At 41.0% G+C, this 288,358-nt stretch overlaps 1 protein-coding gene across 1 annotated transcript; it reads right to left on the reverse strand.

Moving 5' to 3' along the window:
- Positions 1-11,026: 11,026 nt before the first annotated feature.
- Positions 11,027-219,347, reverse strand: TRPC4 (transient receptor potential cation channel subfamily C member 4). Its single transcript, XM_030563819.1, is given in 15 exon segments — positions 11,027-12,788; positions 14,986-15,075; positions 15,357-15,398; positions 26,364-26,558; positions 29,141-29,336; positions 31,368-31,681; positions 44,963-45,102; positions 64,965-65,301; positions 109,911-109,970; positions 109,972-110,084; positions 110,087-110,314; positions 110,317-110,370; positions 110,373-110,430; positions 139,155-139,559; positions 218,762-219,347. Coding segments are annotated over 14 exon segments (2,925 nt in total). The 5' UTR covers positions 139,533-139,559; positions 218,762-219,347; the 3' UTR covers positions 11,027-12,068.
- Positions 219,348-288,358: the final 69,011 nt, after the last annotated feature.

Below are 288,358 nucleotides of genomic sequence, written 5' to 3' on the forward strand. Positions count from 1 at the left end.
TGTCTCCTTCTGCTGGAGATTAGCACACAACCAGCAGGGGTACAAACCCATCTGTAAAGAACTATAGTTGTGTACTTATTCCCACCCAGTAAACATACTCTTGTGCCTGTATAAGACAGCTGTTAATGCTCAGGTGTGAGGCATGTGTGCATAAAATCCTTATGTAATGAGGCAACGTAGAAGAGCACACTCACCCCTGCAGCACCTCCTACTGTTGACTTCCAGGAATCAGTTTGTTCCAGCTCCAGAGCGCCCTCTGCAGGCCAATGATCTGCCTGTCCTCTGGCCCCTGTGTCTCTCCCAGCACCCCAGTGCCCCTTTCTCTGGGTGCTGCCAGGGGCGGCTTTAGGTATTTTGCCGCCCCAAGCATGGCTGGCAGGCTGCCTTCGGCGGCTTGCCTGTGGGAGGTCCCTGGTCCCATGGCACGCCTGCGGGAGGTCCACCGAAGCTGCGAGACCAGCGGACCCTCCACAGGCATGCCACCAAAGGCAACCTGCCTGCTGCTCTCTCGGCAACCAGCAGAGCACCCTCCCGTGGCTTGCCACCCCAGACACACGCTTGGCATGCTGGTGCCTGGAGCTGCCTCTGGGTGCTACCCCCTGGCAGGAACCCCTCAGTCTTAGGGTCGCCCCTCCCTGGGGAATCCCCACCCACTATTCCCACCTCACCTCGGTATAAGGCTACTTCCAGTCATTGTTTAGCCCCCAAGCCCTGAGGCAGACTGCAGTATCAGCCTACTGATCACTGGCAAGGAGGGGTTGGACCTGCTGCCTTGGCCTATATCATAACTCTAGTCCCAGATTTGGACCTTAGCATCCAAAATATGGGGATTAGCATGAAAACCTCCAAGCTTAGTTACCAGCTTGGACCTGGTACTTGCTGCCATTAGAGTGTTTTGAGGCACTCTGGTCCCCCTGAAAAACATTCCCTGGGGACCCCAAGACCCAAATCCCTTGAGTCTCACAACAAAGGGAAATAATCCTTTTTCCCTTCCCCCCTCCAGGTGCTCCTAGAGAGATACACAGACACAAGCTCTGTGAATCTACACAGAGTGACTCCCCCTCTCCGTTTCCAGTCCTGGAAACAAAAGCACTTTCCTCTTCACCCAGAGGGAATGCAAAATCAGGCTAGCAAATCCAACACACACAGATCTCCCCCTGATTTCTTCCTCCCACCAATTCCCTGGTGAGTACAGACTCAATTTCCCTGAAATTTCCCAGTAAAGAAAACTTTAACAGGTTTTAAAAAGAAAGCTTTATATAAAAAAGAAAGAATGCATACAAATGGTCTCTCTGTATTAAGGTGACAAAATACAGAGTCGATTGCTTAGAAGAAATATGAATAAACAGCCTTATTCAAAAAGAATACAAATCAAAGCACTCCAGCACTTATATTCATGCAAATACCAAAGAAAAGAAACCATATAACTTACTATCTGATCTCTTTGTCCTTACACTTAGAAACAGAAGATTAGAAAGCAGAAACTACTTCTCCAAAGCTCAGAGAAAGCAGGCAGATAGACAAAGACCTCAGACACAAAATTCCCTCCACTTAAAGTTGAAAAAATCCGGTTTCCTGATTGGTCCTCTGGTCAGGTGCTTCAGGTGAAAGAGACATTAACCCTTAGCTATCTGTTTATGACAGCCTACCCCTGGGCTTCTCTCTGCAACCCCTAGTACTCCTTGGCCTTCTGCTAGGCCACAGCCTGGGGCTTTCCAGGCTAGAGCTCCCCAGCTCCTCAGCCTTTCCCCAGCCCTGCTCCACTCAGGTACCCTGTGTCATAAACCTAGCCCCAGATTTGGACCTTAGCGTCCAAAATATGGGGGTTAGTATGAAAACCTCCAAGCTTAGTTACCAGCTTGGACCTGGTAAAGCTGCCACCACCCAAAAAATTAGAGTGTTTTGGGGCACTCTGGTCTCCCCAAAAACCTTCCCTGGGGGACCCCAAGACCCAAATCCCTTGAATCTCACAACAAAGGGAAATAAACCTTTTCCCTTCCCCCCTCCAGGTGTTCCTGGAGAGATACCCAGAAGCAAACTCCGTGAATCTAAACAGAGGGAGTCCACCCTCTCTATTTCCAGTCCTGGAAACACAAGCACTTCCCTCTTCACCCAGAGGGTATGCAAAGTCAGGCTAATAAATCTAACACACACAGATTTCCCCCTGACTTTTTCCTCCCACCAATTCCCTGGTGAGTACAGACTCAATTCCCTGGAGTCCCCCACTAAAGAAAAACTCCAACAGGTCTTAAAAAGAAAGCTTTATATAAAAAGAAAGAAAAAGTACATAAAAATGGTCTCTCTGTATTAAGGTGACAAATACAGGGTCATTTGCTTAAAAGAATATTGAATAAACAGCCTTATTCAAAAAGAATACAATTCAAAGCACTCCAGCAACTATATCCATGTAAATACAAAGAAAACAATAGAAACCTTACTGTCTTACTATATTTGTACTCACAACTTGGAAACAGAAGATTAGAAAGCAGGAAATAGAAATCCTCTCATAGCTGAGAGAGCATACAGCAGAAGACCCCAGAACAAAGGACTCGCACACAAACTTCCCTCCACCCAGAGTTGAAAAAATCCTGTTTCCTGATTGGTCCTCTGGTCAGGTGCTTCAGATACTTCTTTCCAGGTGAAAGAGACGTTAACCCTTAGCTATCTGTTTATGACACCCTGTCTCTAGCTCCCTGCAGCCAGGCCCTTCTCTCTCTGAATGCAGAGAGAAACTGTCTGGGTTTCTGGCTCACAGCCTCTTATAGGGGCCAGCTGGGCTTGACTGAGGCATGGCCACAGCTGAGCCTACTTTCCCCAATCACTCCAGGCTTCTTGCCCCAGCCACAGCCCTCTCCTGGGCTGTTTCAAACCCTTCAGGGCAGGAGCAGGGGACCACCCTGCTGCAGGAACAACAGCTCTCTGTCCCTGAAATATGATTCTATCCTGCACATTATCTTTAATTTGAAAATATGGTTCTGCTTCTACCAGTACTTGACTTTTGTCTTCTGGCCACCTTTCTAGTATCACTCTCTTGACTGTCTGCAGTCCTTTTCCATAGCCTCATAGATTTCCATTAGCTTCACTGCTGAACCTGGGAGATAATACAGCATGTTAATGAAGTCAATGTCCTGAGCCCGTTATCCCAACCTGCTTATGCTGGGTATCTGTGACGGGCTCAGGGTGTCAGCTAACACCAACAGTCATCCTGGACAATGTCTGATTTCTACCTAGTAGCGCTGGAGTCACATCAACATGTGCTGCAATCTCTTTAGAGCACTACAGGATTTTGTCATGACTGTCTCTAGGGTTTTGTGGTCTGATTTTACTATTCCTGGGTGGGTTTAGGTGTACTGATGGAATCGCTCCACTCCAAATACCACAGCCTTTTTCTATTTGGGTGTAACCCTGTTCAGTCTTTGACAGGGCTCTGCTGGCCTAAGCAACCAGCTGTTCCAGTAAATGAGCTACATCCAATCCTTTCTCTGGTTCATCACACTGGAGTGTCAGTGACTCTCCTGGCTGGTAATATTTCAGGCCAGGGGCATCTGTTATGATTTGTTTCAGCACTGGGAACCTGCCCAGCCCCTCTCAACATCCTGCCTTGTGAGCTGACATATGGATTCCTCTACTGCAGCCAGGTGTAGACAGAACTTGAACAGAAAATTTATCATTCCTATGAAGCATGGTATCCTTTTCACATCCACTGGAACTGGCATGTTTCTGACTGCCTTGATGTTGTTAGAACCTGCTTTCAGTCCCTCTGTTCTGAGCAGATGTCCAGTGTACGTCACCTCATGCTGATGTGTTGCATTTTTTTCTGGATTAAGTCCTTGCACTGCTGGAGAAAGGCTTGTAGTTTTCTGTACTGGTCTTGTTCAGCTTCTGTATCATTTCTCCCAATAAGGATATCATCTGCACTTATTTTCACCCCAGACAATCCTTGCAGTGTTTTGGTGAGTCATCTCTAGAACTCCCTTGGTGCTTGGCCTATGGCATATGCAGGCATCTGAAGCGATCAAATGGTGCTGCAAAAGTCGTCAGCCTGCTGGACTCTTCATCCAGGCTTCTGTGCTAAAATCTATTCCTTTCATCACAGACCATAAAGATTCTGGCAACAACTCATCAGTCATGGGTAGCGGATAATTTCAGTGCCTTGTTAATGACTTTGGGCCTATCCAGAGAAGTAATTGGCCTGATGTCTACTTTACCACCACCATGTTGCACTGTCTCCTACAGGTGCTATAATACCCCTGCTCTGCAAACTTTTGAGCTCCTCATGTACTGGATTACGTAGTGCCACTGGAATTTTTATTCATGGCGAGCATACTTGGGCTCAACACCTATGGGAGCAGCTGCTCTGGGAAGGCAGTCTTACACTAACGCACTTAGAAATTGCATGTGTAACCAGAAGCCTCAAGATGTCTCCACTGTGGGATCTTCTTTCAGTCACAATTTCCTTGGAGGCACTTGTCACCTTTGAAAATATCTCCATGTGCTTTTCAAATTTTGTCCATTGTCTCTGAGCATCCCACTTCTTCCTGACCTGCAGTTATAAAATTCTGATGCTACATCCTGATCAGATCCATGGGTTGTATGGCTGTATTCCCCAAGAGGGGGGTGTGGTGCTTACCATTCACCATCATTAACTTCAGTTGGTACCATCTGTTTATTACTATGAGGTTACATTTTCCTACAGGCTGCATATATGCTGCCATTGTACATTATTAGAGTGCACCTGTTCTCTGTAGTAGATGTGTCTGAGTCCAATGCACTTGATGTCGTGACATTGCAGGGGGTATCACTATTCAGCTGACATCTCAAAGCGAGTTTCCATACTAACATTGTTCTATTCAAAGAGGTTGATATTATCCCCTCTTGTTTTCCTGTCCTGACTTCCTGAACTTGATAGGCTCTTGGACTCAGGGAGAGTCATTGTATTAACTCTGCTGCCTTATTTGCCATCCTGCTCTTGTACAAGTTTGACTGAATCTTTTGGAACCTTCCTTTGACCTTGCACACACAGCTAAAAGTTTAACTTGCCAAATTGCTTTCAATTCTGTCCTGGTGTGGGACACATCTCCTTTACCCAGTCATGAGGTCTCCCACAGTAAATGAATCTCACTATGGGTATGTAACCCTGGCCACCTGCTCTCCTTTGCTGTTGCCCTGCTTCCTGTTCTTCTGTGGGTATTGTGCCTTATCCTTTCTCTTGAGGTTTCTGCTGCACATACAATTTCTAAGCATCTATTAGTGTAAGACTGCCTTCCCAGAGCAGCTGCTCCCACAGTTGGTGATCCCAAGTTACAGACTATTTCGTCATGAATTAGGGAGTCTGTCAAGTCCCCAAAATATCATGCAGCTGCCAGTCTGACCGAGACAGTAACATAGGGTTCTATCCTCTCCCCTTTGGATTGGTCTCTAGTGAAAAACCCGTGTCACGTATTCTGCCTTGGGGAGCAGTAAGTCCTCAGGCCTCCTAAAGGTGCTGTGATACTTGTGGCAGTGATGAGCTTCAGAGTGCTGCAGATGTCTTTGCCTTGTTCCCCAATAAGAGAGAGTAACAGTTTTACTTTTCTGCTGTTGTCTTCCTGCATGGCCAGGCCAGTATGCAGCTTTCACCAGGTACATCATTGGGCTAGGTTTCTGTCTGCAAAAATCCAGGATTCAGTGGGCTTCAGGCCACGTTTCATGGATCATGCTGCCAGCTTTTGCACTGCGGAGAATGCACAGGTCAGATGTTGCCACCACGTTTCAGTCACAAAGTGAAACTGAATGCCAGTTAAGCTGAACAAGTGGAACTTCATTAAATCCTTTGTAGTGCTCTGTCCACATGGCTGTGCTGCTTCCAACCTAACTCCAGGCGTTCCCTGTTTTACTGGTGTCCTGTCAATAATAGTCCCTCCAGGGAACATTGGACCTCTGACTCCAGTTCCACTGATCATGATATAAGTTTCACCACAGCTATTCAGGCAGACTATGAGCCAGTTAGCCTGGTAGTCTGGAAGCTCTGGAGTTCCCAGGGCTTTCAGGCTCCCTATGGTGGATCTGGAAGCCAAGCTTCAGGTAGAGCTCGGGCTCCTGGTGCTTTCAGGAACATGACTCCAGGAACCCTGGAAGCTCCACTATGCAGACTGCCCCAGTGCTGCAGACCCTAGAAGCCCCGGGGTCCCTAGTCCTAGGGCAGTCCTCATAGTGGGGCTGCACAGGAGCTGCAAATACATGGAAGCCCAGAATTCCCAGCCTCAGGGCAGTCTGTATGGCAGGGCTGTCCCAGAGTCATGGACCCTGAAAGTATGGACTACCTATTAACCCACCGGGAAACCAGGCAGGTTTCCATCAGAACTCTGCCAATTATTCAGTATAAGTTTGTCAAACCAGAGATGTTTCCATGACACATTTTGAGTCGACTAATTGGTATTTTCTGATGAAACTGAGTTCCTGGCCGACTTTACCACACATATATTGTCCATGCTTACTTACCTCTACTTTACTTAACAATGGCATCATATACATCTCTTTGCTAGTATATGATGTGTAATTTACAAAAATGGTTAAACTTTTATCCAGGCTGGTTTATTGTACTGTTCTGTGTATTAAAGATACCAATACTTACTCTCCTTGGATTAAATTTCAGAAGCCAAGTAGGCTGTCAATTAGGTTTAAATAAAGTCAGTTGAATGTTTTTAGATATGCTAAAGGCATTATTGCACTAAAACCTGGAAAACCTAGGTCTGGAAAACCTTCAGATATTGCATTTGAAGCTTTAAAGCTTTTCTATCAGTTATCAAGGGAAGACGGGGAAAAAAAGTCTTTCTGCTGCGGAAGTTTAAATCCTAATTTTCAGAGAGGACAGTTTTATCCATATTAGTTAATATGGCTTTTATTGCTTGACTGAAAAAAGCATAAAATAATTTTGTATTCCATGTTGTTTTAAGTTGACCACAAGAGACAAATCTAGTAGTGCTCTTCCTGTTTTTTTAAATCAAATTAAATCATTCAAAATAAAATATAAGCTTTTATGAATTGACCACACTGAATTCGTGCCGTGAGATAATATCCCATGAGTTCTGTCTGAGTGAGATTGTATTACTAATTTCCTGAGCAGGGTACATTAGTGATCATACCCTCTTTGGAAGCTCAACTCTTCCTTGAGGCTGAAATGCAAAGCACTGCTACATCTTCAACACTCCATCTGTTGTGATTGCAAATAAAACTCTGATGCTCCTAAAATGCAATACTGAACATATTTGTTTAAAGAGACAGTATTTACAATAGAAAGTTACAAATAAGGGAGGAATAGATGACAAGTAAAAGAAACATTTAGGGCCTGATCCATCTCCCGTTGTAGTGACCATGAATGAACAGTCTTCCTCAGTTTAAAACAAAAATAAACATCTGGGGCCTGTGTATCAGAAGGGAAAATATTACCCTCCCCCTAAATCATCATCATCATGTTCCTATGATGCCTCTGATGTTTAGGGGAGTGACGAAGCTCCTGCTCTCTTGTCTGTTTCTGGAAAGTCTTTCAATGGTTCTCCAGCTGCGCCCCAGGTTTTTCAGGTCGACTTCCACAGCTCTTCACCATGTTGTATTTGGACGGCCTCGTTTTTGCTTGCCTTCAGGTGTCCATCTCATTGCTACTCTGGTGATGGAATCAGTTTCCATCCAAAACACATGACCGATTCGTCTCCAATGCCTCCTGGCAATGATGGTGCTCAGATCCTCTTGGCTGCATTGTGTCAATGGATGTTGGTTTGAGATTGTCCTGGGCCAAAATCTATGGAGGCTTTTTCTGAGGCAGGTTATATGGAATGAAGACAGTCTGGACATGTCATACTTTCTCATTCCACAGCATTCTGCACTGTGAAGTAGTGTTGAAAATATGAGGTGGGAGAGATAGCTCAGTGGTTTGAACATTAGCTTGCTAAACCCAGGATTGTGAGCTCAATCCTTGAGGGGGCCATTTAGGAAAATCTGGGGCAAAATCAGTACTTGGTCCTGCTAGTGAAGGCAGGGGGTTGGCCTCAATGACCTTTCAGGGTCCTTTCCAGTTCTATGAGATAGGTATATATTATATGCAGCTCTGATAAATGTCCTATCCCTGCCCCCCCAAGTAAGCTATAGTAAAACACTTGACCAAATTAGTCATTTAGACCCACATCCTCAGGTATTTTAGACACCTGGTTCCCTTACCCTGATTACAACTTGGGTTGGTTCCATGTACAATGGAAAGATCAAACTATACAATACAATGGTTAGGGCATATCATGGGATATCTCCTTTTGCCCCACCAAGTGAGTTAGCATTGGAACCTTGGAGGGACATTCAGGCTAATTATTGCTCATTTATAGAGTCACATGTTGTGCGTTAGACTTCACCCTGAATATAAAAGAGTTGGGAGTACCTCTCTGACTCAAAAAGTAGGCTCGGGAGCAGACAGGTCTTGGATAATGGCACCCTAGAGGCAGCCAAGAGCAAGGAGAAGACTTAGGCTAGGGAAAGGAACCCTAAGAGGAGCCAAGAGAGGGCAAACTCTTAGGCTGATGCTCTTGTAGTGTCACAATTAAATTACTTTTTGTTAATAAAACCAGCTTTCACGAGGCATTGCGGGGAACATTCCATGGAAAAGGAGGTGGACTAGATTACATGTTTAGCTTATAGCTGTTTAGTTTTCCCCTTTACAAAGTTAGATGACCTAATATGTCTCTGTGATCACTGCACCGAAATGAGAAGAAAATGGTACATACTGTATTGTGCAAGCAAATGCCAAGAACTGGATCAGACAAATGTATTGCCTGATTTCCTTCATTTCATATTGTGTGACTCAGCTCTGACCTTTGTGACCTCCCCTACTCCTACACCACCCCGCCCCCTCCACACATTCTCTTTCAGACCATAGTTATTTATTCAGCTGGGATACAGAAAGGAAATGGGTTTTTCACCTTACTGCCCAAATATGGTAGAATTTGAAGCAAAGGTCTAATGACCTAGTCCCTGGCTTTGCTATCATGTGTCTGCGTGGGAAGGCTTCCCAGGCCCTTAGGCAAAGATGTTGCCAAAGAGAAAGTTTTAGAAAGATCAGAAATTTTGTAGTATCTGCACTTTCACACATTCTGCATCTATCCATAGTCACAGTTAAGGTACCAGATTCCCTCGGAATTATTTGCTCCCCAATTATGGGGTTTGTCTTATAACTGGTTAGGAAGGTATTTGCAGGATTTCTTGTTTAACCTTGACCTCCAAATGGAAAAAAAAAAAGAATGTCAAACTTCAGCTGAATGCTCCAAATAAAGAGATAGGATGGGAGTCATTCAGCACGTGACGGTAGTGATTTAAAATCTGACTTTGTTTTCCGGGTCCACAAAGTGAAGACTGGCTGCTGATCTGTGGCTCCTGCTCAGTGTGACACATAGTTTTGCTCCTTCATGATACCATATCCAAGGCAACCAGTGCTGCAGCAAGCCTCCCAGCCACAGGCTTTCCCAGCGTGAGCCACATTAGAGGGAGATCAGGAACACGGTAGCAAGGACAGTGTTGGGGCCAGTCTGTCTGCATAGTGCAGAGTTACAGGCTAATGCTTTTCAGGGTGGTTTATTTTTCTGTTCGTTTTGGCTGGTCCTACTGTATTAATGTTAATGGGAGCTGCACTCAGGGACTACAGTTTTGATCCCTGGTGGAAGAGGAGAAAATAGTTATTTCTATCAAGTTCAGTACTAATAAGGGTAGCCAAAGAAAACAACAAGTTCCATCACTGGAGCTTACTCCTGCTTGGAAATCATTGCATGGCAGGAGCCAAAAGCATGAACATCTGTGCAAACCTAGATCATTATTATTGTGGTTCCAGTTGTAAGCTCATTGGGACAGGAACCATCTTTTTGTTCTGTGTTTGTACAGCGCCTAGCACAATGGGCCATGAGTGGGGTTCCTTTGATCTGAAGCGCCAAAGAAAAGGAGGTGCCTTTCATGGTTCTGGTTGTGGTCTAACTCAGTATGAAGAAGATGGCTGCTGCTAAAGGGCCTCCTGTGGTAAAAGTAGCATTTTGTGGAATGTTTATACAGCTGTATCAGACCATATAATTTGCACTAGCAATTATTTCTACTTTACAAAGTCCTATTGAAATGAATAGAACACTTGGACGTTTGATTTGGATAATGCGTTTGTACAGTAGAAGTATTAGAAGGCAATATTTTTTGAAGAGACATAATACCAACTGAGCATATGATAGCTGCTGCCACATCGTGGGATAACAATATCAATCTGTGAACTGTTGTATAGCAAGCCTAAAAATCAAAAGAAACTAAGGACACAAATATAGAATCTATTCTGTGAGGTATATTTTTAAAGGAGCGTATCAGAGGGGTAGTCATGTTAATCTGGATCTGTAAAAAGTGACAGAGTCCTGTGGCACCTTATAGACTAATAGATGTATTGGAGCATGTGTCTGATGCATTGGATATTCACCCACAAAAGCTTACGTCTCTTAGTCTATAAGGTGCCACAAAACTGTCACTTTTGAAAGGAGAGAATATTCAAATCCAACATTTACATGCAAAACTCACATGAGCTCACGCTTACCTGTTTTCCACATGCAAGAGCACTTACATGTTGTAGGGGCAACTTAGGAGCTTTTCAAAATGTGTCTGTAAATGTTTGGTTTCTGCTCAGCTCTCAAAAACATGGAAAAGGTGACATCCATGGTTAATTCCACCTTTGTTATGTACTTCCTGGGATCCAGTATATAAGGTAATTCTGTGTTCTGGGATCCCCAAACACAGGATAATATAAACTGTAAAATCTACCACAACAAGATGAATTTAAGAATGGAATGGCTACCTTATTGTGGTGTATTCAAAAGTTTCCATGGGCCTTTCTGTAGTTTGTAGTGTACATTTTTATATTTATTCTATCTTAATAATGTAGGACACCAGTCACCGATTAAAAAGAAACATACTGTTTAATTTTAAAAATACTCATTTTGACTAAGACAATAAATCACTTGTCATTTATGAAAAATACTATCAGGCTTCTATTATACATTTGAATGTCTATGTATTTTTGTATAAAATCATCCATTAGGTTCCCCAAAACTCTGTGATGATCCAGAAAACCTCTGTTAGGTTTGCCTTTCAAATATTCCTAGCAGATTGTCATATTTTTCTAATATTTAGGAGGATTTTTTTCTGAAGTAATCTTGCTCTTAGCAAATGCAGTTGTAATATGCAGGCAGAAGCTAATGAGCAATTGTATATTGAAGTGCATAGTTTGCCCACATTTGGAAAAAGCAGATGTTTGGCGAAATAATAGCTGGTACTTATTGTGATTGCTTTCGGAATAAACAGTCATAAAATTGCAGCAAGCCATAAACATTTTGTTTACTATAAGAAAGAAAACATTTTATACAACCCAATTTTTTTGCAAATTAAATTGTAACAATGTCATCAGTAGAGTCATAACTCTGTGGGGGACAGGGAAGTATAATTAAATAACCAAATAGGAAAATTATTCATAATGTACAGTTATTAACACTCTTTCAATAAATAAATGATATATTATGTTTTAATTTATTTCCATAACATTTGAAGCAAATCAAATTTCTACTCATTTAAATAATTGTATTGACAGAAACTGCTTATGGATAATTATGCTGCCCATTATCTTTAAGGAACTAAAGAAGTTAAGTAAAGGCTTACAAGATTAAGCTACTTTTTATTTGCATAGAAAAATATTTATCATAGGAGTCAACTATCATATGAGAGAAATTGCATTTGTTTCAATTGAAAAAAGATAGCTAAAAAGTTTCTGTGGGTTATTGCAACAGTACAAGAATACAAGATGCTTCCATTTATTAAAAAAATGTAAAACAAATTGTGAAAGCTAAAGCAGGCTACAAAACAGAAGGTTCCTCTATTGTCTTTCCCTCACCTAATTATGTTACAAGTTCATGTGCCATGGTTGTTGAATACTATAAAGTGTAATTCTATACTTTCTAATATAACTTTTAAAACATCCTGCCCAAAAAAGCACTATGCAAAATATATATATTTGTATATGCTCACTCCCACTCTCATCACAACCTCGTTGTTACATAATCATCCTGAACAACTGTCTCTTCGTTCATTTCTGAGTCACTGGTAATGTCCAACTTCTTGTCCAGCAAATCATCTGGTGTGGGGGGGTCTGAGTCCTGTACCTCTGTCTTCTCGGCTTCCACAGCACAATCATTCTCCTCGTGCTGTGAATCCAAAGTCTCACTGTTGGTTTGCTTATTGTTTGTTAGCATGCACTTTTCATTGAGATCTTGAACACTTAATTCACAGTTCATGACCATTTTTTCCCCTTCCAGTTCAGTAGTTTTCTCGCATTGTTCATCCACCTGTTGTTGTGAAACTTCTTCAGACACAGAGTATATTTTATTTGCACTCAGTTCCAGGGAGCTTGTTTTTGATCGTCTATGAAATAATCCAAAGCTTTTTATGTCTGTTACAAAGTTCACCCTTTTTTGTTTCTCCTTTATGGGCTCAGACACCATCAGTGCAGCTCCATTGCTTATGTTATGTGGTTCAGAGGCTATAGCAGCTGATCTTGGATGAATTAGTGTAGTTATGTCAAAAAGGCTGAAGTTCTTTTTCTTTACTTTCTCCTTTCCTCCACTCTCACAGTTTTCATCAGTCTCTAACAAAGAAGAGGCTTCTTTGTTGATTTTTGAAGTTTGCAAATTAGAAAGTCTGTTTCCTTTCAACAAACCCAGGACTTCAAAACGAAAGCTGGAAATATCTTGCTTTAACTCCTAAAAAGTTAGGAAGATATAAGAAGCATTTAAAACTTGGGACTCTGTTTTGGTTTTGTATGGTTTCTCTTTGTAATAAAGAACAACACCTGAATGTTTTAGCAAATGTGTTCATTTGTAAATATATAGTATTATAGATGTTAATTTTTATTTTTCTCTGACATCTTCTAAGTGCTTTGCGAATGCTTCAGATCAGTCCTCACAATTCCCATGGAAGGTGGAGAAGCAAATATTAATACTTCCCAGAGGAAAGCTTGAGAGCTTACGTAAAGTGTCCATGACCCATTGTCTATATCACTGGCAGTGCTACGATGAGAACTCTGGCTGTCTTACCTCCCATACCTATGTCTGGTTCACTAGACTGTGATACTCCTATATAGGCAGAGCATTTTCACTGCTATTCCTTAACCCACCATATGTTATTACACTTTACAAGGTGCACTAGCTTCCAGGTGGATGGCCCCAGGAACTATGTATTTTAAGGATTTGGGAGTTCAGGAAGTGGTGCTAGTGGGTGAACTGGGGATAGTCTGTGAGAGTGGAAAGGCACAGAATTGAACCTAAAAGGTGTGGTGGGTGAGGCCATCCTCTCTCCCATTAGCTTCATCAAGATCGGCTGAATTTAATCTTTGATTTTAAAGAAAGGAGGAGGGGTCTGTGACCCTAAGAGCCCCTCAATGCCAACTGCCAACATTTACAGACACAGGATGACTGGCTAATTTAAAGAAGCTTCCAGCCTTTTGGTTTAGCAAGTTCTAATAGCTGAATTTTGTAGTTTGCCACCCAGTGACACTAAGATCATTTCTTCTGAAGTCCACAGTTTGAGAACCAGGACCAGTATAAACTCATCACCCTTTCAAGATCAGGTCATCATCAAATGATCTTTCCTCACTTTAGCACTTAACTGCCAGCATCATATTAGCCCTCATACACATAACCCCCAACACATTGTTGTCATAACATGTACCTAAGAGGTATCATTTAAGGTATCACATGTAAACTGATGACACACTGATCCCAAAATCCTTGTGTGATGTATGAACAGGATGTGTACAAAGAGTTATGTATGTGTGCTGGAAATGTGTTCTTAAAATGTGTTTCAGAGGCAGTGTACAAATCAGGCCTACTCTAGAGCCAAGAATGTGGATTCCTCTGCCTGATTAGCTTGATTATAGGCAGGACAGTGGAAGTACATTTACATATAAGGTAAACCAAGCAATCAAACAAGCAATGGAAGAAAGCACCTAGTGAACTCTCCAGAGTTTTGCGTCTGCAACCCAAGTAAGTCTGCCTGGCTTTTGAGACAAAGACAATGGACTTTGGAAAAGATATGGGGAGAAAAAAAGACATTCTGGTTATCCTTCACTTAGGGGACATAAGGATCAGCACCCTCTGAGCCTGTGAAAGTTTGATTCTCCTGGCCTGAAGGGCAGGAGTTGCTGATAACTTGCTGTAAATGACAGACTGTTTTGGGCAAAAACATAAGGTGCTAGAACTGAGTTTTAGTCACTAGAAAGTGTATTTAGTTTTGTTTAGATTGTAATCACACCTCTCTCTTTTTCTCTCAAATCTCTGTTCTTTGATAATAAACTTATTCTTAGTTCTACTATAAACTATCTCAGTGCTGTTATATTGAAGGATAAAGTGAGTCCTCAGCTAACCTAACCATCTGGTGTGTACTCTGGCTCTTCCATCTAGCCCTGCACTCCATGGCAGAAGAGCTAATTTTCTTAGATGTGGAAGTATTTCCATGTTGCTCTATCAGTCTGGTCAATCACACAAGCTCTGCCCCACTTTGGGATTCTCCTACACAGAGAAGGTTCCCAGCTAGCCAATTAAGCTGTCTGTTTCTTCCACTGGAAAGAGCCTGGTCCAAAATGTTTAAATGATTGGCCCAAGCTAACCTAATAATCTGTTGGGATACCCATGAATAGAACACAGGTCATTTGACACCAATCATTAGGTTATGCTGTCCATAATTCTTTATTAATTTAACAGCTGTGAAAGTCTAAAGAGATTGTACTGGAAAGAACAAAAATGAGCAACATTTTGTGTGCAAAATGAATGCATGTGGTCAGGCAGGCCACACAGACTGCCCTCTAAGCTGTAAGTGAATGGCAGTTGCATGATTGTTTGTTTGATGCTCTGTAGTCATTTGACTTTTTATTATTACATTGATTAGCATGAAAATAGTCACCTTAAAATTCTCTTCTGTGAGTCCTTCTTCAGTTTTGGCATCTCTTATCATTGCGGCAACGTATCGCTTAACAAGATTTCTCATCACTTCCTAAAAGATTTAAAAGAATGTGTTAGTTTCACTGGCAATGCTAACTGGACATACATTCACCGAACCAACTGCATTTTTGCTTCCTTTTCTAAGTCACTACAAAATTTTTTAAACTTCTAGAGCCAGTCAAAATGTTTCATCAATGTGTTTTCTCAATGAAAAATAATTGTTTCAATTAAAGAGATTTTTCTTGAAATATGTGGGGGGAGGGAGGGGAAATGCTATCCCATCCCTCTCTAATAATTACCCATGCTACAAAAAAAACAAACACGGGCCTTCACCTGGTATTGATGGTGTCTCCTCAAATTATCAGCTGCACGCCTCTGAAAAGAAACAGATTGAGATACTGAGTGGTATTAATGCTAGTGACTGATTTTTTAAAAAAAAACTTCAACAACTGGCTGAAAGTGGCAGGAGAGCAATATGATGAACTAGGGGAAGTGATGTGGAGGATTGGTTCGAGGTCTTTTGGGAAGTTTCGGTACTGGCCCAGCCTGGAGTTGGACAGGAGAGAGGGCTGCTGATGGCCAAAATGAGAAGTGCATCCTTATGTCTTTTCCATACTGCAAAGGGAAGATCTGTGTGACCCCTAAGTAGGACACTGTGGAGTGGAGCACAGGATCTGTGACAAAACTGAGATGCCCTCAGCATAAAGGGGCTGGGGAAGGATAATGGCTACTATTCTGACCTTCAAAGCTAGGATAGCAGCTATACAGGGGCTGAGTAGTGCCTCATGACTACACCACAGATTAGAGAGTGAATTCTTCCTCCTCACCCCTGTTAGCTTCCTGCACAAAGCCTGATTGCTCATGTTTGGTGCAGTGAAGAATTAATTTGGATGAAAGAGAAAACCCAAGTAAACTTTTACACCATAGTGCAAAGGACAGTCTCCTCAGATTAATGGTATATTTCATCTCTGGATGAAAGGGTCATCATTAGGTCATTGGCCAGACTCAAAATAAAGCCAAACCTGTCCACACTACCATACAGACAATGCTCAAATGGTGGACAACAAAAAGAAGCTTCATAGGAAGAAATGTGTAAAACACAGCACTACTAACAACAAAGCAATAGGTATCTCATCCGATTGTACTCTGATATCTAAGGGGTCTCAGGAAGAAGGAAAAAAATAATTTGATTCTTACTCTGCTCTGCTCCTCAATAACAATTCAGATGGGCTGACTGAAGTCTTTGCTTATTCTATACCTTTGATTGTTCCTAGCTTATATTAATAGATTCCAAATCCAGAAGAGAAAATTGTGACCATCTAGTTTGACCACCTGTATAACACAGGCCATAGATTTTCCCAAAATAATTCCTAGAGCAGATCTGTTAGAAAAAATATCCAATCTTGATTTAAAAATTGCCAGTGTGAAGAATCTACCACAACCTTTGGTATATTGCTTCAATGGTTAATTACCATCACGGTTAAAAATTTATGCTGTCTTTCCAGTTTGAATTTACCTACCTTAAATTTCCTGCCATTGGATTGTGTTATACTGTTCTGTACTATATTAAAAAGTCCATCATCAAATATTTGTTCCCCATGTAGAACAATAGACTGTAATCAAGTCACCCCTTAATCTTCTCTTTCTTAAAATAAATAGATTGAGCTGTTTGAGCCTATTGTTATAGGGCATGTTTTCTGACTCTTTAATCATTCTTTTGAATCCTCTCTGAACCTTCTCCAGCTTACCAATATCTTTCTTGAGTTTTGCATAAGAGAACTGGACACCCTATTCCAGCAGAGTTTGCACCAGTGGCAGACACAGAGTAAGTTAGTAGGAGCAAGATTGTTAATTTTTATTTTTGTCTCCTACATTTGTCATCCCAAATGCAATTGGATGTCTAATCTATGGCAAAATGTATCTAGGAGACCTGATAAAACTGAAGTTATAACAAATCAGGCATTCATATATTTTCTCCAGCTCTTGCAGTCAAGGCTGATTTACAATTTACTTATGATTGGTAATATTCCTGTACTAGTGGATGGTTTGTAATTTGTGATTGATTTCTCTTTCATAATTTACTGCAAAGTCATGATGAGACTACAGCAGGATGTACGGGGCGGAGGAGGGAGGAGAGACATTGCATTTTCTGTTGTGGTAGCTTCTCTGAAAAGACACTGCAGAGAATGGTTCCCTAAGTGAGCAGCTGCCCTCTAGTTATTCCAGTGCTTTTTCCTGATTACATTTCTGTGTCTTATGTAATTTTGTGCATGCTAAACACAAGTTACTACGTCCTTTCTAACTCAATCACCTGAAGACTGAGTGGAAATGCATTGAGTACTATGCCCACACAGTACAATGTTTCTGCAAAACCCCTTTGCAAAGGAAGGGATGTAGCCCTCCCCTACTCTGCATTAAAGCAACTTTGCTCTTGCAATGTTTTAAGGTGGGCCACCAGGTGGAGATGTCTCCCTCTTGTTGGAAGGAGACTGAGGAAATCCTAACAGCGTTAGGGTTCATGAAGACAAATCTGACTCACAGAAGATTTGGTAATGAGGGAAAAAAATCATTTTAACATATCACTGAAATGTGCTTAACTCGAAGTAAAGGTAGTGAACCCAATAAACAAAATAGATACTGACTCCTGCATTGCAGAAAATACCACCACAGCTCAGCACTCTGGGTATTTACAGTGAAATACAAAATAAACACAGCAGCTCAAGTTCAGCCTCCCTCAGCTTACGCTGATATGGACAAGGTAACACTGATTAGCCAGATCAGTTATTTTCTGATCCTGCACCCACTGAAATCACTGGCAAAACTCCCAGTGAAGCAGTGCAGTGACCACTCAGCACACCGCCTGGTAATACAGGATTTTGGTCGACAGTACTAACCATATTTTTCAACGTGCAAATATCTCCAGAATATTTTTACCACAATTACAATATGTATTTAATGCACAACACTGATAAACTGGAGAAGAATAAATGTGTGCATGTGTGCGCACCTATATGTATACACATATTATATCAAACTAGTGTTCAATGCCTCAGTTCTCCATCTCCAGTTAAAAAGCTCAGATCTTTTCTTCAGCTCCTAATTCCCTTTCTCTTCTTCCTCATGGCAGAATGGATTCTCACATTCTGCAAACTCACTGCCATGAGCTTTCTACCCACTGCTGATTCTCAGTTCAGGTTGGGAACTGTGAAAAATGTGTGCCAGAAACCTGTGAGGGTTTCCAGCAGGGTGAGGGTGATGTAGAGTGAGACATGTTCAGACAAGAGATATGCCTTAGCTCCCAACTCTAAGAAATCCCTTGACCTCCCACACTAGTGCCCCCATTCATTCCCCTAAAACTCCTTAGGAACAGGCAGGTCCCAAGTGTTATCTACTTAAGAAACAGTTTCCTAAAAGCTAAGGCTCAAATTTTCAAAGGTAGCCTCAAATTTTGATTGCCTTTTTTTTTTCGGGTGCTCACACTTCAACATGCAAAATGTCTCAAGTTAAGCACTCAAAATTACAGACATTTTTAAGAATGATGGCCCCAGAGCTTAATTTTTGGAGATACTGACTACCTGCAACTTTATCATAGGTCAATAGCAAGTACATAAGATTCTAGGTGCATAACGCTGGCCAGGACAGTCAAAGACTGAGGTCACTTGTGAAAATGTGCCATCAAATCACTGAAACTAAACTAAATCTTGAAGTTAAGGATGTTTTCCCACAAAGAACTATAGAGTCTGTTTTTTCTCAGCACAGCTGTGTCTAAAATTTTCAACATGACTTCACTCACAGCTTTCCCTTTGCGATGGAGAAAGCTAAATTAGGAAATGTTTACGGGTCAAGATTTATTATTTTTTTTAATAAAAAGATAAAATTAAAATTGGTGCTGCCAAGATTCAAAACTTAATGAAAGCTGCATACATGCCAAATGTTAATACTTAACCCTTCTCTTTGTTTAGTGCTCCACTCCCAGATGGACCTTTTGTTTAAGCAAGAAAAAAAGTGAGGATTCAAAAACCTTTGATTTCGATTTTTTAATGACTTTTTGTTAAAGAAAAGTTGATGTTTAAATGTAGCTCAGCTGTATGTGAAGTGCAGTTGGAAGTTGTGGGTAGAACAACAGCCATAGACAAAAATATATAGACATATATTAATCACTGCAATAAAGAGAAGGCATGATCATGTGATGACCAGTGGAACCCCTAAGATGCCAGTTCAGTTCCTAGCTCTACCACAAACTTTCTATGTGATACTGGGCAAGTCACTTAATCGGTCTGTGCATGTGATAAAAAGAAAGATAACAATAAGTCCTTTCTGATGTCCTGTGTACATACAGGACCTTGCATGTACCTAATTTGAGAGACTCTAATCCAGGGTTTGGCAATCTTTCAGAAGTGGTGTGCCGAGTCTTCATTTATTCACTCTAATTTAAGGTTTTGCCTGCCGGTAATACATTTTAATGTTTTTAGAAGGTCTCTTTCTATAAGTCTATAATATATAACTAAACTATTGTTGTATGTAAAGTAAATAAGGAATTAAAAATGTTTAAAAAGCTTCATTTAAAATTAAATTAAAATGTAGAGCCCCGCAGACGGGTGGCCAGGACCTGGGCAGTGTGAGTGCCACTGAAAATCAGATCGCATGCCGCCTTCGGCACGCATGCCGTAGGTTGCCTACCCCTGCTCTAATCATTACTTTAATACCAGTACTAATAATTTCTATAATCCCATTTATTAAATTGCAAGCCGATCAATACAGTTTTGCAGACTTGGCAGCAAAATCTATTTACTGGTCAGAAATGTAATAATACTAAATTATTTTTAGAGACATGATTTTTTTCTGGCCAATTGTTTTTCACCTAGAAATTTTCATAAAGGTAGAATTCAAATTCAAAGTCTGGCCTTATCATCAAGGAGCTTAATGGTCTGGATCAAGGATACTCTGGGATGTGTACCATGCTGGACAATGCCAGTCCCCAGGAACAACACAGCTGTCCATGGCTAGGGTAAATCTTATCTCTGAAGGAGACACTGCTTTCTCTGGACCTGGTCCCGGGCTGTGCAAGAAACTCCTGCAGAACCTAACCACCACCTCAAATGTCACCACTTTCCATCCCAAGGGTGATTGCACTTCTTTGACCTAACCTTCACTAACAAACCACAGCAGATACATAAAAGCTAAAACCTCACATTATTTTCCCCTTGGAAAGAAAAGAGTAAGAAAAAAGGAGAAATATGTGACAAATGCTAGTTGAATCACTTAATACACTTCTGGAAGGTGCTCAGATAATGTGATGAGAATGGTATAAGAACCTGAGTAAAACGGAATAGAGGTAAATGCTTATGCAGTGGTGTTGTAGCTGTGTTGGTCCCAGGAGATCAGAAAGACAAGGTAAGTGAGGTAATATTTTTTCTTGGACCAACTTCTTTTGGTGAGAAAGATAAGCTTTCAAGCTTACACAGAGCTCTTTTTTCTCAGACCTGAAGAATAGCTCTGTGTAAGCTCGAAAGCTTGTCTCCCTCACCAATGGAATAAAATATATTATCTCACCCACCTTGTTTCTCTTAAATGCGTATGTAAGTCAGCAGCATGAGGAAATACTCAAGGTGTTCTTAGCAAATCCCTTCCCCTATGTCCTTCAGACTACTTTAAGTTTAAAATCAGAATGGAGAAATCTACTATTGAGTGATGGTGATAAGACACTAAATAACAGCTCTGAAATTTTATCCTACATCAATAACAAATCTGAATAGTGAAACATGTCACATAGTTGGAGAAAAATAATATAATTTATTCCAACACTTCTTTTTTTTATGAATTAGGGCCTATATTTCAAACATGGTCACAGATTGTAGTTAGCCAAGCTGAATAATTTTAGACACCAAAAGACATTGATTAGTCTGGAAAATTTAGGCCTAAAAAGGTCAATAAAACTGCACTAAAAATCCATAGTTTATGTATGTACATCAATGCAGCTTCTCTATATTGCTTAAACAGCAGCATACTAGTTGTCTTAGAATAGGGGCAGTCAATTACTTTTTGTGAAGGTCCAAATTTCTTAGTCAAGGTATATTCAATGTCCAGACCACAGAGAAACATTTTTACACCACAATAACAGTAATGATAATAATAAGTAAATAAAAGCTTTCGTGGTCTGTTCAAAAGCATCTGGCAGTCTGGATTTGGCCTGCAGTCTGCCTCTTGACTACCCAGTCTTAGAGATATGCAATGAAGTACTAACTTTGTACCATTTTGTGATAACAGCTAAAGACAGTACTGCATATACTGGGCTGTCAAAATGACATTAGCAAAAATAAAAAAATACATAAAACTTAATAAAAGTGTGCAATAATTTTTGAAGCTAAAGGACCTTTCTGATCAGCATTTAGTATTAGAACCTAAGTGCTGGTAAATTACAATTGAACATCACTTGACTTTTTACATTGTCTGTGAGTAAGCTCCACCTGTGGTTGGAGCAGATGACCTCAGAACAGCTGAGCAGTAGAGATGGTTGGGTTGGGAAATGGAACATTTCAACATTCTGAAATCTTCTTTCATCCCAAATCAGAATGAAAGGTCAAAATTTACTAAAAAATGAAATATCCAAAATATTGCATTTTGGGAATCTCGAAGTACCCTTGTGGAAATGTTTAGACTTTATAATTTCAATTAGTCTATGATATTGTAAACATAACAAATGATAACATTTTGTTAATTTACCATCAACATTTCTGATTAAATCAATAATAATCAACAAATGTTTAATTTAGTCAAATCAGCTGTTCAAATGGTCCACCGACTGAAGAGCCTGCTGCTCCAAAGAAAACTCATGTGGTAGGAGAAAGATTTCATAAACTAGCTGTGTGTGATATCTGATCGATCCAGAGGATTGGCTGTCCACTGCACAGTAGACTCTGGCAAATGCAGAGAATTTTCATTCAAGAAAAATGAAAATGAATAACTGGCAAAGGGAGGTGTCTGACAGACTCCCATAGTGTACTCTGCACCAGCCAAGCCCACTGGACCAAAGCGGAATTTGCCCTTTTTGGAGGGCAGGCAGTTCAACAGTCTGGTATGTAGTATGTAGATAGCTCATAAGGAAGTACCCCCAAGAAATTGTGTGTGTCCACTCTAGGACTGATCCAAAGCCTAATGAAGTCAGTAGAAGAATTTCTGTGGACTTTGGATCAGGCCTTAGAGTCACAAGCAGAGAAAAATTAGTCATGTTCCAAACAAACGAAAAAGAGAGGCTCTTGCAATGAGAGCTTGTTGGAAAATTCCTCTCAAAAATTGTTTGCAGACAAAAGCCTTTTTCTTTTTTTACACAAAAGTTTTATGGAAAATGTTTCTTTCAAAATGTTTGTGTTTTTTTCCGCATAAAAAACCAGAAGACAAAAAAATTCACTTTTCAGTATTTTCCCTCCGTTTTACTCCCCTTTTCCTTTGTATCTTATCATTTACCGGAAACCAGGGTTCCGGGCGGGGGAGGGAGAGGAGGAAAGAGGACAGATGAGGGAGAAACAAAATAAAACATACAAAATATTGAGTTTTCATCAAAAACAAAAATAAATACATTTTAAAAAATTACAGTGATTTTGAAAAAAAAAGGTTGTTTTTTTTCAAATCTTCCTATAAAAAACAATGGCATTTTTGTTCAATTCTATTTGCAACAAAACCTATTTCACTGGCTGTTTTTAAACACTGATGAACAAGTCATAATATTGGTAGGCTGGGTGCCATCATAACATTACCTGACTTACTTTACTTAGTTTACCCCTAACAGTATTTTAAAAACTGATCTCCAAAGTGATTAATATTTATAAAAGGATTCAAGTTAAATTAATTCTGAACTGATATTAATCACTAATGTCTTTAAAAGACATAGTAGATCCCCAGATCCTCAGCTGGTGTGAATTGGAATAGCTCCCCTAAACTTAACACAGTTGTTTAGACCATCTAATAATCTGGCTCAAAATGTGTAATAAATGAATGTTATCTACCTCACCTCCAAATACTCAAACACATTGCTACTGTGAGTCATATTTCTCTTTTAAATATAATCCTACTCTTTTTTTTTTCTGTCTGGCATTTGTTTCTTTTTCTTCTGTTATGGGACTTTGGGGTTCATTGTTGTTTTCCATCGTTCTTTCTGAATTCAGCTCCTGGTTTTAGTTTTGCTTTTCTTTCTTTCTGAATCAATCTTTATTTATCCCTGGTTTTTCTATGTGAGTTTTAATGTCTCCATCTCTTTTCACTTGTCTGATTGCTGCAGTCTATTTTTCATAATCTGTTTCAGTTCCATCCTCATACCCCTTGGTGTTTGTTTTTTGGTTTTTTTGCTGACACCGACTTTCTCCCTTTCTGTGGCTGTCTCTTTTCCTTCTCTATTCTTTCTTTCCTAGCTACAGTAGTGGCAGCTAAACCAATCACACCAGCCTTTCATGATGCAAATGTTGTCTGACAAGGCCACGGTTTGGAACACATGAATTCAGCATCTTTTTCAGGAAATCTGGACTAGTTTCAGCTGTCATTCTGCAGATCCATCACACATGAGATATCACTGCATGTTTGTTTCTCTATAAGTCCACCCAGGAGAAAAACCTCTCACTGATTAAAGTGAATGACAGGCTATGACAGGACAGTGAGTGGGGCAAGTCTAGACCATCATTCATTTGATGAGGGTTGGAAAGAGAAAACAGATAAGGAGACAGGGGTATATATGAATAGAACAATGGCCCAGATAGGAGAATACATCAGATCCTCCATGTAATTTCCCCAGTCCCTGCTTCTGGGGTAAACTTCTGCCTCCATTAAAGTGTGTGGGAGTTTTGCCATTGAATTTATTAGAGCCAAGACTATATCCCTTGTATCTTTCCTTTATAGGTATTGATATGCCCCACCTTCCTGTTGTGTCAAGCACTCCGCAATCTTCATAGTATCTATCCTGCAACATCCTTGTGAGATAGGGAATGGCAGCATGGAGAGATTTAGTGACTTGCTCACAGTCACACAGGAAATCTGTGTCTGAGCTGGAAGTTGAATCCATGTCTCCCAAATCCAAGGCTAGTGTCCTGATAATTGGCTCAACCACCTTTGCCTCTCTAGTGGGGATCCCTTCCTTTTCCTTTTCCTTCTTCCCCTAAAGGTTCCCAATTCCTTATGCTCCATGCACTATGAAGCTGTGCTGAATGATGAGAACAGGGTTGTGTTTGATCTAGCATGACATATACAGGAAAATTAGAAAATACTTCTGCCTGCATCGTGTAAGCGCCCTTATCCTCCAAGAGGTTTTTTCTATAATAGGAATGGCTTCTCATGAGCAATGCTTTCAGAGCCTTACAATACTTACTAGCACATTATCATATATTCATTATATACTGTACTATATTGTGGATATACGCTATTTGTCTGTGGTATGTCAGTGATACTTAAACTATGGCTGTGGAGCCACAGGTATCTCTTTTAGACCCCACAGGCAGGTCTTTGGTAAAGGTGCAATATTTGACACCACATTGTCATGTTTTCAAGGTAATATTGCATAAATGTGTGATACGTGGGTCTCTCTACTTCAACAGCATGTCATGAATGCAACTCAGTGTCAGCATGACACACCACAATGATATTGTCATGTTCATCAACCCCATTTGAAAGCTAAGGGGATATCTACACTGCAATCAGAAGTGTGGTTGCTGCCTGTGAAGACATACCCAAGCTAGCTTTGCTCTACGTCGCCGTAATAATGATAGTCATAAAGCCACAGCAGCATGCATGGCAGCTGGCCTGGGATCCTGGGTATGTTCTTGAGCAGCTAGTCAACTTAATATGCCTCAGCTTCACTGCTATTGTTATTCAGGCTAGCTAGATCAAATCTATGTCTACATGTGCTGTAGTCACAGTTTTGGTTGCAGTGCAGACATATCTTAAGGCCATGTCTATGCTACAAACTTTTGCTGACGCAAGTTACGATGGCATAAAAGCGTCACAGTATACGGCTTGTGGGTATGCATACTTGTCTCCATGTGTCGGCGCTGTGTGTACTTTCCAGGAGTGCTTGTGCTGATGCATAGTACGGTGCACTGTGGATAAGTATCCCAGTGTATAATTTGCCACCATCCAGCACATTGTCTTTTGGGAAGTTTTGGCAATGCATGGAGGGGCAGGAACAAGTCACACAGGGATGACTGGGAGTAAGGGGTCAACTTCCCAACATGTAATTTTGTACATCCCATAATGCCATTTTTGCACCATTTTTAAAAATCCCACAAACCTGCGTGGCCCTCTTCACTGTCTGCCATCTCTGACAGAAGCCTGCACAGCTCTGCACTAGTGTTTTGAGCATTACAAGCCCAGGATGCATAGTCCTGCAGTATTTGCAGAGCTGCAAGAAAACCCAAATCTGGGAGAAACATGATGATTTATTGGAGGACATTTTGCTGTGGGACATAGCAAGATCCAATTCAAGGTTGTTAGTGGTGTGCACTAAGTGGCTGCAGACGGTGGAGAGTTTCTTCTGGGCCTGAGAAATGGGCATTGACTCACGAGACTGCATCGTAATGCGGGGTGGGATGATAAGCAGTGGCTGCAGAACTTCTGGATGTGGAAGGCTGCGTTCCAGATCAACTGTAGGCCTCCCTGAGACATGCCTGCCACAGTTCTTTTGCTCTCATGCAGCACTGCTGCTGATCCCTGTCGTATCACTTCGCCTGCATCCACAAGCAACCTGCTCACGGATGTCCACGTTTCTACAGCAGGTCAGTAGCTGTGCATGCACAGCCTTTTCTCCCCACAGGCCCAGGAGACCCAGGCTGGAGAGTGTGGCTGGCATGGCTAGCTGCGCAGTTACACACAACAGTGGAGAATGGAATAGTGGAGAATGGATAACAGGGCAATCAGGAAAAGGCATTTCAAAAATTCCCAGGGTTTTAAAATGTGTGTGTGGAGGGGGAAGGAGCTTCCTGCCTCTGTGATCTCTGAGCAGTGGAGTTCAGAACTGTGACAAGAGCAATCAGTGCCTGGCATTGTGAGACAGCTGCTGGAGGACTGTTGGGAACAATACAGTAATGCAATGTCTACACTCATGCTGCCCTGACCTCAATACATCGACCATGGCTCAATGCTGCTTGGGGAGGTGGTGTTACTGTGGCACTTACATCGGTGGGAGTCAAATTTAAATGTAGCCACATGAGCAACTAGGTCAACACAAGGCAGCTTATGTTGACCTAACTGTGTAGTGTGGCCCAGGCCTACATGACTTTCCAGCTCTGCAAGGCTAAAAAACATCTATTTAGAAAGGGATGGGAAGAGACTGAGTAAGAACCAGAATGGTTTATTCCTTACCCCTATAGTTCCAAAACTTTCGGGTTTCCTTCTAATCTTTTTCTTGCACAGATGTCTCCATGTCCATTTGATCAGATACCAGAGTGACTTGGGGCTTGGTAAAACATTGAAGGGAGTGGGCAGAGTCCCTCCTTCTTCAAAGTAACTCATCCAAAGCTTTGTTCGAGCAAACTTCCATTCGATGTCTGCATGATCCTGTATATAAGAAACATAACAACTGACAAACTGCTAAATTAACAAGGTGGAAAAAAAAACTTACAGGGGTCCTATAAAGCTAAACATATCCTCAAGTGCTAATTAAATGGCTTGTAAAAAACCATAGCTGTCTCTTTTTGATAGAAATTTTAATACAGCAATTGACTTGTTTTGCCCAGTAAGAGATAGTGTGGATATTGTGTCATTTAATCTTTCTTGCATTGCTACAGATATTTAAAATAATTTAACACCTCTAAGGCAGCATAGGAAAATTACAATTAGAAAAAATACTAACTGTCTAGCAGTGGTCTTTTGCTGTAGTACCATATCATCATAACAACATGCATTCAACATGGAGCAATTCACTTACTTTGTGATGTACTAGCTTGAACAAGGCTGTGGGACCTGGGAAATGTAGTAAAAGTGGGTCCCATTTTGTGGGGGGTCTGTTTATTGGCAACCTCAAAAATTCAAACATCATGAGTGTGGTCTCCCAAAAATCATGAGTTTAAAAATATTATTGGATTCTTTTAATTTGTTTTTTGGCTTTTAAGTCTTTTGGATACTCTCAGATGGTGCTTTGAGCTTTTCCCTGCAACCATAAGGGGTGGAAACTTATATATATTTTTAAATGAAAGTTGAGAGTCTCATCTAATCATATGCCTCCAGGAGCTGAGTGTTTAAATAAACACCAAATATAGTGGGAGTTGCAATCAAATAGTAAGAATTGGCAATACTAGTTGCTCTCCTGTTTTCAGGACAGTGCTGTATAGAGCTGTGGGTTTGTTACCATATGAGCAGATGTGGGCAGAAACAATTTTCTTGTCCCAGGAAAATTTTTGAGATTACATTTTTCCCCATTCCACATCAAGATAAAAGAGATCCCTATCCAAACTTTTCAGGGGGAGAAGAGAAATTGCTTTCCTTCAAATACCCATTAGCCTAGTGATCAGGGAACTCATCCAGCACATGGGAGGCCTAGGTTCAAGTTCCTGGTTAGATCATGGATTAAAATAGACAACTTTTAAAAAGTCAAAACTGAAACAAAATTATTCTTTCAAAAAATTTTTTCTCAAAGAATTTCAAAAATTTCTGATTTCATTCCTAATCAGATCAAAGCCAAATTCTGAAATCCTGAAATCCTTCACGAAGTGGCATTTATATTTTCTACACAGTTCTAGCAGGGCTGCCCGGGGGGGGGGGGCAAGTGGGGCAATTGGCCCCAGCCCCCGCAGGGGCCCCCACAAGAATATAGTATTCTGTAGTACTGCAACTTTTTTTTTATGGAAGGGGCCCTCAAAATTGCTTTGCCCCAGACCCCCCTGAATCCTCTGGGCGGCCCTGAGTTCTAGTCATGACTGCATCTGCCAAGGATCAATCTATTTAATGAGTGTTATGATATATAAAAAAATAATCCCAAAGTTCTGATTAGGATAAAGACATAGTTTTCATGAAATGAGAAAACAGGACCAATTAAGGAAATGTACGAGTCCTCTACTGCAGCTTGCATATATGTCATCAGATCAGATACCACATCTTTGCATTCCCTGTTAGTAGGAAAATATGTGCAATTTGTAAAGCCACCACTTCGTGAAACTACACCAGTTTCAGTTACTGTATTCTCTCCTGCAAGGGATTAGTACTTGCATAGAGTCTTAGAGAACTGAAGGTGGGAAAGTAAATATTTTAAACTCTCTAGATGTGATGGTCTTAAGATGCACCAGCTCCTATTATCTCTACTTAAGCAAATCTCTCTTTAATGTGACAGGGTGCTTTGCTTGAGCAAGGAATGAAGGATCATTCCTGTATCTACATTTATATTTGTCCCAATGGCTGAGATTTTGGACACCCAGTTCCCATTAATTTTATCTTTAAGATCTAGGTTTTTTGCCGCCCCAAGCACTGTAGGCAGGCTGCCTTTGGCTGCACGTTTGCGGGAGGTCCCTGGTCCCACGGCTTCGGCATACCCGCTGCCAAATTGCCGCTGAATCTGCGGGTCCAGCGGATCTCCTGCAGGCACGCTGCTGAAGACAGCCTGACTGCCACCCTCGCAGGGACCAGCAGGGCGCCTCCCACGCCTTGCTGCCCGAGGCATGCGCTTGGTGCACTAGTGCCTGGAGCCACCACTGTTTAAGATCTCTAAGAATCACTGGATATAGTACTAACCATTGATTTGGCGTGAAGTCTGGAAAACAGCCTTTTAAAGCTTGAGTGTTAAATAGAAAACATGCAACTAGCCTGTTGCAGATTCCTTATTCTTGGAGCAGATCCTGGCTAGAACAGCCTGCTCTAACCTATGGCAGTTGACAGCAACCCTGATATACGCTGCCCCTCCCACAACACAACTGCTGTGTCAGGAGCAGCTTCGCACCATTCAGAATTCAGGGAGAATCCTCACCTGGCCAAATCCAGCAGTTTTCTGGTCTGTTTATGCTTGAAGGGCAGTGCAAAGGAACTAGAAGACATCAGAGAATGTGTCCCCGTACTCCATATTTAAATGGGAATTAATGCTGGAAAAAGTGAACGTGGGAACTGAGAGAAGATACTCATTGCAAATGATTTAATAAGGAGAAATAACTTACAGCAATGAGCTGGTAAGAGTTATTCATCATGGCTATTAACATGTTGAGTAGAACAACCAGCGAGATGACATTATAGGTTCCAAACATGGTGGCCCCAACAAACTCAGTAAACTCATGTCGTGCTTTTACATTAGTCACGTACAGATTGATGAGACCAAATATAGACCAGAATAATGACTGTAGTGTTTCAAATAGTCTGAAAAATAAATAGATAGTAATTACAGAAAATATACATATATACCCAAATCTTTCCCCACATGCACAGTTAAAGCATTTTATGATAGCAGAGGACAGGATTTTCCCCAATATACACAAAAGTATGTAATTTTCCAGGGAAATTTTGGTAAACTTTCCAAACTTCAGTCCTTAAAGCCAGGTATCTAAATACATAAATAGGCCCTTCAGTAAGTGGCTAATTCTGTTCAAATCACTGCCCAGCATCTCTGAAAATCAGGCCAGTTATTTAAATGTAGGTACCTACACTTGAACATTTTTGGCCCACATGCCTAAGGTTGATCACACTGAAGTCAATGAGAGCATTGTCTTGACAACAGTGGGCCAGAATTGGACCCCGAAATTAAGCTGGTGTCTGAATTTCAGCAGTGGGTTAAAATGAATTGTTTGTATCAGTAAACAGTTTGTATATTCAATTGGTAGTGTGCTTTGAAAGTCTTCTAGATAAAAGGAGCTGTAGAATTCGAGGGGCATTCCCACGCATACATTTTGTTTAGTAAAGAGCTCAGAAATTCAAAGATAAATCAGACAATCACAAAAGGACATTGTGATTCTACAGTTAAATTATATAGTATCCCCTTAGAGCTACGGCAAGGACAGCAGCTAGGATGTCAAATAACAAGGTGCCATCTTTGAAACAGATCTGCAGGAGCTAAACAGTTTGAAATAATACCACTTCTTTGTAATGTAAAGCTGTGCTAACACACTACCAATTATTATTTTGAGCCCTGATCAGCCCTATGCTCCTGGGCAGTATGGCTATGGCTATGCAAGTCCTAGGGCCTGATTCTCCTCTCTTTTATATCAGTGCAAGTCAGGAGTAACTAAACTGGATTCTGGAGTTACAGATGTGTAAATCTGGTGCAAGTAAGTGGAGAATTGGGCCCAGGGTGCCTCCAAGGAGTGGCTGTGCAGCATGTCTTGCTGCAGTTCTTGGAAAGGCATAGACAGAATGCACCACTAAACTCCCCTGCTGGAGATTTCTCATGCACTAAAGAAGCAGGAGCCACCACAGCCTGCCCAGACAGCCTCTTTTATGGCCATAATCACTGCCAGCACCCCTCTTCAGAACCGCAGGGAGACAGCCAAATGATCATTGCCTCACTCAATGTCACCCTGATGGAGAAGTGGCTCTTGGTCCAATTTAAATGTAGGTGAGTAGCTACATATGACTTACAGAACTCAGCTGGTAACAGCTGTTTGTATCAGAAGTCCAATTTAGTGTGGAAGGTGAAAGTTCAAGTAGAGAATTAAGATTCATTTAATATAGATTGGGCACTAACCTTGTCACTTGATATAGCTAAAGAACTAAAATCACTGATTTTCAAAGTGAAAGCAAATAAATAACTGAAACTCATTATTATTTAGCCTTTGAGACAAAAGTGAGAATGTAGAGATTGAACAATTACAAGAAATTCAATTGAAGGTGGCCTTGCATTCAGGTTCCCTGGCAGCTTGGACTGAATTTTTTTCCTTGTCCTGCTTCAGTGGAACCTTGTACATCCAATTTATCCACACACAATCCTGAAGTTTTTGAAAACTAAAGTTGTTCAGAAGATGACACTTTAATCTTAACAGACAGACATTGAAGAAAACCACAGCAACATTTGCCCGTAGAAGAAAACACTTAGCAGGTTACATTTATTTGTTTGGAGCCAGATCAGTATTTTATTGCCAAAATAACGCTATCATCTCATTTATCTCATTTTAGCTCAGACTCTTTTAAGTTACATCTGTGGACGTCTTTCTAGCATAGACCATACGTTATCCTAGACTGCTGTAAGTATTTATTAATTATTATTATTATTATTATTATTTTGTATTGTATGACCTAGAGACAGTCATGGACCAGGATGCCACTGTGCTAGGTGTTGCACAAATGCTGAACAAAAAAGATGTCTTTTCCCCAAAGAGCTTACAGTTTGAGCCAGTCTAAGTAGAGTTTACAGTAAAATATTGCATGTATCAAATGAAAAGTAGATATGCCACTTACGTTGAAAATGCATTATTCTGCTTTTCACACCGTATTCCTTTGCAGCTGTTGGGTTCATTTGTTTCATAATAGAAGTACAGCTGGTTCAACCCATTTGCAAAAGCTAGCAGCACGAGACAGTATATGAATAGAAACTTTAAAATGTCCAGTAACATTCTTCCTAGAGATATTTGCAGAGGACCCAAGTGAGAATTTGCAGTAAATAATGAGATCAAGCGCAGGGAACTAAAGATGTTCGCAATAGCAAACAATGCCTCAGCCACCAATGTGGGGTGCCACATATCCCAGCTTTGTCGTGGGTGTAACCCACTATACTGGAAAAAAAAAGAGAGAATTATACTTTTGTTTTCATACAGAAATCAAAGTTGTTCAGTTTCTTTGCTGAGCCATTCTGTTCAGGCATGAATAACACAAAAATTAGCCCTTTTTTGGAATGGACTACGTCTGGTTTGTCTCTTCAAAGGCGTTCATAATCTTAATATTAGAACAAATATGGCTTGTGTGTTTGCCCTTATCCAGACCTTCATCTGAAGGATAATTTATACTAGACTTTTTGTATTTTGTTATGATTTTGTTGCAGTGAAAGGATTACATGTCTGGTCTTTTTGTAACTGTCTGTGACAGACAGTAGAAAAGCAGTACACACTGTAATTGTATTTAGCAAATTTATGAAGATCTGGATCTCTCAAAATGTAGGAAGTGGGTGCTGGATCCTGGAAAGTCAATGAAACTACTCAAATGAATAAAGACTCCATATATAAGCATTTGATAGATCAAGGCCTGGATAATCACTGAAAAGTTGCTATACAGTAGATAAAGAATAAGAATATCATTTAATCTCTAATATTAAAACAATGACAACATCTATTTGTTCTCCCTTTAAGCCATGCCTAATTGTTTACTTACCTCATTTTCAGTCAGTCTGATCCTTGTAATCATGAACCTTTAACAGTCCAGGCCTACCGATAGGTTCCATGAAGTTGAAATGCATTTTAAAATAAAACCTTTTAAAATACTCTTCTGTAATTTTTACTGATTATCTATTGAGTACCTTTAACATGCTCTGTGCTGTACAGAACATATCAGAAGACACAGGGCTAAATTCACAAAAGGACTTATGCACTTAACTACCACTTTAGGAACCCAAATCCCGGAATAAGGCCCACTGGGATTCACAAAACCTCTGTTCAGCTGCTCCCAAATACAGTTGGCATCTAAATTCACTTGGTATCTACATTTTTTCAGTAAAATTTCCCTAAGTATTTATGTTTCTGCCTCTGTGCATGCACACTCCTACCTCACACCAGGTGTCTGGACTTCATAGCCCCAAAGCAATGCATGAACCAGGGGAAGAAAGGCATTGGAACTGTGGGGCCTGATCTGGTAAGCATGCTCAGAGCTTGCCTATGGCAATCTGATCTGGTAGGTGAGATCACACAAAATAGCCAGTGGGGGAAGGAGGACCTCCCTCAGAACTTTTACCTCAGTGTACACAACTAGGATGTGGGAGCTGACCAACTCAAGTTGCAACTCCAACTGAGAGGGAGAAGGGAGATGAACTGGAGTCTGCTATCTCTCAGCTATAGGCCCTAACCACTGAGCTATGGGAGAGCCTGAGGTGAGACCTTCACAGTCTCTCCTGTTGAAGCTGTTTCATGTGGATAAATAATGAAAGAGTCACTGGGTCAGAGAGAGAGAAAGAAGAAGCAAGCATGAGAATAATTCTGTAGCCCTGTGCTGAATGCATTCACTCGGTCAAGGTGGGAGATCCAGTATCCATTGTCCAATGACTTTTTTTAACCCTCATCTATATTCGTGGGGTAAAGTTGTATCCCACAAGCATATATGTTGTGAAAACTCATGAACTGGTGACCCTCCAGCTATGCTGTTTTAGGACATTTTCACCTAGGCGTATGTACACAATTCAGTGACATTTTTTTAAAATTAATTATAAAAAACATTTTTCTGTATCAGAAATGTATGTAAGGTACAAATGTACTCCAAATGTGTTGCTCTATTATTTTGTCCTTTGATTACACCGACATATTTGCCACAGTCAGCTGACCAGAAGAGCCACAAGCAATGTGGAGAATGCAGTGAATTTGTATGTAGTGACCACTCCACATTGATCCTCATGTGAAAATGGCATATAGGCTCACACTGAAGAGACTCTTGCTAGTTCTTTCAATTTGCTTGTTAAATAAAGTTTTTTTTATCTCAAATAAAGAAATGTTCTTAATTTCTGAATGCACTGGGGGGAAAACAATCCCCCACAACACAGTTAATGTAACTTTTTCATGACAATGGATTTTAAATAAAAAACATTTGTCCTAAATCATTAATGACGTAGCCACAGTGGAACAGCTTCAACAGGCGAGAGCGCCACATCAGCCCAGTAGTGAGGGCACACACCTGAAAGGTGACAGAACCAGGTCAAAAGCCTTTCCCTTGAATGAATACTTGAATCAGAGCCTCCCACAGACAAGGTGTGTACCCTAATCACTAGGCTAAAAGTGACCCCCCCCCCAGACTTCTTGCAAAAACCACATAGGTGCCAAGAGAGGGTTTGCCATGGAGAATCCCAAGCAGAGGGAGATGTCTCCCTCCAGCCTGACTTAAGTGCCAAACTTACAGGGGGGTGGGGGGGGGGGGGTGAGGTGGCTTAGGACACATCCCTCTCTTCCGCATATTCCATTGACTAGATTAGCAGAGGAGATGCCTAGCGTGCTGGCTTTTGTGAATCCCACTCTGAGAAACCGCTCCCTCCCTATTCACTGTATAAACAGACTAGCTGTCAGATGTAGGTTTTGTGAAGCCCAGTGATTTTCTAGGTGCTAAAAGGTGTGGCAATGTGAATCTAGCCCATAATCCCTGTTGAAGTACTTACAGGGATAATAATACTTCCCTATCTCACAGGGATGTTGTAAGGATAAATACTTTAAAGGTCATTGATAAATACTTTAAAGTGCATTGAGATTAATTGATAAAAAGTGCAAAATAAAAAATAGGTAGTATTACTACTACTACTATTACTAAAGTCTAAGTTCAATAGACACAAGCTACATTTGCTCCCTCTATGTCAAGTCATGTCTATCTTGGTGCTTATATGACCCTCAATACAGCAGCACCTGGGCACCAATCATTAATGGATTCACCTCATGGAGGTAGGGAAGTACTATTATCCGCATTTTACTGACACACAGGAGAGAAAAAATGACTTAGAGAGAGTCACACAGAAAATCTATGACTGAGCTGTGGAGGAGACTCAGCCATGTTGGAGTCCCAGCCAGTGCCCTAGCCACAAAACCATTTCCTTACTCTAGTGACCTTCCCTCATAAAATCAAGCTTTTATTACCGCTGGCACGGTAGAGCCAATACAGCTATGCAAGAAACAGGACACATGTTATTCTGCCTCATGCATCATTAACCCAAATCATCAATTAGGTCTGATTGTAAATCCTTATTACTGGTGCTGACATAAGTGGCAGAAAGAGCACAACTTGTGTTGCAGAGCAACGGCTGAGTTTGCAATGCTAGCAGTCAGGAAAAAAAATGACCTTGCAAACTGAGAAAACTGAATATATAAGTTACTGACAGAATAAAAGTGCACTCCTCAATGTCCTTTTCACGGTGACTTTTCTGAATATTATTATTATATAGTATAATTTAGACATCACTGTAAATGTACGTGGCACTTTTCTAAAAATATAATAAGAAACTGTCCATGTACTGAAGAGCTGACATGCTCTGACTGAGCATTTGTAGGTGGAGAAAGAGGGAGAGGAGAACAGGAAACCTGCCAAGTGCTGGGGATATCATAAGCTGATAAGATTGAGAGAGCAGTGAGAAGAGTGGACTGGAAGGAGTTTAGAGAGTAGAAAAGTAGTGAACAAATAAAAACAAAAGATGTCATTAGGAAGAGGAGGTTGTAGTGACTCTGAAGGGGATGGCTAGGAACCTGGATATGCTAACAGACCAGAAGTCATTGAAAGGATTCACAAGGAGTATAATGGGGCTGGGAAGTAGGAGACGAAGATTACTTTACACTACAAGGTTTGGATAGATTAGATGGTGGAGAGTGAGAACAAGGGGAGCAGAGAAGAGAACTGAAGGAAGATATGGCCATATATGGACAAATATTTTAGTAGGGGAGATATATGAAAGGATGGATGTTGTTGATTTTTAAAGGAGAAATAGGAAGAAGAGAATTGAAAATACAAGGAGATTGTGAATCTGTATATGGCCAGAAATGTGAAGTGATAGAGAAAGAGGTAGTGGATGGAAGGGAAAGAATGATACATTCTGTTTTGGAGAGATATTGTTTGAGAGGCTGGGAGATGTCAGAAGGACACTTGGAGTTACAAGATTAAAACATAATGAAGGAGGTGAAGAGTGGAGATGTAGGTCTGGAATCTAGACCACATAAATGCATAGTTGAAACGTGGGAACAGATGCTGTCAAGAGGAAGATGTATAGAAGGGATTGAGAACAGAAACTAGGTTGATGCCAGCAAGTAAGGTGTAAGCAGGGAATGAATTCTTCCCTGACAGCTAGCTGGGAGGTGGAGAGACTTTGGGTGTGTTTATGTAAATACAGTTTGCGCCTGCTCTGCTTAGATATCCAGCAAATAGAGTGATGTTTTGCTCAAAGTAATCAACTTTGGCTGGTGTTGGGTTACAAATTACTTTAATATTGAATGCAGGGGGAGTGAAATGCTGTTACCAAAATGTTGTAATTATTGTAAGAATACAGGGAAGCAAGATTGTGCTTAACCTGTCTCAAATGAAGGGGGTCACCTCAGCTGAAAGAACCTCGTTTAAACCAGGGGCTCAAATGCCAGAGCCCTGTGAAAGTAAGAGGGGTGGGAACAGGTGTCCCAGCCAGGAGGTTGTGGACTCTCCCTCAGAGTCTCCAAACTGGTTTGACCTCTCCTCCTGCTATTCAAAGAAAGTACTAAATAGGCTTCCTTGGGAGCCTCTTTTGTTATTTTAAATGCTCAGTTACAGCTGAAATCAGTTGTGGTGGGATGGTGTTTCTGCCCAGACTGCTAAGAGCTAAAAATCATTAAGAGACTGATGTGCAGAGGTCACAGAAGAGAGGCAGGTGGCAGCAGAAGGTGATTGACAGTCAGCTGGCAAATGAGTGGCTGGTGAAGCAGAGAGTTGTAGTGAGTGACCAACAGGGCAGCTGGTGGAGAGGTGCAGAAGAAGCCAGCAAGGCAGCAGGAGAGAGGGTCAGTGGACGAGCGCCCGAGCAGCAGAGCAAGTAAGGTGCCTCCTTATCTCCACCCAGAGTGGGAGGTGAACTCTGCAGATGCACCTCTGAACACTGGGTCCGCACTGACCAAGGATAGCAAATATTAATGGGGTGCAGAGAAGGGATGAGCATGCTAAAGGGACTTTTGGGTTGCTGGACTTAAGAACCTGAAGGGAAAAGGACACCGGCCACTTCAGGGTGGGTCTTTTGCTCACGGTTTATGTTTATAAACCCTGTTTGCAGTATTTCCCCAAATTAATACCGAGTTACTTCCCTCCTCTTATTAAAAGTTTCTTTTTTACACTCAGCCTCTGTGCTTGCGAGTGGCAAAGTATTGCCTCTCAGAAGTGCCCAGGGGTGGTGTGTAATTTCCCCAGGTTACTGGGTGGGGGTTTGAGCCGGTTCTGTGTTGTAACAATGGAAAGGAATCCCTAGATATTGAATCTGGCCCTGGTTGTGGCTGGCTTCGCCTGACAGAAATGATACATTGGGAAGAAAGAAAGATGAAGATCTATGGATTAAAATGCTGACTGACTGTTCATCAAGAAAAGAGATGAACCAGGAGAGCACAGAATCACAGATATCAAAAGGAAAAAAAAGGAGGAAGAATGAGATTGACTGACCATGTTAAAAGCAGAAGGAATATTAGTAAGAGCAGAAGAGAATAACTGCATGGCCAGGCCATGGAATGAAAAAGATACTAGCACAAATTGATACCTATTGTTTGAGAGACAGGTTTGAATAAGCACATTTACTCAGGAGCTCAGTAACTCCTGAGAAGTGAAAGAGAAAAGGGAAAACAGATCATTTATGGGGGAAACAGCCCATTAAAAATAGTGAAAGAAATATTAGCAAATGGGCCACTCTAAAGATGCTGATATTTATTTCATTTTTGTTAGTTTTTTATGAACCACAAGTGGTTGTTTTCTCCATAAATGATCTCTTTGGATATTCATCCTTTATTTCTCAGGAGTTACAAGGCACCTCTGAATTATTCTGATTATAATCTGTTTTTCAAACTGCAGATTCCACTTTGTATTGTTGTCTCATTCTCCTTCCTAATCATTATGACTGAAATCTGTAAATGTTCGTGGAGTGCAATTAGACATTTCACTGTATATCAAATGTCAGAGCTCTGTAGGACTCTCAGCAAATCTAAGAGTTAATGTATTTCTTTGTGTGCACTGTAATTTTATAATTTGTGTCTACAGTAATTTTATATTGAAACTGAATATACTATACTATATATTACACGATATAAACTGCATCTTAGATAAAGACAGACCAGGATGGGACTGAAAAGGGACTTGCTTAATAACAAAGTAAAAAATATCCTTACTAAAAGAAACTAAATAAACCCAGTCAAAACTTCTCACCTGCACAGGCTTCCAGTAAATTGCTCATTCAATAGTTTCCTCAAAAACAGTATGTGTATATTTAGTGTATTAATTCACTTTAGTTCATTTGCACACTATAGGGTTATAAAAAGAATTAGGATATGAAATGACTGTTTGATAGTATGTCAATATAGAGTCATTAGACACTGAGTAATACAAAATGAGTACAGGAATGTGAGATTTCCCATACAAGAGAAGATCATAGATACATAAAGTATTTTATCTTGATTCCAGCAATGGCTTATATTCAGTAATTCAAAGAAGGTAAAAACACAAATATATCCTGCCACCTCAGTAATGCAAAGCTTTGATTCTGCAGTTCCACAGTGCATGGGACTGACTTCAATGGCCTTTGGATCAGGCCCTCTGTGGAGGGTTCCTAATAGATCATCATCTTACACCGACGAAACTCTGATGGAGCATGAGTTTTGATTTCTTGGGTTGCTCATATTGTAACAACTGATAGAATTTCTGCACTCCACCTCCAGCTCAAACACAACCCTTTGGCATGTTGCCTAGGCAGTCATTTACTTAATAACTATTTAATACATAGGGGAAATACATAGTCCACACCAATGGAAAACTGAAGAAAGCAAATATGGACAGTTTAGAACTATGTAAAGACTAGAACTTCAAAGCAAATTTATCATGTATATTAATGATGCCAAAGGAATATGAAATAACAGTTCCTGATAATTATTCACAGAAAACCATACACAAGATTAACATCCAAGACAGTTGTAAGCATTGGGAAGGTGGCCAGATAATTACTTTTTACTCTCTAGAGCAGAAACCATAAATTGCAGAATTATCATATGATCCTAAGGAGAGACAGTGTGGTCAAGTTATTATATAAATGTGAATAAGGAGACCTTGTTCTAGTTGCAGCTCTGCTACTGACTATCTTTCCAACCTTAATCAAATCACGTATGACTCTTGATATATCAGTTTTCTCATCTATAATAAAGGGATAAATATTTTTCCTACCTCTGTAAAATGCTTTGAAATTCTTGGAAAGATTAATTCTTGGATGAAATTCAAATTATTGTTATTAGGCCATGTATGTCACAATCTGTACTGTACATTTCAGAGAACCAGTAGAGAAAAACTGAGAATAATCAGCCAAAAGATGTTAAACAACAAAAATGAAGCACAAAAATTATACTTTTTCTTACTGTGCAGTTAATACGCCAGTGCAAGTGAATGTCTATAATCTTCGGCATTGGCCAAATATCAGTTAAAACCTTTTACAATGCCAGAGAGACAGGCTAAGCATCCCAGTGTTTGAAGCACTGATATTTAGGGAAAAAAAACCATCCTTGTACTAATTAGCAGAGTAGATTCAATTTGGAAAGGACTGAGACAATAAATATGGAGCCCAACAATGTAGTTTAGATACAGAATCACTTTTCAGGATAGAATTACACTCTGAATATGACCTCTGCCCCCAAAGTGATAGAATTACACAGCATTACATGCTAATGGGTGAGAGGCAATTATTTAGTGACATCAGCTGTGTGCAATTTCTTACACAGCTGAAAACACACAGTAATGGAAGCCATGCTTCAGTTTAATAAAACATTAAAAGCATCCTTAGGTGTAATGCATCGAAGTGAGAGGAGTACTTGACTCAGCAGTGCAAAACATACTATAGTTTCAAAATATAAACAGAATCCTTTGTTTTACAGCATAAACAGTTCTATTTGTATTTATAATCCTCAGTTGAAGCAGCTACAGCCCTTAACATAAATCATGCCTTAATGAACTTAAAATGTATGAGACTACAATACATTTATAACCATGTGACATTTAACTTGTATGTTGGTAGATAAACAGGTATAAGAGACAAGGCCCTGATCTTCAAAGCTATTTACACACCTCAATTGAGGCTCTGGACCCTGGTCCTCAGATGAACATAAGACACACTTATCACTGGGGTGGGAGAATGGTCAAAGAAGGCTCTAAGATATCCTTTTGCATTTTCCCAATTCCGGACCTAACTATGGGCTCCTCTAGTGCCTGATGTAATTTAGAGCAGCACATGGGCTGCTCTAAATAACATTCAGCTGCTTGCAGACTCAAAAGTTTGGTATCAGCAAGCATTTTTTCTTCCAGCAATTAACTCTTTTTTTTTCTTCTGGGAACATCTTCCACATCAGGGAGTAGCATTGAGCTGCTATGCCTCTTATACAAGGAAGCTGGTTAAGATGGGTGTCTGGCTCAAATAAATTTGTTAGTCTCTAAGGTGCCACAAGTACTCTTGTTCTTTTTGCAGATAGAGACTAACTCAGCTGCTACTCTGAAACCTGGCTATGTTGTGCCACTAGAGTGATACACAACAGGTAGAACACATTTGAGAACTGGGCCTATATAATTATTTCAGTAAATACAGGCAAAACTATATTTCAGAAAAAATAGACATGCAGCTTTTAGCAAATGAAAGTAAAGGTCATATTTTATAACATTTTGGTAGTGTTTGTAATCCTAGGTCCTCATTTTTTATACAACTGGAAAACAATCATATTTTAAGAATTTGAAACAAATGTGATTGATTAATCAATTAACCACTCATTATTTCAGTTGTTTATATCAGAGGCAATATTTATATACTCTGATTTAATCATTTTACCAAAGGAAAGGTGAAAGAAAGCAAGGACAAAAAAGCTAGTTGGATTTAAAAATCACAGGCATAACAAAACAAATAATTTCAGAATTAAAGGTAATATTTTATGCACTGCTGTGTTTACATTTGGAGTCTGATTAGCATCATAATACTAATTTGGAGGGTAATGGATGCATATTACTTCATACATTGTCACCTTGGAATCTGATTACAGAAGGCAGAAGCTGCCTGGGAGATGAAAGGATTATTATGGTTTCAAATTAACATTGTTCTAAAAGGAAAAATTGGATGTCTACAATGTTTTAGAAAGGTTTAAATTACCAATGAGGTTGTTATTTTGCATTTTGGACCAATAAAAAGGCTATTTCCTAGTCACTGTATATGAAACTGTGTCTGCATATCAAAACACATTCCATTAGCTTTCTGAATAAAAGGAGGCAGATTTTTCTCCACCTTTTCAAATATCTTTGCTCTACCTGAGTGATGCACAGGGTCTCGAATCTGGCCACAGCTGCCTAGATGAAAATTCCCCTGGGTGTGAAATCAGCACAAACAGCTACTATGCTACACCTTGTCCCCTACACACCCTGCTGAGATGCAACGGTTCCCAAACTGTTGGTTGCAATTCCAAATGGGTTTGTGCCATTAGTAGATGGGGTCGCAGGTCCAAAGGACCAGATTTGAACCACGAGATGATGCCATCTGCCCCTGAACATGTCCGGACCTGCTCCTCAAACTCTGCGCCGGGAGGTTGCCATTTTGTACATCTAAATAGCAGCCACCTCATGGCATGACCTTGCATGTATGGTGAATGCATTTTGTAAAATGGCAGCTTCCTGTTGTGGTGTTTGTACAGCAGGTCTCGACACATGAGCTGTGAGGAGGTGGCTGTGAGGATGCCATTTGCCCCATCAGGCTGTGCAAGCATTCAGCTGAGAGACTTGAATCCAGAAGATGCTTCTCTGTGGGCAGCAGCCTTCTCAACAGAGCATCTTCTCTGCTTGAGTGGGTAGGAACCTGTGTTAGCTTTTTCTGAAAGGGAATCTGAAGTGGCTTGTGAACTCCTTAAGGCAGGGCCCATATCTTTTTATGCCACCCTGAGTACCTTTATGACACTCAAGCATAAAGGATCATTGTAAGTCACTGTCTCTGTGCTGCCGTAGTATCAGCACACAGGGCCTTCCTAAGTCCTGGCCTCATCTGCTTAACTAAGAATTCCTCTTTCTGACTTGTGAGATGAGGCACAATGGACTCATTTTTATGCAGGGTATCTGCTTCATCCTCCAGCAGTGAGTCTAGTAATGCAGGTATGTGCAAAAAACAGGCATGCAAGAAATGTGCAGGCAAATATGGTGAGGCTTTGCATATGGCTTCACCAATGTTTTTGTCAAGAATGAAGGAAGGACAAAATGCCTGCTATGTCACACACACACAAGCCTGAAGCCCAATAAACTTAAATGACCCTTGTGAGCCCTTCATAGGGAACATGTAGGAAAACCAAGGTCATTTTTCCAGAGCTGGAAAGAAGAACTTTCATGTCAACAAGTGCAGTTCAAAAGAGCCCTGTCCATCTCTGACTATACACAAAAGGCATCATCTGAAGTGAGTTGCTGCCTGGCGCAGGCCAAGAGATTTTGATTTTACCAGATGAAATCAATGTTGAAGATAATGTGTGGGGAAACTGAGGCAAACAAACCCAAAGACATACTACTCTCCAACAACACAGTGAATTGAAGGATTGAGGTGATAGCAGCAGATCAGGAAAACACACTGATGGAGAGTCTGAAAAACACAGATGCTTTTGTTCTTCAAGTTGATATGAGCACTGAGGGTCTTGATGCACATATCTTGGCTTTTGTGAAATACATGGAAGAGTGCAATTCTTGAAGACATTCTATTGTCTCCCTCTTTCTGGACACAAGGCAGTACAAGGAACGTTCGATGTACTACATGGCTACAAGCAAAACAAAAATGTCCTTGGTGATCACATTGTAAGCTTTTGCACAGAAGGAACTCTGTCTATGGCAGGCCACCAGCAGGTCTGAATGCCTTGGTAAAGAAAGTTGCTCTGTCTGCTCTGTGGACTCACTACATGAATCACAGAAAACAACAGGAATAGAAAGCTGTGAGTCCAGAGCTAGGTGAATTTTTGCAGTATCATCTATTGTGAACTACATCAAGACTCAGCCTCTTTGCACGCATCTGTTTGGAAAACTGTGTGAAGACAAGGGATCTGATCATGACACGTTTTTATTCCACACTGAAGATCCCTGAGGAAAAGTACTGGGATGATTTTTTGAACTGAGAGATGAGCTGTGTGCTTATACAATGGACTGCAAAAAGAGTGAATTTGTTGATTTTCTAGGTGACCAAAGGAAGAAGTGCCTTTCTGGCCAAGTCACAGACATATTTAGGAAACTGAATGAAATGCCTACAGGTCTGCAAGGAAAGAAAACTCACATTCTTCAGCTGAGTGATTGACTCATAGGATTAATGAAGAAAATTGTTTTCTGGAAGAATTATCTATTAGAAACAAATGAGGAATCCTTCCCACAGCTTTCTAATTTCCTGGCTGTCAGTGAAATTATTGAGCTTCCCACACATGTGATGGCTGAACAACTCAGCCAGATGGAGGAACAGTTTGCATCCTTTTCCCTCAACTTGGACATGACAATGTGTGATTGGGTGTGAAACTACGTTCAGTGCAAGCCTGATACCATGGATTTGCCAACAGCTGAAATTGAACAGCCCATCAAAATGTCCTCTGATCAATTCTTGCGAGTAACATATGCCCAACTTTCTCTCCCAGGATTCTGGTTCACTGTGAAGAATGATTATCTTGCACTCTCAGAATACACCTTGAAACTGATGGTGACATTCACGAGCACGTAACTGTGTGGAGCTGGATTCAGCACACTTGTGTTCGTCAAGTCTCAGTATCTATCTACCACTGATGTCAAATTGGAGATTAGATACGCAATTTCTACCACATCACCGGACTTTGAGGAGCTGTGTCGCAACGTGCAAGCCCATGTGTCATATTAGAGAGCATTAAATATATTTAATGTGCAATCTTCTTGGATTCCTTAGTTACTATGTTACTTTGCTGTGATCTGGGGTCACAAGAAACAGAAAGTCTGAAAATGGGGACATGCAGGCAAAAAGTTTAGAAACACCTGATGTGATAAGAAGAGGAAGATGGCAGGTCAAGTGTGTAGGGGCTCTGTTCCACTCTGCCAGTTATCAGCTGGGCATATGGACACTGATGAACCATCGCCAACTGACATAAATTAGACAAGCTCCGAGGTCTGCTCTAAACTTATGCCACGGCTGCAGCCAGAACAGCTGTGACTTGAGAACAGGGAGCTGTAAACGGTTCCTTTATGGATGCCCACTTTCTTTTTAGCCTACTGGATCCAGGCACAGGAGAGAATCTAGCCCTGTAGTTATTGGATAGTTGGTGGAAATAAACTTGAAATCACTGAAATCTAATAATGATAATGAATAATATAAATTAGAAAGTTATCATGACTCAGAGGTGATTAGAGCCGTGTGAAAGTGCTGACACATTTTTCTTTAAATTTAATTTGAATCTATTTTTCTTTCATTCAAGACCATTTTGAAACCAGAATATTTAATTTTTACAAGGAATGTCCATGAATTCACATGGAAAACAGGCAACATTCAATTATTCATGTTTTTTAAACAAATGGATGTTTCTCTGGAAGAAAATTCAAATGGTTATAATGTCATATTTCTTATTCAAAAAATAGGACAATGGGGAGCAAAACAGAAAAATTTTCCACAACAATGCTTCTATTATTTAGTCAAAATTTACATTAAATTTCAGTTTATTGATTAAATTGGACTAAAAGCATTCAATGTTTTTTAAGCTTTGATTTGAATTTTTCATGCAATTCTGATTCAAGGTTGCATATTATTTATTAGACAACCTTAATAATAAAGCTTCAGTAGAAAAATTATGCAAAGACTATCTGACATATAATACATTTTTGTACAAATATCCACACCTAATAATAATAATGCTTGGCATTTTTATAGTACCTTACATACAAACGTCTCAAAATACTTTACTTATCCTGATGAATTAAGCCATCCAACATCCTGTGGCATAGATAGAGAAGATTAAAACCATTTTACAGATAGCAAAACTGACAGATTAGTAAAGTGATTCATTGAGTCATTCTAGTAGTTTATCAATCAAAGAAACTTTGAAATATAGAAGCAAGTCAAAAAGTACAACCTTAGTTACTTAATAGATTTATTTATAAATATTAGCTAACAATAGAATGATTACCTTTGAAAATGCAACAATTTTCAAAGAAATTGTTGCCAAGTACAAGGAGTTCATTACGAAATCCATTAGGTTCCACCAGTCATGAATGTAATCCTGTAGTCCACCATCCCACATCTGTTTAATTTCACCCCATATGAAACCTGTAAATATAAAAGAATTCATTCTAAGCATGGTTTTCAGAAGAATTTTATACAGATCAATCATTTTAGACTTCATTTTCTGATTCATGTTTCCAAAATGCATTCACTAAGCAAGTGAGAACTGACATGCCATTCATGTAAGCATACAGCTTCATTTTCTTTTGCATTACTTCTATTACTTTTTCATTACATTCTAAAGAGCGTATAAAAAGTAGTCTAACATAGCAACTATTGCCATATTCTGTCCTTAGCTGTGTGTTCCAATGGAAACTGCATAACTGAAGAAACTGACCATTATCTTAAATGTTCATTAAAGATGCCAGCCTGACAGCAATGGAGAGTGAAATCCTCGATTTACACTTGGGGGAAATACCAATATGTTGCTTATCACCTTTTCCTTAGTTGTCTCTTTCAGTAACATTAGGCAGAGGCCTAATGAGCCTTGTATCAATAAACTCTATAATTAGGAATTGCCTTTTGGTCATAATCAATATTTTCACCGAAGGTGGCTACACGGAGGAGACATCAGACTCAACTCCAAGGAGGCATTGCCTCTTTTGCCTTTGTTGGTGCCAAAGATAGTTTTGCTATGTTTTTCCTGACATCAGAAAATAAAGGGCCTGATACACATAGTGGTGGTGAGAAACTAATTTTTCTTCCCGTATCACAATTACTCGTTCCAAAAGGTTAGAATGTTGTCACATGGCAGAACTCACTGTACATAGACTGCACTGTTAGTGTTACATCATATTTTTCAAAGTAGCAGCAGGTTAGTCTGTATCTGCAAAAACAACAGGAGTACTTGTGGCACTTTAAAGACTAACAAATTTATTTGAGCATAAACTTATGCTCAAATAAATTTGTTAGTCTTTAAGATGCCACAAGTACTCTTGTTCTTGTTACATCATAGCGCAGAGATGCTGTCCACTCATATAAGGGAAGGAGCATCCCTTTCAAAGAGATAACCAACCCATTCTAGCTGTGCTGCTGAATGTTAGTCACTTTGAAGTAGGGGAGATCAGAATGTGACCAGGGACCTCTTCATGCCAACTGGCAGAGGGCATAAGGGGTGCAGATGAGTTTACAGGGATCCGGGTCTATTATCTACATTATAGTGAAGTCTCTCTTGAGAGCCAGTCCTCATAACCATTGCAAAATGTATGTAAGGATAATATTTAAAGAGTTTTATATCTATGCTGGAAATTATGTTCTTAAGATCTGTGAGTAAAGCAGGTCACCAGGAGGTGACAAGCACGTTCCTTTCTGACAGGAGGTAACAGACATTTCTCACTCTGTCTAGTTATATGTAAATTATGCATTGTATGCTTCACAATGGAAGGCTCTTTACACACTGAGCCAGGTTCTTGAAGAACATACAAGAAGCCTACAGGAAAAAATAGCCAGTGGGAAGTCAAAAGGGCCTCCTGTTTATGAGGAAACGCATTGGATTGTTGGAATATATCTAGGGGCATGGGTCTGTACCCATAATCTTCACCTAGGAGAGAAGCTGCAAGCATGCATGTCTTATGTACCAAAGGTCACAGACAGACAGACTGTAAAATACTGGGAGAAAGACTTTGTGGTGAGCTAAATCCTACAGGACCTGAAAATATCTTGTTAGATAAGTCTAGGCTCTAGAATGTGTATTATTTTATATGTAACCATTTGGTTCCATTAATTTTACTGGCTTCTTCTTGAATCTCTATTCTTTGTTAAATAAAATTTCTTTGTTAAATAAAGAAGACTTCCTCATGCTAAAGGCAGGTGATAGTGAGATGCCTTACAACCAAGATACCCCTGGGAAGCATCACACTCAGTCATCCTGTCTTCAAAGGACTGAGTGGGAGAGGTGCTAACCTCACCAAAAGTCCCTGAATTTGGTTTGCCATTGAGAAATTTGACCAGATTTAAGCATAGAGACAATTGTGTAAATGGAAAGACCCCAGCACAAGGAGGCCTTAGAGATTCATGGGTATATCAACCTAAATAAATTCTTCTCCAGTTCATCTCAGTTAAGTATTTCACTTAGTATACTGCTTGAGGACAATGCAGAATGGCACTGGGATGATTAGTAAGACAAAAGTTTACAGGAACTAAAATAAAGTGGTCATGGAAGAATCGTTGCTGAAATAATTTGACATTACAAACAGCCTAAGATCTGAGTTGACGCAACCTCACAAAGACTAGGGGCTTTTTTTCTGGCAGACAATAACTTAATGACAAATGCTTTCATGGCATTATCTAAACTACAACAGAACTATGTCAGACTGTTCATTTAAAAAAAAATAGCTAGCATTTCTTTGTCAGTTTTATGAGTTTATGGGCAGAAAGCAGCCATATTACAGAAACCATTGTTTTAAGCACTGCCTCGGTTTCAGAAAATGATCATGAAATTACAAAGAGTCTCTTTAATTGTGAAATACAGATCTCATAACAGTATTCTTAGGGCAGAAATGCTTTCAAGAGGGCCTATAAAGAGCTTGGCTTTTAAACTCTTGTCTGCCAGTCTTTATAATCCGATGTTGGAGCATAAAAATAGAAAGCTGAAAAAGGTTGGGCACTGCAAATAAATGCTGAAATGATGGACACACATTAGACAAAATATTTGTCCACTTCTAAGTGGATTGCAAGCCAGGAAAGGAACACTACAAGCTGTATGCAATTCAATAGAAGACAGCAGATATAGTGGACACCCAAAGCTAGGCTGCTTACCACTATAGCAGAAAATTGGTGAATGGGACTTTGTCTTGAATCCAACTTGAGAATTATAATGTATAAAATCAGAGCTGGTCAATACTAGGAAATTTTTTAAAAAGTTTTTTGACAAAAAAAAAGGAAATTAAAAAACTGAAAACTGTTAGTTTTTTCCCCACTCCCCCCCCCCACTATTTGTTGTTTTGATAGGAAAACGCAGTTATTTCTAAAAATTTCAGGTTTAGAAAAATTGGGGATTTTGTTGTCTGAAACAGAAAAATTTCACCAACGCCCCCCAAAATGTTTAAATAAACACTTAAAAAAATCAGTTTCCAGAAAATCAAATATGTTTAGTTTTCATTTTTCATTGAAAAACTGAAAAAAAATATATTCAAAGGAAACAAACATTTCCTAAGAAAGTTTTCATCTTTGAAAGCCATTTTTCCACTGAACAACTGTTTTAACAAAAACAAACAAACAAAAATCAAACAGCTCTTTAAAAAACTAGATTCAACTTAATTTTAAGAAGAGGACATTTGATTATTTTGATACTTATTTTTAAAATAAAATAAAATACTGGTATCAGTTTTTATCTACCAAACACAAACAGCACAGGCAACAGCAATACAAGTTTCCTTGCACTGCCTCACCAATATGACTCTAATGGGGAAAGGGTAGTTCAGTCTCTTGTTTGTTTTAGTCCTTGGCATCTCTGGTGAGAGTGCCAATTAATTAAGGTATCAAATGTTGCAATGTTTTGGGTGATGAAGATATCCATCCACTAAGATTTGAGTTGAGAGCAAAATCTCCTTTCACGTAAACTCCCAAACACCTGTCAGATTATAAAAAAATTTGGTCACTGATGATTAATCTCATTATCAATGAATCTCCTAAATCATTCACCATAAATTTTACTTTTAAACAACACATTTTCCCCCATTTCCCATTAAAACAATTAATCAATTACAAAGTGATGATATATACATTGACATAAATAATCAGACACATCTTGGTTAAATCCTCTTCTAGAAAGCAAATCCAGAATGATTACAAAATAAAACTGATTTTCAAGCACCTGTGGAGACTTCATGAAAATGTTATCCTGTCTCCACAACCCAAACATTTGGAAAACTGCTTTCTGTTGTTTACAAGTATATTCCAGGATTATCAAAGTCATGGCTAATGCCTCATTGTAAATATTAAAGTCAGGACTGGTGAAAAAAGAAGGAAGAGAAACAATATTTTGAACTAGTAAAAGTACTTCTGGATTTAAAAAAAAATATCTGTGGCTCCCATTCAGATGCTGGTTCCAACCTTTCCCACAATTGGCCAGCCACTCTGTTGCTATATTGCTTTGCACAACATCAAATGATGGGAAATAAGATGCAAGGGTACTAATAACATTTGCAACAGTGAATCTCTGACATGCCAAGTTCAACTACTGCCTTCAGGTAGGTTTATGACAAAACATATTTTACAAAGCTGTAAAATAGTTCAGCTGATGAACTTAACTTTGATAAATTACTCACGGGTAAAAAAGCTCATTAAGATCCAGAGCCAATGCTAAATGAAGGGGACTCTATCTACTATCTTCAATAGCGGTTGGATCTGCCCCCCAAAAGGCCCTCCTTTTTACAGGCCTATTTTTACATCTAGCACAATGAACTTCTTTTCACACATGGAATACGAAGCCAAGAAGGGATGGATTAAAGGGGCAGTACGGTCTAGTGAATTGAGCATGGTACTCAAAGCTAGCGATAATTGTGTTTTAATCCCTGCTCTGCCACTAAATCACCCTTTGGACCTAGGCAGGCCCCCTTTTGCCTTCACTTTCCCATGTTTATACTTCAAGCTGGAGATGTGATTCTCAGCTCCAGGGGAAATAATCACGCTAGCTCTGGTCGAGCTAGATTGTTAACAATAAAATGTAGCTGTGGCACAGGAGCCAGCAAACAGAGCTGTAAACAGGGGAGTTTCAGTGGGAGTTCTGTTGGAGGAGAAGGTTTTTGTATTTTGTGTATTGTATTTTTGTAGTCATATGTGTGGAGGTTGGTAGGGGCAGTGTACTGGGAGTGAAGCTGGCCCCCAATTAGGGGGTGGGGCTTCTCTGCTTAGGGGTCCTATAAAGGTAGCCAGCCAGTCAGGCAGCAGCATAGGCAGCTGCAGCAGCACAGGAGCCAGCAAACAGAGCTGTAAACAGGGGGAGTTTACAGGGGGAGTTTGCAAGGCAAGTTTGTGGGGAAGACGAAGAGTCCTAGGCAGAGGAATAGACAGGCTAGTGAAGGGAGTGGGTGGTGGTCTGCCGGTGTTCTGGTGCCCGTTGGGGGTTTGTTTTGCTGTAGGTGGTGGTGGTTTGTTTTTGTTTGTGTTTCCTGGACTAACAGGTTTTACGTGGGAAGGCTATGACCAATACAGAGGCAGCAGTGAAAGACACAATGAGGATGACTGGATGTGGAAGCTGCAGCATGTACGTGATCCTGGAGGGGGTACCTGAAAATAGTTTTTTTCTGCATGAAGTGCCGCCTGATAGAACTGATGGAAGAAAAGATCCGAGGACTGGAGATGCAGGTGGAAACTCGGGTCGAGTTTAGAAGGGGGTTCGAGCGGATGAAGGAGCAAAGACACTGAAGGGAAAAGCTCAGACTTGCAGATGGAAGCAGGACCAAAGAATTCTGAGGGGAGACTTCTGAGTGAGGAAAGGGGATGGTGGAAGCATGTGACTAAGAGAACCAGGCAGAGGAAAAGACGGGCCAGTGAAGGAGAAATAGAACTCAGGAACAGGTTTGCAGAGTTGGAAAATGAAGAAGGGGCACAGCAGGTGGTCGCTGAAGGTGAGAGGGCAAGGAAGAAGAGAAGAGCAGCTAGCCCTAGAGGAAGAAGGGAAGAGTCAATGGAGACAACACCACCAAATATGAGCCCCAGGAGGATATGGGATGGGTTGCAGAGGATTGCAAGGGACAATAGAAATTGAGAGGACTTGCAGCCAGAGGGAACATGGGACAGACTGGAGAATCGCACCATCACCAGGAAAAGGCAGGTCTATGTGATTGGGGACTGCTTATTGAGAAGAATAGACAGACCTGTAACTACAGCTGATCTGGAGAACAGAAGGGTATGCTGTCTGCAGGGTGCTAAGATAAGGGATGCGGACTTGAGGCTGAAAAGGATCCTAATGGGAGCGGGAAAGAATCCACTGATTGTCCTTCATGTGGGAACGAATGATACGGCTAGATTCTTGCTGGAATGTATCAAGGGAGACTATGCCAGGCTAGGGAAGATGCTTAACAAAATCGAGGCTCAGGTGATCTTCAGTGTGGTTCTGCCGGTTCCTAGAGAAGGGTGACAAAGGTGTGACAAGATTACGGCGATCAACAGATGGCTCAGGCTGTGGTGCTGTAAGGAGGGCTTTGGAATGTATCGCCACTGGGAAGCATTCATGGACAGAGGACTGTTCTCTCAGGATGGACTTCACCTTAGTAAGGAGGGAAATAGACTTCTAGGATGGAGGTTGGCACAACTGATTATGAGATCTTTAAACTAGGAGTTGGGGGGAGATGGTTGGGAGATGTCCAGGTAATCTCCACACCGGAATTTAACATTGAGATTTGGTTTTGGTGAGTAGAAGAAATCGTTGTAAGGGACAACCTTGGTTTTTGGGACTAGGGTTTTTTATTTCAAAAGCGCTAACTTTAAAGAATTAAAGAAATTAGTTAGAGAAGTGGTTTGGACTGAAGAACTTGTGGATCTAAAGGCAGAGGAGGCCTGGAATTACTTCAAGTCAAAATTGCACAAACTATCAGAAGCCTGCATCCCAAGAAAAGGGGAAAAAAATCATAGGCAGGAGTTGTAGACCAAGCTGGAGGAGCAAGCATCTTAGAGAAGTGATTAAGAAAAAGCAGAAACCCACAAGGAGTGGAAGATGGGAGGGATTAGCAAGGAAAGCTACCTTATTGAGGTCAGAACATGTAGGGATAAAGTGAGAAAGGCCAAAAGCCATGTAGAGTTGGACCTTGCAAAGGGAATTAAAACCAAAAGTAAAAGATTTTTTAATGAATCTGTAAACTCAGGGGTTGTACTGTATGACTGGAGAATTGCTAACATAGTTCCTATTTTTAAGAAAAGGAAAAAAAGTGATCTGAGTAACTATAGGCCTGTCGGTTTGACATCTGTAGTATGCAAGGTCTTGGAAAAAATTTTGAAGGAGAAAGTAGTTAAGGACATTGAGGTCAATGGTAATTGGGACAAAATACAATATGGTTTTACAAAAGGTAGATCGTGCCAAACCAACCTAATCTCCTTCTTTGAGAAGGTAACAGATTTTTTAAACCAAGGAAACACAGTGGATCTAATCTACCTCGATTTCAGTAAGGCATTTGATACGGTTCCACATGGGGAATTATTAGTTAAATTGGAAAAGATGGGGATCAATATGAAAATTGAAAGGTGGATAAGTAACTGGTTAAAGGGGAGACTACAATGGGTCATACTGAAAGGTGAACTGTCAGGCTGGAAGAAGGTTACTAGCGGAGTTCCTCAGGGATCGGTTTTGGATCCAATCTTATTTAATCTTTTTATTACTGACCTTGGCACAAAAAGTGGGAATGTGCTAATAAAGTTTGCAGATGGCACAAAGCTGGGAGGTATTGCTAACATGGAGAAGGACCGGGATATCATACAGGAAGATCTGGATGACCTTGTAAACTGGAGTAATACTAATAGGATGAAATTTAATAGTGAAAAGTGCAAAGTCATACATTTAGGGATTAATAACAAGAACTTTGGTTATAAACTGGGGACACATCAGTTGGAAGTAACAGAGGAGGAGAAGGACCTTGGAGTATTGGTTGATCACATGATGACTATGAGCCGCCAATGTGATATGTCCGTTAAAAAAGCTAATGCGGTTTTAGGATGCATCAGGCGAGGTATTTCCAGTAAAGATAAGGAGGTGTTAGTACCGTTATACAAGGCACTGGTGAGACCTCATCTGGAATACTGTGTGCAGTTCTGGTCTCCCATGTTTAAGAAGGATGAATTCAAACTGGAACAGGTACAGAGAAGGGCTACTAGGATGATCCGATGAATGGAAAACCCGTCTTATGAAAGGAGACTCAAAGAGCTTGGCTTGTTTAGTCTAACCAAAAGAAGGTTGAGGGGGGATATGATTGCTCTTTATAAATATATCAGAGGGATAAATAACAGGGAGGGAGAGGAATTATTTAAGCTTCGTATCAATGTGGACAGAAGAACAAATGGATATAAACTGGATACTAGGAAATTTAGACTTGAAATTAGACAAAGTTTTCTAACTACTAGAGGAGTGAAGTTCTGGAACAGCCTTACAAGGGGAGCAGTGGGGGCAAAAGACATATCTGGCTTCAAGACTAAGTTTGATAAGTTTATGGAGGGGATGGTATGATGGGATAGCCTAATTTTGGCAATTAATTGATCTTTAATTATTAGCAGGTAAATATGCCCAATGGTCTGTGATGAGTACATTTGGAGTGGGTGGGGTCTGAGTTACTACAGAGAATTCTTTCCTGGGTGCCGGCTAGTGAGTCTTGCCTACATGCTCAGGGTTTAACTGATAGCCATATTTGGGGTCTGGAAGGAATTTTCCTCCAGGGCAGATTGGCAGAGGCCCTGGAGGTTTTTTCGCCTTCCTCTGCAGCATGGGGCATGGGTCACTTGCTGGAGGATTCTCTGCACCTTGAGGTCTTTAAACCACGATTTGAGGTTTGTTACAGGAGTGGGTGGGTGAGATTCTGTGGCCTGCATTGTGCAGTAGGTCAGACTAGATTATCATAATAGTCCTTTCTGACTTTAAGTCTATGAGTCTATGAGTAGTGGGAGGGACTAGCAGCCCCAAATGTGTACCGGTGGATGTGGGCTGTGCAGTCCCAGGCATTTGCCCAGAGACTGATGGATTGGGCCACCTGCTGGCTTAGGCCCAAGACGCAAATGGTGGGGGAGCTAATGGACACCCTAGTCCTAGAGCAATTGCTACAGGTCCTCCCCAAGAATATTCGAGTCTGGGTCAGGCGACATCAGCCATTTACAGTCGATGCAGCAGTCAAACTGACCAAGGATTGCACGGAGGCAAATGTGCCCCAAAGAGAGGGTCGACCCTATAAAGACAGAGAGTTGTGGAAGAAGGTGAGGGAACCCCCACTTCCTGGGAAAGGCCCCGAGAGGAAGGAGGAACCCCAAAGAGCTCCCAGTAGAGCCGGTGTGATTGTTTGTTGGCAGTGTGGACAGTCAGGGCATAAAAAGGGGGACTTTCCAGATATGCAATGTGGGTGGGCCATATTTTGCAGTTGAACTAACGCTGGAGGCCAGGAAAGAGGGAAGAGGCTGTCCACCATCACAGTGAGGGTGAGGAAGAAACTCCAGAGGGGCCTGGTGGATACGGCTTCGGCCTGCTCGCTCATCCAGAGGAGGCTGATAAAACCGCACTGCATAATTCCAGATGCAAGGATGGCCTTGGAGTGCATCCATGGGAAGAGAAGATACTGCTCGGTGTCCCAGGTGCCCCAAGAAGTGTGGGACAGCTTTAAATGGAAGCTGCTTGGGGTAGTAGAGGGTTTACCATACCCCATTGTGTTAGGTACAGCCTGGGGCCTTCCCCATGGAGGGAGAAGAAAAGGTTCCCAGAAGAAAGGGATGGGGACCCCTGGACTGAAAAGCCTCGGGGAGGAAGAGAAGCCAGGTCCTTGGGGTAATGAACATGAGAACCCTAGACATTAGAGCCTGGATAGGGTAGACAAAAGGAAGAAGGTGCAGGGGAGAAGGCCAGCCCAAGCCCCTTAGAGGGAGAAAAGGGGCAGCTGGAGCTCCCCACAACACAGCTCCTAGGAGAAAAATGGGGCTCCCGCTTGGTGACTTGGGGGAACCTGAGGCCCAGGGTGTCCAGCAGGAGGCCAGGATTGGCCTCGATTCACTACCGGAAGAAAAGGGGATAAAGGAGACGCCTGCCAGGGTGCGATTGGTGTGAGGACCTGTGAGTGGCCGCAGACCAATGTATTTTTTTGCAGGTGGGGGATGAAGGAACCTCCAGGAGAGGACACTGGTGATTGCACAAAAGAGGGGGAGAGGCTTCCCCGGATGAACTCCACCAGACAGGGGCGGAGAGGCTGAGGAAGGATGAACCTGGGTGGTTCAAAAGGGGGGAGATGTGTGACAGAGTGCTGGCTAGGAAACTCTGAGCCAGACCTCTGTCACACCAGCTCCAATCAGGAAAGGGGAACTGGAGATGACTGAGTAAGCCCAGGCCTAACTGGCAAATAGGGGACTGCTGCTGGCCTTGTTATCCAGGGGCTACATAGAGGATGGCAGGAAGGAAGCCGGGGGAGAAGAAAGGGAGGAGCTAGGGAGTTAGAGGCTGCTCGCCCCTGCTGGCTGCAAAAGCTAGCAGTCCCTGAGGCTGTGAGCCTGACACTGTCTGTACTGTGGAAATGGTGGGAACTTGTACTGTGAATAAAGAGCATGGGTGACTGTACCAAAACTGAGGTCTCTGGCTGATTTGTGGGTGCAGAAGTGGCAGAAGATAGAGGGGCCCACTTATGCCCCTTACAAGGGGATTGTCTCTTAAATAATTAAATAAATAAGAATCCTGTCATTTTCTGTACTCTTGTCACTTTCCAAAACTATGTATGTATATATATATATATATATATATAGTAGTTACATTAAAAATACATTGAAAGTCTTTTGCCAAAATCTTACTAGCAAACACATATGCATTTTTGTTGATAACTATAGTGTTAGCTGTAATGAGATGTAACTTAGTACATCTATCTCGCTTTATGTTCCATTTTTTTCCTCTCATTTTGTCATGCCATTGCAGTTCAAGGCTCTGGCAAAGAAATAATATCTGAGATGGTGGTTTCACAGTATTTCTGACCTGACAGACCAGAAGCAGTAACACTGAATATCTTGTGAAATTTCAGCTCAATCTGGTATGGCTAAACGTTTTAGGAACCTTTGAGTTTGTCTGAAATGAACAGTCAGAACTTTTCAGGTTTCCGTCTTGGGATCCTGTGAACAAGGATGTGCCTCTGTGGGTTAAATGTAGTTTTCATGGTCTTAGGTAAATAAAAGGCATCAATTTTTATGTTTATTTTGACATAGACCCCTAAGTCACCAGGGGCCAGATTTTTAAAAGTATTTAGATGCCTGATGATACAGATAGCTTTCTAATTCTAATTAAGGTGGCTTGGCACTTTTGAGAATCTCACTGTATTTTCAGATACTTAGAGATCTTTTAAAAACTGGCCTTAGATGTTTTTGAAAGTATTCTTTGGTCAGCCTCTTGCACAGGCCCTCTGTGTGCAGTGCATATGGTGGTTATTAACTTATTTAGACTCTGCAGGATATATGAGACACCAGTAATAACAAAACAAACAAACAAAAACAGTGTCTGAGTAAGTTTCTTCAGGTTAATAAAGAAAACAACTTGTGCTGTGGAGGCTACAAAGTCTTTTATTAAACTACCCTGAGGACTCTAATTGAATAGACCTATTGCACAGTCAGTAATTGCTTTATTCCTTTTCATTCTTTGACATCCTCAGCTGCTTTCTTTTGATTTTCTGTCTAAATTTCATTTTAAGTGGTTGAGTAGTTTACAATCCAGGAAAGAGAAGACATCTGCAGGAGCTAGCTGTGCCAGTCTCTTGTTGGTAATGAGCTGTGTAAGTAAGTTCTTCCTGTACGCTTATGCCAGAGTGAATGAATGGTTATTATTTGCCAACATTTCCAAACCTTCCTTAAAATTCAGACCCTTCATTTATATTTAGGTACCTAATTAGACTCTGGGAGGTTATGGTCCTACTACAGACAAAAGGCAATGAGGGCTGAATCCTGCAAAGTACTGTGCACTCTTAATTCCCACTGGCTTCAATGGCAGTCAGGGTCCTCAGCACCTCACAGGATCAAGCTGTGAATTAACTGGTTGCTGACTATAGCTAAAATTCATGAAAACATCTAGCTACTATTTAAATAATCCGTCCATCCATCTATCTATTTAACTGTATCCAAGTGGAACTGAAACAGACACGAAAACATATTTCCCCACTATATAGACTGAATTGTGTTGTATTCAAAAGTCTCACTCTAGGAGGGAAAAACAGCAAAAAGTAGTAGAAATTGTTTTGATTTGACTTCAGAAATTCAGATGCAGGCTAGATTTTAATTTTAAAAATCCTGTTTTTTTCTTTGGAAATGGTTAATTTGTGACAGGAACAAGTTAATGAAGACTCTTATTTTTATGAAGGCAGAATTGGAAAATATTTTTTGCATATAACAATGTCTTCAGTGTCACAAATGGAGAAATACTGGAATTACTTCAAAAAATATAGTGAAGCAAAGTCAATATTTTTGAACAGTGCTGCTGTTGACTCATGCTCAACAAACAGGATATTGGAATATGCACCCATGCTCTAAAATATATTCTGCACAGGAATCTGTATATTAAAATAAAATATGTCCTGAACTCAATGTGAGGTGTAAATCTTGCGGAATTTGTTTTATAATCTTTTAAGGTTTCATTGGCATTGCTTGTGGCTTTAATATGCCAACAATTATTATGTTTATTTAATGTACAAATTATTTTCCTGCTTTCACAAGATTCTACAGGGGATAAAAAGGGTAAACCTGGGTGTATATCTATATTACCTAAGAGATCCTTAATTTTATACATGTTAACATCTAGTCCAACAGTTCATTGCTACAATCCTATACTAATTAATTTGTACACTTCGTGTTACTCTAATTAGTAATTGCTGTGCTTTAGTGCCGGTACAGCAATTTAATGGAGATATTCATCTAGAATATTTATCAATTAAGAGTGAGATTTTCAAAAGAGCCTAAGGCTCAGATACTCAAAGGATCAATGGGAGTTAGGTGCCTAAATACCTTTGAGTGGGGCCCAATTGATTTAGGAGCACAAACCCTGTTGATTTTCAATGAAACTTGTGCGAGTCACTATGGCACTTCTGAAAATCAGTAGGTACTTAATCTCATTGTTAAACCGAATACCTAGTCATATTTGAATTTTAAATTGTCCTATATTTTTTCAAAATCTTTTTTGCATGGATCCATAGTTCTAAAGTATTGACAGAATGAGTCACCATTACGAACTATATTAACCTTTTCAATAGTAGTTTTATGTATACTAGAACAAATCATTTGAATAGTCCTCTAAACTGCACATTTTGTTACTTTAACAGATAAAAGGATTTCAGTTTTGGAATAACACCAATAGTGGCGTTTGCTTGCTTAAAAATATGACCAAGCTCCAGGTATTATGTACTCTCTTGGCAAATACTGACTCCATCAATAAAGTGTTCTGGCTACAGTAAAACAGCAGATTGGGATAAATGCTCGCTTGGATGCTATAACCTTTTATATTATCTTATAAATATAGAGTGTTTGTAATTCTAAGCCATTGCCATTGGGATGGAAGTCAGTCATAACTGATAAAAGGCTCTGTAAAACTCAAGGTTCAGAAGGTCATTGTTAATTAAAGGAACAACCTTTATTTTATGAGCTTTCTATTCATACATTACATTATATATCAAATGCTATAGTTATGCACATCATAGAAAAGCCTATGAGGAAATTATTAATTCTTCCTTCAGAGCAGGGCTTAAATGGTGTGCAGTAAAAAAGGCCTAGGGTCAAGCACTGAACAATAAAGAGATAAAAAATATTGAATACCTGCTCATTTAGTTAGCATCACCCATTTGCTACTACAGAATACGGGGGGGGACATAAAACGCTCAAGTTTTTAACATGCGTAAACCCTTTTTTTTTCTATGCTCATTCTTGGAAATGGCTCTACCATTTTAGTTCACACCCTGCAAAGAAAATTGTATCCCAAACAGTTATAGCTGGGCAAACTTATAAGCAACTGAAAGCAGGGTCTTATAATGGAAAGTGCTTGGGCAACCTTAATATGCAGAACAAAGGAAATAAATAACATTATTTGAAAAAGCAGAATTTCGTTCCCTCTCATTTTTGAGCTCTGGGTTACAGTGGTTCCGAAGGTCACATAATTTATGCTTAACTTACTCTCTTAGCTCACAGATACAATATGTATTCATTGAATCTTCTTGGATAGAGATCTGTTCCACAATGTGTTTATTTTCCTCCACCATGCTTCCTTTGTCTCCATCTGGGTGTGTTATTTCATCTGGGTGGCCACATTACCCTTTATCTCTGCTCCCTCTAACAACTCCATTTCCAGTACCTGCTGAACAATATTTTATGCTTCTTTCCTGACCTGTTGCTGATAATGATTCCCCTGTTAATGTCACATCTAGAAACAGTTCACACTGAACTTTTGCATATCCAATTGTAGTGTCACTAGATATAAGCAGACTAAGCAATTGCCCCAAACAGCTCAAGGGTGCCCCAGTTTAGTATTACTCCCAAAATATCATTCATCTTATTTAACATGGACTTAAGAAGTGTATTATTATATATTGTGTTGGTATATTTTTTGATTTGCAGAAATAATGCAATTATTATTTTTAAGGGGTCAGTAAGAGGGGGCCTAAAGATACTCTGCCTTAGGGGCCCCTGGTGGGCTAGCATCACCTCTTGATTCACATACACTTTGCTCTCAACAAGACTATACAATCACATGCATCCCACCTAGAATTTCTTCAGCCATGAAGTTGTGTATTTTGCACAATTTACAAGCCTCCTCTTTCCCTACAGGTTCTCACTCTCTAATAACCTGTGTCAAGCAATCTGACAGAAAGAACAAGGCATGGAAACACATTGTTAAAAAAAACCCACTAAATCCCTGTTCTTTTTACATTCAATACAATCCAGAGCCTTATTAAGCTGAATATTCTAGAGAAGACCATAGAAATACACACTCAATTTATCCAAACAAACCCATATTGAATTATTAAAAGTGTTATGGAAACATGAAAATTAACAACAGAAAAATAGGAATTTTCCATACCCTTTCAAGAACGTGAGATGGACTTAACCTGGAAAATTCTACAATCTGAATACTACCACTAATAATGAAGTTATAAGAACCCAAATTATTCTTCTTAGAATTTTCCTCTCATAGACGTTCCTCATCTTCTTTGAGGAAAATATTTTCTCTCTTTCTTTTTCTGACACTTTACTTCACTGTTTCCCCCATCAATCTAGCACAACAACAGTAAGTGAGCCCTATTAATGCAGTGATTCTTCTTCTTTTTTTTGTTTTTTGTTTGGTCAGAGAAACTTTTTCTCTTGTTGTTATGTCCTCCAAGTCACTTGCAGAATGGTCCAGAAAAAAGACAGCCACCCGAAGAACAGTATATGCACACCATCCTAATACTACTATGACATCAAGAGCCCATTGCCATTTGCTACATCCCCACAAAACAGACTGAGAAAAACACCAATGGGTTTATTAAAACATAGCTATTGACTATAGAATTCATAGAAGTGAATGTCCTGATTGTCTATTCCTCTATTCCTATGCTAAGGGCAAGACTGGAGGGGGAAAGACAAAGATGTCTTAAGCCAACTTTGTTGTCACCCTATTATTATGTTATCTGCAGGTCTGACATAAATTAGAGCAGCCTCAGGGCTGATTGAAACTCAAAACAATGACTGCAATGGCCCCCTATGGGTTGTCTGTCAGCTGAGAATAGCGACTGCAGCAGTGATCCACTCATGTATCATCTCTCCTCTTACTTGTCCTCTACATCAGGGGCTGTGATTTGGGCTCCTGTAGCGCTGGTCTGGCAGCTTTACGTTGGTTAGGGAAGCCCCTTACACCAGAGACATTTCGGGAGAGAGCTGTTTCTGCCTGGTTTCACCCCCTTTACATTGCTGGCATCGTGCAGAAGGGCAATAGGGCAATCACATAGAATCTAGTGATGGCACGGATAATTTTTTGGGAAAGTTCTCTGGCCTATATTATACAGGAGGTCAGACTAGATGATCACAGTAGTCCCTTCTGGCCTTGGAATCTACGAATCTAGTAATGAAAAAGATTGGTTTGTCTCACTCCCTCACTTCTATCGTTTATTGCTCTTGCTCATTCCAACTTACTCTTGCTCATTGCCTCAATGGTGGCAAGGTCTTCAGGGCAGGGACGATGTCTTTTTATTTTTCCTATGAAAACAACTAGCAAACTTCAGCATGCCAAATTAGTAACTAATAATAATTAAGGCTGTGAGTCTGCCACGGAGGTCATGGAATTCATGGATTCTGTGACTTTCCATGATCTCCGTGACTGTGCAGTCACACGGGCCGCTGCTGGGGCAGTCTCGGACCACCTCCCACCCCCAGCAGCAGCAGGAGTTTAGGTGAGGGGTGAGGGGCTGGGGGTTCTGATGTGGGGGAGGATGAGGGCTCTGGCCGGCACTTACCTGAGGATGGGCTCCCCGGAAGTGGCAAAATGTCCTTCCTTCAGCTCCTAGCTCCCACGGTTCCCGGCCAATGGGAACCTGTGGAGTTAGGAGCTTAGGGAGGTATATGTCACCACTTCTGAGAAGCTGGATAGGGAGCCTGCCAGCTCTGCCAACCCCAACACCAGAGGGGGGTCCTGGGCTGCTCCCAGCAGAGCATCTGCGGTGCCCCCAGACTCCCTCCCCGAGCACCCATGCTGCCCACCGGGCTGCCCCCTCAGTGCCTGCACCCCCTCCCCCCGAGCACCTGCAGTACTCCCAAGATTTAGTCAGGTATATAGTACAAGTCATGGACAGGTCATGGCCTGTGAATTTCTATTTCCTACCCATGACCTGTCCATGACTTTTACTAAAAATGCCCTTGACTAAAACGTAGCCTTAAAAATAATACAGTTTCCCTGGCAGTGAAGGATTTCTCCCTATTGTACATTTAGTCTTGTTTAGATAGGAATTCCACCACTTCAACTGGGAGGCTGGTCCACAAACGAATAGATCTCACTGTCAAGAAGTTTATCCAGATATTAAGCCTAAATGTTGTTCTTTTTTAGTTTTATTCCCTTAGTCCTAGTTATACTGACGTTTATTACTGCAGAGATAATCACCGGGTATTGTAATATAATGTGTGCAATCATGTAAATTGTGTAAAACAAAACAAAAACAAACAAAAAAAAAAAAACCAAATGAAAAAGCTTTCTTAAATGATCTTTTTTTCTTACAAAATTGACTGTCTCTTTAAGTAGCCTGATACAGGTTCTTCACTGAGTTTCCTATTCTAAGGACTCTTAAAATGTGTTAATTATACACATTGCCTCTTACATACTAGTAGGAAAATGGTAATTAATGTTTGATCTTTAGAGAGTTTAGATAATTATGGACAATTTTAATGCTTCTTAAGTATTAAATGATGGAGCCATATATATTATGAGATCTATACTGAGGATAAGTCAGGAATATGTATAGCTCCCATTTGTCTGTACTCACAGTAAGAGAGGTAACATTAAAATATAAATTACATTCAGAACTGCCCTAACAAAGCGAAAGAAACATGAGTCTATTGTTTAAAAAAGTGAATAGCCTTGAGATATGTTGTAGCTGCTCCAGGATAACCTTTGCTTTGGGAAAGGGGATTAGTTGGTTACATTGCCAATTTTAAAATAGGACTTTTACCCTAGAGCTACATAAGTTCAGTATATGCTTCAAAATGTATCTGCATACAGTATGCAGAAATGCATAATTTACCTACCCATATGTCAAACTGGGATAATGATACTATCCATTTTAAAGCAGTTTAGAGCTATATAACAGCTAAGTATTAATGATGATGATGATGATTATCCCTCAATCTAAGGACATTGGGGAGAGGGGGTACTGTACCCTCCTGGCATTGTGATATTCGAAAACTGCAGACTGGCGTTGCTAGGTCGGAGTTGAGCAGCTGCAGGGTAGCTGAGGAAGGCTCCCTGCTCAAGATAGGAGTCTCTATCTGAAGGGAAGGAATGTGCCAGAGCACAGGGCAACAGGATCGCTACTTGGTCCACTGGGTTCTGTTTGTTTGTTTCATGTTAATACAAAAACTTTAATAACTAATTAGAAAAGATTTTAAAAAAAGAATCCCAAATCCTGACATTAGCTTGGCTCGTCAGTACGATTTGTAACTCTAACCAGCCTGACAGACTGATTAATTTTTTGGCAAAAACAATAGCTATATTTTGGCTTCTTTTTTAGATTAAAACCAAGATTTATCAAACAAAGGACAATAAATCTCAGAGCTCAGCTGTGGCATTGAGGTGTAGCCCAGTGCTGGGGATGGAGGGAAGCTGTGTTACCCCATCCCCAGGGCAAACTGCAGAAGGCAACATATCACACAAAGCACAATCCCTCTCAGAGCATATCAGCATGCAGGCGTCTGTGCATGTTCCACGCTTCCTTTGGACATGCATCCCTGCTGCTGAGGAGTGTAGGAGAAAGAAGGAAGAGTCCTTTCTCATTCCCCTCCATGAGAGGTCAGGGACTATCTAGCTGTATTCTGAGGACTTGTCTACATGGGTCCACAGTTCGAACCTTGTGGACGTGCATTGCAGCGCACATTACCATGCTGCACAGTAGCTATCCCATGTGGATGCTGCAGGTGCAAACTAAAAGGTATCTAGGCTGCTCCCACAGTGTCCACATGGGGGAGTTACAGAGCAGCACGCCAGCACATGCTGCAGTTCACACCCACATAGGCCGAACTACAGGGCCGTGTAGACATATCCTAAATGTCATGATCAACAATATCTGGAGCCCTCTCAATTTGGGCCAAAAATATAAAATGCATCACCATTTTCCTTTGAAGCTAACAGGTCAGGGAGGCTAGGAAGGGTTGTGGAGGTGGTCAGAGCAATAGCTTCATAGAGAACTGTGAGGATGGAAAGAAAGTCAGGGGTCTACTGTGAGGAAGGATCTGTGTGTAGCCTTATTGACACTGGACAGTAGCCACCAGTTTAACTAAAGTTGTGATTTTAAACGAATGTAATGAACCTGTGTGAACCTCTGTGTGGACTCTCCAATATTGGTTTAAACCAGGCTTATTTTAGGTTAGCCTGATTTGTTTAGGAATCAGTTTAAACTTAAGTCTTAAACCTGTAAAGGGTTAAGAAGCTCAGTAAACCTGGCTGACACCTGACCAGAGGACCAATCGGGGGACAAGATACTTTCAAATCTTGGTGGAGGGAAGTCTTTGTTTGTGCTTTTTGTTTTGTTCGTTGTTCGCTCTTGGGGCTAAGAGGGACCAGATGTGCAACCAAGTCTTTCTCCAATCTTTCTGAAACAATTTCTTATGTTCAAAATAGTAAGTACTAGCTAGAAAAGGCAGGTTAGTCTTATGTTTGTTTTCTTAACTTGCAAATGTGTATTTTTCTAGAAGAATTTTTACCTCTGTTTGCTGTAACTTGTATCTTAGGCTAAAGGGGATGGAGTCCCTCTAGTCTATCTAAGCTGAAGACCCTGTAAACATTTTCCATCCTGGTTTTACAGAGATAAATTTTTACTTTTTCTTTCTTTAATTAAAAGCTTTCTTTTTTAAGAACTTGATTGATTTTTCCCCCCTTGTTTAAAACCCAAGGGGATTGGGTCTAAACTCACCAGGGGATTGGTAGCGGGGGGAGGTGAGGGGAAGGTTAATTCCTCTCTGTTTTAAGATCCAAGGAGTTTGGACCAGTGTAGCCTTTCAGGGTAACCCAGGGAGGGAAAAGTCTGGGAAGGGGAAGGAGATCTAAGCTAGGAATTAAGCTTAGAAGGGTACATGCAGGTCCCCACTTTTTGGACGCTAAAGTTCAAAGTGGGAAAAATACCTTGACAGAAAGATAAGAGAAGTAAATAGATTTTTTAAAAAAGTGAATCATCTAGTAAATTTCAAATTGGTAATTTATATAAATCTGCACTACAGTGCATAGAAATAACAAATGTATCCATTCTCAGGCTACAGGGCGTACATTAATCATCAGCTGAGGTCAGAAAGAAAATCCCTTGACTCTTACCCCCTTGCCCCTACTATGGAATAGAATTATAACTGGCCAGGAGCAGGCTGGCTTTTTTTTAACTTTCCTCTGAATTATCTGCTACAGTCCCCAAATACTAGATTAGATGGCCTACTGGTCTATTCTGGGATGGAATATTCCAGGGTATATTCCTGCTTCAATAATCTTCACAAAATATGTCTGAATTTAACATTTTCCACTATATTTTCTTTAGTAATACATTTACCCAGGACCCACGGTAATATCATCCACTCGACGACAGTTGGTGGTGGCCCCTGCATGTTCAAGTCCGACCTGTCGATGTGCTGAGAGGCAAGGAGCAGCAGAAACAGAAAAGTCAAGTAGGATGCAGTATGACAGATAAATTTGATAAATGGCTTTTTGATGAACAGCCCTAATGGGCTTTTGGGAGCGATTAGGTAGCACACAGAGAAGACAGGGAACAGGAGTCCAATCACAGCACATGTCAACATCTTCACTGCCCAGTGCCGCCTCCTCCAGCCTGGGAACTCATCGTACCAGCGGGATGCAAGCAGCTGCTGACAGTTGGGCTGGGCAACAAACTAAAGCGAAAGAAAGAAAGGACAAAGTCAATTCCATGTGATTGTCACCCATTCATTTTCTCCACAGACCAACTTTAGGGCCATATTTTTATTGGCTTTTGGGTGGGCACGCAGAGGAAAGCTTTTGAGAAACCACCATGCTATTTACACAGCCTACGCAAGTACTACTCATAATAGCAACCCCTGTGAATGAGGACTGATAAGTCCCTCCTTCCTCCAGTAAGCCAGTCATTGGAAAGAGGGTGGGTGGGGCGGACAGGAGGGGACTTGGCTCAGCCCCATTTTGGCACTCCAGACATCTCTACCTCATCCTACAGGTGCTGGGTGTGTGCGCCTCCATGAAGCCACGGGCTTTTGGGAGAGATGGTGCCTACCAAAGGATACTCCCTCATGTTACTCCCTAGAAGTGCTATAGCTCATGCAATGTCCAGCATCCACAGAAGCCTTTAAAATTCACTTTTCAAAAGTATTTATGCTAGTAAATCTCAACTGCTCAAGTGTTAATGGAAATCAGACACAAAAGGGTTGTGACATGGATGTTTCAACATTTGTTTTAAATTCAAATACATATTCACAAAAAAAGTTTCCATTATTCACTCAACTCTTGAACAGAACTTAAAGATCATCAGATAAAAGTCACTATGGAAATACAAAGAATTATTGTTGTTGCAGGACTATAATTTAGCATCTTCAAAAAGTAAAATTGAATGCAATAATAAAAAAAAAAAGCTTTTCCTCATCACATTCACTGAAAATTCTCTAATTTAGTTCTATCAGAATACTGAGCAAAGCTTATGTAGATATACTGTATGCTTCTTGCATAACTGAAGTAACGAACTTGCCATCCCTAATGCTCCCTGCCTTTCTTAGTAAACCTTTTTCATATTCATTTGCATCCTTTACAATATTTACAGTGTTATTTTATTATTTTACAATGTGTTGTATACTACCTAGCTCCTGTTTTTATTTTTACATTGTGATCTGTTTCTTAAAAGTAATTTTAAAAGTACTTTCTACAAATGTCATTTTTCATATAAATATATGCACTTAATATCCATTTCCAATTTTTCAAAGAAGATTCTGGTGTATTTCAGACTTTTCTTCATATTATTTTCTTTATCATATAGTTCATATGCTAAATTTGATACAAGGAGACATAGAAGTAATAGAACTGACATAAGCAGACATATAATAGGATTGACACTTCCATCAGACAGAGTAAAGGTTAAAAAAGAAACATACTCCTTTTTGCATCAAACACACACATACTCACTCAATCAAAATTAAAAACTTAATATAGCCATGCATTAACAATTGTTCATTTAGCTTCTGTTTGGCTCAAGGAATTTTTTTTAAAGCATCACTACTGAACAATTTTAGGTGGCTTTGAATTCCAGTCATATGCATGTAGAGTAATTATAAGTTTTAAGTTTTAAGATAAAAGATTATAAGATTTAAGTTTTAAGATAAAAGATTATAAGATTTAAGTTTTAAGATAAAACTTATAATTACTCTACATGCATATGACTGGAATTCAAAGCCACCTAAAATTGTTCAGTAGTGATGCTTTAAAAAAAATTCCTTGAGCCAAACAGAAGCATTAACAATTGTTCATTTAGCATGGCTATATTAAGTTCATCACATTTCCTGTCTTCCATGTGTCATGCTTTTTGATAAAACCATATAATTACAAAGGGCCAGATTCTGCAATTCTTACTCATGCTAAGTAATATATTACTTTTTAAATAGTCCCTGAAATCATTGGAACTACTGGCCTGGGAAAGTATTACTCACTGTAGGTTTGGCAGAATCTGGCACTCAATTAAAATTCAAAGTGCATCTTTCTGTATATGTCTGGATCTCGTTAGTAAAATTAAAGAGAACCAGCTCCCTGGACCAAATTTAAACCTGCTGCAGGCTGGTAGAATGTCAGTGTTTTCAGTAAAGATATACTGGCTCACCATGCACTAGCTCTGAGGCTGATCCCCTGACTATTAATTTGTTATTTTTGAAAGGAGAAAAAAGAAAAAAAGAAAAGGAAAAAAATAAAATGAGTTATACTGTAAGAATCATGAAAGGAACAAAAAAATCACACAGTGATCTCTGTTTCTTTCATTAGGAAAAATATTAAGTCCTAAAGGTTTCAGATGTTTATCTCAAGTTAGAGCTGCTTGGAATAATACCGTATTCAATTAGAGCAGCTTGTTTCAATGTGATGTGCTGCCAATGTTTTAACAAAGTGTCCCTCAAAAAATTTTCACCTCACTTGGCAACATGTGATACTCCCTGAATTTAATATTTTTTTCTCTTCCCCCCAAAGTTTGACCGTTCCATGCTCTTTTCCCCTTACCACAATATCTGTCAATTCTATATCAATCTCTTTTCCTAAAAATTCATCAGTTTCATACTCCTTCCCTCTTTCCAGGCCTTACCTGCTTGATATGGGGAGTCCGGAAAAGGAACAACTTTTTCCTGGCTAATCTGAGTCTTGTGGAAGCAGGTATCCCTTGGCTTGTCAGGGGTGGTTAAGGAGAAGTAAGTTTATCCTGGGTGAAAGTGTTAGAGGGCTTTCCCTTCACCCCTCCCCTGGTTCTTTTCATGCAGACGGAAAGCAGAAGACTAGAAGTTGTAAGTGCAAGCAATTCTATGTTTATTGGGGTTAGTTCCAAGCAAGCATATCCATAGCTCTACACACCAGCAGAGTCTGTTTCCCAGTATTCTGTTCCCAGCTCTGACACCACAGAGCCTTGCCTGTGTCCCCATTCCCTAGTTCTCTTTCCCATTTCCCCCTCTTTAGCAGGCCCAAATATACCTTCAGTGCACAACCCTAGTCCCACCCCTTACAACTTATGATCATGTTCTGTTTTGGAGGGTCATGAGCTGGGGTCTTCATCCCATCTCTTTTGTATCCCATGAAAGGGGTAAGGAGTGAAGTTGTGTTCTGGCCAAGGCCAGGCTTTACTTCGGTTTTTAGTGTTTCTTATGCCTCCTCCCTCCACTCTTCCCCCACCTCCTTGCCCCTCCTAACTGGTTGCTTGACCTTAGTTTGAGAGAAGAGCTAGGCAGACTTCTAGTGAATGCTTGTATATTATACTCTCACCGTAACCTGTAACACTTTAACTGTATCCTTTATCTTTTCCCATTGTACTAAAAGCCCCATCTGCTTGTGGGAAATGCAACACACAGTCTCTTTGTTCATTGATCTTCACAAATATTAATATAAGATATAAGAGTATCAAAATGTCAAACCCAACATTCTATCTCAGGCTGAAAAACAAGCCTATATGCTAACAGATAGTAGCGAGGAGTCTGGGGGAAGGAGGGCACCTGTTTCTTCAAAGTGTGAGCTGCAGTCGGACAGGCAGCGACGGCAGGAATCACATTCAGTGCTGCTGCTGCGTGCCCTGCCTCCCTTCCTCCTTTATGTAGTTCTGGAGAGAGAACCTGGCAAAAACGGTGCTGTGCAGCTTGCAAGGTAGACAGTGAAGGGGAGATTCACTTGCATCAGTGCTTTGCTCACCTCTAGTCTCAAAAAGGGCTAAAATATTAATGTGAAATGAAATTAAAATGTTAATGTAACAACAAGGCTTGTTAACCAACTGGAACTTTTTTGAGCTGGCCTGAAAAACAACGTTCTGTCCCAATACCCAAATATGATTTTGTTCCTCCCTGATCATATGGCTATTACATGATCTAGATAGAGGAAAATTGTGGCCTTCCAAACTACAAATTCTTCATATATATTAAAAAAATGGCTAACCTCTAGCTGTCTGTTCACTATGTGATTTCTTGCCCCTTCCCCAAGAGCATCTGGTCCTGACTACTGTCAAGGAAAGGTTACAGCACAGATGGATAGCTGGTCCTACATCATATTTCCTGTCTTCCATGCCAAACTAAGGATTTTTGGAAGGGTCAGGAAGATGATTATTTGGGATACATCCATTCAAAATGTGAGTTTGGTTTCTGCTCCCAACTAGCTTCCTGTTTCAGAACTGTAGCCTTGATGCTTGTTTCTGTCAATTCCAGTGATGAGTTTATAATGGCTGATAAATAGGTTTGTTTTCAAGGCCATCTTCAAAATGAAAAAGGCTGGAATATTATTTTTAAATGAAAGTTGAGATTCATTAGCAGAGTCCCTTGAGATCCCTCCAACTCAGCAGCGTGTTTCAATACAAGTGGGAAAATAGTTTTGAGGGGGTTCATGTTCATATTCTCTGAAACCCTCTTTACAGGGCAGGTTTGGATTTGCTCACTGAGTTATTTTCATTGAGGCTGAAGTTGTAATTAAAGTATGTTGCACGCTTTGACTGAAATCAAGTCCACTTCTCCAGGAACCAATTAACATCAAGAACCTCTGACAAGTAATTAAACACAAATGTAAATGAAAGGCATGCATGCATCTCCCATTTATCTTTCCCTTATCTGTTTAGTTTATGAGCAACTGCAAACTGAAAACAATGACCTAGAAATCCTCTTCGAATAAATGCCAAATACCAAGTAACTCCATATACAAATACCAATGAGACATTCATCTAACGTACTTTAAACAAGAGGACAGATGTAAAAAACATGAAACAAGAATAACTCTGTGCATGTTTCAAAACATGTCTAAACATGCCACGTGAGTCTTATATGAGCTGCAGACATACTGAAGTGGCTCTTGTGGTACAGAACACAGGCAGAGATATAAAATAGAATCCATGAAGCAGCATGTCCAGCTGCAGATGATTTATTAAACTCCAAAAGATCCAGACCTCCAATTTCATGGTTTTATATGATAACAGCATTGGCATAGCTAGTGAATAATTTCCTCAAGTAGAAATAAATCTCCTTTCATTGCAACCATTTCTTTTGACTACCCAGTTCTATCAACCATATATATAATCCAGGCCTTCCCCAAGTGTTTCATTTAGATCTCCTGAAAATAACTCTAAATCTGCTCCAGACACATTTTCAAATTTACACTTGTTGACTTTATTTCTAAAAGTATTGTACAAGTGTATTACAAAATTCTTATATCATTTGAACAAGACTAAATCACTTGACTCATTTTTGTGGTTGGATGGTACAAGCAAGCATTGTATATGATTTTCACTAGAGATATATAAATGCATTACACAAGCTTAATAAGAAATAATATTAAGCAGTACGGTTCAGTGAATAGGGGACTGGTTTATTCATAGATGCTAAGGCCAGTCTGATCATCTATTCTGAGCTCCTGCATAAAAGGTCACTGATTCAGAGTGATCTGGATTGCTTGATAAATTGGGTGCGAGCAAACAGTGTATATTTTAATAAGGTTAAATGTAAATGTATATATCTGAGAACAAAGAATGTTACAGAACTTACAGTATGGGGGACTCTATCCTGGGAAACAGTGACTTAGAAAAACATTTAGGGGTTTTGGTGAGTAATAAGCTGAACATGAGCTCCCAGTGTGACACTAATGTGATACTTGGATGCATAAACAGGGGAATCTCAAGTAGAAGTAAAGAAGTTATTTTCCCTCTGTATTTGGCACTGGTGCAACCATTGTGGAAATACTGTGCCAGTTCTGGTGCCACAATTCAAGATGGATGTTCATAAATTGGAAGGGGCCCAGAGAAGAGCCATGAAAATGATTACAGGATTAGAAAATAGGCCTAATAGTGATAAATTCAATGAGGGTCAATCTATTTATCTTAACAAAGAGAAGATTAAGGGGTGACTTGATTAAAACCGATAAGTACACAGGGAACAAATATTTAATAATGAGCTCTTCGATTTAGCAGGGAAAGTTATAACAAGATCCAATGGCTGGAAGGTGAAGCTAGCCAAATTCAGACTCAAATAAGGCATACATTTTTAGCAGTGAGAGAAATTAATCATTGGAACAATTTACCAAGGGTTGCGCTGGATTCTCCATCACTGACCATCTTTAAATCAAGACTAGATGTTTTTCTAAAAGATATGCTCTAGGAATTATTTTGGGGGAGTTCTATGGCCTGTGTTATATAGGAGGTTAGACAAGATAATCACAATTGTCCCTTCTGGCCTTAGAATCTATGAATATATTCCTACTAAATTCTTCAGTTTTGATGAAACTGCATCGTACGGTGGAAAACTTCCATAGAATTTTTTTAGCAACTCTGTCAGATAGCTTTAAAAATCTGACCTAGAGTCACTGATAGCATTGGTTAATATATTTTAAAGTTCATATAGTTTATTAGCCTCAGTGTCTCCACCAGGACTACAACATTGACTGTTCATAAATTTAGCAAGTTTCATTTTCAGCAATGCCAGATGTTTTCCATTATCTGATAGTAATTTGGATAGCAGATCTTCTATAACATATCCTGTTATGCTAAAAGTCCTTCGTGCATGCTCTTCAAGATTTACCATTGCTGGGGGGAAGGGAGACAATTTATGATTCCCAAAATGAAGCTTACAGGATCAGCCCAGTATGATTTCTTTGCTTTCCAGTATTCCAATGTGCAGTTTGCAATATCCATAAGAGGCTTATCAGGAGGATGCTAACTCACAATTCAAGGAATGGATTGCTCAGCCTTTGGTTGGAATAGCATGAAAGCAAAATGTCTGTGAAACTGGTGTCTGTAGCCTGATGTCTGTGCATTCGTGAGTCATAGAATTGCTGTTAATGTTAATGCTGGGAAATGGTGAGTTAAGAGAGAACACGGAAGCTGTTGAAGCAGACCTCTGCCTCTTCTGTTAGAAGATCATATCATATCTTCTTACAGTGTTTGTCTTCTGTCATATCATGTCACAACTAGGAAACTTTGAACCTAGGATCTTGCACTGGGGCAATCATATGGTTTGTGGGTTTGATAATCCCATTTAAGACACACACACACACAACCATAGATTGATGGTTCATTGATTGATTCATTCGTCTGACACAGTGGGTACTCACCCCGGAAAGCTTATGCTCCAATATGTCTGTTAGTCTGTAAGGTGCCATAGGACTCTTTGTCGCTTTTTACAGATCCAGACTAACACAGCTACCCCTCTGACAGCTGACATAGACTGATGGGTCAGTAACTGTTGCAAATCTCTACTGTAAGACTATTTCATTTCAGTATTATATTCAGTAGATTCTACACTGCAGTTAAATTAGGCACTGATTCAGCAAGGTACTTAAGTATATATCTAACTTTAAGCACATTGCTTGCTCCATTGAAGTCATTAGGCCTAGTCACAAGCTTAAAGTTAGGCTGATGCTTAAGTACCCTGCTGAATTGTAGCCTTAATTATTAAATAGTTTTTACATTTTTCTACCTTAATGTTTTATGACTGTAAAAAAGCAGATTTTTTGTCTCACTGGTTTATTATGTAGGCACTGTTTATACCAGAATATTGTCCCTGAAGTCTATTTCTCCTTTCTTAACTGGAAAGTTTACATTCTAAGGTATCAATAACTTCTTTTGCACCAGTGGTGTTATATTATGTGTTCTTTGACATGATATTTCTTGACTTGTTTTATTAGCAGCCACTATGTTTCTCATTTTCATGTACAATGTATTCCTAGTACCTTCCAGCAATTTGGAAGCATGAAACATGTTTTCCAGTAAAGATTCCACTGCTTTAGTCTATTCATGTGATTCTATCTTGCTACAAATGATTCTAAATTCCTTCTCACAGATCTTACCTACAGGCCTGTTTCTTTTTAGCGTGCAGTAGCAGGGTCCACATAAGACGTTACTGAACAGCAAGCTAGTGTGCTATAGTTTCACACCCTACATCGCTGCACCCTTACATCCCTGATAGACAGGCCCTTCTCAAGTTCTCAAGTTTCATGTTGTTGTTGACTTATTCTGATCAGTAGTTTTGCCGCATTAAGATTGATGTTAATATATTTCCTATTGACAACAAACGCTTTTCTCAGATACTATGGATGACATCAGATAAAGAGAAAGCAACAAAAAGATGCCTATTAAAGGTTGATCCTGCAAACACTTACACACATGTTTAGGATCAATTCACATCCTTACAGCTAAGCATGTGAATAAGTGCTTTTAGGGCTGAGACTGAAGCCTTTGAAATTCTTGCACTCTTTCTATTAATATACCCGGGATCATCATGATGAGGATAATGACCTGCAATCCAGGAAATACACAAAGGACTTCAGAAATGCATTATAAACTAAAGATTTTTTTTTAAACAAATGATCTATTTGCAGTACTGTAATGCCTAGATGCTCCAGTCAGAGCCCCGTTCTGCTAGGAGTTGTACAGACATAGAGAACAAAGAAGTCTTTGCCTCAAAGAGTTTAAGATATTGCATTGTAACACTTTAGTATCTAGTCTAATAAATACAAGAGCTCATATAATGTCTTCACTCTGACATCAATAAGAGTTACACATACATTAAAAAAATGGGTCATGAATAGTGTCTAAAAGGGACTGGTACTGATGGAGGGTGGTTTCCCTTTTGCCTTCTTCGTGATGTGACATGTAAGACCAGCCTCTGATAACATTCTCTAAAATTTGGTGGTTGCAATGGAGAAGAGAATGGATTGGAAAGTAAGTGATTATATGACATGTGCATTCTGAATTCCTTTACAATACCATGGGTAAGAGTCTCCATTTCCAGGTACCTTGTGTAAACATTTACACAGTTGCCAAGTGGGTGTCAAATGCAAGCATTGGGATTCAGTACCATTTCAGATCCACTTTGCAATCACTTGTGTACATTAGTGTAGGGCAATGGAGAATCAGGCTCAGTGTTGTAGAACTTAAAAAAAAGTTCCAGAATTTGTATGAAACCCCAAGTTTTTCAAGGTCCTTTCTCTCCCAAATTGTTCCTGGTCTATTGAATGAAAATTCTCTTTCATAAGGCACTAGACACAGTTCCACAAAGCCTAATGTATTGGCTCAAAGAGCAGATGGGCTGGGGAGAGAGGAGGTTGGATAAGGAGAGGGAACAGCTGTGCAGAGAAGCAAGGGCAAGAAGCTTTCATATGATGCAGGAGAGAAAAGTGGAGAGACCCAAAGAGGAGAATGAGGACTGAGATTTACAAGCAAGGATTATAGTCTTTGTAGTGGTGTTTGGTATGAATTGGATGGTGGTGGTGGACGGTGGTCAGTGTAATGTAAGAAAGAGAGGAGGAGGTGACAGGAATTCTATATGATCAACATGCTTTTTAATTAGGGCTGTCAAGCAATTAAGAAAATTAATTGCAATTAATCACACTGTTGATAATAGAATACCATTTATATAAATATTTTTGGGTTTGCACAGTGCTCACTTCATATTTTTTTTGTATAAACATCTGCACTGAAAAAATAAAAGAAATAGTATTTTCAGATCACTTAATACAAGTACTACAGTGCAACCTCCTTATCATGAAAGTTGAACTTACAAATGTAGAGTTATGTACAAAAAATAACTGGATTCAAAAATAAAACAATGTAAAACTTTAAATCCTACAAATCCACTCAGTCCTACTTCTTGTTCAGCCAATTGCTCACACAAACAAGTTTGTTTACATTGGCAGGAGATAATGCTGTCCGCTTCTTGTTTACAATATCACCTGAAAGTGAGAACAGGCATTCGCATGGCACTATTGTAGCAAGCGTTGCAGGATATTTACATGCCAGATGCGCTAAAGATTCATATGTCCCTTCATGCTTTAACCACCATTCCAGAAGACATGCATCCATGCTGATGATGGGTTCTGCTCGATAACAATCCAAAGAAGTGCAGACCAACACATGTTCATTTTCATCATCTGAGTTAGATGTCACCAGCAGAAGGTTGATTTTCTTTTTTGATGGTTCGGGTTCTGTAGTTTACGCATTGGAGTATTACTCTTTTAAGACTTCTGAAAGCATGCTCCACACCTCGTCCCTCTCAGATTTCGGATGGCACTTCAGATCCTTAAACCTTGGGTTGAGTGCTATAGCTATCTTTAGAAATCTCACATTGGCACCTTCTTTGCATTTTGTCAAATCTGCAGTGAAAGCATTCTTAAAACAAACAACATGCTGGGTCATCATCTGAAACTGCTATAACATGAAATGTATAGTAGAATGTGGGTAAAACACAGAGCAGGAGACATACAATTCTCCCCCAAGGAGTTCACTCACAAATTTAATTAACGCATTCGTTTTTTAACAAGCATCATCAGCATGGAAGTATGTCCACCAGAATGGTGGCCAGAGCTTGAAGGTTCAAATGAATGTTCAGCATATCCGGTATGTAAATACCTTGCAATGCTGGCTACAAAAGTGCAATGCAAATGTCTGTTCTCACTTTCAGGTGACATTGTAAATAAGAAATGAGCAGCATTATCAATATAAAAAGCTTGTTTCTCTTAGAGATTTGTTGCACAAGAAATAGGACTGAGTGGACTTGTTGCCTCTAAAGTTTTACATAGTTTCGTTTTTTTGAGGGCAGTTATGTAAGAAAAAAAATCTACATTTGTAAGTTGCACTTTCACGATAAAGAGATTGCACTATGGTACTTCTATGAGATGAATTGAAAAATACTATTTCTTTTATCATTATTACAGAGCAAATATTTGTAATCAAAATAATATAAAGTGAGCAATGTACACTTTGTATTCTGTGTTGTAACTGAAATCAATATATCTGAAAATGTAGAAAAACATCCAAAATATTAAATAAATTTCGATTGGTATTCTATTGTTTAACAGTGCGATTAAAACTGTGATTAATTACAATTAATTTTTTGAGTTAATCCCATGAGTTCACTATGATTAATTGACAGCCCTAGTTTTTAAATTATTGGTTCAAAGAAAATAATTGTTCATGAAGCTGACCTGTTTCATCTACCTCTTCTACTCAGGTACAATCTGCTATTCATTTACATTTTCCCTTTCTCACATGTATAGACCATATTTTGATCTCATTGTAAAACCACTGGTTTCACTGATGTAACTGAAATCAGAATATGCCTGAGTATCTTTTATTATGGTAAAATATAATTTAATATACAACATACTTGGTGTGGGAGGTTAATAAAACAGGCAAATTCTAAAGGGAAAATCTTTCAGAAGTTAACTTTGAGAAATTAATGATGAGCATCATTACATAAATGAAGATGCTACAATGTTTCACTTTAATATTTTTGTCATCAAATCTATGACCTTTGTTCTATGCTTTGTGACTGCTCAGTAGAGTGCACCACCATACAGCAAACTATTAAAACATCTATAAAATCAGCCAAGGTTTATCTATAATTGCAGTAATTCTAATTAATATAATAGAAAATACAATGAACATTGAATATAGTTCTTAGGAACTAGTTATGCATGAAAATACAGTTATGCATTAGACTTCCCGATGCTTACGGAAACACATTCACTTTGCCAGATTTATGGATGAGTATACAAACAGTGCAATATAGTCGTAATTAGGATGTTGCTTCAGCTTTTATGGCTGTGGAGTACAAAACATACTTTACGTTTTTGCAATGAGCTTTAGGCCCTAGACTCACAGTAGTAAAAAAACAACAACAATAAAAAAAAACCCTGTAGTGGTAAACAATTTTTAAATCTTATTATCTGCAGAGATAATAGACTATAAACTTTAGGTGCCTCTTAGCTTCAGAGACAAAGTTAAACTGGATAATCTAAAGGAGGTACAGTCCCTGTCTTAGCATATCTAATAGATGCGGGTTTTATGTACAGCAATTTGAGAATTACATCAGTGCTCATATTATGTACTCCATGGCATTAGTGTAAGCAGACTGTTTCATGTAAACCGATTCTTAGTAAGTGCAATAGCAATAGCTCCCCTCCCACCTCCACTAGTCCGGAAGGCATGCTAGGTATTTCTGAGATACTGTTAGGGACTGGGGTGTAGGCAGTCTACCCTAGTGGTCAGAGCAGGAGGCAGGCTGAGGGGTTGGAGAAGGCATCCAAGCACGAAATCAGAAGCAAGGGTCAAAACCAAAGTAAGAACCAGGAAACAGAGCCAAGAGTCAAGCCGAAAGTCCAAACCAGAAGTCAGAAACAGGTTATCTGGAGTCAGGGAGGGCAGGAGCAAGGCAGTAGCTAACATACCTACAGGCTTATGCTTTGACCAGCCAGCACCATTCTGCTGCTGCTGCTGGCCTTAAGAGCTGGGTCTGCTGATCCCCTCATCCAGAGGTTGGACCAATTAGCCACCTAACTTGTGCCCAGTCTGGGGGTTAAGCTAGCAGGTAAGCAGGGTAGCTGCAGGCCCTTACTCCTGTCAGTTCTTTGCCACTCATGGTTATTCCACTTGATATCAAACAGGGCCTGTCTGCTTCATTTCATTGAGACATATTATTGCCAAATGCATGTAACTATTTAACCACTTCCAAACATTTATACTGTAATTCTCTATGCATCATGCGTAGGGATAAAACACAGCAGCCAAAATATTTACTTAGCTCTCTGTCAATTCAGACATACTATTCTCAAAACATTCTTCAGAAATTTGTGACAATGAAGGCTTGTTGTCTGTACTAAAAGCTTCTCTGATATATATAACTGGATAAGATGATGAGTGAAATCACAGTCAGCTGCAGCGGCACAGGAGGCGGCGAACAGAGCGGCTAACAGGGGAGTTTCAGTGGGAGTGCTGTTGGAGGAGCAGGTTTTTGTGGTTTTTGTAGTTTGTGGTGTTTGTGTGTGAGTGAGTGTGTGTGCAGGCTGCTAGGGGCTGTGTGCTGGGAGCGAGGCTGAGCCCTGAGTTGGGGGCGGGGCCTACCTGATTAGGGGTCCTATATAAGGAGCCAGGCACAGTCAGCTGCAGCGGCACAGGAGGCGGCGAACAGAGCGGCTAACAGGGGAGTTTCAGTGGGAGTTTCCAGGGGGAGGTTTCAGGCGAGACCAAGGCAGAGGAACCAGGAAGGCAGACCAGGGAAGAGGCAGGGGTCTGTGAGCAGCCCAACCCTCGTTGGTGGCCTGCAGAGTGGTGTGAGGCGTGGATTGCCAGGCACACAGTTGGAGCGCTACGATGGAGGCAGAGGTAGCAGGTGCAGACACACTGAGGATGACTGGATGCGGTAGCTGCGGCATGTACATGGTCCTAGAGGGAGCACCTGAAAGGAGTTTCACCTGCATGAAGTGCCGCCTGATAGAGCTGCTGGAGGAAAAGGTCAGAGGACTGGAGATGCAAGTGGAAACTCTGGCTGAGTTTAGAAGGGGATTTGAGCAGTTGATGGAACACAGACATGATGAGGCGCAGGGGACAAGCTCAGACGAGTGGATAGAAGCAAGACCAAAGGACTCTGAGGAGGGGCTGCTGGGTGAGGAAAGTGGACGGTGGCAGCATGTGACTAGGAGAAACAAGCAGAGGAAAAGACGGGCCAGTGATGGAGACATAGAACTCAGGAACAGGTTTGCTGAGTTGGGAAATGAAGATGGAGCACAGCAGGCTGCTGAAGGACAAAGGGCGAGGAAGAAGAGGCGAGCAGCTAGTCCTGCAGAAAGAGGGGAGGAGTCGATGGAGGCGACACCAAGTGTGAGCCCTAGGAGGACTGTGAGGGCGAATACAAATCGTAAGGAATTGCGACCACCTGCTGTGGGGGATAGACCGCAGAATCGCACTGTCGCCAGGAAAAGGCAAGTTTACGTGATTGGAGACTCTTTACTGAGAAGAGTGGATAGGCCTGTAACTAGACCTGATCGGGAGAACAGAAGGGTGTGCTGTCTGCCAGGGGCTAAGATACAGGATGTGGACCTGAGGCTGAATACGATCTTAGCAGGAGCGGGAAAGAATCCGTTGATTATCCTTCATGTGGGAACAAATGATACGGCTAGTTACTCGCTGGACTGTATCAAGGAGGACTATGCCAGACTGGGGAAGAGGCTCAAAGACATCGAGGCTCAGGTGATCTTCAGTGGGATTCTGCCGGTTCCTAGAGCGGGGCGACGAAGGAGTGACAAGATTATGGCGATCAACAGATGGCTTAGGGAGTGGTGTTATAAGGAGGGCTTTGGGATGTATGGTCACTGGGAAGCGTTTACGGATAGACGACTGTTCGCTCAGGATGGACTTCATCTAAGCAAGGAGGGAAATAGAATTCTAGGATGGAGGCTCGCCGACCTCATCAAGAGAGCTTTAAACTAGGAAGTTGGGGGAGATGGTTGGGAGTTGTTCGGGAGATCTCCACGCCGGAATGTAACCTGGAAAGGAAAGTAAACAAAGTGAGAGGGGATACCCTTGTGGTCCCAAGATTTGATCCAAGGAGGAATAGTGGAGAAACCAGAGTAGCGGGTGATGCTGGTGGTAAAAGGTCTCTGCACGACGGGGGAAAGAATGTCACTGATGCCAAACGCCAAAAATTAAAAGGCCTGTACACTAATGCGAGGAGTCTAGGTAACAAGATGGAGGAACTGGGGTTACTAGTGCAGGAAGTGAAACCGGATATTATAGGGATAACTGAAACCTGGTGGAATAGTACTCATGACTGGAGCACGGGTATTGAAGGCTATGTGCTGTTTAGGAAAGACAGAAAGAAAGGCAAAGGTGGTGGAGTAGCCTTGTACATCAATGATGACATTAACTGTAGCGAAATAAGAAGCGATGGAATGGATAAGACGGAGTCTGTCTGGGCGAAAATCACATTGGGTAAAAAAGCAACTAGAGCTTCCCCTGAGATAGTGCTTGGCGTGTGCTACAGACCGCCGGGATCTGATTGGGATATGGATAGAGACCTCTTTAATGTCTTTAATGAAGTAAACACAAAGGGGAAATGTGTGATTATGGGGGACTTCAACTTTCCAGATATAGACTGGAGGACGAGTACTTGCAAGAATAATAGGGGTCAGATTTTTCTGGATGTGATAGCGGATGGATTTCTTCATCAAGTAGTTGAAGTACCTACGAGAGGAGATGCCATTTTAGATTTGGTGTTGGTGAGCAGTGAGGACCTCGTAGAAGAAATGGTGGTAGGGGACAACCTTGGTTCGAGTGATCATGAGCTGATTCAGTTCAAACTAGATGGAAGGATAAACAAATGTAGATCTGGGATTAGGGTTTTTGACTTCTCGAGGGCTAATTTTAAAGAGTTAAGGAAATTAGTTAGGGAAGTGGATTGGACGGAGGAATTAGTGGATTTGAATGCGGAGGAGGCCTGGAATTACTTTAAGTCGCAGCTGCGGAGACTGTCGGAAGCCTGCATCCCGAGAAAGGGGAAAAAAACCATGGGCACGAGTCATAGGCCAAACTGGATGAGCAAACAACTCAGAGAGGGGATTAGACAAAAGCAGACAGCTTACAGGGAGTGGAAGAAAGGCAGGATCAGCAAGGAAAGCTACCTTGGTGAGGTCAGAACGTGTAGGGATAAAGTGAGGAAGGCTAAAAGTCGCATTGAACTGGACCTTGCAAAGGGAATCAAAACCAATAGTAAAAGGTTCTACAGCCACATAAATAAGAAGAAAACAAAGAAAGAAGAAGTGGGGCCGCTATACACTGAGGATGGAATGGAGATCAAGGATAACCTAGGCATGGCCCAACATCTAAACAAGTACTTTGCTTCTGTTTTTAATAAGACTAGTGAACCTTGGGATGATGGAGGGATGATAAACGGGAATGTGGATATGGAAGTGGATATTACCGCAACTGAGGTAGAGGCCGTACTTGAACAGCTCGATGGGACGAAGTCGGAGGGCCCGGACAATCTCCATCCGAGGATATTAAAGGAACTGGCGCGTGAAATTGCGAGCCCGTTAGCGAAAATTTTTAAGCAGTCGGTAAACTCGGGGGTTGTGCCGTATGATTGGAGGATTGCTAATGTAGTTCCTATTTTTAAGAAAGGGAATAAAAGTGATCCGGGTAATTATAGGCCTGTTAGCTTGACGTCTGTAGTATGCAAGGTCTTGGAAAAAATTTTAAGGGAGAAAGTAGTCAAGGACATAGAGGTCAATGGTAATTGGGACGAATTGCAACACGGATTTAGTAAAGGTAGATCGTGCCAAACCAATCTGATCTCCTTCTTTGAGAAGGTGACGGATTACTTAGATAAAGGAAATGCGGTAGATATAATTTACCTAGATTTCAGTAAGGCGTTCGACACGGTTCCGCACGGGGAACTGTTAGTCAAATTGCAAAAGATGGGAATGAATACGAAAGTTGTTAGTTGGATAAGGAACTGGTTAAAGGGGAGACTCCAGAGGGTCGTATTGAAAGGTGAATTGTCAGGCTGGAAGGAGGTCACTAGTGGAGTCCCTCAAGGATCGGTTTTGGGACCGATCTTATTTAACCTTTTTATTACTGACCTTGGCACAAAGAGCGGGAATGTGCTAATAAAGTTTGCGGATGACACGAAGCTGGGGGGTATTGCTAACACGGAGAAGGACAGGGATACTATTCAGGAAGATCTGAACCACCTTGTTAACTGGAGTAATAGGAACAGGATGAAATACAATAGTGAAAAGTGCAAGGTTATGCATTTAGGAACTAATAATAAGAATTTTGGATATACGTTGGGGGTGCATCAGTTGGAAGCGACGGAGGAGGAGAAGGACCTTGGGGTGTTGGTTGATAGCAGGATGACTATGAGTCGCCAATGTGATACGGCTGTTAAAAAAGCGAATGCGATTTTGGGATGCATCAGGCGGGGTATTTCCTGCAAGGATAAGGAGGTGTTAGTACCGTTATACAAGGCGTTGGTGAGACCCCATCTGGAATACTGTGTGCAGTTCTGGTGTCCCATGTACAAGAAGGATGAATTCAAACTGGAACAGGTTCAGAGACGGGCTACAAGGATGATCCGAGGAATGGAAAAACTGCCTTATGAAAGGAGACTCAAAGAGCTTGGCTTGTTTAGCCTGGCCAAAAGAAGGCTGCGGGGGGATATGCTTGCTCTATATAAATATATCAGGGGGGTTAACGTTAGGGAGGGAGAGGAATTATTTAAGTTTAGTACTAATGTAGGCACGAGGACGAATGGGTATAAACTGGACATTAGGAAGTTTAGACTTGAAATTAGACGAAGGTTTCTAACCATTAGGGGAGTGAAGTTCTGGAACAGCCTTCCGAGGGAAGTAGTCGGGGCAAAAGACTTTCCTGGCTTTAAGACAAAGCTTGATAAGTATATGGAGGGGATGTTATGATAGGATTGTTAATTTGGGCAATTGATCTTGGATTACCACCAGATAGGTCTGCTCAATGATCTGCGGGGAGATGTTGGATGACATGGGAACTGAGTTACTGCAGAGAATTCCTTCTTGGGCGCTGGCTGGTGAGTCTTGCCCACATGCTCAGGGTTTAGCTGATCGCCATAATTGGGGTCGGGAAGGAATTTTCCTCCAGGGCGGATTGGCAGGGGCCCTGGAGGTTTTTCGCCTTCCCCTGCAGCGTGGGGCAAGGGTCGCTTGCTGGTGGTTTCTCTGCAGCTTGAGGTCTTCAAACCAGTTTTGAAGATTTCAATAACTCGATCCTGGGATAGGGGTTGTTATAAAATTGGATGGGTGGGGTTCTGTGGCCTGCCTTGTGCAGGAGGTCAGACTAGATGATCAGATTGGTCCCTTCTGACCTATTAGTCTATGAGTCTATGAAATAATGCTTCTCCCGGTTGTCCCTTCCAAGAGTCAATAAGCTAAGGCACATAACAGTAACAAACCTGTACATTATTCTTCAGTCTCTCCACAGCATTTCTTTTCAATGCTATTAGAATTACCATATTCTTTGCAAGTTTTACTTTTCTTTACTATTTAATACAGGTGAAAAATAGAACAGTTGGTACCATATATATTTCATATCCTATGGTACATGTAAACCCATGCTCCCCACTCAAACCCCTTTTGGACCAAATGTCTATTGTGTGTACAGAATCTTACATGGTGATTCCTAAAGGTTGTTAAAAAAAAATCCACAGTCAGGTGACTGAGTGTGATGACCTATGACTCCTTATGTTGGAACTGCTACCACCTATTAAGAACAAAAGAACTGCCATACTGGGTTAGACCAATGGTCCATCTAGCTAGTATCTTGTCACTGACAATGGCCAATACCAGAGCTTCAAGAGGAGTGTATAGAAAAGGGACATTTTGGAGAAATCCACCCGTCTTCTCCTCCAGCCAGATTCGCGGTAGCTCCGAGCATGGGTTGCATCCTTAATTATCTTGGCTAATAGCTATTGATGGACCTATACTATGCACTTACCTGGTTTTGGTTTTGAGGTTTGTTTTTTTTTAACGCTTTTGGCCATCACAACATCCCCTGAATTGTGCATTGTGTGAAAAAGTACTTCCTTATGTTTGTTATATACCTGCTGCCTATTAATTACTTTGGGTGACCCTTAGATTTGTATTGTGGGAAAGGGTACTTCTCAATTCACTTTTTCCACAGCATTCATGATTTTATAGACCTCTATCATATTCCTTCCCCCCTCAGTCATTTTTTCTCTAAGCTGAACAGTCCCAGTCTTTTTAGTCTCTTCTTGTATGGAAGGTGTTACATACTCTTGATCATCTTTGTTGCCCCTCTGTGAACCTCTTCCAGGTCCACCGTATCCTTTCTGAGATGGAACGACCAGAGCTCGACACAGTATTCAAGGTGTAGGAACATCATGGATTTATATAGTGGCATTATGATATTTTATATCTTACTTTCTGTCCCTTTCCTAATAGTACCTAATATTCTGTTATCCTTTTTGACCCTTATTGTGCACTGAGGTGAAGTTTGCAGAGAATCTTGATGACTCTAAGATCTCTTTTTTGGGAGATAACAGCTAATTTAATCCCCATCATTATATATGTATAATTGGGATTATTTTTTCCAATGTGAATTAATTTGCACTTATCAATGTTGAATTTCATCTACCATTTTTGTTGTCCAGACATCTAGTTTTGTGAGATCCCTTTCTAACTCTTTGCTGTCAGCTTTGGACTTAACTATCTTGAGTACCTTTGTGTCGTCTGCAAACATTGTCACTTCACTGTTCACTCCCTTTTCCAGATCATTCACGAATATGTTGAACTGCACAGGTCCTGGTACAGATCCATAGGAGACCCGGCTGCATACCTTTCTCCATTGGGAAAAATGACGATTTATTCCTATTTTTGTTAATAGACTAGCCAGTCTGTCAGCTCCTGGCTAGTCCAAAATCATATGACAGTTATGTGAAGCCCTCTCATACAAAGCTTGGCATATCATTCTGCTGCCTTTTGATGGCTGCCATACTGATTACCCCAGACATTTAAAAATAGTAAATCAAACCCCTAGAAATCATGAAAATAAATAATTAATAAGTAAGTAAGTAAGTAAATAATAACCTCTAAAATGAAGCAACTGTCTAGATAACATACACAGGGTCTTTGCAATGCATCGCTGTAACCTGAACTTCTAATGTACCTGGTTGAGCAGCCAAAATCCAATTTCTGTATTTGAGGGTTAAGAATTAAATATTGCCTCTTGATGGTTTCTGCTCCCCTCTGGCCCTTACTTGGTACTATAGCCATTATTCAGTTCACCCCTTCCTTGCTGAGACATCTGTCCATTTTCCTTACCCTATGTTCTGTGGCAATTCCCAAACTTAACTGGAGCTTTTCTGGCTGCCATGTTGGTGTCCAGCTTTCTAATATAGCAGCAGTACCCACTGACTACTTCTTCAAAGTTCATGGCCTGATCTTGCATTCACTGAAGTCAATGGAAAAGCCCTCATTGCATCACTGGGGACAGAACCAGGTCCTCGGGATATCTTGCCACCAGTCATCTGCAACTTTCTGTTCACAGATCTTTTTGTTCCTGCTCCCAATAGCATAACCAGCCTCTTGACTTTGCAGAATCTAGTTTATGTTGCAGATGAGCCACTAAAGCTAGTCTCTTTATGCTTCCTACCCATCTCCTCTGTGTCTCAGAAATGAAAGGCTGCACGTTGGGGCTCTCTCTCTTGTTTCTTCATTAGTTCCCAACATCACTACAACAAATGGGTATCACTAAAACGTCAAAGCAACAGAAAATATTGTGCCTCTCTGGTGCCCACTATATACTTTAATTCATATCTATATCCACTAGTTTAATTAGCTAGATGTGTTTAACTGAGAGATTTGAAAATATATATTTAAAACTTAAATTGCATTTTTAGGTCTGAGAAAATATCAAAGATGAATTAGAGTGAATTTAATCAACTTCATAATTACTTTTTGGATATTCAGTTATTAATTTTAATTAAACGTGCTAGATCAAATTTATTTTTCCACTGTCCTATTGGAATTCTATTCCGCAAATAGTTTGCAACCCTGTTGTTTGAATCTGAATGAAAAAAACCAAAAAACAAAAAATACTACTAATATTGCTCAGGACAAAGTTGAGACATTATACCATTTTCTAGCAAATAGCCTAGCTCCTGAGAGGTTATCAGCAAAGTCTATCCTCAAAGTCCTGAAATGGCTCAAACCATTGAAAAAGCAAAGAAACCCCATTTCCCTGTATATCCACTCCAAAGCATTCTATGTAGTGCTGTCCTTGAACTCCATTTCCAAGATCCTGTTAGTGCAGAATGAAGGAACTCACCAGTAGAGCTGGCCAGAACAGGGCCACCCAGAAGGGAGGGCAAGTAGGGCAATTTGCCCCAAACCTCGGGCCTTGTAGGGGCCCTGCAAGCACTGGTCCAGCGGCGGTCCCAGTCGTCGGCCGGCTTTTCGGCAGCGGGGGGCCCTTCAGTGCTGCTCAAGACGTGGAGCGACTGTATGGCCCGCCGCCGCTGAAATGCCGCGGAAGACCCGGACCGCCACCGGGTGAGTACAAGCGCCGCAGCTCCCCCACTTTCCCCCAGGCCTCCTGAATCCTCTGGGTGGCCCTGGGCCAGAACATGAAAATCCTCCCCCTCCACATGTACACGTGTGTTTCTGAATTTTTTCCATCCCAAGTCAGAAACATGATTTTGGGGGAGGGAGGGGAAGGGATTTCCAGAAAAAAAATTGTTTAGGGAGAACTAAAAATTTTTTTGGCTTGCATCTGCTGCTTGAAAGGCTCTTTTCAAGTTCACTTTTAACAAGTGAAATTGACAAGACTCTTCTAAGTGGGCTACCAGAACCTGATCTTCCATGTTCCTAACCTCCCTTTCAGCAGAGTCCTTCCCCAAGATCTGCTGTGGCCCACTGGCTGCCTAGCTGACACCAGAAAATGAAATTGGTAAGAGCCATCCAGCCAGGGAGCTAGCACTTTGATTTTGCTGAGGAGAAATCAAATTGGGGCAGAAGGAATTGACATTTTTCAGTGGAATATTCTGATTTTTTTGAAAAGGGCATTTTCTGCTGGGAAATAGTCCTGATAGAAAACTTCCAACCAGCAATACCTACCAGCTTAATGGAGAAGTTTGTTACTCAAGTTCACATCTGTTTATTGGGGGTGGAAAGATCCATAGAGCTAACACAATTATTCCCCTGACCACTTTTCTTCCATTTGTGTTTTTCTTCCATTGCCTTCCATTTGTGTTTTTGCTCTTTAAATTGTAAGACCATTAGGGTGAGATCTATGTCTGTATAGCCCCTAATATACTTTGGGCACTACTGTAATAAATATACAATCATGAAAGTAATCAATAAAATTATTTGAATCGATAAGTTGCACAGCTTGTGCCATGATTATATTAGAGCCAGGCTCAGGGATGTCTTAACAGTGCAGTTGCACACGATACCCCATTACTCACAATGCTCACCTTACTCTTTCAGAAGAGCTTTTCTTTTTAGCTTTTCTTCTGGAAGGGATGGAAGTAGTGGGCACTTCATGGGGAGAAGCAGGAGTTAGGGAAGGTTTCAAAGCGGGCAGGGTAGGAAAGTGACTTAAACAGATCAGTTCCTTCTAGGTTATTCTTGTATTTCTAAACGTTTGTAAGAGCATCACAGGAGATCACCTCTCTCCTTACACTTCATTGCAAGGGCTGAGATCAGCTGAGGGGCTTTGTCTGCCATTCCCTACATGTGCATCATTGCAGACCTGAAGGCAGGGCATTCTGCTAGTGGAGAGTCGCTGACTGTGGAGCTCACTCTGGGCTGGTCTTCAATACAGGGAGATTGACACTGTTGCAATCAATGCAGCAGGGGTTGATTTAGTGAGTCTAGTGAAGACCCACTAAATCGATGGTAGAGTACTCTTCGCTCGACCCCAGTACTCCATCTTTCTGAGAAGAGTAAGGGGAGTCGACTGGAGAGCATCTCCCATCGATGCAGCACAGTGAAGACACCAGGGTAAGTTGACCTAAGCTACATCAACTCCAGCTACATTATTTACATAGCTGGAGTAGTGTAACTTAGGTCGACTTACTCCAGTGGAGAAGACAATTCAATCACTCCAGAGCTCTTCCTTGCACCCCTTCCTCCATTGTTTGGCTAATACCTGTCTGGACTGGAACCTCCTTGGGGCAGGGACTTTGTCTAGTTACTTGTTTTTAAACCAGCTAACACATTTTAAACAACAATCACCATCACCACCACCTTTAACAGCTGCACAGGGTTAGGTTCCATCCTGGCAGATCCCGGGCATCCTTGTGTGAAAAAATGCATATGGACTCAACTCACATTGTAGAATTTAAGCCCATGGTGTTCAGGTTCAGTGATTAGAAAGCTACCACCTGAGTCATGCTGTGTTCCAAATTATTTCACTTTCCTTAAAACTGTCTGTATATTCTGTCAAGTTTATATGGAACTGAAACTTGCTCAAAGATGCCCAAGTCCTAAAAAAATCTGTCTTTGTGTCTTTGGAAAGCACAGACTGACTGAATGCAGAATTAAATGCCTCAGGGATAAATAAGAACTCAGCACAATTACAAAGGAGATTTAATTAAATAATATCAGATAATACTTCTCCTTATAATACAGCTATTAAAATATTGTAGGGAAGTCTAGTTTTCTAGTTCAGTAAATAAACATGAACATGATGTATGCAGCAGAATATACATACGCTTTTTTTTATTTGCAAGTAGTTTACTGATTTCCATCTTTAACTCATAGCTCCTGTTTTACTAAGATGCATAAGTTGGCCCAAAATGTTAAATATTAAGATATCAGGTTAATCACTAGCCACTAGTGAGTGCATGAAAACTAGGTTGTAACTGTGACTCTCAGTGAGCATTGTTCTGAGACCATTAGCAAAAGAAATGCTAGTCACCCACTTAGTGCTTTTTCCAGATGATATGAGATGCATGAATTATATCCGCCACCATTATAAATATGCTTTGCCCCTCTCCTGTGTACATGCAATGTCCCACACTTTCCCCAAGGGTCTCTTGGAAACTGGTACACTAATGTATTTGGTACTTTGGAGATACTCTGGTGTGGCTGCATGATCAGAGTGGTCTCTTAAGGTACGTCTACACTACCCGCTAGATTGGCGGGTAGTGATCGATCTATCGGGGATCGATTTATCGCATGTAGTGTAGACGCGATAGATGAATCCCCTATCACTCTCCCGTCGACTGCTGAACTGCAGCTTGGCGAGAGGCGGAAGCAAAGTCGACGGGGGACCGGCGGCCGTCAATCCTGTGCTGCGAGGCCATGAAGGAAGTAATTCTAAGTCAATCTAAGATATGTTGACTTCAGTTACGCTATTCTCATAGCTGAAGTTGTGTATCTTAGATCAATCTCTCCTCCTCCCCCTGGTGTAGACCAGGCCTTATATGAGCTTCACTGTATTGCAATGTTATGTTTCTATAACAGATTGATCCTTCCAAAATGTATAGCCTCCTAGTGCATCATGGCTCAGAAAGTTATGGATATATTTGCTCGGCTAGACTTTATAAACATGAAAGAAAAAAGTGTTTGCTTTTAGTTCCCAGTAAACAAATATACACCGCTACCTCGATATGGCACCACCTGATATAAAACAAATTTGGATATAACGCAGTAAAGCAGTGCTCCGGGGGAGTGGGGCTGCGCACTCCGGTAGATCAAAGCAAGTTCGATATAACACAGTTTCACCTATAACGTGGTAAGATTTTTTGGCTCCCAAGGACAGCATTATATTGAGGTAGAGGAGTATTTTATTTTGTATTCTTAAAGATATAAGCCTCTGCACATATTAGCAGCGTAGGGGTAAGAAGCAAGACAGGTGGAGGAGATCTGTACAGTATATGCAGGGCCACAAACAAACACCTCCTTTTGGACTATTTAAGGATTGAGGGCACATTCTCACATGGAAAGTACACAGGACACTTGTTCGCCTGCAGGAAAACATATGCCAGAGACTGCTGTCACTGCCTGCATGGATGCACAAACTGCTGCTCCAGTGAGTCATACAGGATACATTTTTAAGAAATGGCCATTTTAATCACTATGATAGACAGCCCACTGTTATTTTAAAGGAAGGTTTTCTATTCATTTCCACTGCATTGTATTTTGCTGTTTTAAGTAACCCTGCCCTAATCATCTGTATAAATTCTCTAAACTCAGAATGTTGTTATTTTTCAGAATGTGATTCTGAATATCCTATTCCATACTAAGTGCTACAGGAAAAGAGCCCTAAAGGGGCAAAATGAATCACTTAAAAGGCTGGAAATGCCCAAGTTTAGATGGTCCATGCAAGCTTCACCCTGCACATCCCTCAGACTCCACATGTCTGCTACCGTTTTTAATTATACGATCACATCCTATTATTCCAGTGTGACCTCTGCCTCATTTAGAGCACAAATTGGATAGTGCTCAGTGAATTAGACTGTTGCTCAATAGCTATTTTTATCCTCATTGGTCACATTTGTGACCCCATATCTCATACTGCTAATGCCACTGAATGCTGCACCAAATGAGGCAGGAGTTCTCATTCACTACACACTCCTGCCTCTTTCTATATAACATTTGAACTGTGCAATGAATGAGAAGACCTCAGCCTCACTTATCACTCACCCTGACTAATTCATTACACACCATTCAACTCTGCTGCTGAATGAGACCATGGTCCCCTGGACTCCACTTTAATTAATTACTGAAATCTGACTTACTCACCATCCAAACTGTGCAATGAAAAAGACAGAGGACCAGCAGTAAAACAACCCGATCAGCTATTATAGACCATACTGCACTGCATGTGCACAGGGGAGTAGAAATAAGGACGCCCAGGCAAACTTATCTTTGGCATTGCAAGACTTTTCCATGCTTTGTTTTATAATATTAAAGTTCTTCTAATGTAGTATTTTTAAGGGGAATTTTCTGGGGTTTTCTTTAAAGAGGAAAAAGATTCTCCCTCATGTAACATTGTTTTCCCATTAGCAGTAGAACTCTCTGCCTTGCAAAATATGTCAGCCTAGTGAGGTAACAATTCACCTTCAGTTTCCACAGAAGGGGGCTGGAGGGAGGCCTTTCTTCTGAAGGCTTCTCATCTTTGGAAATGTTTTCCTCTTCTTCTGAAATATGCCAGATTTGTCAGCCTTGTGGACATGCTGCAAAGCCCATCTTTCCCCCCAGGAGTTTAGGGAGGAGATAGACCAAAGGACTTGAGTTACATGTAGGAATTACATGTAGATTAGTATTCACTGGCAACACTTATTTTTTTAAGAGTATGGACAGTTTATTATATTGTATTTGTGGACTTGCACTTTGCTACAGTAAGTTAATATTAATGTGAAAGTGCCCCAAGTGAAAGAAAGACAGACAGACAAACAAACAGATTCTTAATTCTGCCAATGACTGGCTTTGTCAAGTTAACCTTCCACCGTTGAAAACAGGAGACAATAATTGTCACCTAACTACCCCACAAGACTGTTGTAATAATTAATTTGTAAAATGTTTTGAAGATGAACAGCACACAAAACTGCTAAGGATTCCATTTTATTAAGTGTTCGTGTTCCACCTCGGGGAACAAAGAGGAGACCTTTTCTTAGAAGGCTGCCATAATATTAACAACATTTTGCCTGCATCAGCACAATGGCTGAAGATGAAGATGATGCAGCGAGATCCCTCCTATTGTACTTGCAGCCAGAATACAAGTGCTTGAGGCTTGTTTACACAAGGCCAAATTTGTATATGCAAAGCTACCATGGCTGGATTTCTTCATAAAACAAAGGGAGTGGGACTGGGCAGGGTAAGGGCATATAGTGAGGGCTCTGATCCTCACTACCAGCTGGGGAAGGTTGCATATGAGATGCTTTTAAGCACATGGCACAATGCATGTCACTCCCACAGAAGAATGCTTCCCATCACTGGTAGGGTACCGCTGTGCATGTATAGCCATGGCTCAGCTGTAAAAGCTACAATGGAGCATTCCATTTTTAAAAGCAATTTTGGCTTCCACTTAACAAAATCTCATATCTGAGACATTGGCAAGATCTTATGTAACATTCATGTAAGTTCAGTACAATAAAAATGATTACACCTGGAAAAACCTGTTGTCAATAGACAAAAAAACCGCTCCCACTCTCCAACCATTTATGCCTAAGCTTAGTACTAAATAAAGCAGCACATTTTTCAGCCAGGTTACAAAGCCCTTGCAATACTGGCTTTAATGGGAAGGAAGATAAGCTATTCTCCTTTAAAGTATGATTATGATACTTTGTGTTGTAATTTGCTTTTGTCGCTTTATTTATGAGTAGCACCAGTCAGATAGAAAGGGAAATTCCTTCAGAGATATATAAGAGCTTGCTTTTTGTGTGTGTAAGAGAGATTTCTCCTTTGACTTAAAATAAGCTTACCATAAGCTTTCAGGCTTGGAAAGAATGACAAAGGGACTGTTCAACATTGGTGGGTTTTTGCAAGCTGTCACAGCTGTAGCTACTTTCTTATCTTGATCTCTCTCTTTCCCTAACTGATCCTTCAGCAACTCTCCCATGCAAAGCTTTTCCCACAAAGTAATCTTGAAAACCATCTGATAGCACAGGAAATCTTCCTCAAATCAAACTTACAGGAAAAAGCTTACTTGTTAAACCATAAACAGAACCTTGAGGCACAAGTAAAAACTCATTGATTTTCACATAGCACATCCTTTGACACCTGGGCTCCGTCCTGCAGGGTGCGGAACACTCTGGGTGAGGTCCTCACCCCAAACTGTCCTCCGTGCATCGGACAGAAGAGTCAAGTGGTTAAAAGCCCAGGTTGTGGCTGGAGGATGGTTCCTCCTGTGTAGGCACCACAGAGACATCAATATTGACTTCCAAAGACCCCACCAAAAGTGCTGGTGTAAGGGCATGCCTGGCGTGGAACTGGGGATAGGTTGGGACATGCTGGGGATGAGACGACAGCATGCAGCATTGTAGAGATCTCAAGGGTGGTCCAAGTTACATCTGTGACCTTCCGGTCCCCAGAACAGCACAAGACCAGGAATACCACTGCTGCCTCCCGCCTTTCTCCTCTGTGAGTTCTATGCTGTAATTCACAGGCTATGTCTACACTAATGGCAGCTTGTAGAGTACATACACTGCACAAATCCCTAGCCTGGATATAAATAGAAGTGTAGATGATGAGGCACTGCTTAGGTGAGTAAAGACATTCCATAGCCCTAGGGAATGTACTCTGCAGTGCTCGCTGCACACACAAACAATGCCTCCGATGTCTACACTGCTATTTTTAACACTGTAGCATCCTGCTGCCTTCCTGCCTCTCTGATGAATCATGTCATTTGCTATAATTTACAGTAGAACATCAGAGTTATGATCACTTCAGGAATAGAGGTCACTCGTAACTCTGAAATGTTCGTAACTCTGAACAAAACGTTATGCTTGTTCTTTCAAAAGTTTGCCATTGAACATTGACTAAATACAGCTTTGAAACTTTACTGTGCAGAAGAAAAATGCTGCTTTTAACCATCCTAATTTAAACGAAACAAGCACAGAAACAGTTTTGTTTATGTCCAATTTTTTTTAAATGTACCCTTTTAAAACAGTTTACGTTTAACACAGTACCGTACGGTATTTGCTTTTTTTTTAATGTGTGTGTCTCAGCTGCTGCCTGATTGCATACTTGCAGTTCCAAATGAGGTGTGTGCTTGATTGGACAGTTTGTAACTCTGAGATTCTACTGTAATTCAATTAATAGCTAAAATTTTTTCTAAGGAATTTGTTTTCAAGGTTATTTAGACATCTGTCAGTACCTTTGGTGGACTGCCAGTGTTCACATCCATATGGTAAGATGGGAATGATGAATAGTTGAAAACTTGTAGCTTGATCTTTAAATTGTAGATTTTCAATAACCCAATTTTGTTTAAGCTGGTGAATGCAGTTGTTTCCTTGCCAGCTCATGACAGGGTTTCCGACTTTGGTAGGATAAATTCTTGGACTTTTCATCACATGACATAATCTTTAATTAAAGATTAACTTTTAATTCCTAGAGACTCTAGGGCAATCCTGGAGGTTTGGCAACTCTAGCTCATGGCATTATTTCTTTTTGGACGTTCCCATTCGCTAGCACATTACATATATATGTCTCAGAAAATGAAACCAGTTTGGGGTCCAGTTCTACCCTCTGATATATTGATGCAACTCTTATTGACTCTATACATCTAGAACGGAACTGATATAAGCCTGATTTTGCTCAATTTCCTAAGTGTAAATTACAAGTAAATTTCAGCTGGGCGAAATTTGTAACAGTTGCCTTGGTTTATTTTAGTGAAGATTGTATTAAAGCAGAGGGAAATCAAGCCAAGACTGAAAACAGAAGGCCAGTTCTTCAGAGGGTGCAAAATGGAAATGCTCCACTGGCTTCAACTGGTGGAAATTGAGGGCACTCCACTGATTTCAATTCAGCAAATCCAATTTAAACCAGGAGAGAATCACGCCTTACACATACTGCACTGTGACTTAGTGTATGTACAGTTGTGTAAGACAATCTGGTGTGCATTCCATATGATATTATTTTACATATAATTTACAGTGATATAAAATGATCCTATTATAAGAATTAAGCCTTCCCATGACATCAATGAGTGCAGAAAGCACTACAACTGCTCAACAACATGCAGGTGAAACTCAGAAGGTTTCAGGATTGGACATTTAGATAAGCTATCACACTGATGATATCTCTTCTGAGCTATATCTAGAAATGAAATCTTTTGAAGGACAGGATGTTTTTGGTTGCAGTGTGTAAAACGGAGGATTAACATTGCACATCCTCAACTGGCCACCCCTTCCTTCTATTAGGCTGCTGATACGTAGGTAGCCAAATCAAATTCAAACACCTGTGAAGTCAGATGAATAGAGTGGTTATTGTGCCACTGCTGATCACTGTTTGCAGCACACACCACCTGTTACCTGTTCTATTTCAAGTGGACTGGTGGGGGAAATGCATTATAAACAGTAAACGAAGAGCACAGTTAAAGGACACATGCTTTTGGGTGCTCTCCTTTCCTAATTCTGTCCCTGCATATTTCTGGCCTGTGTTTATGTCAAGCTGGTCACGGTCTGTATCTCTTACTCATATTAGCAAAAAGCAAACTCATTCTGCTCTGTTACAAATAGGGTGACCAGAGAGCAAGTGTGAAAAATCAGGACAGGGGTAGGGGGTTGTCATAAACAGATAGCTACGGGTTAATGTCTCTTTCACCTGAAAAAAAAGTAACCTGAAACACCTGACCAGAAGACCAATCAGGAAACCAGACTTTTTCAGGTCTGGGTGGAGGGAAGTTTGTGTCTGAGTCCTTTGTTCTGGTCTTCTGTCTGACTCTCTCTCGGCTATGAGAGGATTTCTGTTTCCTGCTTTCTAATCTTCTATTTCCAAGTTGTAAGTACAAATATAGTAAGGCAGTAAGGTTTCTATTGTTTTCTTTTGTATTTACATGGTATAGTTGCTGGAGTGTTTTAAATTGTATTCTTTTTGAATAAGGCTGTTTATTCATATTTCTTTTAAGCAATTGACCCTGTATTTGTCACCTTGATACAGAGAGACCATTTTTATGTATTTTTCTTTCTTTTTACATAAAGCTTTCTTTTTAAGACCTGTTGGAGTTTTTCTTTAGTGGGGAACTCCAGGGAATTGAGTCTGTGCTCACCAGGGAATTGGTGGGAGGAAAAAGTCAGGGGGAAATCTGTGTGTGTTAGATTTACTAGCCTGACTTTGCATTCCCTCTGGGTGAGGGGGAAAGAGAGATTAGCTCTCGGTACTTCTGTTTTCCAAGGCTGGAAACGGGGAGGGTGGAATCCCTCTGTTTAGATTCACGGAGTTTGCTTCTGTGCATCTCTCCAGGAACACCTGGAGGGGGGAAGGGAAAAGGTTTATTTCCCTTGGTTGTTAGACTCAAGGAATTTGGGTCTTGGGGTCCCCAGGGAAGGTTTGGGGGGACCAGAGTGCCCCAAAACACTCTAATTTTTTGGGTGGTGGCAGCTTTACCAGGTCCAAGCTGGTAACTAAGCTTGGAGGTTTTCATGCTAACCCCCATATTTTGGACGCTAAGGTCCAAATCTGGGACTAGGTTATGATAGGGGTAATAGAAGCCTATATAAGAAAAAGACCCCAAAATAGGGACTGTCCCCATAAAATTAGGACATCTGGTCAGCCTAGTTACAAAACCCAAGGCAGAAATGTGCATACCGTCTCATGAGATGTAAATGGACATTGACTAAAGCCAGCCTTCCTTCCATGTTCTGCACACCCTCTGGCTGAATTTACAGACTTTAATGGACTAATTTCAAATGAACTGAGGGTGTAGCTAACACAACAGCTATTTCTTCTGGTCTTTTATTACCAAAAGGCATGATCTTCTTTGCTTCTCTACAACATGATTTTTAAAATATCATTTTCTCAATGCATAATTAATCTAGGCAGAGTTTTACTATAAAATAAGAAATTAATAGGACAAAATTCACATAAACAGGTAGAGGGTGGTGTAAATTGCCCCTCTGTGCACCAACAAAGTCCCATACACAGGAGAAAAGATTCACTCAGGCAGAGATCCAAGCTGTAATATGGCCTGAAACTGCCTCCAGGGTTACCTCCGGGGCAGTGTTCACTTTTGCCAAGGCTCCTCAAGAGCTTTATCTGGAGATAAAGGTGGATGCTGAATCAGAGCATTTCCTCAGCTCCCCTGTGATAAGCCTTTTCTAATGAATGCCACTCACTTTTGGGGTTGCGCTGACTTTATTCCTCCCAATCCCCTCTGCCGATGAGGCTCTGGACTATTTGTTCTGCCAGAGTCTTGCTGTGGATTAGTCACAATTGAAAATAAAAATAAATGGCATTAGCTGGGGAGAGTCTGGCTTATAATTTATTTATCTTGAATTATGATTGAATTGGGAGATTATGACACATCAGGAAGAATAAATGCCAGACTGTGAGAGTACCAGGTTATTTATCACCGTAGAACAAGGGTTCTCAAACTTCACTGCACTGTGACCCCCTTCTGACAAGAAAAAATTACTATACAACCCTAGGTGGCGAGGGGCGGGGAAGGCAAAGCCCAAGCCTGCAATCCAAGGCTGAAGCCCTTGGGCTTCGGCCTCTGAGCAGTGGGGGTCGGGCTTTGACTTCAGCCCTGGGGCCTAGCAAGTCTAACGCCAGCCCTGGTGACCCCATTAAAACAGGGTCGCAACCCACTTTAGGGTCCCGACTCACAGTTTGAAAACCTCTGCTGTAGAACATAGAGGCCCCACCTATGATGAGAGACTGATTGTGCTACGCACAGCTCAGAAACATAGTGAGAAACAGTCAAATCTTGCAATCAAATAATAAAGATAAAGGCTCAGAGGAGAAAAAAATGACTGTGCCAAGCTCTCAAGCAAATTAGACACAGAGCAAGGATTAGAACCCAGGTTGTGCAACTACTAAGCAAGGACCCTAGTCACTACACCAATTGCCTCTCATTAGGGATAAGGGAAAAGTATAGATTCACAAAGTCCTTTAAGTAGTAGTCCATCATCCTCAAATTCTCCTCTACACTGACCTACAGAGTGAGTCAGTATATGAGTAGGAGCAAGCTATTCCAGCCTATGGAGTAAGAAGACACACTAGCAGGGCTGCCACAGAAATGCCACTGTCTAGCCCTGAGTGATTGACTCTGTCTATATTGCAAGCAGTGCGAATATGCTATCTCATTAGAACAATGGGGCCCTTCCATCTGTGTTTGGCCCTAAAAGCACTCTAGAGCACACAAGAAAAATATACATAAAAAGCTTTGCTTGTTTTTTAAAGTAAAGATCATAAGGAACAATAGGGATAAACAATGAAGTCAGGCACGATGAAGTGAGATCATTTTAAAATTCTGACTAAGCATTTCTGAACTAAAGGGACACTATCTGGATTGGGGAAAAGAACTTTTGAATTGTTTTCTCCCCTTACATATGTTTGCGAAGTGCACATAATTCTTTCCCTTGTTTATTAAATCAGCTTTGGCACCGCTCTGGATGCAGTCCTGATTCCAATTGTATTCCCACCCAAGTAAGCAAGAAATGAAGTACAATTAACCAGGAATCAGAGAGAGGCAGACAAGTATCAGTGGAGACAGCAATAGGTGGGTTGAGGGATATAGCAGGGGATGGATCCTGGTGGAGTATGCTAGGGAAGAGGGGAGCAGGTAGGCTGGAGTTTGCCAATGGGGAGGTGAACAGGAGGGTACTGGCACGTGCTGTGAATACAGAGACTGGAAAAGGCAAGCTAAGGATGAAGGGGGAGTAGCTAGAATTTGCCATAGGTCCTGGAACATGCCTGGGAGAAGCAGAGAGAACGTTGGAGCATGCCATCTGGGAGAGGGAGGAGGATGGAAGAACTGGAGTAGATAATTCATAGTGAATAATTTATTCAAAGAATATTGCATCTTTTTCTGTTCACAAATCGTCCATGAACTGCTTCTAATTTTCTCCAATTTCTCTATTATTTAAAACTATCACTGCAAACTATTTATATTCTGTAGATTGTTCACAAGCAGTTAAATGCACAGGCTCAATATTCAAAATGTCTGCTGTGTGGACTAGTTTATAGTGGACAATTTGACTGGACAATTATATTGTATTGCCTAATCGGATAAAGGTTACTCTAAGAAATGCGTTTCTGATGTGAATGTTCAGATTTACAAGTTCTAAATTCATTTCCTACTGATATTCTTCAATAGTTATCTGAAAGTCACTGTTTCTGAACATTCCGGTCTGTTAGCTCCATAGCTAGAATATCCACAGTAAGCTGAACACAAGGTCTGTGAGCACAGTCGAAGCTAATTTGTTTAAACATTCAAATGACTATTACCAGAATTTATTTTGCAGTATTTCCCAGGTACTAGGTTAGAGAACATCAGAGAAGAGAGAATGCAGGAGGCATTTTGAATTGTGGCAGGGATGGGGGAAGGGTGGATTGGGGTTTTTCTGGTGAGAGACAACAGGGAGTGGAGATGGGAGAGATGTCATCCCTCATTTTGAAGAGGGAAAACTGAGTCTCCCTGTCAGGAGGAAGACATCCCATTTTTATGGGACCATTTTCTATTCATATCAAGCAGAACTTTTCATCCTAAAACACCTATACAGAGATGGGCATCATAAGGTTTTCTGGCAAAAGTTCAAAAATCAGAAATCAGACTTAAAGATCATATGAATTTCACAAGAACAAACATATTATTTTAACACCAATTCCATTTTTGGCACACCTTAATAATTTTTGAACTGTTGGAGTTGGTAATATGGAAGTGATTCCTTTTCAGTGATGATCATTCTACATTGACATATGGACAACAAAACTGACCCCCTTCATTTTAATTTCAGAATAAGTAAAAGAAGATGCATAATGGAAGCCTGTTCTTCTCATATAATTCACATGGAACTCTGCTGAAGCTAATGGACATACACTCACAGGGGAATAATCTCTATTACTGATACTATCTAGTAGGGCTGACCACACTAACAATTTTCTCAAGGAAGATACAGTTGCATCCAAATGCTTATAGAAAGGGAACTTAAAATGGAAAAGAGCTGCTGTTCCTTATTAATGCAGTGTATGTGTTATTCTCTCCAGCTTAATAACTTGTGCTAAGTGTCAGGAATTGAAGAACATCAGCATCGTTAACAGTTTAATTGGCATTGTAATGAAATGGAATAAGTATGCACCTGGCATTCATCATTCACAAAAGCTTGTAGACACACTCTGAACATTTTAAAGGTTAAAATGTTGAGATTCATTTTACATCGTGTGGATCCATATACTTCCTAATTATGGTATGTCTATTGCCATTGTTGTGGTAACTGTGAGTAAATGTGATCTTTTTAATAGGAACCACTGCACCTTCCATTGGGAAATCCAAGCCCATTCAGCATAAGCAGCATATAACCAATTATAGTAATACTTCAAACTTGTGAAGCAGATAGCTGCTCACATAATTTATGCTATTTAACAATATGTGGAGTCTTATCTATAAACCACAAAGGCTTCTAAATGATTTACAAAGCAAACATATGGGCTATTTAGAGTAACTTGCCCTTGCCTGGCAAATGTTTATCTAAGAGCTTGAGAACTATGACTGAGAATTTGCAGAAATGGGAGTTTTGGAGACATAGTCCCAAACTTGAATACTTCACTTCTTACAGTTATGGGCTGCACAGACTAAACATATCTTCTCCTGGTGTTAAAATGTCCAAATATTATCCAAGTTAGCTTTTCTGGGGATTGGTAATTTTATTATTATTATTATTTTAGATGGCGATGCCTGACTAGGCTGCACCTTTTCATTCTTTAGTTAATGCTTGCATGGCTACACTCACTACCTGACACACGGCTGCAAAATAACTAAGTTCTTTACTTCTTCCGGGTTTCTTTCAAAGGACTGCCACAGGTGTTATATTTGACCTGTTATTTCTCTTACCTATACAATCATTCAGTCATTTGATTCTGAAAGGATGTTAATAAGAAGGGCTGCTGAAGTCACTCAAAGTATATCTGCAACATTAAATGCAAATTCTAATCTTTAAGGCCCTCACAAAGGGTACATCAGGTTTATGAAATGTATTACATCTTTTGCCTCAAAATCACTGAACAGTTTCTATCTCTTGCTTTTAGCACACGTGTTAATGTATCTGAATTCAAAAAGCACTCAGGGATAATTATCCATGCAGGTTACTGGACAGCCTGAATACCCCTACCCCTGTTCCTACTGTTGGACTGAGAACCTTAGGATTTGCCTGTTGTCATCTGCTACAAAGTACACACTACATTGTAAAGAATAGCCTGGGCCTGATCCTGACAGGTGCTGAGCACCTGGCACTCTTGCTCAGGATTTCTGCTTGGCTTTGACATCTCCCAGGATCAGGTCCAGAGTATGTACCCCAGTTCCATTGGTTCTGTTTTCACAAGCCAGGCAGCAGCAGTGGTTTGGCTTGTCTGGTATCAGATCACCCCTATTAGCTGTAATTATTAATCCTGAGCCATTTATTCAGGCTCCAGTTCTGCACTGTATCCAAGCTGCACTTAAATCTAGTGGGGAGTGGTGTCTATAGTGAACTGGTTTTGACTCCCTTGCTCCAGACACAGAGCACAAATTAGAGCTGCAGAGGGACTACTATTCTAACTTCTGCTGCTCTGGAGCTTATATAGAAGTGAATCTAGTGTATTGGAGGTTGGCTCCACCATGTCCCCTTCTATCCTGCTCTCAGCACCCGCCCCCAACACTCCCCTTTACCTCCTTTACCTGGCACAAAATGAACTTTATGGACTGTAGAATCCATTCTTCAGCGTTTACTCAAAGAATAGCTCGTAGTGGCTTCATTAAGGAAGATACAGTAAGAACTGAGTTCACACTGAGTCTGGTGCTCAAGATTTGGCCTGGGAAATTTATTAAATAGACTGAATTATTGGTAATCTAGCCACGAAAGGATTATTGAGCTTTCAACATCACTTTGCTCAGAAATATAATATAGAAATTTGTGGCTGCTTCTTGTTCATGCAATGCTAGCCAGGATGAACAAGCTCAGGCCAAGATGTTAATAGAATGTAAGCACAAAGGCTGAGCTGTTTATTAGCCTAGGTGCTCAGGACACCGAAACCTCTTAGTTACACAAGAAGCACCATCATCAAATTATTAACATTCCATGTCAAATAAACTATATTATGAGAATATTGTGATAAGCACTCAAAGATCAGAAATGCTTGCCAACATTTTTAACTCTGAGTGTATGAAAGTCAGCTCTGAAATTCACTTCAGATCACAGATTAAAGAAGCCTGATTTCCGAAGTCTGACAACGCACGGAATGTCATTAAAATCACTGTGGTGGTACTTGTGAAAATCAGGCTACTTTTACTTACATGAATAAATATGGATTTAGGAGTCCTAACTTTCAGCACCTCGGGTTTTCAAATGTTTAATATATCTAGCTCGTCTGTGCCTTGACTCACAGAGAGAGAAGAGATTGGGTAAACCAGAACAAGATTTCTTTTTAAAAGAAAGGGAAATGAAATAAAAACGGGATTAACCTTAAATAATAAAACTAAAAAGCAAAAATCTATCAAACTTTTAAGAGTAAAACCAAACAAAATGTAAAAATATTGGAAATCTTATTTTCTACACATAACGTGACTGTGCAGCAAGCAGCTGATGTTGTGACCCCTGTCAGGTCACCCTCTGAGCAGGAAAAAAAAACCAAAATACCAAATATGCCCATCATTAGTTACAAATTGAAATGTGCATGTGTCTCCTTGGAGGGCCCCACTCACAAACTTAACTATAAAAAATGAAAATCTCATGCTGTTGCATGTTAGGTACAAATAAAAGGGACATGGTACGGTGTGTATCAGTTTCTCTGTTTTTGCTTTGAGAGAGAGGACTGGTATCCAACTGCTATAGTCTTGCTCACATTTCTTAATCACTGGTGAATATTTGGTGGTACACAAAAGCCAAAGCCAGAAATAGTTATCCTATTCTTGTACTCTTAACAGCAACCCCTGGCATTTAGTTCTTTCCATCTCGCTTTCCCTGCCTCAGGTATGCTCTTCGCTGGCACCAGCGTCAAAGTGATAAAATAATGAGGAAATGGTGCTAAACAGAACTGGTCTGAAGCTGGAATTTCTCCTATGCTGGAATTCTGATACTTTGACATTTGTTTTGTTCCAAACTGGAATGAAAAGCCAAAATTTCAAAATTTCCCCATGAAATTAAATTCTGATAAAAATGAATTCAGGATATCAAAATGTTCTGTTTCAGCACTGCCAAAAACATTTTATTTTGACTATCATTTTGATTAAACTTTTCTATTATATTAAAATATTATATTTACATATTATGAATATATATATATAAATATAATTTTAATTCATGTTTTAATATAACATGGAAGTCTAAATGAAATCAGAAAAAAACAAATTATTTCAATGTTGTCAAATCCCAAAAAGTTTTGACACTGTCAAAATGAACATTTTGACTTTTTCCCATTGAAAATTGGTATCAAAATGACAGATTCCCACCAAATATTTAGATTTCCCCCAACATGTTCCCGCCAAAATATTCAGATTTTAACAAGAGTACATTTTTGGACAGAAAATTGTTTCAGTTAAAAGGTTTTGGCTAGCTCTAGTGGTGAAGGAAATTGATACAAGAATGAGAAGGAGAAGAAACAACTTGAATGTCTAATCAGGAAGACTTTGAAGCTGAGTCAAAACAAGTTAGGAAATAAATATCAGATATCGTTTACCTGGATACAACTGGTGGAGGGAAAATTCACTGAACTAACATAGAACTCTGCTTCTGCCTCCACCCTCACAGAATTGAAGCATGTCTGGACCTCAAACATTATGCCACCAGAACAACATCCCACGGCTTAACTATAACCTAAGGCTAGGACACTGTTTCTACCAGCTTCCGAAACCTCTCTTTTCTGTATTAACCCTTTCACATGAACCACCTACTAAATACAGTGGGTACCCAGGATTCCATCCTGTAACTCTTACGACTTACTGAAGTCAATGGGACCTCCCAGGTGAATAAAGGCTGCTTGAATGAATAAGGTTTGCAGCACTTGGGCCTGGTTTACACTGGGGGGGTGTCAATCTAAATTACGCAACTTCAGCTACGGGAAGAACGTAGCTGAAGTCAACGTACTTAGATCTACGCACCATGGTGTCTTCACTGTGGTGAGTGACTGCTGACGCTCTCCTGTTGACTTTGCCTCCACCTGTCTCTCTGGTGGAGCACTGCCATTGACAGGAGAGTGCTTGGCAGTTGATTTATCGTGTCTAGAGTAGACGCAATAAATAAAACCCCGCTGGATCGATCGCTGCCTGTCAATCCCGCAGGTGGTATAGATAAGCCCTTGGTCTCAAAAGAACTATCAGTGACTACAGAGAGAATGAGGAACATTGGAATACAGCATGACTGGCAAATTTTAACAAATGCCTCACTAATCATTCAAAAATGTGCTTCTTATTATCAGTCACTCCATAACTGCTTCACTAACACAACACAAAATATTGCTTTAACATCTCTTGAAAACAGAGGTTTGGAGCATTAAGACATAATATTTACTATAAAGTCTGCAAGGAACATTCTGTGGATTTGTTTAGCATTGACAGTTTTTTACGCTGTTAATAGGTTTGAAAGACCTCCCAAAAGCCCTTACTCTGTGTAGCTTTTTGAAATTGAACAATGTTTATCTGTCTGGGTCTCCTAAAAGCTCTCTGCTGTTTATTGATATTATTCCTCAATTTCATCAGATGCTGTGCTCCTTCTTCAACCCGTGTACCCGTTAGAGTGTAACTTTGACATTCTCTACTGCTGCTCCTCTCCCTCTACTGGGGTACTAATCTTCCTAATTGCCGGTGTTGCCAAAAAAAATCAATATATTTGTGTAGAGAATATAGCAACAACAAGAGAAGAGGTCAGCACCTAGGCCAGACTAATGACTGCTAACAGAGTCCCAAGAATAAGGACTTGGGAATGGACAGTAAACAGATGCACCTAGATCAAAACTGAAATGAACTGCTGGAAGAAGCCAAGCAAAGGACTCAGGGTACCATAGGACAGACAAGGATATTCAGCCATATAGATATGCAAGGGAAGGAAAGGAGGATTACAATAAAATAAGGATGTAAGGGGGAAAAAGCAGAATAATAAGTGGCAAAGAAACCTGACTTTATTCATTTCACTTGCATTAAAATCAATGACCAAATTGTGAAAATGCAGCCAATGGTAAAAGTCAGAGGACGGAAGGAAAACTTCAAGGAACAGGGATGGTGACTGAACAGGATGTGGATGCTGAAGAAAAAGACTGAAATACACTGAATTAAATTCTATTACATTACTGTAAAATTTGTTGTGATATCAGAAACTGACCGAGGGAACAATAATCCATTCAAGCATCTTTTTTCCCATTTCACATCTTTTACTGAGTACATTTTTTCAGATGTTCAGATTCCAAGATATAATCCCCCTGACCAAAAAAAATGGTAAAAGTGAGTTAAAACTGAGATCATGTATGAATAATTTAAGAGCAATAAACATCACAAGGATATTATACTCATCACAAAAGCAACCATTATAAACCAAGATATTTCAGAATTAAGAGTCACTTAAAAGAAATTCAGACATGTCAAGGTATAGAACTGTATAGCTATAGCACCAAAATAACCTTAACTCTGCCCTTAGTGATGTTAGAGGAAAAATCTTCTTTAAAAATCACTTTAATCTAATTTGGAACCACAAACATTACAATATCTTTATTTTAAGAGTATAGTTAATGTAAGGCATCACTATAATGGAAACAAAGTGAGTGTATGTCTGTGGGCACACATGCATGAGAGAGCATGCACATACATGTTATTTTCTATTAGCTTCAAAAGAACATATATTGGCATTCAAGCTCAGTGCCTGGTTAGATGATGGAGTTCCTCAAGGTGATAGTATTTCCTGTCATTCTTGAAGTAACATTTTAGATCTGTGATACTACATAAGTACATATATCTGAGGAAATAATACAGTAATATACTCTTCTGTATATATCCCTCAGGTTTGTAATGTGCATTTGAAATCAATGCAAATAAAAATGACCAGTTAATAACTGTTTATTATTCATTTATTTATATCCCCTGTCCTGGGCAGTTCACAATCTACATGCATTCAGGTTGACCATTGGATTTGATGATAGAAAAATGTTGGCCTGTAATTCAGACATGGGATTAGATGAGGGGAGTAGGAGGGGAGGACTAGATGACCTCCTGAGGTCTCTTCCAGCCCTACAATTCTATGATTTCTATCATCTCTTCTACACCTATGAAAGGAATGATATGTGATCAGATAAAGTTTTATATTTGATTCAGGAAAACAGGAAGCTTTTTGGCATTGTCCATCATGCCCCAAGATCCTAGCACAGTGATAGCAGAAATGACTAATCAGGTCATTGTCTATGTCAATTGGTGTAAACAACTGAGAGCTGGTCAATGAAATGTTGACAGTGCACAATGCGGAATGGTTGCGGGACATTAGGGAATAGCTGATGCACATTGCTAATTGTTACCTAGCAACAATAGGTGTTGGAAGCAGGCAAGTGGGGGAAGGAAGGGACAGGAGTCAGACCAGCAGCAGCAGGAAAGTGTCATTTCTTGCAATCAATCAGCACACGCATGTTAACAGAGTGGAGAAAAATTCTAGCTTGAGGGCTTTAACTTGCATCCTGTGTTAAAGTAATATTGCCACTAAGTACTCCAGAAATTCAGAGTGTAATATTCTGGTCACTGGACTGATAATATCATTATCAACGACACTATCAATGGTGTCATCAGGCATTCTGCATCTCAAACTCTAAGTGTCCTTCAACCTTGTTATTTATGAATGAAGCAAAGAGGCTGGCTGGCAATCAGATAGACTCCCCACCTATCAGAGTGGTAGCCGTGTTAGTCTGGAGCTGTAAAAAAGCGACAAAGAGTCCTGTGGACATTATAGACTAACAGATGTATTGGAGCATGAGCTTTCGTGGGTGAATCCCACATCGTCAGACTCCCCACCTAGTGATTCATTCTGACAGGATTCCAAGAGCTGGGAAGGAATTTGCTGGGATGCCTCCTGAGAAAGTCTGAATGACATGATCACAGTATTGTAGCAGATCTCACAGAATGGAAATGCAGAACATGAGCAACTTTTACTGCACAGAGCTTCCAAAATGATTTGCATACATTTTTGAAGGTTTTTCGTTTTTTTCTTTACAAAGGGAATTTGGCGCTCAAGAAAGATGTGGACTGACAGCACTGCAAACGGATACTCAGTATTTATCTTTATGAAGGCTAATGTACAGACAGTAGAAGCAGCTTGTAAACCATCCCATTGCCTTTAAAGGGACCACATCCACTTGAGAAATGCTTTTTGAATCTCTATGTCAGTTCAATCAGCATCCTGTCCTCATTTTTGAGGCCCCTCCTCTACTCCACTTCTCCTTAGTTATCCTGCCTTGTGTTTTTAAAGTCACTCTCCTTGCACACCAACAGTGCAATTCTTCTTCACCCATTTGTGTACTTCTCCCACAAGCAACCTCTGAACTAGTTCCATAACAAAACTGGTGCATGGAACATTCTCCCCCCCATGTCAGACCAGAAAGTCACAATCCTGATCTACTTCAAATCCTTCTCAAGACCCCCCTTCTGCTATGATATCTGTGGTAAACCACCTACAGATGTCAGTACAAATTAGTGATATCAGAAATAAACAAAAATAGTCCCATCGTAGAACTTAAAAGAAAAAATATTTGAACCACCTGTTCCTAACATCCTTGTCCTCCTTCCTCCAGTTTTTGTTAAGTTGACTTTTTGCTTTTGTCTTAAATTAGACTGGATGCTCTCCAGGGCACAAATTGTCTCTTACTATGTATTTGTACTCTGCTTAGCACAGTGGGCCCCAATTTCAGCCCTGCTCTAGTTTTTAATAATGAATGGTAATGATAATAAAAGATGAGAAGCATGAGATGATTGATGTGTCAGGGAGGGAAGGAAATTTATTGTTCAGCTGGTTTGTTGTTTTTTTTATTTTGAGAGGTTGGATGTAGAGTAAAGGCAATTTTTCCTTCTATTTCTGATTGAGTTAAATTGAGAGAGAGAAAAACAAAAGCAAAAACCAACCAACCACCACCACCACTAAACAATTAAAACTTAAATAAAATTGCTGAGAAACAAATCATATTTTTCCTGAACCAAGGACAAACGTATCTGGCCATAATTCTGATTCTCAGTGGCTGAAGCCCATAGAGCAGGGAGAACAGTTGTATCACTCAAGAGATGATGTTCTAAGGCAGGTCAGATCCAACACAGACTATCTAAAGAATAACCCACATCTTTCCTGCTATTCCTTTACATAGGAATAGCCTATTTTGCCTCCAACAACCTCTACCAGTCACCAGAAAAGCTCAAAGCAGATCATATCCTCCAGCTGGATCGCTACAGTACTAGGTCAGGATCCTGCCAGGGTCCTGGGTGCAGAGGCATTGACTTTCTGATTTCTCAGGCAGTGGTCACCCCTGCTCTGCCCCAGGCCCCACCCCCACTCTATCCCTTCCCAAGTGCCCACCCCACCCCACCCTTCCTGCCCCTGCTCCACCCCTACCTCAACTCTCCCCACCGCTTCTCCACCCACTCTGCATCTTCCCATGTTCTGTCCCCTCCCCTGAGTGTACCCCACCTTCACTCTGCCCCTGTTCCTCCTCCCCCACAGCACCTCCAACCTGCCACTGAACAGCTGATCCTCAGTGGGTGGGATGTGCTGGGGGAAAATGGTGAGGAGCTGATCGGTGGGGGCCCGCCGGCACCCACTATTTTTTCCTTGCGTGCTCCAGCCCCAGAGCACTCTGGAGTTAGTGCCTGTGCTGGGGTGGATACAATGGATGAGATAAGATGGAATTCCCAGAATATATCTGCACAGGATGTGACAGAATTAGCCTTGAGTTTGCTGTCATAGAAACTGTTTCGTCTTCTAGACTTTCCATATTGTATCTCATACAATACCTTCTTTAATTGTAGTCATTAGAAATAAAATAATTGGGCTGTTGCGTTTGACAATATTTGTTTCAGCATCTAATAGGCAAATAAATAATATGGCAGAAAAAATAAGTAGAACCTACTTCGATTTAAGGGGCTGCTGAGGGGAGAAATAGTGAAAAAGATTAATAGAAATTTAAAAAGAAATCAGAAATGTAGATGATCCAGTGATTTGGAATCATTGCTCAAGAGTCAGTATTTCTTTAATGTTTCCCATTACAAGACTCTATAAAGGGTAATCATCTATATTACTGCAATTTAATTAGGTTTGGAAGTCAGCTGGGACTATACAAGCCATTTGCACATGCAGATGTCTCTCACTACCTAAGACTCAAATTAGGAAAATTCAGGCTTATACTTAGGATTTCAAATCACTGTGCAAAATCAGAACTGCTCTTAAATGCATGAATCCATTGGAAAATCCAAGTCATGGCTAACATTTGCTATATGATGTAGAAGTATAAATTATAAAGTAGGATTTCACATTTAAGAAATACAAATGACACACACAGAGATTAGTTTCTCAAAAAGGTCTGAGATACAATGTCTGAAAGTACATCATAGTAAGTATTTAGGAAACTGGTGAGCATGCATCCTGAAATAGTGAAACAGCAAGTGAAAAATAGTGTCAACCATTTCTTGCTATATTAAAGGCCACCTGTAGGTTCTTCTCCAGAATTAGATCATATGGAGTGGTCTTAACCACGGCATACCATGACATTTAATATGAAATAAGTGAGCAACATAGACCTTTTCCAAGTCATATCTATCTATCTATATTTCAGTAGATTATGTTGACTTCCCTGTGTTGATATATGTTAGCTTAAATGGAAACTACAACTTACTAGGTTAGGCCCAGATTCTGCAAACTCTACCTATGTACTTAATGTAAAGCATGTAGGTTATTGTTTGCAGGATCAGGGACTTAATAGCAATGGGTGAATAGGTTCAATTAAAAGTAACGACACTTTGAACCTTTGCACATTTTAAAAACCTGAATAGAACCATTTTTAATTATTATTAGTAGAAGCAGTACTACTAAGGTTTGAAATGCTCAGATATACTTTTCTGCTTGACTTTACACTTCTGCGCTGGAGCTGCTGTTGAAAGCAAAACTCCCAAATGACAGTAATTTCTGGCCAGGATCAGATGCACAAGTTTTGGAACTCTCATGAAAAACTGATCTTCTATCTAGTTTCTTATTCTGTACCACAGCATATAAGGAACCTTACAAATTTTAAAAGGCACACAGGGGATTTCAGATTCTCATTAAATTTCCAGTCCAGTTTGGCATATTTGGAAAATCTTTAGAATAGTATCTACTTTGGATGCTTATTCAAACCAAAAATGAATATCAAACTTTTAGGATTTACCTAGTGATATTAATGACTTACCAAGCCTACATCTATTTAGAAAAATGAACTCCTTCCTGGAGGAAACCATTCTGTAACAACAGGCATGTAATTTAACTAGCATGTAAACATGTGACATGCTCACTTTACCAGCCAGACACAGTTAATGAATCAGTTTTGAGAAGTACTCTTTGCAGTTCTTACTCTGTTACCAAAGACTTGCTTAATATTATTCTGTGCTAGTGATAACGTATGCTCAGGTGCAAAACAGATAGTCCCCCAGGATCTGTGATATGATAGAATATTTCAAATTCCAGTTTGAATAAACTGCAACAACCTCTTATGTTCTTCCAATAATAAAAAGAGGCCCTTGTAGAAAAAAAAAAATTAGCAGCAATCTGAAGTTGTCTCATTTAAAACACTGTATTCCAGGCAATTATCTATCACATTATTATTACTAAATACACCTAAATATTCTCCAACACACTTACCTCTTTTGTCGGTACTTAATTGCCAGCTTCAATCGTGCAAGATCATTACCATTCATGTTCTTCTATCAAGCTATTGTCATCTCTGTAATTTAGAATAATTTCCAGTTCCCTGGAACTCCGTGTCTGATCTAGGAGGTCTTTTGCAAATTGCTTGCATTGATGCGAGAGTCTTCGTATTCTGACTTAAACTCATTTTCCACTTTACTCAGTTCCTGAAGCTCCCAACTCAGTTGAAATGCTGTAAGGAAAGGATCCTCACTGGACAACGCAATCAAAGATGGACTTGCCAGAGCTTTGTAAATGTTAAGTCTGGATCGAGAATGGCGAAGGCTGTCCACATCCGAGCTTGAGACGCATTCAACACAGTTGCAGCGAACTTCATGTGGTCTAGGTACGGAAACCCCTTCTGTACAAGAAGTTTTATGATCTCATAATTGTTCGTATGGGCAGCCAAATAATGGGTGTAATGTCTGGTGTGAATTCTGAGAACTGCTTATCCAGCAGTATTGGTGGCACCTGTGCAAAAAAGTCAGAAAATGTATAGACTCTTATTTCAATAGCAGCAACAGTAATTAAACTACAGATAGTTCTTCTTGTAAAAAGTTGCACAAAACAATTTGGAATTAATATTCTATTTGGCAAATGCAGCTCCTTTTTGATTCATAAATTGTGAACTAGATGATCTTTTCACAACATGTTTGTTAGTTGTAACTGTTGAATTAATCCTTTGCGCTAACAAATTGTAGCCTATGGTTATTCTCAAATAAACGGCTACAGCTTTTCACAATGTCTATTTGGGCTATGTGGTGAGTCACTTAAGACAGATTGTTTTTGTTTCTGGTCCCTGATGAGATAATCTAAATTTATTATGAGGAGGCGTGGCTCTAGAAATCACTGGGGCTTTGAGTCTCCCTGTCAGAGAGAAAAAGAGGTCCCTGCCATAGTGAGCTTGCATTTGTAAGGCCCAATCCTGAATACACTAATCATGACACCTAATAATAAGTGTAACTGAAGGAAAATGGGATGATTTGTAGGATAGGGCCCTAAGTAGATAACATATAAAGGACAGACAATAAACAACACAAGAGAGTTTTAAAATACTCTTCCTTTTTGTGTGTAGGTAAACTCTTGTCTCATAACTGTTCTTTGACCCTTATTAATTTTCCTTGTATACAGTTCTATAACCTATATTCCTGGGGGAATTCTGCACCACTGTGCGTGCACAGAATTTATGTCCCCCATAGATTTCATTGCTTCCTCGCAGAAAAATGACTTTCTGATGGTGATGCAAAGGGAAGCCACAAGATCAGTCATGCGACCCTCCCCAGCAGTATGTTTGGATAGCAGCAGAGAGGTAAATCATTGTGGGGCAGGGTGCGGGACTAGGGAAGACCCGGCTGGTGGCTTCCTACCCTGCGCTGGGCTCAGCTGCTAGTCCCAGCTGGGCTGGGGAGGAAGAGACTTCCTCTTCCCTGCCCAGCATCCGGGGCTATGTCAGACCCACCCCTGGACTTCTCCCCCCAGCTGTAGGAAACTCAGCAAACTCCCCCCCAGCACTTCCTGCACCCATCGCTTGTCAGCTGCAGGGGGAGGGATCCCTGTACAGGGAGCTGCTCCCCCATCTGCCCAACCCATGTGCATCCAGACCCCCCATACCCAGACCTTCCAGTTAAGCCTCACCTTCCATATTCAGAACCCCTCCCTGATGAGCCCCACTCCCCCTGCACCTGGATCACCCAATGAGCCACCCACACCTGGATCCCCACCCCACTGAACCCCGCTCCCCCAGTATCTCGACCCCCAGACTGAGCCCCCCACACCCAGACTCCCCTTCCAAGCTCTATGCCCCACACCCAGACCCTTCCCCGCTGAGCCTCAACCACTGTCATCTGGACCCCTCTACAGAGTTCAATTACCATTGCACCCAGAACCCTCCATCAAGCCCGTGCATCCAAACCCCACCTGCATGTAGATCCCGCATTGAGCCGGCCACATCCAGATTGACCCACACAGAACCCTCTTAACCCACACCAGGCCCTCCACTTGGATTCTGCCTTGCTGAGCCTGCCTGCCCACATCTGGTATGGAGGGGCAGGGCCTCGGGGTGTTTCTGGGGCAGGCCCAATATTTGCGCTGGGTCAGAGTTGGGTGCAGCTCTACCACTGACTCCATGTCCTGGTGTGGGGGGCAGCTGCACAGTGACCTCTCAACTCTGTGATGCCAGTGGCATGTGCTTCCCAGTGTCATGCTGGAGCCTCCACATTTATTTGACAAATAATATTTGCATACTTTTAAATTATTGTACGAAGAAGTTTTTATTTTTTGGTGCAGATGTCCCCAGGAGTAACCTAGCCCATATTCTTTTCTATCTTCCTTCACTTTTGGATCCCCGGCTTAACTTCTGTTTTCCCAGTCCAGCTATTAAAGTGCCAGGCAAGAAAGTGACCTTGTAACTATGACATCTTATACTCCACGGTTTTTCCTCTTTCACAACTTCCGATTCATTGTTTTTAGCACAATATAAAATGTCACCAACTGCTACCAGTGCTAGTTGATCCTCACGATGTGTCTACTTTGCACATCTTTACTAGCTATAAAGAGTCTGCAATCAGAACTTATCCAGCAGTTCTACCAAGTATGCATATATAGAAAATGAAGAACAGCTTTCTCTTGTACAGCTTTGCAGTGCTGAGAGGAAGGGAAGTGTGAACTCGGCACATACGACGTCGAAGGCACATAGGGAGCAGCTATTTACAGCACCAATGTGCTATTTTTACAGTCACTCTGTAACATAGTGCACAAGGAAGGATTCCCCCCACTCCCCACTGCTATATAAACAACACAAAGAACATTTTGAATGGTGCCTGTGATGCTTCCCAGGGGTACTCAGCGTGGGAGGCACCTCACCACCAACCTGCCTTAACATGAGGAAGCCTTGTCTCTGCCTCCCAAACCTCCTGGCCCCGGGCAATACCAGCAGTTCCCACACCTCACAGGCCCCACTGTCACTCTACAGGTTAGTGATGGGCACACTCCAACCCCCAAGCCCTCCAAGTGTCTCCCTGGAGTGTCCAGCCTCATGTCCACTGGACACTCACAGCATTCACCGATACACTGCTTCCAAAGAAACAGTTACACTTCAGCTTACCAGTACCACCTCAGATCACTGCTTCTCTCAGCACACAGCACTTAGACATGTTTACAGTGAAATCAAGTGTCAGTTTATTATCAAAGCATAGAGATTCACATAGAAGTATTGGAAACAAATGGTTACATATAAAATAAAACCACTGTATGTCTTCTAGAGCGTAGACTTAATTAATAGGATTCTTTACTGTCTACTACAGTATTGCTCACCCAAAATTCCTGCTGCATTTTTGCAGACAGTTTGGCTGTGACCCTTCTTTCATCAGACAAGCACATTGTCAGTTTGCTTCCTAGGCAAAGGACTCGGTGTGTTTCTTTACACTCCAGAGCAATCCTTTGTCTTTCTTCATAAACAGGACGTCCCACTTATTTCTTCCTGTAGATTTCCTCTCTTGTATATTTTGCAATCTCTCAATTCGAATTGAGCTAAGTATGTGGCATAAAATATATACTACACAAATGGACAGACAGGGAGATAGGTGTCTGTAACCTCCTGCCTTGAAAGAACATTTCTGAGATATGTCGCCTGTTGGCCTGTTGACGTGCCTTAACTCCAAGACCTTAAGAATATCATTTTCAGTATAGATAAATAGCCCTTAAATATTATCTGTACATATATTCACAACAATTGTGATGACCAGTGGGCTCCTGGCTCTCAGCTGATACTTCACATGCTGTCTTTCAGTGAACTATTATGCAGGGGATTCCTGTAAAACCTATGTACCCTCTGTGTCTGTCCCCTGCCACCCTAGCACCAAGAGGTCCTTGGGTCACAGTGCCCCTTTGAAAAGGAAAAGGATAAACAGTTGAATCAGAAGGGTCACCTGAAGCCTGGTGAATAAATAAACCATTGGAGAAGGAAAAGATGTCTGAAGAAAGAGTAGTGACAGTAGAATGACTTCTCTAGGTGAGAGAAACAGTGCATAGGCATAAGATCCTAAGAATGTCCATACTTGGTGAGATCAGTGGTCTGTCTAGCCCAGTATCCTGTCTTCCAATAGTGACTAATGTCAGATGCTTCAGAGGGAATTAACAGAACAGAGCAATCATTAAGTGATCCACCCTTTGTGACCCAGTACAAGTTTCTGCCATTCAAAAGGTTTAGGGACATGTGAAGCATGAGGTTGTGTCCCTGACCATCTTGGATAATAGCCATCAATGGATCTATCCTCCATGAGTTTATCTAATTCATTTTTAATCCACTTATACTTTTGGCCTTTACAATTTTACATCCTTATGTTTGTTTTAAACCTGCTGCCGATTAATTTCATAAGGTGACCCTTGGTTCCGGTGTTATGTCATTGGGTAAATAACACTTTCCTGTTCACTTTCTCCACACTATTCATGATTTTAGAACTATTAAATCCCACCTCAGTTATCTCTTTTCTAAGCTAAACAGTCCCAGTCTTTTTAATCTCTCCTCATACGGAAGCTGTTCCTACCCTTAGTCATTTTTGTTGCCCTTCTCTGTACGTTTTCTAATTTTAATATCTGTTTGAGATGGGGTGACCAGAACTTCATGCAGTAACCAAAGTATAGGTGTGCCATCCTAATGAGTCCTAACATTTTGGGGAAGTTTTTTTGTTTTTTCAGCTATATTCACTTCTTAGACCAGATTCTGTGCTCCACTTAGGATTCAATAAAGAATTGTTTGTTCCAGGACTAGGTGCTCCAAGAAGCAGTCATTAATAGTGTCTAGAAATTTTATCTCTGTATGCCATCCTGAGGTGACATGTACCAGTCAATATGGAAGTAGTTGATATCTCCCATTATTATTTGGGTTTTTCAGCTTTTGTTGCCTTTCTAATCTCCTGGAGCATTTCACAATCACTGTCACCATCCTGGTCAGCTGGTTGGAAGAGAATTCTTACTCCTATACTCTTATTATTCAAGCCACACATTTTTATACATAGAGATTCTATGGTACAGTTTGATTCCTTTAAGATATTTGTTATATTTGACTGCTTTCTTTCACATATAGTGGCACTCCTCCACCAGAAAGACCTACTTTGTAATTCCTATATATTTTGTACCCTGGTATTACCATGTCTCATTGTGTATCCTCATTCCACCAAGTTTCTGTGAGGCTTATTATATCAACATTCTCATATAATACCAGGCATTCAAGTTCACCCATCTTAGTATTTAAACTTCTAGCATTTGTATATAAACACTTATAAAATGATCACTATATAGTTGTTGCTTTCACGTGATGCAAGTAAATGGCACTCTTTTTGTTTGATTGGTTCTCTTCAGTTCCTACCTGTACTTTATCAATTTCTAGCCTCTCCTCTTTACTAGGATACAGAATATCCCCTTTAATAAACTGTCCCCAAAGGGATGTCTCTGTCTGAACTGTGTGCTCCTCTGCACCAGCTGGCTTTCCTCCAGCCTTAATTTACAAACTCCTTTACAACCTTCTTAATTTTACATGCCAACAATCTGGTTTCCTTTTGATTGAGGGGGAGCCCATTCTTCTTGTATAGGATTCTCCTTTCCCCAAAAGTTCCCCAGTTCCTAATAAACTTAATCTCTTCTCCCACACCATCATCTCATCCTTGCATTGAGACCCTGCAGTTCTGCCTGTTTAACTGACCCTGCACATGGAACTAGAAGCATTTCAGAGAATGCTACCCTGGGAGTGAGGAACGTTAACAACAAACAGGGAAAGTGATGAGAATAATGGGAGGAGGAGAAGAAACCAGCAGAATTAGGCAGAATTAGCAGAGAAAGGAAAAGAGTGAAATTTATCTGAAAAGAAATATGACTGCCTGGTAATAAAAATGCATATTTCTTGCCCTGCTGTGAGTGAGTATTTTTTTCCCCTTTAAGTGTCCTGCTTTTTTCAGCTTTCTTCACATAGAGCAGCTTTTATAGGAAAACACCTTCAATTTCTTCTGTGAATAAGTGCTACTCAATGTATGGGTTGCAGAACTGGGCCCTGAGGCATTAATTAGCTGTATTCTTGCAATGGAAAAGTAAGTTCAGGAGGCAATACTGCTAATGCTGAAATGTTTATGTAACATGGTGTGCAAATTCAGGGTCACAGCTACACACATCCTTAGATGAAATGCCTTCTGACTTTGACTGCTAAAATCCAGAGCATGTTGCTAGACCAGAATAATTAGATTGGATGCTGGGATGATATATTGGAAGCGGAGGAGATGGATGGAAAACACACACACACACACACACACACACAGCTGTGCAACATTGGTGAAGGGCAGCATAGAGCACACGCACAAACATATGCATACACACACACACACAAAGCTGTGCAACATTGGTGAAGGGCAGCATAGAGCACACGCACAAACATATGCATACACACACACAGAGCTGTGCAACATTGGTGAAGGGCAGCATAGAGCACACGCACAAACATATGCATACACACACACACACACACACAGCTGTGCAACACTGGTGAAGTGCAGCACAGAGCCTACAGCAGCCCAATGGCAGAAGTGGGTTCTGGAATGCCTGACATGGCCCTCCCCACTCCAAGGGAGAGGACAGGATTATCATAGCAGCGGATTGCCCATGCCCTGTGTCCATCAGATGTGCTGGAAAACAGAGGGCCCATACAGGGCTGAACTCTGTGCTGCGCATTCAACCCTCCCAGCTCAGAGCTGAGTAGGTTCTGCTCTAGTTCCAGTAACATTTTGCCTTACTCCCTTTTGATTTTGAAGTACCATTTGTGAGTGTGCGAGGAGAGAGAGAGAAGAATAAGCCATTTGGGCACTTTAGATACAGCAAGATGGGGGTCCTTTAGGGTCAGAGTGGCTGGCCCTTGTGGAATTATGCAAGAAAAGTAGATGGGCTCAAGATCCCCCCATTGTTCTTGTATTACAATCAGGAGCACAAGCACTGCATTAGACCAAGGCTATCCTGGCCGTAGTCTTCACAAAAGATTATTTATAGCCCAGAACCTCCTTCGCATCATACAGTAGAGCTGGAGCAGCTTGCAAGGAGCTCAGGATTGCCCTGTGAAAGGGTGGCAGAACTTCTCCTTTAGTGTAAAACTCCTCCAGAAACCCTGGAGGAACTCTGGCCCCTGGGATTCCTGCTCCTTCACACCTCTTCTTCACGCAGTGTCACGGAAAATAGCATCAACACTACTAAATTAACCTGTCCTGGTGTTTGGTTTGTTTAATCAATTATATTTGTCGCTTTTTTTCCTCTCCTCTAAGTTTCAGTTGCAGTAAGTACTTTCCTCACTAGCTCTGGAAACAGATGGAAATGCCAGCAGACTAGTGCACAGCTTGCGGCTGTCGAGGATGGTACAGTACTTTGATTTCTGAAGTCAAAGTAAGGTTGAGGAAATTTAAGTTATTTGAAATGATTTTCTGGACCCTTATATGGCAGAACAAAGGCTTACTGTGAGTAAAGCCACTGTACTTTGACAGCATTTGCCACAACCAATCAGTTTTGCCCTGGGCATCCAAATCAGAGAATCAGAGGGGAAGAGGAGAGAGATAAAAGAGTAAACACAAGGGTATAAAGATACAAGTCAAACCCACAGATTTTCAAGATATTCATATGTCTCTATGACAGATTATTATTTCCATAGTATGACTCTACTAAACCTAATATTTGTTTCTAGTCCTGGTCGAAACCGAGGCTCTCTTAACATGACATTAACTGCAATCTTCTCTGCAACATTAATATCGATGCAGCTTCAAACAGCATAACATTACAATGATTGACTTGTATATCTGGTCTATTTCACCTGTAGATCTCGTCCATTAGCTGTTTGTTTTTCTCATAGCTTATCAAAGTCTTTCATCTTGAAGTAATTAAGCTAAAGGCTGATGCACACATTTTGGAATTCAGACTATCTGAATTTACCCAAATATAGAAAAGTCTATTAATCACTGCAACATTAACTCACAGAAACATTTACACTTAAATGGTAAGCCCTAAGACTGTGGCTTTTATTACATCATGACTTTAGCCCCTGAATCTACTTCTATTATTTTAAGATTTCCCACTGACTTTTGACTAAATATATATGGAACGCCAAAGCGATTGAGTCAAATTGTTCTTTCATTTACAACATTATCAGGCATTAATCCTCTTTAGAGTTGACTCTTCTCATGGCACTCAGCACCTTTCACTATTACTCCAATTCCACTGCAGTTAACGAAGTTATGCCAGATTTTCATAGGTGTTTCTGAGCGCAGGATCTGGCCTATTCAAATGTCTCATTGGAAGGAGTCACACATTTGAAATCCTGACAGAGCCTCTCAGAAAAGATATGCAAGGCTTCTTTAAGTCCTGTGAGGATGGAAAGCTAGCAAGTCTTACTGTAATGGTGACTCTCACAAGCTCAGCAGCAGCGTGGCTACTAGGCATATCCCAGATTTAAGAAGACTTTCTAGTGTGCAGCTGTTTACATTTGCCCCAAGCCAAATGATTTTTGTTTTTAGTGTTACATTTTCCTGAAGTTTTTGCAACTCAAGATTATTCATATGGATGAGCAGACAGGCTTGGGGAGTCCAAGAACTCTGTGTGTGCGTGTGGGTATGGGTGTGTAAGCATGAAAGAGAAAAAAGCAGAACTAAAAGATGCGCAAATGTCAGTGCTCAGTCTCTTCCATTTTTGTTGTATTTCATTCCCCATCCCTTGTTTGCACATTGTCTTTGTAGAATATAAGCAGGCTGTGGCAGGGATCTTGTTCTAATTCATCTGTAAGTACTTAGCACACTAGTGCAATAATCAAAGAAGAATTCATAAGTCATGTGTACAGTAATTCCTCGCTTAACATTGTAGTTATATTCCTGAAAAATGCAACTTTAAGCAAAACGATGTTAAGCGAATCCAATTTTCCCATAAGAATTTAAGTGGCGGGTTAGGATCCAGGGAAATTTTTTTCACCAGACAAAAAACTATAAAACTTATACTGTGTTATAATAAACAAACAATTTAATACTGTACACAGCAATGATGATTGTGATGCTTAGTTGAGGTGGTGAAGTTAGAGGGTGGGACATTTCCCAGGGAATGCCTTGCTGCTAAATGATGAACTAGCACTCGGCTGAGCCCTCAAGAGTTAACACATTGTTAATGTAGCCTCACAGTCTACAAGGCAGCACAAACTGAGGGAGGGGAGACAGCATGGCAGACAGAGACAGAGACACACACCCTGTGTGAGAGAGAAAGATGTGCGTTGCCCCTTTAAGTATGCTGACCCTACTCTAAGTATGTTGCCTTTAAAAAGATCAGGAAGTTGAGACAGCAGCTGTGGCCAGCAAGCACTCTACATCCTGAGCCCTGTTATGTCCCCACTCTGCTCTGTATAGAGAAGGGATAAGCGGGGGGCAAGTTCAGGGGGAAGGGGGACACCCTGACATTAGCCCTCATCTTCCCCCCTGCACAGCAAGCAGGTGGCTCCCAGGAGCAGCTCCAAGGCAGAGGGCAGGAGCAGCACATGGCAGTGGGGAGAAGGACAGCTGTACTACCAGCAACTGATAGCCTGCTAGGTGGCTGCTGCACAGGGAACTTAGGAGAGCGGGCAGCTGATAGGGGGTCTGCCGGTCCACCCTGGTTCCAAGCCCCCATCAGCCAGCTGCAACAGGCTGCTCTTCCTGCAAGCAGTAGATAAAGCAGGCAGCTGCCAAACAATGTTATAAGGGAGCATTGCACAACTTTAAATGAGCATGTTCCCTAACTGGGACTACTTTAAGTGAGGAGTTACTGTACTATGATCTCAATCTTGTCTGCTAACATTTCTGAAATCCATCTAAATCTCTGTTGTGATGACTGCCTCAAAATCACTTGAGCACTCTTGACCCAGGGAAATGTAGGGTGCATAAGATATTTAAACAGGGAAGCTGAGAAGAGTCTTGTAAAGAAAGCACCAGATCCACTCTGTGTTTGTACAACACTTAGCAAATTGGGGTCCTGGTCCATGGCTTGGCCTATTAGGCACTATGATAATACTAATACTACTAATAATAAAAATACATAAAAATGGTCTCTCTGTATTAAGGTGACAAATACAGGGTCAATTGCTTAAAAGAAATATGAATAAACAGCCTTATTTAAAAAGAATACAAACCAAAGCACTCCAGCAACTATAGATATGTAAATACAAAAGAAAAACAATAACCCTTATTGTTTTTATGATCTCTGTACTCACAACTTGGAAACAGAAGATTAGAAAGCAGGAAACAGAAATCACTTCTCAAAGCTGAGAGAGAGGCAGGCACACAGACAAAGAACTCAGACACAAACTTTCCTCCACCCAGAGTTGAAAAAATCCGGTTTCCTGATTGGTCCTCTGGTCAGGTGCTTCAGGTTTACTTTTTTTTCAGGTGAAAGAGACATTAACCCTTAGCTATCTGTTTATGACACAGGGATGCTGCGGGTCAGACACTCGCTCTGGCGGTGGCCACACACCGTCAGGCTTTAGGTGGCAGGACCCTTCTTCCAGGATTGCCCCCGCCCCATTGGGTTACGATCCCCCTCCAAGTCTGGCCTGCAAGGCCTCTTGGCTGGGGCGTCTCCCTGCGCTGGGCCCACTGCCCAGGGTCCCCCTTGCTCTCCCCAGCTGCTAACCGCACTTGGCTCCAGACTGTTCCAGCCTCAGCTCTAGCTCCACCACTCTGCCTCAGCTCCTGCTCCACTCTGCCGCAGCACTGCTGCTGCTGCTGCTCTGCCTCCAGCTCCCTGGGCAGCTTCTGTGACTCTGCTCCCAGCACTGACCTGCTTCCTGGGCTGCCTTTTCTGGCCCCTCTGGCTGGTGTGGCTCTGCTCCCCAGCTCAGCTTGGGCCCCTGCCCTCTCCTTAGCCTGGCCCCACTCTGTCTGACCAGGCAATTCCAGCTCACATAGAGAACAGGACCCCCTGGCCTCCTGACTCTCTGATTAGCCTGCCCGCCCTGTCAATCAGACTGACCTGGTGCATTGGCCTCTCCCCATTGTTCCTGGGGACTGTCCGTCTCAGGGTCCTGATTTCCCACCAACCTGTCCCCTTTCTTTGAGTACCGAGAGCTAGCCAACCAAAACACCCTGCTGAGTTTTAGTAAGGGCTCCCCTTATACTTGGCATGGCTCAGCCGTGCCTCTGCTGCCACTGCCTGTGCTGCTACAGATATTCTGCTCTTCATACTCCTACTAGCTCAAGGCAAGCTATCATGAATATATACACACAAGCAAGAGAATCACACCCCTAGCTCATAGTGTAGATGTAATCTTAGAGAGTCAGGAAATGGGCTGAGAAGAGGTAACTGGGGCTCAGAAAGAAGGAGATAGACCCTAGGTACTAATATCTATCCATCCATTCATCCATCCAGACACTTATGTGCTTCATCTACAGCTCCTACTTATCTTAATTTTAGGTGTGGCTATTCAGCACCTATGAAAATGAGCGCAGTTCTTTGAGTGCCTAAATATTGGGTACCTCTCTAAGCTTCAATGTTTTTGTTTTGTTTTGTTTTGAATTATTTGTTTTAAAGGAAAAGAAAGATGAGCTGTAACAACAGCAAATAAATAAGGGAAAAAAATACAAATGTAAATACAATACAAAGGCAGATTCATTATCTCAGACAATAAAATTGTACATTTGTTGGCTGCTATGTATTGTCAGAAAATGCACAGAAAAAGAACCAAAGCAAAAAGAAAAGAGAAACAAGGTATAAGAAATGAAGATAGATAATAAGCAATGTAGTGCATCAGACAGAAGTAACAGGCTAGCCTGGGAAACTGTCACTATACAGCAATGACATTCGTCTATACAAGCTCCAGCACTGCTTCGCTAGGCCAACCAATAGAATTCCTTGTACATCTCACCATTCTATAGTGACCTGTCATTCAGCAATTCTAAAACTAAAGACCAAGGCCTCAGTCCATGCAGAGCTCCACCAGGAGCTCCATGTGGGCAGTGGGGTGCTCCTACACAGATTTAGTTGCAAGTTCAGGCATTGAATTTGTGGAGATCGTCCCTTCTTTTATATGCTTGTTTTAAAATTTTGGCCAAAGTTCTTTATTCATTATTATTAAGTACTTGGGTCCGCTTAGAACTGAACTAGAGCCACCAAAGACATTTCATATATAGCAAGCCACTGAAAAACTCTCAGCTGTGTTATAGTTTCCAAGATAATATGAAGAACATATATCCATCCTCTTATCACATGCATGTTAGAGTTGGTTGAAAATATTTCAATGGAACAGCTTTCTGTTAAAAAATACAGTTTTGTCAAAATCTAAATGTATTGTGGGAACATACCAATTTCAATTACATTTTTGATGAGAAAAAGTTAAATGTGTTATTTTGACAATGTCAGAATGTTTGAGTCTATGCAAGCAATCAAACAGACAATGCTGAAATGTTCTGATTAATTTTGTTTTGACTTTTATATTCAATATCAAATGCAATTTCTATATATACATAATATTAAATGTAATATTATCATTACTATTTTAATATAATAACATAAAATGAAATGAATTAAAATGATAGAGTCAGTAAGAAAAGTTTCAATGCTGTTGAAATAAGCATTTAATAGTTCCAACCTTTTTAAATAAAATAATTTCTCAGGAAATGTTGGCTTTTGTTCTCATTTGAAAAGTCAGAATTTCCCACAGAATGGAAAGTCTAGTTCCTGATCAGCTCTATTGAATATCATATATGATGGTGATGAGTATAAACTAGCACCTGATTAAAAGAAACTAGTTAAAATAGACATAACTAGGTAAAAATATGTCATAATAAATCTATTCCAAGCATTTTTAGCTTTTGTTTTTCATGGGAAATAGGTTAAATAAAAGCCATCCAACATTTTGTCAACCTCTGCCTTCCTTATCGTGACTTCCAAGGTCTCACTGAAAGTGTTCTACCCTATTAATAACCCTCTGATTCAGTTTCCTAAATCTAAAATTAGGCTAGAAGAAAAGCACACTCTTGTTGTGCCAAAGGAACAAAACAAAGTCTTAGCAACATATCTAGTAAAAACATTTTTGTAGAAAAAAAAGATCACCACCACACTCACTCTAAGGATTTGTAAAAAGAGTTACTATGGCTGGGACTAAAGTCTGCAGTGACTCACAGATGTGCACTCACATTTTAGAAACATGCTCTGATTTTTTAGGATTACCTCTATTGAATATTAACCAACTACCTGATATAACTGATGTTGCCTGCATAGACCCAGCACTTCAATTTCCAATGCAAAAGATGTCTTTTCAAAAATTATTTTGGCCACAGCTCTGATTGACATTGGCTAGGTGAAGCGTGTATATCCATCACTTTCTGTTTTCTTCTCTTTAGGGTCTAATTACAACTAACACAGATAATAAAAACGTATCTGTACATTTAAAAGGCTAAATGATGCATGCTCATTTAGAAATATATAATTTACAATTGTATTGATTCCTAATCAAAATCCACTAGCTATAAACCCTAACAGTCTGATACCCATACACACTCACTCTCGTGTTAAATCACAGCATGGAAAATATTGCAAAATAAACTAACCCACATTAGTTTAAAATAAATGACTCTCCAAGATGTGTGCTTATCATCCTTAAATCTAACTAGAAAACATTTTAAGAGATTAATCGCTCTACATGGCAGCAATGATGCCTTTAACCTATCACAATCCCAAGATCTTCAGTGAGGATTTGAATGAGCTAAAAGAATACAGATAGAAGCACTCCTTTGTCAGTGCCCTAATCCCTTGCACAAAGAAATAGGGGGTGATGTCAGTCTGAGGGCAAATCTTGATAGCAGGCTATGACAGGGGCACTTAGAACAGCCGCAAGATCCAATAGATAAGTCATTGGACAGGGGCTCAGGAGATTTAGGCTCTAGTCCTGAGTTTGCTGCTAGGTCACCTTAGTCAAGTCTATTCATCTCTCTATGCTTCTGTTTACCATGTCTATTTCAACTGTAAGTTCCTCCAGCTGCTACTGTAATATAAACAACAATAATAAGCTGTGGATAGCCTTCCTCCAGGTAAAGACTGGTTTTGCATGTCTGTTTACTTTCTTCAAAATACTGATTCAGCTCTGCTGGATACCAGTAGTATTATATTTTTTTTTGTCTTTGGTCACATTTAATCCCCTCTTGCATTTTGATTCCATTCAACTGAGTTTAACTCTTCTCTTATCATGTGCACACAGGTATTTTTCCACATTAAACTTATAGGTCTAAGCTGTTTTACATTTGTTTTATCCAAGCACTAGACTCATGATAGTTTCCAAACCTGTCACCTATGATTTTTCTTCTTGTCAATGAATAAGTACCATTCCTATTTGAATGGGAAAATATGAACCAACGGTGAGCACTCTTCTCACCTCATGAATACTCATGCTCTTAAAACAGAACATGCTTGTGTTTCATAACAGTTACAGTGCGGACAGCTCACTTCAAGCCTCTCAAATAGCTACACTGTGCAAAGGGTTTCTGTTATATCTTAAGGAAAAGAACTGTAATAACAGAAATAGGAACCCCTGGCAATTCTCACTGCTCATCCAAACAATGGGGTCGATTTGTATCCCGCAGTGGTATAATATCGAGGCTAACATCACTACAGACAATGGAAGCACAATGGTGTAAATGACTTTGGAATTAGGCCCAATGAGTGACAAGTCAAACAAACAAGCATCACCCTCCTCAAAAAAAAAAACAAACCCAAAACAAACAAACAAAAAAACAATTAAGGCTGGATCTGCTGAAGGTTCTTTCTTTGAAATCACCTGGTGACAAGAGCTTTGCCTCAGACCACTTCTGCTGCCTTCACTTCATCAGACTATAGAAAATGCAATACTTTGCAGCTGCAGGTGACTGAATTAGTGTGGAATGAAATATAGGAAGAAGGAGAATGTAGGTTAATTGAAGTAGAATCATTCAGACCATTGTGCTGCACCAGAAAAGTTTACATTAGTAGGTGAGTCGGGGAGTGGAGCAGCATTTTGGATTATAAAGAGAGGAGATTATAAACCAACATCCTTGAGTCAGATGACCACCACTCTAGCAACACAAAGCTTTAACAGTACCCTAACTGGGCATCTGGAGATTCCTCTGGCATAGGATATGCCAGGATGGCATAAAGTCAGCCTACCCTGTCACAGTAAGTAACTTTGAAGGTGAGAGGGACATGGCTGAACCATGTTGTGTTCCAGCAATCCTCAGTTGGTTCAATGTCTGACAGGGGGCCATTGCAGGATGCCATATATTAGAACTGCCATGAAGTTGCTTTAATTTACACCAGGGACCAAACTGGCCACTTGGCTGCCCTACTGAAGGTACATTATGCAGGCATCATTGCCGAGCTTGAGGTCTTTGACCAAGCATAACTCAGCCTGACCAGAGATCAGGTCCTATAATCACTAGATTTGGACAAAAATGGATCAAATAAGATACCACAATTCACCTCAAATTCAAACAGAATAAGTAAAAATAAATTAAGTCACTATTTAAAACAAAAAAAAATTCACATTATGCCTTTGCAATTCCTGGGAATGCAGGGCAAATTACCTTGAGATGGGCTATGACTGTGGTCTTCAAAATACTGATTCAATTCTGCTGAGATACCAGTAGTATTAATTATACCTTTTTTGGTGTGTCTTCGGTCACAATTTAATCCCCCTTGCATTTTGATTCCATTCAACTGAGTTTAACTGTTCTCTTGTGCATGCAGGTATTTTTCCACGCTAATTCTGATCCAGTTGAAAAAAATAAAAGGAAAATTTTCAAGCAAGTTATAGTATTGTTATGTCTTCTTCATTTGGTTGGTGTAGAGAAAGTGAGTGGATGAAGAACGTGGCAGCTCAAAGACAATGCAGTCTTATTCAGCAAGGACTAGATTTTTAAAGGTATTTAGGCATCAGAAGTTAAGTGCCTAAAGTACTTTTGAAAATCCCGCTAGGCACCTGTCTACATATTTAGGCCCTTAAATGCCATTGAAAATCTACCCTAAAGGGGCAGGACACCTTGGCATGGGAACAGAGAAACACAGGGCAGAGGATTGGAAAGAACCTCCTGGATCATCAAATCCCCTCCCATGAATGCAAGTAGCAGCCCAATCATATAATCCCATTCACAAATTTAGCAAGCTCCTTCTTTAAGCTAGCTAGATTGTTTGCCCCCCCACTACTCCTAAAGGGAGGTTGTTCCAGATCCTCCTGCTCCTCTGATGCTTAAACCTTCTTTGAATCTTCTAAAGCCTAAATTTACTCATGGCTGGTTTACTCCCATTTGTTCCTGTGCCAGCATTGTCCTTTAGCTTAAATAGCTCTTCCCCCTTCCTAGTGGTTATCTTCCTGATGTATTTATAGAGACCAATCATATTTCCTCTCAGCCTTCATTTACTAGCTCCTGTATCCACAATTGGTCTCACTGACTTCAGTGGGGCTTATGGAATAATATACCTTGGAGTGATTCATGGGATCAGAATCTGGCCTAAAAAAGCTACATCACATCACCTATTTTGGCAATATATTAGCCTCACAAAGATAAAAAGCACAGGAGGGTAAAGCATTGGTCCAAAGCTCTCATTAATGGGTATGGCTACACCGTGGCTGGGAGTGTGCTTTCCAACACAGCTAGGAACATGCTAGCTCTGCTCGAGCTAGCACACTAGAAATAGCTCTGTGGCCACAGCAGCATGGGCAGCGGCTTGGGCTAGCTGTCCAAGCATGGGTCAGGGGTATTGTACTTGTGCAACTGGTCCAAGCTGCTACCAGCGCTGCTGCAGCATCCCTGCTATTTTTAGTGCCGGTCTGTCTACCTGTGCTGGGAAGCACCTTCCCAGCTGCTCTGTAGACTTATCTTGAGTAAGAGCTTACAGACTCTAACTGACATATTTCCATCAAGGGTCAGAGTATAGAATTCTTGTTTTGTTTTGTTTTTCTGAGGAGAGGGAGTATGGCATATGAGGACTGGAAATGTGTGTGAAATAATGGAATTTGGCGAGGGAAGAGTAGAGACCGGATGATTTTTTTTTTTTTTTTTGGAGGGGGCAGGAAAGATTATGGAACTGATAGATTTGGACTGGGGAAACAGGAGTGTTTTACCCAGGGAATGACAAATGTGACGCTGACTGAGGCAGTACATTTTTGAGGGGTCAAGGGTTTCCTGCAAAAAAATCATTTTCGCCTCCCCAAATGCGTGGGGACTATTTTGCTTCCCTTCTTCCCACAGCGTAGCGGGAGAAACAGAAGGCCATATTTTTCTGTCAGTTTAGATTTTTCTAGTGTGTGTGTGATTAATGACAAAAGAAGCCCTCAGCATTTTATCCAATGTCCTCTTCCTCCTCCCCTGGGTGTGTAAACTGCTCCAAAACATAGCCTGTAGGTAAACATGCTCATTTACAATGACTTGTCAACTTTACTGGTAGCCAGACAGATCCTTCCTTCAGTTACTGTCATCAGCTTTAGTGGCCTGGAAGCAGACACTCCAAAAATGGCAGCTAAAATACCCTAAAATTATTGAGAATTGCTTCTGATTAAATCCATGTGCCCCCCACATTGTACCTCTTTCAAACTAGTCAATAACCAGTATCACAGTGCACTGCCCAAGTGCACGTTATGACTAACAACAAGCATGGATGAGTGTTTTTTCTCACTCTGCAGTGGTGAAAAAGAAACCCAAAGTGAATATGGTTTGAAAAAATACATCAGCCCATGATTACACTGGAAAAAAATATGATAGTGTTAAGGAAAAACTATTAAAGGAAAACTAGAATTCTCGCTGTCACATCACATCACTGATCAATCAAACCGAGATTTATGTTAGCATATTAGGAGACAGACAAATCAAACTGCCTGAATGTTCAGAGTAGAACTCGTCTGAACATTTCCAATGAAATGATTTTGAAATATTCTCTTTTGTGAAAGCTGAATCATTTTGTGGAAATATATTGATTCTGATAAAGCTTTCTTCCAGAAAACTTCTGAGGTCCAGGGTTCTCTGGTCACTTGTAATGAGAAAAAGCAGAACTGAAAAAAGCTTTTAGAGTGGGAAATGGATGTTTTGACACAATTCCCTTTTTCAAAAACATTCAAAGGTGCTTGTGAAATGGAATTGTCCTCTGGTTGGTTCTAGTTCAAAGCTTTAAAAAAAAAATTACCATCACTGTTCAACACTCACCTTTCTCTCTGTATTATAGCACTTTCTTAAGTTGTGCATTTTTGATGGAGGGTTGTCTCAGTTGTCTATAAAAAAGGACTATATATGAACTAACTATTACACATATTTGCATAAAGTCATCAAACTTGTGCACTGAATCCTAATAAAATAAGGACTAGATCCTTGGCTAGTGTAAATCAGCATCAGTGATGTCACTCTCTGAGAATCTGACCATAAGATTTCTGCAAGCCTTAATTGTGGCCATATTCTCCTCATCTTGCCAATAACAAAGAGACTCATCATTTTGTTTGGCATTAGATGCTCCTATCCTCCCTCTTCCTTAGCCTCCAGCACAATTTAGCAGCATACTAGATAAGGCCCATGGGTCCATCTCATATGGCATACTGCCTTCATGATGGTGAATACCTGCCAATGTCACTAGAAACCAAAACACTGGCAGCAATACAAAAGGAACTGGGAAAAATCATGAAAATTAATTCATCCTATGGGAGCAGAATCAAAAGTTTTGCTTTAGTAGTTGTCACAAATTTCTTTGCAAAGCCACCAACCCCACTACTGGTGCACAAAAACATCAACATTGTTAAAGCTTCTTGCCAAGGGGTTAGTGCAATTCTTCTGAACAATTCTACTGCAAACAGAAAGAAGAAAATCTCCAGAAAAACCACTCCTGGAAAGCTAGCCACAAACCCAGCTTTCCATCTAGCAGAAGAGTAATCATCTCCATCTGCATAGCGTATCTTTCCCTAGCAGCCAAATGTACACTTCAGCTAATCAAATGATTACATGAAAAGATGGAACACGTGAGTTGACTGCTTTTTGTCCTCTCTTAACAAACCAAACTGACCCCTAGCCTCTCACATCCATTTCCGCCTATCAGTATTCTCAACCTGTCAGAAAATTCTGATTAATCAGATACAACTGGGGAAAATCCTCTGCTACCACTCAGGCAGCTTAGCAGGAGGAAAAATGAACTCTAATGCCTGCACATTCCACAACAAGACAGTCCTCTTCACGCTCTACAAAATGGCACCACATTGCTTCCTCCACCCTCATTACCATATGGACTACAAGTAAGCAGCATACTTGATATCTACTGTGCAGAACTCAGTTTATGAGCCTCTGTGAGAGACATTTTCAAAACAAATACCACAGTTGGTAACTAATGGATAGAGTGCAATTTATGAGCTTCTGGGGATGGCATTTTCAAAAGACTGCATGAACAGATTGCACTGTTTACTATATGTACAATTTATCATATCATACTTGTTCACAGCCCTCTCTCTTCCTGCCTCTGCCTCACACCAGTAATTTCCTATTCATTCATAGGGCATACTTTGAATTAATTTCTTAACAAGGCCATTCCAAAAGAGGCAGCTTCATGGCTTAGTACTGGCTATGTAGAAATCCTCTTGCTCCGATGCATAAACCAACTGCTAGAAGACATAGAAGAAATACTTGCCCCCCCAGTCCCTTAGAGAATCTCAGCACAATTCTAGGGTTTTCCTGCTTTCCTCTGAATCATCCAGAACTGGGCAAGATTGGAAATAGCTTGCAGGAAAACAATAGTTAAACATGGCAACCCCTACAATATATTCTTATGTTCCTTTTCAGATAGTGGTTATGAAGAAAAAAATGCTACAAGACATGCTGTCTAAGTCAATCACATTGCAAGGTTGTTGTATAGTTACTGAAGCTAACTACAATATTTTCCAAATCAAGCAATTTCCTGCACTCTGGTTCTGGGTGTCTGATTTGCATAATTGCTATACAGTTATTTCCCAGTAGTTGTATATCTATACTCTGATTGGCTATTAATGGCTGTCAGAATTCATGGATCTGCATAAACACAATGTGTGGTTATTTCTCAATAACTATATGATGAATATGCAAACCTCTTCTTTGACTGGTGGTAACAATTCCACCGCTATCATTGTTTATTCAGAATGATCAAGTGATCTCCCACTAGGAAATGCGCAGCCTCAGGTTCTGAACCCCTTCAGCTGAAGCCAATGATTTGAATATGTATATTAAAGAGAAGAAAAAAATGCAAGGAAGGAAAGTGAGTGGTGCTGTGAAAATGCTAAAAAGGATCTCTTTTAAAAAAGATTATCCTCTGCCTTTTTGCATTTCTCCCCTTCAGACTTAACCCTGCTGTTCATCCCTACTCACCTCTTCTTGCTTTCTCTCCTTCATTCATGCCCTGCCTAATATCTGCGCTGCAAATTCTGCAGGGCAGCGTCCTTGCCTAATTGTATGTTCTGTGATACGTCTAGTGCAGCCTTTTGGACATAGTAAAATCATCATGATAAATAATTGCAATATTATTGCCTCAATATTGCAGATATTCTCTTCCCATGAAAAAGCTGAACATTTACCAACTATGATATTGATGCTGCAAGAAATTCTTTGTGGACAGATTTCCTTGCAGGACTGGGGAGTAAATATGGCTATTGATAGGTACGTATGAATGTTATATTATAAGCAAGGCTGGGAGCATCACCTATTATTAAGGTTACCCGTTACTTCCCATTATAGCATGTTTTCAGTTGCTTATATCTTTGTCAAATTTTAATTGTTTGGGCTGAAATTTTCCAGGTTAAGAGTCTGCCTCAGGCTGGAATTTTGGGGAAATGTTCAGCTCAAATAATTCAGCCATTTCCAAGGATGGAGCTAATGAAAAATACATTGTTTTTGCCCATGTTAAAAAATTCTAGTGACCTTTTCTTTGAGACACTTTAGCACCTCCATGCTTTAAGCATTGATTTGGGCATTTGAGTATTGGGACTTGACATTTCACAGCATGTGACCTTTTCTGTCAGGCATGTGCTTTTTGTTATCTCTGTGAAAATCTGTGATTTCGGTGACCTCCATGACAGACTCGCAGTCTTAGCTATAAGGCCTTTGAAATAATGTAGTTAGTCCATGCTCAGTAGAGACTTGCTACATTCCCCAAAGATTCCATTCACACTAAGCATGCTCCAGCCAAGGGCTGAGAAGGATTTTTCCTGCAATTACAGCTCCGGCTTCTGTGAGCCATATCATGGCTAGGCACCAGAACTGAAAGCAGGGAGCCTATCTGCGGGTCCCCAGGTGACAATGTCATTCTACACTCCAGGTCAGAGAAATATTTAAATACACTCTTCATGTAACACATATCCACTTGATACATATTTTTACGATATACCCTCTGGAATTCCAATAGAATAAGTTAACAAATTAATTCCTCTGCGGTACCAGTGGAAGAGTTAAAACACTGATTTGTCACTCCACTAATCAGCTATTTCAAAGACTTTCCAACTGTCTAACTTTTTGAAATATGTGGTTCCAAAAATACCCACCCACACAATTTTAATGAAATACAGTACATACCATATATGGTGCTAGCCACACACATCTTTAACATTAAGTTTAAAGCTACGGCATTCCATTTTATTCAATTATCTGTTTAAAGTCTCCTCCATTCTATTACATGGGTGTATATGCACAGTGCAAAATAGCATGATATAACAACCAATTATTCATCCTAAAGTGGAAAGGAAAACAGCTTTTCTCAGAAAGATATTCTACTATCGGTCAGGATAATAGGCAATAAGATCTTGGCAAATAGTTTTTGAGACATCTGGTTATGAAAAATTAATAATTTGGAAGAATGTGGATAAGTTTAGTCAGCTCAGCTACCCTACCTTAAATCCTGTTATTTGCTTTTACATGTGATCCAGCAGCTGGGGAAACTGAGAAAGTTTACAAAACATAATGCATGTGACTAAAATGACCTTTTCCTGAATTGCTATAATGGATGCCACAGAAGCCTCACTCACTAACTTAATGACAGAAGGAGTCAAGTAGAATCCAAATTGATTAAATATATATACACCTCATTGACAGGCACCAGAGGGCACCAAATAGATACATATAATGATAATAAACTCAAAATCACCATAATACACATGGTGTGTTATCTGGAATATAGAGTATACTGCATGTGGAAAGTAGGTAGGATCTGGAGACACAGTGGATGGCTGGTGATAGACTCTTATCTACAAATTTCTAAACCCTAAAAATATTTAATAGTTACTTTTAGTTTAATCAAATGTTCTTATGTTGCTTTTTGAGTATGATTCTGAAGTTAAATTTTAGTTCCAACCTCCCCATAAAACATATTATCCCCTTGTCGAATAGTAAAAAGATATTAATACATGAATACTTCTATAAATAACAGCTGCATGTTTTTAACTATAATTCTCAAGCGATAGTCATTGCTATTTGCAAGTATCCAGACACTTCCATGTATTAATGAAAATCCTGAATGTTCCATGAGCTTTAGCAATATAGTGGAAATGGATTAATCCTTGTGCACTATTTATATTTCTCCTTTTTAAATGGTTTTCAATCATTCAGTCAAGGAGAGGAAATAGTGTTAGGGCTGAAATCCTGGCCCCATTGACCTCAGTGAAGCCATAGGGTTTATGGCAGCATGTAGAAGTACAGACATTGCAGGCACAGCTAGCATGGGCATAAACAGCAGTGTAGAGGGAGAGACACAGCTTAGATGAGTAAAGTACCCTACATGCCTGAACCCTAGGATATATATCCTACGACTCTGTAGGCCCAAGCAGTGCCTCCAACATCTACCTTGATATTTTTTAGTAGTGTAGTATTCCACTGCTAACCTGCTGCTTTCCCAGCACAGAACAAATTTTCAGGGTGGGGAAAGGCTCTGGCAGTGGGAGGCAGCAAGGAGGCTCTGGCAGCAGGGAAAGGCTCCTGCAGCTTACTGAGCCTTTCACTGCAGCATGAAGCTATGAACTGCAATGAAAAGTGTGGACGCAGCCTGACTTTCACTGAGGCATGTAACTACATGTGCCGTGCCTGTACTCTAGACACTGCCGTAAGTATAGACAGAGCCTAGGTGACCAAAACACTAAGGAGGAATGAAGAGCAAGTTGCAATAGTCAAAGCTAACAGGTTGTAAACAACCCAGTCTGAAAACAATTCATTTAAACCATATGGTAAATATAACAAATTAACAAAAATACGCTAAAATATCAAGCCACAATTTAAGAGGGAGATTTTCAAAGACACATTTGGGAGTTGACTTTTCAGGGTTGTTGGGGACTTAACTGCCCTTTGGTTGTTTGAAAATCTCTTCCTAAGTACTTAAAATAAGGATTTTGGTGGCTATTTTAGGCATTTGAGTGGGAAAACCTAAGCATATTGTAATGAATTTTCAGCCAGGCCTCCGTGTAGCCTCCAGTTGTACATGTGGAAAATATGCACACATGTTCATGTGCTTTTATAGATGCAAATACCTGCAATAAAAAATTTTTTTACATATTCCCTTTAATTTGACTAATTCCTAAAAAGAAAGAAATCATTTGCATTTGAAGAAACCTAATGCTAATGGCTTCTTGGGTGCCAATGCATGTGAGGTAAAGTATTAGTCTATTTAAAGTACCAAAAGAAGAACAGAAGAACAGCCATACTGGGTCAGACGACTGGGCCATCTAGCTTAGTATCCTGTCTTCCAACAGTGGCCAATGCCAGGTGCTTCAGAGGGAATTAACAGAACAAGTGATCAACAAGTGATGCATTCCCTGTCGTCCACTAATAGCTATTGATGGATCTATACTCCATGAACGTATCTAGTTCTTTTTTGAACTCTGTTCTAGTTTTGACCTTCACAACATCTGCTGGCAAAAAGTTCTATGGGTTGACTGTGCGTTGTGTGAAGAAATACTTCTTTTTGTTTGTTTTAAACATCCTGCCTATTAATTTAATTGGGTGACCCCTGGTTTTTGTGTTATTCACTTTCTTCACACCATTCACGATTGTATAAACCTCTATCATATCCTCTCTTAGCTGTCTCTTTTCCAAGCTGAAAAGTCCCTGTCTTTTAATCTCTTTTCACACAGAAGCTGTTCTACATCCTTAATCATTTTGTTGCCCTTCTCTGTATGCTTTGCAATTCGAATAGATCTTTTTTGAGAGGGGGTAACCAGAACTGCAGGCAGTGTTCAAGGTATGAATTGGTATAGTAGCATAATGATATTTTCTGTCATTATCTATCCCTTTCCTAATGATGCCTAACATTCCATTAGATTTTTGTTTGTTTTTTGACTGCCCCAGCATATTGAGTGGATGTTTTCAGAGAACTATGCACAATGAGCCCAAGATTTTTTTCTTGAGTGATAGCAGCTAATTTAGATTTCACCATATAGGTGGGACTATGTTTTCCAGTGTGCATTACTTGAATTTATCAACACTGAATTTCATCTGCCATTCTGTTGCCCAGTCCTCCAGCTTTGTGAGATCCCTTTGTAACTGCTTTGGACTTAATTATCTTGAGTAACTTTGTATTGTCTCCACATTTTGCCATTTTACTGTTTACCCCTTTTTCTGGATCATTTATGAATATGTTGAACAGCTCTTGTCTCAGTACAGATCCCTGGAGGACCCCACTATTTGCATCTCTCCATTCTGAAACTGACCATTTATGCCTACGCTTTGTTTTCTGTCTTTTAACTAGTTACCAATCCATGAGAGGACTTTCCCTCTTACCCCATGGCAGCTACTTTGCTTAAGAGCCTTTGGCAAGGGATCTTATAAGATGCTTTCTGAAAGTCCATGCTCACATGCCAATGTTTGCATTTGCAATGTGGAGGCTCGCGTTTGTGCAGGAGGAAACTTATATGCCCACAAATGGAGGCACATGGCTGGAAATCCAGGACACAATCTCTGCTAAAATGCCTTGCAATGTTTATAAACATCTCATATTTTTGGGCAGATTCGCACCTTTTGTGTCTGTGAAACATTTCATAACTACTTCAAAGTATGCAAACTGATTCATAGATTTTGCAGTGTTTGCAGAGCCCACCCACAGGGTTTCTATCGGGTATGCTGGGATGTGCTGTTTGCATGAGTGAATGTGGGTGTTGTGGATTATGGAATACAAGTCTGAGTTCTCCTCTAAGACGAGGTACAAAAAGCTTCAAACTGACAGGAGGATTGTTTTGCCAAAGACAGCGGAAGTTCAAAAATTCTCTCAGGATAGGAACTTAAAACCTGATCTATGGCTTCCCATCCAAATGTTACTGTGCACAGACCACTACCTATCATGCTGACCAACTACGTCTCACTGTACTCCCCCACCTGTCTGTATCCATTTGTTGTCTCTTGTCTTATTGCTAGATTGTAAACCTTCTGGGGGCAGAGACTGTCCTTTAGGTCTGTGTTTTTACAGTGCCTAACACAGTGTGGCCCTGGCCTATGGCTGGGACTCCTATTTGCTGTGGTAATACAAATACTACATGATAATAGAAAACATAACACATGCACAAAAGGAAATCCTAACTTCATCCTGCTATATCATGAATTCCGTCATCAGGCCATATGATTACCAACCTAAGTATCTATCATTATTAAAAGGCCAATACTGGGCCCAGGTAGCCCCACCCCTCTGGGCCTGGCAAGCCCACTGCAATTGGAAGAGAGGGTTAAAGAAGCTCAGAAGTCCAGGCAAAGGGTAGTGGACAGGCTGCGAGAGAGATGAATCCTTCCCTGGGAAGTCAGCCTGAAGGCAGAACCTGCAAGGGGACCACAAAGCAGATAAAGTCCCAGGCCATGCCTTCTCCAACCACCCTGCCCCCCTTTGAAACCTGCAAGGCCCTGCTCATTTAGACTTTCTGTTAAATGACTGACTAGACTTTAGGGGCCATACCCCAGGAGCACATAGGTAGGCAGTAGCCAAGGCTGGCAGGCTTTGACTTTCTGCAGGGATGACTCTTCAAGTGTTACTTCCCAGAGGGCCCTGGATCAGGACCTGATGGAAAGGAAAAGCCTGGGGCCCCAATACCATGCCCCATCTTAAGAGAAAAGGCCCAGATGTGGGTAGAGGCTCCAAATATTTTTGACTTAGGATCGGGCATCTCTGTTACCTCTAACAGAAACACAAGGGTATAATGGTCAGGTATACTAACTGGTAAGCAACCTGGCCCTCTGAGAGCCTATCACATGGTCCTAGTTCACAGATGAGGAATTAAGGCCTTCAAAGTTTAAGTAACTTGATGGAGAGTGGGGTATTGAACCTAAAGCTGCTAATTCCTAGTCTAGTACCTTAACCACAAGACCATTCCTCCCCTTTAAATTGTCTCCTCATACCCTGTGAGTTATGCAATAGGGTGAGAAATAATGGAAAAGAGGCAAGCTTAAAATGAATCTAATTTCCATCCATTTATGCTGAGATAAAGCCATTATTCTATACACAGCTGGGTAAGGACCCAACATATTGTATTATTTCACCAAAAATAACATTGAATTCCTATTATTTTATTGACAAAAAAATTATACTTTTTACTTATCATCTGCAATTATATCCATAGCAAGTACCAGATACTGTAATTACATGATATTGTATGCATTGCCTATGAAAGGGCTCCAATCATTTCAATTCACTATGCACTAAGATAACACCTATAATATAAGGAAATTGGAATAGACAGAAATAGAATAGACTCTTACATCTATTTATAGAATGGTTTTCATTCCAAAGGATCCCTAAGAATCTGACAAATTGCAATTTACACCCTACCCTGCCTCAACAGGGCTTTACAATGGGTCTGGCATGGAGGATGTAGGCCGCCTAAAGGAGGATGGCTTAGTGCAGTCAAGGGGAGGTAGAGACGGACACACTTCAAAGCCTCTTTCAATTTATTCTAAAAAAGGTTTTCTATATAATGATGCATCCTTTGAAGGATGATGGGGGAAAGAACAGTTTGCCTTCACTCCTGTGAGAACAGGTTGAGGGCCTATCGCTATGCACGCAGACAAGGCTGAGGTTCTAACCATGAAGACCAGGGGTCACGCGGACCATACCTCACAGTCACTGAAGTGGTAGATGGTCTCCACATCAAAGGTGAAATCCTGACTCCATTAAAGTCAGTGAGAGTGTTGCCATTGATTTCAATGGGACCAGGATTTCACCCCTACTGTTCTCTTCCTATTAGGTTGCAATTCTGCATGAAGCAGGATTTTGCCCTAATACATCCAAGAATCATTTCATCAATGAACGGCAGAATTATCTAAAATAAAATTAACATTCAAAGGAAAAGCCCAATTTCAAATTGCATATTTTCTCCAAAGCCATTCCCTCGTGACGCTGCACTCTACATGATTTTATGAAAATATGCTAATTAACTGGAATATGCTTCATGCAAAAGGTATCTTGTAAGGTATCATTACAAAGCTTATAATCTACTGAGTGTGGTCATCCTATTTGTATAAATGTACCACTCTATATCTGAAACTAGAAATATGAAATATAACTCTGAGGGCCTATTGTAAGTATGCAAAGTGTGGGCCATTAATGGTAGTTTGGAATCTTGATGACTCCCATTAACCAGGACAATTGACTTCAGATGGCTCTGTTTTACTTGTACATCTTCCTGTACACATGCGTGCTGGCAAGTGGGTAACGAAGTCTTACAGTGACATGTGATCATGTCACCTGAACTAGAATCCATCTTTAACCTGGTGTCTTTCCACTGAGAAGGAGGGGGTGGGAACCCAAGGAGGGAGAAAGGATTCCCACCTTATGCAAAAGATATAGAAATGGATGGAAGAGAACTAAGAGACAGCCATCATGAGGAATCCCCTAGCTACCACTTGAGCTAGAACTAGGGCTGTACCGGGAGAAAGGACTGTGCCCAGACTAGGAAGGCGTCCAGTCTGTGAAAGAGACTTATTGAAACATCTCTCAGGGTAAGATTTTTATCTGTACTCAGTTGTATTATTATATTAGGCTAAGATTTGCATGTTTTATTTTATTTGAGTTGGTAATTCACTTTGTTCTGTCTGTTACTACTTGGAGCCACTTAAATCCTACTTTCTGTATTTAATAAAATCACTTTTTACGTATTAATTAACCCAGAGTATGTATTAATACCTGGGAGGAGGGGGACAGCTATGCATCTCTCTCTATCAGTGTTATAGAGGGTGAACAATTTATGAGTTTACCCTGCATAAGCTTTATACAGTGTAAAATGGATTTATCTGGGGGTTGGACCCCATTGGGAGTTGGACATCTGAGTATTAAAGACAAGAACACTTCTGTAAGCTGCTTTCAATTAAGCCTACAGCTGTTAGGGCACATGTGGTTCAGAACCTGGATCTGGGTTTGCAGCAGGCTAGTGGGTCTGGCTCAAACCAGGCAGGACACTGAAGTCCTAAGCTGCCAGGGCAGGAAAGCAGGGGCAGAAGTAGTCTGAGTTGGGCATCTGAGAGTTAAAGAGAAGAACACTTCGTAAGCTGCTTTCAATTACGTCTGCAGCCAGGGATGGCTCTAGGGATTTTGCTGCCCGAAGCACGGCAGGCAGACTGCCTCCAGTGGTTTGCCTGTGGAGGGTCCACTGTGGAAGGTCCACTGAAGACACAGGACCAGCAGACCCTCCGCAGGCAAACCGCTGAGGGCAGCCTGCTTGCCGCCCTCACGGCACCGGCAGAGGGCCCCCCGCGGCATGTCACCCCAAGCACGCGCTTGGCATGCTGGTGGCTGGAGCTGCCCCTGTCTGCAGCTTTGGGGCAAGTAATTCAAACCTTGGGTCTGTGTTGGAGCCGACGGGTGTGTCTGGTTCAGCAAAACAGGATGCTGGAGTCCCAAGCTGGCAGGGAAAGCAAGGGCAGAAGTAGCCTTGGCACATCACTTGGCAGTTCCCAAGGGGTTTCTGTGATTCAACCCATCACACACCTGTCCCAGGAAAGCACTTCTTTTTATCCCCCATGTATTAGCATGAATTATATTATCTTACTGAACAGAAAACCCAATGCTAAGAACAGAGATACTCAAATAAAAATGAAAATGATATAGATCATATTGAAAACACTACATGTTGAATTTGAAAGAGTCAATTTTTTTTTAACTCTCGGCTCCCTTTTGACAATTCCTGGCATATACCTACAGAAACTTGCTTGCAAACCAAGAGCAAGAGTGAATTTTGCACATACCTGTTTCTCCCCACTCGGCTTTTTGTGATTTAATAAAAGTTCCACAGCTCCAACTACCTCCTTTCGTATGGCATGCAGCAGAGCATCTCCGACATACACATTAAAGCTTAAGAGCAGCTCAATGAGCTCCAGGTTCTCATTTTCAATTGCAATAAGGAGAGCTGTTCTTCCAAGAGGATCAATGCAATTAATATTGATCTTGAAATAAATTTCGGCTTCCTCCAGAGCTTTCTTCACACTAGCATAATCTCCTTTCTCCACAGCATTCAAGTAGGCTTTCTCGGCAGGGGAGAGTTCAGACTCTGCTCGCACTATGCGAAGAGGGATGCGGTCTCTGTAAGGGGCATTGACGCTTCTTTTGTAATAGAACTGGGCCATATTTTATGCCATTCTAATACTTTGTCTCTGCAATTTAAAAAGAAAAAGAGTGCATCAGTTATGCATTCCTGGAATACAGTTCAGCTTCTGATTACTATTATTATATATGCATTACAGTAGTATTAGAGGTGCTGTATAAACACATAAAAGAGATGGTCTCTGCCCAGAAAACTTGTGGTATAAATAGACAACAGAGACAAAGGACAAAAGGGAAAACAGAGAATCAGAGAGATAAAGTGCCTTGGCCAAGGTCACAGTGATCAAGTCAAACGCTCAGGTCTCCCCATGTTGAGTCTGGAGCCATATCAACTAGATTTTGCTCCTTCCTGGCACATTCTATCAAGCCTAAGATGGACCTAATTTGCACAGTTCAGATCCAGGTGTGAACTTTCTAAAGTCTGGAATATTTGTATGTGATTTAACCTTATCACTATTAAACTATATATTCTAGCAAGTATCCTGAGTCTGACATGTAAGCTAAAATTAGGAATTTAAAAAGTAAAATAACATTTATACATTGCCCATGATATTCTTAATATTTAAAAATCCCCAGAATTAATAGAAAATGTGGAAGAGTTTGGTTTAATCTTTTGCAGATTCTAAACTAAAACAAATATCCAATCACAATTCTAATATCTTAAATGTCACCAAGCATGTATTGCCTCTGTTACTATATTATTTGCTCATGTAAGACCATGGCAATACCTGTTCCTTCTGTCAGGGCAACAATTAGCTGGTGGTCTAAAAGAAAGCAGTAACATGATGGGATCTAAAATGTTAGGTTACATGATCAATAAAATACCCTCATGCAGTTCAAGTAGAGAGGCAGCATTGCCTAGTGGTTAAAGAAACTGGGTGCCAGTGACCTAGATTCTTTATCTCTCTGTCTCCTTCTTTGAGAATTTGAGTAGCTCACATAGCACTTAGCCTCTGAGCGGTAGTAAGCCCCTTATTTTATTACCCCTCCATCCAATTTAGAAGTGACATTGATGGGCTCCAATCTTGCTCAGGCAGAAGGAGGAATTATTTCTAAGGGCCTTGAGAATGGCGAGTCATACAAAACAGGAGAATACAAAATAAATTGTCTAGGCTTAGAAGGTACTGATTCATGTTTATGATTCCCTCACCAATGGATCTGTCTTGAAGTCCATAGTACTTCTATTCAGTCTCGGCTGCATGTGCAGCTTTAATTCAGCCCCCTGCTCCGTTCCGCACATGCAGATTATCATATAGTCTTTAATTAAACAATCACATACTATTTTTCCCCAGAAATATGCTCCCACTGCATACTTCTCCCTGGCCTTAGACAGCACAAGGGTCCCTCCACGATAACTGAATGAAGTTAGATCTCCACTGTTTTGGGGAGGGCAGAAGGTGACTGGCTTCCAGGTCATGCTCCCTTTAGGACCAAAAAGAATTCTTTTGTAAATTGGAGTTACTTTTGGTGGAATCCATACTAACTCCTCCCTTATGCCTTTTAGCTTTTTGGGCATAGGTCTGGGGAAGATGGCGAATGACAGCATGTCTCCTTCAGGTGCTGTGCAATTGGATGGAGGTCAGGCACCTGGGAGGAAGGTAGTGTGCTTTGTAAAATCCACAGGAGTGACTTGTGTGTTCGCCACTGAGCCATTGTTCTTCTTGAGGGGAGAAAGAAGCTTTAATTCATGTAGGTTTGCATGCACATTTTACCTTGTTGTGGGATTAGCAGTGGGAGGGGAGCATGTGCTACCACAATGTCCAAGGAGCAGGTTGTTTGCAGGTTTGCGTTTAGAACTAGCTGTGTGAGTAAGGTGAAGACCTCTTAGGTAGTGAATGTGGAACACTATGCTCAAGAAACTTACACGTTTAGGACAAGTGCAGAACACATTTCTCTATGATCAATTTAACATATTTTATGTATATTATTCACAGCAAAAGCAATTGCCTGACATCAATTAGATTGATGGAAGAGTGAGATCTTTTAAAGCCTATATCTGTGATAGACTGACTTTAATCTGACAAGAAGTCCTATTTGATACTGGGGGAAATGGAACTAATTATGGAGGAGAAACAAAAAGCCATTTATGTGGCAAGAGAGATTGAATTTTGAGGGTGCTCCTTTTGAGGTTGCCCTTTAAGTTGGTAGCTCTTACTTGCTCTAAAGGTTACAGGAAGCCAGGAACCCTAACTGACAGCAAAATCCACTGATTCTAAAGAGTATGCAATGAACAGTGGATGATGGAGACAGATTGTCATGTCTCCCTCTGAGATCAACTGTCTGAACAAAACCACATCAGGTCACAAAGGAAACTAGAGTACCCCAGCTGGATTCAAGACATACTGGACTTGAGGGCTAGAATTCTTATTGACTTCCCTATTGACTGCCAGGTGTTGTCTCCCAATACTCAGACCTAGTGGTTGGAATGGAGGTTAAAGTCAGATTTAGGATTGGGATTGGGCCACAGCTTGTGCTGGAACTGAGATTTGGGTCAGAATCAAGAGCAGAATCCATAAACAAGCCAAAATCAGTACTGCAGCCAGAGATCAGGTGCAGGCAAGAGGTCAAAGCTGAGTGGTCAGAGTTTGTGGACAAGGCAAATCAGTAGTGTAGCTGGAGTCTAGATACAGGCCTAAGGTCAAAGCTGGGCGGTCAGAGTCTGAGGGGCCAGGAGGCAGAGAGAAGGCTAGAGCAGGTCAGTGGCTGGGCTGCAGCAAGGTCAGAGCAGGGATGGACAGGACTGGAACAGGGCTCAGGCAAGACTGAGACAGGAACAGTTGATGCATTAAGAACAGGCTGGGAGTCTAGAGAGTCTGTTACACTATTGCACAGCAGGAGGGCTCCTGGCTGAGTAGTGCCATTGCACAAACTAGTCTGCAGCTCTGCTGAGGTTGGGAAACTACCTGAGCCTGGGGGTCATGTGCCCAGGCTCTGTTCAGAGATAGGCTGCTGCCACATGCCTGAAGGATGAGTCACAGCAGGCTCTGTGGGTCAGGTATGTTAGTCCTACTGAAATGTTGCCACCTGCCTGAGGGATGACTCACTGAAGCTCTTTTGGAGGGGTGTTTATTGAAGCACTGGGAATGGGAGGGTGTAAACCTGCCCACATCTAAAAGTCGCGCCACTCAGCCTAAGGGAAGGCATCCAGGCATCAAATGAGTGCAGGGAGAAACAAATGCAAAAACAGGGATGGGAGTGAGGGTCACAGGTATAAAAGCAGGAATCCAGAGGGGGGCACTCAGCAAAGAACACCTGGCAGCACCCACTGCTCCTCAAAGGTGTCCAGGGAGCCAGTGGACACGGCCCAGAGGAACTCTGCGTGGAGACATGACTTCAGGAGGGATTGGAAATAGGCTCCAGAGTCACAGAGCACCTCGCCATCCAGCTTCCTCCTGCAGACATCATGGATGGTCACCTTGGCCAGCGCCAGGAAGAGGTTGATGAGGAGATCTCGCGACTTTGTGGGGATACAGATAGAGTTTGTAAATCAGGAGGTGCAGGGGAAAGTGCAACCAGAACTGGAAGAGGAGGTTCTGAAGGAGCCAGGAGAGGGACTGCAAACTGGTACCTCAATATAAAAGTGTGCTAGGATCTCCCTCTTGCTGCAGAAAGAGAAGGTGTCAGGAGAGGTGGTGAACTACCCCCGGTACAAGCCCATTCTAGGAGCTCCATGAAGAAGTCTGTTGCAGGGGCTGTCATAAACAGATAGCTAAGGGTTAATGTCTCTTTCACCTGAAAAAAAAGTAACCTGAAGCACCTGACCAGAGGACCAATCAGGAAACTGAATTTTTTTAACTCTGGGTAGAGGAAAGTTTGTGTCTGAGTTCTTTGTCTGTCTGCCTGCCTCTCTCTCAGCTTTGAGAAGTGATTTCTGTTTCCTGCGTTCTAATCTTCTGTTTCCAAGTTGTAAGTACAGAGATCATAAAAACAATAAGGGTTATTGTTTTTCTTTTGTATTTACATGTCTATAGTTGCTGGAGTGCGTTGATTTGTATTCTTTTTGAATAAGGCTGTTTATTCATATTTTTTTTAAGCAATTGACCCTGTATTTGTCACCTTAATACAGAGAGACCATTTGTATGTACTTTTCTTTCTTTTTTATATAAAGCTTTCTTTTAAGACCTGTTGGAGTTTTTCTTTAGTGGGGGATTCCAGGGAAATTGAGTCTGTACTCACCAGGGAATTGGTTGGAGCAAGAAGTCAGGGGGACATCTGTGTGTGTTAGATGTACTAGCCTGACTTTGCATACCCTCGGGGTGAAGAGGGAAGTAATTCTGTTTTCCAGGACTGGGGAATGGGGAGGGTGGAGTCCCTCTGTTTAGACTCACGGAGTTTGCTTCTGTGTATCTCTCCAGGAACACCTGGGGGGGGGCGGGGAGAGAAGGGAAAAGGTTTATTTCCCTTTGTTGTGAGACTCAAGGGATTTGGGTCTTGGGGTCCCCAGGGAAGGTTTTTGGGGGGACTAGAGTGCCCCAAAACACTCTAATTTTTTGGGTGGTGGCAGCAGTACCAGGTCCAAGCTGGTAACTAAGCTTGGAGGTTTTCATGCTAACCCCCATATTTTGGGCGCTAAAGTCCAAATCTGGGACTAAGTTATGACATGGTGGCAGAGGTGGGATAGATAGAATCCAGAAGCCAGTATGAATATTCTATTTTTCTTTTCTCTGCTAGGGGATTATTAGCAGAGAGAAACAGTTTGGTTGTAAAAAGGAACCAGAGAGAATTTTTTTTCTCTGCTCTCTCTGGCAGTTTGGCTTGCATATTAAGCAAGGAACCATTAAGCTGTGACAAACAGGTCTTTTGTCAGACAATAGCACTCCCACTAGGAGTCATATACCAGTACTATATACATGCAAATAAAAGTGGTTTTTCTGGTTTACCTTACATTGAAAAAATTAGCTAAAGGAAGAAAGGGAAAAAGGCACTGTTGCTAGGCAGACTCCAGGAGGCAACAGAGCCTGCAGTTCAGAAGATAAACACCGGAGGGCACCCCAACACAAGAAAACAGGAACCATGACTTCTAAGGCAAAAATGGTGGCCGAAGAACAAAGCAAAGAAGCAGAACACAGGCGACAACTGGAAAAAAGAGAAAAAGAGGTGGAGCTGAAAGAAAGAGAAGAACAGATCAAACAGGCAGCCCATAAAAGAGAACAAGATGCCAAAAATGCAGCCCACCACAGAAAACTAGAAAAAGAAGAGGTGGCCCACCGCCGAGACATGGAAAAACAACAAAAAGAAATGGAAAAACAACAAAAGGAAAATGAAGAGAAGGAAAAACAGAGAAAACATGAACTGGACTTAGCGCAAGCTGGGCTGCATGCGCCAGCCAACCCTAACAACCCTACGCCAATGATTGTTCCACAGCACAGAAAATTTCCCACCTACAAGGCAGGTGATGACACCGAGGCCTTCTTGGAAAATTTTGAAAGAGCCTGTCTTGGGTACAGCATCCCTGAAGACCAGTACATGGTAGAATTGAGGCCACAGCTCAGTGGACCTTTAGCAGAGGAGGCAGCTGAAATGCCTAAGGAGAACATGAACGACTATAAACTTTTTCAAACCAAGGCCAGATACAGAATGGGGATAACCCCGGATCATGCCCGTCGGTGTTTCAGAACCCAAAAGTGGAAACCAGATGAGTCATTTCCCAAACACGCCTACTATGTTGGGAAAAATTATGAGGCCTGGATATCAGGACACAATGTTAAAACCTTGGAAGAACTACACCTCCTCATACAAGTGGAGCAGTTCTTGGATGGTGTTCCTGAGGACATCACCCGATACATACAAGATGGAAAACCCAAAAATCTCTCTGAGGCGGGGGAGATTGGAGCCAGATGGATGGAAGTGGCAGAAAGCAAGAAAGCTACGGTCAAGGGGAACGAATACCCCGGGGGCACACCGACCATAAACCCTACAACCGAGGACAGCCAAAGACCCCACATACAACCCAAGGAAAGCCACAGACACCCTATTCTTCCACCTCACCAGTCTCCAGTAACTCACCTCGGCCCAGTGACCCATCAGATGGAAGATGCTTTAAGTGTAATGAACTGGGACATATCAAGGCCAACTGTCCAAAGAACACCATCCGAGTGCAGTTCATTACACCACCATCACCCACAAGATCCCCAGGCCCAGATGCCTCTCAAATACCCTTGGAGCGAAGGGAAAATTTGAGAGTGGGCGGAAAGAAGGTTACTGCGTGGAGAGACACGGGGGCACAAGTGTCAGCTATCCACCAATCCTTCGTAGACCCCAAATTCATCAACCCAAAGGCCAAAGTGACAATTTACCCCTTCATGTCACAAGCTGTAGACTTGCCTACAGCTGAACCGCCTGTCCAGTACAAAGGCTGGTCGGGAATGTGGACTTTTGCAGTCTATGACAATTATCCTATCCCCATGCTACTGGGGGAAGACTTGGCCAACCAGGTGAAGCGGGTCAAGAGAGTGGGAATGGTTACACGTAGCCAAACCAGGCAAGCTTCCAGACCCATTCCTGTTCCTGAGCCGTCCACAGACGCCCCGTCGGTGTTACCAGAGACCCAGACAGAGGTAGTGGACCCGGATTCCATACCTACCACTGAAACAGCCACAGCACCTCCAGTCCCAGGCCCGGAACTGGAACAGCAACCAGCACCAGCAATTGCAACCTCATCTTCAAACTCAAAGCCAGAGGGCGCCAGCGAGCCAGAACTGGCAGAAGCAACAGTCAGCCATACCCAAAAGGCCTCAGCCAGAGCCTGAATACCCTCAGGTGCACCAGCGGAGAGGGGTTCACAGCAACGGAAACCACCCCATCACCTACATCACTTCCAGAGGACCAAGCCAAGTCCACAGTCTGAGGAAGAACTGGTGACCCCCAGCCTCAAGGGAACAGTTCCAGACTGAGCAGGAAGCAGAGACAGCCTTCAGAAAGCTTAGGCGGTGGCACGGAGCACCCCACCGCCTCTCAGCTCTTCTAATCGATCCCGGTTTGTTAGACCAAGGACTTTTATACAAGGAGATTCTTACTGGTGGACCCGGGAAGAATGGCAGCCGCAAAAAACACGTTGGTGGTTCCAGCTAAGTACCGGGGAAGCTCTTAGCTTACCCCATGATCATCCCAGTGGCCATGCTGGGGTGAACAGAACCAAGGACCGGTTGGGGAAGTCCTTCCACTGGGAGGGGTATGGGCAAGGACGTTGCCAAGTATGTCGGTCTTGTGAGGTATGCCAAAGAGTGGGAAAGCCTCAAGACCAGGTCAAGGCCCCTCTCCAGTACTCCCCATAATTGAGGTCCCATTTCAGTAGTAGCTGTGTATATTCTGGGTCTTTTCCCCAAAAAGACACCCAGAGGAAAGCAGTACATACGACTTTTCGTGGACTTTGCTACCCGATGGCCTGAAGCAGTAGCTCTGGGCAACACCCAGGGCTAACACTGTGTGCCTGGTACTAACAGACATTTTTGCCAGGGCTAGGTGGCCCTCCGACCTCCCTTACTGATCAGGATCTAATTTCCTGACAGGGACCATGCACAAACAGTGGGAAAAGCATGGGGTGAACAACTTGGTTGCCCCCCGTACCACCATCAAACAAATGGCCTGGTGGAAAAGGTTTAATGGGACTTTGGAGGCCATGATACGTAAATTCGTCAATGAACACTCCAATAATTGGGACCTAGTGTTGCAGCAGTTGCTGTTTGCTTACAGGGCTGTACCACATCCCAGTTTAGGGTTTTCACCGTTTGAACTGGTGTATGGTCACAAGGTTAAGGGGCCATTACAGTTGGTGAAGCAGCAATGGGAAGGGTTTACGCCTTCTCCAGGAACTAACATTCTGGACTTTGTAAGCAACCTACAAAGCACCCTCCGACACTCTTTAGCCCTTGCTAGAGAAAACCTGAAGGATGCTCAGGAAGAGCAAAAGGCTTGGTATGACAAACATACCAGAGAACGTTCCTTCAAGGTAGGAGACCAGGTTATAGTCTTGAAGGCGCAACAAGCCCATAAGATGGAAGCATCATGGGAAGGGCCATTCACGGTACAAGAGCGCCTGGGAACTGTGAACTACCTCATAGCATTTCCCAATTCCTCACTAAAGCCCAGAGTTTACCATGTTAATTCTCTCTCAAGCCTTCTATTCCAGAGATTTTACAGGTTTTGTCAGTTTACAGTCCAGGGAGATGATGCTGAGTGGCCTGACGGTGTCTACTACAACGGGAGGAAAAAAGACGGTGGCATGGAAGAGGTGAACCTCTCAACCACCTGGAAGTCTGCAGTGGCGACAAATCAAGGAGCTGTGCACTAGCTTCGCCCCATTGTTCTCAGCCACCCCAGGACGGACTGAACGGGCATACCACTCCATTGACACAGGTAATGCTCACCCCATTAGAACCCCACCCTACGGGCTGTCTCCTCATGCCCAAGCTGCTATAGAACGGGAGATCCAGCACATGCTAAGATGGGTATATCCGCTCATCTACCAGTGCATGGGCATCTCCAGTGCTTCTGGTACCCAAACCCAGATGGGGAAATACGACTTTTGCCGTCGAATACCGTAAGCTAAATGCCGGGTAACTCGTCCGGACAACTATCCAATGCCACGTACCGATGAGCTATGGAGAAGTTGGGACGTGCCCAGTTCATCTCTACAAAGACTTAACCAAGGGGTACTGGCAAGTACCGCTAAGATGAAACCTGCCAGGAGAGGTCAGCATTCGTCACCATGCGGGGGTGTATGAATTAATGTCCTCCTTTCGGCCTTCGAATGCACCCGCCACTTTCCAGAGGCTGGTAGATGGTCTACTAGCAGGACGGGAGAATTTACAGTTGCTACCTCGATGATGTGGCCATTTTTTCAGACTCCTGGCCCGAACACCTACTACACCTGGAAAGGTCTTTGACCGCATCGGGCAGGCCGGACTAATGTTAAGGCCAAAAGTGTCAAATAGGCCAAAACAGAGTGATTACCTGGGGCACCAGGTGGGTTGAGGAACCATAAACCCCCTACAGGCCAAGGTGGATGCTATCCAAAGGTGGCCTATCCCAAGGTCAAAGAAACAGGTCCAATCCTTCATAGGCTTGGCCGGATACTACAGGCGATTTGTACCACACTACAGCCAAATCGCTGCCCCACTGACGACCTGACCAAAAAGACCCAGCCAAATGCAGTAAGTGCATTGATGAGTGTCACAAGGCTTACCCAACTTAAGGCAACGCTCATGTCTGACCCTGTGCTAAGGGCCACGGACTTGACAAGCCATTCCTAGTAACCACGGAGCATCTGACGCGTTATAGGGAGCAGTTGCCTCACTCGCAGGAAGCAACGATCACACTTCCACTCCTGATGTGTTCTCAGCAAGAAACCCTGTCAGAGGGAAAGTCACTGGTCAGTCAGTGAAAAGGAATGCTACGCCATTGTGTACGCCCTGGAAAAGCTACGCCCATATGTTTGGGGATGGCGGTTCCAGCTACAAACTGACCATGCTGCACTAAAGTGGCTTCATACTGCCACGGGGAACAACAAGAAACTTCTTCGTTGGAGTTTAGCTCTTCAAGATTTTGATTTTGAAATTCAGCACATCTCAGGTGCTTCTAACAAAGTAGCTGACTGCACCTCCTGTGAGAGTTTCCCAGAATCTAGTAGTTAAAAGTGTCTTAAATGTAGAAGTCTGTAGTTATATACTTAGTGGCATATGTTAACGGTGCATGTGTTGTAGTAATCTGTTTATTTTAAAGTTCTAGAAGGAAATCGCCGCCAGTGAGCTTCCCACTGTCTGCAATTTGGGGGGCGTGTCATAAACAGATAGCTAAGGGTTAACGTCTCTTTCACCCTGAACAAAAGTAACTGAAGCACCTGACCAGAGGACCAATCAGGAAACGGATTTTTCAACTCTAGGTGGAGGAAAGTTTGTGTCTGAGTTCTTGTCTGCCTGCCTCTCTCTCAGCTTTGAGAAGTGATTTTCTGTTTCCTGCGTTCTAATCTTCTGTTTCAAGTTGTAAGTACAGAGATCATAAAAACAATAAGGGTTATTGTTTTTCTTTTGTATTACATGTCTATAGTTGCTGGAGTGCTTTGATTTGTATTCTTTTTGAATGAGGCTGTTATTCATATTTCTTTTAAGCAATTGACCCTGTATTTGGTCACCTTAATACAGAGAGACCATTTTTATGTATTTTTCTCTCTTTTTTTTTATATAAGCTTCTTTTAAGACCTGTTGGAGTTTTCTTTAGTGGGGGATTCCAGGGAAATTGAGTCTGTACTCACCAGGGAATTGGTGGGAGGAAGAAGTCAGGGGGACATCTGTGTGTGTTAGATGTACTAGCCTGACCTTGCATACCCTCGGGGTGAAGAGGGAAGTAATTCTGTTTTCCAGGACTGGGAACGGGGAGGGTGGAGTCCCTCTGTTTAGATTCACGGAGTTTGCTTCTGTGTATCTCTCCAGGAACACCTGGGGGGGGGGAAGGGAAAAGGTTTATTTCTCTTTGTTGTGAGACTCAAGGGATTTGGATCTTGGGGTCCCCAGGGAAGGTTTTTTGGGGGACCAGACTGCCCCAAAACACTCTAATTTTTTGGGTGGTGGCAGCAGTACCAGGTCCAAGCTGATAACTAAGCTTGGAGGTTTTCATGCTAACCCCCATATTTTGGACGCTAAGGTCCAAATCTGGAACTAAGTTATGACAGGGGCACCTATTGAGTCTCTGGGGATGAGGGTGTGTAAATTTACCCACATCTAAAGGCTGCACCTTTCAGCCTAAGGGGAGGAGTTACAAGACCCAGGTCTCAAGTGAATTAAGGGGACAATAAAGAAAAAACAGGGATGGGAGTGAGAGTCAGAGGGTCAAAAGCAGAGAGCCAGAGGAGGACGCTGAGCGAAGAACCGTGGATAGCACACATTGCTCCTTGAAATCATCAAGGAATCCAGTGGTTACAGTCCACAGGAACTCCACCGGATACACAAACTAATGGAGGAGTGGAAAATAGGCCTCAAAGTCACGAGCCATCCAGCTTCCTCTTTCTGATGTGTGGATGGTCACTTGGGCCAACACCAGGAGGAGACTGATGAGGGGATCTCACCCAGATGGGGTGTGCAGATATCAGGAGATGCAGGGAAAAGTGCAGCGAGAACCTGAGGATACAGTTCTGGAGGAGCTGGAAAAGTGGCTGTAGTCTGGTGCACTCAATGTAATTGTGTGCCAGGGTCTCCCTCATGCCACAGAAGGGGCAATGTCAGGGGAAGTGGTGAACTGCACCAAGTACATGCCTGTGGCTCATGGCTCTATGAAGGAGTCTGTTGGAGGGGCAGCTGAGCAACGAGCCCTGGTTTGGCTGTGGGTTTGCCTCACGCTGACATCCAGTAAGAGGACAAGCAAACTAGTAGTCTGGAGTATGGAAACAATGAAACTAAGACATAGCCTTGAACAGATACACAGACTGTACCTTTCTAGATTAGTTCGTGTCAAGTTTAAAACGGATCTACTTGCACTACGGTTTGAAGGAATTATTTTCTTAACAAATGTTTTGCTATAACCCATTGGTTTTAGGTGGCTGTTTGGAAATTTCTTGCAGGCTATCCCAGAAGACATGAAACACTTCAACCTCCAGAGCCAGTGTCACTAAGATATGGTCAAAAAGAGTACAGACTAAGGGCAGGTCTGCATTGCGGAGCTAAGTCAACCTAAGTTACACAACTCCAGCTACATGAATAACTGACTTATTGTGATGTCTACAGTGCATTGGGTTGGTGGAGAGAAACTCTCCCATTGACTTACCTTATGCTTCTCATTCCAGTGGGGTACTGGAGTCGACAGGAGAAACAATTGGCAGTTGATGTACTGGTGTTTACTAGACCTGCTAAATCAACCATAGTGGATTGATCACTGCATGTTGATTCCCACAGTAAGTGATCTGCTCTCAAGAGTGAAAAATGCCTAATGGCGAAGTTTCATGGGCTTATGAGAATTATATCATTAAGTACTATTACAGGGTTTGTTTTCCCATTAAATATGTGAAGTAGAATCAATGGGTGACTTAAGTGATATGGAGACATTAGAGTGGAATTACTTCAGCTGGTGTAGATCAGCATAGCTCTGAAGTCAACAAAGCTACATGACTTTACAGAAGCTCAAGAATAGGCCTAACACTTCTTCAAATAAAGCCCAAGTTGGCAGCAACACAGGACCAAAGTCTGCTTGCCTCACTCACATAACTTGACCTGATTCAATCAGTGTGACTACTTGTGAGTAGAGTGAGCAAGGTTCAGCTCACAGAGTTATTATTAGCTGATAACTGCTCAGTGGTATATATGAAATTAGTGGTCTCCTCAGTTCTATTCATACTGGACAGCTGCCTTCATTAAAATTGACTACTGCAGCTAGCCCTAACTGCCAGGCAGCACTCATGCTGGCATTCCCAGGAAAGAAGGGAATGAATATGGAGCCTTCACCACTTGCTCCTCCTTACTGGTAGATCTCTCTGGATCAGGGTTAAGGCATATTGGTGGAGCACATAAGAGAAACTTCCTTGCCGCTGTCTTAACTGGACTTATTCTGTGAATTCCCAGAGGACTCCAGTCTGCAAGGCTGTCAGCCCTGGCATCTACCATTGATTGGAAACAGTCAATTTGAGGGGATGGAGGGAGCAGGAGATTACCCAGAGAATTCTTTAAAGGAGAGAATACTCCATCCCAATTTAGCTGACCTCACTATCTCCTTGGCCAGTGTATCCTCCAGATTAAATCAGAGGCGCTCTCTCCAACTTCATCTTTTACAAAGGCAAAGCTTTCAAGGCTGTTGCACTAACCAGAGTTTCTTTATGTAACGTTCCAGCAATAGCACAGACATTGTGCTCTAACTGTGAAATCCTGAAGTATCCATGTGATATTGGCTCTCTCTGAAAGAGATCTGAGGGCTGCAGTGATTCTTCAACACTCTAGGATGTTTATGTGTAGAGTTTCACGTTTTCTGTGCTTCAGATAGTGAAGCTCTGAAGGAAGGTGTGATTTGGTCAAAAAAGGAGGTGTGTTTGACCTACTGCCTAATCATTACAAGCTCTTCTGGCTAATACAAACATTCAGTGTGGCCCATGTCAGACACATAAATTAAGCCACTTCCCTAAGAATAAACTTAAACTGTCCATACGTACCCTCTACTGATGTAGAGCTCATAGGGAGGACAGCCATGAACATGTCTGTGTATAAATATATTCACTAGTATAACATCCTAATGCAGCCTGCTGCACTTGAAATCTATGTGGATTTGAGGGGGTCTCTAGAGGAAACTGATTTTGTTAAAGAAAACCAAAACGGAGTAAAATTTGAGAACCAAGGATTAATGAGGGGGAGCTAGGCAGGATTAAGTTGATTGGCTAATATTCTCCCAGGTCCTCAGAGGTACTGGATCCAGGCTGAGAACTGAAAGAAATGTGACTCAGAATCTCTTGTATATTTTATTAAGACAAAAGTAAAATCAAGACACTATATCACTGAAGCGAAGGTGCTATGAATAATATTAAACTAGACTAACAAAGCATTATAACTATCAAATCAAAATCAAACTGAGATTAAGTCAAAAAAACTAGACTCAGTATTTGATTGGCGTTAAACTATCAAGTAAGTTAAATCATCAAATTAATGCCCAAGCAATCCATCCTATACAAATTTTAAGAAGGTGGCTGGCCGTTGGTTATAAATCCCAGCTAAGGAATTTAACCAAAATCTGTAACTTGGATGGTGTAGTAGCTTAATACTGAAACCAAATTATTATCTAATGTCTATGCCACAACGAGAAGCAATGTATAATACTTCTCCTTAGAATTCTATTTCTTAGGTGCTAGTTAACCCCCTTTTTTCCTGTGTATAGTACAGACTTTAAAAGAAGTTAGAGTTGATAATTCAAGTCTCTCAAGGCTTTTAAGCATAGAACACGGGCACAACTTAACTTTTTATAAGACATTTTTTTGGGCTGTCAAAACCTGGGAATATTTCTTCTTGTGTCTTCCCCATGTGGACTTATGGGTGGCTCATAGACACGCTTGCAGGCGCCACACTTTTCATACCTTAAAAATAAAAAGGACACAAAGGCTGAGATGTCTCCCTTGTTAATAAAAACAACAGACGACTAAAATAGAAGTGGGAAAAATAAAAAGATACTTAAGATAAAAACTTTTTGAAAATGCTTCAACTCTCACAGTCTCTGGATTCTCAGCAAGTTTGGAGTTGGGACTGCACCAAGGACTAGACAGTGATATTATGCTGGCTAGCACTTCTTGCTAGCAGGACTCCTTTAGGTGCAGAAAGGGACTAGCCAAAGGCTGGAGTGGCCTGTTTGTTGGTGTCATGACTTCCTCTTCCTGAGGTAATCAGTTGTGGGGTTCTAGAATGTCACTGTTCCCTCAGGCGGCTTGTTGACCTGGAAAGTGATGCTTCTCAACCTTACCATTGTTTCTTATGGTTTGCAAATGTGGCTTAATCCATATGCATTACACCATCTCCCTCCAAGTCTTTGGGCAAATCAGGTGCAGCACTATCTTGAAGCCATGCAACCTGATCCAGTCAGATTTGAATTAAGTCCCCTTAGTAAGCTCACTTAAAAACACCTATTTTAAAAATATTTGATATTTTACATACACCAGAGCCAGTAAGTCTGTGACAACAACCAAAATATTAAAAATCCAGATACATGAGGCCAATTTTGAGGAAGTTGGCATGGTCTAAACCAGGTGAAAAGATCTTTAAAAGACATTATGCCACCACAAGTTTATGGAAAGTTCAAGATAAATTCTTGTAAATAGCTAATTTGAGAGGGAAGGGGAGACAAAACTAGCAACCAACCAAGTCAGTCAAAATTCATCCTTCAGTAAAATTAAAAATAAATTCAACTTATTTTCAGTCTCATCACCTCCAGCTCCTTCTTAGAGACAAGGCATTTACAATCAATTTTCTATTTTTTGGAACAGCTTATCTCTTCAATCTCGGGTCACAGAAAGTATTTTAAAGCTCACTGAGATGAAACCTACTTGTAACATGACATTTTAAATTTTATATAGGATCTGTGTTCCCCATATAAGCTATTCCTCTCTGACATATAATCGGCTCCAATATGTTTCATGTTATTTAAACATAAAATTACCCATTTGCCTCAGGACAGAAATGGGAATTAAGTAACACAGGAAATTTATAATATTTAGACCATATCTGATATCATGACTTCTGGAGTGGTCAGAAGCTTGATTCACACATAGATTTACACTCCATAGGCTTCAAAGGAGATACTTCTGGTTTTTCCCTGGTGTGACTGAGTAGAATTTGATTATGGAGTATGATACTTCCTCTTCGAGAGAGAACTAAGTAGACCCACACAAGGGGTAGTATCACCCTTTGTAGTACCCCAATCCTGGGGTCTGACCAGGTAGTGATTAACCAACGTCAAGCCATGGAGTTTGAACCACCTTGTATATCCGGGGTTAGTCTGGACTGAAAGTCATTCCCACCAGCTGTATTCACACACTGAGGTGGGGAAAAAAAGGACAGAGAATAAGACAGAGAATATCTTATTACCCTTATATAAATCCCTGGTATGCCCACATCTTGAATACTGCATACAGAGGTGGTCTCCTCATCTCAAAAAAGATATACTGGTATTAGAAAAAAGTTCAGAGAAGGGCAACTAAATGATTAGGAGTTTGGAACGGGTCCCATATGAGGAGAGATTAAAGAGACTAGGACTTTTCCAGCTTGGAAAAAGGGACTAAGAGGGGATGATAGAGGTATATAAACTCATGATTGGTATGAAAAGAGAATAAGGAAAGTTTTTTATTTGTTCCCATAATATAAGAACTAGGGGCAACCAAATGAAATTAATGGGCAGCAGTTTAAAACAAATAAAAGGAAGTTCTTCACACAGAGCACAGTTAACCAGTAGAACTCCTTGCCTCAGGAGGTTGTGAAGGCTAAGACTATAACGAGGTTTAAAAGAGTAGATAAATTCATGGAGGTTAGGTCCATTAATGGCTATTAGCCAGGATGGGTAAGGAATGGTGTTCTTAGTGCCTGTTTGTCAGAGGGTGGAGACAGATGGCAGGAGAGAGATCACTTATGTTCTTACTTGATTTGCGAATGTGGTAAACAGTTGAAGAAATCAAAAACTGGTTAGAAAATCTCAACAAAAAGGGTCATAAGTACCAGGAATTCCTTGTAACTGGATTTTCATCTATAAAGCTCAGATGCCAAGATAAATCATAGAGTAGGGACAATTCTGAACACCTCAGCTAAGCTCCCACATAACACAGGCCAAGAGAATTTCATAATTTCATCCAGTGATTCCCATACTTAGCCCAATCAATTGTGGTTGTAGAAAAGCATAACTTTCAGAAAGTTATGTCATTGTACAAAACCCTCAGTACATGGATTAGATAGAAGTGCAGTACTTTCTCTCCTACAAGACCAAATAATTGATGATCCAAAGAAAGGCAAAAGCAATCCCATGCTACATGTAACTAATTGTACAATGATGCACTTATGAGAAAAAAAATCCTTCTTTGATCCTTATGGCAATCATCTTTTACCTTGAAGCTTGAGTTTTGATCAGCTTTATCTTAGGATGCACAGCAATAACAGCAGCTCTCCAGCTCAGTTTAAAATCCAGTTACAATCTTTGACTGCATGACATCTTACAACCATGAATGCCACATGTGGTCTTGGCAAACTGAATGAAAAAAAACAACATTTTTTTTCTGTTTGTTCTAAATGTAACCTCTATTGATTCCCAGCAGGGACAGGTAGAATATTAACTACAGTAGCAAATATTTTCCTATGTATGAATCTTTGAGTTGAGTCATTAATTTTGTTCTAAAATTTTTATTTCTATCCAAGGTCACAGATGTGTTCCCTGCACATCAGCTACTGAGAGAAGTAGCATTGTGTGAAGTCACAGATTACACAAGGAGTGGTTTCCAAAGAGAAGGCCTACCATGGTTTATAGATTGCAAATATATTTAAATAAAAAAAATCCTGTTGTACTATGTAATGGAGTAAGTGATATATAAATATTAAGCACTCAAGAGCATCTGTATGTTAGGAAGTGCCTGAATTCTTTCAACATGCATCATTCCAACATGTTTTCATCACAGTACAACATGTATGAAACAATTAACATGTTACATAGATGGTATCTGCATAATCTTTTGCTGAATATGTCACCTTTCAGATGAGATGTTAAACCAACAATGATATAATTGGTGGTTATTCAAAATCACATGAAACATTTTGCAAGATTAGAGCTATTATCCTTGCATCCTGGACAAACTCATTGTACCTGATACATGTTGTCTACTTGAATTATCTTGGGAATTATTCTTGTGGTAGGTGAAGTTGCATCTGTAGGGCATATAGTACATGAAGTGTTTTGGGTTCTTTGAATTAAGGTGCTATGTAAGTACTATTAATTATTATAGACACATAATTGGGGAAGGACTATTTTCTTCTTCTGTATTTATACAGTCTTGAGCACACTGATGGTGCCTGATTGTATTTATATATACTTGAATTCCCTTTATTTCAACTAGTTATTATTCTTTATTTCCTGTTTTAAAAATGCTATATAGTATGTGTGTTAGAGTGCTGATAAACGTTTGCTATGTGTCACCCCAGAAATGGTTGAGTTCCATCAGTCTGTATATCATGGGGGAAAAAGACTAGAAGAAATGTTTAAGTATCTCTGGACAAAGAGATAAGTTGTGCAGCATGAACTTGCCCTGTGAGAAGGAACTTCATTATCTCCATGATTTTCAGGCATATGAAACAGTGGAAAATAATATTATTTGGATGCTGAGGTTTTTGAAACCGCTTATTACTTTTGTACTGTAATGCAGTAAAATTTTTACAGTATTATGAAAGGGAATGTTGGTTTATCTATAGAACTTTTAAAGATTTTATGAAGGAAATTATAGTAGATACTATGTAGTACCTACACCATTATACTTATAATCCTCAAGAGTGTCTAAATGGTATAAATAATAATGCAGTTATGTAAATATACATTCACGCCAAGGTTTTTAATAGAATGCCTAAGTTAGGCCTGAAATGCTTAGATAACTGAGCAAAGGGCTTGATTTCAAAAACAAGCAATCATCTGCTTTCATCAAAATCAATGAAGCTGCTGCTGCTGCTCAGCATTTCTGAAAAGTAGGACACTTAAATAAGTGCTTAAATTTGGATTTTGGAACTTAAATTTAGAGATCCAGCATAGAAATCTTGGCCTCAGAGTCCACTTAGTATAGAATAACAGGGAAGGGCTCAATCCAAATGTATATGAGCTGGCAGGAAATTCGCCAGAGTGTATGACGAAGGTAAGGAAGAGGAGAATGAGTCCACAAGGATTCAGAGAAATGGAGAGATACTGGATTCCGAAACAAGTTAAGTATCCAAGCCACATATGTATAACAGAAATAATAGCAATAGCAGAAAGAAATCCACAGGAAAATAATCAAAAACAGGTTTTGAGGCCTTTCTAGATCTGAGGTCCAACTGAGTGGATTAATAAAGACAAGATGGAAATGGATTGATATTAGCATCTCTTTCTATCTAGCCACACACATAGCACGTCTTCTCTGCAATGCTCACCTTAACCAGAGCTTCCCTACAACTTAAACGCCACCTAGTGACCTACAAATTTATTGTTTATGAAGAATGCTTGCTAATTTACATGCAAAAATAGTCACACATGTGGCATGTGTTACTACCATCCCAATTACAGCCAAATGAATGTATGCTACAACGGGAGCTGAATCTGGGTAATGCACTGGTGTCTTTACATTAGCAATCTTTCTTCTTCATAATACCTAAAATACTCTCTCTTTTTTACAGATACTGTTCAGGGGTATTATCAATCTTGATGAGTATATATGTTGAAATCATAAAAGAATCAAAACTTACATAAGCCTTCAAAGACAAAACAAAACAACAAAAACATCACAGTAGCACGTAAGTTATCCCATTGGCAGTTAGACTTGTGAATGTAAGGAGCATTTCTTTTGAGACTCAGAAGCAGTTTAAAATCTGAAAAACAACATGGATTTTGAGGTCATTATGCCTTTACTGAAAGCTCAGGACTAGATTGTGATGTGGACAATGTGTCCAGAAAAGGGTGTAAGAACACCTCTCTCATATCTCTACATGGGCTACCTGGAACAAGGAGGATGCTGAAGAGGAATTGTGGGGTCAGGCTTACAGAGTCCCCTCTTGAGACTACTTACACACCATGCTTGGGTCAGGGCAGTTACATGGGCTATGACACAGTGACATGGCAAGCAGAATTTAATAGTTTCTGAAAACTTAAGACAAACCACAATGGATGGGGGGGGGAATTCTTGTAAAGTCCTCTCCCCATCTTTAGAAATAGTCATTCTGCTTGACTTCATTACATATCTAAAACTTGATCTCACAAGGTGCTGAGCATTCCAGTGAAATCAACAGGAGTGAAGGGTGCTCAGCATGACTTAGAAGGAGCTCAGCAATTGACTATCTAGCTCAGCAATTGGGCCATAAATGAAACTTTGGCCAAGCAAAATTTATGGGCAACATGTCAAGCAGCATAAGCTGTCCATTTGAATACACTATTTATGCTGAAGCATCTGAGTTCACTCCCACTGACTAGGGGACCTCACAATATTCTAAGGTTTGTGTCTAAAAAGCAAGCAGCTGCGTGGATGAGAGCTATGTAAAGGGATGACAGATTAACAATCATTCAATTAGAAAATGTTTCACATTTTCATCTCAAGCAATCTTACTACTTATAATTTCACTCTCCTTAGAATTTCAGATGTATTTTATTGTATTGTATCCATCAAAATATGAGAAAATTTAAAATGAAATGCTGTGTCCTCAGAATTTTAACCAGTAGCTGATACAGACCATTTCCCCTGGTTGGGAGAATGGAGGAGATAGAGGGCATGGAATCCTTTAAAATTAGAGTTTATAATGTGACTAAAGTAGAGTGAATGCACATCTGTCCTATGGCTCCATTGCATGAAGCCACACACATAGTGACTGCTTCACCACGCATCTATTGCCTCTCAGTGTGTGCAACAAATTGATTTTTGGAAAATCTGTTAAAAAATTGCAAGCTGCTGCTACAACACCAATCCCTCTCTATTTCTCCCTGACCTAGTTTTCACTCCCAAAGCTGACCCACTTCATGTTCACAAACCTTAGGTAGTGTAGTGTCCATCATTCACACATCTCTTCTAAGAAGCCAATTTTTCGCCCACACATTCTCCCAGATAGCTAATAGAAATCACATTAAATTGTGCCAACATTTCATATCCACCTGACATTAAACAAGAGGACTCTGAATTGGGATTCATGGAATTCATATCAGACAGGTAGAACATGGATCAACAGTATTTGTCCACAGCCAGTGTGAGCAATGGCAGGAACAAAAGCAGCAAGATTTCAAATGTCAAATTAGAGAGAAAGTACACAAGTGTATATCCAGCACAGCTGAGTTACACCATCTGACTTTGTCCCCAGCTAGATTCCACTGCTGTTGTTAACACAAGCTTGATAACTCCAAGCTGATTTTCCTCAAATTTAATCTAAATGCACCTTACTGCAACTAAACCACTTACTTCTTGTCCTGCCCTTGGTGGATTCAGAGAACAATTTATCACCACCCTCTCTATAACAATTGTTTTGTATATCTGAAGACGTTATGTCCCCCCATTCAACCTGTCAACCTTTCCTCATATTTCATATGTCGATAATACTTATTCTTGTCACGTTTGTCTGGACTCTCTCCAATTTGCTTCCCATCTTCCTGAGTGTGGTGCCTAAAACTGGACACAATATCCTGCTGAGGCCTCAACAGACATGCTAAGTAAAGCAGAACCATGTCTTACTGTATGGGGTCGACTAGGTCCAGTGGCCCCCTAATGGAGGCTTTGCAGCTCTGCCTCACCGTGCCCCAGAAAAGAGCAGAGGAGAGTTCTCCAGGCAGCCTAGAGTGGCTGCAGGGGAAGCAGCCATCAGAGAGGCTGCTGGAGCAGCCATCAGGGATTAGGAGGACCATATAAAAGCAAGCAGCAGAGCCAGAGCAGTCAGCTGCTGCTTGGAGCTTAAAGAGGGAAATGCTGGATTCCTGGCCTGGCTGGAAAAGCAACAAGATCATGGACAGCTCAGTGCAGGCAGATTGAGCCCAGGGAGGGCTACTGAAGACCAGGGTAGAGAAGAAGGAGCTGATGGCTGAATGGACCAAGGAAGACCTGAGCCCAGAAGCTAGCCAGACCAGGCGAGGGTACGCAATTGGGCTGCTGAAACAATTACAGGAGGGCAGTGTCTCCAGGGAGAAAACCTTGTGGGAAGATAAGGACTTTGTATCCTGGAAGGGGGTTGTTTTTTCCACCTAAGACAGTGTGATTCAGCCAGAGAGCTAAGTTGCTGAAGAGCTGCCAAATAAACCATCAGCTGGGAGAAGGCACTTGGGGTCGGGGGTGCCACTCCATTTCAACCAAGAACTAAAAAACAGCAGGCTGACACCTAACTAGAAGGGGGTACTTGAGAGAGGTGGGTGCTGCCCCATTCCAAAATGAGAGATTACAGACATGGAATTGGCCAAGGGGGAGCTGACGAGCTCACGAGAGGCAGGTGCTGACCCCATTACACTTATATGACACTTCTGTTAATATACCCCAGAATGTGATAGAAGAAAAAGGCAAATGTCATTCTTTCCACAGAAACATCACACTTTTGACTTGTATTCACTTTATCATCCAGTATAATACCCAGTGGGTACTAGTAGTACCAGGAATAAGGGTTTTTCCAATGATTATCACAGAAATAGGAGAAGAAATATTCAACTCTTGATTTTTTTCCCCCTACCAGTCCAGGATTTTGGTGACTCAGAATGAAAAATGTTCCATCACTCACCTAGGAGATAAAGGATTATGGAACTTAGCTTCACTTCAAAATGCTTCCCTGATATTTATCCTATGCTCAGTTTCATCCCATGATTTATAGTTATATCCACAATGAACTACCTAAGCAAATTTGCACACTCCTTGCAAATCTTTAGGCTGTATGGGGTTGTCTGCAAGCATCTATTACAATCATTGAAAAGATCCTGGTTACACGGAGTAAATCTGTACCCCTGAATGGTGTATATAGACAACTATTTTGGCAGTGCTTTAGAAGTTTGTTAATTCACTTTTTCAGTAGGTACATAATAAAATTTCAAAACTAAAGTCATATTTTAAATTTCTGGGAATCTGTTCTTCAGTAGGCAGAAATCTTACCACTATCTTGACTTTCAATGCCTTTATTTAGTAGTTATCCTCCCCACACCTTCCTTCAAAAAAGAAAAGAATATAAACAAGTCAGAGTGGAATGGAAATCAAATGTTAACTTCCGTTTGAGGGTGGAAAGTAAAGAACCCAATCGCTTGTGGCCAGATCTATTTCAGTGAGCAAGCCCACTCTGATTGATGACAGCAGCAGGCAATCACAAAATAATTAATGATTGAGCATTGATTTTAAATATGCAACGCTGCCTGCTTTAGAGCTGCTGTTAAAGAGGCAGTAGAAGCAGATGTACCTAGGTTGCCTCATCACACAAGACTTGTCTACACTAGATTTTTCAGGAAACCATTCACTGGGTGCAGATTCACCAATAGCGGCACTACTGAAGATAAAGCACACATATGTTTACCATTTTGTTTATCCAAAACAACTGTGTGCATCATAGAATCACAGATATCAGGGTTGGAAGGGACCTCAGGAGGTCATCTAGTCCAACGCCCTACTTAAAGCAGGACCAATCCCCAACTAAATCATCCCAGCCAGGACTTTGTCAAGTCTGACCTTAAAAACCTCCAAGGAAGGAGATTCCACCACTTCCCTAGGTAACCCATTCCAGTGCTTCACCACTCTCCTTGTGAAAACGTTTTTCCTAATATTCAGCCTAAACTTCCCCCACTGCAACTTGAGACCATTCCTCCTTGTTCTGTCATCTGCTACCACTGAGAACAGTCTAGGTCCATCCTCTTTGGAACCTCCTTTCAGGAAGATGAAAGCAGCTATCAAATCCTCCCTCATTCTTCTCTTCTGCAGACTAAACAAGCCCAGTTCCCTCAGCCTCTCCTCATAAGTCATGTGCTCCAGCCCCTTAATCATTTTTATTGCCCTCGACTGGACTCTTTCCAATTTTTCCCACATCTTTCTTATAGTGTGGGGCCCAAAACTGGACACAGTACTCCAGATGAGGCCTCACCAGGTCGAATAGAGGGGAATGATCATGCCCTTCGATCTGCTGGCAATTCCCCTATTTATACAGCTCAAAATGCTGTTAGCCTTCTTGACAACAAGGGCAAACTGTCAACTCATATCCAATGTCTTGTCCATTGTAACCCCTAGGTCTTTTTCTGTAGAACTGCTGCCTAGCCATTCGGTCCCTAGTCTGCAGCAGTGCATGGAATTCTTCCATCCTAAGTGCAGGACTGTGCACTTGTCCTTGTTGAACCTCATCAGATTTCTTTTGGACCAATCCTCTAATTTGTCTAGGTCCCTCTGTATCCAGCCCTACCACTCCTCCCAGTTTAGTGTCATCTACAAAATTGCTGAGGTACAGTGCACGCCATCCTCCAGATCATTAATTAAGGTATTGAACAACACTGGCCCCAGGACTGACCCTTGGGGCACTCCGCTTGATAACGGCTGCCAACTAGACATGGAGCCATTGATCACTACCTGTTGAGCCCAACGATCTAGCCAGCTTTCTATCCACCTTATAGTCCATTCATCCAGCCCACACTTTTTTAACTTGCTGGCACGAATACTGTGGGAGACGGTATCAAAAGCTTTGCTAAGTCAAGGAATAACACATCCACTGCTTTCCCCTCATCCGCAGAACCAGTTATCTCATCATAGCAAGCAATTAGGTTAGCCAGGCATGACTTGACCTTGGTGAATCCAGGCTGACTGTTCCTGATCACTTTCCTCTCCTCTAAGTGCTTCAGAATTGATTCCTTGAGGACCTGCTCCATGATTTTTCCAGGGACTGAGGTGATGCTGACTGGCCTGTAATTCCCCAGATCCTCTTTCTTCCCTTTTTTAAAGATGGGCACTATGTTAGCCTTTTTCCAGTCATCCGGGACCTCCCCAAATTTTCAAAGATAATGGCCGATGGCTCTGCAATCACATCCGCCAACTCCTTAGCACCTTTGGATGCAGAGCATCCGGCCCCAGGGGCTTTTGCTCGCCCTGCTTTTCTAAATAGTCTCGAACCACGTCTCTCTCCAAAGAGGGCTGGTCACTTCCTCCCCATGCTGTGCTGCCCAGTGCAGTAGTCCAGGAGCTGACCTTGTTCGTGAAGATAGAGGCTCCTTGTAGTACCTGCACACAAGTTTGCAATGGCACAAAAAATGTATGGTATAAAGTACGTCCATTTGTGCTCCTTTACTACTGACATTTCTAGCCATGTCATGCACAGGAGAACACTTAAGTGATTAAATATGACCAACCTGTTCATTTCCAAAGCTCAAACACCACCACTAGTGTGAATAAGACAGATCATTAATCAGCTCTAATGCGTCCCCTAGCTCATCATATTTCATGGCAGTGTTGCTGTTAAGTTCTGGGAGGGGAGCAGGATAGCTCAGTGGTTTGAGCATTGGTCTGCTAAACCCAGGGTTGTAAGCTCAATCCTTAAGAGGCCACTTAGGGATCTGAGGCAAAAATCAGTACTTAGTCCTGCTAGTGAAGGCAGCAGGCTGGACTGAATGACCTTTCAAGGTCCCTTCCAGTTCTAGGAGATAGGTATACCTCCAATAAAGGACTGGATGTTCCTGTGTATACACTGACTTTTCTCCCTCATGCTTTGCAAAGGGCTTTCCTTCCTTTTAGCTTCAAAGCTCTAACTAATTTCCTTGTTAGCAAGGGAGTGTCTGCCCTCCATCTCCTCCTGGATGTTGGAAGGGGATTCCCCTACCCTGCTTCTTACTTAGTTGCTGAGAAGGTGGTTTTACCTTTTCTCCTTCTGACTGCTTGGAAAAAGGTCTCTGTGCCCTGGTTGGTAGAGAAAGGGCACTTATCCTCCTTCTTCCCCAGAAGGTTTTTCCTTCCATTATCCTCTGCCTTATGAAACATATGTGTACAGATCTGATTATCTGTGTTTCATCCACTCCTTATCTCCCTGTGGTTTGTATGAGTGTTGTGTAAAGGAACTATTGGATTATTTCCAGGCCTCCCAAAGTCTTCCACTGATATTTTATATGTTGATTTTTAATGCAAATGTAAATTGTGAAAAACAGTCCAGATTCATGTACTGTGATAAATGAACTATAATACAGGCTGTCATAGTATTGTCAGGTGTCTGTGTCTAAATACACACATGCACACCATATTCAGGTATATTGATTTTCTTTTGGATAGCAAATAGGGGACAGTGGGGTGGAGGTTTTTTTTAAACTCAGCCCAGTTTTATATATTGCAAGATGACAGTTCAAACTTGTGGGACCAGACCATTAGAGAGAAAGATATCTTTACATCTAGCCCTAAATTTTCATCCCTACATAAAAAATAAATAAAAAAAATCAAATTCTGAGGCTGTGTTTTAATATAGACCCTTGTAACTTGTCCTCAGGTATTATGCAATTCAAACTTGGAAGCAAAATTATTCCTTATTCCAAGTAGTAAAGCATAACAAACTCTTCAAATGTGTAAATACGTCCGGAGAAGCCTCTGTAGAAAGGCAGTGAATATTTTTTTCTATTTTGAAAGCAGGCTTTTAGTTATCCTGTATTAATTTGTAAGTCAGACAACCATCATCATATTGGATCCCCTAAATGCTGTAGAATTACATTTCATCTGGCTATGGAAATCCAGAGACAGAATTAATTAGATGCTACCATGAAACTTGATGTTAGCAATGATGGTTCATATATTATTTACCCTTAAGAACAGCCATATTGGATCAGACAAACGATCCATCTAACCCAGTATCCCATCTTCTGCGAGTGGCCAGTGCCAGATGCTTAGAGGGAATGAACAGAATAGGTCAATTTTAGTGATCCATCCCCTGTCATCCAGTCCTAGCTCTGGCAGTTGAAGATCTGGGGATACCCAGATCAGTGGGTTGCATCCCTGACCATTTGGCTACTAGCCATTCATGGACCTCTCCTCCATAAATTATCTAATTCTTTTTATCCAGTTTCACAATATTCCATGGCAGTGCATTCCACAGGTAACTGTGAATTGTGAAGTACTTCCTTTTCTTTTAAATATGCTGACTATTAATTCACTGGGTGAGCACAAGTTCTGTGTTATGGGATGGGGTAAATAGCACTTCTCTATTTCTTCTCATAGACAAACTGTTCCATACCCTTAATCATTTTTGTGTCCCTTGTCTGTACTTTTCTAATTCTAATATATCTTTACTGAGATGGGGTAACTATTACTGCACACAATATTCATAGTAGCACTATGATTTTTTTTCTATTTTATCTACTCCTTTCCTAAGGTTCCTAGATTCTATTAGGCTTTTTTAACTGTCACCTGCGCATTGAGCAGCTGTTTTCAGAGAACTATCCACAACAACCCCAAGATCTTTCTTGAGAGGTAACAGCTAACATAGAACTCATCATTCTCTAGTATAGTAGGGATTATTTTTTCCAGCATGAACTACTTTGCACCTATCAACACTGAATGTCACTTTGTTGCCCAAACATCCCAGTTTTGTGAGTTCCCTCTGTAACTCTTCATGGTTGGCTTTGGTCTTAATTAGCTTGAGTAATTTTTGTATCACCTGCAAATTTTGCCACCTCACTATTTACCTCCTTTCCCAGATCATTTATGAATATATTGAACAGCATAGCTCCCAGTACAGATCCCTGGGTGCCCCACTGTTTACATCTTTCCATTCTGAAAACTGGTCATTTATTCCTACCCTTTGTTTTCTAACTTTAACCAGTTACTGATCCATAGAGGGCCTTCCTCTTATCCCATGACTGCTTACGAGCCTTGGGTGAGGGACCTTCTCAAACTTTTTCTGAAACTCCAGGTATGTATATCAACTGCATCAACCTTGTGCATATGTTTGTTTAACTCTCTCAGAGAATTCTAATAGATTGAAACATGATTTCTCTTTACAAAAACTCTTCCACAACATATCCTATTTATCTCTGTGTTTGATAATTCTGTTCTTTACTACAGTTTTAACCAATTTGCCTGTTATTGAAATTAAGTTTACCAGCCTATAATTGCCAGGATCACTTTTGAAGCTTTTTTTAAAAAGATCACATTACATTAGCTACTCCCCAGTCATCTAGTACGAAGGCTGATTTAAGTGATAGTTCACACAGCACAGTTAGCAGTCTGCTATTTCATATCTGAGTTCCTTCAAAGCTCTTGGGTGAATACTATCTGGACCTGGTTCCTTATTACTGTTCAATTAATCAATTTGTTCCAAAACATCTTCTATTGACACATCAATCTGGGACAGTATCTTATTTGTCGCCTAAAATGAACAGCTAAGGTATGGGAATCTCTCTTACATCCTCTACAGTGAAGATCAGTGCAAAAAAAAATCCATTTTGCTTCTCCACAAAAGCCTCATCTACTTGAATTCTTTAGAACACCTTGATTGTCCAGTAGCACCATTGATTGTTTGGCAGGCTTACTGCTTCTGATGTAATTAAAAAAATGTTTGTTTGTGGCATTAGCTAGTTCCTCTTTGAATTATTTTTTGCTTTGCCTTATTATACTTGACTTGCCAGAATTTCTGCTCCCTTATAATTTTCCTCACTAGGAAAATACCTAATGCAGTCTCCAATTTTCATACAAGGGTGGCAAACTGGTTAAATGAACCTGTGTTGCATGGTGAAGCCTTTCCTAATAATTACTAGAAAGTCTTAAAACATCCCTTTTCCACCTACAGCTTAATTGTTCTAATGCTTGTTTCAGTAGATAAGGAAATATTTTAAGTAAGAGGGCTCAGAATGATCCAAAATATCTTCAGAAGAGAGATCCACCTTTGAGAATGTATCCACATTTTGAAGCCTCTCTTTGCACAGCTTGTGTAACTACTGTTGTATGAGAGACAGGAGAGATTCCAAGAAGTCTGGGAGCATGACATTAAAAGGAAAGAGGAGTTTCCTACTCCATGATGATGTCTTCCATAACAGCTGGATGTTTCCAGGATAATGAAGACCGGAGGGCTATACTAATTGAATGTCAATATAGTACAGAAGAAAGGGGACTTCTTCAGGGCTTGGCTAAAATGCTTTAGAAAAGGGATTAGCTCAACAAACAAGCAAGTAACTATCCTGTTAAAGTCTCACAATGGCCTGTTCTCTAGAGCAAGATTCTAAACCATTAATGTGAGTTCAACCAACTGGATGAACATTTCTAACTTGCTGAGAGCTCCATCATACACTTTTTTGTCAAGCAAAACCTCAAAGTAAGTGGGTTAGGACTAAGCTTTCTATGATGGCCTAGTAGGGTATGCTTACACAGCCTGCAGCAGCAAGTCTCCCAGCCAGGTTGACAGACTCAGGCTTGCGAGGATCATCCTACCACACCAAAAAAGGCTGTGTAGATGGTGCAGCTCAGACTCTGAAGTTTAGGGAGGGATGTGGTTTCAAAACCCAAGGTCTAGCCTGTGTTGCAACATCAAAGTGCTATCTACACAGTAGTGTGAACCCTGTGATCCTGAGTCTGTCAACCTGAGCTGGGAGGCTCGCTGCCACAGTCAGCATAGACCTACCCATAATGACTAGCATGGTATAAACATCTAATTATTATTTGAATTACTGTTGTACCGAGAGGCTTTAAGCCTGGGACCTATTGTGAAAGTCACTGTAAGACATAGTAGGAGACAGTCCCTATCTTATGGGGTGGAGAATCTTATTCATAGACAAAACTAGCAAAGGATGGCAGGGGAAACTGAACTACATCACACAGAAAGTCAGTGGTGGAGGTAGGAATGAGGCTGGTTAGTGTCATATCCCCCAGATCACATTGCCTAGCAAGATAGATGGATTGAACATTATATAGCTGAAGTGTCTTTACAATGAACTACTCCACTGTGATTGGGGGGAGTTTGGGAAATTGCTAGTTATGTCAGTCTTACCTGCGCTCCAAAGGAACATTCTGAAAATAATATTGAATTTAATAAAATAAGTATGAGGAATAGAAATCGAGAGACCCCTTGAGACACACACAATTTTTGGAAGGCTATTCATTTTCAGTATATAAATTTTAACCCCCCAAAGTGAGGGTTAACAGACTCCATCACTCCAAATCAATAGCCACTTAGGCAATAATTGGTTCTATATTTATCTTTGTGATGCCCTAAATATTTCTGGGAATTGGTATTGCTAAATATTTCATATAAGATTGCCACTGACAATCCCAATTTAAGAAAAGATCTTTGTGGGTATATTTAATGCCTAAGGCTTTTGATTTACCCCCAACTAATTTTATATCCTGAGGAGTCCTAATATATCAATAATGATTAGAAGGTAGGAATGGTAACCTGGGGGTTAGATATGAATAAAAGCATCTGCATAGAGCATAATTGTGGGTTTTTTGGTCAACCCTAATGTCATGAAATATGTTGATCTGCTTGGATGGCAATGATTAAAGATTCCACAGCTAAAATCAAACAGAAAGAGGGCACCCCTGCCTCATACCTCTCTGCAATGAAAATGGGGAAGAAATAATACCATTGGTAACTATCCTGGAAGTCAGGTTAGCATACAAAAGCTTAATCCAAGCATACATTAGTAGCAAAATTTAGATTTGATAAACACATGAAAAAGAGTTCCATGTTATGCCATCAAAGGCCTTTTTGGCATCTAAAGAAATGACAGTTAAGGGTTCTTTAGAAACTCAAAGAGGCAATAATATCATCATTTGATGCAAAAATATCTGAGCTACATCTATTATAAAGGAAGCCTACCTGACTTGTGTCTGATGTGTGAGAGAACTTTGTCCAATCACATAGCAGGAGCTTTTGCTAAAATCTTATCACATTTGATTAAGGAAATTGTCCTGTAATTACTATGTAATCCAAGTTCTTTCCCAGGTTTAGGAATAACTGAGGTTACAGCTTCTCAGAGTAGGTGGGAGAGTTTGCTCATTCTTGACCTCATTGAACATATTCAATAATCTAGGTGTTAAAGTTTCAGAGAACATTTTGTAAATTCAATTGGGAATCTGTCTGCACCAGGAGTCTTTCCAACCTTCATTTCTTTTATAGCTTGAGTCAATTCTGTGATTTGTAGAGGGGCATCTAAAAGTTCCTTCTGAAAGTCAGATCTGGGGCAGAGAATCCACTAAATATTTTATCTAGGGCCTCTGGACTGATTCCTTCTTCAGCTAAATATAGTTTTGAATAAAACTGAAATTATTGTACATAATTTATTACTGCTATTTGCAACATCAGCAATAATCTTATTTCTGTTAGGGGGCAGAAGTAATGGACATCAAGACCTTTGCAAGGGTATCAATTCTATGTTCTCTACAGTCGTTTTTGAAGGAGGCATAGAATCATGGGACTGGAAGGGACCTCGAGAGGTCATCTAGTCCAGTCCCCTGTACTCATGGCAAGACTAAGTATTATCTAGACCAGAAATTGGCAACCTTTGGCATGCAACCTGCCAGGGTAAGAATCCTGCCAGGCCAGGCTAGGCTGGTTTACCTGCCGCGCCTGCAAGTTCAGCTGATCGCGGCTCCCACTGGCCGCAGTTTGCCACTCCAGGCCAATGGAAGTAGCAGCCAGCACATTCCTCGGCCCGCACTGCTTCCTGCAGCCCCCACTGGCCTAAAGCGGTGAATTGCGGCCAGTGGGATCCACGATTGGCCGAACCTGCAGACACGACAGGTAAACAAACCAGCCTGGCCTGCCAGGATGCTTACCCTGGTGGGCAGCATGCCAAAGGCTGCCGATCCCTGATCTAGACCATCCCTGACAGGTGTTTGTCTAACCTGCTCTCAAAAATCTCCAATGATGGAGATTCCACAACCTCCCTAGGCAATTTATTCCAGTGCTTAACTGCCCTGACAGTTTTTTCCTAATGTCCAATCTAAACTTCCCTTGCTGCAGTTTAGGCCCATTGCTTCTTAAGAACAATGTTTCTCCCTCCTTCTTGTAACAGTACAAGTATATAAAAGGTTATGTCCCCTCTCAGTCTTCTTTTCCAGAATAAGCAAACTTATTTTTTCAATCTTACCTCATAGACCATGTTTTCTAGACCTTTACTATTTTTTTTGTTCTTCTCTGCACATTCTCCAATTTGTCCACATCTTTCCTGATATGTGGTACCCAGAACTGCACAGAATACTCCAATCAAGGCCTAATCAGCACAGAGTAGAATGGAAGAATTACTTCTTGTGTCTTGCTTACAACACTCCTGCTAATACATCCCGGAATGATGTGTGAATTTTTTTGTTTTTTGTTTTTTTTTTGGCAACAGTGTTACACTGACTCATTTAGCTTGTGGTCCACTATGACCCCCAGATCCCTCTCCGCAGTACTCCTTCCTAGGCAGTCATTTGACTATGAACCACTCTCTGGGAATGGTTTTCCAACCAGTTTTTCATCCACCTTGTAATAGCTCCATCTAGGTTGCATTCCCTAGTTTGTTTGACAAGGTCATGCTAGATAGTATCAAAAGCTTTACTAAAGTCAAGATATACCATGTCTACCATTTCCTCCTAGCCAGAAGGCTTGTTGCCCTGTAGAAGAAAGCTAACAGGTTGGTTTGACACAATTTGTTCTTGATAAATCTATGCTGACTGTTACTTATCACCTTATTCTCTTTTAGGTGTTTTGCAAATTGCTTAATTATTTGCTCCATTATCTTTCTGGGTACTGAAGTTAAGCTGACTGGTCTGTAATTCCCCAGGTTATTTTTTCCCTTTTTATAGATGGACACTATATTTGCCCTTTTCCAATCTTCTGGAATCAGTAAATCTTCCCTCAGTGTCAGACATTGTTCAGCTTTTTATGTATTAATATATGATGCCCCTCCCTTTAGAATTAAAGAATCTAGAAACTAGGAGACCCACCCAATCTCTTTTCAGTTTACAAGCTTCAAGCTTTGTCGTGTGCATCTCCTAGGACACAGCAATGTCAACATTCTTTTTTTAAGCAATGATTATATTTTCTCTTTAATAGGCTTATTAAAACCCTTTTTATTCCAAGAGATGCATTTAATTTCTGGAGCCTTCACTGTTAAAATATACCAGATAAAATATAAAGTCACTTTCTGAAGAAATGAGAAATTGCAAATTTTCCTGAGCAGCATACAGTTTTCATATCTAAGCGAAAGCTATATAATCCAAGGGTAGGGTGTCACTTCCAAGTACATATTCTAGAGGAGTATGAAGGAAATTGCCAGCAACAGGAGCAGGACAGAGAAGAATAAAATAAGTGGGGGAAAAACAAAGCAGAAAAGATAGTGGAGAGAGAAATACACATTAGTATCATACAATCAAAAAGAAGAATCTGTTTAAACAGTTTAAAAACAAAACACAAACTACCCACCCTTGCCCAGCGGGGCAGCCAGATCAGGTGAAACTTGGAGATTCTCCCAGTCTGTGGGGCCAAATCATCACAGCTATAGTAACCCTAGAATCTTGATACATTAGTTCATCAGGAAGCATCATCTAACAAAACAATGCTAAAATATACATCATTTCTAATCAAATGTTAGACTTTCAGATTGATGTTCCTTTTCTGTGAGTTAAAGCAATATCAAGTAAAGTGATAACCCTTCCACCTCAATGTAAATTACTTTTCTTTTCTCTAACATATCAGTACCAACTAGCACCCACCAATTTCCTTAAAGAAACTATATCAGATCTCAGAGAGCAATACATATACAGTTCTATACAGTTAGATTATTCTATAGATGACTCCTAGTGAGGGAGGAGGTTGCACATTTTTTAGGCATCTTTCTGCCTCCTGAAGGGAACTGAATGATACTATCTTCTCACCATTCTTAATACGGAGCATTCTAGGTATTTAATAAAATACTTCATGTCCATCTTCCTGACTAATTATTTTGCTTGGTTAAAAGCTGCATTCACTGCAACCACATCACAGGTATAACCTTGAAAGAACAGTATTTTAATTGTTGGTTCTCCCCACAGCAGCTCCTTTTGTCCTCTCTGGCTTTCTGCAGTGAAAGTTCCTTAGTGGTAAAGTTCAGAAATTTCACAATCAGTGCTCAAGGCCAACCTCCTGGAGCTGGCTTGCGGCAATAGTCCGGTGTGCCCATAGTATATGAAAGCAAATCTACCAAAAGATCCAACAACTTAGGGAACGTACGTCTACACTATAAGCACTACATCAGCGCAGCTTCACCGGTGCCATTGCACTGCTGTAGCATGTCCAGATAAGATGCACTATGTCAAAATACGGAAGCTATGTCTCTCCCACTGACATAGCACCGGTGTGGACAGCACTTAGGTTGCTGTAACTTGCATTGCTCTGGAGGGCGTTTTCTTCACACCCCTGAGTGGTCTAAGTTAGATTGACTTAAGCAGTAGTATAAACCTGCCCTTAGTTTAGCAGTTTAGGGGCAAATTCAGGGGGGTTCTCTCTCTAGTCCCTCAGGGACACCCACAATCCTGATGTTACATCATCTTGAGTGGCTTTCTAGATCATTTAGCTTGGTATTCAGTCTTGATATCATTACAGTTCTTTATAACCTCTCTTTGAAATCTTTGTTCTCTTTGAAATCTTCCACTACAGAAAGGGTGTTCTGCTTCACCCATTCATCCGGGTAGAAATTTTAGTGTGCTCTGAATCTCAGTCATGGTGTTCTGTAGGATGGAAACTGTAAATTTTAATTTCAACAGTATCTGCAGCAAACTACTGTGGTTCAGCCATCATCTGCTTTCCATCTAGCTCAGGCACCATTTGGTTGGGGGAGGGAGCATGCATGTGGCAGATCTTCTGTGTTTTCAGATTCAGAAAGGAAGATGCGGAGCTAGAAGGCATCTTGGAGGTTTCAGCAGTTGGGTGCAATATTTCTTGGGGTTGGATGCAGGTTTTAGGCCACAATGTTTGGGGGTTACCTTTGGGCCATTTCTGAGCTCAAGCACCCTACATCCACCCTGGTCACAGCAGCCTCTGCTGTCCCAAAACCATAATTTTCTTTCCAGTTCTGGAGTGACATTACTGCTTCAGAAATGCCCTGGACTGGCTTCAGTAGCCCTCTAACACTCAGAACAGGTATTGAATAGCAGGAAAGGAGAGGGAATTGTTGCTCAATATGCTTCAACCCCAATGTGTCTATTCAGTCCTTGTCCTCCACATTGGAAACTGTCAGTTAGTCCCAGTTGTGATGTAAACCCTTGTCCACAAGGGAATTGACTGAGCCCACCATCTCATTCCACATGGGCCATAGAAAAGTCATCAAATGGCAATGACTGTTGGTCACACTTTATAGTTGGCTATAATATGTTATAACACCTTCTACTGAACCTTTATAACCATCTAATTTCTGTAAAATTTCTATAACAGAACTAAGTATCAGTAACACGGGTAGCCGTGTTAGTCTGGATCTGTAAAAGCAGCAAAGAATCCTGTGGCACCTTATAGACTAACAGACGTTTTGGAGCATGAGCTTTCGTGGGTGAATACCCACTTTGTCAGATGCATGTAGTGGAAATTTCCAGGGGCAGGTATATATATATGCAGGCAAGCTAAAGATAATGAGGTTAGTTCAATCAGGGAGGATGACGCCCTGTTCTAGCAGCTGAGATGTGAAAACCAAGGGAGGAGAAACTGGTTCTGTAATTGGCAAGCCATTCACTCTCACTGAAGGACTGTCTGGATATGTGGACTCTCTACTCAGACCCTATGCCACCAGCACTCCCAGCTATCTCCGTGACACCACTGATTTCCTGAGGAAACTACAATGCATTGGTGACCTTCCAGAAAACACCATCCTAGCCACCATGGAAGTAGAGGCTCTCTACACGAACATCCCCCACACAGATGGCATACAAGCTGTCAGGAACAGTATCCCTGATGATGCCACAGAACAACTGGCTGCTGAGCTCTGTGCCTTTATCCTCACACACGACAATATATATCTCCAGATCAGTGGCACCGCTATGGGTACCCGCATGGCCCCACAATATGCCAATATTTTTATGGCCGACCTGGAACAACGCTTCCTCAGCTCTCATCCACTCACGCCCCTTCTCTACCTATGCTACATTGATGACATCTTCATCATCTGGACCCATGGGAAGGAGTCTCTGGAAAAATTCCACCACGATTTCAACAGCTTCCACCCCACCATCAACCTCAGACTGGACCAGTCTACACAGGAGTTCCACTTCCTAGACACCACGGTGCAAATAAGTGATGGTCACATTACCATCACCCTATACCGAAAACCTACCGACCGCTATGCCTACCTTCATTCCTCCAGCTTCCATCCCGGGCACATCACACGATCCATTGTCTATAGCCAAGCACTGAGGTACAACCACATCTGCTCTAACACCTCAGACAGAGACCAACACCTACAAAATCTCCACCAAGCACTCTGCCTCTAAGAATTGAGATTCAAAGGCAGAGTCTGGACAGGGCTAAGTAAACCTGTTGTGCTCAGCCAGCTAGCTGGAACCATAAACAGAATAAAGCAAAGCTCTTGTAAGCACTTTGAGCATAGAGTGATCACTGAACACCACAGAGGCTATGTACCAATTACCTGACCCCAAGCCATCCAAATCCCTTATCATGTTTGGCCTGCTCTATAATAATTTTATACATCACTTTGAGAGTCACTCATTTTGAAATGAATGGTATTTGCTGCTTTGATTTTCAGCCCTGTGGGCCTGTATCTGAAATTCTCACAAAGCCTCTGTTAATTGCAAAAAGAGGTAACCTTCAAGTAGTTACAAAGTAAAAAAAAGTACATTTCTAACTAGTTACTGCTGACATTTTTAATTTCTTTAGGCTTTAGGATAGGTTTAATTTCATTTTAACAATAATTTTGAAAGTATGACAATATATTTTTATTCTCATTTATTAGCAGCAGACATTCTTGGATCTGTATTGTGACACAAAATGACAGTCACTGCCATGAAGAGTTTAGAATCTAAATGATGCTCATAGAGATAATCAGATGCGTTTGGAAACACAGTTCTAAAACACGTCAGGTCAGTGGTCTGGACTTTAAATCTTTGTCATACCACTATGCAAAGGTCAGATGTTGATCTTTCAGTTTAAGGATCATGAAATGTTTTGGTTCTCAACTTAGAATATTCCTTCCAAGTGATTCCACAGTTCATTCTTGGGCCTAAATTAAGAATCAGAACATTTCTTGACCCATAACCCTATAAAGTGAAAAATCAACATCTGCCCTATATAACAAAGACTACGGAAAGAAGACTTACAGCCTGAAACATAATAAATATTATTTTAAAATAAAGTTTAGAAAGTGCAAACCTCAGGAGATGACAGCATTTACAGTTTTGTCTGATTTTTTAAGACAATATCTTCACATGAGATAGTGGCAGAAAGAATCCCTGACAAATTTCTGCTATAATGGAGTGTGCACTGGTGTTTGTATAACAATGTAGCCCAGTAGACAGAAACCTTAATTTCGTATGTTCAATTATAACTTTTGTAGAGTTTCTTCAGGCCCCATCTCTCTCTCAAGACAGAGGAAATAATAGAATGTTATGGGTGAGTGCTTTGGTAACATTTCTACTACATTTTGCTATTTCTAGTACAGATAGTCACCAGTGGGCTTTGTCCTTCAGATGGATGCTTATATATGAAGTATTTCTATTTTTGGACATTCTCCTCCAGCACCAAATATTCCCATTCCCACACAACAGCCTTAAGGACATACAGAAGAGCAGCTGAGGAAACACAGAAGACTATGACAAATTTTGTTTAGAAACAATTCTGCCTACATGTCATGTACACAAGTATAAGCATCCCATGGTAAATTTACAGCTTAACTAGGGCATCTTTAATAGGAAATCAGATCTATATCCATCATGGTCCCATGACAAATTTATTCTGGAACACCTAACTCCCAAACTGAATTTACTGTCATTTTTAGGCATTGCAGATATTTTTGTGAGAATGGTGTCATCTTAAGAGTTCATCTGTTTCTGCTGCTCATTGCTTACATGCAGCCTCTAGCTCAGTGGTGGGCAGGTTGTTTTTTTCCTCCTTTGGGATAGGTTTTGGGGTTATTAAGCAGGGCCAAGAGAACTCTACTAGGTCCTTTAAAACATTTAAAGAGCCCTGAAGCTGACTTAAATAGACTATCCAGGCAGAAAATTTTACAGATTAGGAACTGAGGCACAGAAGTTAAGTAAGTTGCTCAAAGTCTGACAGGAAGCCTGTGGAACAGATAAGAATTTAACCCAGATCTCTTAGGTTAAATCTTCCCTCTCTCCTTATTTGAGCATGTCAGATAACCTTAGTCCCAGATTTGGACCTTAGCGTCCAAAATATGGGGGTTAGCATGAAAACCTCCAAGCTCAGTTACCAGCTTGGACCTGGTACTTGCTGCCACCACCCAAAAAATTAGAGTGTTTTGGGGCACTCTGGTCCCCCTGAAAAACCTTCCCTGGGGACCCCAAGACCCAAATCCCTTGAGTCTCACAACAAAGGGAAATAATCCTTTTTCCCTTCCCCCCTCCAGGTGCTCCTGGAGAGATACACAGACACAAGCTCTGTGAATTTAAACAAACAGAGGGACTCCCCCCTCCCCATTTTCCAGTCCTGGAGAACAGAATTACCAAGAGTTAATCTCTCTTTCCCCCCTCACCCAGAGGGTATGCAAAGTCAGGCGAATAAATCTAACACACACAGATCTCCCTCTGACTTCTTCCTCCCACCAATTCCCTGGTGAGTACAGACTCAATTTCCCTGAAGTTTCCCAGTAAAAAAAAACTCCAACAGGTCTCAAAAAGAAAGCTTTATATAAAAAGAAAGAAAAATACATAAAAATGGTCTCTCTGTATTAAGGTGACAAATACAGGGTCAATTGCTTAAAAGAATATTAAATAAACAGCCTTATTCAAAAAGAATACAAATCAAAGCACTCCAGCAACTATAGACATGTAAATACCAAAGAAAAGAAATCATATAACTCACTATTTGATTTCTTTATCCTTACAACTTGGAAACAGAAGATTAGAAAACAGAAATCACTTCTCAAAGCTGAGAGAAAAGCAAGCAGACAGACAAAGACTCAGACACAAACTTCCCTCCACCCAGAGTTGAAAAAAAATCCTGTTTCCTGATTGGTCCTCTGGTCAGGTGCTTCAGGTGAAAGAGACATTAACCCTTAGCTATCTGTTTATGACAGAGCACACATTGAAACTCAGAACTACTCAGCTCTGTGTGATTAGATAAAAATCTTAACACTGTTCAGAAATTATACAATAGTCTTTTTTTAACTGATCAATGAGAATTTGTCCTATGGGTGGAATAAGCTAAGTCTCATTTACAAATGTTAATTAATAATATAAACTGAAAACAGGGGCTCATGATGGACGTGCTGGCTGACAGCTGTTGACACCACCTTAATTATAGACTAGAATAGGGAACAAGATGCTGCAGCAGAACTACCTAAGTATCATTCTTCTCCGATGAAGCAGTGAAATATATTAGCACTTCTTAAACTCATAGTATTTAATAAAAAATACTATGAGTTTAAGAAGGCTCACTGTGTTGCTCACTGTCTCATTACAAACTGTGCAAGGTGAAATGACAAAACTTTGCCTCAAATTGGTGAGAGTAAAATTATATATCTCAATGGATCGAGGGATTCAGTAGGTCTTTCTTAATGAGAATAAATTTGTAATGAGTTTTGGGTGGCACTGAGTCAGGAATGATCTTGAGGGTGGGGGGAAGTGTTCAGACTGGAAATGTAATTTTTGTGTGTGTTCCTCTATCCCACCCCACCCCTTGCCCTGAATGAATTGAGAACTCCTCTTATTAATGATAAAGCAATCTTGTTAAATAGAACCTCAACAAGCAAAGTAATCTGTTCATTAGTTTTTAAAAATGGGATTGATCACAGAGATCTGAAGAACTCAATTACGGACCATCTTTTACAGTCCTTCTTCCTCAGGAAAGGCTCCAGTTAGCGTTCTGAGTCTGATTTATTATGTGATTGAGGCTATTAGCAAAAGTAAACTTAATTGTGATACTAGAAAATTATCCATACCTCAGAGAATTGCAGCCTAGCTCAATTCATTTTGGGGGGCTTGATCAAACTCTCATTGACATCAGTGGGATTAACTGGTATCCACTTTAAACACTCCACTGATTTCAAGGGATATTCAATCAGGTAACTTTTGGCTAATTTGAAGCAACTTGTTATAAGGAAGAAGTCTGCTCTGCCTTACATATCTTTGGATTTAACATATGCTGCAGATCAACATGTACTATATATTCTAGGGTAAAAAAGAAACTTTGTGAAAACAAAGCTAAGATTGCAGACAAGTCTCAACTATTTAAAAATAAAGTTAGAATGCTAATAATTAAAAAAAATACCAATATTTGAAAGTAAGAAAATGAGAAGGTTGTATCAGTTCTTGAAAAAAAAATGCTGAAAGTCAAAATTTGGAAATACTTGATTAAGGACATAATGGTTAAATGCCAGTGGTTAATCTGCACTAGTTCTCCCTGTGATAGTGGTGAGACAAGGAAATGTTAAGGAAAATACATGTAGTGGGCACACCATGTTCTGCCTTTCCTCCTCATTCTCACTTAAGAAACCCATCAGTTCAAAATCATACAGCCCTCAGCAGAGCAGGGGCTAATTTAGATAGCCCTAAGCATTGACTCCCCTTGTCAGAGACCATGGATCTTGGACCCTGATCTTCTGGGCTCTTAGGAGATAGTAAGTTCCAACCTGCCACCAAATGACCAGCTAGCAATTGTCAGAATTGAAGCTGAACCCTGACAGTGGACTCCAGTCCTGGAATCTGATTGGCGGAATGCTGGGGGTCCTGATTGGTTCACAGCTTCTATGCAAACCCAGCACAAGAACAGGAAGTTGTCCATGCAATTGGGATCTCCCTGCTTCTGCTCTCCTAGTAACCTGACCCTACCCACCTCCTGACTCCTCATTGGCTCTCTAGCTTGTCTTGGATCTAACCTCCTGTTATCTGACCTGACTTTATTCTCAACTCCTGCTCTGAGCACTAGATTAGACTGCTCAAGCCTCAGTGGTAACAATCCTTTCTTCTCCTCAGTGTTGTGCAGTTGCTCTGTGTACTGGGAGATGTCAGCAAACTAGTAAAGTGCCTGAACCCACTATGGCTTATTGTTGAAAGCAGCCATCAGCAGGCTGTAAAGTGGCCAGGTAGCAAGCTCAGCTTGACCAAGGCAGGAGCATAGGAGGTTTTGAGTGCCACAGAAAGGGCAGCTTGAGCCCAAGTCCTTCCTGATAAGAATTGTCTTGAAGTTTCTGATACATGCATCTTAGAAGAACAGGCTATGCCCTCAGGAATGTGTCTAACAGGGTCACAAAGCTTCAAACTCTGGAAAAACCCACACCTAGTTAATAAATAATCAGAAGAAAACCTCTTGCTTGACTAATGTAAAAAATAAGGGGGGAAAGTTTGAGTTAGGGGGACTCTTCAGGACTGGACTCTCCCTCTGGATACATCTGGTGTTCCCCACCGGCAACCGCTGTGCCATTTGAGAGCCACACTCAGCTTTGGTAATTATCGAGGATTGGGAGTGTTTTACTAACCTGCTGTGGACATGTATAAGTGCTTGAGACTATGTAAAGTTTAGCTTTAAGTGAAAGCACTCTTGTGTTGTTCTGTTTGTGCCAGCCATCTATTGGTCGGATGGCCGTGTCTCCCCTGATTTATTTCTTGACACCACCTCACACAGAATAAAAGTTATCAAGAGCTTTGGATTGAAAGAACCCTGGGTAACACTCTGCATGTCAGAAGTTCTCTGCAGACAGGTTTAGTTACAACCAATTCAAACTGAAGCCATCTTCTCTTCACCTGCACAGACTGCACTTGAAACACAAAAGTCCCTTAATGACTGACTGGGTATGGTCGGGGTCATTTGGGCACGGGTCTCTACACTTAACCCTCCCTATGGAGAACTTCATACTGAGTGTGTGTCTCTCTCTTTATATATCTATATCAATAATTCATAATATGCATTTCATTAAACCTTTGCCATAACAATATAAAGATTGTGCAATTGTTAGTGGCTGGAATCAGTTCACTTCTGGAATTTATGGACTCTCTTCTGCAATCTGCTGCCAAGAAGCTAAATGGAAAATTGAAGGTTTATAATTCTTACAAGGTCTCTCAGGTTAGGCCATTCCTTAACTAGTGGAGTGAAAAGGCAGATGTATGGAACACACTTATTGGTCCTGACTCTGATTTCACTAATATGCTGGTGTCAGTTTGGAAGTCCATGGGGTCATACTATTACAAAACCAAGTGATAGACTAGATAGAACAGGTCAGATAGAATAGACCAAATTATCCTACAAATATTGGGCATGATTCTCATCTCTCCTTTCAGGATATACCTTCTCTATAACAGCACAGCTATGACATTGCACCTGTGCCACTATAGTGCCATAACTTAGAGGCATCCTACATCAACATAAGGGGTTTTCCCCTCAATGTAGTTAATCCACCTCTCCAGAAAGCAGCAGCTAGGTTGACAGAAGAATTCTTCCATTGACGAGCTGTCTCTATATTGGGAGTTAGGCTGACCTAACTGCAGCGCTCTGAGCACAAAATTTTGCACAGCTCTGAATGATGTAGGTAGGTCAATCTAATTTTTAAATGTAGACCAGATTCCAGTTTTACACTAATGTAATTCCATTGACTGAATTATACTGAATAAAGTTACTCCTTATTTGGACTAGTGTAAATGAGACAAATCACACTCATTAACTGTTGCCTCACAATACACTCCAGACGCAGTGACATCTATTTCTTTACTTTGTTTGTAAAAGTATACATTGCCAAAGTCTATGGACAATATCAGCACTTGGGGTGGAGGGGGGGAAGAGGCAAGACTCCTTCACTCCCAACTGATAAAAATAATACCTCAGCAAAGGTATTGTTATATCTTGTGGCTTTAACAGACCGAATCTATTGTAATTAGACTAATAAAATCATGAAAACTCCTGCTCTCTGTGATGTGAAGGAAGATTTTGGATCAAAAGGTAGGCTTTAAGATGTGGCATATTTAACATTTTTTATGAATTCCAATTAGCATGACTGTAATTTGGGTATCTAACTATGGATCCATCCTATTACAAATGACACATTAATAAGAGATGAAAAAACCCTCTTCCTTTTATCTTGAAAACTGTCATCTCCCTCCCACTCTCTTCATATTCCTTGAATCAACAAAGCTAGTTGAACTCCATCCTGAGATTCCATGCTAATTATGCAAACTATGCAGATTAAAAGCTTCAGAGCATTCAGGTGTTCCCCCATAAAGCACAGAGAGCACCCTTAGGAAATGCTTGTTACACTTTCAGAAAATCAGAATTTATTAGAAATCCAAGTATCTAAATTTAACTGCATGAAATGTGCAATGATCCAAATCTTGCTGTACTCATTCACTTCTTCAATGGATGTTTTGCTGAAGTAAGGTGACAATAGGGCGCATAGGAATTGACCCACAGGAATTATAGAGCCAGGTGCATGCAGCAAAACATTCCCATTTGTTATTCACTGGGTTTTTAATTGCAAGCCCTCATTCACCAGAGAGTAGGGGGAGAAAGATACCTCTAGGCTTCTAGGAAGAAGTGATGACCCTCCACTCCTCCCTAGTCCTGTCCTTGGGGCTTTGTGCTATGGCAGGGTGTAGGGGCCTTCAGTCCCTACTCCCAGTTTGACTGCTCATTTGTGTATCATGGGGGTGCTTTCCCAATGTCCTTCCCCATTTCCCTGCAAATACATGGTAAAACCTACAGCTAACAGTATCGGTCTTCCACATTCTGCAGCACTGGAGGTGGGAGACTATCTGGCTCCTCCTCGCCTAGACCTGCTATATTGTACAGCTAATAAAAGCTATGGCCTTTGTTCTTACCAAATCTCTTTGTAGAGTCTTCAAGTTCATTGCAGTGGCTGAGCCATGCTCAGGCCCCTGTCGAAGTAACAAAACCTCATAGTACCTATTTTTTTTAAAGCCATCATGCTGTTCTTCTCCAGGAGGAGAGGAATGGAGACAAAATCACACAAGACAGAGCCTAGTCATACTGCATTATTCAACTTTGTAAGGTTCTGCACTATCCCAGTGGGAGGTACCATAAAGGAACCTTAGAAGAACCAAACAGAACTCAGATCCTACTGATTCAAATTAAAAATATCTAATGCTTGATCTGATGAAAATGTTCATCAGTTCTCAGCACAGCTGAGCAATTCCAGTTAACAGACCACGCAGGGCAGTTGTACACATAGAGTATGTCTACACAGCAATTAAAAACCTGCAACTGGCCAGTGCCAGCTGACTTGGGCTCACATGGCTTGGGGACTGTTTAACTGCAGTATAGATGTTCGGGCTCAGGTTGGAGCCTGGCCTCTAGCATCCTGCGAATGTCCACACCCCAATTAAACAGCCCTAGCACCTGAGCCAGCTGGTACGGACCAGCTGTGGGTGTCTAATGGCAGTGTAGACATATCTATACACACTAACCTGCTCCTTACAGAACCCAGGCTTCACTGAGGTAATCGGTGCTTCACTGATCTGCAGGAGAGCTTCTTTGTTATATTAAGGAATGCTCAGGTTTCACAGTGGAAATTAATTTACAAATGAGTTCTGCCCTGTCAAAAACATTGAACAGTTGGAGTTGAGGATAATGTCTAACACTTCATGCTGTGTGAAATGAAAGTCTTGTTGTACAGATTACTTCTTGTTTTGCTTGGTTAAAATTTGTGAATCAATTTCTGTTGCCTCAAAGACACAAAGCTGTGTGCAAATATGAATCGTAAATAAGCTGAATATAAGTAACTATAAGAACTATACTTGGTCTAGTCCAAAAAAAATTTGGGAAAAAAGTCTGCTAATGGCAGAAGTTTTCTCCCTAAATTACTGCAAATAGTAAATAAAAACCTTTAAAAACACATTACTTACAACTGGCAAATAATTAAGAAACAGCAACAATATTGCTTTAAAGTTGCATTAAATTAGAGAGAGAGAGTGCTAATAAAAACAAAGATGTGAAATAAATGCTGCTAGTTTCCTTAGCTTATCCCCACATGGGGCAATATAAGACTTCATGTTATTCTGAATATCTTAGTACAGGATAATGGAACAGAGTCCTAATTAACAATAACACCACTGGCGCTATTTAGATGCTTGAGAGGTTTGCACTATAGTTTTCATTAATTTCCTTCTTATTCTTTTGCTGTTTTTTCCTATGGACACTAACTCCCTTTCAAATCAATGGGGTGCTCAACCAACATTTATTTGCCCATACAACATATGGAGGTAACACACTGCGAAGTTGAAATGTAAAATCTGTATAAGCATAAGACATCACTCACTTGGGGAGTGATTCCCTTTCCCATACTTGTTTTTCAGTCACCAAAAAGTAAACAGGTAATTTGATTTATTTTCTTGCCAGACTCAGAAGCAGGACTCTGGGCGGCACAGGGTCCCTACCAGAAGTGTTACCTGAAGAGCAGCCAGAAGTAGCCTAATTCTGGGTCCAGCTTTAAGATGCTGGCTGACAACTTGAGATATTCCCTCACAGCGGTAATTATCTTGACACACTTATTCCCGGGTACCTGCTGTTTTGTATTTTGGTATTCCTCAAATAATTGTTTCTATCTTATTTATTATTGGTTTGTTTATATTACAGTCTGCCTACAACTCCCAACTGAGACCAGGCCCCATTGTGTTAGGCACTGTACATACACAAAAAAAGAAATAATCCATGCCCTTAAAACCTTACAGTCAAAACAGACACAGAGTTAGATGAAAGGAAATATCAGTATCCATTATATTATACATGGGAATCTGAGGCACAGAGAGATTGTGCTGCCTTGCTCAGTGTCACTAAAGAAATCTGTGGCAGCACTGGGAGTTCAAGCCAGATCCTCTTCAGTTCTTGTCCAATACCTTAAAATACAACAGCATCCTTCCATCCATGTGTTTACTGTTATTTAGATGAGGGGAATTTGTATTCTTTTCATCTCATCTTGCACATAGGGGGTTAACAGATATTTATAAGGGCATGTTGCTATATTGGGTTGAATTTGCTAAGATGCCCAAAGATTTCAGAGCATGCAGTGCTGAAGAATACAAAATAGTAGCAGTAATAGGAAAGAAAAACAACAATTACCTGTTGAACCTGACTATTTCTCTTTCTGCTATTGTAAACTAGTAGACACAACAATTTACAGCTTATCACAACACTGGACCTGTCACACTTGCTGTAGATTTCCTGGGCAAATCATTCTACAGAAGTAACAACTCAATTGCTATCACTAAGGGAAAGCAGTTCAGTCTAAATAAAGCTAACGCAGCTTCAGAAAGAAGTGGGAGAGAGGATCATGCATGAAATGCTAATTTTATAGGCACACAGGAAGATTCTGAAGCTGAAAAATTATTGTCTCTGCTTGGAAAATGCCCTCTCATTTTACACATCATGTGATTTTAATAATCAGAACTGTATTTTAAGGGCAGTTCAAGAATACCAATAGGGATAAGTTTATAGTGAAATATTTGAGCTTCCCCCTTTCCCTAGGGATCTACTCAGTTCCCAGTTAAGAATACCAGTCAGTCAGTTAGATATGGTGAGATGCCATGTTTCTTTCAAGGGTTATATCAAAGGTTGATCCCCTGGGAAAGACAGATGTTTAACGGCCATTTCCAGGAAATATCCTGGCAGTTCTGTATTTGGGGCAGTATTTATAGGAATGACAAATGTAAATGGTAGCAGCTACTGATTCAGAAGTCGATCACAATCTATCACACAGAGCTGGGGAAAGCTATCCCTGATTCAGCAACACACTTTAGCATGTCCTTATCTCCCAGTGACTTAAATGGTACTTAAGCATGTGAATTGGATTGGTTGTCATGCTTAAGTGCTTGCTCCTTCAGGGCCATTATGAAGGACATTGTGACAGGCACTTCCAAAGGCACTCATAAAAAGAATGGATGCAAGGATGCATCCTTGACTTGTTGGAGCCTCATTGGTTTCATAGAACTTCATCCATTTACACCAGCTGAGGATCTAAATAATATTTTTAAGGAAGCTATCAATTCAGGTCATGTCCCTGTGTACAGCCTTGTGCATCCCTGTTTTAGATTCATACCATTTCTTGTCAGTATGAATAATGCATGCCAGAATTTACCCAGAAAATAGTGTAATGGATGTCAAAAAAGTCATGTTTTTTCAGCCTCTTAAATGCCTGGTAAGATGCCTTAAATGTTAAGTATTTACAGAAGAATTGACTATAGCACAGTCTGAGGCTTCTTCCATCTCTGAGTTGCAGGTGTAATGGTGCAATTTAATATAAAATGAAGGCATGTGCCATTTAAAATGCAAACAAGAGAGCGCTGTAAATCTATCATTTCATCTGCCCAATATTCACATCAATATCCACATCAATTACATATCTAGTTATTTCCTCTTAGCTGTTAGGACCAATGATTTGATCCAAAGGCCACATCTGCATTATAAATGTGGCTGAGTAGAAAAATGAGGTTGCTGTGCTAATTGAAGATAGCTAGTATGCCCTAAAGTACGTATAACTGGTAGCCAAAAAAATCCGGTGGATGGGGAGCAAAAGGCCATCAGAGTTATGCTTGTGCTCTGCAGCTGACAGGCTTTTGAAAGAAGTTGGGTGTTTTGGGACCTGATCCAAGGCCTACTAAAGTCAATGGAAGAGCTGGCACTGAATTAATTTGACTTTGGCTCAAGCCCTTGGTCCTGTGTGCACATACACACTATCCCCATGCTCAACCTATTGTTCTACTCAACCACATTTTTAAGGATCTCCAAAAATAAAACACTACTAAAAATGAAGATTTTCTTTACACTTCCCTCCCCTCCATTTGCCAATCAGATGTATAGTATCTCCACTACAATACATTCATGCTCATCATTAGAGCTGAGAGAAAGCTTAAGAGTTTCCTTGATGAAACTTTGCAGAATGTCCATGAGCAGGATAGTGATTAGCTCCAATTTATTGATTATTTAACAACATTTTCATGTATTTTGTTTACTTACTGGGTTGCTATTTGAATCTCAGTAGCTGAATTCAAGTAATACTGCTCAGTTATGATTCGTTGCATGGCATTTTTCCTGTTCCCTGATTGGGTGGAGGCCAAGACTATAACAGGGTTAAAAAAAAGAACTGGATAAGTTCATGGAGGAAAAGTCTATCAATGGTCATTGGCCAAGATGGGCAGAGGTGGTGACCCTGGAAGCTGGGAATTGGTAACAGGGGATGGATCACTTGATGATTACCTGTTCTGTTCATTCCCTCTATGGCACCTGGCATTGGCCACTGTCAGAAGACAGGCTACTGTGCTAGATGGACCTTTGGTCTGACCCAGTATGGCCATTCTTATGTTCTTATGGGTGAATGTCTATGGAATGCCTATAGAAAGCTGGTTTTAAATCTACTCTCTGAGAATTCATGCTAGTAAAATTCAGCTACAGATATGCATGGAAAACAAGCTCAAATGGGTCACTCATGTGCCAAAAGCTAATTCATACCTTAAATTGAACAAATGTTAGTGGGAAAATGTTTGTATTATTCACCTAGTTCTACTCATAAATAGAAATGGTCTTCTGAAGACAGATTAAAATAACTAATTCCTATTACAGGCAATAGAAAGAGCACCAGTGATTTCAGTGAGAGTCAAACTGGGCCCTAAATATGTCTCACTTGGCTACATGACAGCTAGGGAACGGTAGAACTATCTACATGTAGCTGAAGAGTTAAGATATCAAGGATAGGGGAAAAAATTATGCTGGTTCCAGTGGGTATAAATATGAAAATAAGAATGAACCTAGACAAAATAAATTTTAATCTATTAGCCAGAGAGGGTGGGGGGAAACCTCTAACAGATGTATTTGACCATGTAACAGTTTCCAAAAGGATGAAGTGGAATCCCCATCACATTAGTATATTCTAAAATTAGACTGGCCAAAACATTTGCCAAAGCATACTGCAGGGAAAATCCCATGTCAGCCAGGAGATGGAATGGATGATCTAGTAAAAATAAATATTTTCCATCTTTAGCTTCTATAATTATTTTATAACTAAGGACTTGATTTTGCACAAAGAAAGTCACTGGCTGAAATTCTGGCCATATTGCAGTCAATGGGAGTTTGCTGTTGACTTCAGCAGAGCCAGAATTTCACCTATTGTTCTGTTACTGACTTCAGTAGGAACAGGATCTGTTCCAGGCTGAATAAGGAGAGAAAATGTACTATTTCAACTATGTTTTGCTCATGAAATTTTTGCATTTGATTTTATGATGTAGCTTCTCTCTCTTCCCCACCCCCATCATAGACCACTTACTAGATGCTAACAGTACATACATACATATCCTTCCGCTTGATTATTACAGTAGCAACAATGGAAGCAGCTTATATCTGAAGCAGAAACTGCTAATAATGGTATACTGGAGATCTGTCAGAGAGGAAATCAGCAGCAAAATACCCTAGCATTGTTACACACAGAGGAGAATTGCTGGAGAATACCCACTCACCATGCTCTTGCTGCTATGCCACAACCAGATGTTGAAATATGACTAGATAGGGAAATGCCCACATAATCACGAGACAGGCTCCTCTTGTCTTCCTCTCTGTCTAGAGATGTAGAGACCTTCAGTTGATAAACACCCCAGTGCAGTTTATTTACATTTGCTCTTCCTACCACCTTGCTGAGCCATACACTATATTACTTAGGCCTGGTCTACACTACCCGTTTAAACCAATTTTAGCAGCGTTAAACCGATTTAACACTGCACCCATCCACACAACAAGGCCTTTTATATCGATATAAAGGGCTCTTTCAACCGGTTTCTGTACTCCTCCCATATGAGAGTAGCGCTGAAATTGGTATTACCATATCGGATTACGGTTAGTGTGGCCGCAAATCGACGGTATTGGCCTCTGGGCGGTATCCCACAGTGCACCATTGTGACCACTCTGGACAGCAATCCGAACTCGGATGCACTGGCCAGGTAGACAGGAAAAGCCCCGCGAACTTTTGAATTTCATTTCCTGTTTGCCCAGCGTGGAGCTCTGATCAGCATGGGTGGCGATGCAGTCCCAAATCCAAAAAGAGCTTTAGCATGGACGGTACGGGAAATACTGGATCTTATTGCTGTATGGGGAGACAAATCTGTTCTATCACAGCTTCGTTACAGAAGACAAAATGAGAAAGCATTTGAAAAAATCTCCAGGCTATGATACAGAGTCCACAGCACAGTGCTGTGTGACAAGCGTAACGGAAAGCCAAAGAATCAAATAGATGCTCATGGAGGGAGGGAGGGGGTACTGAGGACTCCAGCTATCCCACAGTTCCGGCAGTCTCCGAAAAGCATTTGCATTCTTGGCTGAGCTCCCAATGCCTGTAGGGTCAAACACATTGTCTGGGGTGGTTCAGGGTATATGTCGCCCTCCCCTCCCCGGTGGCAGACGGTACAGTACAAAAGGACTGATAGCTGTCCTCATCATCCCATGAGTGCTCCTGGCTGGCCTCAGGTGAGGTCGGCCGGGGGCGCCTGGGTAAAAATAGGAATGACTCCCGGTCATTCCCGGTAGATGGTACAGAACGGCTGGTAACTGTCCTCATCATAGCAACTGGGGGCTGAGTTCCATCAGCCCGTCCCCTTTCATGTCTAAATAAAAGATTCTGTACTGCCTGGACTATCATAGCAGCTGGAGGCTGCCTCTCCCTCATTTTATCTCACTAAAAACTCAGTGTTTCTTATTTCTGCATTCTTTATTACTTCATCCCCCAAATGAGGGGACACTGCCATGGTAGCCCAGGAAGGTTTGGGGAGGAGGGAAGCAATGGGAGAGGTTGTTGCAGAGGCACATCCTAGAATGGCGTGCAGCTAATAATTTCTGTGAGATCTGACACTGCGAGATCTGACCACTGATACACTGGTTCTCTAGTACACTTGCCCCATATTCTAGGCAGGACTGACTCTATTTTTAGATAAATCATAAAGGAGGGATTGACTCGGGGAGTCATTCCCATTTTTGTCTTTGCGCCCCCGGCTGACCTCAGCGAAGGCCAGCCAGGAGCACCTATGACAGCAGCAGATGGTACAGAATGACTGGTAACCATCTCTGCTATCTTGCAAAGGCAAATGAATGCTGTTGTGTAGCACTGCAGTACCGCCTCTGTCAGTGGCATCCAGTACACATACAGTGACAATGATAAAAGGCAAAATGGGCTCCATGGTTGCCATGCTATGGCATCTGCCAGGGCAATCCAGGGAAAAAGTGCGCGAAATGATTGTTTGTCGTTGCTTTCACGGAGGAAGGAATGAGTGACGACATTTACCCAGAATCACCCACGACACTGTTTTTGCACCATCATGCATTGGGATCTCAACCCAGAATTCCAATGGGCAGGGGAGACTGTGGGAACTATGGGATAGCTACGGGATATTTACCCACAGTGCAACGCTCCAGAAATTGACGCTAGCCTCGGTACATGGACGCACACTGCCGAATTAATGTGCTTAGTGTGGCCGCGTGCACTTGATTTTATACAATCTGTTTTACAAAACCGGTTTATGTAAAATCAGAATAATCTTGTAGTATAGATGTACCCTTAGTTTCTCCTCATTCTCTCCAGAGGAGAAGCTCTCTCTACTCAGAGCACACCCACGTATACTTTCTTCTCATGCCTTCTTACTTCCTGTATTTATAGGCCAGTTTGTTCATTAGTCCTCCCCTCCAGCCCATTCTAATCCATTAATTAAGGGCCAATGTCCCTAGCAGAAATTAACTGGGGTTTAAGTGACCAGAGTGCTGGCTCAGCTGTTGGTTTCCAACTCATCTGTGGTTCCACGAAGTCATGATAACTCTTCATCAACCTCCTCCTGGCACTGGGCAAAGTAGCCATCTATTCTACCAAGAGGAAGATGCTGGTCAGGCAGGGGCTCTGCAACTTTGGGGACTATTTCCACTCTTCCCTTCTCTCATGCATCCAGGCAGAGTTCCTCAGGTCCGCATCTGCTGGCTCTATAGACACCTTTTAGAAGCAGTGGGTTCTGTCCAGGGTTCTCTGCTCAGTGTCCACCTCAGGTTACCTGTTTATGTCCCTGTGACCCTCACTCCTGATCCTGATCATGTTTGTCATTACTGGTCCCTTGAATTTGCTTGGGCTCCAGGTTCAGTAGCTCCTCCCCTTAGACTTCAGATGTGGGACAGCTTGTGCTGCCCACCCCCAGAACTCAATAGATGTTGGTTCCCAGCACTCTGTCAAGCAAGTTTTTAACCATAAAAAATATTCCATTGTTTATGAGAGTGGAGACCTGATTTGCCCCCTTATCTTTAATTGGAAAGGGTTTGGGGACAATTTATTTTTAAATGTGGGACTACACAGAATCTGACATTCCACTGCTTTCTCATCAAAGGCCAGTGCTAATTAAAGTGCTAAAGGTTTAAAACATTCATTCACAGTTGTATTTGAATACTAATACACATGAGAAGACAATAATTCATTCCTGAGTGAATAAATTCATGAGCTAATGTAGACATATGGATATTGCATTGTATTTGCACATACTGCAGTACTTCAAGATCAATAAACAAAATAGTTTTTTGAAAATTAATATAGTGACTTTCCCCTCCCCTGCCCCATGCTCACAGCTTTTCATAATTACAGTCCAAGTGAAAGAGTTGCACAAAGTGTTTGTAGCAACTTCTAAAGGTTATGTTAAATTAAAATGTCCAAGAAGAATTATGTTTTGCAGAGTTGTTGGAGGCTGCAGTACCTGTTGATGTAAGAAAGTATGCTCTGCGTTTTATATAACAACTCTTGTTATTAAAAGGCAGCTCTACACAAAATGTCCCTACTCCCTGCAACTAACCAAGTGCTCCCAAGTGCAGGGCCAATCACTTTTTTTCTAACCAATTATTTTTCTTTGTAAGTGTTTTAGCCTGCACTAGCAAACAAGCAATTCGGCAGACTCACTATGCTAACAATAAATTGCATGAGCACATTGTGGTGGGATTACACTTAAATAAATGCGTATGTATTTTTGTTTTCAGTTATTAACATTACTTCTATTCTTCTAAGTATTTCAATGTGTTTTAGACCAGTGGTTCTCAAATTTTTGTTGTGGTGACCCCTTCAACACAGCAAGCCTCTGTGTGTGACCCCCTCCCCCTTATAAATTAAAACCACTTTTTGATATAATCAACACCAAAGCAGGGTTTGCAGTGAAGGCTGACAGCTCGAAACCCACCATGTATAACATCGTGACCCCCTGAGGGGTCCTGACCCCCCGTTTGAGAACCCCTGTGTTATACTGAGGAACCTAGAACATTTTTATTTAAAAGGTCATCTCCTTAATATTAGTCATTCATAAGATGACAATAAAAGACATGCGGTACAGTACCATTTCAGGTACTCTTTTACATTTAAACAAAGTTGAAATACTATTTATTCTACCTAAACTTATAGAACATGGTAACATCTACAGCCAGCATTACTTATTACATAGGTTGCTGCTATGAGTTTAGATACAGACTTTGATTTGGAGGTAAGCTTCAGTAACACTTTTGGTGTATACTGTCCCCATGTATCTCTTTTCCTACTGTACAGAACACCATGATAAAAACGCATCATGATCATTCTTTTAAGGATTCATTCTTTTTATATTCGCGTGAGTGAAATGTATAGTTCCACTGCACTCAAATGCAATTTATGCTGTATGTCACTTTTTAAAGATCTCTGACATAGCAGTTAGCAGATACCACGTATAAATAATTACAATGAAGTGCCACTCTGTTTGCCTTGCCATAAGTGCTCCGTTAAGAGAATTCTGAATTTGAACCATCTTCACTATTGCTAGGGCTCCTGCAGTTTCTTCCTGTCTTCCACTTTACTCTCTTCTAGCAATAGAGTTAACATTTATGATGACTATAAACAGACTGCATTTGGCAGCTGCAAGACCCAGATGCCAAGCTGTGGAATGCATTTTCCAATAGCAGTGTCTATCTCTGAGTTTTGTTCCTTCATTAGCTATGCTTCTAGCTGCACTGGCAGAGTAGAGAATTGTATCTAGGGTGCAGAATGATAGGGTTTCTCTCTTCTTCTGAATGCTACTTTCCTCTGACTCGCTCTTGATTCTCAGGGTAATACACAGGTCATAGATGGAATTGTCTGACTCATAAGCAGCGGTAAAAGTAAGCCGGTACGCCCTGGTATGGTGTTCTGGAAAGAGTCGGTGCGCCGTACTGGGGTGGCTCGGCTTCCCCAGGTGGCAATTTAAATTGCTGCCAGAGCCCCGCTGCTGGAGCCCTGGAGTAGCAGCAGCAGGGCTCCCTCTGCCTCTCTTGCCCTGGGCCCTTTACGTATCCTCCAGAGCCCTGCTGCTGGAGCCCTGGGGTAGCAGCACCAGTTTGGGGCTCTGACATCAGTTTAAAGGGCTAGGGGCCATAGCAGTGGCCAAGCCCTGGGCCCTTTAAACTGCTGCGTGAGCCCCTGGCTACTGCTGCTACCCCGGCAGGGGAGGAGGAGGGTTCTGATCCCCCCATCCCCACCCCTTCCGGGGACTAGAGCCAGCCCCAACCCAGCCCCGTACCAGTAAATCCCTATTTCTACTTTCACCCCTGCCCATAAGCTAACTCTCACATATTGGAGAACAATTTTTCTGTGACAAATTCCTTTTCAGATCTAGCTGTATGTCCCTTTTATGATTATCTAACTTAAAGTGGTAATTCGTAATTGTTTCTTGAACTTCAGCGACTAATTAACACCTTGGATGTCTTCTTGTTACTTATCTGTATAGCACCTCTCACTATGAGGCCGTAATCCTTGATTGGGGTCTCTAAGCACTACTATATTACAAATTATTATTAATAGTCATTATTAGGATACATGCTTCTTGTATGGTTTGAGAGAGAAATATTTTTATAATGAAATCAGAAAGAAAAATGGCAAATCAGTTAAACAGGAATGAGATCCCTTACACTGGGGAGAATTAAAAGGCCTTGTGGAACCACTAATATATAATGCAAGGAGTAATAATATTTATGATCTTACATTGTGAGCTCATTGGGACAGGGACTATATTGTTGTTGTTTTGTTTGTATAGTGCCTTGTAAAATACAGCCCTCACTGGAGTCTTTGGCTACTGTCACAATAGAAATGGCTTGACATGGTAGAGCAGTGAAATTCTTCTTTTCAAGCAAATTCATTTCCTCAAAGAAGAAACCTTCAAAGTATAAAAATCACAGAGTAAGAGTTCTATGGTGGGCAGATAGGCCAAGATTTTTAAAAACAACTAGTGGTATTGGATAGCTCAGTTTTTGGTTGGCCAAACCGAGACATCTTAAAGAGATCTGATTTGGAGAGGACTAGTGCCCAGCACCTAATGAAGATCAGGACCTTTTAAAATGTCTCAAGATGAGCAACTAAAAACTGAGGCACCCAAAATCAATTTTGGAAATCTTGGCGTAGTGTCATTCTCCACAGACAGACTTCCTACAATACGTATTATGAAGAAAAGCCATGTCAGCAAGGTCCTTCTGCATTGATCCTAAAATCACAGAGTATAAAAATACATTGTATTTTCTGTACCAAAACTGCTGAGAAAGAGAAGTATGTTCCACAGCACTTTGATTTCAAGATACAGCTGTTTTTTTTCCTCTCCCCCAATTTTTTTTCAAAATGTCTAGTTAATGAATATAAATGTCAATATTTTTCATGAGTGGAGTTCTTGTCTTCCAGTCAACCTTACTCCTGAAGCCTGGGACCACAGCTTTTCTGAACTTTTGGGGGCACCCTGATCAATTTATGGCCATTTGATGCTGCCTAGGCTTTCCCTGCTTTTGCTAGGGATATTGCAAGCTCTCTCCCAGATATCAGCTATTTACCTCCAACTAAATTAGAGTCTTCATTTTATCCGCCAGTTAGACCTTTGGCCATATGGGAGGGGAAGAAGGGGCAATGGAAGAGCTGGCTTTGCTGCTAGCTGCTGGAACATTGTGAGTGAGGTGGGGAGGAAGAGGAAATAGGGCAGTTTCCCTATGAGATAGGAAAGGAATAGGAGGAGCATACCCAGAATGAAAGGGGACGATGACAAAAAGCAACCAGTGGATGGGAGAGATCACGGTTAAAAGGAGATCAAGAGGTTGGACCTAAGAGGTAGAAAGGATGACTTGGTGGCTAAGGCACTGAACTGGCATTTGGGAGGTGTGAATTCAATTCCTGCCTCAGCCAAAGATTTTCTATACAGCCTTGGCCAAGTCACAAGCCCATATTTGAAGGATATTTAGGAGCTGTAACACCTAAGTCCCATTTTCAAAAGTGATTTAGGCATTATGGAATCTAAGTCCCATTGAATTTCAATGACTTTGGCTCCTAAATCAGTTAGGCATTGCAGTGCTGTGCAGAGCTATGCCTTAATACCTTTAAAAATCTGGGCCTTAATCTACACTGTGCCTCAGTTGCTCATTTGTAATGCTGAGGCTAAAACCTCCCAGGTTATTGCACTGATAAAATCCATTAATGACTGTCAGGTGCTCAGATACTATAGTAATGGAGGCAGTCACACACTCTTTGTGGGAGGGACTGTCTATATGTTCTGTGTTTGTACAGCACCTAGCAGAGTGGATTCTGTGTCCAGGACTGGGACTCCTGGACACTACCTCAGTACAAATAATAATATGCATTTCTAGATAGACAAATGGGAAGGGAAAAAAGATGAAGTGATGGCTCATCTTACTGGCCTACTCATAAATCCTGAGAGTGGGTCTGGGTTCATTCTCCTTTGATTTTCTGAAGAGAAGCACAAACAGTGAACTAATGGTTTAAGGATGGAGCGAGAGATGAGGATGGAGAGATAGAGAGATGTTAAAATTGTGACTTCTTTAATCACACTCTAAAGAATGAGAAACAATCCTGTATTCTGAATGGGTCAACGTCTAGTCTAACTCTACCCATTCTCACATGAGCAAATGGCTCTGTGGATTCCTACTTGATTCAATTCTGTCAGACAGTCAGTAGGACTGATGGAGACATCTCTTCATCAATCTCAGCATGACAAGCTCAAGTGGGTGGAGATTTGGGATAAACATATTGAGACATTGAAGTCTCAAGTGAATAGCAAAACTCCTTTTAAAAATTAACATGTTGGATCTGTAGTTCTAATATCGGATTGTCATGGAATGTAGCAAGCAGAACTTTCATGCATTTTTTTGGAATTAAAACAATTGATTACTAGTATTAGCAAGCATTTCCAGAACACAATGATTCAGAGGTTTTCATGCAGAGGAACAGAACTGTTTGATCTACATTTGAAATGGAAGAATGAGAGTTATGCTCCCAGCATTGAAATAGGCTCCCATAAACAAAATAGCAGAGATCTGATAAATCTTCCTTTCTTGTCTAAGCTTGAATGAGTCATGACCAGTTACATTCCCGTTTGTGTTAACTTTATCTCAGGAACAATTCCCAAGTTGGTTCAAGGAGAAAGGGAATCCAACTCAGAGTTATTAAACACAGAGCATGACAATTCTGATTCAACATTTCTAGGAGCAAACCTTTACTTTCCCAAAATGAATGTATCCAACTGCAGTCAAATGAGTAATGTCTTTCCCTGACCAGTCAAAAATGGCACGTCTGTCTTGAGAAGCAGTGTGGCCTAGAGGGCTGAACTCTAGGGCTGAAATCTTGACTCTCATAAAGTCAATGGCAAAAATCCCATTGACTTCAGTGGGGTGAGAATTTCACCCTAGGATACCAGCTGTCATCTTCTAAATTCCAATCCCAGCTCTCCCACTGGGTCACTAAGTCTACACTGCAAGAAAACCCTGCAACGAGTCTCAGAGCCCAGAACAAATGACTGGAGCTTGCGCTATGGAGCTAAAAATAGCAGTTTAGCTGTTCCCTCTTGGGCTGGAGACCAGGCTCCAAGGCTGGCTCCAGCTTTTTTGCCGCCCCAAGCAGCGAAGAGAAAAAGAAAAAAATAAGGAAAACCCACCCAATTGAGCTGCCGCCGAAGTGCCGCCAAAGACAAAGAGATGGAGTGAAGGACTTACTGCTGAATCCCTGGAGGTTCCACCCCTTTCTATTGGCTGCCACAGGCAATTGTTTCCTTTGCTGGTGCCTGGAGCTGGCACTGCCAGGCTCTGAGACCCAGCAAGCAGGGAGGGTCTCAGAGCCCAGCCTCTAGCCCAGGCAGGAATGTCTATTTTTAGCTCCATAGTGCCAGCTCCAGTCAGTTAACCCAGGCTCTGAGACTTGCTGCTACAGAGTTTTGTTGTTGTGTAGACACATCCTGCATGGAACAATTTATTTAAGTTATCAAATTCCCAGACTGTAAATTGGGATAGCAATGCTTACCTCATGGAGTAAATAGCAACAACAATTATGCAGGACTTTAAAATACATAGTGGTAAGAATTACTAAGTATCTGTTTCAATTTTATTTGAAAAAGAAATGTTCTCTTTTGCATGACTGCATTAGTTTGTTGAAAGGTAGCATATTTCTCATCAGCGATCCCTATTTGAAGCCTTTCTATCTTTGTTCCTACATGTCCTTACCCAACTTCCAAGACTCATAGCAGATTATTCTGCTTTGCTTTTGTCTTCTCCTTCCAGAAGATATTTTGTGCAATATAGACAAAATATCATTAACATACCTGATATCCCCCAAATGGCAAGATTCCCATCGACTGCAAGATATCGGCTAAGATATCAAACACAGTGAATGAAGTTATAAGTACATGCATAAATCTTTGCAGCATTGGACTGCAAAAGAGTATATACTAGTTCATGCATCTCCAATCACCATTTGATTGGCATAGAGCTGAACACTATGAAAATATCTAAATTAAAAATATCAGTTTCATTGAGAGATAGTTCAGCAGCTCAAGTTCTTGTCTACCCTAAAAAACAAATGTTCCTCATATGTGCTATTCACTCCACTGCCTTCTAGCCAAATGCAAGATTGAGTTCAAGGTTCTCTTAACATTTAAACTCCCCGTGATCTATCTACACTGTACTAGTTCATCTTTTTATCCGCTACACTTCAAACCATGCTCTTCACTCTTAAACAGCACACTGCCTGTATTCTCAAAGCCTGTCTGAAATCTCATGAGCATCCTCTATTCCCTGTTGCTCTTCCTTCTATGTGATGTGTTTATTTTATACTTTCCTAATCTCTCTCAATTCTACAGCTGTTAATCCTCCTTTTAAATCAAGCTTAATTACTATTGCTTTTAGCTTTCTTCTCTAATCAACTTTTATACCTCAAATGCAATTTGATTTATGAACTGATTAACTTGTTTATTTTTTTAAAAATAAGTATTATAACTTTATGAAAAGTTTTGGGAAACAATCTGCACAGGGTGAAATATTAATGTTAACTGGGTTTAGGGCACACTAATTTACCACAGGATGAGTCTTTTTGCCTTTGAATCAAAGGCTGTTTCTGACAAAAACTGAAACTAACAAAATCTAAGACTAATGGGAGAAATGGGAGTTGCTCCTGTCATTCTTTCTTCAGATCCAGCCTTTTGTCTGGTTACATTTTCTCATTGTGGCCTGTCAAAATTAGTTTGCAAGCTCTTTGGAGCATGGATCATGTAGTTTTTTAATCAGTAAAAAAATAATAATTATAATGAAAAGTAATAAAAATAAGAAGTTTATAAATAGTAAAAAGATTAGCTGTCAAACAATAAAGGAGACAACACACTGAGGGAATGTCTGTGAATTCTCCCAATCCAGAGAATGATCATTGAAGAAAATGATATACTGTTACTGGACCTTGTTAAAAAATATGTTTATATGTTATTGGAAAAAATTGCAGTTGGCTTTATTTGAACTAACAATTTATGTTCTGTGTATACTGTGTATACGATCCTTGTTTTCAATCTGTATCTCACGTTAAACCTTTATAGCTTACTGGTCACCACTTCATCCTCATCACATTTGTCCTCAGCACCTGTTCTTTGTCTATCAGGTACATCAAACACACTAAAACCAGAAGCAGATTTTTCATGAAAACTTCCAAGCACGATTAGAGTATGGTGCCCTGCTTCCTCCAACAGTTTTATATGATGGAGGCCATGTGCAGTTCATCTAAAAATCAAACACTTTTAGCTGTTGTTGTTACGCTTACATGAATTTGATTCATTGATTGAAGAATTGTTGTACATAAAACCTTGGGAGGGGGGGGAGCACGTTGTGGATAATAAAGAATGGAATCAAAGATATTGGCTTAATTCTCAGGTCTGGCCAAACAGCACTTGCCACAGGATCTGGATCATGCCTCGTTTTTTTGGATCTCAGATTTTGAGGCCAGCCAGGTATAAATTACAGCAGCCTTAGGACTGCTGTAATCTGAACCTCAACATGTCTTTGACCCCACCACAGGTTCATTCCACAAGCTGGTGCTCACTGGAGATTTAATGGGGAGTAAAACTGTCTCTCTTCCCCTTAGGATTTCCTCTACACTGACAGGTAGCCATAAAAGATAACTTTATGCCCTCTGTGTGCTTGAGTGGTCAAAATGGGCCAAAATGGGGTCAAAAATGGGGTCTAAGAAAACCATTAGAATGTTTATCTTGTGTGTATATATCACAGCTGGGAATCCTTAACTCTGTATCTTCCAAATAATTGAAAATGCCAAAAAAGTCTGTGGCCTCCTAGAAGAAAAAGCCAAAAAAGTCTATGGCCTAGAAAGCCACGGCCTTCATTAATGTGTTATAGTGTTCAGAGCTCTTACCATAGAATGCTGTGGCATTTTAATAAGGAAAGACACATATTTAAAGGATTTTTTTTTAAAAAGGACTTGATACTCCTTAATAACATATGACTTTTAGCTTAATGTTTAAGATAAATAGATAAAACAGAAGCAGTTAGCAGCCTTGAGTCAGAATAATTATACTGATTTTCTTGGAAATTTGGTTAAGAACACATACATGTTTAACACTGGACTTTTCCAGTGCTTGCTGTCGGATTAGAGCTTTTGGGATTGAATTATTTTGTTGTGATCACCAGCCTAGAACTGATCTACTCTCTGTTGGCAATGCTATCAAACATTCTTCAGACTGGTTCCTGAATGTCTTTAAAACATGATAAACCAGAAAAGGTAACCAAAGATCTGATATAACAATGAGAGTATTTTAATCAGCCTTATATCAGCTCTGCCTTTTCAGTTCACAGCAAGAAAAATGTATGTTTGAAGGACCGTGTGCTGTAGCTGGCAGTTGGAGGCTGAGCTGCAAAGGAAGGTTTGAAAGCTAGAAGCCTCTGGTAATTGGCTGAGCCTTAACCAGTGGGCGGGGCATTCACTCAGGCCAGGGTTTTATAAAGCCGAGCACAAGCGTCCAGGGGCTGCTAACAGGGAGTTTCGCAAGGGAGTTTGGAAGGGGAGTAGGAAAGGAGCGGGGTCCCTTGTCAGTCCTATCCATGACCCGTTAGTCCCTTGAAAACCTATAAGCCAAACTACATCCAAAACCTTGCTCTTTAAAGCAGAGCAGAGCGGACAGGGAGCTGCAGACAGGGGAGTTTGAGAGGGACTTTGACAGAGGGAGGCTTATGATGGTTAGGAAGACCTGCAACAACTATGGCAGCACTGCTTCTATCTCCACCACCTGCGCCTGTAGCCAGACAGAGCACCAGAGCATGGATGCTTCTACCCAGATTCTGGTGTGGTTTTGCAAAGACTGTAACTTGCAATTTCCACTTACTGATATTCAGGCTGGGGGCGGCATCCAATGTGAAAGGTGCCTACTGGTGGAATCTCTCAGGCAGCAGGTGGGAGAGCTACAGGAGGAGGTGGCTAGGTTGAGGAGCATCCGTGTCCACAAGCAATTCCTGGACAGTGTCCATGTTGAGACAGCTGAGGTAGCTGTCCCAGTTCACAGAACTGCTGACACACCACTGGTGGAGGAGGGGATGGCTCAGGGTGGGCACTGGCAGCTGGTTACTTCTGGCAGCAGGCAGTGCTCCACCCCTGCTGCGAACCCTCCCGCTGTAACCGTTATGCTCTTCTTGATACAGGAGAGAAGGAATAACCCCCTACAGTAAAGAAGGAGAAGCCTCGTACCCCTAAGGCTGGGAGGTCTGCTGCCACCACTGAAAATAGAAAATGTAGGGTAGTGGTGGTCGGAGACTCTCTGCTGAGGAGGACGGAGGCGCCCATCTGTCATCATTTCATCTCGGGAGGTATGCTGCCTGCCGGGGGCCCATATCCAAAATGTTACAGAGGCATTGTCGAGGATTATTCAGCCTTCTGACTACTACCCCATGCTACTCATCCATGTGGGCACAAATGATACTGCGAGGTGTGACGCTGAGCGGACCAAGTGACTACAGGGCTCTGGGAGTACAGGTGAAGGAGTTTGGAGTGCAGTTGGTATTCTCTTCGATTCTTCCTGTCAGAGGTAGGGGCCCGGGCAGAGACAGATGCATCATGGAGGTAAATGCCTGGCTGCGAAGATGGTGTCGCCAGGAGGGCTTTGGCTTCCTTGACCACGGGATGCTATTCGAGGAAGGCCTTCTAGGCAGAGATAGCGTTCACCTTTCGAGGAGGGGAAAGAACCTATTTGCACACAGACTGGCTAACCTAGTGAGGAGGGCTTTAAACTAGGTTCGACGGGGACAGCTGAGCAAAGCCCGCAGGTAAGTGGGGAACATGAAGACCTGGGAGATGGGTCGGAAACAAGAGGGAGCGTGGGCTATAATGGCAGAGAGAAAGGAGGGTCAGGGCAAAACTGGGAGGCAAGATCAAACCAGTATCTTAGATGCCTATACACAAATGCGAGAAGTATGGGTAATGAGCAGGAAGAACTGGAAGTGCTAATAAATAAGTACAACTATGACATTGTTGGCATCACTGAAACTTGGGGGGATAATGCACATGATTGGAATGTTGCTATGGATGGGTATAGTTTGCTCAGGAAGCATAGACAGGGGAAAAAGGGAGGAGGTGTTGCCTTATATATTAAAAATATAAACACTTGGACTGAGGTGGAGATGGACATAGGAGACAGAAGTGTTGAGAGTCTCTGGGTTAGGATAAAAGGGGTAAAAAACAAGGGTGATGTCGTGCTAGGAGTCTACTACAGGCCACCTAACCAGGTGGAAGAGGTGAATGAGGCTTTTTTTAAGCAATTAACAATTTCATCCAAAGCCCAAGATTTGGTGGTGATGGGGGACTTCAACTATCCAGATATATGTTGGGAAAATAACACCGCGGGGCACAGACTACCCAATAAGTTCCTGGACTGCATTGCAGACAACTTTTTATTTCAGAAGGTTGAGAAAGCTGCTAGGGGGGAAGCTGTTCCAGACTTGATTTTAACAAATAGGGAGGAACTCGTTGAGAATTTGAAAGTAGAAGGAAGCTACTTCTGTCAGGGATGGTCTAGACGGTATTTGGTCCTGCCATGAAGGCAGGGGACTGGACTCGATGACCTCTAGAGGTCCCTTCCAGTCCTAGAGTCTATGAATCTATGTTAATTCTCATGGACACATTGGTAAAAAAATCTTCTTGTGATTTGTGGACTTAGATGATGTCCTCAGGTGCCTAAGAACCTGATTTTCCAGTGCAATCAAGTACATAGGCCTTGTCTACAATGACAAATGATACCACTTTAACTATGCAAGTATACTAAAATATTGTACAATTAAACTGATACAGCCCCTTAGTGTGGACACAGTTATACCAGTGTAAAGGTGCCTTATACCGGTATAACTTATTCCCTTTTGTATATGAGAATATAAAATATACTGGCATAACTAGTTGTACTGGCATAACAATTTTGGATTAAAAAAAAAATCACATCCCTCACTGAATTAGTTATACCCTTACAAAAACTGTGAGTAGATTAGTCTCCAATTCAGGAATGCACTTACACAAGTTTATATTCTGTGACTTCATTTGGACTATTCCTGTGCTGAGGGTCAAGTATATACATATGTGCTCTGTGGGACTGAGGTCAGAGAGTTTAGCACCTGGCAGGATCAAGCACTAAATGTACATTGGTCTTGGAAGATCAGGCCTATGAAGATTAAGGACAATGCAAATTAGTGAATACTTTTAAGATCACCAGTGTGAAAGCTCACCGGGCAACCAAATTGCTACATGATTTCAGGGCTATGTTCTCAGACTGTAAAGGCAATCAAGTGAGTGATGCTCTTGAAGAAAAGTGTGTGTGCAAATTCTAAGGTAAAATTCAATGAAAATATACTTTGATGGTCTATAAATGGAGTTATATTCAATTTTTAAAAATAGAAGTTCATGTATTGCCACATGAACTTCTATTTTGCCATTTATGGAAACCTGACAAAAGGTTTTGCAGTGCAGGACTGGGTGGAATTTTTCTTAATGAACAGATCATAATGAAAAGTAATAATTATGGAAAATAGAATCCTTGTTTTAAACTAAATACATTTCTAAATGATCAATAACAAGACTTTGGGCTTGATTCTCCAGGCCATTACCCTAGAACTACGCCACTAAAAAGGTATCTTGGCTTACTGGAGTGGAGAATAAAAGCATATATATTTGTAATAAACTAGTGAATTTTTGAATAAAACAGAAAATGGGTAGAGCATTATTCTTCTCTCATATCTAATGGGCCAAGTTTTCTAAGGAGTAGCCTCCATCTGAGAAAATTTGAGTCTGACTGATCTAGAACAAGGAAACTTCTTGTGTGATTTCAAATTAGGGCACCAGAATTCCAAATAATTTTACTGTTAGTACATGCATTTTGATCAACATTGTTATTTTACCTTTTGTAGGGTGGTTAGAGAATAATGATAGGTGCAAATGGAAAATAAATAAATATCTCTCTCTTTTGAGACTTTGAGAATAGCTTTGATATGCAAGAGCAATGGGATGAATTTTGAATATAGCATCCTCAACAGCGAAATACTGTATTCTTAGACAATAGCAAACATCACTGAGAAATTTTAAAAAAGAGGGTTCTCATGGACACTAAAGGGGAAAAAAGAAGAAACAGTCAGCTGTATGTGTATGAACAGATATGCTGATACCTGGCAAGAATGCAAAAAAGGGATTTAGACTGAAAAAAGCAACATACACTAATGGACTTTAAAATTATCTACATGTATAAAACCCATGAACTGAGGTTCATCAACACCATATATGAACATGCTATTGTTTTTCTCTGTTACCATAAGTAATATTTCACCTCATACTTCAAATTACAATCCTTAGGCCCTGATTCAGGAAAGTATTTAAGCATGTTCTTAACTTTAACCATGTGCTGAAATCCCATTGGCTTCCACACATGCTTAAAGTTAAGCATATACTTCAAACAAACACTTTCCTAAATCAGAACTTCTATTACCAAATACTGCAAAATGTAGTGTATTCCTTGTTACTCACAAAGGTTCCTTACAATGAAGTGTTTATTGATTAACATAGCCTTTAATTATACCCTTTCCTTAGGTGCAAAGGATTTGTTTAAGGTAAGACCATTACATTTGCTCTGAGTAAATAAGAAACAGAACAAGAGAACACTAATGAAATAAGATAACTAGAGACTTGAACATGTTTCACTCTCCTTGTACAATGTGTGCCAAACTGCTATGTTAATAAAAGCAAAACAAGCCATACAAGTATGTCTATTTTGGAGCTGTCAGTAAGAATTCTCTGTGATAAATACACAAGCAGCCTTATTCTAATTTGGTGATATTACTCACAGTTGTCTTAAGCTTTTTCTACAAATCATTTATATGGCTGTTTTGAAAGGAAGGGGCCTGCTTTTTTGACTTGTTTGGGGTTGTTTGTTTGTTTTGAAATACCATCCATTTTTTTGCCATGTTGGAAATTGCGTTTTGATTTTTAGTCCTGATTTCTCATTCAACTCCAATCCACCTTGCCTTTAGTCAGCAGTGCCTAGATAGTAGGAATAGTATGGAAACAGGGGGATAAACACCAGGGGAAAGCAGGGCTCCACAGCAATGCTTCTGGATAATTAAGATTTTCTGATAGGTTCAGCTGAAAACTGTGACAAACTAATAATCTGTTTGGTAATACCCCAGAGTAGACAGCTGCTTTGCAGATACACCATCTAATGGGTTCGTTGGACACATCTTCCTTATCTGTGCATTAAGAAGGATATATTACTCACACACAGGATAACTTGAACCAGCCACATTCTTGGAGGTGAAATGGGTTGGTTCCTTTCTGAGTTTTGTCGCACTGCAAAACAAATAAATGGCAATACCACTGCTTCAGGGAGCTTATGCACTATTTTTGGAGTTGACAGAATGATGAGGTGGCGGATGACAAGAATAATGAAGGGCAAGTTAGGAAGGGCAAGGGCAACAAAAATTATTAAAGGTCTAGAAAATATTTTCTGTGAGGGAAGATTGAAAATATTGCATTTGTTTAGTCTGGAGAGGAGATGACTGACAGGGAACATGGTAACAGTTTTCAATCACATAAAAGGTTGTTATAAGGAGGAGGGAGAAAAATTGTTCCCACCCTCTGCAGATAGGACAAGCAGCAATGGTCTTAAACTGTGGAAAGGGAAGTTTAGGCGGCACATTAGGAAAAACTTCCTAACTGTCAGGGTGGTTAAGCACTGGCATAAATTGTTTCGGGAGGTTGTGGAATCTCCATCACTGGAGATTTTTAAGAGCAGGTTAGACAAACACCTATCAGGGATAGTTTAGATAATAATTAGTCTCGCCATGAGTGCAGGGGACTGGACTAGATGACCTCTCAAGGTCCCTTCCAGTCCTATGATTCTATAATATCAATAAGAATACATGCTTATTTGATGTGATGAATGTATAGAGGAATGATAGAGGAACGAAGTGTCTGTTTATAATAAAATCAGGTGTATTGGCTTGGGTTTTTTAGATAAATGGATAGAGTGAATGTGTAGATTTCAATCCAGATTCTATCTTATGATCTGGCCTGTTTCCACCACTATCCAGTAAAGGGGCTGGATTCTGGATATGTAATTAGCCCATGGAGAATTCCCCTGGTAGAAAAGAACTCCTCACTGGCATAAAGAGAGCAGAACCAGTCCCTGCATCAGCCAACCAGCACCCCACCCAGTTGTAGCAGCTATGACCAGGGGGGAGAGGAAGCATGTCAGGGGCTGTAGTAATGCTCCATACCCTATACTGGCCCTTCAGACTATCTGTCAGGAGCCTAAGTTATAGCAATTCCTTGGTTATTCTTACTTACACTGGGGTCTGATGGGCACAGAATCAATGAGACATAACCAGCTTTTGATAGCTCCCCCACCTCTTTTCTCTACCGAATGGAACTCAGATACAGGAGAGTTCAGTCCTTACTTAGCAAGCATGTTGTAAGCACTGTGGAAAAAATAGATGTTCAGGAGAATTTAGAGAAGAGTTACACATTAGAAGTTTAGTTACACATGAAGATATTGCAGCAATAAACATACTGTATAATCTCCAAGCTCTAAGTATTTGGTATAACTGGCTTCCATACATAAACAAATATGTTCCAACTTAAGACCATTAAGTTAAACAACCATGAATGAAAATATTTCTATTTAAGTGGAGAGACCAAAATATGGTATCACAATTGTGCTGTGCTAGACTTCATTTCCCCTATAAAAGAAAATGTGACTAATAGTTAGAGCACATAAATTAGAATATGAATCCTATTCCTTCAACTCTCACTGATATGCATTGGGAGACTTTAGGGAAACTGAGGCTTGACAAGACAGCCATCAGTTAAAAATGGATATAACATATGCTTTACAACAGTGTCATAAACCTTAATTATTTTATAGCACTGTAGGGTCAACTTACTAAAAAAATTCCTTTAAAATTCAAAAGTATGAAAGTTCAGACACTGGATTGGCCTTTTTGATGGGCGTCTCTTTTGCTAGGAGGGTGGGAAAGTTAGAAGCAGTTTTCTATAAGTAGTCTGTGATTTTACACAAGATCAGACTATCCCTCTCTATGGCACCCAACTAGTGTTTGAAGCCTGCATGCAGAATTTTTTAGTGTAAATTTTACAGCTGTGAGTACTTTGCAGGTTCAAGCACTCTATACAAATAAGTTAAATGTAAAAACCAAGCTGATTATATCAGCATAAACAACATTTAAAATCTGATATTGTTGGCTGACTGAAGCACTGCTTGTCTTAAAGGATTATTATCCAAAATGAAAGGCTAACATTCTCTCTCCTAGTTTAAATAAAATTGTGTCTAAACAAAATGCAAATGAGATTTTAATTCCTCTCCAACAGAGGATGCCGCAGTAGTTAGCATTCAAGCTTAACAAGAGGATTTACCTGGAAATGATCTATTAAGAACAAGCAACTCCACATAGCTAGAGATTAAAGCAAGGATATTACCACTTGAGAACCCAAAGATAATACTTTTAGCTGTAACCAAGTATTCAGTGGACTAAGGTAGGCTGTAAGAAAAAACAACAACAACAACAAAAAAAAAAACACAAACACACTCCTGAGAGCATTTTCAAAGGCTAAATCAGGAATCGGCAAGCTCTGGCATGCAGCTCGCCAGGATAAGCACCCTGGGGACTGGGCTAGTTATTTACCTGCCATGTCAGCAGGTTCAGCCAATTGCGGCTCCCACTGGCCGTGGTTTGCCGCTCCAGGCCAATGGGGGCTATGGGAAGCCGCAGCCAGCACATCCCTCAGCCTGCGCCACTTCCTGTAGCCCCCATTGGCCTGGGATGGCGGACCGCGGCCAGTGGGAGCAGCAATTGGCCGAACCTGCTGACGTGGCAGGTAAACAAACTGGCCCGGCCCATCACGGTGCTTACCCTGGCAAGCCGCATGCCAGAGGTTGCCGACCCCTGGGCTAAATGCTGCCCTCCCCCTCCACAGAAGAAGACTGAATGCAGTGTAGGTGATGCAACAATTCTTCCCAAGAGGCGGCATTTCAGCAGCCAGTGAAGGGTCCATGATAGCTCTGACTGGCTAATGGTGGAAAGGATGGGCCCATGGAAAATTTAGACTCTTCAGTGACTCTGAGTGCAGCTGAAAACTTTCCAGTTTGGGGTGTTGGGATTTTTGATGAAAAAAATCTGAAGTTTTCTTAGATAGTGCATAGTCTTTGTGTTGACACTTTGCAGAGGGGTGAATTTCACACAAACACACAGAACACCGCATTTTAGTCTAGCTAACCTGTCCTCACATGAATTTTAACTCACTCTGAGAACAGATGACAGGGTACTTGCCCTTGTTTGGTATGCTGTGTTCACAATGCTGTGGTTGGAAGGCCAGACCCTGCACATTTGACGTTGATGGGAGTTACGATGCCAGTGGGTGAGGATCCAGTGCAGGGGTAGACAACCTCTGGCACGTGGCTCACCCTGGTGGGCCGGACCAGTTTGTTTACCTGCCGCATTGGCAGGTTCAGCTAACACTGGGCTACAATTTTTGAGAAGTCATCTGCTTCAGAGATAAAATGTGCTATTTATTATGTATTTTGATGTGCTGAATTCAAATATGACAATTAAAACAACTGATTGGCTACTGTTTCTAAGATAGTTAAGTTTTTACATTTTATGTCTATGTATATTGTGTAGATAGTAGCGTTTTAATCATAAATTGTAAACCTAGGTCTTTTTGTGTGTTTATGGTTGCTTTACATGATAATATTTCACCTGTCCTGTTTATGTAACACTTTAAAAATCAGCAAAAGGGTTATACAAATAAAATGTATTATGAAACAAAAGGCAAAAAACTATTATGTACATAGTTTAATCCTATTCAGTGTCTACTCGGCGCTTCTTGGCTTGTCTCTTGTATTCATTAAATGGAGCATCTCTTGTCACTGTCCACCAATAGTCCGCAAGCATTGATGGGCTCCATTTGCCCTGATAGCATTTCTCCATTGTTGCAATATCCTGGTGAAATCGCTCGCCGTGCTCGTCGCTCACTGCTCCGCAGTTCAGTGGAAAAAAATCTAGATGAGAGTGCAAAAAATGTATATTTAGTGACATTTTGCAACCAAGACTTTTGTATGCCTTGAGGAGATTTTCCACCAACAACCTGTAGTTGTCTGCCTTGTTGTTTCCGAGAAAAATTATTGCCACTAACTGGTAGGCTTTCCATGCCGTCTTTTCCTTGCCACGCAGTGCATGGTCAAATGCATCATCTCAAAGAAGGTCATGAATCTGAGGACCAACAAAGATACCTTCCTTTATCTTAGCTTCACTTAACCTTGGAAATTTTCCACGGAGGTACTTGAAAGCTGCTTGTGTTTTGTCAATGGCCTTGACAAAGTTCTTCATCGGACCCAGCTTGATGTGTAAAGGTGGTAACAAAATCTTCCTTGATTCAACAAGTGGTGGATGCTGAACACTTTTCCTCCCAGGCTCCAATGACTGTCGGAGTGGCCAATCTTTCTTGATGTAGAGGGAATCTCTTGCACGACTATCCCATTCGCAGAGAAAACAGCAATACTTTGTGTATCCCGTCTGGCGACCAAGCAAGAGAGCAACAACCTTCAAATTGCCACAAAGCTGCCACTGATGTTGGTCATAGTTTATGCACCTCAAAAATTGTTTCATGTTGTCATAGGTTTCCTTCATATGGACTGCATGACCAACTGGAATTGATGGCAAAACATTGCCATTACGCAGCAAAACAGCTTTAAGACTCGTCTTCGATGAATCAATGAACAGTCTCCACTCATCTGGATCGTGAACGATGTTGAGGGTTGCCATCACACCATCGATGTTGTTGCAGGCTACAAGATCACCTTCCATGAAGAAGAATGGGACAAGATCCTTTTGACAGTCAGGGAACATGGAAACCCTAACATCACCTGCCAGGAGATTCCGCTGCTGTAGTCTGGAGCCCAACAGCTCTGCCTTACTCTTGGGTAGTTCCAAATCCCTGACAAGGTCATTCAGTTAACCTTGTGTTATGAGGTGTGGTTCAGAGGAGGAGGATGGGAGAAAATGTGGGTCATGTGACACTGATGGTTCAGGACCAGAAGTTTCATCCTCTTCCTCGTCTGACTCAAGTGAGAATGATTCTGGTGCATCAGGAACCGGCAGTCCTTCTCTGTGGGGTATTGGGCGTATAGCTGATGGAATGTTTGGATAATGCACAGTCCACTTTTTCTTCTTTGATACACCTTTCCCAACTGGAGGCACCATGCAGAAGTAACAACTGCTGGTATGATCTGTTGGCTCTCTCCAAATCATTGGCACTGCAAAAGGCATAGATTTCCTTTTCCTGTTCAACCATTGGCCAAGATTTGTTGCACAAGTGTTGCAGCATAGGTGTGGGGCCCACCTCTTGTCCTGATCTCCGATTTTGCAGCCAAAATAAAGGTGATTGGTTAAGAAAGCCTTAGTGGTTATACTGCGCTTTTGTGATGCAAAAGTCACTTCACCACAAACATAGCAGAAGTTATCTGCACTCTTCACACAAGTACGAGGCATCTCTGCTCTCTTTGGCTAAACAGAAATGTGTCCCTTTGCAAAATCAAACACTGACAAATAAGAGAGCACGACACTGTATGATTTCTAGAGCTGATATAGGGCAATTTGTTCAGCAGAGTGATGTAAGCTTCGTTATGATTGCATCATCCATGACTTCTAGGAATAACATGATGCAATTCATATCATGTATGACGCAATACCAGCTTCAGATTGCATCATTCATTGTTTTGCCTAAAAAGCAAGTACTGTCCAATCCCAGTCATAGATTTATTCATAGATCCAGTCAAAGATGTATTTTAGTCATTTCTGGTTTAAATTGAGATCCCTTCCCTTTATAACTCACTTCTCCGCCTTTCCCAAGTCAAGGGTCGTATATACTGACTCAAAAGCATATCTTGAAAACTAGAGCCAATCAACAATTTTAAGCATCATTTTCGTTCTCAGTGACCCAGAATTAGTAAAGTTGGACTACATTTATTTCAGAAGCATTTTGGCTGTAGAGCAGTGTAATCGCGGCTCCCACTGGCTATGGTTTGCCGTCCCAGGCTAATGGTGGCTACGGGAAGTGGAGCCGATGAGGGATGTGCTGACCACAGCTTCCTGCAGCCCCCATCGGCCTGGGACAGCGAACCATGGCCAGTGGGAGCTGCGATCGGCTGAACTTGCCGACGCAGCAGGTAAACAAACTGGCCTGGCCTGCCAGGGTGCTTATCCTGGTGAGCCGCATGCCAGAGGTTGCTGACATCTGATCCAGTGCATTCTGCAGAAGCGGACAGGACTCTGTCACTGATTTAGTTTGCCTAGGAAACAGTTGGCCTGGAAATCCCTTTCCACAGCTTGTGGATTTGTCAGCACAAACATTCTTGCTGAAAGTTTCTGTATACATATTTACTGTATGTAACTTCTAAATCAGACACAATATGCCCCAAAATGCACACACTGCCATTGCTATTAATTTAATTCCCCTATGGAAAATGTAAGTGGGACTGTCTCACTTTTTAAAAAAGAAATGTTTTAATAAGAAAATACTTACTAACAAACAGCAGCTGTATTTACAGCATTTTTGTTTTCATAACAAGTTTACAGAAGTCTACAGCAATATAGAATAAGATTAAATTGTCCTAGGACTAAGCTTGTGATTTCTGTGTGGTCCAGTACACTTCTTAGATATGACACCAGTTTTCTAGTCTACTAAAGATAAAATACATGCTAAGTAGGAATGCCTTTACATTTTTCTCCCAGATGAAGACAATTAACATTCTACTTCTTGTCCTGACCTAGAGAAATGGGTGCAACATAGTAGGGAGATAAGGCAAAAGCCCCTCCCCTAATCTCCCCACAAAAAACAGATGGTTGTGTATATTATCCACATATCAGCCAATGATTACTGACTTCCTATGGTATGTATAGCTTGACTAAATGGAGACAGAGTTCCCAGCCCATCATGTGCATATTCCACTCTCAGCAATGTCCTATATCCTTACCAGTGGAAATGTAGTGGAATGGTAAAGTGGTCCCCAGGTGCCCTGGCCAACTTCCTATAATACACTGCAGATAGAGGCATCACTCCACTGATGCCACTGTCATGCAGCATGAACTGTATTGGTCAACATACCAGCTGGCTCTGTGCCATGCAGGTGATAGACTTTGTAGATCCATTTGCTGCAGTTTCTACCTGTTTTAATAAGATGGACAACAAATTGGACAAATAAGCCTTTAAAGCCACCCACATTTCACACAGCTGCTGTTGTGAGCTGTTCAGTGCTGCTCTGCATAAAGCCATTTGCTTCAAAGACCTGAAGCTAGGGTAAATGGATTGCACAGATGATGGCTAACAACCTGCCAGCAGTGCAGGCAACTGGAATTTTATCCAATTCATGGATTCCTTCCCAGTTGACAAAGTGGACAGAGATGTCTTTTTAAAAAAAAATAAAAAATAAAAAAAATCTGCATTTGGTCAGATAATAGTAACTATTTCTCTTCAATGTAGATCTTGCTAATGACATCCAGGCCTTTTTCATTTTCATATTGAATAACTGCAGTCTGCTCTACAAATGGTTGGAGCTGAAGATCACTTGGAATTTACAGCAGATGCAGAATGTGGGAATTTATCTGCCTAAACATATTGACCACATAGTAAAAACATTATATCACTTCTCCAGACACTATATTGGTTTCTTCTTCACTTCTGGTTGCAATTCACATTGTTGGCCTCATTCTTTAAAACCCCACATGGCTATTTAAAAGACCTCCCTTCTCTCTCTGTCCAAATGTACTGCCATGAAGATAGAGATGTCCAATGAGCTTGAGTTCACAGCCTCCAGATTTTAATATTTGGCAGGTAGTTGAGGTGGGTTTCAGTGTAGGGCCTTTGATTGTGGAATTCACTACCAATTTCTTGGTCTAACAGAACCCAAGTATGCTGGGCATCATACTAAGTAGCACAGCCATCTATTTTCCTGAGACATTCACTAGGAGTGGGAGCAGATGAAGTGAGTATCATATTTATTTGGATTCAAGGGTGGAGATTCTATTTTTATTGGTTCTTAAAATTAATACTTGGAACATCCTGGTTTTTAAAAGTTGTACATGGGTGATGGGCACTCTCATCACTGGGGTGCGTCCTTCTCGCTGTTCTGGGGAGGAGTTCCTTCCAGGTCCAACACCGCCATCTGTCACTCATTCATGCACCCTGCTGCCTCTCTCTCTTCATCTCTCTTTCTCTGTGACTCAGGGTCTTCTCTCTTCATTGGATTGGTCCCTCATCCAGGTCAGTGTGTGTTAATATCTTCTGGGGGTTATCAAAGTCTGTCCATCCAAAAATGGTAGTCTTCTCCCTCATTGCCAGGATTGTGTCACTTCCCCAGTGGTGGGTAGGGGAACCTGGGCCCACTCTCTACTCCAGGTTCCACTTCTGGGACTCTCTAATCAGCAACCAATGTCTGCACTATTTAAACCTTTCTGCCATTTCCCTAAGCTCTGCTCCTAGATTTCCTGTCTTTCCTCTCTAATGTCCAGAGCCCTCACTGTGGCCTCCTTCTGCTGCCAGCTTCCTGGCTTTATACTAGTCACTTCTGTTTCTTCTCAGCTGGGTTCCACCATCATTCAGCAGTTACATAGGCCACCTCAGCTGTGGTTTATCTGGTTAATTGGCCCCTTCTCAGCCTCATCACCCCCTTCTAGGGTAGTGTGAGGGTGAACACCTCATCACAGGCAAATTTTCAGAAACTGAAAATCAAGAAAAAAAAGTCATGCCCACTTTTTGGGCTAGGCCCACTATATGGCCTGCAGCAGGTTTGAGAGCATGCAGAGGGTGCATAATCATAAAAGTTTGCCAATCAGGGCTACTTAAGCACAGAATATCCTTGTGACTTTGCTCTGTGGGGCACAATTATTTGTTCATTAAACTTGATAAGCCAATGGTCTGCTTGTTGAGATGTGCATAATGTGTCCCCTGAATAACTCTATCTGAGATTTGGACCTTAGAGAATGCGGGCAGGAAAGTGAGAGTTGAGTTTTAAGTCTGACCCTACAGTTACAAACAATGGGTGAAATTCCCTTTCGCTGGAACTGCAGCTCTCAAAGATTGGGAAGGGAAGGGATGAACAGCAGGTCTGAACCCTGGCTCTAGGCTCCAGTAGTGGTAGATTCTATCTCCCCAGCTGCTCTGCACTCACGCATATACAGCCTGGATACTCTGGTTTTATGCAAACGGAATCAGTTTCGCTTAGTGGATGTAAACAGGAGATCTGCATCTAGGGTTGTTTTTTGACCGTGCTCCTCCTGCTCGCTCAGCAGATCCACTTTTTCATGTGAGATATTTGACTGACTGTTGAAATAAAAGCAACAAGTTTACTTGATCAAAGTTAGGGTTGAGAAGGAGGAATCACTTAAGTATTCAGGAATATCTCCAGCTATCATTTGTGTAAACACGAGAGTAAGGGCAAATAGAGAGAAAATGACAGAAAGGGTGAAGATGAAAGAGCAGAGGCCAAAGAAATTGAACCCTCTGGGAAACCATAGAGGTGATATCTTGGGATGGAGAAGTCACCACTAGACACTAAAACAACAGTTAGATCACAGGGGAGACCACCACAAGGATGGAGCCAGTCCAGAAGAATGGAGTGCTGGGGCCTCATAGACTCTACCACAGAAAAGCCTAATTAAAAAAAATCATGCTTATAAGTTTCCCATTCATTACCATAGTATTTGAGCACCTAACCCTGTATACCATAGACACAGGGAGATATTTTCAGACAAATGTAGCTTGCCGGGTTCTAGGAATTATTTTGGGGATGTTCTCTGGCCTGTGTTATACAGGAAGTCAGACTAGATGATCAGAGCAGGTAATCATCAGGTGATTCATCCCTTGTTGCCCATTCCTAGATTCTGGCAAACAGAGGCTAGGACATCACCCCTGTCCATCCTGGCTAATAGCCATTGATGGACCTATCCAGTGATGAGCTGCCAGAATGTTAATAACCAGTTCCCTACCAGGTCTTCGGCAGCACTTCGGCAGTGGATCCTTCACTCACTCTGGGTTTTCAGCGGCACTTCGACGGTATGTCCTTCAGTGCCGCCAAAGACCTGGAGCAAGTGAACGACCCACCACTAAAGTGCCGACGATGACTCAGTAGGGAACAGGTTATTAAGCACTGCCCAGTGAGTACAAGCCTGAGACCCCCCACCCTAACTGCCCCCCCCAGAGCCCCACCCCCTACCCAGCTCACCCCCCTCCCTGTCCCCTGACTGCCCCAACCCCATCCACCACCACCCCGACAGATCTCCGGTACTTCCATGCCTATCCAACCCCCCATTCCCCATCCCCTGACCACTACCCCAGAACCTCCACCCCCTCAAACTGCTCCCTGCCCCTCCTCGCAGCCCCAGCCTGGCCCCCTTACCCTGCTGGTCAGGACAGCATGTATGGGTGCCTCATGGCCCAATGGAGATCACAGCCCCATCCACTTATCATGCTGCTCAAAATGGCAAGAGCTGCAGAGCTGCCCAGGAGCGGTCCAGAGCACTGGCACTGGCAGCACGGCACGCTGAGACTCTGCGAGAGGGGGGTAGGTGGAGGAGGGGCCAGGGGAGCCTCCCCAGCCAAGAGCTCAAGAGGGCCAGAGAGGATGGTCCTGCGGGCCAGATGTGTCCCACAGGCCAGAGTTTACTCACCCCTTTAACAACTGGTTCTAAACCGGCTTCTAAATTTAACAACCGGTTCGTGCGAAGTGGCTCCAACTCACCACTGGATCTATCCTCCATGAACTTATCTAATTCCTTTCTGAACCCAGTTATACTCTTGGCCATCACAACATCCTATGGCAAAGAATTCCACAGGTTGACTGTGCATTGTGTGAAGAAATACTCCTTTTGTTTTAAACCTGCTGCCTTTGAATTTCATTCGATGACCCCTAGTTCTTGTGTTACCAAAAGGACTAATAGCACTTCCTTATTTACTTTCTTCACACCCATCATGATTTTATAGACCTTTATTATATCGCACCTTAGTCGTCTCTTTTTCAAGCTGAAAAGTCCCATTCTTATTAATCTCTCCTCATACGGAAGCTGTTTCATACCCCATAATCATTTTGATTGCTCTTTTTTGTACCTTTTCCAATTACAATATGTTTTCTGAGATGGGGTGACCACTTCTGCATGCAGTATTCCAGATATGGGTGTACCATGGATTTATATAGATGCAATATGATATTTTCTGTTTTATCTATCCCTTCCCTAATGATTCCCTACATTCTGTTCGCTTTTTTGATTGCCACTGAACATTGAGCAGATGTTTTCAAAGAACTATCCATAATGACTCCAAGTTCTATTTCTTGAGTGGTAACAGCTAATTTAGACCTCATCATTTTATATGTATAGTTGGGATTATGTTTTCCAATGTGCATTACTTTGCATTTATCAACACTGAATTTCATCTGCCATTTTGTTGTCCAGTCACCCATTTTCATGAGATTCTTTGTAACTCTTTGGACTTAACCAACTTGAGTAGTGTTTTATCATCTGCAAATTTTACCCCTTTTTCCAGATCATTTATGAATATGCTGAATAGGACTAGTCACAGTACAGGGGACACCACTATTTACCTCTCTCCGTTCTGAAAATTAACCATTTCTTCTTACCCTTTTTTTCCTATCTTTTAACCAGTTACTGATCCATGAGAGGACCTTCCCTCTTATCCCATGACAGCTTACTATGCTTAAGAGCCTTTAGTAAGGGCCCTTTTCAGAGACTTTCTGAAAATGTAACTACACTAAATCCACTGAATCACCCTTGTCCACATGCTTATTGACCCACTCATAGAATTCTAGTAGATTGGTGAGGCATGATTTCCCTTTATAAAAATCATGTTGACTCTTCCCCAACAAATCGTGTTCATCTATGTTGGGGAAATTCTTTTCTTTACTATAGTTTCAAGCAATTATCTGGTACTGAATTTAGGCTTACCAGCCTGTAATTGCCAAAATCTCATTTGGATGCTTTTTAAAAAATTGGCATCACATTAGCTATCCTCCAGTCATCTGGTATAGAAGCTGATTTAAATGATAGGTTACAGATGAGTTAGTAGTTCTGCAATTTCACATTTGAATTCCTTCAGAACTCTTGGGTGAATACTATCTGGTCCTGGTGACTTATTACTGTTTAATTGTGTACATGCTATATTATATAGAGTTTATGTGGATGCATTTATCATAACGAAACCAGATGTTAATTCCATCCTTCTCTGAATATATTGTCTGAACTCTGTTTTGTGGTCTCTTTTCTTTTAATTTTTTAGAAGTGCCTACTAACCAGAAAGCATTTTGCAGTAGTGTTTCTATTCACTTCTAGCTAGAAGGTATTTTAGTTCAGGAAGAACTGGCGCTACTTCTTTTATGAGGCACTTTTGGATAAATATACGTTTCAGTTGCCATGATAACATGGATTCACTCAATTGATTCCAGTAAAACAAAAACATTTTAGTGACATTACCTTGTAAAAAATAATAATAATACAACAAAGCTGCAGGTTTTGCCAATCGCAGTGGATTTTGCAATTCAACCCTTACTTAGTATATATTTTCTGTCAGTGTTTGTTTAAGGTTCCAACACATCAACTGCTTCTTTTCAACAGGATTATGACTACTGTAAAATAGCCAAAATATTCAGGAGCTTGAAAATGTAAATTCAATGCACGGGTGAATTCCTACAGTCAGTTTGTTTACCATATAAGTCATTCTCAGGCTCATTTTCATCATGTTCATTTGCCATCAACTTCACACTCTCTCCTTCCACCAGATTCTCTTTATGTTTGTTTCAAGATTTTGTAGTAGCAATGGTTAGTAGGAAAAATTTAAATTAAAAAAAAAACTACAATACTTCAAGGTTGAAAAAAATACAAGATACACATGAAATTTGTTGCACTTGATGTGTAGCTGTTCCCCACCAACTTTGATTTTCAGAACTGAAACAACGTTTAACTTTACAATGACAGGACACTTAGGAAAACAGATGTGCCAAAGCTTCAAAAACAGATCAGGGGAAAAAAACACTATTTTAAATAAGTAACTCTTCCTGATAGCAAGTTGACTGCAGGATAAAGAAACAGCCTGCAGAGTTGCTACTGTCTGGTAAATTACATCCTAATAAAACTCCATTGTCATATCCCCATGATTTTAGCTGAAAAATTATTATTAGAACACTAATCACCCATCCTTTCCTACATGAAAATACACTGTTACTCAAGTGCTGCCATTTCATTATATCATAGTTTCAGAAAGTTCAGTATTCCTAAAAAAAAAAAAAAAAAGAAAAGAAAAGAAAAAATGTCTTATCAGTGGCTGTACAGCTGCCTTCCAAGCGGTTGAGTGTTAGCAATTACAAGGTCGGTAACCCATGAAAAAATATTTTGCTGTAGACTGATAGTTGTCATAATTAAACACTATACCTGAAGGGAGGGGAGGACCCATTTTTTTTGAAAGCGCCGTCTTATGTACCTCTGTAGCCACATAATAATATATGGGTGTGAAATTCAAAATCTAAAATGAGACAACGGTGATTCCTGATACAGGCTGAGCCCTCACCTGAACAGCTGTGGGTCACAGTCACTCAGCTGCTCTCCGCTATACTTTAAAGGCACACGCACGCTAACTCTACAACCCAGTTAAACAGCTTCTGTCCAGTTAAACAGCTTCACTCGCCTCCCTGAAAGCCCCGTCTCGAAGAATTAGCCATCTGCATAAATCCTTTGGTTTACATTACGAGCATCGCAAGCACACCCACCCAATTCTGTTGTCTACTCGCTACTTCCGAGCCATCTAGGCGCCGTCACAAAACTATTTCTCTTCAGTTTTTTTTCATATACTCAGTTGTCCTGCAGGTGTCAGACTTCACTTGCAATAACCCAAACGATGGCACTCTCTACAATGTCAACAATTAAACTGATTGCGATAAAAAAAATCCACGTTTATTATGTAAAGGGGGGGAAAAAACCCTAAATGTTGCTTAATGCCAGGTCTAAGACGATACAAAACACCTGTAGTCACCGTGTGCTTTTATTTGGGCAAAAGTTGGTTAATTCCAGTAATTGGTGGCGTCTCTTAAGAGGAACAACAATAAAACCAAAGCTTAAAGAGGAAAATATTCCAATAATGGGTGAGAACTTACTTGGTTTATATGCATGCGTTGCTATCCAGCGTTTTTACTTCAACTGTTATCAGGGCACATTTCAATTCCATTTATAAATTAAATCCATTTAAGATTTTTTTTTGCAGTCGCCCACCTCATCCACTTTTCCCCGTATCTATGTTATTCTCTTCATCTTTCAGATACCGTCCCCCAGTTTAGGTGGTCTTCAACACTTCCAGCCAAGAAGACAGCGCTTGTAGCTTCGCTTTAGTGCAACAGATGAGTGGCAAATTCCTACCTGGCTGTTTATTGTGGAGTCTCACTACTCTTCCTGGGAATCCCATGTCGCCTGCAAGAAGTAACAATCCCTCCCCATGAAATGTTTCCTGTTGGAAGAGAAACTGCGAGGCATGAACATCAGAGGGAAAAGAACACACATAAGCTGAAGTTGATGCTTTCCTGCCCAGGAGATCCGCTCTCCGGTATTAAGACACCTCTGCCACAGAACTTATAGCTCGCATCGGAGATCACCCCTCGGATTGTCTTGCGCGCTGGTTTGTTCTGTCAGCTTTTCCGCACGATCATTTTTTTCTGTCTTTCCCTCCTTGGTGTGTGACTGAGCTGCTTCTCCTAGGGACTTTTTTCTTCTGGTCTGGTGGGGAGGCACTATAAATACCTAAAAGCGCCGCCTGCAGGATAATCAAGGGATAGTCCCCACCGAGGAGCAAAGCCGGCTTTCTGCAGGCTCCGTTCCAATGGAACACAGGGTGCAGGTGGCCTCTTTCCTGGTAGCTTCAGCCACCCTCCTCCTAAAGAAATTCCTCACCAGTTTGAAGCGACCGTTCCCTTCCGTTGGAAAATGTTTTAGGCTAATTATTTTTGATTTTCTATAAAACGTCCGAGAGCATGTGTGTCCCTAGGGTGAAGTCAGGCGTGAACCACCAACAATCAATGTACTTGCACCTTCCAGCTGTGCGCCAACAAGAGCGAAAAGGACTGGTTCAAAAATAGAGGACAGAACAGGGACCGACTCAAAAGAAACCCTTATGTGACAGCTGTAATTGACAACCCCCTGAAATGTACAGTGAAAACACAGCAAATAATCGTTTGATTCCCTAGCCCCCCTCAAAAAAAATGGTTGGTGCAGTTGGTTCAAACTCTACAATAGTTGCACTCAGTCATGTTAGGTATTCGTTCTTGCCAAACAACACAACATAAATGTGAGACAACCATCCCCAGCTGCAGCAACATCTCACCTCGTAGAAGTGTAGGATTGTTTCAGCTGCTGCTTTATTTTGATCGGCAATAAACCTCTGCAGTTAGCTTTGGACTAGTTTCTGTCTTAGCGGTAGCTTTCTATCTGCCTTCCTGCTGTGCAGGATTATCCCGCGGCGGACCTCCGTGACCCGTTACCGTTTCAATGAAAGTGCGTGTGAAAAACTTCTGCGGAAAGCGGGGCTGCTCTCTTTTAATGCAAGAACTGTCACTTTCCCCGCAAAACTCAGATACCAGAGAAAACCAGAGCTCGTAGACCAGGGGGAAAGGGGATTAGTCATCGTTTCCCTACATCTTTAATCAAAATGAGGACATATCACACCAAGTTACACCTGTTAGAAATAAGACAATGTGCAGAAGGAAGAACTCCACGTGCTTAAGTCTGGGTTTGGGCATGAGCGAGGTCCCGAGGAGAGCAGAGTGCACGGCTGTATACTGTACACGCTGAAAGGAAAGCAGGCAGATTGTCAGTTACATGGGAACTCAGGATTTCCGTGCTTAACAGCTTATGTCCTCAGACTCAACCATCATTCCAGTTTGCCTGCTTAAAATCATAACTCAGCTGATGCTGAACTGCTCAACGCAGGAAGATTTCTACTGTAGCCAGTACAGAGACTGAGATGAGGAAATTGCCACATTTCCCTTACATTAAATATATATAATATTTCCTTTCTGGTTCTTGAGCAGACCTAGAATTAGCATCACAAACCCTACATGAAGTCTCGGTGTTTCATTCTGCTTTGGCTCATCGATTTAGAACCACAGGTTTTTTGTTTGTTTTTTCAAAGCTCACAACCATGTGTTCTAACATTGCTAAAGTCTTAAAGGGAAAGACCAACTAGACAGCCAACACTTCTTGGAAGTATTCAAACAGCGTAATGACATAAAACAGTGCCTGGGCATAGCCATGCTGCAGAAGCAATTCATCAGGAGCGTTATGTCAGAGACTGGAGTTAACTTGTATTTATACAAAAACCAGTTGTGTTTAGCTTCACCAATAACTAGCTGAAAACACTTAAACTCACTTCACATTCTCCTTGCAGACTGCAGCTCCCTGGAGATACAACTTTCTGAAAGTCCCTTCCAGTGCTAACACTGGAGTTGCATGTGGGCATTTTACAGATACTGCAATGCATTGCCTATAATAAACTAAAACCCAGTGTCTTGGCATTAGGGGCATAGCTCAGTGCTGACGTGGGAACCCCCCAAATGCATCTTTTCTGATGCATCAGGCACTTGATCTCCAATAGAGTCACACTTGTAAATGTAGATGGAGCCTTTTGCCCTCCTCCTCTTCCATCCGTCCATTCCCGCCTGAGCAAAAAGCTCCCTGGACTGACCAGGCAAAGGGAGAGGCAGATGTAGGTGGAGTTAGGACATGTCCTGTTACTCCGCATTCAGAACCATGACTTAAGAGCTGGTCTGGTCACAACTCTGACCTAACTCAGCCGTGCAGACACAGCTCCTGATGGCCCCCATCAGCGAGGAGGTGACAGTCCCAGGCATACTCCAGTCCAGTGGTGTGCCCAGGCTGGTGATGGCAAATAGGCTAAGCCAACACCTCTAGGGATGCATGCTCACTGGCAGGCACTATGCCACAGAAACAGAGAGCTGCCTGGCTATGCTCAGGGCCTCCCTTCCTCTCTTGTCTTTCTGCCCAGTGTTCAGTATGGTGCTGGCGGCGGTTGTGCCCTGATAGCCACTCATCCTGCCTTCATCTCAGAGCTCTCTCATATCCTATGGAGACTCCCAGTGCAGGAGGCCAGCCTCTGGCAATGAGCTATACAACTGCAGGTTGTCACACTGAAAATGGAGGAAGGAGGGGATTGCAACATCAACAAGCAGTGTTGTTAATGGTTACAGTTTGCACACACTCCAGCTCCTAGGATGCCAGCACAGACAAGGGAAATGATGATGGTTTCACGTGACATCACATGTTGACCAAACCTAGATCTAGTTGACACAGTGATAAAAATCCCTGTGTGGCTCTACTCCGACACTTCCATCATGGCTAGCATCATGCATCTGTGCTAGACCACTGGTGAGAGAACTGCTGAAATTCTCAGTGGAGAGGTAGCCAGTGGGCATCTTATTATGCAAAGAATAGGACCCCTGGGAAGTTGTATGAAGCAGCAGGCAATGCAGAAACACAGCAGTGAACCCCTGCTTCATCCTTCCCTGAATATGCTAATTGGACGGATGAGGTCAAGGTATATTGGTCCAAATTCAGCCATGCCAAAAGCAAGTGTAATTCCTCTAAGGCCAATCAAGTGGCACAGTCTTACCTCCAGGCTGAATTCAACTCATTACTTCCTAACTATATCAATTACATTTGGGAGAGGTATATCAATGCAAAGACAGTCTGGGATGAAGCATGGAGGGAAAATCACACCACTGGACTGGAGTAGAAGTGCTAGCTTAGAATGGAAATCAGGGCATCACCATGCCGAAGCAGGTGCAGGTGATACAATGGTAAAAATATCTGCACACATTGTACATTTCTACTTCAGTCTTTCCTAGCACTGGAGGTGCTGCACTGGTACTAGACCACAGCTAGAGATATTGCTTCAAATTCTTAGTGTAGAGAAAGCCATTGCCTTTAGAGGTGGTTACTCTCTACTCGCAGGAGGGGTAGGACCCTTTTTTGTTGTGCATGTTCTCATATTTTATCTTAAAAGAGAGAGAATTTTATTTTGCACATATGAAAGATATTTAATTCATCACTTTCAAAGAGACCTTTAATGATCAATATTCCCTTATCTTTGCATGTGTGTCAAAGTGAGATTTCCTATTTCCAGGGATGAACTGAACCATGTGGGGAGTTTTATAAGCCAGTAGAGATGTGCTTTAAAATGTTTTGGCATTTTCCATATCATAATCTCTTAGCAATCCCCTGTGCATATTGCCAGTGATTACTATTTGCAATGAAGTTAATTTTCAGGATAAAATCCTGCTGGTCTTATTCCTATGGGAATTTTCACTGAAGTTCATGTAATTGCTCCTATCATTAAGGTCATCAGGATTTGGCCCTTTTTGTCTTTACAGGTCTAAATGAAGGTGTGATATTTCTAGCGTATGTCTAGGTGCCAACTTTATCATTAGTAGTAATTGATATGGCACGCAAGGAGAGTTATAGGGAAGAAACTGAGAGGCCAGCGTTATATGCTGAGGAAATACAGTTTGTGAGGTAGCAGCCTGTCTGGGCCTACATTCATAAACCCACAATGTTACAATAAATCAGGTACCTCTTGAAACCTGACCCTCCTTCTCAAGTTCCACTCCTCATACTAAAATCTTTTCAAAACACATTAATATGTTAGCTGTTGATCACTTCTGATACTCCTGGTCTTATCGGATTTTATGTATTTGAAATACCATTCAAGCTGCTTATTTTTTCTGTTACCTGAAGTATGTGTAACTAACACTGGATGTATCACTGGTTTTATTTCCTGGACTCATAAATAGGCAGAAAACAGAGTTTAATGAAAGTCTGCATTTGTGTAGAATCTGAGAATACCAAAGCACTTAATGTTGATTAATTCAGCCTCCCAACAGCAATGGAAGGCAGGTGATCTCCTGCCATCCATCTCCACCCTCTGACAAACAGCGGCTAGGGATACCATTAATGGAGCATATCTTCAGCAGATGTAAAGCACCAGAGCTCTACCAAGGGAATCAATGAAGCAGCATCAATTTACACTCACTGAGGAGACAGTCCATTATCTTTATATGACAGATGAGGGAAACTGAAGGATTGAAAAGTTAACCCATGACTTGCCTCATTTCAGGTGGGAAGTCCGTCACATAGCCAAGAATAGAATGCAGGTCCAATTTCCATTCCTGTGCTTTAATGCCAGGATCATCCTTGCCCTTTATATTAATAAAGACATTTCTTATAGGAGAGATGAAATTTAAAAGAGATATAATGTGAAATTCGCCCTAAGATGAAGATTTACTACATAATAAAATATATTAAAAAGGAATTTGCAACACTTATTTAAAATAATCTAGCTAATCAATTCAGTATAAACGTATTTTACCTTTTCATTGGTAAGGCATAGAGGAGGAAGGTTTCCTCAGGTGTTTGTTGTTTCCGTACAATTTAAAATATACAGATAGATCTATTACTATTATGCAAAATAATACAAAATGCAAAATACTATGAAATACAGTACTTATCTCTAATTGCAGTGCAGAGCTTTTCTACCTTTATTTTGGAAGCTAAATTGTTTCACAGAATAGAGATTAGCACTTCTGCTCTTTATTAGTCTAATTTCTGAAATTCGTAACAGGTTAATTCCATTAGCTCTATTGTTACCTGCCAGGCATTTCCGCCAACCATAGACCTTTTTGCGTGGAGTAAATTGCGCTAGCCAACCCACATCAGGCCTTCCATGTTAGTAACGCTCTCTCCTCCACTCAGTGTATTGTATTGCCATTTCTATGCTTAAATGCAGACTAAGGCTCCAAACTAAAGCCTTTAAAGTTGCATACCTATGAAAAGGTCCTTTTTAGTGAATGAACAGAGACCATGGAGCAGGATTTGTAGGTGTTAGGGGAGTACTTTTATTATACATATGGAAAGACTTTACTAAACAACATTATTTGAAAATGGTTTGGGAACATTTCACATCTTCTTACAGGTCATGACACTGCCTGACTTGGCTCCCTCTGTGGTTGCCCCAGGATTGTCAGGTTCTTTGAAGGAGAGGACTTTTGTGTGTTATGTTCTTAGGGGGTTTAGTTCTGTTTGCTGAACCTAGGGTTAAGCTGCTGTTTAGTTTTATATTTTTAACTTGACCAGGCACATAGCTCTGGATAGAAGCCTTTTTTATAATGGTAGAAATCCAAATAAAAATACTAATATTCAGCAACCAATGAGAATCAAGACTCTGTTTTTTCACTGAATCCAAACTTGATCTAAACAGTGAGCCTTGTGGAAGGCTGTTGCCATCAAAGCAGTTGCAGATAGTGGGGTCCAGAAACTTAGCATCTAAACATACTTGCCATCATAAACAATTGAGCAACCTTCCTCACTCCATAACATCATAACAAAGTCCTAAGAGTACACCTCTACCCCAATATAACGCTGTCCTCGGGACCCAAAAATCTTACCACGTTATAGGTGAAACTTCATTATATCGAACTTGCTTTGATCCGCCGGAGTGCCCCCCCCTCCGCCCCAGAGCACTGCTTTACCACATTATATTCAAATTTGTGTTATATTGGATTGCGTTATATTGGGGTAGAGGTGTATGTCTACATTGCACTAAAACATCTGAGGCTGTCCCATGTCAGCTGACTTGAGCTTACAAAGCTTGGACTGCGGGGCTATAAAATTGCAGTGTAGACATTCAGACTCACTCTGGAATCTGGGCTCTCAGATTTTCCCCTGTTGCAGAGTCCCAGAGCCCAGGATCTAGCACAAACCCAAAGTTGGACATCTACATGCAGTTTTCTAACCATGCAACCTGACCCCACAAGGCCGAGTCAGCTGTCTGGTGTTTTATTGCTGTGTAGACATACCCTTAATGGCTCAGGACTTGGCTGCCTCTCTCCCTGTGCCATACTGCTGTAGCTGAGATCCCTGATGATTCCCCAACTGGAGTGCTCCTCAATACAAATGAAAAGGAACTACTGGTAGGGTGTTCTTTGTAAGGATCGCTATCTTTAGAGCTCACTTCCCTTTTCCTCCTCCTCTCCCTCAATTCTCTGGTGTCCAGGTCTGTTAAACCTCTGGGTGTGCTACAAATTACTTCTATCCCCCTGGCTTTTGAAGGAATTGAGGTTTATTTTTCTCCTCTTAGCTGGTGATATTTGTGTGTTAAAGTGCAATGATCCTTACAGAAGTTCATTGTACTTGGCAGAATTGTAACCCCACACCTCCTGGGTGTAGTGTTCTGTCCCATCTAGTGGCACCGAGACCACTTAGAGAGATTAATGAGTTTGCTCTACAGTTTTGGCTAGCAGCTAGTTGGCTTTTAGCTAATGCAGTAGAAGCTCATGCACTAATCTCCAGAGATTCTAGGTTTGAGCCTGACAACCGCAGTCTGTTGGCATTACAGAATGATATGCTGTTTTAAAAATCCATTATAATATGAGTTTACAATGTTTGTTCCCATATGTCTCAGCTATTCATTGAGCTCTGGCATTCTTTCAGATTATCCTTTTATTTTTTTCTGCAGGTTTTCCAGCTGTCTGGTTTGCATGGCATTTTGGCAGAATGATTTAAAGAAAGCACACTACTATCATATCATAACTAGTGTTCAATTAGATCATGTGCTCAACTATTATATTCAGACAGCAGGAAAAGAACAGAAAGGAGCCCAGTTTTCCAGAGGAAGGATGGGACATGATCCTAAGCAGTAATATTCTCCCCTCCCTCTGATGTGGAAGCCCCTCTATACCATCTCAGTGCATCGGGAACCCATGGTTTAATGCGTATGGGGCAGCAATTAGTAGTAGGCATGTGTTAGCTCATTTTTTCCTCCTTTTATCTAAGTTAACTTTGGGGCTAAATTTTCAGAGGGGCCTCAATGGGGTGCCTAAATTTGTTCTCAGAATTGAATGCCTGCCTTTTCATATCTTTATATATGTGCAGTTTTGAATAACCAATTTTTTGTGTTTCTAAAAGCTAGGGTTCATATATGCAACCAAGATTTATGAATGCTTAATGAATTAACCGACTTGCACTCTCAAATATTGCTTGCATGAAGAGATTTGAGGATTTTCTGTATATACAACTCGAGAATGTAAATATAGACTCTGATCCCACAAACTGTGGTCCACCAGGGCGGATCTTTACATCAGTGCCAGGTAGCATCAATGTCACTGGGATTCAGGCATATCTACACTGCAGTAAAAGACCCACAGAGGACCCAGGTCATCGGACACAGGTACGCAGGTCTTGGGCTGCAGGACTATATAGTTGCAGTGTAGATGTTTGGGCTTAGACTGGAGCTCAGGCTCTGAGACCCCACGAGGGGATGAGAGTGGTATCAAAGCCTGGGAGTCCAAGCCGGAATGTCCATACACAGCTGTAGTAAGATGAGGATATAAACCTTCATATCAGAGGCCCAGTATGAGGCCTGAGGCCAGAACTAAAACAATGGTCAAGACTTTGCTAACATAAAGCTAAGTTAAGCTGTGAGCCAGAGGCAGGCCCTGCTCACAGAAGCTGGCAAGGAAAGGGCTGATGCTGCAGGAAGAGGCATACCTAAAAGATACTGGACACCAGATATCAGAATATTTGCATACTTGCACATTCCACACAGATAACAAGGACAGGGGCAAAAGGGTAATATCATGGATAGAGTTGTTTTGTTCAAACCAACATGTACAAGGTGAGAGGTGGCACCTTACTGCATAGAGGGATTGTACCTTGTTATGTAGAGGGGTTGCACCTGAATACGTCAGGAGTGATGTGTAACATGTACCTGTGTATAAGAACGCATCCCTGGGGTAGTGTCTTTGTCTGGCCTAGGGGGCAGTGGAAAGTCCCACCCCTGACTGAGCCGCTCCATTGCCAGGGAGCACATATGTACTAGCAGAACCGTAGATATCTAATCCGGGGAGCTAGAGACTGTGTTTCTCTTCAACAATAAACCTGGCCAGGTGCCTTCGTACCTTACTGGAGCCTGTGGTCATTAGAGGGTCTTTCAGGGTTTGCCGTGCCAGTGATCTGCAGAGCTGGGGCAACACACAGAGGGAACACACGCACACAGCTGAAATAAAGCGAGTTAACACCTAGAATTAATACATTAACACATGGAGCTGTCCCAAAACAGTTAACTGCATCAAAAAAAGGGCACTCCTGCAATCCATTTGGCATGCACGCAAAAGCAACAAACACTGGGGGAACAAATTCAGGTTTTACAAGAGCATGTAACTACCCCCACTCTCCTCTCAGAGCCAGGATAAAAACCAGGGGCACGGTTCCCAACTGTGCAGGTTCCCAACTGCTTTGACCCACGGAACCACACTCTGTGCTCATATCTAAAAATATAAACTTTTACAAATATTTTTATATACCGGTTAAGTTTTGTCCTTTATATGCTTTCTCAGTTTGCAAAACTTGCTGCTGCAGCCTGTATTTTCAAATATCTTGATAGAGTTATTCTCTCTGGGCTCAAGGTCTCCCTACCTTCCTAGGTTGCTCTTCACCCTCCCTTTCCCCCACCTCTCCTCACTTTGGCTCTTTCTCTTTGTTTTAAAAATTATAGTTTTTACAGAAACCTCCAAAAGATATAGCAAATGAAAACAGAACAAAACGAAAACAAGGTTAAAAACTTTAAATAAATCCAATAAATTAATTATTTTAACCCTTCAGGAACGCAACAGCTGGAATTATTCCTAATTTTCTTGAAGATATGGGTACCAAGCAACAGAAATGCATGTTCTGCTTCTAATCCTAACCATTAACTAGTATTTGAAACATGGGCTTTTCTTATTTCCACATAGCAGAGTTTTAAAATAATGTTAAATATAAAGTAATGCAAAATTCCTTGTTACTAAATTAATGCAAAAATTTGGAAAATATTAACATATTTTTATCAATTTATATTAAAAGTGTTAAATAAGGTAATAACTTGTTTATTCAAACATTTAACCCTTTTTATTTTTCTTTGCCTTATTTTGGATAGTTATAAATAGAATTCTGGCGCCATTTGTTTTTAACTGTAAGTTTGTCCTGTATGTCATGTGTGTTGTCCTGTGTTGTATGTTGTGTCTGTCACGTGACTATTTTTTATTATTTTGTTGCAACAAAAGTCGATTTTATACCTTTTGAAAAATATATGTATATGTGGTACCACACTATTTTAAGATCATGGTTGGGGTATAATCATAGTATTTTTAGCACCAATTTTTTGTGCAAAGTTCAAAAAGGTTTCAGTTACAAATATAAACCTCTACCTCGATATAATGCGACCCAATATAACACGAATTCGGATATAATGCGGTAAAGCAATGCTCCGGGGGTATGTGTGGGGGGAAATGTTACACTCCAGTGGATCAAAGCAAGTTCGATATAACACAGCTTCACCTGTAACCCAGTAAGATTTTTTGGCTCCTAAGGACAGCCTTATATCGAGGTAGAGGTGTATGTCCACACATTTCTGCCTCAACAAATAATGCAACTGCAAAACAAAAAGAATACTCTTTTATCAATCACAGTTTTGTTTTGTTTTTTTAATTTTTTTTATTTGTTAGTCAAGAAAAAATGTAATGGGAAACCTCAACATTAAGGTAAAGATAATATTAATAAAATGTCAATTTCTTGTCTGGGCTTTTTATAAACTTATTTTCACTTTTAAATATAGTTATAAGAACGTGATAGCAAAAATGTTTTAAAATAACAATTTATGCATATAGCTAACCAAATAATTTCAACAGGTTTCCAAGTTTTCAACAGGTTTCCACCTTTGGCTCCCAAACACAACAAAGCATCATGAAAGTTTAATACCCTTAAAGTATTTGTATGGACCTGTATTTAAAATTTATTTTGATTTAATTTTATAGTTGGTTCAATTTTATATGCGTTTCGTTTGTTATGTTATGCTAATGGGAAGCAGTGGTTGTTAAACTTTGTGCTTCTAAACAGTTAACAAGAGTGAAATTGGTGTCACAAGCAAATTAACCTAAACAGCTTGGTAAAAACTCTGTTAACTCTTTTGCTAAAACAGAGTACTCAGCGAGGGAAAGCAATACACCTTCTCATAGAAAATTGTGAGCATCTATTTTAGCAGTTAAGCATTTTATTTAGTATAAAATATTAGTAATGCACCTCAAGTGAAAATGAAGCCTATACAATAACTGCAAAAGTATAGCTTGTGTTCTAAAAGGCTCGGTCCCTATTATATTGTCCCTATTACATTATAAACAAATTAAGTTAAACTTTGTATTAAGTTTGGGTTCCTGAAAACAAACAAGGAAACCAAACAAAAAACTTAACTATGTTAACAAACAAAAATTGTTTAAGTTGCATCCTGCAGACCAAAAACACCAGAAAATATCACACCCTGAAGACACCAGAAAATATCAGTATACAGTGAAGAAACCCTGAAGCATCAAGAAAAGAAAAATGAAGTGCTTTAGAAATAAGAGACTGGTCAAATACATCCCTACCTACCATTTATGGACAATTAAGTTAACAATCAGCTAAAAACCACTAACTGGACCAGAATAAATCATGATTTAATTTCAACTTGGTTACTGTGTAAAAACAACTGTATTATTGCTGTACTGCTGTATTATTGTTGTACTGTTGTATTATTGCTGCATTGTATTGTTGCTGTGCAACATTTACAATGTGCATAACCTTGCTAAACTACTTGTTTAACCAACACCCAGGTAAAAATCAACAAATGAATGGCAGCAAAGAACATGAAGACAAGGAAAAAAACATATTGGCAAAGAAATTAAGTTACACAGTAACTACAAATTGGATAAACAAATTCCCTGTTAGTACTAGTCATAATTTGGGTTACTGACACTGCATCCTAACTAAGGCACACGTTTTTCAAAACAATTTTGTTCAGTGTCTTGGTACCAATACTAATCCTGACACAGCAATATTTGATAAATTGGTTACTGTCCATTCAGTAGGTTATCTGAAAGACAGCATCTATAAAAAACAGATGGATCTCCATCAAATACTGGTGTATCACAGAGCAGTTCAATCCATGGAACAGAGAAGCTAGCCACTTCTGTTTCCTGCCAAGTGAAGCTTACCAGAGAGTGACAACCAGCAGTAACGGTAACCTATAACATTAATGGATAGTACTATGTAGTAACTAATTACAATATATTTACATATTAAGGCCTCAGTGGCAGTGTCATTACTTCAAATTTCCATTTTACTTCTCATATCCATAGCACTGTGGGACATATTATCACAATCCCTATCTCAATATTTCAAAACACTCAGCCTACTACTAATAACGATACAGATGGTAACTGTAATTGCCCTAATAAAAGTGGGTTTGCTATCTGCAGTATCACAAGGGCCAAACTACATTAACAGATTGGAAAAGAATTATTATGTTTGGATATAAAGTGCTGTTATATGTATACATACATACTATACATATACACCCATATACAAAACAAATATAAGAACGGCCATACTGGGTCAGACCAAAGGTCTATCTAGCCCAGTATCCTGTCTACCGACAGTGGCTAATGGCAGGTGCCCCATATCCATATTATTCATATATATTAATTATTTGGGAACGCCTCTAAGGCTCAATCATAATATTACATTACTCAGTCACGTCCAGGGCCTAACATTCTCAGGCCCACCATAAGGGACTAAAAAATAATTGGATAATTAAATCTGTCTATCCATTGTATGAGGGAATGTGCAGACTAAAAAGACAGATGGGGCATGAATGTATGGATGGTAAAATAAGGTACCACATAACAGTATTTAGCCCACTGGTTTATCTTTTGTCCATGCATTATGCTTTTCCGGGATGATGGGTAAACATCCTACCCATAAAAAGACAAAAAGCGGGGGAATGTAGTAAGAGGAGGCCCTGAAACATAAACCTTTATATCAGAGGCCCAGTATGAGGTCTGAGGCCTGAACTAAAACAATGGTCAAGACTTTGCTAACATAAAGCTAAGTTAAGCTGTGCGCCAGAGACAGGTCCTGCTCACAGAAGCTGGCAAGGAAAGGGCTGATGCTGCAAAAAGAGACATATCTAAAAGGTACTGGACACCAGATATCAGAACATTCGCATACTTGCACATTCCACACAGATAACAAGGAACAGATTGACCCATCCCAATGACAGGGGCAAAAGGGTAATATGATAGATAGAGTTGTTTTGTTCAAATCAACATGTACAAGGTGAGGTGGCACCTTACTGCGTAGAGGGATTGTACCTTGTTACGTAGAGGGGTTGCACCTCAATACGTCAGGAGTGATGTGTAACATGTACCTGTGTATAAGAACGCATCCCTGGGGTGGTGTCTTTGTCTGGCCTAAGGGGCAGTGGAAAGTCCCACCCCTGACTGAGCCGCTCCATTGCCAGGGAGCACATATGTACTAGCAGAACTGTAGCTATCTAATCCGGAAAGCTAGAGACTGTGTTTCTCTTCGACAATAAACCTGACCAGGTGCCTTCGTACTTTACTGGAGTCTGTGGTCATTGGGGGGTTCTCTTGGGGGTCTGCTGTGCCAGTGATCTGCAGAGCTGAGGCAGCACACAGAGGGAACACACGCATGCAGCCGACTGATATCAACATTGAACAGAGCAGTGAACCACAACAGTAGCGTCTGACAACAACAGCTATTTTTAGACTTGCAAGCTTGAATCAGCTGTCCCGAGCTGTGAGGCTCTGTGCTGTGGTTTTTTATTGCAGTGTAGACATGGGCACAGAATTCTACTCGCATGGATCAGCTCGCAATATCAGGATATTAAATGTTCCTTTTGACAATTTGATTCTTAATATTTAATTGACAGCTAATTTGTTGACACAACATGCACATTTTTCCACATCTATATCTGAAACAATGCTAAAAACTGTTTTGGCTTTAAATCTTGTACTATTTGTAATGAAAGTGAAAGGCAATTTTCACAGAAGGGAAAAATTGACATAGGGATTTGTTTTTTGATTGGGGCTAATACATTTGAAAATGTGTGATGTATTCCAGTATGGAAGTGAAAGTGCTGGAGGAACCAATTAGGGGCAGAGCTCTTTTTGACCTGCTGCTTACAAACCAGGGAGAATTAGTAGCCTAATCAAAAGTGGATGGGAACCTGGGAGGCAGTGACCATGAGATGGTCGAATTCAGGATCTGGGCATAAGGAAGAAAGGAGAGCAGCAGAATAAAGACCCTGGACTTCAGAAAAGCAGACTTTGACTCCATCAGGGAACTGATGGGCAAGATCCCCTGAGAGAATAAAGGAGTCCAGGAGAGCTGGCTGTATTTTAAAGAATCCTTACTGGACTTGCAGGAACAAACCTTCCTGATGTGTAGAAAGAATAGTAAACATGGCAGGCAACCAGCTTGGCTTAACAGTGAAATCCTTGTGATCTTGGACAAATGACCAGGGAAGAGTGTAAAAATATTGCTCAGGCATGCAGGAGTGAAAAATCATGGAGCAGGTCCTCGAGGAATCAATTCTGAAGCACTTAGAGGAGAGAAAAGTGATCAGGAACAGTCAGCATGGATTCACCAAGATCAAGTCATTCCTGACTAACCTAATTACTTTCTATGATGAGATAAGTGGGTTTGTGGATGAGGGCAAACAGTGGATATGTTATTCCTTGACTTTAGCAAAGCTTTTGATACGGTCTCCCACAGAATTCTTGACAGCAAGTTAAAGAAGTATGGACTGGACGAATGGACTATAAGGTGGATAGAAAGCTGACAAGATTGTTGGGCTCAACAGGTAGTGATCAATGGCTCCATGTCTAGTTGGCAACCAGTATCAAGCGGAGTGCCCCAAGAATCGGTCCTGGGGCCAGTTTTGTTCAATATCTTCATTAATGATCTGGAGGATGGTGTGGACTGCACTCTCAGCAATTTCACAGATGACACTAAACTGGGAGGAGTGGTAGATAGGCTAGAGGGTAGGGATAGGACACAGAGGGACATAGACAAATTAGAGGATTGGTCCAAAAGAAATCTGATGAGGTTCAACAAGGACAAGTGCAGAGTCCTGCACTTAAGACGGAAGAATTCCATGCACTGCTACAGACTAGGGACCAAATGGCTAGGCAGCAGTTCTGCAGAAAAGGACCTAGGGGTTACAGTGGATGAGAAGCTGGATATGAGTCGACAGTGTGCCCTTGTTACCAAGAAGGCTAATGGCATTTTGGGCTGTATAAGTAGGGGCATTGCCAGCAGATTGAGGGATGTGATCATTCCCCTCTATTCAACATTGGTGAGGCCTCATCTGGAGTACTGTGTCCAGTTTTGGGCCCCACACTACAAGAAGGCTGTGGAAAAAATGGAAAGAGTCCAGCAGAGGGCAACAAAAATGATTAGGGGGTTGGAGCACATGACTTATGAGGAGAGGCTGAGGGAACTGGGATTGTTTAGTCTGCAGAAGAGAAGAATGAGGGGGAATTTGATAGCTGCTTTCAACTTCCTGAAAGGGGGTTCCAAAGAGGATGAGTCTAGACTGTTTTCAGTGGTAGCAGATGATAGAACAAGGAGTAATGATTTCAAGTTGCAGTGGGGGAGGTTTAGGTTGGCTATTAGGAAAAACATTTTCACTAGGAGGGTGGTGAAGCACTGGAATGGATTACCTAGGGAGGTGTTGGAATCTCCTTCCTTAGAGGTTCTTAAGGTCAGGCTTGACAAAGCCCTGGCTCGGATGATTTAGTTGGGGTTTGGTCCTGCTTTGAGCAGGGGGTTGGATTAGATAACCTCCTGAGGTCCCTTCCAACCCTGATATTCTATGATTCTATGATAGTAGACTATTTTCTGCAGCTGGAAAAATAATATTTCACTCTTGACTAACTTTGAGACATTTTGTAAAACATTCTGCCTTTGCAGAAGAAGGATGATCATGTGGATGGGATACTAGACTATGAAAAAATAGGGCCTGAGATCTGGTTCTATTCCCAGCTTGCTATGTACTTCCTGTGTGATCACAGACAAGTCACTCAACTTCTTTGTACCTTATCAGGAAAATGGAGATAATACTTCTCTGCCTCATAGGGTTGCTGAGAGAGGCTACATTCACTCTATTTATGAGGCCCTCAGATACTATGGTGGTAAATACCATAATAAAATATTTACATAAAGGGCATTTTCTCACTGATATTTGGTGTGATTTGCCTGTAAATATGGACAGTTACCACAGTAATGGACTGCATTTCAGAGGGCAGTAGTTAATCTCTCTCTCTCTCTATTTCTTCATGCACATAAAGAGTTAATAGTTGTACATTGCTATAAGAGATCCCTGATAGTCAATCCTGGTATTCATGCAGAGGTGCACACGGTTATACCCCAAGAGGCATGTTTGATAGGTAGCTTTTTTAAAAGCAAGTCTTTTGACAACAGTAGGAAATGAGGATTCTGTGAGGAAGATATTCATGGAGATTTAAAAGACCCAAATTGCTTCCAATTAGCAATTGTGAAGTAATATCCTTTGCTTGTTCTTTTTTATTTGTTTGTAGTTGGATAGAAATGAACTAAACAGAACTCATTTTATTAATAATAGTTATTACTTCAGAATACCGCAGGTAGCTTTGTGAAATTTTCACAGTATAATAGCAAATAATCTCCTTGATTTTAATCTGTTTAATACATTATTTAACCATAGTTTTGTATTTTATGTTCAAGAGATACTGAGCTCTACTACACCATGTTGGATTTTATGCACCAGGAAAATAAAATAACATATTCCCCAAATTTTCAGGCCAATGCACAGTGAGTAATCTTAAAGAGGTTATTTCCACTTATCTGAATATAGAAGACATATTAGTATTCTAAGTAATATTAATGTATATTGCATAGAGAGGAGAGGGAGAAGAGGGGGAGAAAGCCCGCAGAGATGATGGTTATATTCTATCAATTGTCAGATACATGGTATTAGTCTCAATAAAAGACCGATAGATGGTGCTGTGGAGACAATTTGCAATCATTGTACATATGTGTAACAAGCCACATTGTTCTATTACTACACATCTGAATGATGAAGGAAGGAGACTTGTGAACAATTCCCTGTTTCTACTCTCATACACACACACCATTAACCCCTATTTATCAAAACGTGGCATGGAATTTTAGATGTATGACTCTCAAGCCTGACAGTCATAGAGCAAAACTCCCACACAACTTTTAGAAAGTATATATCAGAGAGATGCATTAATGTAACACAAGATATATTTTCTTGCTGAAGGGTGCCTTGTAAATATTTCTGTCATTATACAGTATTCTGTTTTTCATTATACTGATCATAACATTTCCATATAATTCATTCTTACTCTAATTCCCATCAGTTTCCCCGATATCTGTCCGGGGCTAAATTCTCTTCCTATTTAAGTAAACGGCACTTCTGCTAATAATTTCAGTGGAACATGATCAAGCTCCCAAGTTTGTCCCTTGCTAGTATCTAACCAGTCATCCAAAATATTGCATCAGTGTTTAGTACCATTTTCTCATAAACAGCTCTTCTATTTCTAATATGAGTTCTCTGCGGGTCTGATTCCACCAGATATTCGCTTGTGGGTCCCTACAGTTGTGCAGAACCCTACCGAAGTGAAACATAAAGGGTCTAATTGCATGGTCCTTGCAGAATCAGGGCTTATGCTTCCCTGTCATTTCATCAGTCCCTCACTTCCCCAGATGTGCTTTATACAATCCTCTAGGCAGTCTTTTAACCATTCCCTGCAATAAAGATGCTGCTTGGTAAAGCTAGAAGTGGAATTCAGTGTCTCTCACAATTCCTCCTGCCTTATCATTCCTGTTATAACTGCTGCTCTGCTTGTTCTTCCAGCACTCAGTGCCTCTGGGTATTGCTGATAAACCTGAAGCAAGTAATGGCAGGGAGAGGCACATTTGTGTTTACGTTGGATAATAATGGTTTTCTCTCACTGTGATTTTATTTCAGTTTTTCTGTTTAATAACATGTGTTAATACCAAGGGCTAGATCTTCTCATTTGTATGCAGGCAATAGTGTCAGGAAGTGGGGCCTGCAGCAAATCCAGTCTGGAGCCAGTCTTTGGGCAACCAAATGAACATAGCTGCCTTATAGTAGGCTGCCTGATTGGTTACATGGCATGGTTGGTTGGAAGAGTCAACAGAGTAGCTCTTAAGCCCAGCAGCAGTAGCATGGTGGCTGCTCAAAGGCTTTTTCATGACTGAGATAGCCCCTGCCTTTCCCTGCTCCAGGTAACTGAGTCCTGACTGTTGGCTCTGATTTCTGCCTGTAACCATAAGGTACAACTGCTCACACCCTGGTCACTGGCAGATGGGCTGTAGGGAGATGCACCAACTCCAGAGAAACCAGAGGAGACACTGTGCCTCAGGAACACGAATAACTCACAGGTTGTACTGAACAGAAGAGGAGAGATGGAATTTGTACAAACCCCGTATTGAGTGCAGCACACACTGTGCAGCCAGCCTGCTCCCTGCCTCTCCCAATGCAGTTGTCCTGGGTACATCTGGTGTGCAGCGCTGTTCTTGGTGGAGCACTAAAACAATGATTAGGCAATGTAAGGCACCTATGTGTTTGGGGTGGAGGTGGGGAGGATGCTGGGAGGAAAATCCTGCTTCATTCTACTCCTCTGTGACTGCAGCATGGCTCAGAACAATCTCATACTGAATGATGACACTTCTTACGTTATCATCACCCTGTTCCTTTAATGTAAAGAGTCTACCGATCTCGTGTTCCTTTTTTCCCTGATGACTGGCCATTCCTCCCTGTGAAATGAATCCTGTGCTTGATTTTCTTGATGATTTAGATACAGATTTTTTTTTCTCCAAAAGAATGCAGCTCTTGTTCAGAAGCTTAAACAAAAGGGCCAAATGTTCCAAAGTGCTCAGCCCTTAGGAGCTCCCATAGAGACCCATAAGAGCTGATGGGAGTTGAGCATTTGGGAATATCTGGCCCTTAGTGTCTGATGTTTGATTTGTTCTTCAAATGGTGCTAAATTTTGGAAACCATCCACGATATAAGCAGGAAACCACAAAGATGTCCTCTCTACTTGTGTGAGCTATGAAGCCAGTCGGTGAATAAGTATTTTCTTCTGGGCTGACAGCAAATATATTTCTGTAAATTTAAAACGACTGACAAATACAAATATTTTAGAAATAGAAAAGGTCTCTATGGAGTGAAAATTAATCTACAAAGAGAAAAAATGCTGTATGACTCATGGGAGCTCAGTAATTAGTGTAAGTGATTTTTCTATGTCTAAAGCAATTTCTAGGGTTTTGGCAAACTACTCATCATTCTTAATGCCAATAATAAAACTTGAAATTCTTGAAAGTCATAGTAATTATGAGTTATTTGCACAGATGCAATTACACAAGATAAGAAATATTTTTTCCACCCACAACGCTCCCTAAGCACAGAGAGGAAAACTTACAGTAAGTCATTAAGGGATGCATTGTGCCTTTAATGAACAGCTCCGTGTTGAGGAGGTGGTAGGGAAGCAATCTGCCCCAAGGGAAGTTCCCTGAGGCATTATATCTGAGGCAGAGATGGTATTGCCCAGTGCTCCAGTAGGCATTCATTGCTATGGTTTTGGGGCATTCATGTTCTCAGCCAGTTCTATCCTCCTTTGCCTTGTCTCCAGGCCTCAAAGAGACCCTGGTCTATTAATTCACAGTAAAGGGAGTCTTGGTTCAACTTACCTTTTTGGACCTCAGCCTTCCCCCACACTGATCTGCAGTCTCCCTCAGGGCACAGGTTTGATTCTGCCACTATTAATCAGATTGGAATAGATCGCTAGCTGTTGCAAATCCACAGTGGTGCTGTTATAATTTACACCAGGTGAGGAGCTAGCCCACTGAGTAGTTCTTACTTTGACTAGTCCTATTGATTTCTGTGGGGTTATCCATGGAACGGGATGCTAGTCAACAGGTGTAACTTTTGAAAATGTTGGCCTTAACCTCTGCTTCAGTTTACCTGAAAAACTGGTTAAAAACTACTTATTTGCTTCAAGGCGTGTGGTCAGTGAAGTTGGATGAATGCTTCATATACATAGCCAGGATTATTAATTCTCGTATTTAAGCATGTGCGCCTGAGTTCCTGGAATATTCTAGCAAACATGGCTAGGCAGGGATTTTCACAGAAATTGTGATTACAGAGTATTTATGAAACAATATTCAAAATGAACTGCTCGGAAATGAGCTGGAAGCCTAAAGTTATTTTGGTAAAGCATTCAGCAAATCATTTGGAATGGTGATGTCATTTTGAAAATATCAGTCTGTTTGCAGACAATTCACAAAAGCAAGAATACAGTTGTCAGAATATGTATTTGTCATAAAATATTTGCCCAGTTCTAGCTCTGAGGTCTAATTAATTGCGACTGCAGAGTTTTCAGAGCACTGGATGAAAGGTGCTACATACAGTCAATGAAGCAGCATTGACAGAGGGGACCTAGAAAGAGTTAATACAGATCTGTGCTATATTCATTCAAATGGGGTTGGTCCATGGATACTCCTCTGTTCTGTAATGTCCTAGACCTTGAGACTCTTTCTCATCAACTTCTATTGGAGGATGTGGCTTAGCTCCAGCATCTGCCTCTGTCTGACCCTCAGCCTTGGCACCCTAAGCCAGGGAACAGCTGTCTGCCCTAACCCCTAGACTGCCCTGCTCTTTTTCCCAGAGTTACTTTCTATGGTGCCTCCAGTGCCTCTTCAGCAGCACACCTTGCCAAGTTCATCCTCAGCTCCCTTTCCACAAGGAAGCACACTGGCTCAGAATTTGGCCCTTGGAGAGCTTCCCCAGCTGGCTAATCCTGTTCTCCTCAGACCGCCTTCCCTTTTTGAAAACAGGAAATTGTTTGTATGCTGCCTTCTGGTAGACCTTGCTCACTTTTAATCATGTGTTCTTTGAACAGTCTCATCATCCTTGAAGGAAATGGGGACCAATTCTCACTTGGGCATAAACTCCACTTTAAGGGCCACTTCATTCTGACCCAGGTATCAATGGGGGTCTCACATAAGTGAAGAAGAGGCTCTGTCACAGAGACAACCCTCCCTACTTTCTAGGTCCCACCATAACAGTCCACACTGCAAGCATAAGCACAGGGAATGATGCATGAGATGACATAATACATAATAAATGCAAGTACACTTTAACTTTCAGCAATTTGCTTAATGACACTTTCTGACTCAGTGAACAGAGTTTAAAGGGGTTATTCAAACACACCTTTGATTTTACTTTAGTTCTCCAAAATCCTACTTAAATCTAAGAGTGCTCCTCCTTCCATAATGCCACAGGTCTTGGCTTCAGAGCTGTAGTAAACCATTTGCCAGAGCTCTGAATTCTGCCAGCTAAGACCATGTAGGCATGCTTACCTGAATCCTGCTTCTATGCACTATCCACCACAAATTGCTCCCCAAGTCATTTAGGTCCAGGTTCACAAAGGTTTTTAGGCAGCTAAGTCCCATTTTTAGGTGCCACTGTACCACAAAATACCCATTTGGGTTTGGCTGCTATCTAACACTGTAGGTTGATACACTCACTAGGCACCTCCGTTTCTGCTATAAAAGTTCCCTAGGTGCCCATGTTTCTGTTTCTGAGCATGTGCACTGATGCCTCTCTCTAGCATCTAGACCAGGGGTTCTCAAACTAGGGGTCGGGACCCATCAGGGGCTCATGAAATTATTACATGGGGGTCATGAGCTGTCAGCCTCCCCTCAAACCCTGCTTTGCCTCCAGAATTGATAATGGTGTTAAATATATAAAAAAGTATTTTTAATGTATAAGGGAGGGGTCACACTCAGAGGCTTGCTGTGTGAAAGGGGTAACCAGTACAAAAGTCTGAGAACCTCTGTTCTAGACACCTCTCTCTCACATAAGCCCCACTGTATCCACCAGTGGGGAAAGATAGGCAAAGGAGTGCCTGTTTCACTCAGGTACCTGATCTGGTCGGTGTGCTCAGAAGCCACTTAACTCCACATGAAACAGCAAGGGAGGTGGAGAGGAAGAAAGGAGGAACACCACTTTTAGCCCAGTGGTTAGGATACTCAGCTGGAATGTCAGAGATCCCCAGCTGAAACCCCACTGCTGCCAGTTGAAGAGAAGGGATATGAACAGGGATCTCTCACCTGTCAGGTGAGTGCCTTAACCACTGGGCTACAGAATAATTCTTTCAATTATTAATTATTCAATAATAGGTGAGAAACCCATATCAGAATATCCCATAGCCAAGCACCTATAGCACTTACCTGAGAGGTAGAAGATCCCTTTTCAAATTCCCTCTCTGCCTGATGAGAAGGGACTTGAACTAAGAACCTCCCACATGAGTAGCATAATACTAGGCTATAGGAGAGGGCCCCCACTCCACTGTGGGCTGTTTTGCCTAATACTAGCTCATGAGGAAGTGCTAAGGTGCCTGACATGGTTCCCAGCTGTGGATCTCAAGTAGAACTAGATTTCTCCCTTCAGCCTGGATTTAGGCACCTATCTCAGGCTAAGAGCTTATATCAAGAAGAATCCAGTCAAGCAATGATTCTTAGTGGTGACAAGGTGCATTTGTCAATTATAGAGATCATTGCCAATTACTGCTGTTAATATCAATACTGACTGTGGAGAAGCTTTGCTTTTTCTCAGGGAGAGCTTGACATCTTTGTGGGTCATAGCTAAGAATTTCTTACAGTATTAGCAATTATAATTCCTCCTCCCTGTCGCAGCCCTAAGGTCTTTTTCCAACATGGTGTCTGTATGGCCAATTGTCGGACATCTAAAGGTCACACTGGTACTGTGTGCAACACCGTGGTGCGGTGTGCAACCTTAGAGTGCCATGTGCATTTTTCCCGCTCTTTTTCCTGGTCACCTAGGGGTCAGGCTAGTGTCGTGTGCAGTCTCTCACTCTTCTGCCTGGTAACCCAGAGGTCAGGTTAGTGCTGTGTGCATAACACCAACGTACCGTGGGCAAAGGGACCCAATCTGACCAATCGTAATTCAGTTCAAATGGTCAGATTAGGGCTGTGTGCAGAACCATGCTAGTGTGCTGGGTGCAGCTTCTAGCAGCTTCTAGTGTGCCGTGTGCAAATTCTATCTACGTAGGGGGCAACAGCTAGGAACCTGGAGGGCGTAGGAGCTAGGGACCAATCAGATCCTGACAAGTGTAAAAAGGGCCTTTGACTAAAACCATGCCTCGTGCCAGGATCTGCAGGAGTATCCACGTACTGACTGAAGGACCTGATCAACCCTTCGGCCAGGGGTCTCCTCCGGATATAGCCAGCTCGGGACGTGTCCTTTTATTGCTTTTTCAGCGTTATCTTCTACGGATTCGGTATGCTTCTGGTGTCTGTTCTGCTGGTCAGCTGTGCCTGGAATACAGTACTTGCTTTCTAATCTTTCTTTCTGTGCCTTGCTTAACCTTTTCTCTTTCCCCCTCTCTTATTTGGTACAGAACTGCATATATTGTTATCTGATGTAAAGTTGTGTATATATGGTATGTAAGAACTGAGTTGTTGTAATAACTGCTACTGAAGTTAATTGGTGTATATGATAATAGTATTTGGTTAATGTGCACACAGTTTACTTTATTTGATGTATTCGTTTACCTTTTGTAAAAAGCAGATCATTTTGAATCATTTGGTTCCTTGTTGATAAATGTAAATAGATTTTTTCAGGTTGTGTAAAGTTTTCTTGTTCCAATAGTACTGTTAATTGGTAAACGTGCTCCTCCCCAGCCCAAGTTGTGATTTTCTCCCTGTTAATAAACGGCCAAGTGGTGTTTTGAAGTTTACATTTGTCTGGTGTTCATTTTCCTCTCTCAATTAAATAATACACCGAACCTGCATTAGGGACGGACACTCCCTCTACCCCAGAGGTCAGCAACCTCTGGCATGCGGCTCACCAGGGTAAGCACCCTGGCAGGCTGGGCCAGTTTGTTTACCTGGGCAGGTTCAGTGGACCACAGCTCCCACTGGCCGCAGTTTGCTGTTCCAGGCCAATGGGGATGGCGGGAAGCTGTGCTGGAAGAGAGATGTGCTGGCCACAGCTTCCCACAGCCCCCATTGGTCTGGAGCGGCAAATTGCAGCCAGTGAGAGCCATGATCAGCTGCACCTGCTGACACGGCAGGTAAGCAAACTGGCCCGGCCTGCCAGGGTGCTTACCCTGGTGAGCCACATGCCAGAGGTTGTCGACCCCTGCCCTACTCTTTCTGTCAGGCTGAATAGATAGTTTCGAGGGGTAATGCTAGATTAAAAACAGCAGCTAAAATAGAAGCAAGTATAGGGTCATGGATGACTGTTTTACTAGACATATGGGGTGAAATCCAGGTCTTCTTTAAGTCAATGCGAGTTTTAACCATTGACCTCAGTGGGGGCAGGATTTCACCCCTTAATAGAAGAAGATACCTTGATAGAAGAAGATAATTAGGAGTACACATGCTGTCCTGCCAGACACGTTATAGATATCCATAGATTTTTTTTTGTTATTCTTGATTTCAAATCCAACAAGTGTTGGATGCTGAGCTGTCCTCAAACACTTACTCTGATGTATATGGAGGTAAAGGAAGCTTTTACATTCAAAAGAAATAGAGAATAAAGTCCACAGTCTTAGTTATTTCTCTAGTTCTGTCCTACTGTGTACAAAATATTGTAACAAATACCTGGAAGGAATAGCTAGTAATCAATGATACAGAGGATGTCTCAGGGCAAACCCTCTGGGATGACACAGAGGCAACCTGGCAGGGAAAATTAATCCCCAGAACTGTCCAAAGCAGTGTTACCAACTCCAGCAAATAACAGCTTTAGAAGGAAAAATTGGTTTACCTCAGCAATAGCATCTAGAAATGAGAATGTGTAAAGCCTTAATAATCCTAGGAATGGTAACATTCAATGAGAGTTAAATGAGTTTGCATTAAAAAAAAGAATGCAATGTTTTATCAGGCTTCCCAGAAGTAAGGTTTATTTTCCTCTGGAAATAAAGCAGATTCTGTTTTAGCTCAGAAAACATGTAAACAAGCTATGAATAAAACAATCAGCAGGATTAAGTATAAAGAAAATGATATGCTGATCCTGCTAATATTAGAAAGGGAGGTTAGTTTGCACTTCTCTTTAACGCCTCAGAACTGGAAGATCCTGGACCAAAAAGCAAAAAGTTTTCTTTCTAACACTTAACTCCTCAAGTGTTCAGTGAAGGAGATGGACATATTGGAGACATCAGCCCTAATTTATTAATTATTTGTATTACTGCACTGCCTAGGGGCCCAAGCCTTGGAGCAGGACCCCACTGTGGTAGGGGTTGTACAAACAGAACAAAAAGCTGGCCCATCTTCCTTGAAATATTGAAGCAGTTGAAAAATAAAAAGCTTACACCATGGCCGGATATTTTTTCTATTAATTTTATTGAACCTTTGCCTTTCTAATTGAACTTAGTTTATGTACAGTACCTTTGGTACACAGTAGATTCTGGATTATTGTTTGGTCATTCTTGAAAGAAAATGATAAATGTTAAGAAAAAATAATGTCTTTAAAATGGTGTATAAAAGGCACTGTGTAAATGAAAGTGATGGGAGCAATGCCAGTTTTTAAAATCTTTCAAAGGCTATGTGTACTCTATGAGCAATGGATGTGAGTCCTCTGTCCATGTACCCGGTCACAGTACCTTCATGAGAGAATGCATGTGTATAAATAGTGTAGCCCTGGTACCAGGGGCAGTAACAGTGAAGGCACAGCTGAGCTCTGCCAAGTACAACCCCACCTGTAAACAGTGGGGATGTATTCTGCATTGCTGAGCTACCGCTGCCCATGCTACTGTGGCTACACTGCTATTTATATACATATTAGCTCCCATCAAGCTACCTCCAGTATGTGTACATATGGAGGAGCCACAGTCCTAGCATGTAGTGTAGACCACATCCAGAGACATTGCAACTCCTGGCTTCATAAAAGCAATGTTATAACAGTATATTGATGACTAAAATGTAATACATTTGATATTAAAAAACATACATTCTCCTTTGAAAACCATAGCCTAAGAATTAGGAACTCAACCCCCATTGATTTTTCAATGAGTTTGGCACCTAATTCCAATAGCTCCTCAAGACAGGAGCTGTCTTTAAATAGATATATTATAGCTCAAACCGAAGTTATAGGCTTGATGAAGAAATTATTGGGTGACGTTTGTTGGCCTGTGATATGCAGGAGTTAGATTAGATCAGTACTTGATCTTAGTGAAGGCAGAGGGCTGGACTCAATGACCTTTCAAGGTCCCTTCCAGCTCTATGAGATAGGTATAGCTCCATATATTACTGAAATACTGATCAAAGGGGACAGCCTGGCTGAAGTGCAATCAGCCAGCCTGTGGTGAAAAGCATCTAAGTGTGTAAGAGCAGCAAAGAGTCCTGTGGTCTCTTATAGACTAACAGACATATTGGAGCATGAGCTTTTATGGGTGAATACCCACTTCATCTGATACTAAGTGTGTAAGGACATTGAAAGTGTTAAAATCAGTTTAGAATACATTTTGCTTTTATTTCATCTGACCAAACCTAACTTCTTATGTTTTGACTTATAATCACTTAAAATCTATCTTTATAGCTAATAAATCTGTTTGTTTATTCTATCTGAAGCAGTGTGTTTGGTTTGAAGTGTGGGATAACAGGCTTGGCACATATTAATTTCTTCATTAAATTGATGACACTGCAAGCTTATATAAGTTCAAGCAAGCATAACTGGACACTGCAAGATGGAGGTTCATAGGGCTGTGTCTGGGACCAGAGGTATTGGCTAGTGTCATCTGCATGCAAGCAGCTGGGAGCAGCTTACATGCCAGAGGCTGTGTGTGAACAGCCCAGGAGTGGGGGTTCTCACAGCAGAGCAGGGTAAGGCTGGCTCCCATAGTCAAGGACTGGAGTAACCTAGCAGATCACCTAGATAACACCAGAGGGGAATATCACACAGACATTGTAACATTCTGTCATGATAGCTTGTAGTGTATCAGCTAGTTTTGATTGTGCTGCCCTGTGAGAAACAGGATGGGAGGCATACCCTTTATTTACCACACCAGGTAATGGGATAATAGCACCACATGTTATTGTTTCCACTGGATTATAATGCATGATATTTTTCTACAAAACTCTAAATTCTAAACCTACCATTGAAAAAGCAGTAGCATAACCCCACCTGTTAATGGCAAAGCCATACTTAAATGATATTCATAGTCATTTCATTTAGGAATGTTGGAACAGCAAAATATTTTGCGAAGTACTAAGACTGTGTCTGCTGTTACCAATGGCAAGCTATGTTCAGTGAAGAACAGCAAATAACATCTCTACTGCAATTGCTTTCTGGTTCAGTTCTTCTTTGAAAGCAGGAAACATCTTTTGTTTTTTCTTCTCTTTTATGTTTATATCCCATACATTCACTGGATGCCTTATGGTCTCCTGCACCTTTATGCCTGATAGAAATATCTGTATAACAAGCTGAACAAAACACATTCACTTCCCTTGCAATTCCTTGAGTAATTGTGTATTATCTATTTTTTTTGGGTGGAATTTTGTTATTTAGATCAAGATACGTGCCACCATGGCTAAACAACAAAGTAAAAAAAGCCATGAGAGACAAAAAAGGCATCCTTTAAAAAGTGGAAGTTAAATCCGAATGAGGAAAATAGAAAGGAGCATAAACTATGGCAAATGAAGTGTAAAAATATAATTAGGAAGACCAAAGAATAATTTGAAGAATAGTTAGCCAAAAACTCAAAGTAATAGCAAAAATGTTTTAAAGTACATCAGAAACAGGAAGCCTTCTAAACAACCAGTGGGGCCACTGGATGATCGATATGCTAAAGGAGCACCCAAGGACAATAAGGCCATTGCAGAGAAACTAATTGAATTCTTTGCATTGGTCTTCACAGTTGAGGATATGAGGGAATTTCCCAAACCTGAGCCATTCTTCTTAGGTGGACCTGAGGAACTGTTGCAGATTGAAACATCATTAGAGGCAGTTTGAGAACAAATTGATAAATGAAACAGTAATAAAGGGTACATCTACACTACCCGCCTGATCAGTGGGTAGCGATCGATCTATTGGGGATTGATTTATCGTGTGTAGTGTAGATGCGATAAATTGATCCCCATCACTCTTCTATCGACTGCTGAACTCCTGCAGTGCGAGAGGCAGAAGCAAAGTCGAAGGGAGAGCCGCGGCCATCGATCTAGCACCGCGAGGACGCAAAGTAAGTAATTTTAATTCGATCTAAGATACGTCGACTTCAGCTACACTATTCTCATAGCTGAAGTTGTGTATCTTAGATTGACAACCTCTCATCCCAGTGTAGACCAGGCCCAGGACCAGGTAGTATTCACCCAAGAGTTCTGCAGGAACTCAAATGTGAAATTGCAGAACTACTAACTGTGGTTTGTAACCTATCATTTAAATCAGCTTCTATACTAAATAACTGGAGGATAGCTAATGTTATGACAATTTTTAAAAAGGGCTCCAAAGGTGATCCCAACAATTATAGGCCGATAAGGCTGACTTCAGTATCGAGCAAACTGGTTGAAACTATAGCAAAGAACAACATTGTCAGACATATAGATAAACATAATTTGTTGGAAAAGAGTCCACATGTTTTTTGTAAAGGGAAATCATGCCTCACCAAACTACCAGAATCCTTTGAGGAGTCAACAAGCATTTGGACAAAGGGAATCAAGTGGATATAGTGTACTGAGATTTTCAGAAAGCCTTTGACAAGGTCCCTCACCAAAGTCTCTAAAGCAAAGTAAACTGCCATGGGATAAGAGGGAAGGTCCTCTCATGGACTGGTAACCAGTTAAAAGATAAGAAACAAAGGGTAGGAATAAATGGTCAGTTTTCAGACAGGAGAGAGGTAAATAGTGTTGGGGTCTTTTGGTATTTTTAGAGCTGGAAGGGACCTCAAAAAGTCATTGTGTCCAGCCCCCTGCCTTTACTAGCAGGACTAAGTACTGATTTTGCCCCAGATTCCTCAGTGGCCCCCTCAAGGATTGAGCTCATAACCCTGGGTTTAGCAGGCTAATGGTCAAGCCACTGAGCTATCCCTCCCTCCTTTCATAGGTGTCTGTACTGGGACCAGTCCTAATCAACATATTCATAAATGATCTGGAAAAAGGGGTAAAGAGTGAGGTGGCAAAATGTGCAGATGATGCAAAACAGTTCATGATAGTTAAGTCCCAAGCAGACTGTGAAGAGTTACAGAAGGATGTCACAAAACTTGATGCTTGGGCAACAAAATGGCAGATGAAATTCAATGTTGATAAATGCAAAGTAATGCACATTGGAAAACATAATTCCAACTATACATATAAAATAATGGGGGTTTAAATTAGCTGTTGCTACACAGGAAAAGATCTTGGAGTCATTGTGGATGGTTCTCTGAAAAAGTCCACTCAGTGTGCAGCAGCAATCAAAAAAGCAAACAGAAGGTTGGGAATAATTAAGAAAGGGATAGATAATAAGACAGAAAATATCATATTGCCTCATATAAATCCTGTGGTACGAACACATCTTGAATACTATGTGCAGATGTGGTTGCCCCATCTCAAAAATGATATACTGGAATTGAAAAAGGTTCAGAAAAGGGCTAAAAAATGATTAGGGGTATGGAACAGCTGCCATATGAGGAGAGATTAATAAGAATGGGACTTTTATCTTGGAAAAGAGACAACTAAGGGGGATATGATAGAGGTCTATAAAATCATGACTGGTGTGGAGAAAGTAAACAAGGAAGTGATGTTACTCCTTCTAATAACACAAAAACTAGGAGTCACCAAATGAAATTAATAGGCAACAGGTTTAAAACAAACAAAAGGAAGTATTTAATGCAGTCAACCTGTGGAACTTGTTGCCAGAGGATGTTGTGAAGGCCAAGACTACAACAGAGTTCAAAAAAGAACTAGATACGTTCATGGAGGATTGGTCCATCAATGGCTATAAGCCAGGATGGGCAAGGATGGTGTTTCTAACCTCTGTTTGCTAGAAGCTGGGAATGGGTGACAAAGGATGGATCACTTAATGGTTACCTTTGTTCATTCCCTTTGGGGCACCTGGTATTGGCTACTGTTGGATACTGGATACAGGATACTGGGCTACATGGAACTTTGGTCTGACCCAGTATTGCAGTTCTTGTGTTATGTTCTTATAAAGTTACTGGACGGACTTTCCATTTTTTTAATTTACTTTTTGCTAATTTCAGCTCAAAACAAACCAATTAAAAAAAAGCCCTGTTCTAACTATTACATCTTTTGCTAAAGATTTCCTACATTCACATGAGAACCCCCTGCCCTGCTTCACATTCCCGTAGTAGGATTCATACTTAAGTCATGGCACTCAGCAGCATCAGTCTCTGACATAGCAAGTTGTAATGATTAAATGGAGCATAGCAACATTACACAACAGGACAGGGGAGGAAAAGAAGAATTCCATGTCCAGTACAAATGTAGAGAAATCTGAGATATGCAGAAGGAAATTGCACAACATGCCTCTGACTAATTCAGTTTAAATTTGGTTGCTGGGTTTAGCATGTTGGTGCTGGGTGGTGTACGCAGCCTTTGAAATACAGGAAATCAGGCTAGATCTGCTGGTCTCTTCTGAGCTTGGATTCTATGACTAAGATTGATTTAGGACTAATGGCCCATGGCTAGCAAGAATTATTAAACTGGTCTACAATTTTTGTGAAGTTGTCTGCTTCAGAGATAAAATGTGATATTTATTATGTATTTTGATGTGCTGAATTCAAATATGACAATTAAAACAACTGATTGGCTACTGTTTCTAAAATAATTAAGTTTTTACATTTTATGTCTATGTATATTGTGTAGATAGTAGAGTTTTAATCATAAATAGTAAACCTAAGTCTTTTCATGTGTTTATGGTTGCTTTACATGATAATATTTCACCTGTCCTGTTTAAGTAACACTTTAAAAATCAGCAAAAAGGTTATATAAATAAAATGTATTATGAAACAAAAGGCAAAAAACTATTATGTACATAGTTTAGTCCTATTCAGTGTCTACTCGGCGCTTCTTGGCTTGTCTCTTGTATTCATTAAATGGAGCATCTCTTGTCACAGTCCAGCAATAGTCTGCAAGCATTGATGGGCTCCATTTGCCCTGATAGCCTGCCAGGAGATTCCACTGCTGTAGTCTGGAGCCCAACAGCTCTGCCTTACACTTGGGTAGTTCCAAATCCCTGACAAGGTCATTCAGTTCACCTTGTGTTATGAGGTGCGATTCAGAGGAGGAGGATGGGAGAAAATGTGGGTCCTGTGACATTGATGGTGCAGGACCAGAAGTTTCATCCTCTTCCTCTTCCTCTTCTGACTCAAGTGCGAATGATTCTGGTGCATCAAAAACCGGCAGTCCTTCTCCGTGGGATACTGGGCATATAGCTGATGGAATGTTTGGATAATGCACAGTCCACTTTTTCTTCTTTGACACATCTTTCCCAACTGGAGGCACCATGCGGAAGTAACAACTGCTGGTATGATCTGTTGGCTCTCTCCAAATCATTGGCACTGCAAAAGGCATAGATTTCCTTTTCCTGTTCAACCATTGGCCAAGATTTGTTGCACAAGTGTTGCAGCATAGGTGTGGGGCCCACCTCTTGTCCTGATCTCCAATTTTGCAGCCAAAATAAAGGTGATAGGCTTTCTTAACCATAACTGCACTTTTGTGATGCAAAAGTCACTTCACCACAAACATAGCAGAAGTTATCTGCACTGTTCACACAAGTACGAGGCATCTCTGCTCACTTTGGCTAAACAGAAATGTGTCCCTTGGAAAATCAAACACTGACAAATAAGAGAGCATGATACTATATGATTTCTAGAGCTGATATAGGGCAATTTGTTCAGCAGAGTGATGTAAGCTTCTTTATGATTGCATCATCCATGACTTCTAGGAATAACATGATGCAATTCATATCATGTATGACGCAATACCAGCTTCAGATTGCATCATTCATTGTTTTGCCTAAAAAGCAAGTACTGTCCAATCCCAGTCATAGATTTATTCATAGATCCAGTCAAAGATGTATTTTAGTCATTTCTGGTTTAAACTGAGATCCCTTCCCTTTATAGCTCACTTATCCTCCGCCATTCCCAAGTCAAGGGTCATATATACTGACCCAATAGCATATGTTGAAAACTAGAGCCAATCAACAATTTTAAGCATCATTTTTGTTCTCAATGCCCCAGAATTAGTAAAGTTGGACTACATTTATTTCAGAAGCATTTTGGCTGTAGAGCAGCGTTATTAATGATTGACGTTACAGTAATGTCTGAAGTGTGTTAGGGACAATGCACAGATGACAACACAAGGCCTCCCCTGAAGCGTTCACAACCTAAGAATATATCATATTTTACAACCATCCCAAACTGTCCCTCTGCCATTACTATGCCTTAGACTTAACGGACTTTAAGACCAGAAGGGACTATCATGATCACCTCCTGCACATCCCAGGCCACAGAACGTCACCCACCCTCTCTTGTAATAGACCAAAAATGGCTAGCAGAATTACTGAAGTCCTCAAATCATGAATTAAAAACCTCAAGTGACAGAGAATCCACCATTTACTCTAGTTGTTAGTAGAACCCTGCAAATCCACAGGTATCCGTTTTATATCCATGGACCATTTTTGCGAATAGCAGCTCGGATCCAGATACACATTTTGTATCCATTCAGGGCTCTGACCACAACAGACTCACCAGAACAGAGTGGCTGCAGCTGTCACCCAGCCCCCAGGCTACAGCTCAGCTCTCTGAACTGCGCAGCAGCGGGAGCAGCCCATTGGGTATTCTAGGAGTTGTAGTCCCCAGCTTGCTTGGACAGAGGAAGTAAAGTGCAACTCCCAGAAGGGAGTGAACCAAGCTCTATTTAAAAGAGGTGTGGTGTGTAATTTAAACTAGAAGGCGGCAAGGGCCCATGCTATGAGGGAGAGCAGTTATTGCCGCTCTCTTCCTGGGCCGGGTCTGCATGCATTACAGCCCCCGCAGCTGCCTACGGGTGTCTGAGCCCCCCCACCCAGGGCGGTGTAGCCCTGCACACAAAGGCCCAGGAGTGTAGCCTTCCTGCCCAAAGTGGAAAATGAGGTACAGTATGGGGCAGAGCAGGTGGTGGGGCAGGAAGTCTCTGGGAAGAGATGGGGGGGCAGTTAGGGGCTTGGCATAGCCCTGCATCACTGCCAAGGGCGCCACAGCCCTCCTGAAAGTGGGGGGTCTGTGAGGCGCACCCCCCCACATGGGGTGGGACCAAAGAGGCCCTTACCTGCCCCTCAGGCCCCCACCCAGGGCAGGTGGAGGGACCCAGGCTCCCTACAACTGCCCAAGTTGCTCTTCACAACCTGGCTCTGGCTAGGGTCGGGGGGCTTGCGGCCATGATAAGAGCCCAGTGGGCAACTGTGGAGAGCCATGGTGGACCCTCCACCCACCCTGGGTGGGGGGGCCCGAGCAAACCCTGGCCCATGTCCCCGCTCCCTGGGCCTTCCACCTAAGGCAGGTAGAGGGTCCATGACTCCATGCTGGCTCCTCCCAGCTGCCCTCCCAGCTCTTACCATGGCTGGGTTGCGGCACAGAGGCACCCTACCCCACCAGCTGGAGCCAGGTCAGGGAGAGCTGTGCAGGCAGCTGTGGGGAGCTGGTGTGCAGTCATGACCTTTGCTGGGTGGGGAGCCTGGGGGGTGAGAACACTACTGGGGACTGCTCTCAGCCCCCTCACATGGCAGATAGGTGAAAGGTCCACCGCGGCTCCACAGCAGGGCTCCACGCTGGCCTGGCCAGGGGGGGAGGGTCTTGGGGGTAAGAAGAAGGGAAGGAGGCAGGGTCCAGTCCAATAAAAAGTGGGAGAACCCTGGCCCACCAGTTCCAGCACCACTGGTCACTGCTGCATGGTGACCTGTGGAGCTGTAAGTTAGAGCCCTGTAAATCTGCAGACAATTTTTGTGGATCACAGATCAGATGCAGATACATATTTTTGTAGCCAAGCAGGCCTCTAGTTATTAGTCCCTAAGTGCATAACCTTTAATTTTGCACTATTACATCTCATCCTTTTTCTATTACTCCAGTTTTCAAGGTTCTCCAGATCTTCTTGTATGATATTCTGGTCCTCCTCTGTATTGGCAATACCTCCCAACTTTGTATCATCTGCAAATTTTATTAGCTTCAGGCAATGTTCCTGTTCCTCTATACAAGCTCTTCTCCCCTCTAGGGTGCCTGCTCCACATGTTAGTGGGTGACCACTGATGCTCTGAGGGTCTCTCTGTTCTTTCTGATGCTGTTGAAAAAGCAGAAAGAGATCACTGCAGGTGCTGAGTGCAAGATGGGAGAATGTACGTTGTTCAATAGTGCAGCATACCTAAAACTTGGTCTGTAATGATGCCATGTGGCAGTTTATGGATTCTTCAGTGGCCCTCTAGAAGTACTGTTAATCTACCCAAGCCTGTGTGGTGAGAGAAGGTGAGGTCTGCTTTAGGCATAGCATCCTGTTAAGCATATAGATCTATCCCCTTCCACTCCAGTACAGTAGAGGAGATAGGACTTCCTGAATTAATTAAATTGAGCCTACAGCCTGCGTTATACAGAAGGTCAGACTAGATGATCACAGTGGTCCCTTCTAACTCTTATCTATGAATTCGGAATTCCTCATCACCCCTGTTATGCAAGTGTTTATGTCACTGGGCAGTATGTGCAGACTTCTGGGGATTAGCTGCTGATCTTTCCCCCGACCAAGAGATCTGCAGTGACTTTAGTAGTTAGCAATAGAGCTGCGTGATACTCAGCAAATGGCTTGCTGAATCTCCTGTGAACAGTTTTTCTTGTTCCTTTTCACATTCATAGACTCACACTTTGAGTCCATAAAAATCCATACATTCAAAGCAAAATTCAGGCAAACATGATGTGTTTCCATGCAAAAGAGTTGTATTGGTTACAAAGGAAATCACAAACACCTCCCTAGCACACCCACCCCTGGCATCAGCAAGTGTAATGTTTTGTACATTATTTAAATCAGACTAGAAGGATACAGTTAGGAGTCAGCATGAGCATGGTGGGATGGGGTGGAGGAATGCACTAGAAGAGTTCCAACAACAAAGAAAGCCGGTATTCACACCATCACACACAGAAAAACAAGTCTTTTTATAGCAGGAAGTGGTTCAAAAGGCATAATGCAAGCAAATCAAGGAGTTTAGTACAGATCTCTGAAGCCTATTCTGTTACATTTCTTCACAATATCAGAGAATCCTTCCTATGCAAAATGCAGCGATAGTAATAATTAGCATGAATTCATCTTATTTACTGTAGCGGGCGACATAGACAGACACGGATATCTTTACAGTGAAATGATGGCTGGGGAATGTGATTGGTTTATATCCCACTGTCATCCAGAATATTTTAGATTTCTAACCCCTTTCTAGGTGTTAATGTTTGATCAGAAGTTGCAGTGCATGACTTCACTGGTATAACAGCTCTGATGTTGGAGGGGTCATCAGTCTATGTGGATGGAAGCATCTAGTGCAGGTCAGAGCACTCAAGGAGAGGAAGAATATTCAATAGGGGATATGTTAGTGACTCCAGCACACATTCCAGTGTCTCTTCCCTTCACCCTTCGTAGCATATTATTGTGATATTAAAAAAATCACTGATTATCAGTATGCTAATGTGGTCTGCATATTGCACTAATCACATGGAAAAGGATACTTTCAGAGAAAAGTTGATTACGTCAAAGTGTGTAAACACATCAGCATGGTTGATACATCATGTTTAGGAGATGCTGGATAGGACCCTGAGCATGAGGATAAGCCTGGACATAGCAAGACATAGGCTTGGCAGGGGACCTGAGAACTCCAGAATGGGATAAAAGAAGAAGGGCAACCTCACTGTCTGTGACATTGATGTAGTCATAATGAATATTGGGCCAGTTAAGGAAGCACTGTTTGAGAAGGGTTCTTCATGTTCACATACAAATACTGTGGTCTAGCATCCCAACCAAGGCCAATACAGAAGAGGAATTTGTCACATGTCTGGAGGACATGACCCTCAAGGGATATCCTCTGAAAAGAAGCTCTTAGGACAGCTTGGAGGAGACTTGCTCCACTGCTACCATCTGACTGACATTTTATTTCTGTCTGCAGTTTGAGCTACCCAGAGTGCACAGTGACATGGAATATAGAAAAGTTACACAACAAAACAGGCACATTCAAAAAAAAAGGAGGGGGAGAGATATGTTTTAGCTTTGAGTTTTTTTATTTGAAGAGAAAGGAGGATGAAACTCTCCACCATCATTCTTACCATCATCTTCTGCTATCTGCTTGGCAAGCAGCTTCATAGTAATGACTGCCCTTGCCACGTTCTCTATTATTCTTCAGAGGAGCCTGAGAAGCTTTCCTGAGTCCTGCTGTTTCTAACTGAGCACCACTTAGCCTGAGTGAGCCATTTATAAAAGAAACCAGGTGGCAGGCTACTGGCCTTTGTCCTCAGAAGTTGACAAAAGGTTAGGAGGAGTGTGAGGTCTTTTGGGGAAGGGATTCCACGTGGGAAGGGTGTCTTAGCTGAAATAGAGCCCCAAGCATGGTGAACCTTAGTTTTCCTTTTCATCAGTAACAGAGCAGCTTCAGCAGCCTAGTGTTTAATGAGATCATACCTTGTGTTACCTCAGAGTTGATTCAGAGTGCAGGGTGCCCCACACTAAAAACCAATCCCACCACTTCTTGCATCACCTATTCTTGGAGCCTGCCCATTCCAAATGCAGACCAGGCCCAACAATGCTTCATTGATAAGCTCTGACATGATAACAGCCCAAGTTGTAAGGCTGCAACATACCATGTTTAAAGTGGCCCACTGACTGAATTTAGATAGTTTGTTTAGTGACTGTCACAGTTCAGGGCAACTACACTTTTATTTCCCCTAAATGGCTTCCTAGTCATTGCCTTTCTTGGGTGGAGATCTGCATTTCTCCTGTTCTTGGCCAGGTAATTCCAGGCTGAACAGTTCCCTGCCTGCACTGTATTATTCCCAGCAAAAGACAGTCTGCCTAAGCAAGCCTATTTGTGTTCTTTTCAGAGACTAGCAGTAATTACTGACAGTTTTTAGTTAACACACAATTCTTTCTAAACCAAGCATATTTTATTCTTAAAGTTAACACGCTACAGAAAAAAAAACACAAGAACAATAAAAGAACCTAATAAAGAAGATAATCAGTTTGACAGAGATCACCTCCTCCAACATGGGTTGTTCTGTCAGGAGCAGTGATTCAAAACCCCACCAAGGGGTTTCCCTGTGATTTCAAGTTCATCACACTTTTTGCTCAGAATGAGAAAAGATGACAGTCATTCATTTATCCAGTTTGGTTCTTTGAAGAGACCAAGAATAGGTTATCAGCCAGGCAATGGGTCTCTGCTCAAAGTTCAACTTCAAAAGGATGGATTCAAGGTGGTTCATTTTCATTTCCCTCACCATTTCTCCTTCTCCTCCCTCCTTATATCCTAGGAAATCCACTTCGCACACATGATCCTACAAAATTCTTCAAAATTCTATACATTTTTCAGAGATTGTATTAAACATGTCCTTCCTCCTAAAGAAGTTCCATACAATCCCACAATAGTATGTAAATGTTTGCATTGTCTATATTGTGAACTTCCAAAACACTTAAACTTAATTCCATAAGATTTATCCAGGATATTTTCATATCTATCACAGTGACATATTTGGACATAAACAGGCCAGAAAAGCATTGCCTGTTACACTGAATTCTGAACTGAGTCAAGAGCAATTGGATGGTGAAGTACTGCTTTTATGGCGATCCACTCTCCATAAATATCCTTATTCATGAATTTAGACAGACAATTTATGCAATCTGAAAACAAAGCTCTTAAATATATTACTGAAATAAGTTGTGTCATAAACTACCGGGTATACACTTTAATAATTGTATGTTTTTACATGAAAGAAGCACAAAATGAAATAGATTTACCACATTATTTCTCCTGCTGTTCAGATTTCCCAAGTTTTGTGTCATCTTGTATTGACATCTGGTGGATGGGACTCAGACCTGGTCTACATTAAAAAGTTATGTTGATCCAGCTATGTAGCTCAGGGGTGTGAAAAATCCACACCCCTCAGCAACGGAGTTGAACCAACCTAACCTGCACTATAGAACATACAAGGTAGATGGAAAAATTCTCCCCATCAGCAAAGGTATTGTTTACAATGAAGTACAACAGTTCTGCCACTGCAGTGCTTCAAGTGCAGGCAAGCCTTCAGTGGAATATTGTAACCAAGAGGGTAGCAGGTTTCAGGAACCTTGGAAGGATCTTGTCATGTAATCAGTAATGGCATGTTAAATTACAGCCACTTTCATCTGCCAATTTTCATATTGTTAGAGCTATTCAGTAGTTTGCTGACTAGTAATTTGCAGTACCGAATGGATCAGATCCACTGAAGGCCCATTGTTTCCTACCATTTATTATTCTATAAATACATTGACACTGAATGATACAATATATCACTGGCAGAATCAATCATTTTTGGTATGGTGCATGATAAGAATGGCTGGCAAGGATGTTCCAGATGAAATCATGCAGTATTTGAAAGTAGCATGGCTCAGTGTCTTTTGCTACATTAGCATTATTTCAGTCTACATTTTAATGTGTATGGGGGATACCAGGCACTGTACAGCAGCCTGACTTCCTAAATCCAGAGTCAGTCAGTTCCAGTGTGGTTTGTCTAGCTGGATACTCCAGATGCTCTTTATCATTTTTATCAGTCACCCAGAAGAAAACAAAAATAATTACTGACAAATTTGCATCTGACACAAAAGTTGGGGTAGTGATTAAAAAAATGAAGTTTTATATCCTAGTCAGACTATGTGACCACAGTAGTCCCTTCTTGCCTTAAAGTTACAGATTCCACATAGAGAAAAAGAGGTTTTTAAATGAATAGGCCTCATAAAGATTTCGAAGGGCTTTTGAAAACATATGTTTAAATCGAACTATCACCCTATATGCCTGCTCTCTCATATCTATAAACTCTTTACAAAGGTGATAAAAAACCGACTCTCGCAGAGTCTGGATGAACAACAGCTGAGAGAACAGGAAGGGTTTCGAAGAAATTTCAGCATGATTGACCATATATTTACCCTTAGTCAACACCTAGAAAAAGCCAGGAAATACAAACTCCTTCTGTGTATTACTTTTGTCTACTATGAAAAGGCCTTCGATAGTGTCGAGTTCAATGCAATATTAGAGGTGGTTGCAGAGTAGGGCATTAATATGCAATACATCAGTTTGTTGAAGGAAGCGAATACTGGATGTACAACAGACATTACTCTCCTTGAAACTCCTTTCTGCATCCCAATCAAGAAAGGCGTAAAGCAAGGAGATACGATTTCACCGAAACTATTTACCGCCTATCTTGAAATGGTTCTGAACAAGATCAGTTGGAGGAGTGATGTTAATATAAATGAAGAATATTTCTCTCATCTCAGATTCGTGGATGACATCATGCTAATTGCCAAAAGCACCAACCAACTCCAGAGCATGCAAAGAAGACTCGACAAGAAAAGCAGTCAGGTCAGTCTGAAAATGAACTGTTGCAAAATGAAATACCTGAGATCAGACGTCTTATGAAAATCCCGAATAATGGTAACAGGCGAAGAAATTGAAGAAGTGGAACAGTACATATATTTGGGACAAGAAGTTAATATGTGCCAAGACATGAATGGAAAACTCTCACAAAGGATTCGGGCAGGATGGTGTGTATTTAATTCCATCAAGGACATCCTCAAAGAAAAAATCAACAAAACCACACATACAAATATCTTCAATTCAACAGTGCTGCCAGCCATGCTGTATAGAAGTGAAATGTGGGCACTGATGAAGAGAGAAGAACAGCAGCTGTCTGTAGCTGAAAGGGCAATGGAATGAGCTATGTTGGGAATTTCCCTTCTGGATTGTATCCCAAATGAAATTATTAGAGAACATAGCTGTGTGAAAGATATCATCATGTAAAGTAGATATAATAAGATATGATGGATGAGCCACATAGCATGGTTCACGGACAATAGGTGGACTGCAATCATTACTGAGTGGTACCCGTGAGAACAGAAAATACCACCTGGTTGTCCTCCAAGAAGATGTAAAGATGACATTGTTAAACATTTTGGACAAAAGTAGAGAAGAAAGGCAAGAATGTGAGAAGAATGGCGGCCGTTTTGTGATCAGCGCAGTCTTAACGACAGCTGAAGACTGATCCATCCAGGTGGGGAAATATTTGGTAGGGCTGCCAGTAATGTTTGCTGAAACAAAATATAGGTTTTAAGGCATATTTTAAAAAAATTGACTATCTGTTTCTAAAAAAGAAAATAAACATTTTAAGTATATTTTAGAGATGCAGACTTTGAGAAACCACTCCCCAGTCAGGAAATGAAGTGAATGAAATATTTACAAAGGTTTGATGGTAGGAATATTATTATAATAACTTTACAGTAGGAAAACTCAGCCTGCAGGAATCCAACACACCATATATATATTATATCTAGGGCCATGTTTTAAGGATAGGGCTGATTGAGAAAAAATAATGGAAAGTTAGGATTTTGATTGGGATTTTTTTTGCAAAATGCATCTGCATGGAAAATTTCAATTTTTTTTCAAAACCTCTCGACACCCGAAACATTTTGGCTGAAAATCAAAAAACATTTCAATTCGGAAATGCTGCCACGGTGGCTCAGAGAGTTGTTGTTTGGTTGTCTCATGATTTCATTTTCTTTTTTGGGCTGGGATCCCCAGATGGACTACATTTTCCATGATGCCTCACTGTCAAAGAGTTCTATGAAGTATCACAAAAAGTGCATCATGAGAGATGTATTTCAATCAGGAAGCCCAGCCTGTAATGGAGAATTGAAGTATGTGGGACCTGAACTACATGAGGCACTACCCATGAGGCACTCTGGCAAAATTTCCATATCAGCTGAAATATTTTGGTATTTGAAATCAGTTTTCCACAGGGAGGAGAAAAAAAAACAAAACATTTTTGACCAGCTCTACTTAAAGGTATAATCTATATAGGGATCTTTGACCTCTACTAAAATGGAGCCAAGGCCAGATATTTGGACATGTGGTAGCCATTTTATACTAACAACATTACAGAATATTTTTTAGAAACTACAGTGGGGAAGTTATATAGAAGGAATATTATTATCCAAGTTGGAATCTGTCCATTACAGGAAGGTTAGTATTTTTACTCTTGATAAAAGTGTCATGGGGACTTCAAGATGACTTCCTTCAGTGAGTAGGAACAATACTTGGTTTTCCAATTATTATTTAGTTTTTCATTTTCTTAGGCATCAGATATACCTAAAGATTTTAAGGGAAGGGGCAGGCAGCTATGGTTTCATATATCACGCTGAAAACGCCTCTCAAAGAGAAAACATAGCTGTATTTTGAAACAGGGGACTTCTCTGAATGATCCTTTGAACTTTGGAAGATGTTGGCATGTTGACAGTCACATCTGCACAATATGGGTCTAATTCTGATCTCACATAAAATAGTGTAGATCAGAAGGAACTACATTGAAGTCAGTGGAGTTGTTCTGATTTATATAAGTAGAGGATCTGGCCCTAATTATGTAATTAGGGTTCTGATGAAAATTATGGCACAATTATTGATGCTTGGATAAGTATAGCAAAGGTTTAGAACCATCTGATTCTGAAAATGACACAAGAGCCTAGTTCATTCGTATGGTGCTGCATCATTCTCAGCCGTGAAGGCAAAGTATGTTGGGCTTTACTAATTTAAATATCACTTAAATACTTGAACTATAAGCTTGTCAGTCCTCATCTTTGCTGGGCTCCCAAGGAAGGGAACAAGGATGGTATGGGTCTACTTTTTGATGCTGGCAAATGTAAGTTTTTTCCTAATTTAAAAACAATGCAACACAGCCATTAGCTGCACTTCTGTGCATGCAGTTTCACTAGCAAGCAGGCAAAAAAGGCCAGAAGTGCCAGGATTTGCTTGGCTTTTTATGAGTCTGAATACTATGTGATTTGCATGTTATCAAGCTTATTAGCTAGAACATAATTAAAACAAACACCACATTTCTAGCATTGCTTAAACAAATGCCATAGACATCAGAGATATCCTTGGGCATCTCTGAAAGCAAGGAGACGACCCATCCAGTAAAATAAACAGCTGCACTGATGATATCCATCTGGACTGATAGTGTCTGTGTTTACTTAATTGATCTGACCTATTTCTATTTCTGTTATTGTTTCCCTGTTAGACTATGTTGCTGAGCTTAGAAACTTGCTTTTTATGGGTAGCAGCACTAGTATCACCACCTAGAGGGCAAGGTCCCATTGTGCACTGTACAAACCTATTACAAAGAGACGCCCTAGGCTGCTTACAATCTAAATCCAAGGGAATGTCAATACTTCAATCACTGGGTGTGATTGCAGCTCAGGTAGTCAGACCTGAGTTAGCTTTAATCTTGCTAGCTTGACCCTGCAGGAGTGAAGCCATGTCAGCACAAGGTTCAGCCTGGGTTAGTGCAGTACTTCGCCTGGATTCCAGGTAGACTTGCGAAGCCCACACTGAAGCACGTACAGCTCCAGCTTCTTTTCCCTTCCATCATATCTACAAACTTGAGCTCTAGCCTGACTAAAGCTAGCTCAAGTTTGTAGACACCAGGGCAGCGAAGAGTTTTAAGGAGGACACTGAGCTGGTTTTATAGAAGATTGTTTGCCTGCAGTGGACTTTATTATTTGTTATTACTAATTCTTTTCTGCACTGTCATCCCTATATGCCAGGGATCTTTGCAATAATATAATAAGATACAAGGATTAATAAAGCTCCCTTCAGACAGTAAACATAGACAAACCCAACATTCAGAGCAATGAGTTTTCAAACGAGGTCACTGTGTGTTCTCTTAATGAGCAATAATGAATATTCTTGACAACTGAAATTCACCCCTCTGCAGAGAAACAGCTCAAGCCCCAAGGCTCACTTAAGTCCCACTCTGTGCATACAACAGAAAAAAAAGTACATGTTATTGTCAAGAGAGAGATATGAGGCTCTACTGGCCCTTATCGATTCTGGGCAATACAAATCAATTCTTTTCTCATCAAACTGCATATCAGAATCAAATGCTGCTCCAGCCTCAGATTCTTTTCTTCTCCACAAATGTATTCAGTCTCTTCAACTGATTTATGCTGCTTGCTTCTCTCATGGCTCCTAGCATCCTATCCTACCTTTTAACTACCCTTGATGTGAAGACATTCTGCCTCAAATTGCTTAAGGACTTAGACCTCCCCTCAACTTTCATCCATTGACAAATTATTCAGCTCACATTGTCGGTATTTTCCTTTAGCTTCTTTTTCCATGAGAAAGTGTAGAATGTAGGAAGTGTAGCTTTAGCTCAGCCCCTGCCCCCCACCTGTGTTGAAAAATACATTTGGAGGAAAGGGTTGACGGGGCTTTTGTTCCTAGCAGGTTCTGGCTCGCAGCATTTTCAAATGCAGTCACTCGCACCCGAGAGTGAAGTGCTTCAAACTGGCATGGCTCTAACTTCTCATAACAAAGAACTATTTGCAGCTGTTGCGAGAGACTGATACATTTTATGGCTTTAGAGAAAAGTTTCAGAAAGATGATCCTCTGAGACCACAGACATATGGTACCTAGATATCACAGTGATAGGCAAAGTACAGCCAAAGCAGTAAGAGCTTCCTCACATTGCTGCTACTGCTTTTGTGTACTTTTGTGTACTACATTTCGAGATGAATTTGGTATTTATTGGTCCAGTCAAACAACTTTTTCTGTTTCCTTCACTAGTATTGTTGATTGCCAGAGTACCTGTGTGTACCTTCTCCACACATACTGGTTGTAAACAAAGAACTTACGTATCAGGCTGACATTTATTAGTATCATATAGATAAAACCGTGCAGATGTAACCCCGATGAAATGCAGTGATTTCCCTTTACATTAAAAGGATCAGCACAGCATTATACAAAGATGGCTTAGTGTGGGATGAGGGGAAAGATGGAAAACTAATGCAAGCCACCTGTAGCCTCTGGGCCACCAGGGAAAATGGAGTTGGAGAGCACAGTCAAAAAAGTGGGTGGGGCCAGAGCACATGGGAGGTGCTATGTATGCTGATTCAGTGCATGTCCTGAGCACCTTTTGCTGGCAGGGCTGATATAGAAGCCCTTGGTGGAATCCTAGGGTGAAGGAAGTGATACAATCACCTGCCTTTTTCTGGGATAAACACCCCAACCACATTGTCAGGGCCAGGGTATAGGCAACCTGGACTAGAGGTTAGTGTCAGGCACAGGCCAAGGGGTCAGGAGCCAGTTACCAGGAATCAGGCCAGGTTGGAATGCCAGGAGATCATATTCAAGAGACAAACTGGAAGGCAGGGATCAAGAGTAGAGCTGCCAACCCTCCAGGATTGTCCTGGATTCTCCAGGAATTAAAGATTAATCTTTAATTAAAGATCATGTCATCTGATGAAACCTCCAAAGTTGGCAACCCTAACAAAAGTCAGTTACCAAGAGTCAGCCCAAGTCAGGATACCAGGACAGGCAACAGAACCAGAGGGCAGGAACCAGGAGACAGTTACCAACAGTCAGGCTGAGACATTATACCACTGTATACTGAGGTAGTGGATGGGCCTGGCCCTAGACTGGTTATATTCTGCAACAGGATAGTTGTTTTTTTAAATCTTCTGTGACAGAAAACAAATATCAGTTTTGCAGTCTCTTTGACAAAAGGTGGACCAGCTCCATCAGCAAATGGCAGTCAAAAACCTTGTAAACTCCTAAGTTTGCTTCTCCCAACCGTATCACCTCCATTTTTTCTAGACTGAGACTCAGCCAGGTTCCTATCAGTTCCAGACAATAACAAGGCACCATCCAGCTCTGACTTTTTTAAAAAAAATGCATCTGTTAATCACAAATTTAAATACTTTTTTAAGGCAAGTTCATGCTGTTTTAACATATTTCCATTAATATGAAATACAGTGTTCATTGTGGAACTAGGTTCAACAGCTGCTTTGAAACTTCACTGGGTGATTTGTCTCTGTTGGCTTTTTTTCTCTCAGTGTGAACTGATGTGATCTCTTACACATTGGCTTCCTGTTAAAAACTGGCTGTGTATCTGACTACACGGTTTTCCAAGATGAAGTAAAATAAAAGCTAGTATTTCTATAGAAACCAGTTTTCACATGTAGGCTCTCTAATAGGATGCCTAAATCTGGCTTCTCATTGACACTATCTAGACTTATCATTGTTCTTAACTTGATGCTCAAATTGGCTCTAAACATTCCTACTCAAAGTGCTATTTTAAGTGTCCAAATTCTGCGTCCAAGTTTGAAAATTGGGCCCATTACTGCTTAGGCTCCTAAAGGCACTGCAAAAAAATAGACACCATCCCCAAAACAAACAAACAAACAAAACCCTCCCCACCTTTTAACTCCTGGGTACATCTCTTTCTCTGCCATTGAGGGGGCCTCAGTCACTGTTGCACCTCAACCACTCTTATTCTGCCTGTGACACCTAATAGTTTAGTCTCCTGTGGGCTGTAATATTTTAGTCTATTTCTGGTTGTTGGGTTTAGTGTGAGGGTGCTGGGTGGTGTTGGTGGCCTGTAATATACAGGTGAGACTATGGTTTCTTCTGGCATTAAACTCTATGACTCTGTAGTAACAGTAGATACAGGAATGTAGATAATATATGGTTATGCCTTACACAAGAGCTGATTCTGATGCCTTTACATATTAAGCCTGACCTTACTCATCGAGTAATCATAGATGGAACTACTTGAAGAATATGGTCCAGCACAGTATAAGTAAGGGAGTCAGAATCAAGCTCCTGATGAATAAAGAATACAATAGATTTTTAATTACATTTTAAAACCCTCTTGAACATAAGTGCCCTCTCCTTGCTCATGAACACTTGATGGAAGTCGGTACTTTAATACTATAATTATAACATGTCGTTATCCTGATTCAAATTGATTTTTATGCATCTGTAACTTCATACAATGTCATTGTAGAGCTCGAGATATTTTTGTACTATAGTTACATTTGCAGCAATCTAATTAAAATATAATGACTTTCCTTTCTGAATATTTACCACTCTATATCTTATAATACAGTAATTTTAGATATAGTCTTTGCGTTCAGAATTAGAGCTGGGTGGCAAATGGTCTTCCTGACATTTGAATTGTTGAGATTTCAAAAAGTGTCCCTGTTCTGCATTGGGACAAAACAGAGACCTTTCAAAAAAAAAATTCAGCAAGAGACCCACTCACTCTGGAATAGCCAATAACTTGGTGGATAGGGCATTCATGTGGGATGAGGGGGACTCTGGTCTCTCCCTTTTGACCAGGAATTCCAAAACAGAATTTTCCAATGGAAAAATCATTTAAGTGAAAAATTCCTCTCCACTTTACTCAAAATGATTCTTGTTGCTAGGAAAATGTAGCTGCTTTTTATAGCAATAATGTGTGTAAAATGCTATTGGCAATCCAGGCTTCTTGAAAAGATATACATGCAGTTTCCTTTGTAACTATGAAAATAAATCAGTTTCTCCAAATATAATAACCTTTTCAACTAATTTGGGTAAACTGCGTCAATCTAAAAAAAAATTCTACTCTGCATCCTCAGAGAAGAAACAAAGTAGAACAGTGATTAATTACATCAGATAAAATTAGTAACAAAAGATATTAGGTGGTTCGATGGTTCATATAGATTGATTTAGAAGGATAAAAGTTTAAAAATAAAACAGACATTCAGAATCCAGTTTACTCTTAAATAATTGTGTACAGCTGAGGACAAATAACTATACTTCAGGCCTGATGGAAGTGATCTTCAAGCATTGTAAAGAGGAGTAGCATGTAACGCAATCTTTGACACCAATGATTTTTCTTCTAATAAATCTAGTTATTTCTAATCATTAAAACTCAGAGATGACAACATGTTGTGAGAGTCCTCAGCCTCTGTGGAAGTGTGAGTGGGGGAGCAGAATTTGCCACATAATGAAGAATGGAATGGCAATGCAAATTACAACCATTTTTCTTTCACCTGAAGAGACTCAAAATATGGATCAAATCTGACCTCTATTAAAACAAAACAGTCTCTATACTAAGCATCTCACTGCCAAAGGAAACACACTTTGCTTCCAGTAAGGGTGGTCCACTTATTTTCATCTTTTTCAGAGTGCCCTGAGACAGTGTTAAAAATACAGTAGAGCAAACTGGTCTTTTCCCCTTGTGATAGGAGACTTGCACATCCCTTACATCATTTGCTGCTGCCAAAGTGCACAAACACCCTCCTGGTTTATTTCAGTGGGAAGGGCTACTTCAAAATCAATGGCTTCTAGTTTCCTTTACAAAAATACTGCAGTTGAGTACTCAATTCCATAAGACTTACTGGGATTGAGTGTTAAAATCATAACCCTTGACCCCTTATTTATATTTAAGTTGGCATATGCTTGAAATCTGAAGGATTTATTTCTGATTAGGTGGAAACAAAGCTAGAATCCTATCAATTTACCTGCATAAAGACAGCAATTCAAGCCTTGACTGCAACGTGAATCATTAACTAACTCTCAAAATGGGATCTCCCCTTGCAGATGGCCAAGCTCCTTAGAATGTAATGACAGTTGAGAAAACATAAATTGAACGAAGTTAACACCACATTGGTTCTGTAAATTGTTGTGATCTGACACTGACTTGTGCTTGATCAATACAGTAATAAGAATACCAAGCTCTTATATAATGCTTTTCATTGGTAGATCTCAAAGCATTTCACAAAGGAGATCAGTATCATTATCTCAACCCTTTCATGAGGCGGGAAAACCATTTAGTAGTAAACCTGAATGACCACTCATCTTTCATCTAAAACAACCAACCAAGCTAAAAAGGCATTGAAATAATTCCACTTATTCAAGTATAAGGAGGTCAGGAAACTAAAATTTAACAAATGATGCTATGGAGTACTCTGATCAAACTTGTTTGAGTGTCTTTTGCAGATCGAGGTGGGAAATTGTTTTTTTCTGGCCCAGGAAAATGTTGAGACTTCAAAAAATTTCGCATTCTTCATCAAGACAAAATTGAGACCATCTGAATTTGTTCATGGAAAAGCAGAACACCCACTCCAGAAAATCCATCTTGAACCTGAGAAACTTTTAATGAAGCTGACCCTTTCCTGTTAGTGCAATATATCAGCTTTTTCCAATGAAAAACTGCTGTTAAATTCCCAGCCACCTCTGTTCCTTTGTGTTACATGTAGAAGGCCTGATTCTCCCTTTAACACCAGACTAACTCCACTGAAGTCATATGAGCTATACTGGAGTACAACTAGCTAAGTGAGAGGGCGATCATGTTCAAAGTGTAGATAATCCGTCCAATTCTTTGATGGCATAAATGGGCACTATTGACATTAACTGAAGTTGTCCATTTACAACAGTAGAGAATTTGGTCCAGTTTGTCTTTATAATTGGCCTGAATGATGTTCTTCTTTGACAGTGACTTGTAGCTCCAAAATGTTGAGCAATGAAAGGTATAGTATATATATTAATCAGACAGTTCACTTTCAAGCATGTGCTGTAGGTCTCAAAGTCTTCTGTATTTACATGTTTTCATTTTTTCATCTTAGATCTTCATTAAAAAAGAAAGATAGCTTTGCTGGTTATTCTGTCAGAAGTATCTCTCATTTAACTATTTTCTGTTGATTACCTGGAGTATGTCAGAGTGTTCATTGATTAAAGCTCCTGGTAGAATCTGTCTCAACAGGACCTAAGGCTGTTTTGTTTTTTTTTCTCTGACATTAATAAATTGCCTCTGGATGTGATAGATGCTGACACTGAGAGCTAGTGGATTATAGCCTGTAAAGCTTGTTCTCTTGATTTAGTCAGTTATTTCATTTTACTCCCTACAAACTTGAGAAAAGCTAGCATTAAAAATCATTGCTTCCAGCATTAGTCCATGAGAAAATTGAAGGACAACGCCTGCCCACCCAAAGAATCTCATTAAAATAACACAGGGCCTGATTGTCTCCTGCAGTATTTCAGGGGGCAGGGACACTGAGTGAATTATGGTCTGGGAGGGAAGGGAATGTGCAACTCAGACACACTTGTTTTCCCCTGAAATACTGCAGAAGCTTCCTACTCCCAGCCCAGGAGCCAGGCTCAAACTGTAGTCCTCTCTGGTCTAAAGGTAGACAGCAGATCCCATCCCAGAGCTTATTGACAGGCGTTCTCCTCTGTCCCCCTTCTCCATGGATACTGATGGTTATCTTGGGGATCTTACTATCATCTCAAAGCCCTCATTCAGGACTTGTCCCAACAGTGGCCTATTTTGCATCGCTAGAGCTCCTTTTTTCCCTCCCTTCTTTCTATTCTTCTCTTTCTAGTTCAGCTGTTCCATTACTAATGAGCTAAAAGCTACCACCTGGAGCAGCTGATTGCTCCCAGGTGTAGCCCACAGGCATTGGTAGTAATGGGCCAGTTAAGCCTGAATTCTCCTGAAGGGCCTTGGAACCGTGACAGGCTCCCTTATATAACACTAGAGTAAATGAGAATCAGGTTTGTCAGTGACTAAATTAAATGTATGAGTAAGACTACCTGGGGCTCATGTCTGCACCTTCTCAGAGCAGAATTTTTGTCCGGGAACAAGTTGTGGGTCTTATGTCACCATGATTCCAGCAGAAGCCATGCTGCTAGGAGCAAGACAGGCAACAGGACCTGGGTCATAGATTCTAAGGACAGAAGGGACCATTCTCGCCATCTAGACTGACCTTCTGTATAACACAGGTTCTAGGGCTTCCCCAAAATAATTCCTAAAATGTATATTGTAGAAAAATATCCAATCTTGATTTTAAAATCGTCAGTGATGGAGAATTGTTCCAAAGGTTAATCATTCTCACTAGTAAAAACTTATGCTTTATTACCAGTCTAAATTTGTCTAGTTTCACCCTCCAGCCATTGGATTGTGTTATACCTTTCTCTGTTAGACCGAAGAGCCCAGTCCAGGTTCTTACTGACCACAAGAATCTGGAATATCTCCAAACAGCTCGTAACCTTCATCAGTGACAGATCCTCCGGTCACTCTTCTTTGCCAGATTCAACTTCGTCATCACCTACTCCCTTGGATCATGGAAAGGGAAGGCAGATGTCAAAGACACCAAGTCAGACATGATTCCCTTAGCTACCTTTTTATGCCCATCACATTTTATTAGAGAGACAACACAAGGAACCCTGATATCCCTCTAGTAGTCCCTCTTCCCCAAGACCTCCAGGCTACTAAGATGTGTCAGATCCTAAATGCTCCTAGCATTTTGCCCAGTCTGGGGTTTCATTTGAAGGAAGGTCTACTTTATTATGGAAGGTGTCTTTACATCCCAGAGAGCCAACCTTGACTCAAGGTATTAAATATTTGTCATGATACCCTGGTTGCTGGCCACTTTGGCTGCTCCAAGACCTAGTGTTATGGAACTTCTGGTGGCCAACACTGAGTACCAACATTAAGAGCTACAATAATTCATGTGAACTGTGCTGTCAGAGCAAGCGCACACGTGCCTAACCACTTGGTCTTCTCCAGCCTTTGCCCACCCTGTATCAGCCCTGCTACTTGGTATCCTTGGATTTCATCACCAAGTTACCTTGCTTCCATGGTTGCACTGTCATCCTTGTCACTCTTGATCTCCTCACTAAGATGGCGTACTTTATTTTTGTTCATTCCTCCCAACCGCCCAGGCAACAGCCTGACTCTTTCCAGATAATGTTTTTGAACTCCCTGGGCTGGTGATGGGATAAGTCTCAGATCATGGTCTGCAATTCTTTTCCTGGTTTGAGTGCAAACTCTTAGGCCAAGAAGATAAGCAGCTCCCTTCCCATCACCCACAAACAAATGGATAGACAGAAATGATGAACCAGGCCTTCAAAAAATACCTCTGTTGCTTTCTCAATTATCATCAGGATGAATAGGTCACCCTGCAGCCATGCACAGAGTTTGTGTCCAAAGCTCCACCCCTGCATCCACTCAACATGTCCATTCTATGCAAACTACGTTTTCACCCTCACTTCCATTCAGCTGCACCTACAGATTCCCCAGTCCCTGCCTCAGGCAAATCTAGTTGCCCACCCTCACTGGATGCATTAAAAGCTTACTGAACACTTGGAACTTGCCAAGGAGACACAAACATCACATTGACCAAAAATGCCAAGCTCCACTCTCTCTAGAAGATAAGGTCTGTCTGTCCTTCAGACACCTCAAATTTTTAGTGAGCTTAAACACAGAAAGGAAACTTACAGAAAGTGGAAACTTGATCAGATGACTAGAGAGGAGTATAAAAATATTGCTCAAGCATGCAGGGATGTAATCAGGAAGGCCAAAACACAACTGCAGTTGCAACTAGCAAGGGATCTGAAGGGTAACAAGAAGGGTTTCTATAGGTATGTTATCAACAATTAAAAGGTCAGGGAAATTATGGAAGCCTTAATGAATGGGGGAGACAACCTAGTGACAGATGATGTAGAAAAAGCTGAAGTACTCAATGCTTTTTTTGCCTCTGTCTTCACAGACAAAGTCAGCTCCCACACTGCTGTCCTGGGCAACGCAATATGAGAGGAGGTAGTGATGAAAGAACAGATTAAGGACTAAGTAGAAAAGCTGGACAAGTCCATGGGTTCAGCTCTAATGAATTTGAGGGTGCTGAGGGAATTGGATGATGTGATTGCAGAGCCATTGGCCATTATCTTTGAAAACTCGTAGTGATCGAGGGAGGTCCCAGATGATTGGAAAAAGGCAAATATAGTGCCCATCTTTCAAAAAGGGAAGAAGGATAACCTGGGGAACTACAGACTGGTCAGTCTTACCTCAGTCCCTGGAAAAATCATGGAGCAGGTCCTCAAGGAAGCCATTTTAAAGCACTTGGAGGAGAGGAAGGTGATAGGGAAAGATTCAGCATGGATTCACCAAGGAAAAGTCATGCCTGACCAAGCTGATTGCCTTCTACAATGAGATAACTGTCTCTATGGATATAGGGAAAGCGGTGGGCGTGATATATCTTGACTTTAGCACAGCTTTTGATACGGTCTCCCACAGTATGCTTGTCAGCAAGTTAAAAAAAGTATGGATTGAATGAATGGACTCTAAGGTGGATAGAAAGCAGGCTAGATTGTGGGGCTCAACGGATAATGATCAACGGCTCGATGTCTAGTTGGCAGCCAGTATCAAGCGGAGTGCCCCAAGTCCTGGGGCAAGTTTTGTTCAACATCTTTATTAATGATCTGGATGATGGGATAGATTGCACCCTCAGCAAGTTTGCAGATGACACGAAGCTGGGGGTATGGCTAGGTTTCAGAGTGACCTAGAAAAATTGGAGGAATGGGCCAAAAGAAATCTGATGAGGTTCAACAAGGACAAGTGCAGAGTCCTGCACTTAGGATGGAAGAATCCCATGCACTGCCATAGGCTGGGGACTAACTGGCTAAGCAGCAGTTCTGCAGAAAAGGACCTGGGGATTACAGTGGATGAGAGGCTGGATATGAGACAGCAGTGTGCCCTTGTTGCCAGGAAGGCTAACAGCATATTGGGCTGCATTAGTAGGACCACTGCCAACAGATAGAGGGAAGTGATTATTCCCCTCTATTTGGCACTGGTGAGGCCACATCTGGAGTATTACATCCAGTTTTGGGCCCCCCACTACAGAAAAGGATATGGACAAATTGGAAAGAGTCTAGTGGAGGGCAACAAACATGATCAGAGGGCTGGAGCACATGACTTATGAGGAGAGGCTGAGGGAACTGGGCTTGTTTAGTCTGCAGAAGAGAAGAGTGAGGGGGGATTTGATAGCAGCCTTCAACTATCTGAAGGGCGGTTCCAAAGAGGATGGAGCTCAGCTGTTCTCAGTGGTGGCAGATGACAGAACAAGGAGCAATGGTGGTAAAGCACTGGAATGGGTTACCTTGGGATATGGTGGAATCTCCATCCTTAGAAGTTTTTAAGGCTTGGCTTGACAAAGTCTTGGCTGGGATGATTTAGTTGGGGTTAGTCCTGCTTTGAGCAGGAGGTAGAACTAGATGACTTCCTGAGGTCACTTTCAACCCTAATCTTCTATGATTCTATGATCTCCCCAGTAGTGAAGACAAGCCCTGAGAGATAACCAGAAGTTGATTTTTGGCTACATTTTGCTGGCTGCAGGAGAGAGTGGACCTAAGAACTGTATCCTTAAGGTAATGGGTGAATGGAAAGAGACCTAGTGGGAAGAAGCCCAGGGAAAACAGTAGCAGCTAATTGGAGTTAAAGAGAGCAGTGTGTGACTGCTGCTCATAGGGTCCCTGGGTTGGGACGTAGAGTAACGGGTGGACCTGGGTTGTCCCACAAGTCACTGAGGAAGCAGCATAAGCCCTGAGAAAGGGATAACACTTTCTTAGAAGCCTGAGAAGAGCTCTGGAATGTAAAGGTCCTCCGGGATGGGGATGAAGACCCTGGTAAGGGCAGGGAGACTATCTATTGAACTCTTGGTAACCTACCCCCATATCACCACTCCAGTCATGGAACTGAACTTGAGAGATGACCTGGCTGGAGAGCTGGGGCAGCTAGAGCTGGTGAAGACACAGTATCCAGGGAAGAAAGCCCTGGGGGCAGTGCTCTATAACAAGTCAGTGAAGGACTTAAAATTAGCCCAGAAGGGGCTGAGAACTAAGCCCAGAGACAGGGCTGAAGACTAATTAGGGCACAGCAATAGTTCCTATTGGACCTTTGTTACTCTAGAAAGGGTTGCTTCATGCATATTGACTGTATGTGACTTGGCTGTTGGGCTGAGTTGCTGAAGATTTGCCTAGCAAGGTTGGCAGTCGATAGAGTACTGGGAGTGGAGAAAAAGAGTACTACAGGATCACACCCAGCCAACAGGAGGTACTCACAAGGTCTCCCTGTCACAGTCATCTCTTTTTAAGCTGAACAATCCCAGTCTTTTTATTCGTTCCTCATATGGAAGCTGTTCCATACCCCTAATCATTTGGTTGCCCTTCTGTACCTTTTCCAATTTTAATATAATTTTGAGATGGAGTTACCAGAACTGCATGCAGTATTCAAGGTGTGGTCATACCATGGATTTATATTGAGGCAATACAATTTTTCTGTTTTATTATCAATCCCTTTCCTAATAGTTCCTAACAGTGCTGGATTTTTTGACTGCTGCTGCATCTTGAAAGATGTTTTCAGAGCACTATTTACAAGGACACCAAGATCTTTCTTGAGTGGTAACAGCCAATTTAGACCCCATCATATTGTACGTATAGGTGGGATTATATTATCCAAAGTACATTACTTTGCATTTATCAACACTGAATTTCATCTGCCATTTTGTTGCCTAGTCGCCCAGTTTTGTCTGATCCCTTTGTAACTCTTCACAGTCAGCTTTAGACTTAACTATCTTGACAAATATTGTAATCTGCAAATTTCGTCACCTCTCTGATTACCCCCTTTCCTGTATTATTTATGAATATGTTGAACAGTCACGGTATAAATCCTTGGGGGACCCAGCTATTTACCTCTCTCCACTGTGAAAACTGTCCTTAAGTAATATAGTGCAAATAAAAAAAATCTCCCAGAGCAACATAACATAACACTGAAAATAGGAGTCACTACCTGTATTAGTATAAATCTAATTAAAACAAGTACCCCTCTAGCTTTCTGCCATTGAAAATATAAGTGAAACTGAAGGGTAAAGAAAACAAACCCCTTTTCCCTTTAGCTAATTACACTCTAGAGTACAAGAGAGGTGCAAAATTATTCCATTGAAAGTAGAGTGTTCAAGGGCTGATGATTAATACTTATTAATGGGCAAACCAGTAGGTTCATTGCACTGGTCTGATCAATTTAGTTAAGTAGCCAAAAATAGGATGCTTATCCAAAGGTTGTACAAACTTTTAAAAAACTTTCCTTTCTGAAAGTTGAGTGATTCTTCAGTAAGACTGTATTCCTCCTTCTCTTTTCATGGCACATCTTCAAGCCCCAGGTCAACCCTTCAACCCTCTCCTCCACAGCATCTTCACTTTACCTTTGGACAGACCAGCAGCTCAGAAAATCTTTCTGGAGTACAAATTGTTATGGAATTCATATTCCCAAATATGCAAATCCAATTAGATATTGGGTATGCAGAATGAAAGTGAAACTCTGACAGTGGAATGAATGAAAGTGTTCTGTTTGACAACTTATGGACAATGGTAGCATTGTTTAGAGTGCTAATATTCTACAGGAATGCTGGCACTTCACAGGACACATCTGATATTTGAGACAACTCTGGACAAAATGTACTATACTGGACCAGATTTTTTTCTCACCAGTAAAGTAGTTCAAGACACAATTAGAGCTACCTTGATCACTCTTGCCTACACCACAGCTTTCTAACCTGGATTTAAGAACTCTAGTTCAGGGAAAGCAATGTAAACTACAAAAATCCAATTCCTCCAAATCCATTCCTGTGGCTAATGGAGTTGCGTCAGGGATAAAACTGATCACTGAGTTTTATTATTCATTACTTGTACAGCATCCTGGGTGTACCTGCTGTTTTAGCAATAAATATAATTGGTAAATCTCTGCCCAGAGAAGTGTACAATTTCAATAAAGTATAACCCAGCAAGAGATCTGAGTAGCCCTTTGGATATGGAAGGATGAGGGTTATAACACAAAGTTATTAGGTATTCGTATTAGGAATAAACATAATTAGTTTCTTTAAAAAAAACATTAATTTTAGGGTCATATTCTGATTCCTCCTACTTTCACTTTGTAGTACATCACTCTGTGAGTAACCTCAATAAAACCTATGGGATAACTTTCAGGCTATGGTATTTCTCAACATGAGCCACGGTATTGGAGGCTGGTCCCTAATAATTTATGGCTATAGTGCAGGAAAGTGCTGATTTCTTAAGAAAGATTGGAGGAAAGTGCTGATTCAAATTGGTGCTTAAGCGTATGGTTAGTTTTAAGCATATGAGTAACCCCACTGCAGTGACTTCATTGAAACCATTCACTTGCATAGTTAGGCATGAGTTAATGTATCTTGCTGAATAGGGGGCCAAGCAGACAAGCTGTTTTTAAATATGCATTTCTATAGACAGCATAATTTATAGGACTGTCTTCTTTTCTAATCTCTTAAATATATGTGCAACATTTTGGATCAGATACAATACACAATGCATATGAAAAATTATCCATTAAAAGGTTTGGCTCATAGAGGTTAAGTCTGCTTTGAAGTTTATTTTTGTAACAAATCTCTCACATCAAACACCACTGTTTAAATTTTGTTTGCTTATTAATTATCCTTTCTTTCAAATAGAGATCCAGAATATTTTGGTTTGGGTGACATTTTGCCACATGACCATGCTGAAACTAAGAATAATGCTGTTAGCTGCATGTTAGTGGATTTGCTGATACAGTAGAAAAATACTTGTGTTCTTGAGGCATAACGAGAAATCAAGCAGAGCTGGCAAAGTTAATGGGAAAGATACATTATTATTTCTAAATTATTGGAATAGCTACTAGAATCTCCTCATGCTACATCTTTTCACATGAGATACCCACGATCCATATGGATAGACACTTAGTACAAAAAACTCAGTGCTTTTAGTTGATGACATTGTGATGGGTTAGATCACAGAAACCTCCCTTGGGAGCTGCCAACTGATGTGCCAAGACTACCTCTGCTCCTATTTTCCCTGCCAGTTTAGGACTCCAGCACCCTGTCTTGCTGAGCCAGATGCTCCCATCTGCTCCAGCAATGACCCAGGGTATGAATTACTTGCCCCAAAGCTGCAGGTTTACCTGAAAACTGCTCATAGAAGTGTGCTTGTCTTTAGCAATCAGATGCCCAACTCCCAACTGGGTCTAAACCCAAATAAATCCGCTTTTCCCTGTATACATTTTATGCAGGATAAACTCATAAATTGTTCGCCCTCTATAACACTGATAGAGATATGCACGACTGTTTGCTCCCTCAGGTATTAATACATACTCTGAGTTAATTAATAAGTAAAAAGTGCTTTTATTAAATACAGAAAGTAGGATCGAAGTGGTTCCAAGTAGTAACAGACAGAACAAAGTCACCAAGCAAAATAAAATAAAATGCACAAATCTATGTCTAATCAAACTGAATACAGATAATCTCACCCTCAGAGATGCTTCAGCAAGTTTTTTCCTCAGACTGGACACCTGCTAGGCCTGGGCACAATTCTTTCCCCTGGTACAGCTCTTTTTCCAGCTCAGGCGGTAGCTATGTGATTCTTCATGATGGTTCTCCTCTTTGTTCTCTTCCACCCCTTTATATATCTTTTGCATAAGGCAGGAATCCTTGTCTCTCTCTGGGTCTTCAAATCCATGCCCCCACTGGAAAAGCACCAGGTTAAAGATGGATTCCAGTTCATGTGACATGATCACATGTCACTGCAAGACCCCAAGCCTTCATTCCTCCCAGCCTGACTCACAGGAAGGCTTGCTTGCAAACAGAGCCCAGTCAGTTGTCCTGGTTGATGGGAGCCATTAAGATTCGAAACCACCATTAATGTCCCATATTTTCCATAATTACAATAGACCCTCAGAGTTACATTTCTAGTCCCACATACAAGAGTGGTACATTTATACAGATAGGATGATCACACTCAGTAGATTATAAGCTTTGTAATGATACCTTACAAGAGACCTTTTGCATGAAGTATATTCCAGTTACATCACATTCACTCATTACCATATTTTTATAAAACCATATAGACTGCACAATGTCATAGACATGCTGGTGAACTTACTTACATGCTGATATGATATAAGATATGGCATAAGTAACCTTTAGTAACTAAAGTTCAGTGTCAGGACTGAAGGCAAACTCTAAATACAAATATTGTGGAGTTCTCATGATCTGATTTTCTTCTGAACTGATGAATCTGGGCATCTTCTGTGATGACATTTTTGGACCCTTTTATCAAGTGGTATTTTCTAGAATGATAGTTTCAGAAAAAGGACAGAGTGGATACAATTTTTGTTACTTATTTAACATTTGACTCTGTGCTTTCTAGGACATGAATGTAAGATCCTACCCCAAGGAGGGAGTGATTGACATCAAGTTTACAGTAACTGCCTGTTAGATGAAATGGTTTTGGTCATGAAATACAGTACCCGGTGCCTCTGTGGTTGAACTGACTATTTTCTGGGATATTTGCAAACATGACTGGTTTAGTACTAGAGCAGGAAAATTATTGATAGCAAACCATTTATTAGTTGACTTTAACTCTGCCCAAGAGAGTTCACAATCTAGTATTAAGAGTTCATGTAAAAGATGAACAGATGGATGAGTTTCCAGGAACTCCTATTTCTTCTAAAAATGTAGATTTACATTTTTTAGCAAAGTAGCTTTTATGTAGTTCCAACAGACTAAAATAAGAGAAGAATAAAATAAAAAGGCAAGAATTCATTATTGCTAGATCAAATATGTCAGGTTGAAATATCAAATACTGAACCCTGAGCTATAAAAATGGGGCATTAATAAAATTAAAAATGTGATCATAATTAAAAATACTCAATATATTGAATATTTGACAAAGCAGACAGGGCTGTTCTATTTTGCAAAACTTCACCAGCTGGATTTGGATTGCAAAACCATGCTCGTTTAGATCTGGGCTCAACTCTTGTGTGGGAGGAGGTGGATAAACGGTTCTGGTTTTGATCCATCTTTTTTGGGGGTACAGGCATGTTAACAGATGTTGGTTGTGAAGCAACGTTTAATTTCAGTGATCCTTTCTGTGCCAAACACTAAGTTCAGAAAGACTGTTGATCATCTGGATTATTACCAATGGAAATAGCACTGATTTAGCATGCTGTACTAGTGTGCATATAATTTATGCTGCTATTCTACTTTTCTCTTGCTCAAGGGACATTTTTAATATATATTTTTAAAAAACCTTAAACACAGTAGGTTACTAAAGTTATTTTTGTAACTTTAATATTTGGGTTCATTTAAATGAGGGGGAAATAACACCATCCTACAGAAATTCTATATTTAAGCAAGATAACTGTGATACTAAAGAGCTAAAACCAGTGTGCTAGAAAAATGCTGTGTAATGCATGCTGCTAACTATATGCATTTATAATTAAACTGCCTGAGGATTTTTGCCTGTTCAAGATCTGAAATATGGTTGGAGTTCTAAAAACAAAAAAGCTTCAAAATTCAATCTTACATGAACCAGGAATAGTGCAATACAGTAGTATCACCAGCTGTCAGTGCCACTTACAGGTGCTCTGCATGGAGTTCACTGACTTATATTCCCTCTAATACTGCATAGCTCAAACCAGGCCTCTGTTTGAAATCTGTTAAGTGTGTGGTTGGTCCTCTGTATGATTAATTTCAGCTATGAAGTTATGATTTTGTTACATGTAACCATTTGTTTCCAGTACTTCTATTTGCTATCACTTGAATCTCTATCCTTTCTTAAATAAATGTATACTTGCTTTCTCTATAAACAAATCTAAGTGCAGCTTTAAGCAGAGCTGTGTTCTAAGTAACTAGCAAACTGTGGTGTACTGTTCCTCTGGGACCAGGGGATCTGGTAATTCTGTGAACATCCAGTGGATGAAGAGCTGGATACTGCAGGGGGTTGCTCAGAGGACTCGTGGATTGGAGCGCAGGGATTCAAGTGATAGCAAGTAGAAGTATTGGAAACAAATGGTTATATATAACATAAAATCATAAGACATATTTTAGAGAAGTCGCTCTCAAACTTTTTTTGCATAGACCACATGAAAAATGCTGAGGGGCTCAGCGGACTACTTAATGATTTTTCCAAATGTGATTTGTACCATTAGCTAAGTATTGTAAAGCACTTTGGATAAAAAAGCTGTATTAAAAAAACCTTAATAATAATTCACATTTTTGTTCTACAAATAAAAGCACACAACTCATATTTTAATATCAGTAATCTTACCTCACTAATGCGATGGATGTGCCCTCTCTCCCCCACCGCAGCAGCCCCCGAGCTGGGGCGGGAAAGGAAGGCGGTCTATCTCCTGTCACAGCAGTATTGAGCTGAGGCTTGGGAAGGCGGGCTGTCTCTTCCCAGCAGCCACAGTCCTGGAGATGGGGAAAGTCGTCTCTTTCTCTGGCATCTGCACACCTGTGTGGCTCCACTAATTAGGTGGGTGGCCCTTCATTCTCTTGTGTGCGGCTGGCCAAATGCGCACCATAGAGGGAACTATCCGTGGACCACCTGAATGGAGCTAACGGACCACTGGTGGTCCACGGAATACAGTTTGAGAACCTCTGTTCTAGAGTTTAGGTTTATTTAACTAAAGATTTTTTTCAGTCTTTTAGAGCAACACTCACCTGAATTTCTTCCAGTGTTTTACAGTCAGGTTTGGCTGTGAATTTCCATTCATGAGAAAAGTCACACCTTGGTGAAAAGATCCAGGTCTCCATACATATCAGAACAAAATTCATTATCCTTAGTCATAAGCAAGATGCACTCCTCTCCCCCGCCCCCGCTTGTCCTTATTCATAAGTAGGACAGCCACCATACACTCCTCTTTTGTAGATTTTGCAACATCATAATCAGCATCAGGGTCAGTATGTGAAAAGCATACAGTGGGGGACGCAATGATCAGACAAGGACATGAGTGTCTCTTAGGTTTCTTTCAGGCAGGGGGTATCTGAAACAGGTCACCACTTACTAACCGGCTTTAAGAACGTAATTTTCAGTCTAGACACCTAGCTTCTTAAATATTATCCATACGTAATCTTTGCAATGATTATGATGGCCAGTGCTACTGGCTCTTGGTAAATAATTATTATGCATGCATCCAACCTAGGGGATGCCTGTAAAATGCTATGTACCCTCTGTGCCTCTGCCATTTGACACCAAGAGATCTCTGTGTAACAGAGACCCTGAGCATGTAAACAAGAACCAGCCACCCAAACACCAGAGAGAATGCTCAGTGCCACCTCAGATCACTGGCCCATGCTGTCCAGTGTCCCATCTCCAGCCATAGCCATCTCTGATGCTCTAGAGAAAGGAGACCAACCCTCCCATCTCAATCCCTTCCTGACACCTGCAGATGGCAATCTGAAGCCCTGAAGCATGAGATTTTTGGAACATAAGACATAAATGGGAAGTGAACCACGGGGCTGCTGAACCCTGCCTCCTACCATAATAAGCATACAATTCCACTCATGAACTTGTCCATCTCTCTTAAAATTAAGTTATTGGTCACAAAAACTCCTATTGGGAGGCTGTAGCAGAACAAAAGGACTAGTTCATCCCTCCCTCTTGCTACGCTGAGGCAGAGTCAGGTAAACCTAGACCATCCCTGACACGTGTTTGTCTAATGTGTTTTTAAAAACCTCCAATGGTGATGTGACCACATACAGCTGTATTCACACCCTACACAAGATTGTAATAATCTTTTTACAAAATATGCCTTGTGAAATATCATTTGAAAACTAACAACTCTAATCAATAATATCATGATGAAATGTATGTAGAATTTTATATATAAAGATATGAATATAAAATGAAATTATAATGGAAATGTGGTTTCCAGAGAAGTCTGGAGAGTAAATAAACCTGTTTCTCAAAGTTGAAGCATAGGATGGTACCTCTAGCCAGGTGTCATCAAAGTTGATGAGCAATCATCTGTCACGTGGCCACCCTTTGTCAAAAAAGGGGGCATAAACAGATTGATATACATTTTAGCAAACAAATCACGTCTCTTTCACCACAAGACTCCAATCTCATAGTGGGAAGGAACTTCATCTAGGGGTAAATCTCAGGTAAATGCATTTGAAAGGGTGACTGGACTATACAAGTGTGGAGGAAAAAGACCCCAAGCTAACTCACTCTATCTATCTTTTTCTCTTTCGCCAAAGAAGACAAAAGAAGCAGCTGTTTGACTTTGAGAGAGATCTGATCTGAAATTTGGTCAGCCCTGTTACTGGGAGTATGTGGTAAGAATTTTATCTTGACCATATCTAGTTTAAGTTTTAGCACTAGAAAGCATTTTATTTGAAATGTGAAATTTCAGGACTACTAACTATCATTTGTAACCTATCGTTTAAATCGGCTATACCAAATGACTGGAGGATAGCTAATGTAACACCATTTTTTAAAAGGGTTCCAGAGGTGACCCTGGCAATTACAGGCTGGTAAGCCTGACTTCCATACTGGGCAAACTGGTTGAAACTATAGTAAAGAACAAACTTCTCAGACACATAGATGAACATAATTTGTTGGGGAATAGTCAACATGTTTTTAGTAAAGGAAAATCATGCCTTACCAATCTAATATAATTCTTTGAGGGGGTCAACAAGCATGTGGACAAGGGGGATCAAGTGGATATAGTGTACTGAGATTTTTGGAAAGCCTTTGACAAGGTCGCTCACCAAAGGCTCTTAAACAAAGTAAGCAGTCATGGGATAAGAGGGAAAGTCCTCCCATGGATTGGTAACTAGTTAAAAGATACGAAACAAAGGGTAGGAATAAATGGTCAGTTTTCAGAAAGGAGAGAGGTAAATAGTGGTGCCCCACAGGGGTTTGTACTGGTCCCAGTCCTATTCAACATATTCATATATGATCTGGAAAAAGGGATAAATAATGAGGTGGCAAAATTTGCAGATGATACAAAATTTCTCAAGATAGTTAAGTCCCAGGCAGACTGCAAAGAGCTACAAAATAATCTTTCAGAAATGGGTGAGTGAGCAACAAAATGGCAGATGAAATTCAGTGTTGATAAATGCAAAATAATGCACATTGGAAAATATAATCCCAAATACACATATAAAATGATGGAGTCTAAATTAGCTGTTACCACTCAAGAAAGGGATCGTTGAATCACTGTGGATAGTTCTCTGAAAATATCCACTCAATGTGCAGCGGCAGGCAAAAAAACCAAGCACAATGTTGGGAATAATTATGAAAGGGTAAATAATAAGACAGAAAATATCATGTTGCCTCTATATAAATTCATAGTATGCCCATATCTTGAATACTGCGTGCAGATGTCATCACCCTATCTCAAAAAAGATATATTGGACTTGTAAAAGGTTCAGAAAAGGGCAACAAAATTTATTATGAGAGGGCTGCCGTATGAGGAGAGATTAATAAAACTGGGACTTTTCAGCTTGGAAAAGAGACAACTCAGGAGGTCTATAAAATCATGACTGGTGTGAAGAAAGTAAATAAGGAAGTGTTATTTACTCCTCGTAACACAAGAACTAGGGTCCTCCAAATGAAATTAAGAGGCAGCAGGTTTAAAACAAACAAAAAGAAGTATTTTTTCACATAACATACAGTCAACCTCTGAAGGCCAAAACTATAACATGGTTCAAAAAAGAACGAGATAAATTCATGGAAGATAGGTCCATCAATGGCTATTAGCCGGGTTGGTCAGAGATGGTGTCCCTAGCCAGAGGATGTTGTGAAGACCAAGACTATAACAGAGTTCAAAAAAGAAGTAGATCTATTCATGGAGGATTGGTTCATCAATGGCTATGAGCCAGGATTGGCATAGATGGTATTTCTAACCTCTGTTTACCAGAAGCTGGGAATGGGCAACAGGGAATGGATCACTTGATGATTACCTGTTCTGTTCATTTTCTTTTGGGCACTTGGCATTGTCCACTGTCAAAAGACAGGATGCTGGGCTAGATGAATTTTTGGTCTGACCCAATATGGCCATTTTTATGTTCTTATCTTTATTTCTCTTGTAACCATTTCTGACTTTAGTTCCTTGTACTTATACTCACATGAAATCTCTTTCCTTGTAGTTAAATAGACCTTGTCTCATTCTTTAATCAAAACTAATCCAGTGTTGTTTAAACTGAACTGCTTGGTAACTCCATTTGAGGAAGCAAACTGTTATTCATTGACCTCTTATGGGGAAATGGAGCTTCAATATCTGGATTGTCCAGGAGAGGGCTGGACAGTGCATAACACATGTTTTGGGAAAAATTCAGGATTGGGAGTGTGTTATGGTCACCCTGCAGGTAATGACCAAGACTTTTTACCTTTTTCCCCTAGGTCAGGTTTCCTTAATCTTGTATCATTTTTGTTGCTTACTTCTGGACTTTCTCCAATTTGTCCACATCTTTCACTGAGTGTGGCAACCCAAACTGAATGCATCACTCCTGCTGAGGTCTTACTAATGCCAAGTATAGTGTAATAATTACCTACCATGATTTACAAATGACACTATTGTTAATATACTCCAGAATTATATTAGTTTTTTGAGGACTGCATCACACTGTTAGTTCATATTCAATTTGTGAACCACTGTAATCTCCAGTTCCTTTTCTGTGGTACTTCTGCCTAGCTAGTTATTCCCCATCTTGTATTTGTGTTCTTCTGTCCTAAGTGTAGTTCTCTGCACTTGACTTCATTGAAATTCATCCTGTTGCTTTTCAGACAAATTCTCCAATTTGCCACCATCATTTTGAATTCTAATCCTGTCCTTCAAAGTGCTTGCAACCCTTCCCAGCTTGGTATCACTTTGTACTTGAATAGTATTGGACATATCCCACTTCATACATTCTGTTTGACAGTGAACCATTGGTAAGTACTCTGAGCACAGTTTTTCAACCAGTTGTACACCCACATTATAGTACTTTCATTTAGACCACATTTTCCTAGTTTGCTTGTGAGAATGTCAAGTGGGTTTGTGGCAAGAACCTTACTAAAATCAAGGTATTTCTACTGCTTTTCCCCCAATCCACTAGGCCAGTAGCCCTGTCAAAGAAGGAAATTAAACTGGTCTGGCATAATTAGTTCTTGAAAAATACATGTTGGCTATTACTTATCACCCTATTATCCTCTAGGTTCTTACAAATTGATTGTTTAATAGTATGTTCCAGTGTCTTTCCAGATATCAATGTTAGGCTGACTGGTATATAATTCCCCACGTAGTCTTTGGTCCCCTTTTTAAAGATAGGTGCTACATCTGCCCTTCTCCAGTCGTCTGGGATCTCACCTGTCCTTCATGAGTTCTTGAAGATTATATGAAATTTCTTCAGGTATTTCCTTAAGTACCCTAGGGTGGATTTCATTAGGCCCTGCCTAATCTAATTTTATCTAAATATTACTTAACCTGTTCTTTCCTTATCCAGGCCTGTGTTCCTTCTCCCTTGCCGCTGTTAATATTGTGTTAAATATATGGTAAAAATTAACTTTTTTAAAGGACACTGAAGCAAAATAGGCATTAAACATCTCAGTCTTCTTGATGTTATCCATTATTAGCTCTTCTTTCCCACTAAGTAGTGGATCTACACTTTCCTCTGTCTTCCTTTTTCTCCTAATACACTTAAAGGCCCTCTCTTGCCTTTTTTTGTCTCCTAATAGGTATAACTCACCTTGTGCCATAACCTTTCTGATTTTATCCATATATCTTTGATCTGTTCTTCTGTACTCACCCTTAGCAGTTTGTCCATGTTTCTACTTTTTGTAGGATTTCTTTTTGATTTTCAGGTCATTAAAGAGCTCCTGATGCAGCCGTATTGGCATCTTAGTAATCTTCATATCTTAGACTTTCTTTCATTGTGGGATAGTTTACTGTTGTGTCTTTATTTTCTCTTTGAGAAACTCCCTGCTCTCCTGAATTCCTTTTTCCCTTAGATCTTTTCCCCATGGGACCTTACATACCAGTTCTCTGAGTGTGTTAAAGTCTGCTTCTCTAAAGTCCTTTGTCCTTATTTTGCTGATCTCACTCCTTCCTTTCCTTTGAATCATGAAATAGATCATTTCATGATCGTTTTTACCCAAATTGCCTCTTACTTCCAGGTTCACAACCAGTTTCTCCCTGTTGGTCAGACTCTAGTTTAAAATGGATCTCGTTACTTCCTCCACTTTCTGAAATGAAAAATTGTCTCCAATACATTCCAAGAACATACTGTAAATCTTCCATTTTGCAATATTATTTTTCCAACAGATGTCTGGATAGTTCAAGTCCTCCCTTACTACTAGGTCTTGTGTTTGGATATTTCTGTTCTTTGTTCTAGAAATGCCTCATTCACTTCATCTTTCTGATTTGATGATCTATAGTAGTCTCTTATCAAGACTGTTTTTTTAAATTTTATTTTCACCCAAAGACTTTCCACTGACCTGCCTCTTTCCTCTGTCTGGATCTCAAACAAGTGTATACATTCTTGATGTATAATGCAACACCTCCTTCCTCTTTCCCCCACCTGTCTCTCCTGAACAAGCTATACCCCTCTATACCAATATTCCAGTCATGAGTTTTAACCCTCCAAGTCTCAGTGATACCAATTAAGTAGTAATTTAGCTTGTATGATAAGACTTCCAGTTCATCATGCTTTTTATCTCTATTCCTTGCATTTGTGTATAGAATCTAAGATGTTGAGCATATTCTCCTCTCGTATTCCTTCTTGTTGCTCCTATGACCCATTTTCCATTCTTCACCCCTCTCAATCCCATACAACTTCCAGCCCTCTGTAAAGGTCACTTTTTTCCTTTATATCTACCTGTGGGCTTTCGTCACCTTCCCCTGTTGAACCTGTTGAAAGCCCTCCTCACTAAGTTGGTGAGTTGGTGTTGCCATGAGGAAAAAAAGAAGGTGCCATATTTGAATGAATTATATGGAATAACTGCACCATAATTTATCCATATGTAATTAAGACTTTAGTGTAGAAAGTTTATTTGGCAGATATCAGAGTTACACAGGCCCCTATCCTGCAACTTATTTCACATAGGCAGAGCCTCATGCTTGCGTGGGACTCCACTGAAGTGAATGGGCTTCTGTGCAGGGATCCGCCTATGCAAAGTATGTTGCTGGACTGCCTGGCTCTACATAAGTTCACAAGGGAAAGACAAATAGCCCACTTTCCCACAAGACAGAGACAAATGCAAGTTTTTCACTCAAGGAACACGAGTACCTGAAACTAGGCAGATCTGGCACTGTGTGTGTAAAGAGGAAGAGGAGTAAGAGTGTACACTTCATCTTTCAAAGGGTGGTGCATTGTTCACCAACATCTTTCAGGTTTGATTTTTTTTAAAGCTGTTTTTAAGCAGTGAGAAACTATGTTTAAAAAATTAAACTTGAGGGGGAATGAAAATTTTCATTGTGTCAACTTCTTTTTGCAACTTTTTTAGAGACCTTTTTAATAAACTTTTCATGCAAAAAATATTAACCATCTCTAGTTAGAAGGCATTAAAGGGCCTCTTATTATCTTCAGTGGACTTTGGATGCAATCCCAGAGGACCCAAAACTAAAATTTGAAATTAATCAAAGAAACCAAATCCTCGGTGTAGGGTATGTAGAGCAATTTTCTTGCTCTGTGTGTATATTTCACTTGTAGACTCTATGTGTATATTCAACAGCAGCTTCTATAACTGACACTGGATGTTACTATATGACCCACTATTATTATAGTATCTGAATGCCTTGCCAATAATTTTTGTGAGTTGAGCAAGTACTGCTATCTCCATTTCACAGAGGAGAAGCTCAGGCACAATGAGACGAAGGTTAAGTCCACACTGCAAAAAAAAAAAAAAAAAAAGACAAACCAAAACATACTACAGCAGTGAGTCTCAAAGCCTGGTCTTTAGTGCTCACATTTCAGCACTAAAAATAGTAGTGTTGATGTTTCTGCTTGGGCTGGAGCTCAGACTCTGAAACCTGGCAAAGAGAAGGGGTCTCCAAGATGAAGCAGGAATGTCTACACTGTTATTTTTAGCACCATAGCACAAGCCCTGCTAACCTGAGTTTGTAGACTTATTCTCTGAGACTTATTGCTGAGGAGTGGTTGGGTTTTCTTTGTTTGTTTTTCAGTGTAAACATACCCTTTGTGACTTATCTGAGGGCTGTGGGGGAAAGCAAAGAATTGAAAACAGGTCTCCCAAATTCCAGGCAAGCACCCTAACCACTGGACCAGTCTTTCTCGGTGAGGTGCTGACTTGGAATCAAGGAACCGGCTTAAATGAAAAGCTGCACTTTAGGTTTATTGTTTTTAAATGTTTCCTCACAAAAAACATCCCTTAGAGAAATCTTGTTTGTTTGTGTACAGTTTTCCCGTAATTGAAATAAATCACTTCTAAATAAAATATGAATGCCCTCATAATTGTATGAATGTTTGATTGAATTTTGGCATATTTTATTAAACATAAAGTAGCATTGACTGAAAATAAGTGATTTTATTAGGCAGATAGTTTTATCTACAGCATCAAATTTCTGTACTAACTCCAATAGGCTTTAGATCAAGCTTCAACTACTTATAACCATTTTGAAAAGTGCAGTTTCATGTGTGCGTAGCACTTTAAAATGTGCTTTTAACTAATAGTGTCAAGCCAGAAACCCAGAGAGTTGTAAACTACACTGGAAGAATAGTGATCCCTTATAGTAGCTCTGCCACATAAGACATCTAAGTCTGCTACAGCTATAGGATTGCTGAAGGTGGGAGTTCTTTCGCTCAAGTTCAAGGGCCACATGCTCTTGGTAAAAGAAGTCTTAGGTTCAATCCTGCATCAGCCCCACTGGAATCAGATTACACAATAATTTCTTGGGGTACTATTATTTTGAGGCTGCACTTCTGAAAGCCATGATTGTACATTATCTAAGTATTGAGGGAGCAGTGGAAATGGTTGAAGTCCAGTATTTTGATTCTGGCCTATTTTAAATTAAAATTTAACGGTGGCTTTGACACTTTATCATCTAAACTTTTCTCATTTAATTATACTGTACTGAAGAAAGAAATAACTTACTTGAGCATATCTTTATAAATGAAGTCATTAAAAGCCTTGAATCTCCTCTGCTGCTTTTGTATTTCAGTTCTCTTCTCTCATAATTATTCTATATTAGCCTATGTATCCCATATTCAACTATTAAAGTAGTGTGCATTCACTGAAGGACACTTCTTATTATATACATTTCTGATCTGCTTGATGAGGTTAGCTTTGTTTTAAGCATGTGATGCTTTTTCTAATAGATGCAGTCTCCCTTTAACTTTGTCTCCATTCAAATCAAACACCATTATTGCGTCAATAACAGCTGGATTAGCCCCTGGAATAAGGCATCCCTTATATTCCTGCTGCCCGTTTGGTCCGTGGGGGAAGTAATTGATGCCAGCCCTTTTCCTGATGCAGTTTGCTTACTTCCACTTCTTTATCCTTAGTGGCTCAGCTATGTGGGCATTGAGAGGGCAGAGGAAGATTCTACCCACCCACAAGGGAAAGGAAGTGAAGTCGCCCACTACTGTCTCCCCGCTATAGTAATTGTGCAACCTTATTCTGGTGCACAGGCATCTCCTTACCCCTTTCTTCCATGCATAGGAGCATAGTCACGGTCCTCATCTGTTTCTGAAAGGGTAGCCAAGAGGATGAGTTTCTCGTTTGCCCTGTCTTACCTGCTGACAGAATACTACTTTTCTTGCACTAAAACTGTGGAGCCCTTAACTCAATTGTATTAAATGAGGTAACAAACTTTGCTGATATATTAGCAAATGGCTAACAGTATTTTAGCAAAAAGGTAGTAGCAATTTAAGACACAGTCTACCAGAATGGAGGGTGTTAGGCACTTCGTAGGAGACTTCCCTTGGAAGATCAAGCCATTTGAATTACAGAACCATCCTCCCCCACTTCTATCCCCTTGACACCCAAAAATGAAGCACCTGGTGATTTTTTTTCAAAGTAACTTGCAATAAATTACTCTACACATTCTTACAGCTATTGCAAATTGGCCAGGGAAAGAAGG

Source organism: Gopherus evgoodei, chromosome 1 (assembly GCF_007399415.2).
Source record: "Gopherus evgoodei ecotype Sinaloan lineage chromosome 1, rGopEvg1_v1.p, whole genome shotgun sequence".
Taxonomy (NCBI): domain Eukaryota; kingdom Metazoa; phylum Chordata; order Testudines; family Testudinidae; genus Gopherus; species Gopherus evgoodei.